The sequence below is a fragment of the Musa acuminata genome, chromosome BXJ1-4 (genome assembly GCF_036884655.1).
Source record: "Musa acuminata AAA Group cultivar baxijiao chromosome BXJ1-4, Cavendish_Baxijiao_AAA, whole genome shotgun sequence".
NCBI classification, from domain to species: Eukaryota; Viridiplantae; Streptophyta; class Magnoliopsida; order Zingiberales; family Musaceae; genus Musa; species Musa acuminata.
The window spans coordinates 5,703,756-5,971,433 of record NC_088330.1 but is presented as its reverse complement, the minus strand read 5'-3'; the positions used below and the strand labels follow the sequence as shown (position 1 = coordinate 5,971,433).

The 267,678-nt window shown below is 40.4% G+C and overlaps 34 protein-coding genes, 4 long non-coding RNA genes, 3 other non-coding genes and 2 pseudogenes across 69 annotated transcripts; 25 read left to right on the top strand and 18 right to left on the bottom strand.

Moving 5' to 3' along the window:
* The first annotated feature begins 5,359 nt into the window (after window positions 1–5,359).
* On the top strand, window positions 5,360–11,168 carry LOC103980872 (uncharacterized). Of its 2 annotated transcripts, none has more exons than XM_009397397.3 (6): window positions 5,360–5,553; window positions 9,252–9,407; window positions 9,896–9,955; window positions 10,070–10,141; window positions 10,300–10,389; window positions 10,918–11,168. In XM_009397397.3, the coding sequence occupies exons 1-6, from the start codon at window positions 5,523–5,525 to the stop codon at window positions 10,986–10,988; spliced, it is 480 nt and encodes a 159-aa protein (XP_009395672.2). In that variant the 5' UTR covers window positions 5,360–5,522; the 3' UTR covers window positions 10,989–11,168. The 2 variants fall into 2 exon arrangements, with proteins under 2 accessions (XP_009395672.2, XP_065036893.1); XM_065180821.1 differs by lacking the exon at window positions 5,360–5,553 and adding an exon at window positions 6,111–6,479.
* Window positions 11,169–11,444: 276 nt separating this feature from the next.
* Window positions 11,445–13,515, top strand: LOC103980871 (uncharacterized). The gene is made up of 3 exons (XM_009397396.3): window positions 11,445–12,372; window positions 12,753–12,905; window positions 12,981–13,515. Exons 1-3 carry the CDS (start codon window positions 11,728–11,730, stop codon window positions 13,236–13,238), a joined length of 1,056 nt encoding a protein of 351 aa, XP_009395671.2. The 5' UTR covers window positions 11,445–11,727; the 3' UTR covers window positions 13,239–13,515.
* Window positions 13,516–13,773: 258 nt separating this feature from the next.
* Window positions 13,774–15,346, top strand: LOC103981591 (late embryogenesis abundant protein D-34-like; annotated as a pseudogene).
* Window positions 15,347–22,661: 7,315 nt separating this feature from the next.
* LOC135672355 (transcription repressor OFP12-like) lies at window positions 22,662–23,606 on the top strand. The gene has a single exon (XM_065180820.1). It carries the CDS (start codon window positions 22,703–22,705, stop codon window positions 23,342–23,344), a length of 642 nt encoding a protein of 213 aa, XP_065036892.1. The 5' UTR covers window positions 22,662–22,702; the 3' UTR covers window positions 23,345–23,606.
* A 10,040-nt stretch (window positions 23,607–33,646) lies between these two features.
* On the top strand, window positions 33,647–43,878 carry LOC135643726 (myosin-12-like). Of its 2 annotated transcripts, none has more exons than XM_065161064.1 (40): window positions 33,647–33,877; window positions 33,957–34,085; window positions 34,802–34,945; window positions 35,045–35,190; window positions 35,273–35,429; window positions 35,551–35,609; window positions 35,705–35,864; window positions 36,026–36,175; window positions 36,256–36,392; window positions 36,482–36,628; window positions 36,854–36,955; window positions 37,057–37,114; window positions 37,195–37,296; window positions 37,395–37,432; window positions 37,665–37,791; window positions 37,888–38,058; window positions 38,140–38,271; window positions 38,376–38,482; window positions 38,584–38,644; window positions 38,756–38,933; window positions 39,010–39,215; window positions 39,309–39,428; window positions 39,546–39,644; window positions 39,728–39,943; window positions 40,126–40,265; window positions 40,373–40,474; window positions 40,580–40,694; window positions 40,767–40,814; window positions 40,912–40,977; window positions 41,322–41,492; window positions 41,588–41,743; window positions 42,045–42,251; window positions 42,338–42,484; window positions 42,581–42,651; window positions 42,780–42,879; window positions 43,002–43,058; window positions 43,138–43,194; window positions 43,272–43,352; window positions 43,523–43,605; window positions 43,746–43,878. In XM_065161064.1, the coding sequence occupies exons 1-40, from the start codon at window positions 33,875–33,877 to the stop codon at window positions 43,876–43,878; spliced, it is 4,683 nt and encodes a 1,560-aa protein (XP_065017136.1). In that variant the 5' UTR covers window positions 33,647–33,874. The 2 variants fall into 2 exon arrangements, with proteins under 2 accessions (XP_065017136.1, XP_065017128.1); XM_065161056.1 differs by having other exon boundaries at window positions 33,648–33,877; window positions 38,575–38,644.
* On the bottom strand, window positions 34,659–43,890 carry LOC135643737 (uncharacterized). 4 transcript variants are annotated; one of them, XR_010498349.1, is made up of 8 exons: window positions 43,751–43,890; window positions 42,778–42,915; window positions 40,527–40,635; window positions 37,897–38,653; window positions 37,372–37,468; window positions 35,270–35,486; window positions 35,051–35,194; window positions 34,659–34,960 (listed from the first exon to the last, which is right to left on the bottom strand). It is a non-coding gene; the product is annotated as an uncharacterized LOC135643737 (long non-coding RNA). The 4 variants fall into 4 exon arrangements; XR_010498346.1 differs by having other exon boundaries at window positions 34,659–35,194; XR_010498347.1 differs by having other exon boundaries at window positions 34,659–35,194; window positions 42,778–42,918; window positions 43,751–43,888.
* A 941-nt stretch (window positions 43,891–44,831) lies between these two features.
* LOC103980867 (probable NAD(P)H dehydrogenase (quinone) FQR1-like 2) lies at window positions 44,832–48,083 on the bottom strand. 2 transcript variants are annotated; one of them, XM_009397390.3, is made up of 4 exons: window positions 47,935–48,083; window positions 47,673–47,837; window positions 46,867–47,579; window positions 44,832–45,315 (listed from the first exon to the last, which is right to left on the bottom strand). In XM_009397390.3, exons 3-4 carry the CDS (start codon window positions 47,406–47,408, stop codon window positions 45,090–45,092), a joined length of 768 nt encoding a protein of 255 aa, XP_009395665.3. In that variant the 5' UTR covers window positions 47,409–47,579; window positions 47,673–47,837; window positions 47,935–48,083; the 3' UTR covers window positions 44,832–45,089. The 2 variants fall into 2 exon arrangements, with proteins under 2 accessions (XP_009395665.3, XP_009395667.3); XM_009397392.3 differs by having other exon boundaries at window positions 46,867–47,564.
* An 8,041-nt stretch (window positions 48,084–56,124) lies between these two features.
* On the bottom strand, window positions 56,125–57,670 carry LOC135643711 (phosphoserine aminotransferase 2, chloroplastic-like). Its single transcript, XM_065161032.1, has one exon. The coding sequence runs from the start codon at window positions 57,574–57,576 to the stop codon at window positions 56,311–56,313; it is 1,266 nt and encodes a 421-aa protein (XP_065017104.1). The 5' UTR covers window positions 57,577–57,670; the 3' UTR covers window positions 56,125–56,310.
* A 5,299-nt stretch (window positions 57,671–62,969) lies between these two features.
* Window positions 62,970–77,185, top strand: LOC103980863 (DExH-box ATP-dependent RNA helicase DExH3). Its single transcript, XM_009397387.3, has 19 exons — window positions 62,970–63,292; window positions 63,678–63,829; window positions 63,927–64,014; window positions 64,102–64,338; window positions 65,008–65,103; window positions 66,131–66,319; window positions 66,434–66,593; window positions 66,702–66,832; window positions 67,651–67,821; window positions 67,895–68,167; window positions 69,713–69,907; window positions 71,233–71,436; window positions 72,643–72,712; window positions 72,864–73,012; window positions 73,376–73,684; window positions 73,780–73,839; window positions 75,461–75,613; window positions 75,690–75,800; window positions 76,190–77,185. Exons 1-19 carry the CDS (start codon window positions 63,056–63,058, stop codon window positions 76,673–76,675), a joined length of 3,471 nt encoding a protein of 1,156 aa, XP_009395662.2. The 5' UTR covers window positions 62,970–63,055; the 3' UTR covers window positions 76,676–77,185.
* Window positions 77,186–79,987: 2,802 nt separating this feature from the next.
* LOC135643692 (uncharacterized) lies at window positions 79,988–85,228 on the top strand. Of its 5 annotated transcripts, none has more exons than XM_065160994.1 (10): window positions 79,988–80,175; window positions 81,171–81,432; window positions 81,535–81,739; window positions 82,436–82,526; window positions 82,637–82,782; window positions 83,189–83,432; window positions 83,515–83,619; window positions 84,052–84,234; window positions 84,320–84,521; window positions 84,626–85,228. In XM_065160994.1, exons 2-10 carry the CDS (start codon window positions 81,213–81,215, stop codon window positions 85,102–85,104), a joined length of 1,875 nt encoding a protein of 624 aa, XP_065017066.1. In that variant the 5' UTR covers window positions 79,988–80,175; window positions 81,171–81,212; the 3' UTR covers window positions 85,105–85,228. The 5 variants fall into 5 exon arrangements, with proteins under 5 accessions (XP_065017066.1, XP_065017083.1, XP_065017059.1 ...); XM_065161011.1 differs by having other exon boundaries at window positions 79,988–80,204; window positions 81,213–81,432; XM_065160987.1 differs by having other exon boundaries at window positions 79,988–80,204; window positions 81,165–81,432.
* Window positions 85,229–87,420: 2,192 nt separating this feature from the next.
* TRNAR-CCU (transfer RNA arginine (anticodon CCU)) lies at window positions 87,421–87,493 on the bottom strand. Its single transcript has one exon. It is a non-coding gene; the product is annotated as a tRNA-Arg (tRNA).
* A 421-nt stretch (window positions 87,494–87,914) lies between these two features.
* Window positions 87,915–88,071, top strand: LOC135672704 (U4 spliceosomal RNA). The gene has a single exon (XR_010513062.1). It is a non-coding gene; the product is annotated as a U4 spliceosomal RNA (small nuclear RNA).
* Window positions 88,072–95,846: 7,775 nt separating this feature from the next.
* On the top strand, window positions 95,847–99,481 carry LOC135672354 (uncharacterized). 2 transcript variants are annotated; one of them, XM_065180818.1, is made up of 9 exons: window positions 95,847–96,185; window positions 96,285–96,489; window positions 96,968–97,058; window positions 97,176–97,321; window positions 97,678–97,921; window positions 98,008–98,112; window positions 98,370–98,552; window positions 98,650–98,851; window positions 98,952–99,481. In XM_065180818.1, exons 1-9 carry the CDS (start codon window positions 95,966–95,968, stop codon window positions 99,446–99,448), a joined length of 1,893 nt encoding a protein of 630 aa, XP_065036890.1. In that variant the 5' UTR covers window positions 95,847–95,965; the 3' UTR covers window positions 99,449–99,481. The 2 variants fall into 2 exon arrangements, with proteins under 2 accessions (XP_065036890.1, XP_065036889.1); XM_065180817.1 differs by having other exon boundaries at window positions 98,650–98,857.
* A 1,117-nt stretch (window positions 99,482–100,598) lies between these two features.
* Window positions 100,599–105,097, bottom strand: LOC135643687 (inositol 3-kinase-like). Its single transcript, XM_065160971.1, has 2 exons — window positions 104,040–105,097; window positions 100,599–100,962 (listed from the first exon to the last, which is right to left on the bottom strand). Exons 1-2 carry the CDS (start codon window positions 104,940–104,942, stop codon window positions 100,774–100,776), a joined length of 1,092 nt encoding a protein of 363 aa, XP_065017043.1. The 5' UTR covers window positions 104,943–105,097; the 3' UTR covers window positions 100,599–100,773.
* Window positions 105,098–106,716: 1,619 nt separating this feature from the next.
* LOC103980859 (uncharacterized) lies at window positions 106,717–110,414 on the bottom strand. Of its 3 annotated transcripts, none has more exons than XM_065160961.1 (9): window positions 110,090–110,414; window positions 109,756–109,971; window positions 109,533–109,630; window positions 108,590–108,680; window positions 108,278–108,478; window positions 107,933–108,189; window positions 107,582–107,672; window positions 107,284–107,500; window positions 106,717–107,030 (listed from the first exon to the last, which is right to left on the bottom strand). In XM_065160961.1, exons 1-9 carry the CDS (start codon window positions 110,258–110,260, stop codon window positions 106,831–106,833), a joined length of 1,542 nt encoding a protein of 513 aa, XP_065017033.1. In that variant the 5' UTR covers window positions 110,261–110,414; the 3' UTR covers window positions 106,717–106,830. The 3 variants fall into 3 exon arrangements, with proteins under 3 accessions (XP_065017033.1, XP_065017026.1, XP_065017039.1); XM_065160954.1 differs by having other exon boundaries at window positions 106,717–107,039; window positions 110,090–110,410; XM_065160967.1 differs by having other exon boundaries at window positions 106,717–106,965; window positions 110,090–110,409.
* Window positions 110,415–112,579: 2,165 nt separating this feature from the next.
* On the top strand, window positions 112,580–114,652 carry LOC103981590 (protein JINGUBANG-like). Its single transcript, XM_009398342.3, has one exon. The coding sequence runs from the start codon at window positions 112,911–112,913 to the stop codon at window positions 114,276–114,278; it is 1,368 nt and encodes a 455-aa protein (XP_009396617.2). The 5' UTR covers window positions 112,580–112,910; the 3' UTR covers window positions 114,279–114,652.
* A 393-nt stretch (window positions 114,653–115,045) lies between these two features.
* On the top strand, window positions 115,046–116,214 carry LOC135672352 (uncharacterized). The gene is made up of 3 exons (XM_065180816.1): window positions 115,046–115,243; window positions 115,313–115,633; window positions 115,858–116,214. The coding sequence occupies exons 1-3, from the start codon at window positions 115,144–115,146 to the stop codon at window positions 115,935–115,937; spliced, it is 501 nt and encodes a 166-aa protein (XP_065036888.1). The 5' UTR covers window positions 115,046–115,143; the 3' UTR covers window positions 115,938–116,214.
* Window positions 116,215–116,691: 477 nt separating this feature from the next.
* On the bottom strand, window positions 116,692–121,157 carry LOC103980857 (BEL1-like homeodomain protein 4). The gene is made up of 5 exons (XM_009397379.3): window positions 120,845–121,157; window positions 119,452–120,672; window positions 118,272–118,657; window positions 117,733–117,793; window positions 116,692–117,403 (listed from the first exon to the last, which is right to left on the bottom strand). Exons 2-5 carry the CDS (start codon window positions 120,619–120,621, stop codon window positions 116,903–116,905), a joined length of 2,118 nt encoding a protein of 705 aa, XP_009395654.2. The 5' UTR covers window positions 120,622–120,672; window positions 120,845–121,157; the 3' UTR covers window positions 116,692–116,902.
* Window positions 121,158–129,045: 7,888 nt separating this feature from the next.
* TRNAD-GUC (transfer RNA aspartic acid (anticodon GUC)) lies at window positions 129,046–129,117 on the bottom strand. Its single transcript has one exon. It is a non-coding gene; the product is annotated as a tRNA-Asp (tRNA).
* Window positions 129,118–129,808: 691 nt separating this feature from the next.
* LOC103981589 (uncharacterized) lies at window positions 129,809–132,938 on the top strand. Of its 3 annotated transcripts, XM_018824845.2 has the most exons (13): window positions 129,814–130,113; window positions 130,203–130,245; window positions 130,339–130,365; window positions 130,443–130,541; window positions 130,639–130,751; window positions 130,838–131,021; window positions 131,740–131,805; window positions 131,900–132,004; window positions 132,097–132,117; window positions 132,200–132,258; window positions 132,353–132,443; window positions 132,566–132,677; window positions 132,818–132,938. In XM_018824845.2, the coding sequence occupies exons 1-12, from the start codon at window positions 129,878–129,880 to the stop codon at window positions 132,665–132,667; spliced, it is 1,146 nt and encodes a 381-aa protein (XP_018680390.2). In that variant the 5' UTR covers window positions 129,814–129,877; the 3' UTR covers window positions 132,668–132,677; window positions 132,818–132,938. The 3 variants fall into 3 exon arrangements, with proteins under 3 accessions (XP_018680391.2, XP_018680390.2, XP_018680388.2); XM_018824843.2 differs by having other exon boundaries at window positions 129,816–130,113; window positions 132,566–132,938; XM_018824846.2 differs by lacking the exon at window positions 130,339–130,365 and having other exon boundaries at window positions 129,809–130,113; window positions 132,566–132,938.
* A 3,998-nt stretch (window positions 132,939–136,936) lies between these two features.
* Window positions 136,937–138,410, top strand: LOC135643668 (lecithin-cholesterol acyltransferase-like 1). Its single transcript, XM_065160937.1, has 2 exons — window positions 136,937–137,349; window positions 137,423–138,410. Exons 1-2 carry the CDS (start codon window positions 136,952–136,954, stop codon window positions 138,330–138,332), a joined length of 1,308 nt encoding a protein of 435 aa, XP_065017009.1. The 5' UTR covers window positions 136,937–136,951; the 3' UTR covers window positions 138,333–138,410.
* Window positions 138,411–148,188: 9,778 nt separating this feature from the next.
* LOC135643665 (U-box domain-containing protein 75-like) lies at window positions 148,189–150,523 on the top strand. The gene is made up of 2 exons (XM_065160929.1): window positions 148,189–149,232; window positions 149,302–150,523. Exons 1-2 carry the CDS (start codon window positions 148,585–148,587, stop codon window positions 149,950–149,952), a joined length of 1,299 nt encoding a protein of 432 aa, XP_065017001.1. The 5' UTR covers window positions 148,189–148,584; the 3' UTR covers window positions 149,953–150,523.
* Window positions 150,524–151,237: 714 nt separating this feature from the next.
* LOC103980853 (uncharacterized) lies at window positions 151,238–155,106 on the top strand. The gene is made up of 5 exons (XM_009397375.3): window positions 151,238–151,680; window positions 151,763–151,890; window positions 151,972–152,084; window positions 152,408–152,593; window positions 154,772–155,106. Exons 1-5 carry the CDS (start codon window positions 151,337–151,339, stop codon window positions 154,799–154,801), a joined length of 801 nt encoding a protein of 266 aa, XP_009395650.1. The 5' UTR covers window positions 151,238–151,336; the 3' UTR covers window positions 154,802–155,106.
* Window positions 155,107–158,860: 3,754 nt separating this feature from the next.
* On the bottom strand, window positions 158,861–161,384 carry LOC103980852 (uncharacterized). 2 transcript variants are annotated; one of them, XM_009397373.3, is made up of 2 exons: window positions 161,068–161,384; window positions 158,861–160,709 (listed from the first exon to the last, which is right to left on the bottom strand). In XM_009397373.3, exon 2 carries the CDS (start codon window positions 160,536–160,538, stop codon window positions 159,267–159,269), a length of 1,272 nt encoding a protein of 423 aa, XP_009395648.2. In that variant the 5' UTR covers window positions 160,539–160,709; window positions 161,068–161,384; the 3' UTR covers window positions 158,861–159,266. The 2 variants fall into 2 exon arrangements, with proteins under 2 accessions (XP_009395648.2, XP_009395649.2); XM_009397374.3 differs by having other exon boundaries at window positions 158,861–160,653.
* Window positions 161,385–174,103: 12,719 nt separating this feature from the next.
* Window positions 174,104–175,932, bottom strand: LOC135672351 (uncharacterized; annotated as a pseudogene).
* A 5,650-nt stretch (window positions 175,933–181,582) lies between these two features.
* LOC103980851 (leucine-rich repeat receptor-like serine/threonine-protein kinase BAM1) lies at window positions 181,583–185,620 on the bottom strand. The gene is made up of 2 exons (XM_009397372.3): window positions 182,523–185,620; window positions 181,583–182,222 (listed from the first exon to the last, which is right to left on the bottom strand). Exons 1-2 carry the CDS (start codon window positions 185,140–185,142, stop codon window positions 181,822–181,824), a joined length of 3,021 nt encoding a protein of 1,006 aa, XP_009395647.2. The 5' UTR covers window positions 185,143–185,620; the 3' UTR covers window positions 181,583–181,821.
* Window positions 185,621–186,428: 808 nt separating this feature from the next.
* On the top strand, window positions 186,429–190,809 carry LOC135643650 (large ribosomal subunit protein uL1-like). Its single transcript, XM_065160880.1, has 6 exons — window positions 186,429–186,532; window positions 186,745–186,782; window positions 187,828–188,047; window positions 188,669–188,834; window positions 189,777–189,982; window positions 190,526–190,809. The coding sequence occupies exons 2-6, from the start codon at window positions 186,778–186,780 to the stop codon at window positions 190,577–190,579; spliced, it is 651 nt and encodes a 216-aa protein (XP_065016952.1). The 5' UTR covers window positions 186,429–186,532; window positions 186,745–186,777; the 3' UTR covers window positions 190,580–190,809.
* Window positions 190,810–191,892: 1,083 nt separating this feature from the next.
* LOC135672350 (large ribosomal subunit protein uL6m-like) lies at window positions 191,893–194,340 on the bottom strand. Of its 4 annotated transcripts, none has more exons than XM_065180815.1 (3): window positions 194,197–194,340; window positions 193,533–193,649; window positions 191,893–192,460 (listed from the first exon to the last, which is right to left on the bottom strand). In XM_065180815.1, exon 3 carries the CDS (start codon window positions 192,436–192,438, stop codon window positions 192,130–192,132), a length of 309 nt encoding a protein of 102 aa, XP_065036887.1. In that variant the 5' UTR covers window positions 192,439–192,460; window positions 193,533–193,649; window positions 194,197–194,340; the 3' UTR covers window positions 191,893–192,129. The 4 variants fall into 4 exon arrangements, with proteins under 4 accessions (XP_065036887.1, XP_065036886.1, XP_065036884.1 ...); XM_065180814.1 differs by having other exon boundaries at window positions 191,893–192,457; XM_065180812.1 differs by lacking the exon at window positions 193,533–193,649.
* A 1,017-nt stretch (window positions 194,341–195,357) lies between these two features.
* On the bottom strand, window positions 195,358–199,316 carry LOC135643635 (uncharacterized). 4 transcript variants are annotated; one of them, XM_065160846.1, is made up of 9 exons: window positions 199,051–199,315; window positions 198,909–198,980; window positions 198,740–198,814; window positions 198,537–198,616; window positions 197,079–197,148; window positions 196,904–196,995; window positions 196,556–196,597; window positions 196,344–196,424; window positions 195,358–195,690 (listed from the first exon to the last, which is right to left on the bottom strand). In XM_065160846.1, the coding sequence occupies exons 1-9, from the start codon at window positions 199,298–199,300 to the stop codon at window positions 195,607–195,609; spliced, it is 846 nt and encodes a 281-aa protein (XP_065016918.1). In that variant the 5' UTR covers window positions 199,301–199,315; the 3' UTR covers window positions 195,358–195,606. The 4 variants fall into 4 exon arrangements, with proteins under 4 accessions (XP_065016918.1, XP_065016926.1, XP_065016933.1 ...); XM_065160854.1 differs by having other exon boundaries at window positions 198,537–198,620; window positions 198,740–198,807; XM_065160861.1 differs by having other exon boundaries at window positions 198,537–198,620; window positions 199,051–199,209.
* Window positions 199,317–200,323: 1,007 nt separating this feature from the next.
* Window positions 200,324–202,947, bottom strand: LOC135643633 (SCARECROW-LIKE protein 7-like). Its single transcript, XM_065160838.1, has one exon. It carries the CDS (start codon window positions 202,457–202,459, stop codon window positions 200,594–200,596), a length of 1,866 nt encoding a protein of 621 aa, XP_065016910.1. The 5' UTR covers window positions 202,460–202,947; the 3' UTR covers window positions 200,324–200,593.
* Window positions 202,948–205,025: 2,078 nt separating this feature from the next.
* Window positions 205,026–206,380, bottom strand: LOC135643631 (uncharacterized). Its single transcript, XR_010498324.1, has 3 exons — window positions 205,805–206,380; window positions 205,564–205,709; window positions 205,026–205,459 (listed from the first exon to the last, which is right to left on the bottom strand). It is a non-coding gene; the product is annotated as an uncharacterized LOC135643631 (long non-coding RNA).
* Window positions 206,381–206,593: 213 nt separating this feature from the next.
* Window positions 206,594–208,923, top strand: LOC135643630 (uncharacterized). Its single transcript, XM_065160818.1, has 4 exons — window positions 206,594–206,745; window positions 206,848–206,951; window positions 208,314–208,411; window positions 208,505–208,923. Exons 2-4 carry the CDS (start codon window positions 206,900–206,902, stop codon window positions 208,754–208,756), a joined length of 402 nt encoding a protein of 133 aa, XP_065016890.1. The 5' UTR covers window positions 206,594–206,745; window positions 206,848–206,899; the 3' UTR covers window positions 208,757–208,923.
* A 2,542-nt stretch (window positions 208,924–211,465) lies between these two features.
* LOC135643627 (uncharacterized) lies at window positions 211,466–212,935 on the bottom strand. Its single transcript, XR_010498323.1, has 2 exons — window positions 212,391–212,935; window positions 211,466–212,280 (listed from the first exon to the last, which is right to left on the bottom strand). It is a non-coding gene; the product is annotated as an uncharacterized LOC135643627 (long non-coding RNA).
* Window positions 211,728–217,208, top strand: LOC103980845 (protein LONGIFOLIA 1-like). Its single transcript, XM_018825639.2, has 6 exons — window positions 211,728–212,163; window positions 212,685–212,752; window positions 212,834–214,861; window positions 215,803–215,956; window positions 216,194–216,946; window positions 217,073–217,208. The coding sequence occupies exons 1-6, from the start codon at window positions 212,010–212,012 to the stop codon at window positions 217,177–217,179; spliced, it is 3,264 nt and encodes a 1,087-aa protein (XP_018681184.2). The 5' UTR covers window positions 211,728–212,009; the 3' UTR covers window positions 217,180–217,208.
* Window positions 217,209–218,651: 1,443 nt separating this feature from the next.
* LOC135643614 (glycine-rich RNA-binding protein 2, mitochondrial-like) lies at window positions 218,652–222,163 on the top strand. Of its 3 annotated transcripts, XM_065160790.1 has the most exons (5): window positions 218,654–218,888; window positions 219,673–219,790; window positions 219,882–219,950; window positions 220,031–220,137; window positions 221,414–222,163. In XM_065160790.1, exons 2-5 carry the CDS (start codon window positions 219,682–219,684, stop codon window positions 221,996–221,998), a joined length of 870 nt encoding a protein of 289 aa, XP_065016862.1. In that variant the 5' UTR covers window positions 218,654–218,888; window positions 219,673–219,681; the 3' UTR covers window positions 221,999–222,163. The 3 variants fall into 3 exon arrangements, with proteins under 3 accessions (XP_065016873.1, XP_065016869.1, XP_065016862.1); XM_065160801.1 differs by lacking the exon at window positions 219,882–219,950 and having other exon boundaries at window positions 218,652–218,888; window positions 219,673–219,827; window positions 220,008–220,137; XM_065160797.1 differs by lacking the exons at window positions 219,673–219,790; window positions 219,882–219,950 and having other exon boundaries at window positions 218,653–218,888; window positions 220,008–220,137.
* Window positions 222,164–232,438: 10,275 nt separating this feature from the next.
* Window positions 232,439–235,132, top strand: LOC135643592 (UDP-glucose 6-dehydrogenase 4-like). Of its 2 annotated transcripts, none has more exons than XM_065160733.1 (2): window positions 232,439–232,596; window positions 233,477–235,131. In XM_065160733.1, exon 2 carries the CDS (start codon window positions 233,495–233,497, stop codon window positions 234,938–234,940), a length of 1,446 nt encoding a protein of 481 aa, XP_065016805.1. In that variant the 5' UTR covers window positions 232,439–232,596; window positions 233,477–233,494; the 3' UTR covers window positions 234,941–235,131. The 2 variants fall into 2 exon arrangements, with proteins under 2 accessions (XP_065016805.1, XP_065016813.1); XM_065160741.1 differs by lacking the exon at window positions 232,439–232,596 and adding an exon at window positions 232,770–232,963 and having other exon boundaries at window positions 233,477–235,132.
* Window positions 235,133–235,322: 190 nt separating this feature from the next.
* LOC135643598 (probable leucine-rich repeat receptor-like protein kinase At1g35710) lies at window positions 235,323–241,754 on the top strand. The gene is made up of 11 exons (XM_065160752.1): window positions 235,323–235,677; window positions 236,596–236,743; window positions 238,317–238,388; window positions 239,053–239,124; window positions 240,418–240,489; window positions 240,573–240,716; window positions 240,817–240,897; window positions 240,990–241,061; window positions 241,145–241,216; window positions 241,320–241,391; window positions 241,470–241,754. Exons 1-11 carry the CDS (start codon window positions 235,593–235,595, stop codon window positions 241,555–241,557), a joined length of 978 nt encoding a protein of 325 aa, XP_065016824.1. The 5' UTR covers window positions 235,323–235,592; the 3' UTR covers window positions 241,558–241,754.
* A 105-nt stretch (window positions 241,755–241,859) lies between these two features.
* LOC135643603 (EID1-like F-box protein 2) lies at window positions 241,860–245,730 on the bottom strand. Of its 2 annotated transcripts, XR_010498318.1 has the most exons (4): window positions 245,407–245,730; window positions 243,780–244,636; window positions 243,336–243,415; window positions 241,860–242,176 (listed from the first exon to the last, which is right to left on the bottom strand). XR_010498318.1 is itself a non-coding variant. In XM_065160764.1 (3 exons), exon 2 carries the CDS (start codon window positions 244,544–244,546, stop codon window positions 243,782–243,784), a length of 765 nt encoding a protein of 254 aa, XP_065016836.1. In that variant the 5' UTR covers window positions 244,547–244,636; window positions 245,407–245,730; the 3' UTR covers window positions 243,082–243,415; window positions 243,780–243,781. The 2 variants fall into 2 exon arrangements, 1 of the variants encoding a protein (XP_065016836.1); XM_065160764.1 differs by lacking the exon at window positions 241,860–242,176 and having other exon boundaries at window positions 243,082–243,415.
* Window positions 245,731–245,902: 172 nt separating this feature from the next.
* On the top strand, window positions 245,903–246,431 carry LOC135643611 (uncharacterized). The gene is made up of 2 exons (XR_010498319.1): window positions 245,903–246,042; window positions 246,182–246,431. It is a non-coding gene; the product is annotated as an uncharacterized LOC135643611 (long non-coding RNA).
* Window positions 246,432–246,449: 18 nt separating this feature from the next.
* Window positions 246,450–247,202, bottom strand: LOC135643608 (nodulin-related protein 1-like). Its single transcript, XM_065160776.1, has one exon. It carries the CDS (start codon window positions 246,993–246,995, stop codon window positions 246,588–246,590), a length of 408 nt encoding a protein of 135 aa, XP_065016848.1. The 5' UTR covers window positions 246,996–247,202; the 3' UTR covers window positions 246,450–246,587.
* A 2,152-nt stretch (window positions 247,203–249,354) lies between these two features.
* On the top strand, window positions 249,355–253,411 carry LOC135643586 (probable WRKY transcription factor 4). Its single transcript, XM_065160724.1, has 4 exons — window positions 249,355–249,857; window positions 251,395–252,092; window positions 252,169–252,309; window positions 253,002–253,411. Exons 1-4 carry the CDS (start codon window positions 249,369–249,371, stop codon window positions 253,240–253,242), a joined length of 1,569 nt encoding a protein of 522 aa, XP_065016796.1. The 5' UTR covers window positions 249,355–249,368; the 3' UTR covers window positions 253,243–253,411.
* A 728-nt stretch (window positions 253,412–254,139) lies between these two features.
* LOC135643577 (uncharacterized) lies at window positions 254,140–257,827 on the top strand. Of its 3 annotated transcripts, none has more exons than XM_065160703.1 (3): window positions 254,140–254,782; window positions 257,268–257,439; window positions 257,549–257,827. In XM_065160703.1, the coding sequence occupies exons 1-2, from the start codon at window positions 254,231–254,233 to the stop codon at window positions 257,358–257,360; spliced, it is 645 nt and encodes a 214-aa protein (XP_065016775.1). In that variant the 5' UTR covers window positions 254,140–254,230; the 3' UTR covers window positions 257,361–257,439; window positions 257,549–257,827. The 3 variants fall into 3 exon arrangements, with proteins under 3 accessions (XP_065016775.1, XP_065016784.1, XP_065016778.1); XM_065160712.1 differs by having other exon boundaries at window positions 254,141–254,782; window positions 257,213–257,439; XM_065160706.1 differs by lacking the exon at window positions 257,268–257,439 and having other exon boundaries at window positions 254,144–254,782.
* Window positions 257,828–260,648: 2,821 nt separating this feature from the next.
* On the top strand, window positions 260,649–263,736 carry LOC135643574 (indole-3-acetic acid-amido synthetase GH3.8-like). Its single transcript, XM_065160692.1, has 3 exons — window positions 260,649–261,768; window positions 261,864–261,965; window positions 262,082–263,736. The coding sequence occupies exons 1-3, from the start codon at window positions 261,434–261,436 to the stop codon at window positions 263,490–263,492; spliced, it is 1,848 nt and encodes a 615-aa protein (XP_065016764.1). The 5' UTR covers window positions 260,649–261,433; the 3' UTR covers window positions 263,493–263,736.
* Window positions 263,737–267,678: the final 3,942 nt, after the last annotated feature.

The window sequence follows — 267,678 nt, the reverse complement described above, 5'->3', positions numbered from 1 at the left end:
CGGAAATACTTAACTTGAAAGCGAGTTCGTAAATTTATTAAAGACAGTAAGCAAGTAAAATGGTTTGTAGTAAAGTAACTGACAACAATATAAATGCAAACCAGAGAATACGCCAATTTTATAGTGATTCGATCATCGTGACCTACAATCACTTCGTCGATTCCTCTTCCGTCGAGGCCACCGGCATCCACTATCGGTCTTCCTTCAATAGACTAAGACCAACCACCTTTTACAACTTGATTCTCCTTTTACCAGGTTTAGGAGATAACTCTTACACCCCAACTTACTCCTCTCTCAAACTAATCTAACACTTAGAAGAGGGAGAGGAGTTCACACAAGATTACAACAGCATTTTCTCACTTTTAAATATTTTGTGCTTATGTATCTTAACCAAGGATGAGAGGGGTATTTATAGGCTTCAAGTTGATTCAAACTTGGAGCCTAAAAACATCTCATCCCGGGTTTTCTGGGTCTAGGCGGTACCACCGCCAATGTCAGTCTGACACTAACATTGCACTGGGTGGTACCACGGCCTGGCACCTTGCCAGGGGCGGTACCACCGCCCAGACTGGCGGTACCACCGCCTAACACGGTCTCGGAGACTGTGCCACAATGGTGCCATCTCTTGGGTCATTGTTTGGGCCTTTTATTGGGCCCAACATAGTCCTTACATTGGCCCAACTGGCCCATAATTGGGTTGGCCCAAATTTAATCCTAATTACGTGCTAACTACGAAATCTAAGACATACTTAAGCTAAACAAGTCCGTAAGTCTTGGTTTCTTCTGGAGGGCTTCTGGCGATCTTCCGGCGAACTTCCGACGATCTATCGGCAATGTTCCAGCGGACTCCCGGTAAGCTCATGGACTTTATGACGATCTTCTTGGCGAGTTCCGATGAGCTTCTCTGGCAAGCTCTGAGATTTCTCGGTAGAACTTCCGACAAACGTCCAGACTTCCGACGAATTCTCGAACTCCCAACGAAATCGCGTCCTTGACTCTAGGACTTCACTTTGCTTTATGCCTTGCTATCGTAGTTAATCCTGCATATGTAAAAGTACACTACGATCTAGACAATTATTACTAAGCATAAATCATGTCGTCCGGCATGTCATTGGTCCATCGACGCTTCATCCGATTCTTCGGTGCATCGTCCTCTCTTGCGGCATATTGCCCAATCGGTCAGTTGACCTCCGCAACTCCGATATCCTTGGCGCAATATCCGCTCTTCTTGGCCCAATGCCCGAATCCTTGGCCCGAAGCCTTCTGTCGATACGTCAACCGATCCTCCGGCCCGATGTCTAATCTTCTGATATGTTTTTCTCCAGCCCAATATGATTCTTCCTGTTTTAATTGTCTCTCAATAATCTAAGCATCCTACGTCATTCAAAACGCAGATCAAATCATAAATACTTATTAATTGGTTTTATCATCAAAATATGAGATTCAACATACTGAATTAAACAGGTTTGATCTAACCCACAAGCTAAGCATGACCTTATTCAATAGTAAGACTCAACCGAACTTGTGAGTGAGGCTAAGCCCAACCCACGAAACTAGGCTTGCCCTACATATGATTGACTCTAGACACCTCATCATCCCTCTATCTTACTTGTTATACCTTAGCTCAACCTATTATCTCGAATAAGCATGTGCGATGCACGTGATCCATCCAAGGCTTAAGTGGATCGGTTCGATCTGAAATAATACTATACAACATAGTTTAATTTTATCTCCCTCTAATAGTTTAAACTTGTTAGTTGACTAAATTAGATAGATTTGAATAGTTCAAATCAGTTTAAGGTGATTCTAGACTAACCTAATCAGTTCAAGCCTACTTAATCTAATCGAAACTAATCAAATCTAAATTAAATCAGTCTATGATGATTTTAGATCGTTTTTTGATTTAAATCAATTGGACTATTCTAATCAGGGTTCTAGTTGATATAGGACTATTGAGATATTAATGTTTCATGTCTTTATAATTTGATGACCTTAAAAGTTTTATCTGAATGTGTCATTAGAAAATAATTTATAATTATTTATTATTTTTTTATTAAATTGATAATATTAATATGATTGTCATTATATAGTAAAAACGTAACTTATAAAAGGCGCTATGGGTCCATTATAGTGTGGATCCACAGACAAAATCTAACAAATCATAGATGAAACATAGTCTATCATAATATCTTATCATACTATTTCTTGGATGCATAAATGAATGAATAATCATGGTTGACTATGTATCGCTACCAAGGGTAGGAAGGGTGATTCTCTTTGAGAATTAGTAGACCATCAAACATGATAATTAGATGGTTCCTCTATCTGTTGTTGGGAAGAACATATCCTCACCTAGGTGAGCAAGAGATATTATTTTATTCACTATTGAGAGTATGATATGAGTTTTCTTCATCGAAACAGTATACTGTCACATATGATGTATACATTTATTATCTAATCATTATGTATGTCATCCAGATATGTTACATATAACTAATTCATGATTTTGTTTATTGCATAAAATTATTATTATTATTCTTATACATGAGTTTCATAATAAATTGATATATTATTTATTTAATATTAAATTAATATTTTTATGATTTGTTCAAAATTTAGTCTTTTTATTATATTTATTTTCAGAATAATCTATTATTTTATAATAAATTTGAAGCTTAAGTGGAGGAGATATTTTCGTCACTTATGACCCTACTAAGAATATATATTTTTTGATAAAAAATATTTAATATTATAAAGATAGTGATTTAAATTTAAAGATAAAAATGATCTTTTATAAATTATGAATAATCAAATATTATTTTTTTATATAAATATAGGACATGATATCAATAGTATTCTCCCTAAATATATGATATCATAATGGTCTAGGAGCAATCACAACAAAAAAAAAACATATTATGATGTTAGTTGTAGTATTTTTAATAATATTTATAGTATTTTTTAATATCTCAATAAAAATATTATAAATAGTATTAAAAACATTATAAATTAGTCAAATAAAAATATTATAATAATTTAAAATTAATAAAAAGTAGATAAATTTTTTTAGGGATATTATAGATAATTTTAAATTAAAAACACTATTTAAAAAAAACCAATTACGTAAACTCAAAATATCAATATTTTTTAAGAAAATCGACCAGAATTGAAATGACTACGTATGTCAGTTTGCTGCTACGTTAAGTCTCCGTCAGTCAACTGTGTGGCTCTATATTTTAAACGCAGAGCTCATGGATTAAACACGACAGGACAAAAGCGGTCAGTGGTCAGCAAGCCTCAATTAAGTTGATTGCTTCGCAAAGTGTGTTACGAGTACGCGCAGAGACCCACTGAAATCGATTCCATCTAATATATATATATATATATATATATATATATATATATATATATATATATATATATATATCGATTAGCTATGTAAAAAAAAAAGAATGGATTTAAGCGTTTAAACAGAGAATCATAAGATTTATTGAAAGTAAAACACGCATATCTTGGATAGAAAATAGTCAACCTCTTATCTCACAGGTCTGATAAGTTGAATTATAGTATAATTTTAAACAAGTATAATATTTTTATAATTTTTTATTTGATTTATATATATATGTATATCAAATAAAATTTTTAAAATTATATAAAAAATTATACATAAAAAAAATTATCTATTAATTTTAATTTTTCATATTTAAATTTTATATATAATGATGATATAATCATGATTTTTATGACAGATTGCACGCAAACGTAGAGAGTTCCCAGTGGCTGCATCTCTTTTGCGAACGTGAGAACGACCGCTGGGATGAACACTTCGACTTGCCACTGCTCTGGTCGCCACCTCCGGTCACAGCCATCCCGACTTCCCTTCTCGCTTTTCCCCAGATAGAAACTAGTGATGGACCGGCCAATATCCATCATCTCGGTGACCCATCCCATCAGCAAGTAGGAACATGCTGTCCATCGGCCTGTGATCAAGTTAAAAGCATTCCTTAAAAGATTAAATTGAGAGAAGGAAATGAAATGAAAAGTTGATTTGTTTTAAGACCACTGAAAGGACAGAAAAATAAGAAGAAATATGAGGTGTTATGACTTAGCATATAATGAGGAAACTATGTACTATCATATAGTGGAGGAGGAGGGAATAGTAGGATGCTATCTTCGACTTCTTAGTGAAGGAGTAAAAGGAGAGAGAGCAACGGCAATGTTATCTTTGACTTTTGTAGTTTACTATGAGGGAGCAGAAGGAAGAAGATAAAGAACGATAACATAAGATGAGATAAAATGTGAGAAGATAGTCGTAAGAGGAGGGAAAGCAATGAAAATGTTATCTCCAGATTTTGCAGTTTCATTCGGGAGAGGAGAAAGAGAAGGGAGAGCAGCGACGAGAGATGATAGTGACACAAGAATGATGGTCGTGACGATGCTATCTCTCGTGATATCATTATGCTCGTCCTCTTCCTTTTCTTCCATTGCCTCCCATCGTCATTATCTTTTCTTTTCTTCCTTACATCCTCAAGATCTACCATTATCATCATCAAATCATCATTATTATCGTGGTCGTTGCTTCCACTTTGATTATCACTGTTCGAATCGATATCGACAAAACCAATAATCACCACAATAACTACACACGACTCCCAATAATACCACAATCCACCAACGTCACAACAATTGACTAAAAAGTCTTAGAGCATAACAAAAATTATATAATTGAGATATTAAACTTATATTTTTGCTAATCATTTTCATATCATTTCTACATGTATTGTATCTTCAATTGATAAAACTTACAGCATTAGAGTAAATAGGATTAAATATTTTATTTTTATAATTAAAATGATTTTAATATAAATTTTCTGAGTTTAAGGATCGTGATACTAAGAAAGTTTAACTACATGAGATAATATATAATTAGCTTATTATAACTTGATCTTTTGTTGACTATAGTTATAGGTCTAGATTGAGAGTTACGAAATCTGACTTCGTTCTCATCGAATAGACTCCTTAGAAAATTAGAAATTAGGCTATGAATTCATCTGTTTTTCCCCCTCATCGAGTTCGTAGTTACCATGGTGTTAACTACTGAAAAAATGAATTTGTAGTCGATCTTTTATAACAAAAAGATCAAGCAATTGAACATTGAAAGAGAATTCGAAGAGGGGAATCAAAGACTGTTCCAGCAAAGCTTCCTGTCAGGCTTTTTGGCTTCACTGAGCCAAGAGAGATTCTTTTGGCGTCGTGTCTCAGGTCAACGCATACTTTTGCTGTCACATGCCCACGCCACCGCACAACCGAGCTAGAAAAGCCCAGCTTTGGTGATCGCCTACAGAGGCTTCTAAGCCACTCCTCGCGCCGCCCCGCGCGTATGGCGACCCACCTGTTTCTCGCATTTCCTTCCTTCTGCTCTCCGCGGTGGTCGCCTCTTACGGCCGGAAAGGCCCAGTCTTTACAGATTACGGGAGCCAACGACACCTACCTGCCGTCGTCATTGCAAGGATTCGTCTTCGATGTGGCCTTTGCTGCTATTAGTTCCTGCTGGTATGCATCTCTATAATTTGAGCGATCAAGGAAAATGATTTTGATTTTCTAGCATTCTTCTTATCCCGATGTGTTCGGTGCTCTCTCGCTTTCTCCATATAACTTGCTTTCGATCACTGCGAATTTGGTGCTCCCTCAGTCTAAGGTACAGCTCATGTATTTCTCCAAAATGAGGAGAAAAAGACAAACCAAAGGCAAGCTAGAGGGCCTATTGGTTGGGCTAAGGCCCGAAGGCCGAGTCACCGTGTCTGTTCTCAAGGCGATAAACACCCAACTTTGTCACACCATTAATAAGCACATATTTATAAAGGAAGGATAGGAAGGATATAATTTTAACTAATTAAAGATATTTATTTATTTTTTTACCTTGAATCAAAAAAGATTTATGTAGTCGATGAACATTATGAGTTGTTGTCGTTCGATATAAAATAATTATCAGATCATATGGAGACGACAACAATTGCTCATAATACACCATTGTTATGGAGGGGGTGCGTTTGTAAATTAAGGTGTCTGCTCTACTCGGTCGCACGCTGCGTTCTACATTCTGTCGGTCAAAGATTTCATCAGGCGCCCACCGTGTGGCCGGTACCCTAACGTAATGCGTCGAAACATTGTCGATGGAACTCATCCTCGATGCACTCTGCGTTTCCTCTCAGCCTCTCCTCCTCCCTTCCTCATACGTCCTTGGTAACCCATGGATAAATCTGCCTTGGTTTATCTGATGTTCCCTCTAATCCTAACTACAATCGTGTTCCTCAACTCTTGTTGCGGACGGCATATCTCCGGAGAATTGTTTCCGTCGCCGACCGACTTTTGCTGCCCGCTTCTTCGCTCTGATGGCACCTCGGCTTCCGAAGCCCAAGCTCCGCAGCTCAAGGTTATCTCTGGCCTCACTAACGCAGCCGGCGATGATCATAGTGGCGGTAAGTGAGCCTCTTCCTAAGTCAATCTGTTGTTTGTGGTCGCAGTCTGGACAATTAAGAGCTATACTTTTGATTCTTTAGCAGTTTTTATCAGGGCATGCTCTGTTTCATTTGTGGTTTGCATATTTTCTGTGAAGAGGCGTGTTGCCTCAGATTTTCATGAGAAGATGTGGGGTATATATCGAAGGAATTCTTGTCCTCTGGTCTGTTTGAATGGAGAAAGGGATGAAGGAAGTAGAAGAAGACGGATAAAAGGAAATACAAAAACAGAGAAGAAAGAGATAAGGGATAAGCGAAGGTCTGTTTTAGAGTAATGTTAACTGAGATCTTTGCCTGCTCAGAATTCAAGTGTCATTTAAATTGCAATATTTGCCACACTTAGATATGTTTATAGTGGAAGAGTCACCATCTCTCAGAGCTGCATCCACAGGTTCAGTTAAAAAAGATGACATATCTCTGATGTTCCCTTAAAGTAAAAAAAGTAAAGTGATTGTTACCTTATCTTGTTAAAAAAAAAAAATCAATTTTTTTTTGTTTTATTTCTTTGATTAAAAGTAATTATTTCTTATCACATTACCTAGATAGAGTCCTTAGGTATGTGGAGACCCCTTGCTCCTCACAGTCCCACGTTCTCATGTCATGGATGAATGTAGGACATATCATGAATGGACATGACTTCCCATGCTCTCATTGATAGCCTCTGTTGCATTTTTCTTCTCTTTCTCTGCTTGTTAGGAATTGTAATCTTGTGTTTCCTACTTACTATTCATTTATGTATTTTATTTTGTTTTCTATTGATGGTGATGGATCGGCATCCTCATCATACATCTTCATGTGCACAGAGACAGACAATCCCCCATTTTATCTTGGGATGGTGTTCTTGATCAAAAACGAGGAATACACCTTAGAACAATGAATTGCACCTTCAGATTCATTCTGATCCTTCTCTTTACTTTTTCTTATATATTATTTTGTCAAAGACTTCAATCTGAAGATAGTTTGATTACTAATACCTTGACAATTTAAGGTGTACTTCTAATTCTGATTAAGTATATGGATTTTGCCATTATTAAGATTTCCCCAATCATTAGTTTTGATATTCTGTATCTGTTGTTAGTCTTTGCTAATATTTCCTAAGCAAAAGCACAATGTGACATAAATTTTCAGTCAAAATCATCTAGATAAATTTTATATCTTTAAATGTTCAAGAACAATGATGGAGCATTCACATTGTTCTGAGATAGACACATGCTTGTTCAGAAGAAAAATTTTGATGCAATAGTGTTACTTTGAACAGTATCTAAATCGTAAATTGCTTTTCATTTTGTAGTAACTAACATTGATTGATTTTTAAATCTAGACATAAGTTCTTTCATCGAATTTAAAAATAGTCTCCAACACCAGCTAATCTTAGTAGGAATTTCAAAACACCAGGGCAAAACCATACCATAGTCCAAATGCCACTCTATTAACTTAAATATTGCTTGTTAAGCATAACCTGCAACTCAAACTTGGAAATTTGTATGTTTCTAATGCCAAGGCCATCTTCAATCATGTTAATGGTGACATGATTTTCCTTACATTGTATTCACCTGATACTAACTGTTGCAAAAAGTAATGAGTAATGACCTTTAAAACATCAAAGAAGAAAAACATTAATCAAGAGCAAATAAGGGAAAAAGTAGTCACTAAGAAATGCCTATGGAAAATTAAAATTTAAGCATTATTTCTGTATTTTGTGGTTTCTAAATTTAAAAATTCATTTGCTGGTTACCACTCAACTATCAATTGGGAACATAGAAAAGCAGAGGAGTCTTCATTTTGAGATTGCATGCAGGTTTTCAATATCTTTCATTTTATTGCTTCTGATGGGGCTTAATTTTTTTTTATAAATGAATAATAATATAGTCCATACTAAGCAAATAACATCATGGATATAAATCAGTTGTCAAAATTAAAAGAAAAACATTGGAATGTTTAAACTAATGCTCTCATTTCAGAATAGAGAAATCATAATGTTTCAGAATTTTATGTTTATCATAATTTATAGCCGTACTTTTCACCAATGTCTTCTAAAAATATAACATAGAAAAGATTACTGTTAATACCAATTTCACTCATTGTATATGTTGAGTAATGGTCTTTTAATGGGGAAAAGCCCTCTTATTTTTTACCTTTTTACTTAGTTGAACAATCTAAGGTTTCCTTTTATATTAATTTTCCAAACTGAATGGCAAATGTGTATTCCAGGTTTTGATAAGTGACATGGTTGCTTATTCCTTTCCTTCCTGATAGAAGGTTGTCTGAATTTGATTACTTTAAGTATAATGAGATAATTAAGAATACAATTAAATAAAATTAAAATACTATTTGGAAGAATATTAAGAAGTTGAATTTCAAGTTAAGTGAAAGTTAAATTTATCTAGTTTGAATCTTTATCCTCTAATTTTGATTTCTTAGTTACATAGATTTCAATTGACTTCATGATTTCATTAATGTCATATAGTTAAGGAAAGTGTACCAATGAATACAATTTGATAAGGAAAGAAAAAGAAAAAGGAATCACAATACAGAGAGAAATATATGGGAAAACTCTGGTTTTGAAAATAACCCTAAATGAGATCTTTACCCATACAAAATTTGAGATTGCCATTTAAATTTCATCAAATATACCAACTAACCTTGTTGCTACTTACCATCTTCTGTATTTCAAATGAAAATTTAACCTAAACTAAACTAAACAGCATATGACAATTCATCTCTGCTATGTAGGTTACACTGGTCAGACCCCTTCGGCACTGCAGTACTTCTGCTGTCACAAGCTGCGAGGCATTAATTGCTGCCTCAGCACTGAGGTTGGAGAAGTCCAATCTCCTCAGCTTATGGTCGCTTCTGGGATTGCCGACACCAATATCAGTCGTCCCTACTGTAACCAATCCATCTCTAATCTTACCATTTCTTTGGTGTTGCTTCAGTTATGAACTACATTTTCCAATATGTTCTTTTTTAGAAACTGTTTCATGCTTCAACTAGATGTGTGATGATATTTGGTTCTGATAACTAAATGTGGTTTTTGTATATATTCCTAAAGAAAGTTAGCTAAGCTGTAAATTGTTTGTAATACCCCATAAAAAACAAGCGACTTGTTCTATCAATTTATACCATTTTAGGTTCTCATTACACTTGTTTTCCTGGACCATTGAGAATCTTCTATTGATATTACCAGCACATTTGTAAATGCCTATTCACACATGTCTAGAATGGCAAGGTTACCAAGAAAGCTCTCAAATTTGCATCCACAAGTTGAATTTAAAAGGAATATATGTCTCTGATGTTCCTTTAAAGTGAAAAAAGGAAGTGGTGAATTTATGTAAATACCTAATAATACATGTCTTGCTCTGTATATATGTCTGGAGTGGCAAGGTCACCAGGAGGAGATCTCAAATTTGCAGCCACAAGTTCACACCGAAAGGAAGGTATGCATCTGATTTTCCTTTGAAATGCAAAAAAATGAAGTGGTGACCTTCAATGCTTTATCGATCTTACCAGCATATTTATAAATACCTAATGGTACATATCATGTTATGTAGACATGTCTCAAATGGCAAGGTTACCAAGAAGCACTCTCGAATTTGCATCCAGAAGTTTGGTCGAAGGAAAAGGTATGTCTTCGATGTTCTAAAAGGTGAAAACATAAAGTGGTGACTTTCCGAGCCTTCTACAATCATGTGGAAATGGTTAAGGCTTTTCACTTTGCTTCAAAAATGGAATATGTTAAAGAATATACTTGTATAATCATAGCCTTTTATTATGTCTTTAGCGGATGAATGTGCTGATTGCCGAGATGGTACAATAGACAATGAATCGGATGTCAAGACACCACCAGCTGACAACCATTCAAAGGACTCACGTAACTCCGAGTTTCCGTTTCTGCTTTCTTTCATTGGTTCTAATTTTGGAACAGTAAATTTATTTCATCCATTGATTTCTTGTTAATGTGCCTTTTGCTATGCTATTGCCCAGTTACAATAAATATTTTGCTTTGATCAATGTTCTATCTCATAATCTCAATAAGCTGGTTTGCTTTCTAATAAGTAAAATGTGGCTGTTGATAGCATTTAAAAGATACATAATTCAAGTTATGATTCTATATTTATAGGCTTGTATCATACTAGTAAAGATTGTATCTACTATTGTCAAAATCTAGATCTACAATGTTCATTTGAGAGGAGGGCTTTAGCAAAGGTCAGGGACATGTGATTGTCTAGATCTAGCTTCCTCGGTGCATCCGGGGCACACAACACAGACTCTGCTTCTTGCTAACATAGATTTTATTTGTAGACACAGTTAATTCATGTTTATCTATGCTACAAAATAAAGCCCAATGTACTCACCAGCTTGCACATCTTCTAATTAGCTCAATGTTGATGTTCTGCAGCGAGCTCTGGCGGAGAAGGGAGTCCACCGGCAGCATCTCCCGAAGGTGCATCTGGACCTGCAGCTCCGTAAATTGCAATCTCTCTCAGTGAACATACAATTACTTATCGCCAGTGTATTGAAATATAATGATATATTTGGAGATATTCAATATCTCCCACTTTTACAGGACATTCATACACTCCTGAAGTGAATTTTTAGACACTTGGAAAGCTTTCCTTTTAAGGAGAAATATAGCCAAGGGTTTGAATATGATAAAGAGGTCAGATATTAAAGGGCAAAAATGTTTGTCTGCAATGCATTCTTCTCTCACAGGTTTGAGATGAGGGCATATGTACCGCCCTACGGTGACATGAAGGCATGGATTGGCTTAGAGAGAGCATCTTAAGATTTTTCTAATAAAATCACATATATCTTCATGCAAAGTCGGTCGTTTTTCTGTTAATTCTTTATATTTAAATTATACACCTTAAATCCAAAAAATTATATACTAATCTTAAATCCAAAAGAGTAGAAGGGATATGTATGCAATTTTATCTTTTTCTTATTCAGAAATGAAATAGACGATTATGAATTCGCTTTCTTATACGACCAATTCCAGGTGACAGCTTCAATAGAAGATGTTGGCCGTTTGGTCACGTGACCACTTGTCTAGCTACCAAGAAACCCTCGTGCTCGGTTACCGTTGGTGGAATTTAAATTTCAAATACTGCCACCGCGTCCTTCTCCCAATTAAAGAACTCAAGAAGAACAGCGCCCCTCTAGAGAAGAAGAAGAAGAAGAAGAAGAAGAGGAAAGAGCGAGGACACCGATGAAGGCTCTGGTGACGCTAACCCCGGAAACAGCATCGTCGAGGATCCGGCCGGCGGTCTCCGCTGCTCGAGACCGCTCGGAGAGACGCGGCAGCGACAGCAGCTACTTCCCCGGCTGCCGCAAGGACACCAACTGCCACTGCGACATCTGCCTCGCCAGCATCGACGCCACCCGCGACCTCATCCCTTCCGGCGGCTCAATCCGGACGTCCGTCACGAAGCTCTCCGTCTCCAGGCCAACGCCGTCACCGTTCGTTGCTGGGAGCCCTAAGACGTCGCCGGAGACAGGATCCACTGTTACCCCTCCTTCGACGCCGGTTATCGAGTCTTGGACAAGATCTAGGCCGGCAGCGAAGGCAGTCGCCAAGAAGGAGGAATCTTGGGGCCTCAGCTGCCGGGCGGTCAGGATTCTTGTTGGCTTGTTCTTGCTGTGGGCGGCCGACATGGGTTTATCAGCAGTAATTATGAAAGATTTCGGCTCTAAGCTCACGCCGGAGGTGGTATCTCGGGCTGGGGAGGAATGCCGAGTACTCAGAAATGATTTGAAGGGGATATTGCAGCTTTTGCAGCAGAGGATGGAGAAATTGGTAGGAGGAAGAGCTTCCAATTGCAGTTCTGTTGATTCTTTCTGGGAAATGAATCCGGTATTCTCTCATATTCTTGAATCTTGTTTTCTTCTATCTACTTTTACATCTCTTTCTTTCTTGGATGTGAATCCCTTGCAAACTTACTTTTCATAATTCAGAACTTTGTTCATTTAATTGTCCTCTAAATAATTCAACATACCATAATACTAAAGGATTTAGGTTCCTTTCTTGTGTTCTTTTGATTGAAGTGACAACGCTGCACTATTGCAGACTTGTGAAGCTCTGATGGCAAATCACTACTCCAATAAAGCAATGTTACTGTTCTTTTGATGTTTAACATTAGAAGCCTGACGCAGCTCAAAATTTACACATCCCATTGTTTCTCGTTTAACCTTATTATCGCTGGGTATGTTTTAGTAACAAGATTTTAGTTGCAGGGTGGCAATTTCTTCTTCCAATGGAGATGTGTTGTGTACAAATCAATAGCAGAGGAAGTGAATGTTTGGGGAAGCCCACTACGGACCGCAGGTCTGCTTTCAGCTGGAGCTTCTCCTCGATCACTGACGCTTTTATCGGGCAACATAATTGAGGTACCAAATAATTAGCTTCCCCAGTTTGAGCTTCTTCTTCTTTGTGTTCTGTAGCTAACGTGAATCTACCATCAGTGGTCCGATGGGAAGCTGGTATCCACCACAAGAACAAGCTACAACAGCTCATGGATTTATGAGAAGTGGAGGTCATCGGCAGTACGTCTAGATGCAAACACCTGGGTCTTGGAGTACCAGAGGAATCCTTTGCTTCAGAGGCCAAGATTGATTCCAATAGCATGGGAGGTGCTGAGGGCGACAATCGTGAAGAACACGAAGCAGCTCTGGAAGCAGTCATTCTGGCGACCAGTGGAACAGTTGACTCCCCCAACCTAAGAAAATCCCGGTTTGATGCCAACATATCTTTGTTTGTTCTTATACTTGTCTCATCTGTAGTATTGTCATCTTGATTCTGGATTTGTTAGCATGTCGCGCTGACAATAGCCTGAAGCTTCAAAATGTATGAGAAAGAACGTATTCATTTACGACCCATGGAAATCACCAAATTCAACGAGGGTCAACTCAGTATTTGATTATTTCCTGTTCGCTGTGCTCGTAAATGAGAAGTAAATAGATATTTCTGCATTGGAATGGTGAGGTCGATCGACAAGAACTCGTCAACTGTCGATGGATCAGAAGATTGGAACCTCTTCGCCGGAGTCCCAACGGCACGACACGTGTTTCTCCACTCCCAGAGCCTCGCCGGATCTCCTGTTCTAGTAGTCCTTACCCCTTCCCCAGAGCAACACGTGACAATGATCTGTCTTGTGTGCTGACCTCCTCCGTTCACTTGCCCTCTATATAAACAGACCACACACAGATGGACGAAAACCCTCACCGAGTTTGTAGCCTCTGATCTGCGTCCTGCAACATGAGCCAAGAACAACAAAGAAGGCCGGACGACCAACCCATAAGGTATGGCGACGTGTTTCCCGTTTCCGGGGAGCTCGCCGGCCAGGCCATCGCCCCCGGGGACGCGGCCATGATGCACGCCTCCGAGAACAAGGCCCCGGGGGTGACCCCCAAGGGTGGCCCCGCCTCCGTCATGGAGTCCGCTGCCATGCGCAACAAGCAGCGTGGCCTCATCGGCCACACAACCAGTTCAGCCCCACCCCGGCCAACCAGGGCGTGTCCGTCACCCAGACCGAGATCCCTGGCTGCACCGGCCAACGCCTCGTGACCGAGTTTGTCGCCGGCCAAGTAGGTGCAGATCACCGTATCTATCTGAAACTATTACAGAGAGCATACCTGATCATGTTGGGCGACAGTATGTGGTCAACGCTGGAGCCGGAGATGGCCGCGCAGCAGGCGGCGGCCAAGGTGAGGAAAGGGGGCAAGGACTCAGTGGATTATCGACATGGACGGACAAGATGACCATCGGGGAGGCGCTAGAGGCGGCAGCAAGGGCAGCGGGGGACAAACAGGTCGAGATGAGCGACGCCGTGGCGATCGAGGCGGCCGAGTCGGCCGCGATGGGGCTCAACACTGTCTTGCGAGGCGGCATGGCGGCCGCCGCGCAGAGTGCTGCCATTCTCAACGCCCGTGTGTCTCGTGACGAAGACAAGACGAAGCTGCGCGACGTCCTGCAGGTAGCATCGATCGATCACCCTACCACATATGCGTGTTGTTCCTTAGTCCTGCAGGGCTAACTTCAACTCTATATATATATATATATATATATATATATATATATATATATATATATATATATATATATATATATATATATATATATATATATATATATATATATATATATATATATATAAAAGGTTCGTCGTATCGTATTATACCGACATTTCAACCGCTCGATACCGATACGATATGGTATATCATAGCAGTGCTACAATATTACAGTGCACTGCTACAGTGCTCGGTACGGGCGGACCGATACAGGGCGGTCCGCATATCGCTAGCCTGTCGGACCGGTACGTACCGATATATATATATATATATATATATATATATATATATATATATATATATATATATATATGTATATGTGTATATATATATGTATATGTGTATATATATATGTATATGTGTATATATATATGTATATGTGTATATATATATGTATATGTGTATATATATATGTATATGTGTATATATATATGTATATGTGTATATATATATGTATATGTGTATATATATATGTATATGTGTATATATATATGTATATGTGTATATATATATGTATATATATATATATATATATATATATATATATATATATATATATATATATATATATGGTTCTCAGGAAGCATCCATGAGGCTGCCGCATGACAGAGATGCGACGAGGGGGGACGCCGAGCGGGTGGTGAGGGCGGAGATTCGGAACAACCCCGAGTTGCGCCGGTACCCCGGCGGTGTAGCGGATTCCATCGCCGCCGCAGCGGGGTCCAATGAAGAGCCTTGATGCTTTGCGCTCCGTAGCTACTGCCTGCCTCCCTGCGATCTCATTCGTTGCCCAGCGAAATAAGATCATCGTTCTCCACCGAATGGTTTCTCTTATTAGCTGCTGCGACCATTGAAATCTATCAACCAATCGTAAATCTTGGAAATTTCTTTTCCTTCTTGCCAATAATAGGACTTATTTATCCGTCGCTGAATGCCCATTTTTGTCCGCTGCAATAAAACTTTGGGGTTACTGAATCAAATATGGAGTTCATTGGGCAAGCACGGGCCTTAAGTCTCATAAGCTGCGTTAGGGCCTCTTTTCATCCAGATCACGCACTTATCATCCTACTCCATGGCCAACATATGCTAGAACCAAACTTATGTCAACATGAGCCGAAGAGCAGAATATTCCTCGAAATATTTATAAATCTAATTTTAACCCTTATGAAAGATCTCGAATTGAATTGAGCATTAGGCTGATAATGTCAAACGTGTGGGTTTTAATTGCATTTCTCCATGCAACCAATTGTTAGAATTCTTATGAGGGATAAGATCTATATATAGTTCATAACCTTAAGTTGTTTTAAATGCGCCGCAGTTTGACTCTTTCGTAACTTAGTCAGGTAAGACTAATCTCATTCGTTAATATCTTTATTTTATACATATTTGTTTCCTTTTTTAAGTTGCAAGCTATGTTAACTAATTCTTTCATCACTTAATGCTAATCTAATACATTTATCTTCTTTTAATTCAACTCGAATATTTTTTTTGTAACACGGATGTCATATTGAAAACTTCGCTAAAATGTAGTACCATTCAAATTATTTTATATAAAAAAAGATATATAAAAAGAAGAAATATAAGGGGATATATTATTTATCATTATTGAGCGAAAATATCGTTGGCATCATTGTCAGTACGACGTGGCTATGATCCATATACGTAAAGTCATTCAATGTGGACAACACATTCTCCCCAAATATTATCTATACAAAATCGAAATCGAGAGAGGTTTCTCGAGCTTGTCTTTCTGATGTTTAAGTTAGTCCTGTGATCAATTTCTCTATACCTAAATTCTTAATTTTAGTGCTCTTTATTTGTAGTTGAGAGTGTGTTTTTATTTCTGATCTTGAAGAGATAGTATATTTGGACTTTGCAAGGAGATAGTTTGTAATCGATCTTAGTTGTTCCTTAGATTCTCGAGAATATTCTTATGAATATTTGAAAGATGAGACAATTTATAACCGATCCAAGCTACCTTTATATTTCTAGGAATATTTCTATGAATATTTTATAGGGACACCATTGATAACTAACACAAACTGTTCATTGGAATCCTATCCTCTAGGTCTATTTCTCCCATATGCGTGCTTATGTAGTAAGTGATGACGGATTGATTATATATTCCTTATCAATAATTATTGTTTTCTGATTGATAAAATATAAGTCATGTATATGCATTAACATAACTTATTTGGACACTTCATATAGTTAGTAAACTTAAAATCAATTTTTATATAATATTCTTCTATATATGCGATCTATTATCAACATACGCGATCTATTATCAATTACCTATTAAAATATGTACTAAGCATTCTGTTATAGGCATGTTTATATGAGATTGGTCAGTCATATTGAGACCATAATTTTTTTTGGACTTTGGGCCTATTCATCTCGCTTGTTTAATCATTTGTACTTATAACTATATTAAATTGGTTGATCCGATTCAATTACTCTTTTCTCATGTGTACTTATAACTAGATTAAGTTGGTTTTTTTTGTCTTTCAAATGCATGCAATGGTTGGTATGGTTTAGTTCCAACTATTATTCTCATTTATTGTTGAGTTTATTTCAAGTTTTTGAGTTACAAAGATTTAAAAAAAGAAAAATTCTTTTCATATCTATCTAATGTCTATCAAGAAAATGCAATACAAAGATTGAAAGAGGATTAAAAAATTGTCCCCATCATAATCTTTATATACCTATATAACATCTATTTTTGCTTTGAGCTCATCTAGCTTATTTTCTTATTATAAGATAATCTCTAATTTAGTTGTTGACAATCATCCACTATTTTCTCTTTTTATCTTTTTAAGTCTACACCAATCGTATTTTCTCTGATTATAGCTAAAAAAATATGATCATAAAAAAATTTAATCGACTACACCAATCGTATTTTGGTGAGACAAATTAAGCTAACATCGTCGTCCATATTGATTCTCATTATTATTAATCCTAATTTTTATATAGATTTATTTTAAGGAGATCTAATGGAAGGTGAATCTTTTCTTTTGAGAAGACCTAAGGGAAGATGAATATTCCTACAGGTGTCTCTTTCCGGAGATAACAATCGGTATCGGCTACCGAGGCCTTTTTGCTTCGTTGGAGTGTCCCTAAATCAAGCATTTCCTCTCTAAGAGCATTATGAATGTTAAGTGTGGATCGTACGAATCTTAGCCATTTGTAGGCTAAGTTATTAGATAAATAACATATAGTAGTAGACACAATCGTCCATCATCACGCACATTCGTACACCAAAAAAATATTTGATTATACTTTCATGTGCAACAATATGGCCCAAAGAGAGACAACGGTGATTAGAAAATGATTTCTTCTTTTTATATTCCCAGTCATTGTTAGATGGGAAACCCTATAGGATCTTAATAGTCATCTCAAGATTCCTCTTTTTAGTGACTCTTCTAGACATTGTTCCGAAAGGATGAACATGATATGTTATGATCCACGTTACAAGCTGATATATATATATATATATATATATATATATATATATATATATATATATATATTATTGTCAAATGAATGAGACAAAGAAAAAGAAGTCGAATCAATAAGGTCAAATTTATTAGGATTATATGTATTAAGAGAGGACTAATTATATATTACATATTCTACCTGAACCATATTAGTATTATTGTTTTTGTACTTAAAAAATTTATATTGAGATCCTCATAAATCTGAAAATAAAATAAATAACTCTATTTACTATAATGTCGTCAGTTGTATTAACAAAAAATAATACACATGACACTATATGATCGATACAAAAATGATGAGTAAAAAAATAATTTTAATGTTTCTTTCATTTCCGATGACTTTATTAAAAAAAAGATAATTTCAACATCCCATATGTGGAACATGTGGTGTCATGTGTTGTGTTTTTCATTAATGCGGTTGATAATGGTAGAATAAATAATATCTATCTATTTATTTCACTTTTAAAACTATAGGAATCTCAATATAAATTTTTTAAATATATGGATCACAATGTTAATATAATCTTAGTATAAGGAGAAATATGTAATTAACCTATTAAAATATTATATTATATTGATTAATTTACTGTTGCATTCCCATTTCCTATTGCTGTAATCAAATTAGACCATATGATGAATAACCATAGTAATGGTGATCAGTTAATTCGATATAAACAACTCGATGAGGTCTAACAAAGGAAGCCCGACCAAAAGCATAAAATCACCTGCATCATCATCAGATATATAGGATTCGAATGAAATAAAAATGTAGTGTTGGGGATATCTATATACTGAAACAAATCTCTTGATCATGTTTGGGAATCGTGTTATTACAGTCTTGGCAAATCGATCAAGCTACCAGCTCCCATCATGCATGCATGAAGAAAACAACTCATATAGTACACGGAATGCTACAAAATTGATTGGAATATTGTAGACTTCAATAGTAGTAGTCAATGGAGAAGGCAGATAGATAATGGAGGACACTAAACTCTAAAATCTTACTTATCCTCACCACTTTCTCGTAGTTTTTCATCACTAACATATAATTGACATCCGTTGGAAATCAAATATTTGTTGTTAATAATAACTATTTATTTATGAAAAATTTATTATAAAAAATATTTATTGTTATGACAGATCGTCACAAAATATATAGAATAGAGCATGACACAAAAATGATGAGCAGTTTGGTCAAATGACTCTCGTGTTGATCAATGAATAATTCTATAAAAAATAAATCAACAACTTTACATAGAAATTGTGGGTCTATTATTAGTAAGATTCAAATCGAAAGTGATACCAAATTACCTCCACTAGAATTCAGGGATCCGTTTCCTGATCTCTTTATTTAAGGCGACGACTTCGGTGTTGGAGCTAAGTTTGGTCTGTCAAAACAAGTCAATCTGTACCTGTTTTTACTACTTGTAGAACAAAACAAAAAAGAAATGTACAATTTTGCTATGATTGTTGAATGCTTACCTAATGGATCCAAATATATATACTGGTCATAGAGGATAAAGAAAAGAGTTATGTTCCTCTCATATTTGCAGCTCTTCGTCCAGTTCCTATCAATCCTCATCCCAATCCTGCAAGTTTGTCTTACATCTCAATCACCTGCCAACATGAGATGAACCCACCCACCATGACTGTGAGGTGATGGACTGTGCATCACCGCACCAGATCAAGAAGAAATCGATTTTACTGTTGGTTGTAATTAAGAGTTTTGTTAGGTATATTTTAATTATCTTTTTCGTGCAGAAATAAAAAGTCTTTCTTGCGAGTGTAAAGAATATAGAATTCTTTTGAACAGGACGCATATCTCTTCCATTCTAGGGTTTGTCATCAAGATATGAAGAGAGGAGGGAGGGAGGGTGGAGAGAGGAGGTGTAGTTTCCGAACTCCATGTTTGGAAATGGGATCTGAACTGCGGATTCTGAGAGGGATCACAACGTCAGTGCATCATTAATGAACACAACGCAGCGCAACGTGACAATCATCGATAGCCACTGTTGAGGACTGTCGGTCAACCAACAAGCACACTCACTTGTCATTGTCTTCGACAAGCAGATCCCCGAGCGCCTCCTGCAACTAACATGCATGTAACGCTGCAAGCTCGTCCGCGCCTAACACACGTACCACGGCCTAAAACGACCCTTCAGAAAAGTAAGCGAGCAATCCTCCAAAGCCACACTGTCTCCCCTTGCAATTGAGACATGGCGGCAGCAGTAGTTAGACAGCGATAAGACGCGAGCAGCAGGGACCAGGCCAGTCAATACTTCACAGATGCCTTTTGATCCTTATCTGACTGCTCATTTTGTGAGGGAGTAGTGGACAGATGCATACAAGCTCGGAACTGCAGTCACGTACGTAGGAGCAATGGAGCATCAACTTTTGTGAGATGCTACTGCTGCTTCTTCCCTAACGCATACAGTCAAAACTCACGGAGGTTGTCTCTGAGATTACTGTCGCGGTGGGAGACAGAGACTGAGCTCGGTGTTGGCGGTTTGGCCGGTGGGGAGGCTTCTATAACCGACGACCTCTCACTCATTCACTCACCCACCCACCCACTGTTCCTTCTTTTGGAGGAGCTGGAATGGCGAGCTCACGAGAAGCCAAAGGAGGCGAATCTCTCGTCGTACGAAGCTGTGCATTAAGGAAATGGAGCTTCTGTAGAAACCGAAATGATGGTAACGTGGATCAAGTGATCCATCCAACCGCGAATCACGGATCTTGCTCATATTAGATCTGTATATATATTGCACCTTGCGTTTTCACTCGCTGCTACTACTTACTTACTCCAAGCTCATAGGTAGCGTCAGTGTTGGCTTTTCCGGCTCTGATATTTTCTGTTGTCATCATTTTATCCTCTCGTAGGAAGATGTTAAGGTGTTCAGAAACAAAAATTGTCAGAACCTTTGTTGGGAGGAGGTGTTAAGGACGTGAAGGACAGATTCGATAGAGGATTTTTGGGCCAGCGGAGAATGAGCATAGATAGAGCTTAAAATGACGAGAGGATCGATGAGGAAACACACTACAGAAAAGTAAAAACATTTCGGTCCTAGAAACTGCGGTTCCCACTGGGCAAGGATCACGTTTCAGTAAGCTGCCATCAACCATATGAGCCACAGACTTGAAGCCTTCCTTTAGACGTACAATTCCACCTCATGCATTACACTACTGTATGAGACGTTAAATTAGTCCATAATCTGTTGATATTTCTTCGTCGCGTCATCTGATCGATGGATGTCTTCGTCTTCCTGTTAAAAGAGTCATATATTAACCACAAAAATTGGATGTGCATGGAGAACTGGTGATTTTTGTGCTTGTGAATGTTTGCTTCAGCGAGAAAAACGTAGAACACTGAGACTAACAAACAAGACAAGGATCTATTGTTTTCGGAATTAAGATGTCAACGGTTTGACCGAATCCATCATCCATCAAGTCATGTATCTCGACAGTCAAATTATCATCCAACGGTCAGAAACTTGTTAACAATCCATGTTTTCATGTACTAGATGGAAAACACAGATCCCACCAAGAAAATAACTTTATCTAACAACAGATTCCATCCATCCTCAAGTCATATGAGGTTTGTGCTGTCCTCTAAAAGGCTAATTATCACGTTGAAGCTCACTTGGTGGTACGATGAATCCACTAAAATTAATTTGTCGGGCTTAACCGATGCATTATGATGACAACGTAGGAGTCCACTCATCGAGCATGTTTCTGAGGAAGAGAAACCTTCTAATTGCACAACTCAGTAACCAGGAAAAGGTAGGTCCGGTGTCAATCACGGTTTTCTTGCCTCTGTATATGATGGAATTTAATATTATGATTGATTTAAGAAAACAAAAAAATTGGTACAGTTGTAGAATCATAAATAGCTTTAATTAAATAAATATACCTTCATTATTGTAGACGGAGATGACTGCCCAACTCCCATCCCTCATTCCTTTAACAGTACCAAGATCCACTTGATGGGACTCTGGACTTGCATTTTGAGCTTCTCATAACATACGTGGATCCAAAAATGCATCTATAATGGTTGTTTTTATGAGAATATATTGGTGGCTACGTGAAACTACATATAATTTTGTATAGGTTAATTTAGCTAAAATTTCTATATAGTTAGATAATTTAGCTAAATATGGTGTGACACTCATGATGAAACAATCGTTTGGAAATCATACCTAACAAAATTGGAGAGAGATCATATCCGACCGAATTTTTACTTTCATAGCATGCGCTGCATCTGAAGCATCTCTATGAAACATGGCAGACATGAAGATGCCGACAATTAATGACTGGATGCAATCTTACTACACACTGCATATATGGCCTCCTCAGATTTGATCTCATCCCGTGCAAAATGTGCCACGAAATTATTCTCTCTCTCTCTCTCTCTGTATTCGTGTAACTCGTGGGACCGTGATCGAGAACTTTTCCTAAGGAACATGATCCGCCGCCCATTTTTTGCTGTAAGTGAATCCCATCCGTCCATCGAATTGGATCGTGCGTTATTTATCTCCGCGGTTCTATAAATATAACGGCGACTCTCACTTCGCTTTACATGGTTCGGTATTTGCTTACATTCCAGGGAGGACAGAGGAAGAAGAGATGTTTGGCGATAGCTTGTACAGTTGCTTCTCCGGCAACCGCCGCCCTTCCCATTCTGCCCCTCTCCCGATTTCCCTGGACGCCCGCGCCGCCGCCGCCACCACCTGCTGCTCATCCTCCTCCTCTTGTGCGTCCTCCGTTGCCTTCAAGAACTTTAATTCCCTGTATGAACCCGGGTCCGACACCGAGACCCTCGCGCTCACCCTCTCTTCCCCCGCCGCCGCCGCCGCCGCCGGCTCCTCCTTCTCATCCTCTTGCGACGCCCCTGACGATGCCGACGCCGGTGGCTCCTGCCCCTCCGAGCGCGACCTCTCCACCGCCATCGCGTCGCGCCGCCTGCTGCCGGCTTCTCCCGGCCTGTCCAACTCCATCGTGGACTCCGCGGCGGTCACCGTAGGGGTGGGCGCGGGGGTGGCCGTGCCCACCTACTCGCCCGACCCGTACTGGGACTTCCGGCGGTCGATGGAGGAGATGGTGGCGGCGCTGGGCCTCGACGCCGGCGCCCACCGCGCCCACCTCCACGATCTCCTCCTCTGCTACCTCGCCCTCAACCGGAAGCACGCTCACAAGTACATCATCAGCGCCTTCGCCGACCTGCTCCTCACCCTCGCCTCCGCCAAAGGCGCCCCCGGCGACGCCTGACTCGGCGAAGCGGATCACGCGGTTTGCAGGACGTTGTCTTGCGCTCATACCTCTAACGGCGACCTTTTTTTGTTTCTGTTTCCTGTTTCTGATGTGTTATTTCGCTTATGTTTTCGTTTTTTGTAGTATTCACTAATTTTGTGCATATTTTTGACATACAATTTTAAGATCACTACTGTCGATCAAGCACGAAATTGACAGCTAATTCTGTAACATGATATTGTACTCCGTGATCCGATGTATTATTTGAGATGGACTTCCATTTTGCTCCTCTCTTCTTTTGGGAGCTTAAAGAGTTCTGTGGAATCTTCTTCCAAGGAAGAAAAAGTTGATATGATTGGTGGGGTTAACGGGTGCGGTTGCATTCGTTGTAGTCAGACTGACAGATTAAATGGTGGACAAGAATGATAGATTGGGTGGGTTACGCGTGGACTCAACTGAGAAGGTATTGGCGGTGGAGTTGAGTTGCGGTGGTGGTAGTGGTGGTGGTGGTGGTGGTGGGCGCAGCCAAAGACTGTGTTTAAGTCAATGGGACTAAGTGCACTGCAACCGATGATGATGCTGTGCAGCATATTCTGGCATAAGCAAAATAATAATAATAATAATAATACATATCAATTAAGTTTTGAAAAATATATTTCATGGAGATAAAGATTAAAAAATATATCTTAATAATATATTATAAAATCTTAAGTTTGAATCTATCTTTGCCACTCCTCTTTAAAAATAATAATAATAATAATAATTTTTTGATATCCTCATCGAACTAAATGGTTAATACTATTATTTGTTGCAGGTTTTGTATTATTAAAGGACGGCTAATATTTCACATCTTTCGGCCATAAGAGTAAATATGTGGGAGAAAAATATAACTGTATTTATTCCAGCATCAATATAATATAATATACATTAGAACATATTTAAGCTCTTGGAATTGTGAATAACCATCACGATTCTTCCTACTGTAGTGTCATTTCAACCCACAAAATTAGCGTGGCTGGATCCGTAGAGTCAACTTTAGCTCCATCAATTATAATATCTAATTTTCTGATATGAGTGATAAAAATATTTTACAATTCATTCATCAAATATACAGACACATGTTGTTACTTTACATAAATTTGATATATAATTTTGTTGACGGTATAATTATTGTTGATGTTTATTATAAGCTTAGTCCATCGCGTATTATAACATAAAAAAAGAACCCTAAATATATTCTTAACAACTGATTTTTTTTTTGACAAAGCAAAATATTCTTAACAATATATATTCTCTGACTAATGCTGTGTCTAGGAACATAATTATATTTTTAATATACAGTTGAAACAAATGTTTTGAGTGAATGTCCAATTGTGAAATATTTTGAGTGCTGGGTAGATAATAGATGAAAATTATATTTTAAATATACATTGATATAAGTTTTGTTTGCTAAAATTATATCTCAAAAATCAATTGAATATTTTATGATAAATTTATTCTTTTTAATATTTTTAATATTTATTCAAAAATAAATAAATAAATAAATAATGTAATCGTATAAAGTTTTCATATGGCCTAAATATATAATAAATAAAAACATATTCATATAAATAAATATAAACATAATTTTAAAAATAAATAAAATAAAATTTCTCCTTATAGAAAATATAAATGATGTTGTTTTATCATTAAATAATTTTGATAATTTTAAAATTTTAGATAAAATCATAAAGTACTTTTAAAATTTAAAAATTTATATTAGCATCCAACAAATAGTAAAATACTAATGCTACCTTAACATAGCATTCACATTTAAGTATTTCCAATACAACATTCTAGATGTGATTAAAAAAAAAATATCAAATTGATTGAATCTTTTGAACTCATACTCACTTAAGTTGAAAGAGTCTTATTAAATGCACTCCCAATATAGTTTTTGTATCACCTTGAATCAAATTCTTTATTTTTTCGATACCTTAATTTGAAACATATTGAAGTAGACATCAACGACTCCAAACCCCCCATGTCAGATAACCATAATATATTTTGATAATTTTAAATTTTTTGATAAAATCATAAGGTACCTTCAAAATTAAAAAAATTATATTAGTATCCTATAAATAGTGAAATGCTACTACTATCTTAATATAGCATTAGTATTTGAGTACTTCCAATACAATATTTAGGCTAGATGAAATTTAAAAAAATTATAAAAAAATCAATTCACATTTGAGATGTGCATTGGACTTTATATACATATTTTAAATGTGTTCTCAATATAATTTTTATATGATCTTGAATCAAATTTTTTAATTTTTTTAGACTTCAATTAGAAACATATTTGGAAATAGACATGAACGACTCCAAACCCTGCATGGATAACCACAATATATTTAGTCATAAGATTGCTAATCTTTCCTATATTACATGTTTAATTGGGATTACAGCAATGAGTTATATAATAATATTCCAAAATAACTAACGATAACAAATATGTGGGTTTACTATAACTTTTATCAGTTGCTCACAAACTCAATCATAAAAATATATTCTTTCAAACACTTTAAGTTGTAAAGTTCAATAATATAGAACTCAAGTTCTTAATTAATATTAATTATTTTTAAATATTTTTTAATCATTAAATACTTTATACCATTAAACTATAACTTGACAATCGAGGTTGATCGAAATATTTTATGATTTAGTACTTTAATCAACTAAGGTTGATCATACGAAGTCTTCAGATAGGATTTTATAATTATAAAGGTTAATTATTAGCCTCAAGACATATCACAAAATTAACTTTTAATATTAATAATATAGTAATATATTATTTTATATTTTTTCCTATAAATTGCTCCTTTAACTAACATAAATATAAATTGTAAAGTAAACTTTTTACTATTAAGATAATTTATAAAATAAATATTTTAAAATAATATTATTTTATTTCATATATGTGAGCATATAATTCTTTGTTCTTTTCCATGTAAATTGTATATACTCAAGTTATTTATAATAATTTAATCTAAAAATATAAAGATCTTTATAAGAATGTAATAAAGAAAGTATCACTATAAAAAATAAAATAACTTAATATTTTTAGTTTTTTAAATATAATAAATTATTATTATAATCTATATTTTATATTTAGATAAAATATTAACATATATAATGTTCACTCATCATTAATCAGGGATCGATTACTAAAAATGTTAAAAAACATTGGGCATCACCACTGCCCAACACAGTTTCGAAACCTTCGACTACATGCGATTTCGGAAGACCAAATCCAGACCCTCCCGACAAAATCTAATGGGACGGCGGATGATTCACACTTAGGAACAAGAGAAGCTAGTGGAGTTCATTCGGCCAATGGCAATCGAGTCAGAAAAGCATAGTGGAGCGATTTGTTCACGCCCGTAGATTGAGATTAATATTGTCCTATATTTACGATGTGATCTTTTTTGTTCATACGTAAGAGATGGAAGCAACGAGATAATTTGATTCCCTTTATCCAGTTGGAAGCATGTCTCGATTCAATGAGCATTGGAGGATGTGTTTATTGGAGAAACAAAAAAAAAAGATCGAATTAGAAACTAAAATTACAGCAATTAAGAGTATAAATATCTATCTTATTATCTTTGAAAGAGTATCATCTTTTACATAACGTAAAGACTTCTATTAACTCTAATGGTTTCGAGTTTTTATTGTCTGACATGACCACTACTTGGCTTTGGGGACTTGTCCTGTTGTCCACTCAAAACATAAATGGAATAGACAAGAACAAATTAGTTTTTGCTCACGTCTTCCTGCAGATAGCCAACAAATGGGAGAATCCAGCCTGACATGATGCAGCTTTTACTGCCTCCCTTTTCTGTCTCGGGTTAAATAGTTTAGTCACTGACCATCTTGCTAGTTTCTTTGCTGTGTAAATTCTCAGTAGACGGAAAGAACCCCACCGGTTTATCTCGACAAGGAAGCATGTGGTGGTGGAGTCCGTATTGCTGCTAAGCTTGAGAGATGGCTTTTTCTCTGTCTTTACTTTCCATGGTTATTCAGCGTTTGTTTCCTTACAGTAATTAAATATTCATCCTCTCCAATGTTTTCACGTCGAAGGTGTTTTTCTCCTGACAAGATCGGATAAAATGATTGCTGATGCAGAGGAGCAAAAAGGGATTATCGACTCGGTCCTTGACTAGTGGTGATGACAAGATCGAATAAGCATGACTGCAGCATCACATCCGTGGTGGATCCTACGAAGATAAAATGGTTCTTGACTCGGTCCTTGATTTGCATGGTGTTCACTCGAACTTGATCCTTCCCAACAGCAATATCATCATCTCTCTGGGTGGAGTGGCAAGTCCCATAGTCTCACATCGGAAAAATCAGACTTATTATCTCGTCTTGGAACTATAAATAAGAGTCTGAATTTTGAAGTCAGATGCACTACAAGAAAAACCTAAGTGTTTGCTTTGATTTAAGTCCATACTCAGTTAAATAGTTTGGACTTATAGTTTGGTTTTTCTTGTTTAGTATTTTCGGGTGTTTTATGGCCTAGGAACATCTTCCTAAGGCATTTGTAATTGTCCATCTTTTGCAGTAGTAATTTGCTCCTCTTTCGTCCGTGGATGTAGGTCAAAGTCAATTGATCGAACCACGTAAATCTGGTGTTCTTGTCGCTTCTTTTATTCTTCCGCTTTATTGTCTTTGTTGGGTTGCCTAAATTACCTTGTGATAAATTTCCTGGGGCTAGCTCTAACAAACTGGTATCAGAGCTTGGTTTCGGGATCTTTTGGCAACGATGAGAATAACAAAGATTGTTGTCGAGAAATTCGACAGAAATGTCAACTTCGGCTTGTGGCAACTCAAGATGGAGGCCATTCTAGTTCAAGACGGAGTTGATTTGATACTATAGGGAGCCGAGAGCATTCCAGATGATATGTCAAAAGAAGAGCTTGCGGGTATGGATAAGAAGGCCCGATCAAGCATCATTCTAAATCTCTCTGATGAGGTTTTACGGGAGGTAGCTACAGAGACTACGGCTAAGAGCATGTGGGACAAGCAAGCCTTGTACATGAAGATGACAGTGGAGAATCGTCTCTACTTGAAGCAGAGTCTGTATATGCTTCGGATGACTGAAGGTACATCTATACTCTCACATCTTGATAAGTTTGATTCTTTGGTTATGGATTTGGAGAATATAGATGCAAAAATTGATGATGAGGATAAGGCTTTGTTACTCTTGTGTTCTCTTCCCCAATCTTTTAAGCATTTCCGTGATACTTTGATTTATGGAAAAGAAACAGTTTCGTATCAAGAAATTAAATCTGCACTGAAATCTAAGGAGCAGATAGATAGGAATATCACTGAGAAAAGTAGAGAGAATCAGGCTGAGGGTCTGGTTGTTAGGGGGAGAATGGATAAAAGAGAATTTAACAGTAGTAGATCTAAATCCAGACATAGAAATTTAGAATGCAGATATTGTCATAAAATGGGGCACATTAAATCTGATTGCTTTAAATTGAAAAATAAATTAAAGCAAAAGGAAAATTTTGTTGAAAAAACTACTGAATCGGTTGAAGTTAGTATAGCAACTGATGAGAATATTGGAAATATTTTTTCTGCTATTGATGACAGGACGAGGTCTAAAAATGAATGGATTTTAGATTCAAGTTGTTCTTATCACATGTGTCCCAATAGGGATTTGTTTTCCACATACGAATCTTGTAATGGTGGAATTGTTTTGATGGGCAATAATGCCGCATGTGATGTTGTTGGTAGAGGTACAATCCGAATTAAAATGCATGATGGTATTGTGAGGACGCTCACTAATGTTAGACATGTTCCTTATTTGAAAAAGAATCTCATCTCTTTAGGCACCCTAGAGGCCCTTGAGTGTAAATACACAGCTGAAGGTGGAGTTATGAAAGTTTCTAGAAGTGCTCTTATTGTTATGAAAGCTTGTAGGTCTGGTAGCTTGTATATTCTGTAGGGAACTACTGTCACAGGTTCGGTTGTAGTTTCGTCATCATCATTATCTGATTCTAACATCACCAAATTATGGCATATGCGTTTGGGTCATATGAGCGAAAAAGGTTTGAGCATATTGAGCAAAAGGGGTCTACTTTGCGGACAGAGTACTGGGCCACTTGATTTTTGTGAACACTGCATTTTTGGACAGCAGAAAAGAGTCAGCTTCACTTCTCCGGCAATTCACAAAACGAAAGGTACTCTTGACTATATTCATTTAGACCTTTGGGGTCCAGCTCATGTTCAATCTAAGGGTGGTGCCAGGTATATGTTGACTTTCATTGACGATTATTCCAGGAAAGTTTGGGTTTATTTTCTGAAGCATAAAAATGATGTTTTTCTAACATTTAAACAATGGAAGGCTTTGATTGAGAAGCAAACAGGTAAACAGATTAAGCGGCTTCGAACAGATAATGACATGGAATTTTATGAAGGTGATTTTGAAGAATTCTGCAAAAATGAAGGAATCGTTCGGCATCGCACTATTAGGATGACGCCTCAGCAAAATGGTGTGGCCGAACGTATGAACAGAACACTCTTGGAGAGAACAAGGTGTATGATCTCAAATGCAGGGTTTACAAAGGACTTTTGGGCAGAGGCGATTAATATGACCTGTTACGTTGTCAACCACGCTCCTTCTGCAACACTTAACTTTAAAACTCCAGAGGAAGTTTGGTCAGGTACTCTTGCTGATTACTCTGATTTAAAAATTTTTGGGTGTCCAGCATACATGCATGTAAATGAAGGAAAATTAGAGCCTCAGGCTAAAAAGTGCATTTTCCTTGGGTATGCTTCTGGGGTGAAAGGATACAGATTATGGTGTTCTGATCCCAAATCCCCAAAATTTATAATCAGTAGAGATGTTACTTTTGATGAATTGTTTATGTTATCTTCCAAAGAGGATTCTACTAGTTGTACAAATGATAGTGCGCAGAAGCAGGTGGAGCTTGAGATTGGTAGTTCAGATTCTTTTAAGTCGAACTTTTCTACTCAAAGAATGCCAGTAGATGGTCCCGAGTCTACTGATGTAGTTGATCCAGAGGAAGAGCAATATTCCATAGCCAAGGATAGACCACGGAAAGATATTCGACCACCATAAAAATATGCAAATTTGGTTGCATATGCTTTGTCTGTTGCAGAAGAGACAAGTGAAGTTGGTGAGCCTACTTCCTACTCAGATGCAGTTTCTTGTGATAATTCCGCTAAGTGGTTGATTGCGATGAATGAAGAAATAGAATCTCTCCATCATAATAGAATTTGGGATCTTGTGAAGCCACCTTCGGGTAAGAAAATTGTTGGATGCAAATGGAATACCATTGCTAAGGGAAAGGTCCTTGTTCAGAAAATTCATACGAAGGACAATCCAGTTAATATGTTTACGAAGCCTCTTCCGGTTAAAAGTTCAAGCAGTGCTTGGACTTGGTTGGTGTTTATTGTTGGTGATTGCCCGTTGGGGCTTTTATGAAGAAGGTGGAAGTTTTGTTGGAACATGCCAAGGTGGAGATTTGTTAGTTTGGCAAGTCCCATAGTCCCACATCGGGAAAATCAGACTTGTTGTCTCATCTTGGAACTATAAATAAGGGTCTGGGTTTGGAAGTCAAATGCACCACAAGAAAAACCTAAGTGTTTGCTTTGGTTTAAGTCCATACTCAGTTAAATAGTTTGGACTTATAGTTTGATTTTTCTTGTTTAGTATTTTCGGGTGTTTTATGACGTAGGAACATCTTTTTGTAATTGTCCATCTTTTGCAGTAGTAATTTGCTCCTTTTTCATTCATGAATGTAGGTCAAAGTCCATGAATGTAGGTCAAAGTCAATTGACCGAACCACGTAAATCTGGGGCTGCGAATCCAACAGATGGCTCAGTAGGAATGACGGCATTACTGTGTTTCGGTGACCTGCCGATTGTCCCACAGCTTGTGGTAGTTGGACATGGGCCTTCCTGTGTTTAGTGGTAGTGTGATGGAGCCTTCCTCTTCACTCCATCCTCTCCTTTTCGTTGCCATTTCTACTCTCGGCTACTCTCCTCGGGATTGCATTTGCATTCCTACTTCTTCTCTCTTCGATCTTGTTCGTGCTTCAAAACATGGAAACTATAGACAATAGATGCAGAACACTGAGAGTATGATTGAGCACTGAATTGGCCGTGGGTTGAATGATTCAACAGCTTATAAAATAGCAGCTATTGGGTCCAGCCTAGATTCCTAACTTGTATCAGACTTTTGGTTTGTGATCATGCCGTATCATGTCATTGTGACCCCATTACTTCTTTCAATGACCACCCTGCTTGCCTTAGGCAATACCTGAACCTGTTCTGGGGGAGCTCCTGCTAACTCCTTTGTTTATTACCTTATTTCTGGGGGAAAAAAAGAGAAATTTTACCTTCTGCTTACATGTTTCATTCTTCCTGCTCTCCCTCATGTATCGGTAAGCATGTGTATATATATAAACACTGGATGCTAGAGAATAAATGGTTGGATTAGGAGAACATGCTCCTTTTGCCATGTAAGAGCAGGTCAAGCACTGCTTTTCTGACCCCTTTATGAAAAGGTAATGCTTTTCACAACTCTAATCCAAAAGCAACAATGAGTCTTTGTTGGCAGTGCATTACAATCTAAGACAACAAGGTAAGGATTCTAATGCCCTGTTTCTGGATGGGAGGCAACCATCATTTCACTTTAGCAATCTTTTCACTAGTTGCTATTGGCAGGGAATTCTTTAATGTGCTCAGAGGATTTCCAGTTAGTGTTGCTTACATAATGAATTGGCTTTATGGAAAGTAAAAGTGTTGCTTACATAAAATTTTTGAGTGCAAGAAAATCGACCCTTCTCCGCATTCATTGTTCGAAGTCTTCAATGTGATAGTCCAAAATTGATAGTTGACCTAATTTTCCTATGAGCTGACTGACCAAAGAAAGGAAAATATGCTGATCAAATTGGAAATAGAGATTTTATGTCGATTTCATGAGATCATCAGTTTTGGTTTAGAGTACTGATGAGATCTAGCTTGCTAGGTGGGGTTCCTCTGACTCAATTGTGGTGATACATACATTGGTTCCACAACAAGGACTAAACATCATTGGAAATTATTCTAGTTCATGTTAATTGCCAAAGCGTCCTAACACTACATTCACTAGATTTTGCTGTCCAACGAGACATAACATCTAATTTGAGAAAATATTCCTTTTTAGGGTTTCATGAAAGGTAAAGATTATAAATGAAAACTTTTGTGGCACTTCCACATGACACCATCCATAATCATGAAAATTTTATTTTAGGCTTTTGTTTAGTGTTTGAGCACATGCCGTGCACCCAACTCAAGGATGATCTGTATGCGGTCGCAATCTGATAAGCTCAGAATAGATGCAATCTTGAGTTTGCGTTGGTCACTTCTCCCGTTTCTGTTTACTATCTAATTGATATCATCAGAAATGTTTCTAATTTCGCTGTACATTGCTATTGCTCATAATAAAAAAGACTAGTCATGCTTAAGCTTGGATCTAATATATTGAATTGATGACCGATTAATGGAATTGAACCAATCATATTAAATAGAATTATCCAATATCATAACTATATGTAGGGAAAAAGTCCACCGATTCCATAATGTAGATATGAATTCCTCAAAACAACTCGAGAGAATCAATCACACAGCATCCAATTAGAGACCTCAAAATTACCAAACTGCAATAGAATATATTCATTCCTGAGGAAAGCTTGCAGCTTTAGAGTAGGCCCAAACTATTTATTTTATTTATTTTTCTTTTTATTTTGGGTGGGGTTAAGCTGGCGGGGAGCCAGCCAGCCACGCGGAGCCGGCGCCTTACGTAGCACGTGGGCGGGGGATGGGAGACGGTCCGATCCGACGGCCGTGATGTGAAGAGCAGAAAGGCTCGCCGGGGGCCACCACATGTCACAGCCCCAGAAAAGATCTCAGGGGCTAAAGAGGTGGGGCCACCTCATCCTTTAAATGTGGGAAACCTCTCCCTACCTGGAGGCAGATTTGCTCGGCTCGGCTCATAGCTGGCTTTAGTTGGGATCCAGTCTACTTGGATCTCGGATTTCCGTGGCCGTGGCTCACTGCGAATCCAGCAAGCAGCGGTGATAATCCAACCGCCGCCGACAACAAAATCTACTCACGCAACAGGGAATCCAAGTCCAAAACCTCCCACAGCGCGCGAAAACTAAGCCACGACTCCTGCCGCTGCGCCGCCATATCGATCCGCCACGTCAGCCTGCGTCCTGGCCTAGCTGATAGGTTGGCGCTCGACTGTCTCGTTCTCCCCTCAACTTTTCTTGATTTACGACCACATCACCACCCCCACCACCTTCGTTCCCTCCCTGCTTTCCTAACCCCTACCCACCTCTCCCCCTCGACCATTGCAGTCTCTCCTCTCATTTCCCATTCTCGTTAAAGATATCACACAAGTCTCTCTCTCTCTTTCGCTCTCGTTCTCCTTTCTCTGACGTTAGCGTTTCGTGTTTGAATGATCGATACGTGTATCGGGCTTGAATTATGGTAAGTTGTGGATCATCGAACTCTGTTCTTGGATTGTCTTGGAGTCTGCATCGGCTGATTGCTTGGATCTTTCCGCCAGGGGACTCCGGTCAACATCATCGTCGGGTCTCACGTGTGGGTGGAGGATCCCCAGGCCGCTTGGATCGATGGAGAGGTCACGGCGATCAAAGGCGGCGACGCCACCATTACCACCGCTGATGGGAAAACTGTATGTTTGACGTTCAGTATAATCGGCTGATGGAAGTCCTTTGGTTTTTGGGTCTATGATGGATGTCACGTCGATCTTCTTCTAGTGCATCAGTTCTTCTTTCTCCAAGTCGTTCTTGATTCGTATGACAGAACTAATAATTCTTCAAAGAAAACATTTGAGTTTTACTTGGAATAGTTAATATAATAAAGCAGAATGATTTCTCTGGCTCTGCTATTCTTAATGATCAGCAACCAGCAACCAGCTTCCAGTAACATATCAAATCTGAAGAAACTAACGAACACAAATGCCAGAATATACCTCGATGATGCCAGAACAATGTAGTGGTTCAAAGCTCACAATTGCGACTGATCTTGAACTTCCTTGATTCAAATTATTTTGTCTCACTGTTTGTGAACTGCGTTCTTTGATAAACGATTTTTCAAACTTCGAATTCATCTAGTTTATGATATATTGTGTTTGAAGAGGGGGATATTGTGGTGACTCTGGTGCTTAAGATCTTGCCAGACCACATAGTTTCTTCTGAATTCGTTGCATTTCCGAACAATTGTCACAGTGATGTTCGTTGTGCAATTCAGATACAAATAGCATCATATTCTGCATTTCATATCTGCTTGATGTGTACAAATTCTGATACCAAAATGTGATAGTTTGCTCCACCTTACAGTAATTCAACACTAATCAAAGACAACTATTGTTGTTGATCCTATGCACAGGATGTGGCTAGTCTGTCGAGCATATACCCCAAAGACACAGAGGCTCCTCCAGCTGGGGTGGATGATATGACCAAGTTAGCTTACCTCCATGAACCAGGAGTGCTTCACAACCTTGCGTCCCGCTATGCTCTGAATGAGATATATGTATGTTTCTTCCTCCTAATCAACCTCAAAGCAACATTGTCTCACTAGTTAGAGACAGAGGAACCTGGTACCGAAACAATTTACTACCTTTTTTGACAGACATACACTGGAAATATATTGATAGCTGTGAACCCATTTCGGAGGCTTCCACATCTGTATGATGTCCACATGATGGAACAGTACAAGGGAGCTGCCTTCGGTGAGCTAAGTCCGCATCTTTTCGCCATCGCAGATGCTTGCTACAGGTATCTGCAAGGAATTTGAGTGCCATTGTCATAATTTACTTTGAAGTTTACTGATATGAAGCTGTCATTGAGTCTATACCAGAGCAATCATAAATGACCAGGGAAGCCAGTCAATCTTGGTTAGTGGCGAGAGTGGAGCTGGTAAAACAGAGACCACAAAGATGCTCATGAGATATTTGGCTTTCATGGGTGGGAGATCATGTACGGAGGGCCGAACAGTAGAGCAACAGGTCCTGGAGGTAAAATGCACTTCCTACTCAGCATTCATGTGATACCCATTATGATAATTTATGTCCCTGAAAAGCATATAAAAACAGAAAACAATGTCAATTTTGATGAATGTAATTCTGTATCATGCAGTCTAATCCAGTGCTTGAGGCATTTGGGAATGCCAAGACAGTAAAAAACAACAACTCAAGGTGATAGTAGGCTTCTGCATTTAATGTTCTGTAATTGCAAGCAAACAATTTGACTCGGTTGAGTTCTGATATGATGAAACAAACATTTTTTCCAGTCGGTTCGGTAAGTTTGTCGAGATCCAATTTGATAAGTATGGGAAGATTTCTGGAGCTGCAGTCCGTACATATCTTCTTGAGCGCTCCCGAGTTTGTCAAGTATCTGACCCGGAAAGGAACTACCATTGTTTTTATATGCTGTGTGCTGCACCACCAGAGGTACTTGTATATTGTTGCTTATTTTCCAACTTTTCTTTGGGTAGCTGATCTTAATTGCAAAAATGTTACATGTAGTGTTCTATTTGTCTCAACGGTAAGTTACCAAGAAAGTAATTCTATGATCATCTAAGAAGGTTAGTTCCATTGTTTTCTGCTTTCAGGATGTGAAAAAGTTCAAGGTGGCTGATCCAAGAACATTCCATTACCTAAACCAAACAAACTGTTATGAAGTAGCAAATGTGGATGACGCAAGGGAGTACCTGGAGACCAGAAATGCTATGGATGTTGTTGGAATCAGTCAGGAAGAGCAGGTTAACATCTAAGTTGTGGACTTGGATTGATCAAACAATATTATGATATCTGAATAAGCATAAGATGTCCCAAAATGCAGGAAGCTATCTTTTGTGTAGTAGCTGCAATTCTTCACCTGGGGAACATAAATTTTGACAAAGGGAAAGAAACTGATTCCTCGAAGTTGAAAGATGAGAAATCAGTCTACCATCTTGAAACAGCTGCAGAGTTGCTAATGTGTGACACAAGAATCTTGTGCATAAAAATATTTCTCAATGGTTTTATGTCCCTTCTTTTGCATGTGTTAAAGATGATTGTTCTCTCAGGTGTGATGGTAAATCACTTGAGGATTCTCTTTGTAAGCGTGTGATTGTTACACCGGATGGCAACATCACAAAGCCTCTCGATCCAGAGTCTGCTGCACTAAGCCGTGATGCCTTAGCAAAGACAGTATACTCGAGGTTATTTGACTGGTATGACTGAATATGATCCAATGTTCATATATATTTATTCTAGAATTTGCATGCTTAGTTTCAGCTATTTTAGCTTGAGTTGTCTTGCAGACAAACTTGATTATGACAATGATTAATAAAAGACAGTTCGACTCTACATTTCTGGCTGTCAGAGATTTTATTGGTTTTGATTAATCATCAGCAATGCATTTGTGGTGAAAACCATGTTCCATAATATCATTGCAGGATAGTGGACAAGATCAATAGTTCAATTGGCCAGGATCAATCTGCAAAGAACATTATTGGAGTGCTTGATATATATGGTTTTGAAAGCTTCAAGATTAACAGGTAAGCTACCAAATAATTTTCCAGATAAAAGTGCATCAATTATATGATGAAGATTGTTATATCTAACATCAATCTTACCCGGAAATCAAATTGTCCGGCAGTTTTGAGCAACTATGTATCAACTTAACAAATGAGAAATTGCAACAGCATTTCAATCAAGTATGTACAAATTGCATTTCTTCTAATGCTTTGATTAATGAAGACAGCATCGTTATTAATACTAATTATGAAAATTACAGCATGTATTCAAGATGGAGCAAGAAGAGTATACAAGGGAAGAAATTAATTGGAGTTATGTAGAATTTGTGGATAACCAAGATGTCCTAGATCTCATAGAAAAGGTGCATATCAACACAAAATCTATAGTAGCTACTAAATATGTTGCACTAATAGTGAAGAAACAAAATATTGCTTACTGATTCTTATCGTTTGAATGCAGAAACCAGGAGGAATAATTGCGCTACTTGATGAAGCATGGTACATCTGTTTCCTTCTTTTTGTGCAGAGAGTTCTCTGTGCACAAAAAATGTCACCATAACAGAATATATTATTCTTACATAAAAAATCAAGATGAAATTTATGAGAATATAATTGTTAGGAGTTTAACTCTCTTGTGTAGCAACCAGTAAAAAATATTTCTTTTTCTGTTACAATTTAATGTTTCAGTACATCATATGATGGATATTGATTCAAATAAACTATATTGCAGCATGTTTCCAAAATCGACTCATGAAACATTTGCTCAGAAGATGTACCAAACATACAAAAATCACAAACGTTTTAGCAAGCCAAAACTTGCTCGCACTGCATTCACCATCAACCATTATGCTGGAGATGTAAGGAAAAGAAAAAGATGATAATCATGAGATAAGTAACTCTAAAGATCACTTGTGCTGTGTATGGAACTAAAAGAACAAGTTGGTTACTAACAGGTTGCTTACCAAGCTGATCAATTCCTTGACAAGAACAAAGACTATGTCGTTGCAGAACATCAAGCTCTATTAAATGCTTCAAAGTGTCCCTTTGTGGCAAATCTCTTTCTGCCATTAGCTGAGGAAACTTCAAAACAGTCCAAGTTCTCCTCAATAGGTACTCGTTTCAAGGTGTGCAGGTGATATAGATTTGAAATTCATCTGTCCAAGTGTCTGTCAAATTTCTGATAGTTCTGTAGGTGAATTTTGCAGCAACAACTTCAATCACTAATGGAAACTTTGAGCACAACAGAGCCACATTACATCAGATGTGTGAAGCCCAACTCAGTCTTAAAACCAGGCATCTTTGAAAACGTCAATGTACTCAACCAATTGAGATGTGGGGTCAGTAGCACATTTGCACTGGAATTTTATAGTAATTTATAGGAAACTATGTGGATTGAAATGCACCCGTAACATGTCTCACCACTTCTCTGCTCCAAATCTAGGGTGTGTTAGAGGCAATCAGGATCAGCTGTGCCGGCTATCCAACAAAGAGGACATTTGATGAATTCGTTGATCGTTTTGGAATTCTTGAACCAGATCTTATAGATGGGTACAAAACTTCTCCATAAGAAATTGAACTCAGCTTCTCTTAAGTGCATGAAACCATGGATGTTGTGACTGAATATACTGATTTCATACTAGATCATGCAGCTCCGACGAAAAAACAGCATGTGCAGCTATATGTGACAGGATGGGCTTGCAAGGCTATCAGGTGCATTCACTAAATAAACAAGAAACCAAGAAAATTTATAGCATAGGTAGAAAATATCTTAAGAACTATGAGTTATATATTCCAAACACAAGTTGCATATCTTGATGTTAGATTGGAAAGACAAAGGTGTTCCTCAGAGCTGGTCAGATGGCTGAGTTAGATGCCAGACGAATGGAAGTCTTGGCTAATGCAGCAAGACTTATCCAGAGGCTAATACGTACATATCTTGCTCGAAGAGAATTCCTCATACTTCGCAAAGCCTCAATTCAAATGCAAAAGATGTGGAGAGGTTTGTTGCTATGACTGCCTTTGTAGTATAGCAAATTAGTTTAATAGATAACTTGATGTATTTTTTTTTACTGCAGCACGTCTTGCACGAAAGCTATATGAAAGCATGAGGAGAGAACATGCCTCAATCCGCATACAGAAATATGCACGTTCTTATGCGGCTAGAAAATCTTATACAAACCTAAGGTCATCTGCAATAGTTATACAAACAGGACTTCGAGCTATGGCTGCTTGTAATGACTACAGACATAAAAGGAGAACCAGGGCTGCTATTATCATACAAGTAAGTAATTAACTACAGGGCGGGAAATGCTGAATATTTTGTGAAAAGTAATGCGTGAACTGACGAGAAGTCTAATAAACCTATGACCTGCAGACGCAATGGCGTCTATATAAAGCTCTTTCTGCCTACAAACAGCAAAAGAAGGCAACTTTGATACTTCAGTGCCTCTGGAGAGGACGTATTGGGAGAAAGGAACTTCGAAAGTTAAGAATGGTATGCTGCCCTTAGATATTTAATATGTAGTTATCTCATGACAACTTTAATTGTTAAGTTGTGATGCTTAGACTTTTTGAAAATGGAAGCACATATAATGACAACATATGTATATAGGCTGCAAGAGAGACGGGAGCACTCAAAGAGGCCAAGGACAAGCTAGAAAAGAAAGTCGAAGAACTCACTTGGAGATTAGAAGTTGAAAAACATATGAGGGTATGCAATCATCTTAAGTAGACATTATCTGCAGCATACTCGTATAATAATAGAATGAAGGATATTTCTACCTTATTATATAGATTGACCTAGAAGAAGCCAAACAGCAAGAGATTGCAAAGTTACAAACTGCATTACAAGAAATGCAGGAGAAGCTTGATGAAGCCCATGAAGCAATCATCAGAGAAAAAGAGGTTGCTAGAGTAGCAATTGAACAAGCACCACCAGTCATTAAAGAGGTTCCGGTAACAGACAACACCAAGCTAGACTTGTTGACAAGTCGCAATAAAGAACTAGAGGTAAATAACACATCAAGTTTCCGTATTGCTACTCAAATAACCTAATCTAGATATACCTGAATGAACTTGAAGGAATAAAACAAAGCAATGCTTTAGGTCATCTGAGTTGAAGCATGTCACATTCTGACAAGTAGCACAGAACATGTTCTCTTGTTAGCAATAAATTGTTTGATCTTTTACAGGATGAATTAAGTATATTCAAGACTAAGGCTGAGGAATTCGAGGGAAGATATACTGAGGTCCAACAACAGGTGGAAGAACTACTAAAAGACACAGAGGAGTCCAACTCAAAACTAAATCAACTGCAAGAGATGATAGAGAGGTAAAACATGAGAGTATCTTCTCGTCCTGCTGTTTGGACCAACAGAAATGCACCAAAATCAAAATGCAGTTTGCAGGATGCCACTAATTAGCTACATGATCATGCAGACTTGAAACAAATTTGTCTGGCCTAGAATCTGAAAACAAGGTTCTAAGGCAGCAAGCTTTAATTGCTTCAACAAATGAAGACTTCTCAGAACAAATTAAAAGGTACATCTGAAATGGGAAAACACATGCCTTAGCTTAGGCACTGAAGTTTTACCTCTAAAATGTATTCCTAATGAGCTTGACTTATGTATTGCAATTATCCTCCAGCCTTGAAAACAAGATCAGCACATTGGAGTCAGAGAATCGGTTGCTCCGTGATCAGCCTGTGGTAGTTTATCAACCATCAGTCACTTCTGAACTAATTAAACCACAGCCAATCAAGGTATACTAATCAGCATTCTATGCAAAATTTTAGTAATTGGTTCAAATTGTAAGTAATGATTTAATGATGCAGAACCTTGAGAATGGACATACAGATGGAGAACCTAATTTAAGCAAAAAGGTTTGTCAGATATCTACTGAAGTATTTCATGATTATAAAGGTAATAAACTGGAATCTAAAGCAGAAATTTCACCAAATGACATACTTCAACTTGCAGGAACCAGAAGCCACACCCCTTGCACCAGATTTAAGCAAACAGAAGTCTCTAACTGATCGACGACAAGTATGTAATAGAAATCTAAATTTAGCATGACAGCGATGACAGTTAAACTTGTAGATGTAACAGTAATTTACTTAAAGGAAGGATATAAGAGGCATAGATACGAACGATGTGTTATGGCCCTATACAAAACAAGGGCACGTGCTTCGCGCAAGAACAATTCTGTGTGGTCCTTATTGTACTACACTGTGTGTTTTGTTCCAGTAGTTGAGAGGTACCATAGGACATATGGAGTGCCTAAATCCTTAATAATTTCATTTCAGCCATATCTAAAAGGAACCATGCTTTCTCAGATATTACTCTTTTTCCATTCTCTGATTACATGATTTACTGCTTTATACTTACAGGAAAATCATGATGCACTTGTCAAATGTCTCATGGAATATAAGAGGTTTGACAAGAAGAGACCTGCAGCAGCATGTATTGTCTACCAATCATTGCTTCAATGGCACTCATTTGAAGCAGAGAAGACAAACATTTTCGATCGGATCATTCAAACAATCAGGTCGTCCATTGAGGTTGTGATCTGACTTAATCATTTGGAACTCCCACAAAATTTCTTCTCCTTACAGACAAGGAACTCTTTTATGTGACTATTTTTTTCTATGCACAGAACCAGGAGAATGTTGGTGAACTTGCATATTGGCTTTCAACAACATCTACCCTTCTATTTCTTTTACAAAGGACTCTTAAAGCAAGCAATGCATCAAATACAGGATCACACCGCAGTCGAGCAACAGCAGTCACATTGTTCAGTAGATTGGCATGGGTAAGAAAATTGAAACAGAAGTTAGATATGTTTCTGAGAACCACAGTAATGAACATAGTATGCAATTGACTCTTTGGCTATTCAGTCACAATTGGTGTTATTATCTAACACTACCAGCACTTAATGTTAAGCGTGCCCAAATAAGGAATTGGGAGATTTGGAAACATCATATTTCCATTTTTCTTTTAAATTGACTGAAGATAGACCTATTCTCAAAAGATATCTGATAAAACATCAGTAGTTTTTATGTGATTCCTTACCATTTTCAATGTTTATATTGTTGGTCAAAATATAATTTCAGAGCACCCGTTCATCTTCATCTGGAATGGGCATTTCGAGTGGCTACAGTGGAATGGTAGGCAAGTCTGAAGACCAATCCAGGATGGAAGCTAAGTATCCAGCGATACTTTTTAAGCAACAACTAACAGCCTATGTTGAGAAAATTTATGGAATGATACGAGACAGTCTGAAAAAAGAGATCAGTCCATTCTTAACTTTGTGCATACAGGTTTGCCCCAGGAGCAGGTGCATAATAGTGATCAGTATCATCTAGTGTCTACTGTTAAATGAAGTTGTAAAAATCCTTATCTGCAGGCGCCAAGGTCTGCCAGAGCTAGATCAATTCGAGGATCATCTAAGAGCATTCTTTCCGGTATTGTAGCAAAGCAAGCATCAAGCATTCACTGGCAAAGCATTGTCAAAAGTATGGATTGTTTATTGAATACATTCTGTGAAAACTATGTAAGCTGGCCTTTCACCTTTTTTAAACACTTCATCAAGGGGTTAAAACTATAAGATATGCACTATTTCATAATATTTTCAACATAATTGTCACAGGTGCCTTCTATGATAATAAGGAAGACTTTCAGCCAAGTGTTTGCATTCATCAATGTACAATTATTTAATAGGTACCATTCCCCATCTTCTCTATTATGCATTATTTACAGTGGCTAGATGAACAGGTTTGAGTACTGTGGTTTGATAAAAATAGATCAAGATTTGCATCTCATATGAACATAATGTAACTGACGTACAGCTTGCTACTCCGCCGAGAATGCTGTTCATTTAGCAATGCAGAATTTGTCAAGGCTGGCTTGCAGGAGTTGGAACAATGGTGCTCCAAAACAACAGACCAGGTCAGTCAGTATGACAAGCATCAAGCAGAGTCACTGCTGCTGCCACAAATGCACAAAAGAACAAATAAACAGTGGTAGATGGGAATTCTAATACAGTGCTAATAGCAACTATCTACTTGCAGTTTGCTGGGACCTCATGGGATGAGCTCCAACATATAAGACAGGCAGTCGGATTCTTGGTAAGTGTGATATCATAACCATTGTCAACTACCGATAGTAAATACCAGACAGGTAACCAAAACACACTGTTTTATGCAGGTTTTGCACCAGAAACCCAACAAATCCTTGGTGGAGATCACGAATGAGATCTGCCCGGTAAGTCGGAAGCGAAATCCTGGGGACAAAAACTATTGGTTTTCACAATATAATAAGATCAATTGCGTTCGTTCCAGGTATTGAGTGTTCCTCAAATCTATCGGATTGGAACTATGTTTTGGGATGACAAGTACGGTACACATGGTGTATCTCAGGATGTGAGTATAATCATCCCACTTCCTTCTCATTATAAATATCTCCTCTTGCACCCTTCGAAAACAAACGAAAAAAAAATTAAACCTGTTGATACCTCTTCGACCAACTCAAGTTCGCAGGCAAACATAATATTTTTCCTATATAATCAACCTATTTAATCTTTTGATTTCAGGTCATTGCCAACATGAGAACTATGATGACCGACGACTCCATCACCATGCCAAACAATTCCTTCTTGTTGGATGATGACTCGAGGTAAGAGCAGCATAATCCCTTTATGTTCAACACAATAGAAAGAGAAAAAGACAGCCTTTTGATGGTGGTATCATGGACTAGACATCGATTGATTCAACTTGTATCTAAAATTGAAACGAAAGTTACAACTACGATGGCAGCATACCATTCTCTCTGGACGACATATCGCGATCAGGGCTCGACATCAGCCTCACCGACTTGGAGGAGCCGCCGCCGCCGCTTCTCCGGGAGAACCCTGAGTTCCTCTTCCTGTTGCAGCAGCACCAAGGTTGAGGAATTTACCTTTTCTTTCTTCTTTTATTTTTTCCAGCAAAAGAAGAAAAGGAATGCAGAATGCGCAGTTATGTGGTGCAAGCAATTCTTTTTGAGTGTTAAAAAATGTGTCCCTTTTTCTTTTCATTTTGGATATTTTTATTTTAATATTTTCTTGTTTTGGAAAACCTTCACATATTCTTTTTTTCCCTTTTTTTTTTAAGATGTGTTGTGGGGAGATGGATTTGTTGAAGTTTCACTTTAAAAACTACAAATTATGCTAAATAGAGAGAGAGAGAGAGAGAGAGAGAGAGAGAGAGCACTGAAAGGAATTTTTTTATCCAAATAAGAATGATGCAAAATTTGGGATTATATGTTTTGTGTTGTAGTTTTTTCACAGGATTATATGTTGTGTTCTCTAAAACTTTAATTAGTTTGTAAATATTTCCAGTCTCTTGTGATGATCTCCTTGGCAGAACTCTTTATCAATCAAATGTTGTCTTACTTTTTCCTTTATTTAATTAAGGCGAGCATGACAAATCAGCATCAATTTGAAATTTTGATTACTAAAAAGAAGAAAAAAAAGGATGACTCTTTCTTCTTGTTTACATATAATAACAACAACTTATAATATTCCAATTATTTGGAGTGGATCCTTTACACCAATTAACTCTATAAAAATAATATGCTCAATCTGAAAATCTTATTAGTTTTCAGTGTAAAGAGTTGAAAAAGGAGGAGGAGTTCCTCATCTGCTACAATTTCCATGTCATTTTCAGATTCACTTTTGTATATCATATTAAAGTACAACAATTAAATCAACTCTGGGAACTTAAGCTCAGAGATGATGTAATGGCCAATGGTGCCATAAGGATCTCATATGGACCAAACTAAACAAGAGAGAGACACATTTGTCCCAACAGCAACTGAAGACTCTGCAACACAACCAAATCCAGAATCTGGACATACCGAAAAAAAAAAAAAGACTGAATACAGCAACTCAAATGTCAAATTATCATTCCGAGGACAGAATTATCATACACTCATCACTTCAGATATACACTACCAACCAAAAAAAAGGACCAAGGAAATGCACAACCAAGATTGGACAAATTTAGGGTGAGAGATGAAAAAAATGCAGCAATGAGGGTTTGGAGAAATAGGAATTAGCCAGAAGATACACATGAATTCATTACTGAGACAATTAGTTTGCTCATGAGCATGATTAATCATTAGTGTGCCAACCTCTTGACTACATTAGCCATATACTTTCCCTGGTGCTCAGCAAGAGCAAGCTCCATATCACCAGGTTCTCTTGTGCCATCACCCGCGAAAACTCCAGCACCATATGGGGAACCACCTCTAATCTCATCCATCTTGAACATCCCAGCTCCAAATGTGTATCCAATGGGAACAAAGATCATTCCATGGTGCACTAGTTGGGTAATGGCAGTCCAGCTGCAACACAAAAAAATAACAAAACCGAATTAACAGCATCAACTTGTTTATCAATGAAAAATTCTAATGAGCTCCTGAAGTTTGGCAATGCTCAAGATTGTGATAACCTGGAGAATCACATAAGAAACAGAAAAGAACCTGCACTACCAAATGTCACAAAGTTGCCAGTCACTGCAGCTTCAAGGTTTCATGAATTTTTAAAAGAGAATGCGCAGAGATTGCCTGCTCCATATGATGTGGGAATTGCATACACAAACGTGCATCCTTTTAGAAGCTGCTAAAGTTAACAGTTTCAGTACTGACATAGTTGTGTCACACTAGTGACGTTTATAAGAGATTGTAACATCGAAGGACAATGAATATCCTTAAAATATTAAGCAAATCTTAACTTGTCTGTTCCTTACCCTTAACTTGATGTGTTGCTGTCACTTCAAATTATCTAAGTGTAAGACCAAAAAAATTGAGAATTTATCAATGCTCTCTTGAAATTTGCTGATGCATTTCATGAAGAAGGATGGTACAACCTAAAGCCAAGAAGATCTCATGATTGTAAAGGAGAAAGTAGGTTTCCAAAAAAAATCTGTCCATCTTATTTTTGGTTAATCTATTAAATGAAAATGATCAATAGAATTGGAAAGGAAAATGATCTTTTTCTTCCAAAAGAAAGAAGGTAAAAGGAAGGTACCATTTTGGTCGAGTACTAAAAACTAAGCATAAAATCTTATTAGCATATAACAAAATGATGCTTATTTACGTATGAAAGAATGAAGTATGCACAAGGCCAACCATGAGCCTTGCAGACATGGCGACTCATAGCATTCATCATAGAAGAATGATTGAACATGCTAGCAAGTGCCATTCATTCTGTCAACCTCTTCTATTCTTTCTTACCTTCCCTTAACTTCTGTTCAATGGAACAAAGGCTAATGACATCAACACTTGGAAAAAGAAAAGATACTGTGTATGAATGGGTTTTCCATTCTTTCTTACCTTACAACTGTTCTATAACGGATAACAGGCTAATAAGATCAACACTTGGAACATGAAACAATAATGTGTATGAATGGGGTCTTAGACAAAGGTACCAGATGAAATCAAACGATGACAAGACATGAGAATAAAAGATAAAGAAACACTTTGGTTATTGTTCTTTTTATTTCATTTGATTCACTGAGAGGCAAAAACAAAAATATGAGTAGGAACATATAAACAAGAAGATGCTTTATGAACATAAACAGTAAAGATATCGAAGAAGTACATATTTTTTATCTGCAGTACATTAACGACGATGACAACAATAACAAGCAAACCATTTTTAAATCTGATATTCCAAGCTATTTTTCATTTGTTCCCAATTGGGTCTTAGTTTTCTTACCTCTATTGTGACACCTTTAGTACTTGATCCGTTCCAGTTATGCAAAACTAAAAGATAAATTGACCTTTTTTCCTAGATAATGAAGATGTTGTTCTTAATACTCTGATCTCTTAGTTATACGAAAATGAGAAGGAAAGGCATATGAATCAGAATATTAATGGCAGAAAGACTCTTACGCAGTAGTTTCCTGCCCTCCCCCTTGAGTCCCGGTGCTCACGAAAAACCCGGCCGGCTTTCCAGCGAGCTTCTGCTCCCTCCAGAGCTGCCCTGTGGAATCAAAGAACGCCTTCATCTGCGCGGCCATGCTCCCGAACCTCGTAGGGAACCCAAACAGTATCCCATCTGCCTCAACCAGTTCCGCAGCGGAAATCTCGGGAATCGCCGGGTCCTTCGGCGGAGCCTTCATCTGCTCCAGGACCTCCGGTGGAAGTGTCTCAGGGACGCGGTACAGGACACCTTCGACACCTTCGATGCCGTCCACCCCAATCTTCATCCGCCTAGCCAGGCCCTCGATGTGTCCGTACATGGAGTAGAACACGATGAAGACCTTGAGCTTGAGGTTGGCCGGTGGCCGCGCAATGGCTTCGACGAACTCGGCGCTGCTTCGGCCCCTCTCCTCAGCTGGAACGGGAGCATCCGTCGGGACGGCGGCCGCACTATTGGAGACCACCGCCGGCTGCCGCTTCTTGCTTGGAACACAACCTCCCCCTTTCCCCATTGCGCTCTTATCTCTCGCAAGTAGTTGTAGAACAGTGGTGATCAGAACAGAACACTTCCAAGGAGCTCAGATCTCTGGAGAAAAGGCCTGGTGGATCGAGAATTGTGTTCCGCGCCTGTCGTCCATTTCCCAAGGCGCCTTTGTTCTCTTAATTTCCTTCAAATAGATCCCCTAAAAGCCAATTTAGCTTAAATTCAACCGAGAATCTGTCTGGCGATCGATTTAGAACCTCAAATCTTATCAGAAAAGAGAAAAATTACACACAAGAGAGTTCAATTCGCACGGGGTAGCGGTTTTCTGAATCAATTCGATCCAACAATTGGACAACGGCCAAGAACAGATCTTTAGCGCAACTGGAAGGCGATCTCTCCGATTTAAATCGATTCTCACCCAGTAGAAACACCGGGATCCAATCGCGCTCCTCCTTATCTGCACCAAAAAAAGATAAAATATAGAAAAATTGACGATTTTTCCAAATCACACCAACATCGAATTATAGTTAAACCTCATATCTCGAAGTTCTCACCTTGAGAAGAAAACCACGATAGTGTCTCTTGCAATCGCGTCTGGGATCTGATTGGCCTCGGAGTTCGCCCCAGGAATAAGGATCCCGCCGGGAATGAATTATTCTCGAGCTCCTTGCCAGGCTGTCATACGTCATGTCTCGACGGCCACAGACGACTGGATCAGCTGTCCGCGAATTGACAGCGGAGCGCCATACTGTAGCCACTGGTTTCGTGTTACGTCGTGCGGCGTCCAAGAGTTGATTCCGTGGATACGGCTGTCGTGACGTCAGAATCTTGTGGGTCCCGCTCAACATAATCATTTTATTTCAAATATATCAGTTGTATTTTTATATGAATAATTAGAATAAATGAACAGATACAAACTAATGAAGAATAATATAATTTTCTAATTAATAAAGTCAAATATAAACCTTTGAGATAAATTGATATTCTATCCACTTGGATATGAAATATTTTTTTGACCTTCTCTTAACCCTAGCAATTAAGAATATATTTTTAATAAAAATAAATGATGAATATGAGATTCAAATTTAAGATCTTATAATAAACTGTTAAAATTTTGTACTCTAACTTTGGCAAATAGATCAAATACATCATCACCTAATCAAAATTTAACAAGAATATATTCTTATATAATTTTATATAAACAATAAAAATATATTTTTTTACTCACAAGTAGAGGCTTCATTCCCTTATTTTTCCTTAAAAATGTAAACATATAATACTCATTTTCCGATATTTGAGGCTTTTATTGTCAACCAAAACCATAAACACATGTAAGAAAACACAATTGGAGTGTCATGACCAGAAACGATGAAGCATAACCACAAACACAGGAAACAGTGAAGCATCAACTTTTGCAGGTTGCAGCACTATGAAACCAAACTCCCGTTATGTACAGGTACAGTAAACCTTCACCAAGTAAAGAAAAAACATTCCAAGAACAAACTTAACACATCATAGGTTAAGAGTCTTTTCAGGTAACTATAATCTTGTCAGACAAATGAACATGCTACTTTGTTCCAGGATCCACTACGGCAAGTATCATGCTTGTTAACCACAATTGCAGATTTCAAACTTATTTTGGCACAATACGATATAACTATACCGAGCGATACATTTTGATATATTACTATATATATATATATATATATATATATATATATATATATATATATATATATATATATATATATATATATAACCCCCCCCCCCCCGCCCCGCGGCTCGTGTGAGGAGGAGGTTTCATTCTCCCCGCGGGAAAAAAAAAAAAAATACGACATCACTCGATTTCTGCCCGCGTTGACACCGACTTAGCTGGTTTTGCCTAAGTCGTGCGGCACCCTTGCGCATCCGTCCGCAAAGGTCAGTCTTCCCGAAGCCTCCCATTGTCCCTTAGGACCAACAAAAGAGAGAACGGGTTAAAGAGAACGCCTCAATCGGGATCCACAAGCAAACATGTCCGAAAAACACTTCATAGACAATGCAAATTACAAACAGACTTTACAAGCTCTGAATAGTGGCACAACAAAGGGTAAAATGGTCCATTATAGACCGAAAAGCTCTCGCACGTGTCCACATGACACCACCTTTATTTACAAGCCTAAAGAGGCCACCAACCCAACTAAAATGGGACTTATAAGCCTTCGGCTGCCCCTCTACACGCTGTACAAGGCATGAACATGCCAACAGACACGGACAGATATGAGCATTACATCAAACATCCTGTTTCAAAGTTTGTCCGTGACATTCTCCCCCACTTATCCCTTCGACGTCCTCGTCGAAGCCTTTGTGAACACTGCAACTCTTCGCCTTTGCTGAGTCTTCAATCTTCTGCTCCAGCTGCAATGCGCCTCCTGGCTCCCAGCTGCTCTCCGCTGCTGTTTCTGAGTAGTCGAACCTTTGATCCGCCATGCTGCTTCAACTCGCCAATGACTCTGATTCTGGTGTGGGGTTGGCTGAGTTGTGTTGATCCTTGTTGATTCCTGCGGATCCACCAAATGAAGGAAAAGACCATCTTTACTACGCCAGTCTCTCAAAATTTCCACATGCTGCTTGAACTGGGTGGATGCTTGTTGGAACTTTAACGAGCATCGCCTCGCAAACTTCTGAAGTTTTGGGTCCTTCCTCCACAAAATCTGCTCATTGACTCTTCTTTCAGTTAGTTGTCACATCCAAGTAGGTTCGCATCACTTCCGCTTTCGATTGGCATTTCGTTGGGAAATGAAGCGGACAATCTACTCTCAGTAGTACTGATCACCGTTGGTGAAGATTTGATAACTATTGTCTTCCATTATTTTCGAAGGGTCTTTGAACTTGTGCAGAGCTCCTCTGCTGGATAGATAAGAGAACTGGGGTACTCGGTTTCGCCCATTCTCTTAAGAGTTGAGAAGGCAAAGGTTACTTGACTTCGCCCGCCTCCTCGAGGTTGTACTTCATGTATCGAGCTGGTTACTGGTCTTCGCCTGCTCTTTGCTCACACTTCTGAAGCACTTAAAGTGTTTGCACTCCTTGCGTTGAGTTAGCTACTATGATTCACCTTCTCAATACCATCGAACTTCTGGAATGCGGGAAGTTTTCGCCCCAACTTGGAGTAATTCTCTGATAGATGAGGTCGCCTCCGGGATTGTACCGTCTTCTCCATCAACCCTGCCGCCTACTCCACTGAGTAGCAAAGGTACAGCACCGCATACTGCCTGCTTCGTTCCTTGGTCATGCACTCTTGCATGACCCGAAGTCCTTCACTTACGGCTATCTTGATGAGAAACTTGTTGACACCGGTCTTACGAAGTTTCTTGGCCTCTGCCCTTCAGCCTTGTCTCGGTACTTGGAGATTGCCTCTGCATGCTCCACCTCCTCGGCCCCGTTCACGACCAAGCGCTCTCCCTCCATGAGAGCAAGGGATCAATGACTTGCACGGATGTCCCGCCTCTGCGGTACCATAGCGCTGCCATGCCCATGGCCCTACTATCCGTCGCCTCGCCTCTGTATCCCTTTTCTTCACAATCAGTAGAGATGTCTCCGTGGCACTCCTCTGAGTCCACCTCCATTCTAACTGATGCTTGATTTTGGGTAGCTAAGTCCCTCTGGACTCATCGTCGCTTCCTCGCCCCTTTCGACCCCCTGCTTCAACACCTCTGTGTTCTCCAAGCAGTCCGTTTGGTCGATGGAAAGACAGACTACAACTCTCATGCATGGCCTCTACCATCACGTTGTAGAGTTTGCACCGATTCTGTTCTCCTTAGCTTCCTTGGTAGCAACGTTCGCTTACTCGACCTTGTCCTCTGACTTGTCGGGCTCCCTTAAGCGAATATGAGCTCTGGAGAAGTCCAACTCTCCAGTTGCTTCGATCATACCTCTGCATGATCAAGTCCCTCCCATGGAACTCACTAGTACTTGCATTCGAACTTTTCTCTTGGTGGAACACAGCCCCCATATGCTGATGACCAAGGCTTTCATCCGATGCAAAATTCGATGCACGCCGGGAAGACCCGCCTCTGCGGTACCATGGCCTTCACTCCTTGAATCCATAGCTCTTCTTGCCGTCGTGTTGTTCACCGAAGTGGAGCTTCCAGTAACTCCCGATCATACCTCCATATGATCTCATCCCTCACGGGACCGATTGTGTGTATCGCATTGCCACGAACTGTTCCACCACGATCCGCTGCACCATGTCGCCTCCTGGTGACATCTCCATTGCATTCTGATCCTTGTGGAATAAACTCGAATTGTGAACCCTCCATGTGTGGCCTCTGCCAATACATCGCAGGGTCCCTTCCACCTTCGATTTTGTTCGCTCCTTTGGCAATCGACCTTCATCCACCCACTCTTGGGTCACACCTAGATGAAGCACCGCTCTAGGATAGTCCGTCGCCTAGTAGCTCTCGAAGTCCACCGACTTCACTGTAATCTGTGCACCATTGTCTGGATCCTGGGCCTCTGCCCCTACCAGCACAATCTCCGCTGCGCACTGCTTCCTTCATAGCAACTCAAATGGCAACACTGTGGCATATTCTTCAAGAGTACCCGCCTCTGCGTCCTCTTGCCCCGTGCTAAGGCCCTTCTGAACCCAACTTCGCCTCCGCATATTGAGTCGTCTTAGTTCCTCCATCAAATGCTTCTCCGAGTTAAGGTGCATGTGCCGCGAAGCTCCCTTCGTCTTTGGCACCATGCAAGATGAGTCCGCTCCGTCAGAAAGAAGGACCCATGGAACAACATGATCCTACTCTTGCCTCTGCAAGAGTTCATGTCCTTGACCTCTGTCTAAGGAAAGCACTGTGCCTCTGCTCCATGTTCCAACTTCTATGCTGGCTCCCTTCATGCGGCTTGGGTACTTCGCCAAGTTACACCCAAGTTGCTCCGCTCCTCGTTTTTGCATTGAGTCGATGGTGGCCCTCGCGCCCACCATTCCACGGGTCAACCCTCCCTTGAGTTCGATCTCCACATCGACTCCAAGTGTGCCTTCATTTAAGTTGTTTTAGGTCGCTCCCCCACTTGATCTCGCAATGCATCCACCAATGCATTCTCTCGACGAGGTCATGCGACAACTCCTCGCCGCTTACTCAGTCCACCGAGCTTCGTGGAGTTGTTGTTTGTTGAGGTACTCCTCCTCAACATGTGAGGTCTGTCTCACATGATTCTCCCTCTGGAGAGTCGGGACTTATCCCTCCTGGATAACTACCCCGTTGGAGCAACATCTCTCTTCATTTCGGAGACCACCCTCCCCTTGGACTACTCCGATCTGCTGAACAAACTGTGCATTGTTCTGCCTCCTGCAAACGCACTTGCTAGATTGCGACTCCACGTCCATACAGCCCCCGCTACACCCCTCAAGGCCTAGCAACATGCTGAACTCATTGCACACTTCAGCCTCCTACGGACGTATCCTTCACATGCCGAAGAGAAAGTTTCAATGCTCCATGGCGCCGAGTCTCGGTTGCCTTGGGATGGCCACGAACATTCCATCGTCCGCATACAAGCCCATGCATGAGTACCAAATTCTTCGAGTTAGCAATTCCCCTCACCTCTGTGAGCTTTGCATAACTCTTTTGGTCGTTGAGCAACTCATTCCACCTTGGATGGTCTCATTCTTGCCAAGCGCCTCGCTTGCCTAGAGCACCATCAAGTATAGTTGTCAACGTTGAGCCGTAGCTCAAACTCAGCCATCCCAACCTTTGTGCGCTCCAAATTCTTCCAAGCTTGCCTGTTCTCGTGGTGCCTCTTGCGCGAAGGGTTGGCCATTCCTCTGAATGCCAATCTCAGATGCTCGCTCCTCTGAGCGACTCTTTTCCCTACATCTCCATGCTCGTTTTCCCTCAAACGGTCGCGCATGTGCTGACTGCCCTCAACGCAGCCCCGCTAGGTCCCCCACGTTTACATGTCAAGTGTTTCTATGAGTGCTTGTCCCGCTCTGATACCATATGACACGGACTTAGCTGGTTTTGCCTAAGTCGTGCGGCACCCTTGCGCATCCGTCCGCAAAGGTCAGCCTTCCCGAAGCCTCCCATTGTCCTTTAGGACCAACAAAAGAGAGAACGGGTTAAAGAGAACGCCTCAATCGGGATCCACAAGCAAACATGTCCGAAAAATACTTCATAGACAATGCAAATTACAAACAGACTTTACAAGCTCTGAATAGTGGCACAACAAAGGGTAAAATGGTCCATTACAGACCGAAAAGCTCTCGCACGTGTCCACATGACACCACCTTTATTTACAAGCCTAAAGAGGCCACCAACCCAACTAAAATGGGACTTATAAGCCTTCGGCTGCCCCTCTACACGCTGTACAAGGCATGAACATGCCAACAGACACGGACAGATATGAGCATTACATCAAATATCCTGTTTCAAAGTTTGTCCGTGACAGCGTGGGGAGAAGAAACTGTTTCTTTCTCCCTACGTAAAAAAAAAAAAAGAAAGGCAATGTTACCCGGTTTTCCCATGAAAAAAAAAGGAGAAAGGTGAAGTCGCCTCGGTTTCTGCCCGCGTGGGGAGAAAAAACTGTTTCTTCTCTCCGCACAAAAAAAAAAAAAGTGATGTCACTCGGTTTCTGCTCGCGTGGAGGGTTCCTTCTCCCTACGCAAAAAAGTAAAAAAAAAAAAAACACCTTGTTCCTTCTACCTGCATGGGAAGAAGAAATCGTTTCTCCCCGCGACATCACCGAGGCTTCTTCTCTCCTCGCACGAATGAGGAGAAGTCGCCGGGGCCTCGTCGCCTCAGACAAGGAGGCGACATCATCTGCGACGTCCAACAAGAGAGGGTATCAACGAATCGAGATCGTCGAGGGAGAGCGACGCTGGATATTCAAGTTTTCTCTTTTCTTCTCCCTCTTCTCTTTCTTCTCTCTCTGCTAATACAGATATCGATTTAGGGTGATAATGGAGCGGAAACAATCTCAATCGACGCCATCGCTTGGTAGCAAGCGGTCAGCATACCGATCTGTTGACGAACCGATACGTATCATCTGAAATTAAAATCATTGATATATATATATATATATATATATATATATATATATATATATATATATATATATATATATATATATATATATAATCTTTAGGAAGAATTCATAAACAAAATGAATGGAGAAAGGCATACTCTATTAACTTTTAATCCAGCAGAATTATAAATGAAAGAAGTGCCCTAAAAAAGAGAAGTTAAATACCTGAAATATTTTCTGCTGCAATTTTAAGACAAGAAGCCTTAAGTTCCATAGCATGACAGTGATCAGTCAATGCGAGAGTGCTGGCCACCGAATTGACAGATATTTCTTTAAATAAATGAGCCTCATACCGAAGTTGAAGCCTTCTCAAGCCATATTTGTCAGCTGTATCTAACAGTGTGGTGCCAGTATGTTTGATATAGAACATTCAAGAACATATGATATAACAAGATCTGCCATCTTGCACAAGAGTGTCTCTGTAAAGAAAAATATAGCACTGCCTAGTCGGGAGGAAACAAACAAGCCATGAGTTACATAAGCAGAAGTATGGTTCAGATATCTCCAACTTATTTGTCCAAAATACATCCATAAACTAGAAAAAGAAACTCATTCAGAGGGATACTACGGGCAAGCACTGGAGGGGGACATCATTTATATGAGTGGATTCCATGTTTAACAGACCATACCACCTGATGCAGATCAAATACTTCCAACAAAAATAACCCTCTTGCAACTAATAAAGCAGAACTATAATATCTATGAATGAGTACACAATGTCAAGAGAGAAAACAAGAACAAAACAATTAAGCTTTCTATCCTTCAAGCATTTAAAAAGGAAAAAGTTATATATCAATGGTCATCCTGATTAAATCCAAAATGATAGGCAGGAACCTGCATTGGTCAAAAAGATAGAAGTAAGACCATTTGTCTCAAAGACAATATTTCAGCAATTGAGCTCTAGAATCTCATTGACAAACAGATTTAGCACCATAACAAAGGAGAAGCAGAAGCATACATTGACCATCTTCCATGCCAAAGTTTTTCTTTCCTTTTGGGTCAGGGCATCCACAAGGACATCTATAGATGTTGCAGATAAACAAGATGAGCCACTAGGATTAGTGATGTAAGGAAAGGTAGAGGGTGACAAGAAAAACTGCAGAATCAGTGAGACAAGCGGCTTTTTCAGAAAATCCCAAGGTGCAGACTGCAATGAACAGCAACATCTAGTAATGTAGTAACTGCATTATTCATCGATCTACACAAAACGAACTCTATGCTTCATACTAGCAACTTTTAACTCAAGCCTAGAATAAATAAAGTACAATGCAATTCTAATGCTAGATAACGATTAAGATTCAGATAAAGAGATGATAATTAATGCATCACATTATCGGCAAAAATTTGAATTAAAAATGCAATTATTTAGAAAAGCTCATAGTTGCATATAATGGAAGCAATTTGCAAATGCAATGCTACAAAACCTCCAAACTAAAAATATAGTTCCTGCAAGGATAAATCCAACTAGTACAGGCAGACAATTTTGATTGAATCTCTCCACAGCATTCAAGTCTGAACAATGTAGTAAGCCCATGCAACATACCTTGAGGTTAAAATCAGAAAACAGCACAAGGTGCTCCCATATGAACAAAATCAGCAGGCAGAAATATCACCTGATTTCACAAACAAGCAATTTCCACACAAAAACTCCAGTACCATTAGGACTGAGTAGATGAGTCATGATATGCAGCTGCCTAAAGTATCTATATTTTATCCAAATCCATAACTGATTAAATGCCATTATTTCTAGAACTTGACCAGAAGAAAAATGACAAAACCAAACTAAGATTTGAGCTTGATGCATCTGAAAACAGCCAACAAACAGCAGAAAAAAGCCTCATTCACGACAATAAGGTTTTAAGGCATCCAGTTCAAAGGTGCCTGCCTTGGAAATCCTTCATGAAAGCAACAAGCTTCTCCACTCCTGCCAACGGCATTGCATTGTATATGGAAGCCCGAACACCACCCACTGAGCGATGACCCTTGAGTTGAATCATCCCTTCTTTGGCAGCCTCCTCGATGAATTTCTTCTCAAGATCTGTCTTCTCAAGTGTAAACGGCACGTTCATCAGTGATCTAACTGATTTCTCAACCGGGCACACATAGAACCCGTCACTCCCATCAATAGCATCATAGAGAATTCCTGCCTTCTTGGCGTTCTTCTTCTCCACCTCTACCAAGCCACCCTGCTCCAGCAGGTCCGCAAACACAAGTCCACAAATGTAGATCGTGAAGCATGGGGGAGTGTTGTAGAGGGAAGCGCTATCAGCATGGATTTTGTAGTCCAGCATCACGGGTGTGATCGGTTGGGCGTTGCCAATAAGATCTTTTCGGACTATCACGATCGTGACACCGGACGGACCGACGTTCTTCTGCGCGCCAGCATAGATCACGCCGAACTTCGATACGTCAACGGGCTTCGAGCAGAAATTGGATGACATATCGGCCACCAAGATTGCATCTTTATTGTTTGGCGTGGGGTAGTTCTTGAACTCCACCCCGTGGATCGTCTCGTTGGCGCAAATGTGCAGGTACTTGGCGTTGGGGTTCTGCTCGAGGCCTTCAAAAGGCGGGATCTTGGTGTATTTGTCAGATTTACCAGACCAGATGAGATTAGGGTTGCAGAACTTCTGGGCTTCTTTGAAGGCCTTGTCGCCCCACGATCCGGTGACGATGTAGTCCGCAGCATCGTCGGGTGCGCAGAGGTTGAGGGGAACGGCGGCAAACTGGGTGGTGGCGCCGCCCTGGAGGAAGAGGACGGCGTAGTCGTCAGGGACGGCGAGGAGGCGGCGGAGGTCGGACTCAGCGTTCTTGATGACGGCATCGAACTCCTTGCCGCGGTGGCTCATCTCCATAATACTCATGCCGGAGCCATGGTAGTTGTACAGCTCCGACTGGGCCTTCAGGATCACGGACTCCGGAAGGGTGGCCGGTCCCGCGGCGAAGTTAAAGATGCGGCCCTGATCCTTGGTGACGGAGACGGAGGCGGGAGCAGGGTGGACGGCGGTGCAGGAGACGGTGGACAGGCGGGGTCTTGGTCGGAGGTGCTGCTTGGAGGGGATGTAAGAGAGGGTTTTGAGAGAGGGATAAAGGGGGTGTTGGAGGAGGAAAGATTGAGGAGTAGAGGCAGCAGCCATTGGAAGAGAGTGAGAAGAGAGGTAAGGATCGGTGGGAGAGGAGAGGAAGAGGAGCAAAAGAAGGAACTTTTTCGGATCTAGCAATCGAAGTGGACTTTGGTTGATATAGGGAAACGGGGGAAGGAGGTAGCGGCAAGGGGGAGGGATTCCGAGTTGGAAATGTTCGTCGCCTTTTCCAAGATGACCAAAATGTCCTTCCTTATTTCTCCATTCTCAAATTATAATGTTTCACATCTTTATTTATTTTTTTCCTTTTTTATTGTTTATTTTAGCACATCTAATTATTATAAATTAGAAAATTAGGTTTATTTGAGTATAGAATATAAGATAAATATTTCGATTGTTATATTGGAAGAGTTGATCGACACACATCATGTAAGAAAACTGGTAGAACATGATAGAATATAAGTGAGTTGTGTTTATTGTGTATAAACTTGGATTTATATACAAGTGATAAAGAACTAAATTGCATTTAAAGATAATAAAAAGAATAATTATAAATATATTATTACTAAATGTAGACCACATTAATCCAATGATTATTTCCTTCTTTTTTAAATTATTATTTCTTTTTCAATGTACGTTTTCTTTTATAAATGAATCAATCAAGTGATCGTTTACAATTTTTTTTTAAATTGTGGATCACAATATTCACAATATCGATAAGCATGGAATAACGAATAAAAACACAAGAATTGGTAGAACAAATATCCAGAAAAAACTATTTTTTATTATAGAAAAAACAAACACCAAGCTTTTATCTACTTGATAATCGCAGTACCATCTTCTTTCTTCTGAATGCAACCCAAGTTCTCTTCATGGCTACGTTGGGAATTGGCAGAAGTAGACAAACACGCCTTTGATGAGAAGATAGAAGACGGGGAAAAGGAAAGGTCAGGTTCCGGTTGACATCACAGTGAGTGGCAAAACCACGGCTGGTGGATCTAAGTAGTTGTAATGATCCAAGTGATGTTAAGTAGGGACATGTCCACCCACAGATTTTTCTGACGTATGAATCAGCAAAGGAGAAAAGGATACGTTATTTTATGTCAACCTTTTCCCCTAAAGTCCGCCATTTTCTCTACCTGATCCAAGTGACAGGGATGCTTCACCAGAAAAGAGAGAGTAGATGGTAGATGTCATTCCATCTTGACTTGTTAGATGCCACAGATGTGTTATTGACGAACTCTGGTCGCTGAGCTGAGACAAAGGAGGACAACAAAATCTGTCGAACACTTGATCAACTGCAAAGAAGCAAAGAGAAGAATGAAAATTTGAAGAATAGTCACCCAAAACAAGGATAATGAGAACAAGGTATCCATTTCACCAAACCCACTTTTCTGTGGGTTTGTCATGCTATTTGCACAGCTTTGTTGTGTACAGCCATCAACTTTAGTACTCAGCTCTTAACGTGTTACAAGGTTGACAAAATAATATGCAGTCGTTTACTTGGTTAAAATATTGAAAGATAGATAGAACAGGGCGGTGAAGGCGTGAACGCGGCTCTCGTTTTGTCCAGCGGCGACACGAAATCCGCTTGGTTTTCCTTCTCCGTCCCGTGGCCCCTCTCGCCCTGACTGGAGTTTCATCTCAGGTAATTTTTATTATTATTATTATTATTATATTTTTTTTTTTGAAAATATGAATGGTTACGGATCCTCTTCCACAACCGCCGATTTATTTTATTTTTTTAATTCTCAATCTCTTGCAAAGATAAATATAATATCCAGAGTGGGGCTTTAGTCATGTTCGTGATGTCGATGCATGAAAGTTTTCAGTAAAATTAGAAGAAAAATCGAATCATATATAAACATCATGAAATCTAGAACTGATTTTGAACGAAAAAAAAAGATAGATAATATTTGCAAAACTTGATCTATTAATCGGAAGAACATCCTTTCTTGATTTTTTTTAGAATTTATCAAGAAATGAGATATTTTTTTTAGAATTTATCAAGAAATCGGAAGAACATCCTCTAATTTTTTTTGCTTTCCCATTATGAATGAGAAGGATTTCACCCTGTGAGAAGGTTCTCTTACGAGGACCTTGGTTTCTCAAACGCCAAGAATTATCTTTATTTCCTCAGAGACAAGAGTTTCAACCCTTAGGTTTAATTTTTTAAATTATTTATTAAATTCTATAAATAGCCTTAGTGATTGGAAAGTCCCAAATGATAAATGATATCATGATAACTAATTTTTATGAAAAATTTATTATATCTTAATGGATTTTTCTAAGCCATAAGATTTTTTGGATAAGACATGGATCCAATAAGATTTTTCAAACTACTATTTATTGGAATATCCTTAATCTTTGTTTTAATTATGGTATAGTGGATTACCATTTAGAGTATTGTGATTCATATAAGCCTGTTTGTTTTCTCCAAATTGCATAATGATGATATACATAAGGTTTCTAAACCGATACCTAGAGAAGGAGATGATACTTTATATAAGCCTTGGATCAAGGTTCGAAGGAGTAATCGGGTCAGATTGGAGTAGGTCAACCTTGAAGGGCACCTTAAGTCCTTGTCTAAGCCCAATAGGGAGTCTAACGATCATGGGTCGATCCCTAATAATGGCTTTATCTCTGGTTCGATTGATCATGTTAATGAGTTCACTCAAAGTAAGAGCTGATCCTTTGGCTAACAAAAATAACAAACCTACTCATCTTAAGTGGGCCACTATGAAACAAAAGGTAAATGAAGGCTTTAATGGTAAGTAGGTTACTTCTTCTTTGAGACATATGGGAGGTATGGTAGACGATGCCTCTGTATAGCATGCGAAGACAGCTCTTAGCACATCTCTATCTCCCTTCGGTAAAGTATTTTCTACCCTTAAGAATAATGTACAATTGTATAGCTTTGTCATTTTTTCGAGTGATCCAAAGGGCATAAACCTAGGGATCTCTACCCTATAGTTTATATTATAAAAGAGTAATATTCACTTCCAAATATAAGATAAGGAATAATGCACAAAGGTGATTTAAGACCCCACCCCATTTACTAAGGAAGTTGGGTTAAACTTTGAGGAATTAGTGGCGTAGGTGATGGAGGCATTTTATTCAACAGAAATAGACTTAGGTGATAGATATTTTCTTTTAAAAGAGGATGACCTAGAATAGGCTAGAGAAACCATATCATAAGACCTGATGTATAGGAATTTAAGGAATCATGAAATTCTTATTTCATTACTTTGAAATAAAAAAATAAAAAGAAGAAGACCTTTGTGCTTCTCTATTTAAAAGTCCATTAGACTCGATCCCAAATGTTACTTTTTCATTACCATTCTTTTTAATGCTGTTCTTGACATATAATTACAGAAGGATACGATAGAGGGAGGAGCAAAGTGATTTAAGACTATTAATTAAGACTCATAATCTGTCTCTAATGGTGCTACTAGAAACATACTTTAATAAAAATAAAAGTTTTAGCTCCGTAAGAAGACTTGAATGTTTATGAGAAGAAGTCATATCCGTTAGCCATTGGTAGATATAGTAGAATATTTATTATTTAGAGAAAGGATCACTTGTTAGCTAAAAAATCTATAAGAATCAACAAGTATATGCCTATAATTGAGGAGTATAATAAAAACTCTTGACTTTTTACTGCTCTTTATGTTAGTAATCATGCTTATATTCATCACTCCCTCATGAATCGATTATTTAGTATTAGTTTTGACTTTATTTCATAGATTGTTTGTGGTAACTTAAACTATATCATTTTTCGTATGAGAAATTAAGAGGCAAACCTTTTCAGTTGAATCACTCAGTGCTTAACTTTTATAATTTTTTGTTTAAGTTCGGGTTGATTGGCTTAGGGTTTTATGACAATCGATTTATCTAGACTAATAAAAATATTAGGTGATCTTTGCTAAGTTTGATAGAGCCCTAATAAATGATTACTGGTTTTCTTTGTTTCTAAATGTTTTTATTCGACATCATCCAAAAGTTTTATTCGACCATGCTCAAAATAAATCTCACCCCAAATGCTCCTCATAAACCACTTATTTTTAGATACGAGGCATTAGACTATGAAGGTATTTCTTAGATTGTTATTGAGACTACAACTTATTCTCCTATTATCTCTAATCTCATAGTCCACATCCACTCAATGTTTGACAGTACGAGCAGAAAGATGGCTGCTTAGAGTAAGCTAAGACCTCTTGAAAGTAATATCAAGAATACTATTGATGAAATTGCTACCTTTAAAAATAAAGAAAACTTAAGTCCACTGCTATCGAACAATGATTATGTCAACCTTTGTATGCTTAACAGGAAGCTTATGATCCTTTAGAGATACTTGAAATAATGGTCTAGAGTTAAAACTCAATGGATGAATGAGATTGATAATAATACTAAATTTTTTCATAAAATGGTTAGTCACGGGATTAAGAAAAATAATATTCAATTTATCCTTCTTTAATCTCAATGTTTGATCTTTGATGTTAAAGAAATATTACATGAATTTGTTAGCTAGTATCATATATTATGGATTTATGATTGAATTCTTTTATTATTTTTAGAAAATTCTCAATCCCTATATATTTGTTGCATTTAAAATTTTTTATAATTCTATCATTATTCCTCCTAGCTGGAATAATTTTTTTCTAATATTTATTCCTAAAGTCATTAGCCCTAAAAGGATATATGATTTGAGACACATAGTCTTTTTTAATATTATCTATAAGATTTTTACTACGGTACTATCACTTAAACTTATTCCTATTCTATAATCAATTATAGTCCATCTGTTTTCATCGAGGTCACACCATTCATGATAATATAATTATTACTAATAAGGTTGTCCACACCATATTTAAATTTGGAAGCAAAAAACTCTCTTATTGATGTTATTTATACTAAGAATAACCTACTATTTATATTTGGTAATAAAAAACCTACTACTAATATACACATACATTTATGAGCCCTCCATTCTTTCGTTAAAAAAAAAATCAAAATAAATATTCGAATAGGCTTATCGTAACATATAAGCATCAAAGGAGCCTAAGATTGTTCATCTACAGCAGTCAAACAGTCTTTAATTGCCGCAATCCTTCATTTTCAAACCAAACTCTCAAAGTAAATGACTCCACGCTAAGATTGTTCATCTACTGCAGTCAAAACAGTCTTATATACTCCATAATATTTCCTCGTCCACTCAGATTTGCCCACGCAATATCTTAATCGAGACAGGGTTTAGCTTTCTTTCTCCTGATCTCTGCCGCGGGGCCCACGGTCCAGTTACACTGCCATGCGATAGAAGTTTTGCCTGCGATGGAAAGAGTGAACCGTGGCTCACGCCGCACTGCTAAGCCGTACCCAACGGCGCACCGCTAAATTCCGTCTCTTGTTCACTTCCCCGTCAAAATAAAGAAGAACCCTAGCGGGAAGTCCCCACCTTTCAATCTCTACGACGACTGTTCCCCGGCGTCGGCGACCTGGAAGCGCAAGGGTTGGGTCACCATGACCCCATAGCATGATGCGTCGCGGATTAGGGTTCGGCTTAGCGTCGCTTCTTAGACCCGAGAGGTTCGCGGCAACGTCATTGGGTCGAAAGGTCGGAGCCTTGTCTTTCCTCTCGCGGCGTTCGATCTCCTCGACTGGTGGAGATGTTAATGCTGGATGCTGCTATCGGTGGCAGCGCGGCTTCTGCGGCTACGCCGTGGAACAGTTCTCCGACGACGAGTATGAGTGCGAATTCGAGAGCCACAAGGTATGGATTGTGGTTTGTTCCACAAGTTCTTTTGCTTGCTAAGTCGTGTGTGCTTTAGTTAAGTTAAGGTCCATTAAATATTGAATTTTGGATTTAATAGCTCTTGGAATTGTTCTATGAAGTGGAAAATTGGTCGATTCACTTTCCAGAGAGTACTTTATGTTTCAGAGTATCAAAATGACCATACCCGAGGTTGCTCACTTTCCTGGACTTTTGATAGACTCTGGGCGTTTACGAAATGTATTTAAGCTGTCAGGATGTCAACTGATCTTCTTGTTTAGTTAAATTACTAATGGAAACTTTGAACTTTCGAATTCAAAAGCTTAGTTGTTTCTCGAGCCCTTTTTCTGTTATTTTAGTAATCAGGACGATTATTTGTCTGCAGCCTTCTTCAGAGGCCAACATTGATGAATGGAGATGGAAACTTAGTTTGCTCTTACGCGGCACTGAAGAGCAAGAGATTATTTCCAGGGACAAAAGAGACCGACGTGATTATGAACAAATATCAAATCTTGCAAAACGAATGGGTCTCTACAGGTGACAACCGCTGCACATCCTTCAGTTGTGTCCTAAAAGCAAATTATTGCTTGCCAGCATATTGTTATCCTTAATATGCATTTTATTATTTGCACAGTGAGCTTTATGGAAAAGTGGTGGTTGCCAGCAAGGTTCCTCTGCCTAATTATAGACCTGATCTTGATGATAAGCGGCCACAAAGAGAAGTATGTAGTGTGTCAAAGGTTAATAATTTTATTTGTTGTTTCTGAACCAGCAAGTTCACTGTTCTGGAGTGAGTGCTTGTGTTACAGGTGATGATCCCTCTTAGCTTGCAGAGGAGGGTTGAAGGTTTACTGCAAGAACACCTTGATAGGGTGCTATTAGCATCCAACATTGTCAATGATGAATTGGGACGTAGTTCTTCCAGCAAGGATGTGGAAGATGTAGATGTTGATGAAAACCAGGATTCCTTGGTTGACAGTTCAGTCATGGAAAAGATACTTCAGAGAAAGAGCATACGAATGAGGAACTTGCAAAGAACTTGGCAGGTTGATCTTAATGCTTGGTGGTGTGCTGGTCTTCACTAGTAGCAGAGGCACAGTTTTACCTTTGCATTTATGACATAATCTGAAATATGGTGATCTCATATGGTTGAAACAAGGGTTTTTGTCACTCGTACATTTTTTTTGGAATCAGTATCATATAGGAAGCCAATTATGATGTTCTAAAAGTATTTAATGAATTGATTTATGAAGTTAACCCTGTTGTTCTTAGGAAAGTCTTAACATGAAATGAATAAGTAAATAGCATGGAAGGAGAGAAGGTCGCTTTAACTTTATTTTCTTATAAGTTGTGGGCCCTACATTTGGAAATACAAGTCGAACCATTATTTGTCAGGTTGGCAAATCCTTCCGAACAGTTATAAAATGATGCCTTGGAATTACAGTTCATATTAAATGTTTTATTCCAAAAATGGGGATTAAATCCCAGAGGTTAGAATTCCTAAAAATAACGATTTCTAAACAAAGTTGTTGGGAAACCAGGTGGTCTATATTGGGTGTGAAGTTGTGATACCAGAAACCTACATTAGATCTTTTTTTTTTCTTCTCTAAATTAAGATAGTGTGTTTGCAAGTAAGCTAAATCTTTTTTCTTTCTTGTTCCGAGAATTTAGTTTATATATATAAGAAAAAATGGTATGACCTTTATGTTAAACAGGACTCACCGGAGGGTGTGAAGATGCTGAATTTTAGAAACTCACTTCCAGCATACAAGGAGAAGGGCGGACTCCTCTCTGCTATTGCACGCAATCAGGTCTTACTTTAAGCCAAGATACCTTTTAAAGTGTTTTTCATGAAAATATGTTGCATTTCATATTTAAATATCATGCCTGTTTGATTGCTACAAGTTGCATTATGGAAGAGAACTATCTTCAAGTTGAAGGGTCTATTTTAGCATTACTAGGACAAGGAACTTTCATTTAAATGGAAAAAAGATAGTCCATTTGCAACCAGGGTGCCAAGTATTTGAATCACTGGAATATTCTCTTTGCTTATGAGGATAAGACTGTACATTGACCTCATTGGTGGAAACCATGTACTGGTTTTGTCCTTCTTTGAGCTGTTACTGGAGTTCAATTATGCGCAATGAGACCTTAATTTTTCTTGTTTACAAACTCATTTTGGTAACACTTTTGACAGTGGCAGTTTACGATTCAGCACGAACCAATTAGGCTTTGAGGTAGAAAAGGAAACTAACTTAACATTGTTATATTTTACCCCATCACGTGGAGAAAATTGAATTTTCTGACATGGGGATGTTGATATGAATAAGTATTTATGATAAATTGGAGGTAGTACTAGTTGAAGAAAGATGGTAAACATTTGTTTATTATGCTGTCCATATGGGCTGAAGTGGACATGGATAGACGATTTTTCAACTAAAGTTGGATGTGCTGCAAAGTGTGGATATGATCAACCCGAGGGTGATTTTTATTTACTGTTTATTTCATGATTTTTTTATATACATTGAATTTTTTTCTGTAGTTGATTGGCGGCCATTAATTTTCCTTGACTTTCAAAGTTTTCCATTATTTTAAGGCATGTCAAGCTTTTCTGTTTCTGGATATTTTCATAACAATAAGAGTAGATTCAAGTACTTGTGTTACATATTATGTATAACTGGTTTCTGCTGAGATGACTAGACAATTATGTTGTACCATTTTGTTTAACCCTTTTATGTCTGAAAACATTGTCTAAATCTTCATGTTTATACTTCTCAGTTTGTGACTGCTTGATTTGTTTGGTTGTCTTTTGCTACTTACCATCTATGTCCTCATCAGGTCATAGTAATTTCTGGGGAAACTGGATGTGGTAAAACAACTCAACTTCCTCAGTATGTTCTAGAATCTGAGATAGAATCTGGGCGTGGGGCATTTTGCAACATCATTTGTACACAACCGCGAAGAATATCTGCTATGGCTGTTGCTGAAAGAGTTTCAGCAGAAAGAGGAGAAAATCTTGGTGAAACAGTAAGTTTTTGCATATTCATGTTCTCCAGTTGGGTGTATACAACTAGTTTAAATATGCTTACTAGGAAATTTTCTGTACAATCTTTTGTTCTAGACATTACCCTTTTGTGGTAGGTTGGTTACAAAGTTCGATTAGAGGGAATGAAGGGAAAGAATACACATCTCCTCTTTTGTACCAGTGGAATTCTGCTAAGAAGATTGCTTGGAGACCGAAATTTGAATGGTGTAACTCATGTTTTTGTTGATGAAATTCATGAACGAGGCATGAATGAAGGTGCATGGCATTTATAATACAAACAGATTTGCCTCTCTTTTTTGCATGAATTATTTGAGCCCAGCTTACTGCTTGTAAAGATTGCATATGTGCCTCTGTGATGTGCAGATTTCTTGTTGATTGTGTTAAAGGACCTTCTTCCACGTCGCCGTGATTTGAGATTAATTTTGATGAGCGCAACTTTGAATGCTGAATTGTTTTCAAACTACTTTGGAGGAGCTCCAACAATCCATATTCCAGTATGCTAATGTCTAGTACATACTTTAGTACTCTTTGAACATCTACCTGTCTCTTTATCTTTCTATATTATTTATTTTTTTCATTTACCATGAACTCCTTACTGTTTGAAAATTCTTGTGATTCCTTAGAAAGAGTTGTGATTTATATTTACATAACTTCTTAACTTACAGGAGTTTTGTTGAAGACGGATCAGATTCTATTATCAGGAACCCACTCTTCACTAAATAAATGTTATCTAGATTGGTTAAAAGTGCACTTTTTTTAAAAGGAAAATTCTGTTTATGATCCTGCAAATGTTGAAAATACTAAATTTGGTCCTTGATAAATTGAATATAACTGGTATATTGCTTTAAAACTCAGAAACTATCATAGATACCACACTCAGCGGTATTTTTGATAGTTTGCTATGTGTCAAAAACTATCAAATATACCCCCATCTATGATTGTTTTCGAGTTTCAGGGTGATCTGCATAATACTTAACTGTTCAACTAGTATCTAAATTCTAGACATTTATATGCTATCTGCTGGAATTATAGATCCTATATCTTTTACTTTCTATATTGTTATGCATAATATTTCTTCTGAACCTCACCTTTTTTATGGTATGTATCAGAAAAACTATATCTAACCACCTTTATCTCTGTGCTCTTAGCATGCTTGACTCAAAATTCCATAGATTAGCTTTTTGTAGATTCCAATTTGAGACCATTCATTAACATCATTTTCATCAACATTGTCTACAATTTGTTCTGAGCCTTGATTGAAAGTTGAATGCTTGTGAAGCTATCATAAAAGAAAATCTTCTGTTGGCTTCAGGGTTTCACATATCCTGTAAGGGCGCAGTTTCTTGAAGATATACTTGAGAAAACTGGATACAAACTGACTTCTTTTAACCAAATTGATGACTATGGCCAAGAGAAACTTTGGAAGACTCAGAGGCAGCTAATGCCACGTAAAAGAAAAAATCAGATTACTGCACTTGTTGAGGTACTAGTATGCATGGCAGAATCTGATGAATAAGTGACATTTTTTTTTATATGTTGCTGCTTTTCCGATGCAGGATGCTCTTCAAAATTCAAGTTTTGAGGGATACAGTTCCAGAGCACGTGATTCTTTGGCCTCCTGGACACCTGATTGCATAGGTTTTAATCTTATTGAGGCTATTCTGTGTCATATATGTCGTAAGGAACGACCAGGTGCTGTCCTTGTATTTATGACTGGTTGGGATGACATTAGTTGCTTGAGGGATCAGCTGAGGGCTCATCCTCTCTTAGGAGATCCAAACAGGGTTTTGGTACTTACATGTCATGGTTCTATGGCTACTTCTGAGCAGGTAATTTTTCAATGGTGAAGATTCCGTCATTTTGTTTTTTCAATTGCATCTTATGCTACTTTTTAGTAGTCTTCAATTGCTAATTGTAAATGAGAAATTCTTAGTTTTGTCATGGCTGAACTCCTACTTTCGTCATTATTGGTCATTCTCATAGATTTGAAGGGTAATAATTTTTATGATCTGCATTGAAACATATAAAAACATACATTACTGGAAGTCACATTCCATAATCTTCCTGTGTTGGTTATAAAGCTATTTAGTTTGGGTATTTCACATAGTTTTGGGCGCTAGTCATTTAGGAAACTAGAACTTGAATCCCACTGTATGCTGGTAATATCAACAGTGAAGATCATTTTCATTGGTATGTCTCAGAACTTTGTTCATACTTCATATACACTTGTTCCATATTGTGGAATGTTAACTATAGGTGTCATCGCCCAGGTCTGGGTTCCATTAATATAAGATTGGATCTACGGAGCAACTCGAAGTTGAAAAATACTTGACGGAAATTTTTACCAAGTTATATAATTAGCTATGTAGCTAATGTTGAGCCTCTCAGGTTGGTTCCAAACTCTCCTGAGTCTGGGTTACTAGTGGAACTTGTGTAATTATACAGATAGTAAATTTCAACTTAAATAACAAGGCTTTGATTTAGTGGTTAAGTTCCTAATGGAAAAGTTTGTAGGGTCAAATCTCACCGATTATGCTTCTTTAATATTGGACATTGTTACTGCTGTTGTTGGGCCCTGTAGGTCTACCTAGAATTAGAATAATTGTTGTTATTGCAAAAAACATTGATAGAATTATTGTTGTTATTGGACATTGTTACTGCTGATGTTGAGTCCTGTAGGTCTTCCTAGAATTAGAATAATTGCTATTATTGCAAAAAACATTGATTAGATGATGCTAATGTCCCTCTTTGATCAAGTATGATGGTATATACATAATGCTAATAACCATTAGGCATTAGTTTTTGTAATGCTATATTTATTTGTTAAAACATCTGTACCTACTTAAGTTGTGCTGGTTGCAGTTATTTCAACCATATTTGAGTTTTTATTAGATTTTCATACCATGTCATTTATTTAAGCCTTTTAAATTTACCTGCTCAAGCCAAAGTTTATTAACCCTCTTTCTTGAGACTTGATAGTACAACCCAATATCCTTTCAGATGTGAAACAAGCTGCGGGAGAAAAAGAAATCTATAAAAATTAGAAGGGGTGATGAAGGAATGTGTTATTAGATTGTAATATTGCAAAGTATGCTTCTCTGGTTGAAGAATCATAGACCTATTGGGTAGCGTGATTTACTTGTTATTGGCCCCTCTTGAAAGATCATGATGTGCATCTATTGGCCTGAGGGACTAGATTAATTGTCCAATGCAAAGCTTATAACTTCATGTTGATGAAATATTTTGGTATTCTAATTGTTCTCCCAATAATAAAAATATATGTCGGATAAGAAAACTCTGTCGTTCATAGTCATTCAATTTGATGCTGCACTTTTCTCTTTTGCAGTCACTTACTGTCCATTGGTAATATGCAGAAACTCATATTTGAAAATCCACCACCTAATATACGAAAGATAGTCCTTGCAACAAACATGGCTGAAGCAAGTATTACAATCAATGATATTGTGTTTGTTGTTGACTGTGGTAAAGCAAAAGAGACCACCTATGATGCACTGAATAATACGCCTTGCTTGCTGCCATCCTGGATCTCTAAAGCTTCTGCCCGCCAAGTAAGATATTTCCCTCAAACTTTCTTGTTTTTGTTGGTGATTCATCTGTTGATTTTCTTTTGAATTTTGAAATAAGAATGATTGTCATTTTCATTGCTTATTCATATGCAAATTATATTTTCTTCTCTATCTTTGAATAATTTTATTTAGTGGGATATCCATAAGACAGTTGATTTGGCATTATGTGGGACGCCACATGCACCTGCAACAATCTGTATGTGATAATTGTATCCATGAGTTTGACACCAGACCCTTCTATTGCAAAACAGGTCAAAGGAATAAAATTGAAGGACGTTGACATTAACAGTGGACTTATTTGATTTATGAGGCTTCTATTCTTGCCTACATAAAAAATTATGTATCCTATATAATTAAAGTCTTATATGTCACCCAATTTTTATCCTTTTCTGTCACAAGTGACGGCCTGTAAATTTAGATATATGTGTAAATGCAATTTCATTTCACCTACATGCTGCCATCCATCAATTTAAATAGCTGACAAAACCGAAGGTTGATTCTTAATCCTATAAGAAGTGGTGATGCTGTCTCAATGGATGGTTAATGAAGTACTCCATAGTCCATACATCTAAACACAAGAAGGAATTTTTTAATGGTACTAAACAGAAGCATCTGAATACACCATGGTGACAGATATGGTGCAAAAAAGAGGGCATTCTTCTCTATGCCTTGCACCAAGAAAAGAACTACTATTACATGATCCTCACGGTAAACCACTTTTAGGTGTAGATAATTCCATCAACTATGATCATTAACCCGTTATATCCATGACTACTGTGCTTGTTGGGCAATATAAATCCGTCAGGAAAAAGCAACAGTTTGATCACTTATATTTATCTTAATTCTCTTGTTTGAATCAATTTCATATACTGCCTTATGTTGAATTTCATAGTTGTAGCTTGGAGAAGATAGAACTTGAATTTCTTGACATTTTCTTTTATAGTATATGACTCTAACCATTTGATTGTTTAATTATGTAATAAAGAATACCTGAAAAATAAGAGCAAATTGAGGTTATATATTCAACTGATGAAAATGTGTGGCTGCATGTTTTGTGAATGATATTGTTATCAAAAGCTACATCTTTAACAACAATATCTGTAAGAGGGTCAAATCACTCAAATATTTTGGCAACTTAGAATTTTAACAGATGATGCCATCCTTGACTTCCTACCAAAGGAGACATCCTTGATCTGTTCAAAACTGCATAAATTCATTATACTTTTAATCTTTTGGTTGATTGTTTGTCACTTTGTCTCTCCATCTTGTTTGCTAATTCTTTTATTTTCTCTATGATGAGATTGCAGAGGCGGGGTAGAGCTGGTCGTGTGCAGCCTGGGGAGTGCTACCATCTCTATCCTAGATGTGTATATGATGCCTTCGCAGAATATCAGCTTCCTGAGCTTTTAAGAACTCCATTGAACTCCTTATGTTTGCAAATAAAAAGTTTGCAGGTTGGTAGCATTGGGGAGTTCTTATCTGCTGCCTTGCAGCCACCAGAACCACTCACCGTAAGTGATGCAAAAGCTCACTTATAGGATCACTAGTTCCTAAACAATTTTCTCTTCAGAACATTCATGCATAATCTTGTATAATATGGAAAAGATATTTTTTGAGGAAGAGGTATTCGGTATATGATCCCTTGTTACTTAGTTATAGGAAATTAAGAAGTTATGTATAATTGGATTAATGTAACAAAATCAGAATGACATGAGCTTTAGAAGTAAATGTTTAAACCCAAGGAATTCAATTCTGGGTACCAGTCCTGTGCTGGTCCATGATGGTACTCTGCCACTGGCGGCTGCAACATGCCGATAACAACCACTAAGTTCACTATGTCTTTGCATCTTTTCATGTACCGCCCAGTAGTTGTACAAACACTTTGTGAGTCATTCCATTGGTCGACATTCCTGCATTGCTGAAATTGGCCAACTAACCTCACAGCCTATACTATGACAGGGAAATTTCTAGGGCTGAATTTCAGTGTGGAACAACAGTTTCAGGACCATGGAACCTCCTGGGTGACACATGGCTGGATGGGATATCAGAGTGGTCTGGGAGGGGTAGTTGACAGTCTTTAGTGGGTCCTCTTGTCGAGAAGGCTTCAAGTGAATTGGGCACGGCTGATGAATCTTTCAAATGTCCTTTTTTGTGCCTAAGAAAGTTCTTTGCTTGTCCTTTGCTTGTTTGGTTCCTGTCCGGAGTGACGACAATTTTTTTACGGTAGTTTGTTTCTTGAGATATCTAATCAACTTGAGTTTTCCTTTTTAGCTTGTTCTCAACAAGATTGTGTTTTATAGCATCAAAACATGCTTTTTTCTGTAAATTATGGTTTTATTGATGTGGTTAATATGTTTGTTCTCTGAATGGTGAAGGCATGAGCTGGTTGTGCCTGTGGTTTCAAATATCGATTTGTGCTGGTATATTCTGACTGTTATTTACCAATCTGAGGAAGGATTGGTACTGGACCATATAGCTCAATGCTAATCAGCATTTGTTTTCCCTATTTTATTAATGAAAGAAAGCAATATAAGTTGGTGTTACTGAACTGATCCAACAATGTGTCAGATGTAGTGTTGGACTGGTGTTTAAGAAATCATGGTTTCACCTGCCGTCCATCCTATCATTGGCCACCAGCAAAAATCCTTCTTTCCCATATTAGCTGGTTTCTGGCAGTTCAGTACACTGCTTGGAGTTGAATTTCTTGATATATGCAGGTCCAAAATGCTGTTGAATTTCTGAAGATGATTGGAGCACTAGATGAACAGGAAAATCTTACGAATCTTGGTATGATGTTGAATTAATATGAAACCTGAGGTGTCCTCCCCAGCTTATATATATTTCTACTTTGTCTCCCATATGCAGGGTTTTATATTTTGTTGCATCATGGAGTATTCTGGATTTTATGTTTCTTAAACTTTGACTTTGCACTGTGTAGGTCGATATCTATCAGTGCTTCCGGTTGATCCAAAGCTAGGAAAGATGCTTATCATGGGTGCTGTCTTTCGTTGCCTTGATCCAGTTCTTACGGTAGTGTCTGGATTAAGTGTCAGAGACCCTTTTCTCTTACCGCAGGACAAGAAGGATGTAAGTCCGTATCTTTATTCATCAAAATCTTCACATGTGTTAGTGTTCTTCATAAAGTGTAATTACTTTTTGGAATTTCCTGGTTGTTGTCATGTAGAGACTGTAGCCAATATAACCTCCTCTACACTTTCACAAAACCCTTCTGATATTCTGAACATTTTCTGTCATCCTGAAACATTTGGATTGGTTTGTTGCTTTTAATTTTTTTATCCTCATTTAGTCATCTAACTATTGACATCTGTGCGACATTTTATCACTATATTTGTACTCTACAGCTTATTGTAATTAGAGAGATGCATCTTGAATCAATGTACTGTTAGAATGAAATATATGATTAACGTTCAGTTTGTATCTCCTGTTCAGTTGGCAGGAACTGCAAAATCAAGATTCTCAGCTAAGGACTACAGTGATCATATGGCTCTTGTCCGTGCATATGAGGGATGGAAAGATGCAGAGAGAGAAGGTTCTGCATATGAGTACTGCTGGAGGAACTTCCTTTCAGCCCAAACTCTTCAGGCTATCCATTCACTTAGGAAGCAATTTAGTTTTATTCTAAAAGATTCTGGTCTTTTAGATGCTGACTCCAGCATCAATAACAGCTTAAGCCATAATCAGCCACTGGTTCGTGCTATCATATGCTCCGGACTCTTTCCTGGGATAGCATCAGTTGTGGTAAAGGGCTGATCATATTTCTTTCTGTAATTGCTTGTACAATTTTTCCTTCTTATGTATGCACTTCATTTTTCATTTGTGTTATGCTTGTGTAGCACAGAGAGAAGTCTCTGTCTTTCAAAACGATGGATGATGGCCAGGTCCTACTTTATGCTGTAAGTGCAGACTTGTAAATTGATTTTTTTTTTGTGTCTTTAATAGTCATTTCATTTATCATATTATAGGGGAAAAATATGGCACTGATTGCTACATTTTGTCCGTCCTTTTGAGTATATAGATACTGCATCCAATTTTACTTTTTAGAAACTAGAAGGCAAGAGATTCATTGGAACTATAGAAATTAACATTACTGCAGGTTGCTGTATGATGCATGCATATATAATTTTTAGGATGAAAGCTGTGAACCATGGAAATCGATTTGAAATCTGGACATTACAAGATATTATAAGATCTTGCACAAACTCTTGAATGGACAGATATGATGATAAGAAACTCTTGATTGGACAGATTTGATGATGATGAACTTTTGAACTAACTTGTTTACATCATGAAAATATAGGGCAACAGTGAAGTTCATCTACTAGTATTTGACTCTATATATTCAATTTTCAATGTATGTACACTTCACCAGGATTTCATGTTTGTTACCTATGTTAATTGGTTAACATTTGTGTCAGACTGGAAAATTTGTACTAGGTGTATGCCACATTGTCACGGCCTTAGCTGGAATTGCCTAAGACGTGAGGCACCCTTGCGGCCAAGACGCGAACTTAGCTTGCGTTGCCTAAGTCGCGCTTCACCCTTGCGATATTGCTCCGCAAAGATCAGCCCACTTGTAACCTCTCGCAGGTCCCGAAGGACCTGTAAAAGAAAAAGTTGATTAGTTCGAAAGAACGAGCGACGGACAAGTCCCGACGTCTCGCGAAAAGAGGGGAGGCTTTACAAACAATTCAGCGAGCACCTTGCGTGCACAAGAGAAAAGAGGGAGAGGGGGAAAACAAGGGCTTTAGAAGGTTGAATGAACAGCTGCAAGCCCACAAACAGCTGCTCACCGAGTCCCGGGCGCGACAACAAGTTCCCGTCAAGGCAACGTGCGAACATGCGAATGAGTGTTCAACGCCCGGTACTATACCGAAGCCCCATCCAGCCCTGTGCCACCCGGGGGGTTCCAAGGGGCTGAGATGGTTGACGTTTTGGTGAGCGGAGGCAGATTCCAGAAATCAGCCCGCGGCACACGAAAACGGAGTTGTTCTGGGCTGTTTTGGGGCTGTTTTGCTCGGTTCAGTGAGCGGTCGCTTTGTAACGCTGCAGCTTGTTCGAACTTACATTTTTACAAGCAAAATGACTCAAAACCAAGGCAAAACAGGCTGCAAAGTAACTGTACATGTAGATGAGAGCGACGAACGGTTTGTTGAACGGAGTTGTTGCGGGTGCGCGACGACCGTTCGTGATAACATGGGACCATGATTTGCCATATTTAGCATACCACGCTCTATATACTGCCATTAACTAGCCATGACCACCCTGCTGGGTGTCCAATCGTTACTGCAGTGCATACAAAATGTGTCTAGGCACCTGCTTGTGTGATTTAACTGACTTTGATGTAATATATGAACACTGTTTCTAGTAATTGACTATGTCTGCTTTAGATGCATACAGAATTTATCTAGTTGTTGAAGTTGTGTTGACCTTTTGTTTACAAAAGCTAGTTCTATTCACTTTCGGCATTTGGTTGGAGTCATTCATTCTGACTGAAGCTGGTTTTTATTGCATCAGAATTCTGTAAATGCGAAGTACCAGACAATCCCTTATCCATGGTTGGTCTTTAGTGAGAAGGTCAAAGTGAATACTGTTTTTATTCGTGATTCTACAGGTGTATCTGATTCAGTACTGATCTTGTTTGGTGGAACCCTCATCAGGGGAGAAATGGTAGTCTTCTCTCTGGATTATATACCTTTCAGTGATTTAATGACTGTGCTATAGCTGACTTGATATTTGTGGCTAGGCTGGACACTTAAAGATGTTAGATGGCTACATTGATTTCTTCATGGATCCAAGTTTAACAGAATGCTACTGGAACCTCAAGGCGGAACTTGATAACCTTGTACAAAGAAAGGTAAACATGAATCTAATATTAAAATATGTTATTCAGCAATAAGTTAAATGAATTATGTTATTGTGATTTTTTTCAATGTTGTAAGTGCATGTTTTACGTTCCTTCCATTAAGCTACAAGCAAATGATTCTTCCAAGAGCATCCAAAAGGTGATGTTATATAATAGGACTTAAAGTAACATCCCATATCACATCACTAATTTAAATATTTTATGCGTCAATCTCAGTTAAGCTGACCACAAATAGGACACTACGGCTTTGTCTTGTTCTTATTATATTTTTAAAATTCAGTTGGTTGTATTTATTGACTAATTACCTGATGGTTGGATCCATTGTTGAATTTACTTGTATATTACTTTCACTACATTAATATTCCCTGATGTGAATGCAGCTTCTAGATCCGAGAACAGATATCCACAAAGAAGGCAGGTACCTAATGCTTGCCGTGCAGGAGCTCGTCTCAGGTGACCTGTGTGAAGGAAGGTTTGTATTTGGACGGGAAACAAGAAGGACCAGATTTAGCGGCAACGAGGGCAACAAGAACAATATTGTGAAAGATGGGACCAACCCAAAAAGCTTGCTGCAAACCTTGTTGATGAGGGCAGGCCACAGCCCACCAAAGTACAAGACGAAGCATCTGAAGACGAATGAATTCCGGGCAATAGTGGAATTCAAAGGGATGCAATTTGTGGGAAAACCAAAGAAGAACAAGCAGCTTGCTGAGAGGGATGCTGCTATAGAAGCTTTGGAATGGTTGACCCACACTTCGGACAAGAGCCACCAGGTTGAAGATGATGACTCCCCACTTGATATCACTGAGAATATGCTGAAGCTTCTTAACAGACCAAGGCGAAGGTCAAGGCGTCGTTCAGGCTGATGGTGACACCTGGAGAATCCAGCAGACCGCAGATGCTGCTAGTATTATTACTAGAGGCATGCCTCTAATTGTGCCAGATTCTTTTTCACCTGGGGAGGCTCTCATCATTCTTTTGCTTACTGGGGCAATTCTGAGTAAGTGATAATAAGACCAAGAGCCAAACGGTGCGGCATGACACATGGATGACGAGATTGGTAACAATAGATCATCTTGATCAAGGCAGATAAACTTTTCAGAATGCATCAATCTAATCTGTAGGCTAATTCAGGAAATTATAGTCTGTTTATATATTATATCTTTTTTTGGGTACCATTCGATCTTTTTTACGGGGGCAAAGGAGTTTAATCAATTCTTATGTTGTTGTGACAGTTATATATACAGGAGGCAATAGGTAATATTAAAGAGGACATGAGCATGTCCAGGTGTAAAATGCATTCTAGTTCCTTGGCTGCTACATTGGCAGTTTATTTTTTGGAGACATTTATTTAAATAAGTGAGCTTTCAGAATCACTGTAAACTCAATTTTGGGATACATTTGACAGGATGTCTTGTACGGAACGATCACAATCTTTTTGTACCCCATGTCTATGAAACAATGCCTACGTCACTGCTTACCTCTGATCTGTCGTCTTATCTTAATAGATAGATAAAGGCAGGCAGAATCCAACATTCCATATCTTTATTATTATTTTTAAAATAACAGACTATATTAAAGCTTAATCAGGTGGATGTAAAATGGAAAAATAAATAAATTAACCATTGGGTAAAAAATAAATTATATTTTTTGGGTTAAAAATCACAATTAACCATTGATTAAAAAAAAACAACAAACAGTCAAGCGAAGTGTTTTTCAAAAATCAAAGCATAGCCTCAAAATTGTTAAGAGAATTCATATATTTCCTCAGCCATTTTCTGTTGCAAAATATAATCATCCAAAAATTGCTTCGCTCTCCGTAAGTGAAACTGCTCTTCTAGCTCTCGAAGAATAACCTCCAACCACCAAATTAATTCCCTTGTCGGTCTTCGAGAATGAATCCTAATCCTGCACAAACATTACAACTCACAAAGGATGCATTAGTTTCAATAGAAAACTCAAAGTTAGTAGGGTAGCATATCAATTCCTTGTTCATCCAGTGTTCCCCATCCCCCTCAGGCAGGTGCATATCATTCACCTCGTTGACTAAAGCACACAGCTTGCACCAAAGTGTTGTAACATAGGCCCGACAATTGCAGAAATGATGGTCATTATGGTGGTTCCAAATGAGTCCAAAGTAAAGTGGTAATGACAGCGTGCATGCAGTCACTCTGTTCCTTCTTAAGCCCGTCACTCTCTTCTAACCATCTACCATTCTTTTACTCAACAAAGAACTTGAAACTATGCTGCAGTTTTTGCTAGACAAATAACTGGTAATCTAAGGCAAAGGCGAATTCAAAAAGGAAATGCACAACTAAATCAATAAACCCCAAAAAAACAGGACAAGCAAGCAAGGGATTACTAGAGAATTTAGAAAACCATTCGGATGTAGGCAGACTGCCCCACGCTAATTTTCTCAAAAATATTTTGATATTTGGAACCACGACAATCTTCCAAATCGCATTCTAGCCAGCCCTAACGTTAACTGGTGATTGGTGCATATTATCGAGAACACTGTAGGCACTCGTAGCCATCATGATCCCCTTTGGATGAGGAGACCAACACCAGATGTTATCACTAGAGCTAAGGGATACATAAATAGCAGCTACCTTCTCGACTAGGCTAGAATAAAATATTCTAGGTAAAGCAGTTCTATCCCATTGATTAGAGGAACCCATTGTCGCCCCTTTAATTAGTCATCTATAATGCTATTTACTATTGTGCTGCCATTAGACAAGTAATGATGCCCACATCAGGTGATAAAGGGTGCTCACATCGGGTGGTAGAGGAAAGTTTCGACTGACCTGTTACGGGACCATCGAACAATGGAGATTGGGTCTTAAATCGATCTAGCACCGTGTTATTGTGATAGCCACTTCGAGTAACAGAGTTTGGGTCTCAACTAATCTAGCACAATTTCATTGGGATGCCAACTTCAAGAAGGAGGCTGGATCTCAACTGATCTAGCATAATACTACGAGAAGCTCACTTGAAAAGGAGGTTGGGTTTCGATAGATTGGGTATAATGTCGCTAAGATGTCTTTCTTAAATGGTCAATATACTCGAAGGTTCTGTTATGCATTGAGGATTCTTCAAAGATACATCAAGGGCTTCAGAGACATCATGCATTGGAGATATTTATATCCATAAAGAATACGTTAGATGTTATGATGCTATGTTAGTAAAAGATACATTAGATGCTTCATATGTTTTTATCCACGAAGAATATATCACATATTGAAAAATGCTTATGTTAATAAAAAATATTTATTTGATTTTTATTAATAACACATATGATATGATCCAACTAAAATCAAAATATTTTTTACTAATAAAAAAAATGATGATAATAAAGTTAGGTGGCTTCAAATATGTTCTATATATCCCCATATAAACTCATCCTATTTCTTTGAAGAAAAGCATTAATATTGTGAGACTAATGACCAACCATTCTCCTCAACTGACGGTAGCAAAGTTACTGCGGTATTAAAAGGTGCTGTGGTTGCCCTGTAAATCACATAATAAATCCCTCTCAAATATGCAAACAAATTTAAATTACGATTTTTGCTAATTTTATTGAGTCTCTTCCCATAATAACTAGCACAAATCTCGCATGATAAAAGATTAAAGAGCCATCACGTCTTGCCCACTTAATTTTTCATTGCAATTAATCTTTGTCCTTTCCCTATATGCGAAACCGATTAAATATTCGTATCAACTGAAAAGTGGAAGCAATTCAAATTCCATTGACGGCGTGATGGAATACACGACGATGATGTGGGTCAACGTGAGCTGTGAGCTGGAGTTAGCCTAAGCAACAAGAGTACGACTGTTCCACAGCAGACGTCACGCACGTTACTGACGTGGAAGAAACCACCTCTGCAGACATGGGCAACGTGCAGAGATCCATCCAACCCCAACGGCTATGTTTTTGCCGACCCCCAATTGTCTTCCTATTCCGTGCGATCGGGGCCCCACGCTGTCCAACGTTACCCCACAAAGCTGATGTCGATCTAACGGCTGGGAACGACGGACTCGCGACCAAACTAAAGAATGGCAGGGGTAATATCGGTATAAGAAATGTTTCAAACCCTTCCGGTAGTCTCCACCCGCCACCATCATCCCCACCCACGACCCAAATCGCATCTCCAACTCCCAACCTTGAGCACTAAAATCAAACGATTATTTATCCGTTTAACGTTATACTTCCACTTTTCGCAGTCTTCATCTGTCTCCGGCGCGTCTATAAATGAAGCATCGGCCTATTTTGATGGCTACTAGCTTGGTGGTACTCGGAAAAGAGTGTATTTGAACGAAAAGCCCAGCTCTTGGAGGAGTTTCCCTTTTTTATCATTTCTTGTTTGAGGTTTCTCCTCCTCCTTCTGGCTTTAATCAGTAATGATTTCATTCTTTTCTCTCTTTTTTTCGTATAAATATTATTCTAGCTTCGTTTATCGAGTTCAATCTTCGATCTCTTGTTTTATTGTTGTCTTCTTGATGTGAAAGTTCGTGTTTTTAGGTTTTTTCTGTACCTCGGATTGCTTCCTAGTTGTTAAAATCGTCCGCTTCATAGGAACGATTGCTTTTTTATGTTTGGCGATCGTTTCTTCTAATCGCGAATGCTACTAAGAACAAAATCGTGGATCATACATCCATAAACACGCAAAAAGACTCTGCCATCCGAATACTAGTGAAACTTGATCCGAGACACATTTCCACTCGTCTCTTTGAACTACTCTGCTTTCTCGCAACAGATCCTTTTCTTCAACTTATAGCTAACTGCTGCACTGCATTCAGTCTCAAAGCACTTGAATAAACGACTATCGGAATGTAGTTTTTGTGAATCTATATGGGGGCTGTTGGCCAATGTGCCATTTCGAAGAAAGAATTTAGAATTTGTGACTTGTAAACCGACAGAGAAAGTTTTGGAAAGGCATACAATTTTTGGATAGTTCACAATCCTTTGTCTTTACTTCTTGCTATCCTGGTGGTGTTTCTTGTTGTAACTTGGGTCTTACCTACCTATCCTATCATCTGTGAGTGCTTGGTACCCGATCTTTTCTCTTGTACAAAGTGTGAATTCACCTGTTCTTTGACCTTTCCATTGAAGCATTCATCATTTGACCTGCTTGAAATGGCTGTTATCTTTGTTCACATCGTCCCACAACATTTTCTATCTAATTTCTTGACGAGATTGATATCATCATATGTATACGTCCATATGTGGTTTGTCTTTTGCTATTCTCAGTTTCTGATTTGCTGAGTGAGAGCTTTCTGATGATAATTAAGGGCTCGGCCCTTTGCATCTTCTTGCATCCTTTGCTTTGTCTATATGCTCACTTCATGAATTTATAGTATCAGATTTGTTGAAAGGATCTGAAAAAGTTATTGCTGCATCTGAAGATGGGAACTTGGCGGACACCAATGCTTGGAATTCTGTTCCTGATGTGCTGGGCGGCAACCATACAAGCAGAGTACACGAAATACAAAGACCCCAACCAGCCAGTGAATGTTCGAGTCAAAGATCTGATGAAGCGCATGACTCTTGCTGAAAAAATTGGTCAGATGACACAGATCGAGCGAAAAGATGCCTCACCTCAAGTCTTGAAGGACTACTTAATTGGTGAGTGTCAATGACTAATGCATTCATCTTGTCTTCGTAATGTCATGGGAAGATAAGAAGAGAAGCTGGCTACACACATAATGAATCACATACGTCTTACAGGTAGCATTCTTAGTGGTGGGGGAAGTGTTCCTGCTCCTCAGGCATCTGCTAAGGACTGGGTTAATATGATAAATGAATACCAGAAAGCTTGCCTGTCGACACGATTGGGAATTCCCATGATTTATGGGATTGATGCTGTTCATGGCCACAATAATGTCTATAATGCAACCATATTCCCTCATAATGTTGGTCTTGGAGCCACAAGGCAAGTTTCATGTTTACTTCCATTTGTTGCATAATGTGATTTTAGGTTTCTTCCAAATATTGACATTCTGTTAAAGCTAGAAACTTAATTCTCTGAACTTAGTGCATGAAGTACCAACATCCTTCCTTAAATTAGCTCTCGGTTTGCCAAACTACCACTTGATGAAAATTGATTTGAGATAATCACATGTGTCTATATTTTCTATTCCTTGTACTGTGTGTCAAGAAGATTTTGTTGCTGTTGCTTGGAAAATTATCTTGTCTCTTGTGTTAACCTATCCTACAGCATTTGTTAGTTGAAACACAGGTTGGCCATTCAAGTATTAACTTTATAATTTATTAGTGAAAGGTTTGGAAAGTACTCCTGGTTTGCTTTTCATATGGTTAAGAAGGATCTGAGATTTACTTCTCTGCTCTATGGCACTGCATGCATTCAATTGAGAAAATATCATTCTAGCTTTTCCTATTTTACTCATTCTCTCTTTTGTTTTTTTTTTTGTTGATACTGTTGGCATACTCATGAGCAATGAAGGCTCAGTGAAATCACTATTGTTCATCTCATCGTATCTTGACTTACAGCCTAATGACACTCATTAAGAATTGTTTGATATTGCCTAATTATGAGACTCTTGCAAGTGAAATCCAACACAATTTGGTCATCCTGATCTCTGATTCTTGGACCTTAATCGTTGTGTAGGGATCCTGATCTTGTAAAGAGGATTGGCGTGGCAACTGCTCTTGAAGTCAGAGCAACAGGCATTCCTTACACTTTTGCGCCATGTATCGCGGTATGCTCAGTTAATTTTATTTGCATTTTTGGTGTTCTGAAATTCAAAATTTGAGTTGGAACTGCATGTGTTATTTTCTGTTGATTTGATATTCCTCCTTCCTAATTCAGGTTTGTAGAGATCCAAGGTGGGGCAGGTGCTATGAGAGTTACAGTGAGGATCACAGGGTTGTGCAGGCAATGACCCAAATTATTCTTGGTTTACAAGGAGAAATCCCCTTAAACTACACAAAGAACTTCCCTTATGTTTCCGGAAAGTAAGGATTCATAATTTACTTAAACTACAATGTGTTATCTGCCTGTAGTTGTTGCTAAACAAAAAAACAAGTCTGCTTAACAAAAAAAACTTGTAGCATAGACTCTGTAGTTCATCACAAAAAAAATACAAGTTGTGTAATCAGTTCCTAATAGAGAATCTTAAGATGTTCAAGGTATTATAACTAAATGTAAACCATCCATAAATAATCCCTTTGATATCACAGAGTATCTGTTTGCTAAATGCAGCCAGTAAGTAGTATAATTTCAATTTTCTTCTTCGTGAGTATTGATAGTTCTTTGTTTCCTTGTGCCAAAAAAAATGCAGTTGGCTATTCTAACATTTTTACAGCTAAATTATGATAATGCTACTCGATCAAACCACAAGTAACCTCATGTGCTTCTCAGGAAGCATGTTGCAGCTTGCGCCAAGCACTTTGTTGGTGATGGTGGGACACAAAAAGGAATTAATGAGAATAATACTATTATCGACTTCCATGGACTCCTCAGCATCCATATGCCTGCTTATTATGACTCGGTCGCAAAGGGTGTGTCCACAATCATGGCATCTTATTCAAGTTGGAATGGAATTAAAATGCATGCCAACCGTTACCTAATCACTGACTTCCTCAAGAAGAAGCTTGGTTTCAAGGTACATTTTGAAATTAGTCCATATACTTCTTATTGGCTACTTCGGAATATGTCACAACTCAATACGCTCAAACCATCATCAGGGATTCGTGATCTCAGACTGGCAGGGCATAGATCGGATCACCACTCCACCTGATGCAAATTACACTTACTCCGTTCAAGTGTCAGTAAACGCTGGTATCGACATGGTGAGCATTTACGTCGAAGAATGAGTGTTATTGATCCATCTTATATCATTAAGTAATAGTTTGTCAAAGACTGCATAATATAGCAGCATTTCTGAATTAAGTTCAATCAAATGCATGAGAATATATAGCAGAGAAAGCTACTAGACATAGGAAGTTTCTCTATTGTTTTGATGATGCATTTCTGAATTAAGTTCAATCAAATGAATGAGAATATATATCAGAGAAAGCTACTAGACATAGGAAGTTTTCTCTATTGTTTTGATGGTGCCTGCCCATTCGAGTCACAGAAGATATATATATTAGTTTTAGGCTCTTTACCATGGTGTTATATGTTTAATTTCTCATCAATCTTGACACCAACTATTGCAACTTGATTCCTGAGAAATTTATATATTAGCCTTGCATATCCTTGATGCTGAAGTGCTTTTGCAGGTGATGGTTCCAGATGACTATCCTGGGTTCTTCAATACTCTGACAACTCTGGTTAATGCCAAAGTGATCCCCATGAGCCGAATTGATGATGCTGTAAGAAGGATCTTGCGGGTGAAGTTTGTCATGGGTCTTTTCGACAATCCTCTGGCTGACTACAACTTGGTTGATCAGCTTGGAAAGAAGGTCAGTTGGTTCTCCGTCTCTTTGCTTGCAATCAACATACTCGAATTTGGATTTCCATCTCCTGACAATCCTTGGCTGCATCCAGGAGCACAGGGAGTTGGCAAGGGAAGCTGTAAGGAAATCACTTGTGCTGCTGAAGAATGGAAAGTCTAGTAAGAAGCCATTGCTGCCACTGCCAAAGAAGGCCGGGAAGATTCTTGTTGCTGGAAGCCATGCAGACAACCTTGGCTACCAGTGTGGTGGTTGGACCATAGAGTGGCAAGGAAGTAGTGGAAGAATCACTGGTGGTATGTTTCAGCTCTGCTTGCTCCTCCCATTTCATGAATAGGATGACAGACACAATACACCTTGATCTGAACGCTAAATGAAAGCTATATTCCTTCTTTTACAGGTACCACAATCCTGGAGGCCATTAAGTCCACAGTAGATCCATCAACCAATGTAGTGTTCTCTGAGAACCCTGATGCCGGCTTCGTTAAGAGCAACAACTTCTCCTATGCCATTGTCGTCGTCGGGGAGCCGCCCTATTCTGAGACTGCTGGAGACAGCCTCAACCTCACCATTCCTGAGCCTGGGCCGAGCACAATCCAATCTGTGTGCGGCGCGGTGAAGTGCGTGGTGGTTATCATCTCCGGCAGGCCCGTGGTCGTCGAGCCGTATGTGCCCTTGATGGACGCGCTTGTGGCTGCCTGGCTGCCGGGATCCGAAGGCCAAGGGGTCGCTGACGTGCTCTTCGGGGACTTCGGCTTCACCGGGAAGCTGCCTCGCACTTGGTTCAAGTCGGTGGACCAGCTCCCCATGAACGTTGGTGACAAGAACTACGACCCCCTGTTCCCGTTTGGTTTTGGGTTGACAACATCGACAGTGTAGGGCCTGGCGTAGCAGCGAAGAATCTAGAATCGGATCCGGCATCATTCTTATAACAGCTGGATTATATATATATATATATATATATATATATATATATATATATAATCAACGTTTGATTTGCTCATCCATCCAAACTTCTGTGAACTTGCATGTATGTATATGTTGATCTTGTTCTGTTAAATTAATGGAATTTCTAAGAGATGTGGCCTATTGGAAGGATTCAATCTCTTGGTTTTTTTTCTTTAATTAATACACACGTCGTGTCTTAGCAGGATATCTCATTCGAGATACACTTGAAGAGGTTGCGAATGAGGTATACGGAGTGGTGATCATAGTTATGTTTGAATCCCAAATCAAATGGTAACTAAACTAATATAATTAAAATTAAAATTAAAATTAATCAATGATTTTATGATTCCGAATTAGTTTATGATTCTATTATTCTAAATCGAATCAGAATAAATCAACTATTTTGAATCAAACTAAAACTGTGGATGATATTTTATTTTTGTTTTTATGTCATAAAATCGAAACTAGTAAAACCATTGGTATAAATAGATAGTAGGGAAACAAAGGAGACGAGCTAGCATCGTTATGGTGACCTCGATTGCATATAATATTTCATTTTATTATTATGGTACTTCAAATAGTTTCTAAGAGAAATGTTAAATACCTCATGATATCCAATTGAGGTTATTTGTTATATGGAAGTTCGAATTGTTAATGACCATTATATAATTTTATCTTTTTAATTATTATTATTTATTATGTTGTAATGATTCAAAGTTAACGGTTAAATATTTTAATTATAATTTTATGATGTTATAATTTAAATTTAAAAGAATTGATTAATATTTGAGTTGAAAGTAGACTAGGCCCAACTAACAAGCTAAGCCCAACTAATAGGTTGAACTTAATGCAAACTAAGTCTAACCGGTAGGCTAGGCCCAACTTGTAGATTAGCATAGCCTAACTTAAATGGGTAATCATGTACAATGTATATGATCAGTCCATGGATTAACCTAGCTTATATGATGTATATATAAATATGCACTATATATAACCAGTATATAGGTTCACCCAACCTAACCTAATGCTATGTAGTATAGCATATTACTATTACTTTATCTGTTTTAGACTCAAATATTGATTGAATCAATTCAAATTTAATTAGTTTAGATTGAATCATTATAATTCTAAACTTGTTTGACTTATTAAAGTCTTTTTACATAAATTGAATCTAATCTAGTCCAAATTATATCAGTTTAGGATGATTCGAGATCAACTAAATGAGGATTAGAGATCGATTTAGTTAGGTTTTAGTTAATTCGAGTTCAACTGAATTGATTGAGTTAGGGTTCAAATGGACTAATTTATTTGACATTAATGATATTTAAAAAATAAATTAAGATATTTTAATAAATTATTTCATCATGATATAGACATAACTAGTATCATATGATTTTGTTTTATGCCAAGAATAAGTAGGGTGATTCCTTTCAAGGATTAATGGACCGTTAGATGTAACGATTACACGATTCCTCTATTTGTTATTGGGAGGAATATGTCCCTACTTTGGCATATGAAGGATATTATTTCATCCGCTATTAGGAGTGTGATATGAATTTATTTAAAACATAAATTTATCTCATGTGATCTCTCTATCCATATTGGAGGAGTGCTCTTTTAGGTATTTGATATACGTTAATAGGATGATTGATTTTTGGATATGAAATCATTTTACAATTGACTTATAGGGTTCCTACTTGCTGAATTTTTTTTTATTTTAATTTTTAGAGTAATCTCCTAATAACACTAAATCATATCACAATAGAAAGTAAACCTTCCTCTATCATTAAATAGAGTTAGTTGAATTTTATTTTTAAGTTAATATTACTATGTTTCTCAATAAAACATATAGTTACTTTCAACTTTTATTTTGATTTATAAATAAATTATAATAAATATTTATAATTTATGTATATTAATAAAAAAAATATTTATTTATTTGACTCTTACCTGTAATTCCGTGAAAAAAATCTATGATGTGATAGTAATATATCACAATCGTTGTTGTATTTGTGCCATCTATTATTAATAAACAACGGACATACTGGTTTAATACAAATGTCCTATCGAATTAATACGATATAAGATTTTACCATCCATAAAGTCTAATGTTCGAATAACATATGTAATTAAAATTTAAATTAAAATCCACGATACTCATGTTAATTACTGAAATCATTATAAAAATATATTTTTTTTGGTTAATATTATTTTTTTTGGTAAGTAACACAAATATATTTTTCACCTCGCGCCAGGTAGGGGTCGAACCTACGACTTTCTGCTTAGGAAACAGACGCTCTATCCACTGAGCTACAGGCGCTTTGTTTCTTTGTTAATATTACATATTTATTATTTTTAACTTCCTTTTTAGTTTAAGTATCCTGATAAAATATTATAGAAAATCTAATCGAATTAAACTATTTTCTGACGCCTAAACTTACCACAAGTCCTAACGTTAAATTTAGCTCAAAATTCTTTATATGATGGGCGATCATAATCTATTGCAACACTAATGGTAATATAATAAAACTTGAGGAATAGGTTGAAACTTCATTTTTGGTTTTCCTATCAAGATAAGAAAGAAATTAGATAGAATACCAAAAGACTAACTCTATGTTTAATAACAAGGAGAGGCTTCAGTTATCATCAACCGGCGCAGTTTTAGTCCCACATTGAGAACAACGAAGACAGAAGGGAGGAGGCTGGGCTATAAAAGCGGAGGCGCTTCTAATTGGTAGGTTATCTTTGCGCTTGGGGCAATGTCGCAGCTTGTGAGGTTATAACCGAGGCGCGACAATTGCTGGTTGAAAACTATTTCCAAACCCCCTCTTTGGTCTGGGTTTGACCCAGCGTCATAGAGAATTTCTGGAAGGGCTCCCTCTAACCCAGGGAAAAGCTCTATCAATGCTAATCGCTAAATTATACTTGCTCTATTACATGATTATACTTTAGTGGAGGCAAAGATAAATAAATGTAATGACTTATCTATTATTTTTGTTCAACAAGTAATAATAGATATATCAAATAGATAATTAGGATAATTATTCTTATTTAGATTTTCAAAAGAATTATTTCGTCTCTATGTGGGAATTAGTTAAAATCATATAATATAATTTTTTTTATTCATTAATTAATAAAAATAAAATTTTATTTAAAAATAATTATACTTAATTAGATTTAAAAAATTTTAAAAATCTTTTACGTATGTATGAATTTTATAAAATAGGCTAAGTTCAATAAATATAATAATACTATATTAGTCTAATTATAAATATGAAGCATATTATATCATCAATATCATATTTTTGAACCATAACATTGTTGACCTTTTTTAATACAGTATAAAATGATTACTATAGTCAAGACAATCTTATTATCATCAAATTTTTCATGAGTTGCTTATAAATTCAATCATAAAACATGTTCTTTCCATCACTTTATATTGTAAATCCTAAGTGAATGAATTAGTAGTCAAATACAGTAAAACTTAAGCTATTAACTGATATTAATTGTTTATAGATTTTTTTAAAATCATTAAGTACTTTATACATGTAACAATACTTGTTATTTTTAAAGAAAAACTATTATGATATGTCAAAAATATCTTTATCGACTTGATAATTGAGTTTGACCATACCAATTCATAAGATAAAATTTCATAATCATAAAACTTGATTAGTAACCTCAAAACATATCACAAAATTAGCTTGTATTAATAATAATATAATAATATATTATTTTATATATTTTCTATAAATTATCCTTCTAACTAATATAAATATAAAATACAAAATGGACTTCCTACTTTATTGAGATAATTTACATAATCAACATATGAAAATATCATAATTTTAGATTAATCTAATTTCATATATGTGAATATATAATCCTTCGTCTATTTCATATATCTTATTGCTTTCTTTTTTTAACCTTTTAGTATTTCAATCCTAGGTAACTCTAGTATATGCCCAGTATTCTAACTATAAAGTTTATAACTGGTTTGGTATACTCTTGAGTATATAGTATATTTCCAACTTTGCATATATAATGAATTTTTTTTTATTCCTTAATAAAATTATTTTAAAAATATTTATTTTGATTAAAAATTTTATTTTTATCATTTATTGAATAAAGTTGTATACTAAATCTCTCCAAGACTCGATAAATATTTTCTTTTAGACACTCATAATAATCCTTGAAATCTATCCCTAAATATCTCAATACTAATAATATAAGATACTTTATTCATATCAATCATTTTAAAACTCTTAATAAGAATTTTTTTGGTTTAGCATAATAAACCAAGATTACTACTGGTATACAAAATATTATCCGCACATAGACCAAAATAATAAACTAGCTCTCATTGACCTTCAAATATAAACATTGAATAATAGTATTTTTCTTAAATCTGAAGAAAGTAATAGTATTATGATATTTTATATATCATTATCTGAAAGCTTGTTTAAGTTTATAAATAATTTTTAATTTATATGTCAAATTTTATATTTCTTTTATTTTCTCTTATTTAGGTTAATCCATAGAAAACTATATCCCTAATTAGAAAACTTGTTATGATTCTTAATGAATTCATTTTCAAAACTAAAAAAAATATCTCGTTATTGTAGATGCATTCTTTATGAGTAAACATTTGACCACAACTCTAACTATTATATCGTTTGATATTATATTTTGAGTGATGTTTATATAATAGTCTTTTTTATAGTTATTGGATGATTTATTGAGTTTTCAGATACCATTCTAGTTCATTGATTTCAACTATTTTTTCATCGCATCGTACCACTTTTCATAACTTATGAAAACAATGAGAGATCATTTTTATTCCTATATCATAATATGATTATTATAGATATACCATATAATAATAAAAAATGATAAACCTCCTTTCTATGTGAGATCTTCTCAAGACTACTAGTTATGATTGTTCTACAAGATTATTACCAATGACATTAACATCATGTAGGAGTTCATCAATGCTATTTTGTTATTCTCTCATTAATTCTTTTAGTAACTTGAACAACAATAATCTCTCAAATTTAAAATAATAAAAGAATATCAATATTTATTTTTTAATATCAAAATTAAAATTAGAGATTTTTACTCCTACTGTACCTAGTTTAAGATTTTTCTCAATATTAAGGCTGTGTCGTCATGCCTATGTGCGATTATGCATCAACTAACGACCATACCATTGTCGTGGTGCTCGATGGTGCTTACGAGTATGTCGTGCAACCATTGGCTATTGCAGCCTTTGACGTCCAATCGATACTGGTCATGGCTTGTAAGTATCACAATGACGTTGATGCAATTATCATAGCCATGGCACTACTTTAGTCATCGTAGTCGTTGCATGAATTTTGTTGCAGTTGCCACAATAATGATGTCGTATCCCATGGTGCTTATGTTCCGTATGCAACTGCTACCCACGATTGGAATGGCGATCACCAGAGATCGCCACCTTTAATAATACTATTGCTAATAATAAATTGTCAACAATGATCCATCAATCAAATATGAGGAATCTCGTATCATTTATAAGCATGTGATAAGATGGATGAGATATGAAAGTATATCAAAAATACAAATAGATCGTTCAACCATCATAAATCAAAATTAAATAATATATTTTTGTAAGCGAAGGATACTAATAAACGGATCTAAATATAAAATAAATCTGAAATACTTTTACGATCTAAAGTATCTGATTTTAAAGCATGGCTGTGATACCAATTGTAAATATAAAAAACTTTAATGCTAGAAATTGTAATCAAATAATAATATATCAAATTTATGATGTGTACCTTCTAAAGCTACTCAGAAAACTTTTATCTGATTTGCACGTGTATCGTTGTCAGTGTAGGAAAATCTAGGGGCAACATCACATGCGCAGCGGAATAACAGAAAACAAAAACCCCAAATTTTTCAAAAAGGTGTTCGTCGTCATGCAAAGATTGGTGCGTAAAAACTCGTAAAACTTGAATCCACGTGTGAGATAGTATTTTACCAAGGGATCGTATATCCCTGAAATCCTGCATATCTGTAAGAGAGGATGAAGGAGATCAAATGTCCTCCTCTCTAGCGGTGATCTACATAGTAGAGCTGCGACGACACTCTTCAAATCGCTACCTAAATCTCTACACCTGTTATCTAAGGAGGAGAATGGGAGAGGAGAATAAAAGGTAGCAACCAAGAAGCTTCTAGTCTATAGGTCTTTAGTTCCCTCCTCTTGCCCTATTGGGTATTATATCTCCATTCAACTACCCAGACCTCTTAGATTAGTGAATTTTTATCCAATAATTTCTCATTGTCTCTTATTGGATCTCATCCATAGGATCCAATAATTCAAGGGCTTATTGGATATCCAATAAGATAGGGGCTTCGGTGGATATCTCATATTCGAACCGCTACTCGTCAAAATGCTTACCTTATATGTGTGACCCTCTAGGCCCAATATCGAGCTGGCCATGAGTCATACTTGTCAGAACTCCTTCTGGCTCAGTGAATTATTATCCTCATAATAATTCACTCAACTCATCGACTACGGGCGTACTATGCCACTATGTCATAGTCCCAAGCGATATAGAAGAATCCAATCCTTTGGACCTATCTGTCCTCAATTATCGTGTATCTATAGTTCATCATCCATCTAATATCTCAGAGACTATATACTGGGTATGGTACTATAAGACCCATACAGTTTCTACTCGAGTCTCGCTCTAATCAGATTCTCCCGGAGAACTCTTTCTCTCTCAATCCGAATGACCCTGGCAAGAGATTTGTTTTAGCAAGAATACATGGGATATTCCTCGCATGACATCGAGAGCGGATGATCCTCTATCGACACTTAATAGCACTCATAAGGTTGGCTACCACTCCCGATGACTAATTGTCTTAGATCTGAAACTTTCAAACCTAAAGTAGAGTATCAAAGAGTGAAGTACTCATATAGTACATCCTTGGTGTCTCAAGTCTAAGGACCAAGTATACTACTAGGATAACAGAATCACTATTTGATAATGAGGTATTATTAATCATCCAGCAGTCCATGAGCGGATCAACTAGTGAACTTATTTTCCAATGAGCATCTACACTATAGCCCTACTGTCCCCACACGAGTAGCTATGGGATCAACTGTCTCTATCATATGGACGGGTGTACAGCACACCAATCTATCTAGTTATCTCGATGTTCCTCTTGAGTAACCTATGACTATGATTATTTAGGGTGTGTGTTTAAAGGTGAATCAGTCTCATTATCGTAATCTCATCACGTTTTGATTCTCATTGTACAGATCCATGAGCATCACTATATATATATATATATATATATATATATATATATATATATATATATATATATATATATATATATATATATATATATATATATATATATATATATATATATATATATATATATATATATGCCATAAGCATATAAAGTGATAAAATATCAAATAATATAATAAATATAAAAAAAGTGTATCATGTCATTTTTTTAATTAAAATCATCTCTTAAGAAATCCTATCATAATTGGACTTTTTTAATGTTACTGATAATCATAACTAGAATCCAATCAAATTTATAATATATATTATCCGATTAGATAGAACCATATAATCTAATAGCCTTTTCCTATTTAATCTCATTATCATACCTCAATACTAAGTTGGCTTTGATGACTCATTGATGATAACTTCATTAAGCCAAAATTACTAACCAAAATATTTAAGCTAAAATTAATAATAACAAACTCATCAAACTTATATATGTCAATCTTAGTCATATCATATTTTCGATGTAGGATTAATTGGTGTGTTACATAAAAACATGTCTATTAGGGCCCACAAGTGTGGATGTTAAATTATATGAAATACTAAATATAACTTCATGAACTATACAACACGAAAAGAGTATACCCAACTACATAAACTTCATGAGGAAGACATTCGGACCTTAGTAAGAGTGTGAAAAGCCAAAAGGTCGAAGAGCATTGAAGTATCTAAAAGTTAGAATACTCCAAGAATAGCTAAATGCATGAAACGAGCAAAAAAAACTTAAGGGGCTATTTATAGTGCTCGAGTAACCCTTCGACTAACCACCTCGTTGCTCGTCACTTTGGTTGATTAACAACATGGCGACATGCCATTAGATGAGGCTGGGCATTGCAACTATCATGATCATTTGAATCCCGAAAGGCACATATAACCACATATAGACACCCGAGCAAGCGCCATGTCACACATGTATCAAGCCATAATTACAAGGATAAAATTTTATCGGGTTCAATAGACGACCGAATCAATGTGACTATCAAATAATGGGATGAATAATGCACATGAGCATACATGGCCAGACTCATTGGGTAAGTCAATGACCTTTGCATAGTCGAAGGGTCAAACACAATGCACGGCCATAAAGCCAAATGCGTATTTCAATAATGCATAACCTAAGGGCTAAATGTGTACCTCAATAATTAACACTCGAATGACTAAACACATATTTCAATAACACAACCTAAGGGTCAAATGTGCAAGCCAATGACCCTTGCAAAGCTGAAGGGTCAAACACGACGCATAACCAAAAGACCAAATGCGTATTTTGCTGATACATAGCCTAAGGGCTAAATATGCACCTCGATGATTAACCGCCAAAAGGCTAAACACACATTTCAGTGATGCACAACCTAAAGGCCAAATGTGCATCTCGATGATGCATAATCGAAACACTAAATACATATTTTCATGCTTCACAACCTAAGGTTTGAATGTGCATCTCAAATATACATAGATAAAATTATGAATATATATTTCGACAACGCATAGTCGAAAGGTCGAACATGCATTTTGACAATACATAATCTAAGGCCCAAATGTGCATTACTATAACACCATAACTAAAGTGCAGGACTCACATTTAAATAACTCTTAGTTGACGACCTAACTAGTAGACACCCCTTCATTAAAATTAATGATGCTAGATACAATAATTTTTAGCTTGATAGTCCTACAACCCAATGAGCTTGAAAGTTTGAAGGGGGGGGGGGGAGAGAGGGGCGGGGCTGGGGTGCTAGTGATAGATAAGGTACGACATAAAAGACACAATGTCGTAACAAGTGGTCGATCAACGTGTGTTAGACACCACAGACATAGAATCATGATTCAGCTCCAAACACTTCACATTCGCTTCCAACCACCAATAATCTCGAATATAAAGGTCTTTATGGTCCACCCATAAAAGGGGCTCCCAAATACACTTTCATAACTAAATAATTCTGTAATAATTTCTGACTAATTTGATCAGTCCAAACCCCAAATCTAATCGTCAGAGAGATATTTATCGAGAACACCCCCAAGTTACATTAGAACAGATCTCATTTCTCGTTCCAACTCGAACAACTAAAATCTACAATAACATTTATTGAGTTCAATTTTGGATGAATCTGGTTTTTTAGTGCATGCATCTACCTGAGATTGCTTCATTTTGTGTCTTGTTGATGCTAATTTTTTTATTTTTAGGGTTTTTTTTTCTGTTTGCTTTTTATAGGGAAGATTGGTTTTTATTGTGTGGTGATCATTTCTTCTTATTTTACTTAATGATAAGAACAAAATCGTGTAACAGATTGTAACTACTTAAATAATTAGTGTCTTGATAATTTGAACATTTTATTATCGTATTTGTTATATGTGATTAATAAAATAATTAAAATTAATTTTCTTAAGTAAGAAATTTAGTAACTACTTAAATAATCAAAAAATCCAAAATTTACTAATTAATTTATTTCCTAATCAGTGAAATAAATATTTAAAGTATACTTTGTATAAAAAATAAAATATAAATAAAAAAATAAATTATTTTTGACCTTATTGGGAGTGCTCATCTTTTCCTATAAAAAGGTTGCCTCTCCCTCATTACTCATCCGGCTTGGCTTAGAGGAACGGAGGAACGGATTCTATTAGAGTGGTATGTATTCTATCTTTTCTTATAAAGTTTTGATTTATATTTTAAAATATTTTATATTAGAATTATTATATTTTGTAATGCATAATAATATTTTAATTTCGAAATTATAGATATTTAAAATTCGATGTTAAAATAATTATTTAATTTCATGATGATGTTGCATGAATTACAATGGTATTTTAAGCTTAAATCATAATTAGCAAAAGACTAGTTGATGAATTTTATGAAATTTCTGTCATTTTATCTTAAATCAAATTATTTTAAGATTGATTTAATTATTAAAATTCTAGTTTTTGGATTAAATAATGACTTTAATTCTATATATATATATATATATATATATATATATATATATATATATATATATATATATATATTGGGATCGTGAATTTATTGGATTGTTTAATTCATATAAAATAGATTTAAAATTTAATTATATAGAAGTGTTTCTTTCTTGGTAACTTGGGTCTTACCTACAGTGTAAATTCACCTCTTTGACCTTACCCAGCTTTCGTCATTTTGACCTGCTTGATATGCTTGTTAGCTTTATTCTTTTCGACCCACAACATTTTCTAGCTAATTTCTTGACTGGATTGATGTCATCATCATATACATATATACGTCCATATGTGGTTGGTCTTTTGCGATTCTCGGTTTCTGATTTGCTGAGTGAGAGCTTTCTGATGATCAAGGGGCTCAACCCCATGCATCTTCTTGTATGCTTTGCTTCGTCTTTTAAGATCATTTCATGTTCTTACAGTAACAGGTCCGTCGATAGGATCCGAGAAGGTTATTGCTGCATCTAAAGATGGCAACTCGGCAGACACCAATGCTTGGAATTCTGTTCCTGTTGTGCTGGACGGCAACCATACAAGCAGAGTACATGAAATACAAAGATCCCAACCAGCCAGTGAATGTTCGAGTCAAAGATTTGTTGAAGCGCATGACGCTTGCTGAAAAAATTGGTCAGATGACACAAATCGAGCGAGAAGTTTCCACACCCCAAGTCTTGAAGGACTACTTCATTGGTGAGTATCAACAAATGCATTCATCTGGTCTTTGTACCACTCTACTGTAAAAGGAAGAGAAGCTGTCAGCACACGTACTGAATCATACACGTCTTACAGGTAGCATTCTTAGTGGCGGGGGAAGTGTTCCTTCTCCTCGAGCATCTGCTAAGGACTGGGTTGATATGATATATAAATTCCAGAAGGTCTGCCTGTCGACACGATTGGGGATTCCCATGATTTATGGGATCGATGCTGTTCATGGCAACAATAACGTCTATAATGCAACCATATTTCCTCACAACATTGGTCTTGGAGCCACAAGGCAAGTTACATATTTACTTCGATTTGTTGCATAATGTGACTTTAAATTTCTACGAAATATTGCAAAAATTAGCTCTTGGTTTGCCAAACCACACCTGTTGATGAAAATTGATTTGAGATCATCATTTGTTAGTTGGAACACAGGTTGGCCATCCAAGTATGAACTTTATAATCTATTGGTGAAATGCTTGGGAAGTACTACTGGTTTTGTTTTTCATATGGTTGAGAAGGATTTTAGATTTACTGCTCTGCTCTATTCAACTCATTATATCTTTTTTTTTGTTGTTGATACTGTTGGCATACTCATAAGCAATGAAGAAATCACTATTGTTCTCTTCACACCCTATCTTGGCTTACTGCCTAATGATTGTACTTAAGAATTGTTTGACATTGTCTAATTATCAATCTCTTTCGAGTGAAATCCAACACAATCTAGTCATCCTGATCTCTGATTCTTGGACCTTAATTGTTATGTGCAGGGATCCTGATCTTGTAAAGAAGATTGGTGTGGCAACTGCTCTTGAAATCAGAGCAACAGGCATTCCTTATGCTTTTGCGCCATGTATCGCGGTAAGCAAGTCTTTTTTCTTTTTTTTTGCATTTTTGGTGTTCTGAAATTCAAATTTTGAGTTGGATTTTCAGAAGTGTTATTTTCTGTTGATTTGATATTCCTCCTTCCTGATTCAGGTTTGTCGAGATCTGAGGTGGGGCAGATGCTTTGAGAGTTACAGCGAGGATCACAGGGTTGTGCAGGCAATGACCCAAATTATTCTTGGTTTACAGGGAGATGTCCCTGCCAACTACACAAAAAAATTCCCTTATGTTGCTGGAAAGTAAGGATTCAGAATTCTAATAACACTGAAGTTGTTGATAAATCCAAAAGAAACAACTTTGCTTGAAAAGCAAATGTAGCTTAGACTCTGTAGGTCATCGCAATGCATCACAAGTCTTGTTATCAGTTCCTAATAGGGAATTCTTCTGATAGATAGATAGATAATGCTCAAGGTATTATGATAGACAATCCTTTTCATATCACAGAGTCTCAATTTTCTAAATGCAGCCATGAAATTAGTAAAATTTTCATATCACAGAGTCTCAATTTTCTAAATGCAGCCATCACAACCTTCATACTGCTAAATTATGATACTAGTAATTTATCAAACCACAAGTAACCTCATGTGCTTCTCAGGAACAATGTAGCAGCTTGCGCCAAACACTTTGTTGGCGATGGTGGAACACACAAAGGGATCAACGAGAATGACACTCTTGTCGACTTCAGTGGACTCCTTAGAATCCATATGCCTGCTTATTATGACTCCATCAAGATGGGTGTCTCCACAGTCATGCTTTCTTTTTCAAGCTGGAAAGGAGTTAAAATGCATGCCCACCGTTTTCTAGTCACAGACTTTCTCAAGAAGAAGCTTGGTTTCAAGGTAGATCACGAAAGAGTCCATAAACACCTTTTCATTCACTGCTTGAGAATGTATCACGACTCAATATGCTTCAAACTGTTTGTCAGGGATTCGTGATCTCAGACTGGACGGGCATCGATAAACTCACCACCCCAACAAAAGCAAATTACACTTACTCTGTTGAGAAGTCAATCAACGCTGGTCTCGATATGGTGAGAAATTTATGTCGAAGAATGAGCGTCACTGATCCAAATTATACTATAAATTATAGTTTGTCAAAGACTGCACGATGTCGCAGCAGTTTCGAATTAAGTTCGATCCAATGCATGAGAATGCATAGCAGAGATTGCCACTGGACATAGGAAGTTTCTCTATTGTTCTAATAATGCCTGCCCGGTGGCTGTAGGCTCTTTAACATGGTGTTCTAGCCAGCCTCACATATCCTTGATGCTACTGTGCTTTTTTGCAGGTCATGGTCCCAGATGACTATCTTGGGTTCATTAATAATCTGACAACTCTGGTTAATGCCAAAGTTATCCCCAAGAGCCGAATTAATGATGCTGTAAGAAGGATCTTGCGGGTGAAGTTTGCCATGGGTCTTTTCGAGAACCCTCTACCTGACTACAGCTTGGTTGACCAGCTTGGAAAGAAGGTAAATTGCTTGTCTGTTCTCAGTCTCTTTGCTTGCAATCAACTTACTCCAGTTTGGATTTCCATCTCCTGACAAATCCTTGACCGCAACCATCCAGGAGCACAGGGAGTTGTCAAGGGAAGCTGTAAGGAAATCACTTGTGCTGTTGAAGAATGGAAAGTCTAGTAAGAAGCCGTTGCTGCCACTGCCAAAGAAGGCCGGGAAGATTCTTGTTGCCGGAAGCCATGCAGACAACCTTGGCTACCAGTGCGGTGGTTGGACCATAGAGTGGCATGGAAGCAGTGGAAACATCACCGTTGGTATGTGTCGACTCTTGTTGCTCCTCCCATTTCATGCTTAGGATGACAATACGCCTTGATCTGAACGCTAAATGAAAGCTTGATCCTTCTTCTTTTCCAGGTACTACAATCCTGGAGGCTGTAAGAGCCACGGTAGATCCATCAACCAAAGTAGTGTTCTCTGAGAACCCTGACGCCGGCTTTGTTAAGAGCAACAACTTCTCCTATGCCATTGTCGTCGTCGGGGAGCCGTCCTACTCTGAGACTGCTGGAGACAGCCTCAACCTCACCATTCCCGAGCCTGGGCCGAGCACGATCCAATCTGTGTGCGGCGCGGTGAAGTGCGTGGTGGTTATCATCTCCGGCAGGCCGGTGGTCATCGAGCCGTACGTGCCATTGATGGACGCGCTTGTGGCTGCGTGGCTGCCGGGATCCGAAGGCCAAGGGGTCGCTGATGTGCTCTTCGGGGACTTCGGCTTCACAGGGAAGCTGCCTCGCACTTGGTTCAAGTCGGTGGACCAGCTCCCCATGAACGTTGGTGACGAGAACTACGATCCCCTGTTCCCGTTTGGATTTGGGTTGACAACGAAACCGAGGTCAACAGTGATGGGTTTGTAGTTGCAGGGAGAAGAATCGTGAATCGAATCGACGCTTGTGGCACCATTCTTATAACACCTGTATTTCACTTTAATCAATATTTATTTGTTCATCCATCTCTCTCTCTCTCTCTCTCTCTCTCTCTCTCTCTCTATATATATATATATATATATATATATATATATATATATATATATATATATATATATATATATATATATATATATATATATATGTTAAGCTTGAATTAAAAAATCAAATGATAATCGAATCAATTAAAATTAAAATTAAAATTAATCAATGATTTTATGAGTCTGAATCAAATCGGAATCGATCAACGATTTTATGATTCTGAATCGAACCGGAACCAATCAATAGTTTTAAATCGAACGGGAAATGAGGGTGCTGATCCATTTTCAATTCCTTATACCCTTGGAATCGGAATCAGTAAACAATTCTGAATCAAACTGAAACTGAGGGAGGCGGTTCAGATCTGAATTGGCTGAAAACAAAAACAAAAGAAAAAAAGATGGCCACTTCACACCCTACAATCGGTAATCTCAAGCTGGAAGATATTCTTTTTATGGCCACTGGCATGGGCAGCGGGTAGGGAAATAGGGAGACGAGACCACCATGGCCTCCGCCAACATAGTATTCTATAACGCTCTCGAAGTAAAAGAAATGCTCAATGAAGGAGAGATATCAAACTAGAGGAAAGTGGGGGATGGTAGAGGAAAGATGGGCCTTCCCCGTACTCGTCATATGAAAGTCTGATATTTAAAGTTGGAAAGGTCGAGATTTGTAGCTCGAGATGGGAGAGGGGATTTGTGGAAGGAAGATGAAGCGGAAGATTTCTTTCAGGCCCCACATTAAGGGAGTCTGATGGCCTACATGGGGCTCGTCCTCGACTCATCAGACACATAGAGCGTAATGGGACCCATGTGAAGATTAAATATTATTGAAAAAAAATCAAAAATTCAAAAATGATGATTCCATTTGAAATCAGTTGGTTCGAAATCACCTAATCCGGTTCAGAATCGAAACTAAAACCACGCAGATCTGTGCCAATTTTATTTCCACTGAACCGAGATCGACAATATGACAAGAAAAGATAGAAAAAAAATAAACGAAAAAAGTCAACCGAGAATCACTGAGAAAGCAAGGAGGGAAATAACTTAAAGCTATCTTTGACTTTGTGATTATTCCAAGACATCTCCAGGTCTCAAAATGTATATTCATTACTTTTCTCCGGAAGATCTACTCCCGATTATTGATAACTCAACAAGGATGCTCACTATTTAATCACTAGTATATAACTCTACTTAAAAAAAACTGAAGACTACAATTTACTGACATTGGTTGTCCTGATTGGTATGCAAATCAGTTGGGTTACCAGTGCATGTTAACTTGGCGGCTCCAGTGAGGTGTTCTAGGAAGTCTTGATGCGTATCTGACTTATGAAAATCCAATGAAATAGTTCCCCCACATGATCCAGAATGCTGAGCTGCTCTTCTCTTCAGTTCTTCCTTGACATGCTGAGACAAAAAAGAGAAATGAGGAAAAGCCTTTGCGGGAACAATGGAAGAATACATTGTTCATTTTTAATCACTCAAATGTCCGATGATCCATGCCAATATTTAATTTAACAGAATATTGAAAATAGTAGATCAAGGTTGAAAAAGATTGTGAAAAGAGCAGTCCAGATAAGTTCGTTTGACTCTGCTCACTGAAAAACGACTGAGTTCGCAAATAAAGTTTGCATATGTCAAATTGTTGTAGCACTTCTTCTGTTCATCTATAAAATTCAGGTGTTTCACTAATACAAACACTTAAAAGAGAACACCTAATTTCTTTTACATATTCCTACAAATTTATTCAATGCTTTTGGAGGATGAATAGCAGATTGTGTCACATTCATCATCAGGAAAATTCCACAGAAAGAGGCATATAAAATGTCAAATATTGACAGATGAAGTGGACACAACCTCGATTCCTGAGAGACACCTCAAAAGTCCAAAAACTATCTTTAACCAGTCTCCTTAATAATATTTTTGAAAATATAACAACTTACAGCGGGCCAAGCCCTCTAAGGATAAAGGATGAGAGAACACACTAATACAACAGCCGCATACATGGCATAGTTGTTTGGGCTGAGGAACCCGAGAGAGCATGAGTTGAATTATATCAGCTAAAAGCAATGTAGACTCAACCATTCAACTCAACTCCAGCAAAATATTCAAGTAAACAAATAGAGGAAAAGAAAAAAGGGATTCAGATAATTTCACACCAATTCACAACATTTACAATTAACCATAAGCAAACCAACCCAAAAGCATAAAGTAATATACAAATGAACAAAATTCTCAAGTAAACAAGCAGAAAAAATAAGACAGAGACAGAATAACCATTAGTGTTATAGTGCTCTGAGCATGCACATCCTACATGACTTTCTAATAACTTTTCATAAAGATATCAACCCATAATGAAGCTGTGAAATTGGAGTCCAATCGGCCAAGACTGTATCGAGCCTCTTAATACAATGATGCTCTATTTAGAAATTCCCCATTCATTCCTTTATTCATATTGAGTACAAGTTATGCAGCTTAAATTTTTTAGAAACTGTTTAATGCACCATTGATACATTTATTAAATTTTTATGCAAAAGTCAAATATATACTTGCAAATTTTGGCTTAAATTCCATTTGATCCATGTGGGAGATACATATTCCATCTTATTCTAAATATACAGAATTGTTTACATTTTACAATTACGTATGAATTTACTTACCTCCATAATGTTTTCTATTCGTCACTTTCACTATCTCATCTTTTATGTTCAACAATTTATGTTTGCCACTACATGTGCTACATATCAGAGGGACAAGTGCAATCAAAGCAGTTCCGGAAACTTCCAATGACCACAAGGAGCAAATCTGAAAAAGAAAACCCTTTCCAAAGAAATCAAAACAAGAAAGAGAATTGTGGGAGTGGGGAAAAAAACATAGTAGTACTTCAAAGGGGATACAAATGTCAATGGACATGAGGTATCAGAATATAATATAGATGCATACCCCCACGTCCAACAGAAACCCATAGGAGGCCAATGACTTTGAAAATATGATATTTGATATTTTGAGTGTGTGGTACATTAGAAGTTGCATTAAAAAAAATGACCTAGAAGCAAAAAAACCAAGAAGCATAAAAAGATTCATTTCATGTATTTGATATCATTAGATATTCCTATAGTATAATTAAAGAGTTTGATAAGTGTCCAACTCAAATACACATAAAATGTCAAAACCCGACCATACGGGTTTCCCATAGTATAATTAATCTTAGCATGGTGCATATGAGGCATAGTCCAATGATGGCTCTATACCATGACATGTCCTCTGACCATGTCCCAGGTAGTCCTTTTCTACTCGAACCCATTATCATGCCCCAATACTAAATCGGCTCTAATACCAATTGTGACAACCAGGATTATGATAACTGGTCTCTTAACTTAATTGAGTCAGAATCACTAATCAAAATGCTTAAGTTGAAATTAATATTAGTACATTCATCATATCCCTATAAGTCAATCTTAACCGTATCACATGTCTGATGTGAGACTAATTGATGTGTTACATAAAAACATGTCTGGCGGGGCCTATAAGTGTGGATGTTAAACTACATGGAATACTAAATACAACTTCATGAACTTCACAACATGAAAAGAGTATAACACATCTGAATTGTTTTTATTTCATTATCTTCATCACCATGCGAATTTTTCCAGCAAAAATTCATACGATTGACTCCTAGGAGATATAATAAAATTGAAAATTATTATTATGACCTTCGTAAACTACAGAAATTCTCATTAAAGGGGGAACAACATCCGTTTCTCTGCTGCCTCTCCACCTCCGTAAATTCATCAAATTCACATCTACCATTGAAGCCTCTATATTAAGGTAGATCTTCCCAGTTTGGACTTTGTAAAATTTGATAGCAAGAGGAATCATTGGTGAGCATTTTGTTAGTTAAAATGTTGACAAAAAAAAGTTTTGAATATCCAATATTCAGCTCAAGAGATGAATTGGGTGCATTCTAGATGCGAAGTTAACGCCAACCGAAGTGCAAATGAATATCCATGCAACGAATTGAACACACTTCAATATATGGCACAGTCCTAAGGTATGTATGCCAAGGCCCAACAATTGCAGAAAGCAGTTTCAATGTGAATAAGATGGATGTACAGCATCTATAATCTACATATTGAGTAAAAAAGGATATTGAGGAAAACTGGGAAAATGAACTATAAAAGGATAAAAAGCAATATGAGAACTTTGTTGCAACTTCTATGATTATTCTTTGAAGAAACTCATGACTTTGACTATTAATTTATTTGATTACCCACCAATGGCTTCATCTACTAAATAACCTTGAAACATAAGAAGTAAAATTGGACTTTCAATTTGAACGTATTGCAAATATGATATTGAAAACAATAAGCACCTAAGAATCGATCAAAACCAGCAACATGCACAAGGAGAAAACCAAATAAGTACCAAAAGGATATATAGGTCTGATGTGCAATTAAGAATCAGTAAAGCACAGAAATCCAAACCTGCAACATCCTCTGGTCAAATTTGGGAACTCCGATCTGCGTAACAGTGAGGGAACCAAAGAAGTTCCCCAGCAGCACCGCATCCGGTACCGGCAGCCCCCAAACCAGCCCAGAGACAAACCCACCCATGAAACTATCCCCAGCTCCCGTGGGATCGATCTGATCTGCTTGGAATGGCGATACGTGCAGCTCCCCGTCCTTCCAGTAGACCTGGCACCCGTCCTTCCCGTGAGTCACGATGACGCAGCACCACTTTCGCGCCTCTTCGATGTCCACAAAGGGCGCCTCCTCCGCGGAGGCCTTGAGGAACCCAATTCTCGGGAGAAGGTGGAAGAATTCGGTGCTCCTGAGCGGCACGAGCCTGACCGTGCCATCGACAGGGTCGAAGGACCGGATCATCCCCTGGGCATCCACAAGGACGACGCGGCAGAGGTCAATCATGCGGGCGAGGGTCTCAGGGAGGATCTCCCCCGCGACGCCGACCGCCAGGCCGTAGTCGAACCGAATGTCGTCGGGAAGGTCGGCGGGGAAGATCGGGTCGCAAGCGCGGACGCGGCGGAGGACGCGATCGCCGTGGTACCCTCCGGCGGCAGGGACAGGTGGGAAGTGGGCGTGGAAAAGTGTGGTGTGGGAGGAGGAGGAGACGACGCGGGGAGGGTGGGGGGCGGCGTACGCGAAGTCGGCGCCGACCTTGGCGACGTATAGGGAGGTGGAAGGGGCGAGGGCGTCGAGGACGTTAGAGACGAAGGAAGCAGCGCCACCGAGGGTCTCACCGACGGGGAGATCGCCTCGGAAGAGGACGTCGTGGCAATAGTTGCCAACGACTAGGCCGCCGAGGCGCTTGTACTGCTGCTGCTGCGGCTGCGGCTGCGGTTGCCCGTCGACCCCGTCCTCGTGCACCATCGCGGACCGCTGCGGGCGGCCGCGGATACTCGGGCTGGTCCCGTTCGGGTCTGCGGTGGCGGTGGGGGAGATGGGAGGAGGCGGCGATCCTCCATTGCGGAGACGCGTCGATCGTCCGCTTTTGTAAGGGAAGGGGAATCACGACACGCCCCACATTCAGAAGACCGAGTTAGACATACAGATGCCGTTATCCAGTGGTGGCTAGATGATACGTGGGAGGGCTAATTAAGTTAGCCACCTTTCGGATTCTGTGCCTTAATACTTAAAAAAATATATATTAATTTTTTTTATAATTATAAAAGTAAAATATTTAGATTTATTTATCTTAACGATATTAATTTTATTAATAAAAAAATATAAATATAAAAAATATTAAATATAAATTTAATATTTTGGTGGTGATGCACGACGATGTCTTTGGCGCCAATGTAACCATCGTCATCCACCTCCTCTCTCTTGTTGTTATCCAACGTGTTATCATTCTCTTCCCCTTTCACTCACCCTTTCCATTGTCGTTGTTGCCGTTATCGATCAGAGCCCTCACGATCGATAATGACAATGAGAAGGGTAAGCATAAGAGGGAGACGAGATGGCAACCAAAGTTCTCATGATCGTCTCTGCCCCGTCCACATCTCTAAGGGGTGAGCACAAGGGGAAGAGGAGGTGAAAGATGGCTCTGGCTACCGCCTCCTCTCCCCCTCGCACTCATCTCTCTAGTTGTCATCGCTGTCATCGTCGACTAGAGGAGGTAGGAGGACGTCGAGGGGGAAAGGTCATTTGGTAATTACATTAGTGTTAGCATTGGCACCAGCGGTGCCGCTGTCCACCACCATCGACATTGTTCACTATCATCAGAATGTTAAATTTACTTTTTATATCCTTTTTTATATTTTTGTTAGTAAAACTAATGTCATTAGGAAAAATAAACATAAGTGTTTCACTAACTATATGGATACCAATATATTTTTTAAAAATATAAAGCCTGGTATACTTAACGTGACTAACTATGAGGGCCAATCTATAATTATCCCTATATGAGATGATACATAATTTTAAAATAAATTTAGAAAAAAAATGATAAATTATTTTTATCATCAAATAACAAGTTAATCTTTTGTATCAATTAATGATTTATTTTTTTTATTTTTTTCTAAAAATAAATGACGAAAATTAGATTGGAGTCTATGTCCAACAATAAACTGTCAAGATTTTTACCAACTAAGATCTTTCTATAATAGTTGATCTAATAATAATTTGTCAGTAATTTAAGATTAAATCAATTTGAATTAAGATAAGTGTTGAATTATTATTGTTTTGAAATCCATAATATATCATCATACCAAGTAATTTATTCATAAAGTGAGAAACACTGATTAAAGTGCTAAAGTTAACCGGCATCCTTTATATAGTGCCATAATATAATTTTAGTGCTAAAGATCGTATACTCCACCAAGATTGCCAATTGGAGACTTTCAAATTGGAAATCTAGGTTTGAAGTAAAAGATACATACGATGGGAACAAGAAGTGAACGATTCATGATAGAGCCGCACCGTGTTCAGTCACCGAAAGCTTTAGCTGCTTAAATTTCTCTTCAGTTATCTACGTGATAAGATTGGAGAGTGTTCATCTTTCATGAGTTTGTTTCCAACAAAATCGATTTGAGATCTTACAAAAGTTTACATAAGTTATGCACAAATAACAAGATGTAAAGAAGATCGAACACCTAGCACAACAATCATATACCACAACAAGATTTGAATAACACCAAAACCATGCAAAAAATATAATCCACAAACTGGGAAGGCAGTGCAAGGATTTAGCTTAATTCAATCTGGCTAACTAAAGTACACCAAACAAAGTAGAGAACTCATCAATCGTTCACGAATATTATACAGTTGGCATGGAGGTAAAGAGAACCACGTACGCCAGGTACCGGAGGGCATCCTGAATTTTCTCGGCAGCGGTGGCTCCACCAGCTCGGAGATGGTTTGTTATATCATTGGCCTTTTCCTGTACAGTACTCTGCGCGAGTTCTTGCTTATCAGAAGAAACACTTAGTATAGCTGTCAGGTAAGCTTCTACTATTTCTGAGGTTCCTAGAAAAATAATGCCCATTAATGTGATTAGAAATTTCAGACAAATTAAAAAAGGCAACAAATCTGCTAGATCATTTTTAAATGTTCCTGATTGTCTGCATTTCTATTAGCAAAAGCATTAATTAGACAGCTTATATTTTAGAAATCAGTAAACTAACATAAGCTATTTGATAGCATCTGGTCTCCTAGAGAAAGCACAAATAAGTAAAATAAACAATTCATTTAACTCAATCATCTAACACACCTGTAATAAAGCTGTTAGAAACTGTTTCCATGTTTCCAGACATGGATTGGGCCTTGTGTCTGATGATCTTAGCTTTTGAGACAGCCTCTTCGGGCCAATCAATCTTTGGGGTTTCTCCTTCTGTTTCTCCATTCTTTCCTCTGTTTGCACTAGAGATAACTGATTTTCCAAGAATCAGAAGTTGAGATACCGCAGAGCAGCAAAGTTCTGACAGTCTCTGCATTTGAAATGCAATGAATCAATGATGAGGTACAACATGAGGACAACAAAAAGATATAGTTCCTCGTCAAATTTGCACATGGATACACTCTGAGTGCATTGTATCAAGTCTGTCAGTAGCTCGTTGAATTATATCATTTGCTGAAAGTCCTCCAAGAACTGGTGTGAACCTGACACAATCAATGATCCATGATAAGAAAACATTAAGAGCAAGGAAGTTTAACCGCATAGGATAACAAAATTAGCAGAACGTGACATAATACTTATATAGCTAGTTCAGAGTTAAATTCAGCGTGGACCATCACAATCATATGTCGCTTTAGGTAAGTCACTGAGAGATGCAATCATATCAAAGAATTAGTTAACTATCATGAGTTTTAAATTGAGTGATAGACAGCATCAAGTAAATTAACTATTCTGATTGCATTACCCTGAGGCAATATCAGCAGCTCTCCTGACACTTGAATCACATAACTTTGTCATCTCGACATCACTGTCGCCACTTAAGGTCTCAATATTTTTTCCTTTATTCGAATCTTCACTATTTCCTTCAACATCAACCGTCAGACTGAAGATTTGCTGGATCTGTTGTAGTTTAGCATCATAAAGGGATTTCTGTTCTGCTAAAAGTTTTGTTTTTCTCCTGTTAAACAACAAAGCATAATGGCTTGACAGTGCTTCCAGTTCCTGCATCCAAATATTTAGTGAACTTTAGGAAGAGTCGACTACAAGCATAAACCACTGGTATTCTGGTAAGAATCCCACTAAGTAGTACCTCAAGCAGATCAGGACCTCCATAAATATAAAAGCACCTATCAAATGTAACTTCCTCCAACTGTTCCTCATCATCTTCTTGGTGAACCTCATTAGGACTCTTCTCAAATTCAAGACCAGTCTCTGCAATGAGCAGCTCCATAGTCTCTTTTCCAACCCGCTCAAGCACTTCCATCCCCTTAGTTGTAAAAGTCTTACCAGTCTATATTGCAAAAACAAGGATGAAATGATCAACCTACGGAGAGAAACATATAAAGCCAAGCCAATACTGGTGGCATGTGTGAAGGAATTTTTGGTTGACAAGGAAACTGACTTCTATAACTGATGGGGCAAAAGAAGTGGCTTTGCCGGGCAGGTTTCCCTGGTGAATGGAATCAGCTAGACTTGCAGCAGAAAGCTCCAACCTGAAAGACACAGCTTCATGTCAGGTAGTTAAACTTACTGAAAATTAACGTACAACACCAATATAGTTTTGCTGCTCACAAAAGAATAAACAGAAAGAATGTAGAAAGACTACTCCAAATTAATTAGCTCCAAAAGTAGAGCCTAAAAAGATAAACATCCAGGGACAGCCGTTCTGAGATAGCATACATGTGAATTGATATGATACACATCACGAAATTTCCAAATCTCACATCCATAACTGGCTGGCTCGGAATTAAAGATGGTTATAGGAATACTAAACAGAAGTTGAAATGACAATTGTCATCTCTTTAGCAGGTAATAAATCCATGATACAGAAACATAAAATATCTTCCTGATACTCAATAATAATGCACGATGGCACATAAAGCTGATACTCAATCATTCTCCAATGGTTGATAACATATCAAACTGGGTTAGAACTTGGAAGAAACCGAAATAAGATGGGTTCAACTATTGTAAATGATCCAAATTATGGCATTTAAATTATTAGGAACATAAAGAATTAAACAACAGTGGCCAAAGGTGTTAAAAATTGCAAGATATAATACATCTTTTTCCATTTCAACAAAATGCAACTGCTTCTGCAAGAACAACCATGCACCAGTCGAGTTAGTCCACTAGCTTAAGATGTACATAATATTCAGACTTATCTGAAAGTGTCGATTGAATTTTCAGTGGTTGATGTATGATATAAACGAGGAACACAAGAGCTACGGAACTGCAAATGTCTATGCATTCATCTCAGCTATTTAGTGAGAGTATTTCTCAGTTTAAAGTATAACATGTTCAATGATGTACTACATAATGGACAGAGAAATGAAATTGCGTACTTGCTGACAAGGCTTGAACCCCCTTTCCAAGCACTACCCAACGCACTCCATGCTCCTGAAGCAAAAGTTTCCACTGAATTGTCAAGTACCTTGAGACCCTACAAACAAGTATGTCAAAGAATCACCACCAAATGACAGGACAAAAGATGCATAATATGTATCCCAATATGAAATCATCTAAATTCATTGCAGCGGATCTCCATCTCTTGAATGATTGATTCACCTGACCGAACAGAGAATCCTCACTAGCTTTCTCCAGTTTATCAAGCGCGGACTTGCGAAGTCTATCGTGCTCATGCTCCTCCTCCTCCTCCTCCTCCTCTTCTTCTTCTTCTCCCCCTCTGGAATCCTTCAAGACCTCATCGGTTGTTTCGGAATCTGAACCCGCAATCTCCAGGTCGGTGATGCCTTTGGTTGCATTCTTAACGACTTCAACTGCCTGAATCCCAAACAAGAAAACGATTCATTTACCAAATTTCTTCACACATTTGCCGACCCGATTTAAGATGCAAAAGTAGACATAATAATCGAATAAGAAACAGCAGAAGATCACGTACATTTCTGGAGATGTCTTCCGCGGCCTTTTGGAGATCCGAGAACATGGAGAAAGAGGAGATACCCCAGCTGCCCCATCCGCCTCCGCCGCCTCCTTGCGGCTTCTCTTCCCGGTTCTTGGGAGGACTCTTGCGGCCCTCCTCCTCCTCCTCCTCCTCCTCCTCCTCCTCCATTCGCTAGGGTTTAGATCTCTCCGATCGAGTCGCTTCCGATCCGCCTTCGTTCGGCGCTCGAAGTGAAGGATCACAGAGCGGCGCTCAATCGCCGCTTCCCTGCTTTGCGAACGATAAATATTGGCCGTAGAAGTCGTTGGATGTGATCCAGTAAGAGAAGAAAACTGCTGCGTATCAACGCACCAGATCGCAGCGACTGGGCACTATGCAAGTCGCGGAGACGTGGATTGCCCGCTTTGAACCAACGCGGCAAGCTTAGCCACGTGGATATTCAGGGCTCCACGTGTCGGGTAGTCGATTACTTTTGATAATGAAAATATCATTTGTGCTGTTAGAATTCGACATGTGGCCATGCCTCGTCATGTGTATTAATTATTCTCTATTAGTGTTTGGATAAGAACTCAGTTGTTTGTCTTATTAAAGGGTGTGCTAAATATCTATATTTGTATATGAAATTTGCCTTATTTTAATGAAAAGACTTATCTAGGATGAACGTGATGCAAAATATCTCCGGCACCTAAGAACCTGCCGACACCCACCAAAACCACTCTTACAGGCTCACTGGTTTCAGAGTGGATAAGCTCGGCTGCCCCTCTTTTTAAGCCTTCGCCGGGCCTCACCATCCTAATCGTAGCTGGTACGCTTTGGAGTGTCTTCTAGAGCTGTTGCTTGCCATTGTTCTTGCTCTCGTCTCTGCTACCATGTCCAACCTAGTGGATACGTGGACGGCCGAGCTCGCGAAGCTGCGGGACAAGGGTCGTGCTGCTCTCTCCGGGAGTTCGACCCCGAGGGCGGAGGCGGAGCGAGCCAGCGAACCCGATGGCCGTCCTCTGAGCCAGGCAATACGGGCCAAGCCTCGGTCTGTACGTCTGCCTTGCACCGAAGTAGCTTTGTCCATGCTTGTGGATTGTGTCAGCCCTTAGGTTCAGATCCCCCCCAGCGAACTGCTTGTTGTTCTAAGGAGTCTTTTAAGTTCCTTTGTGTGTGTGTGTGTACAGCTATGGATCCACCTCCTGCACTATGTATAAATCTGCTTCTCTATATGCTTATAAGATAATATAATTAAAAGAAAAACACTGATTATATCCATGAAAAACAATTTCTTTACATAATTGTTTGTTAGGGTTAATATTTGCTACCCATCGAGACCTGATGTCGACGGGAACTTTTCGTATTAAGATCGATTTAGGGATCCCGAGTTATAGTTACGATTTACAAGGCTCCTCGATTGCTTGTAATTAGAGATCCGTCTTCTCTCTGTATTTAATATCGTGAAATTTATTGATTTTAAAGATCATCACATCCGACTCGGTCGTAGGGATTTCATTTCTCGATACTTGTTCATCTTTTGTCATAGGGATTCTATCGTCGATACTCCGCCAAGATCGATCTATACTCGAGATCAGAATGGATTATTTCGTAAATCTAATGGGCAATTAATCTTGAGACTCACATCGAATGTTAATTAAACTCTAACTCATTGATAGAATTTTAATTAAATTCTAACTCATTGATTAATTAAAATTAATATTAAGTAGGTAGATAGAGTCTTTATTTAATTAAAATTTATTGCATAAACATATCATCAAGGGAGAGTTATAGAGAAAGACCTAAGTTTTTTTTTTTAATTTAAAAAAGATTGAAAAACTTATTCTATGTTTATATAATAGCACTTAGTTTTGATTACTTTAAAAAAATAATTTATTTTATTTTTAAATAGTCTTTTTTTTAAGTCTTATTATCAAAATTAAATTTTTTATTCTTTTAAAAATTTGTTATTCAAAAAAAATATTTTTGATTAAAGAATCGAAATAAATGCTTACCCGTTCAATGGTGGTATCTAACAAAATGAAGAAGAAGCTGGACTTCGCGACCCATCGACTACACCGAAGGTCATGAAACGATTGCCTTCTTCTTTGTTTCTTTCTTTTTTGGGAGGTCAAGAACAACGCTTTGTCTTTGAATCGATTGCATTTATATTGTTTTTGATTCACGAACGAAGATGATTAGTCTACGGAACGATACAGATGTAGAAAATGTTCGAGTAAGATCAATATAATGCAACCGATGTTTCACATGACAGAAAATTATTACACATATATCCATCTTAAATTAGAATTTTTTTTGTTTTTGTTTTGCGGTTATCCTATAAATTTAAGTTAAAAAAAATCAAATAATTGACTATAATGATATGTATCGTATTCTTAGCTGGGTAGACGGCTGATAGGAAAGAAGGGTCCATCAAAGCCGTCCATCCCATCATAATTATTAATCTCAGCCATCTGTTCGTCTCAAATTAAAATACCAAGTATTAACAAAATGGAGTTGACCAAGTTGGAATTCACGAAACGGACGGACAGGAATAAGGAAGAGGTTGTCTGCGGCCGTGCGCAATCCACCTCCGGGACGTTCTCTCGTCCCCACACGTGTCAATCTATACTACCGCAGTCGTCTCGGCCCTTCTTCGCTCGTCTCCATCCCCGCATCTCCTATTTATATATACATCACGTCCCTCGTTCGCCAACCTTTACTCCTTTCAAACCCCGCTTGCCCCATCTCCTCTTCCTGTCATATCTTTTCCTTTCGTTGGTCGTCGTTGTCTTTCCTTCCGCGTTCTATATCGAAGAGCATATATATCAGAAAGGGGTCGATGAGGGAGGGAGGCGGCAGCAGCGGTGGGAGTGGGCACAGCGCCGCCATGTACGCCGACAGGCCCATGCCGCACTCTGACCAGCTCATGCACCAGTCCTCCGCGGATGAGGACTCCTTCATGCGACACAGCAGCTCCTCCACCACGGCCAGCTCTGGGTTCTACTCCGACTACCCCATGGCCATGAGCGGCGAGAGCTCCCCTTTCATCATGTCCCCTTGGCACCAGTCCTCCCCCCACCCGGCCAACGACCCCGCCTTCGCGGATGCCGCCGCTGGGCTCCCCTTCACTGGCCTCATCAGCTCCCTGGTGCGCGAGGAGGGTCACATCTACTCGCTCGCTGCCATTGGCGACCTCCTGTACACCGGATCTGACAGCAAGAATATCCGGGTGTGGAAGAACCAGAAGGACTTCGCCGGGTTCAAGTCCAGCAGCGGGCTCGTCAAGGCCATCGTCATCGCGGCGGATCGCATCTTCACCGGCCACCAGGACGGCAAGATCCGGGTATGGAGGGTGTCCCCCAAGAGCGCCGCCGTACACAAGCGTATTGGGAGCCTCCCCAGGCTCAAGGACGTCATCCGGAGCTCGCTGAAGCCGTCCAACTACGTCGAGGTCCGTCGCCATCGCAGCGCCCTCTGGATTCGCCACTCCGACGCCATATCGTGCCTTTGCCTCGACGAGGACCAGGGGCTCCTCTACTCGAGCTCCTGGGACAAGACCTTTAAGGTGTGGCGAATATCTGACTCGAGGTGCCTGGAGTCTGTCATCGCCCATGACGACGCTGTCAACTCGGTTGTGACCGCCTTCGGCGGGCTTGTCTTTACCGGCTCCGCCGACGGCACCGTCAAGGTGTGGCGACGGGAGCTGCAGGTGAAGAGCACCAAGCACTCGCCGGTGCAGACGCTGCTCAAGCAGGAGTCCGCTGTGACCTCGCTCGCGGTCAGCCCGACAGCGCCTATCCTCTACTGCGGCTCCTCCGACGGGATCATCAATTTCTGGGAGGGAGAAGGGCAACTCTCCCACGGCGGAGTGCTCCGAGGCCACAAAATGGCAGTCCTCTGCCTCGCCGCGGCCGGAAGCCTCCTGCTGAGCGGCTCCGCTGACAAGAATATCTGCGTGTGGCGGCGCGAGGGCACAGTGCACAACTGCCTCTCGGTGCTCAGCGGCCACTCGGGACCAGTCAAGTGCCTCGCGATAGTCACGGACACCGGCGGCGAGGAGGGGGGCCGCGGCGGCGCCGCCGCGAGTTGGATCGTGTACAGCGGCAGCCTAGACAAATCGGTGAAGGTGTGGCGGGTGTCGGAGCAGTCACCGGAGGCGTTGCTGAGGGCGCCGCAGTCGGGGGCGTACGGCGGCAGGGCGGAGTAAGCTTATAGAAGCGTGGTGGGCCAAGACAACGAGGGGCCCATGGCGCGAGTACATGTTGCCGCTTGGGATCCTTGGTGCGGCGGCGCTTACGAACACCACCAGCGAGGTCTGCCGCAAAGCAGACGCTATTCGTTAGTTCTGCCTTCGAATCGGGGCTGAATGAAGCGTGCGTGTCGATCGACTTGTGAGTTGAGGAGGAAGATAATGGGTGTTGGTGCACATGTAGCTGATGGCTATGCTAAGATTTGGTGAGATAGATGATTTGTAAACAGTTCGAGGGTAAGATTGGGAATCCATGGCTGATCGGGACCTAAAAAATGGATTGCATGCAATTTCTGTTGTACTTTGAATTATTATTTCTGCTTCTTTCAATTTGTTGTCAGAGCAAGGTGAATGATCTGCTTTGCGGTGAGTGACTCGGAGAAGACGATAGCTCAGCTCAAATCCCTTGGTGAGAGGCTTTGGGTCGAACCTGGATTCTGTTTCTGGTTTCTCGATGGCCTCATTTGGGCCTCTCTTCCAAGCAAACTGAGGCTGTTGCTAGATAAATTTTCCCAGGTCAACATTTACCCTTTAAGCTGTGAAATCAATGCAAGGGAATCAAATTAAGGTTATATTTTTCATGTATAATCACTGCGAGGTCATCGACATTTCGACAAACACTACCAAGTCAGGAGTAATTCGATCTCACAGCCTAGAAAGTCAACAGCTGGGTGGGAGAAACGATGTGCCAGTCCACATCAAACGCTACATTAGCTGTGCAGCCAAGTAAATAACAACGTTGACTTTATTCGTCTGCCATGTTCATCACGTCGTTGAGCTCGAGAGAGGTGTGCAGGGCAAGAAGGCAAAGGAACTGAAGAACATGGCGATGCTTAACGTTCATTCTCCTGTTTTCTCCGCGTGCTCTGTGTTGATGAGCCTACTGTTTGCTTACTCTGCATCAGTTCAGCTGGATGATCCAGGCAAGCAAATTTCCCCATATTTCCTGAGCTTTTATTTTTACTAGTATTTTTATGATCTTTTTCTTCCAGATTGGTACTTTTGGTTCCCACTCTATGCCTTTGCCTTCGGCATCAATCTTCTCCACTGTAGCTTCACCTCCATCACCCTGAGTCGATCGGCCATGTCGATCCTCTGTGCTGGGATTCTCTTGCTCATGAAGGTCATAGTGGAGGGCTATGTCGAAGGGGTGGCTGGGCTTTGGTCCTTGAACATGCGTGAGAGGGTTGTGAGGGAGAAGCTTGGGAGTGGGTTGGTGGTGATGTCCATGCTTCTGCATCTCAAAGCTTCTCATGCTTCGAAGGAGGCCAAGAAAGGAAGAGGAGAACAAGCAGCAAGATCTGCTGAATCCGGTAAGCTCGCTTTCTTGTTCTTCATCCCTCGTCAAGAATCTGCTATGACTTTCGACTACTTACAGTCAAAGAGCATGCTTAAGTTTTCAGAAATTTAGTGAATCCTCATGATGATTTCTTTTAGGTGAAAACAAGTTCTTATAGATGGCTTCGGCCAAATCAGGATCAGTCTCATCATTTGCAACAAGAAAACTGGAATTAATTCGACTAGAGATTCTTTGCAGGGATGGTGATTCTTGTGGCAGCGAGCATTGGACTCACCATGTACTTCTTCCTCACTGTTCAAGAACACATGAAGTTTTGACTGCAGGACTGTAAAGAGCACCTCATGATCAGAATGTATATAAATCTACTAAATTATATATCGTTACCTTTTCCACTCAGAATGTTGTGCACAAAATGCGGAAGTAGCTGAAGCACTTCAACTCTATTTAGAGATATCTTTTTCTTCCCTTTCCCTTTCCCTTTCCCTTCTTAGAGATATATAACTCTCCCTGGGTCTCAAAAGTTTCAACAGCACTCGATGCTCTGTTCCTCATGGATTAGGTAGCAGAAACACAGTATGGAGGAGGAGAAAAACATCTTAATAGCACTTAGAAGGGAGAATAATTACTGCAATAATTTGTAATTCTGTCGTAATTACTGCAATAATTACAAACATAACTAATCACGAAGTGATTGGTCAATAATTTGCTGATTTACAGAACTATTTTATTTGATTGCAAGGAATTATCTGTTGCACACATGTGATGGAAGTGCTATAGAGATCATACATGTTTTATCTTTCACGTGAAACGTAGAGTCACCCTCAATTAATTCTTTTGTCCAATTGCTTAGCTATGGACGGACGGCCCACTGAGATGACGAGAAAAAGCAGCTCCATCATCATCTGGTGTGTCATTTAATTTCCCTCATCAATCAACCACTGTTTCTAGCATTCATGGCTGCTGTTCCTCTAATCGTTGGCCGGCTATCTCCGACGACCTCGGTGGTGAGTCGACCGTAGAGATGAAGCAGTGAAAAGAACGTGGACAAAACACCAAAGAAACACACTAATGTCACCAATCAGTATTCCTGTAATCATCCCCCAACACCGATATGTGTTCATAGGTATACAAAGAGAAAGGAAGAGAGGAAAACCTGCAATACAATTCTATACCATAGATTTCTATGTTCTTGCTATATATTTGTTGCACTAATTGTCCAGTCCAAGAAGCTGAAAACTAGGTAGGATCTTCTTATCTAATCTTATACTTGCTTTGGATCGTGTTAACAGCCGCCCAAGTCCCTAACTGAGAACCGGCTCTTCTCGGACGTACCGCCGCCGGCATGCCGTAGCCCGAGCGTGAGCGACACGTCTCCGGCGGCCCCCAGTCGCATTCGCGCAGCCGGGCCCAGTTCAGAGGTGGCGGCAGCCCCGTAGTAGCGGTACACGTCGCCGATTTGTCCTACACCGACAAGGACACTGTCATCGACTCCGCTGCTTGGCTGGTGGGCCGCACCCAGACCCGGCGGTGGGTTGTCGGAGGAGGAGGCGAACCGATGATTGCGGTGGCTGATGGAGGATGTGCTGGGAGAGGCGTCACTCTCGGACGCCGCATTGGTTCCCAGTCTCTGGCTTTGTTGCTGCTGTTGCATTGGTGATGGCGCTCTTTGTTGGTTTGTTTCTTTCTCAGTTCCCTCCTCCTCCTCCTTGGACTCCTGCAGGTACATCTCCTCCACCATTGGCTTCCATAGCCTCACCCTTGCATTGATGAACCAGTTGGAAACCTGGTACACATGTAAAACCATCAGGTCTACCTACATCTTTGGTTAGCAGCTGAGATAGATTTATATTGGTCTTCCAGGAAAGTGCAAAGATGCAGCAACCCCAGAAAACATAAGGAAGATGAACCCTGGTCGACTGAATCAAAGTTCAAACAAACGTTCCAGCTTTAATCCCGTTAAAAGTGGGGAGGTGACATTGCAAGTAGTCCATGTATCTCGTTGTATTAATGTTTCTGCTCGATCTCCATGGTAAAGTCATCATTTTCCTGATTGAAATATTTGGATTCCAAAACCCGATGCGTTTCGTATGATTGAGGGATGAAAGGACAGACCTGATTTCTGGATAAACCTGTCTGCCTCGCCAACAAATGCTTATCTGCATCACTGGGATACCTGAGTTGAAAATGACATCAGTACGTCTCAAAGATCCACAGTCCATCACCAACAAGCTATATATATATTAAATATTGCTACAGATGCTTAAAATAATGAATTAGTGAATGCTGAATGGAGAAGCTTTTGTGGTGCGAGGACTGCACATAAGGACATGGCAGTGCTGAATCGTTGATAGATTGGTATAATTGATGAGACTAAAGGTACACTAAGGGAAATGGAGAGACAAAAATAAAAGAAGAAAATGCTCTATGATGTCAGCTCCTCTCACACAGAGCAACTGAATGCCAACTTTAGGATGCACAGAAAGCATGCAGAAACCCGCTGCACGAATTGCAAGGACAACATCTTCGAAGCTTTTGGCAAGTAACTCTTATTCATGTTGCAGGTGGTGGCGGAGGAAGAGGAGAAAAAAGATGTATGGATAGATGAAGAGTCTATCTATGCATAGGATGGTAGGAAGGGAAGATGGTCTTACGGGTGAAGGAAGTGCTCGAAGAGCCAACCCCTCAGGATGCTGACGGAGCGCTCCGGCAATCCGCGCTGAGGCCTCCAGGCTTCCTGCTCCATCATTCCCATCTGACTGAAGGCCTGCTGCTGCCGCAAGCTCTGGTCGAGCATCCGGAGCCTGGGGGTGTCTCCCTTGGTGATCCCCGAGCTGCTCGCACCTTCTCTGTCGCCTAGGAGTTCGCATGTCTGCTTCAGTTGTGCGACGATTGCATCCTTGAGGCACCGGAAGTGCCGCGACATAGCCTTCTGCGCTAGAGCTGTGTAGGGCGTTGCAGCTCCAAACCCCATCACCGAGTCGAAGGAATTCACCACCATCTGCATTTGATCGCAGTAGTGGCTGTATCTTCTGTCGACCTGCGAAGATCAAAGAGAGAGAGCGACATGATTGCCTTGTAGTTACTATTGTACTATTACATAAAAGGACTAGGGAAACGATAGAGGACAAGAAAAATAATTACAGTTGCCAAAGGTTAAGCTAAATGAGCTGTAGAAATCCAAACCAAGTACAATGATTAATTCTCCTATCGAATCATGCTGCTACGATGATGCGGATTGAAGAGTATATAAGAAAGACAAATATTACAATGTGCCTATGAGCAATACTTTATGGAAAGCAAGGGTCTGGGCCAGTCACACTAGCGTGTTTCGGCCTGGGGTTCCTGAGATCATCTAAATCCCTTTCTCCGCCTCAGCAGGAAGATATGTACACGCATCTCTATCCTTGGTGTTGTATGTCTTCTTAAGCAGCGTTTCCATGAAGAGACAATGAGATCTCTTGGGAGTTTGCATCCCTACAGAAGGAAATTAAGAAGGAGTGGAGCAATGGAGACGTGAAGGCCATTGTTTCACCAAACAAGAGCCATGGTTACTTAATGGAAACTACCTCTATGGTTGTAATCTATTCGACCTATGGGAATAGATAAAGAAAAGCACAACGCCCACTATCAAAAAATCTTGTTAAAAATGACCTGAGAATCAACTCAACCACTTTCTTCGGCAACCAAAGGACTGATAAGTAATATATTTGCCGCTGAAGGCAAATTTCTCACTATGTGAATTGAGCGAGGAGGAGGTAGGTCTACGTGAAGCTATCTACAATAATAGTCACAAGAGATAGAGCAGGTCAGAAAGGAGTGATTAGTACATGCCTCGTCAAGCATGGAGATGAGCTTGGTTTTCTTTCTCTGGTGCTCAAATCTGTCAGCGGGAGACAAGGGAGGGACATCCTTGGAAGAGGAGGTAGATGCAGCGGCCGTACCAGACGCACCTCCAACGCCGCCGCCGCCGCTACTAGGGTTACGGTTAATGTTGGATGACCCGACGCGGTGCCTCCCTACCCTACTCCCTTTCGATTGCCCGCTCATCACGCTGCAGAACTCCTCCAGTAGCTCCTGCGCCGCCTTTGCATACTTGGAGTTCCTCAATACACTCACCATACCCGTGCCGGTATAGCCCATGTGGAACTGCTGACCATGGCCATGAACATGGCCTTGCAAATGTAACGTAGGGTGCTGCTGCTGGTTGCTGAAGTACAACCCACCTTCTCTAACTCTTAGATCATCAGCTTTGGCCATCTCCAAGTGCTGCAGAGATGAAGAGAGCGATAACGACAGCCCTTGGCCTTCTACCAGTCTCCCACCAAAGGGAGTCTCGCCAAAGGATTGAAAGGCTTGATGAGGATGGTGTTGCTGGTGGAGAGTTGGGGCAGCAGCTGGTGGAGGTGGAGGTGGAGATGGAGACCTTGGATGCTGCTGCTGTGATGGCGGCTGCGGTGGAGGATTCATGAGAAATAGCTGCATCGCAGCAGCTGGATCGGTGTTCAAACCCGTCACCTGATGCTGCTGCTGGTTCCCTTGTCGGTTCGGCCCGTACCAGTCCCCGGAAAAGCCGGTCACGGCCGTTTGCCTCGGCGGGAGATGATAACTACCCGAGATCTGGTTGGCATGCAGGTCGATTGGCGTTGGTCCGTGCGCCGGGAAACTGAACATGTCTGACAACATGTTGCCGGCACCGACAGCGGCGGATTCGTAGATGCTTGGCTCCCCTCCTTGCTCCTCGATCGGGACTAGCGGGGGTCCGGCGGCATCGAACCCTTGCACCCTTAGCTTGTCCCTCCTGCTTTGCTGCGCGATGTGGTGATGCTGCTGCTCCTGGTTTGCAGAGCGATCGAAGCCCTCGGAGAAGCTGAAGATGCCTTGGTGGAAGCCTTGGGACATAGACGTCGTCGGCGAATTAGGCCCGGGCTGCGGCCTCGTAAGGACCTTGGTTGGGCTGAGGTAGGAGAAGGGAAGCTGAGACGGTTGTGTCGCTATTCCCATGCTGCCCTCTCTTTCTTCATCATCATGGCAGTCCAATTAACGTTACGCCAGCTGCACACAGGTAGTCATGAAGCGATCAAAACAAGAGATCCAGCAAGAAGAAAACCATGAACAAACATAAGAAATAACGCGAGAACTCTTAAATATCTTCTTTTCTCTCTTGCTGGTGGTGTCTTTGTGTCACGGTGATGGTGGTGATTCTCAGAGATGTATAGGTTCTTACCTTGGATCGCCTTGCGCTTTAGGAAAACGTTAGACGATGAAGACATCATGGTCTTGCTGCGTAATTGAAAACCTCTTCCAGGGCTCCTCCATCTCTGTCTACCCTGTCTCCCTCTTTTCTTTTGTTTGTTCTTTTTCTTCCTCTACTCTCCTCCTCCTACAATCGCCTTCCGAAACCAAAGGGAAGAAAGAAGGGACGGAGGCGGATCGTAGAAAGACAAAAAAGAACAGGTCGCTATTCCTCCTCTTCTCCCCTTTGACAGCTGCTTACATTTCTATATTTCTTTTCTCTCCAATTTGACTACCACTCTAAGTGACAAATGACCACTTGAGCCCCCTCCTGTTCATACTCTTAAGGACAAATGACACCCTCCCTCTCCATTACAATCACAATGAAATCTGCACCAGTTTTAATACAGGCCTAGTCCTGCTTTAGGTAAACGTGGCCATCAGTGGCCGGCGAGGCCAAGGAAATGCAGGCAGGGCATTCATGTCATTGCCCTACCCGCCTGCATTGGAGGCCCAGCTTAAAGCTGATGATAAGGTTGTGAGGCTCAAACCACCGCCATTAAAGGACCTCCAAGTTGAGCCTGAAGAAGATTCCACAGAGATCACAAGTGGTCTCCGTTGGATCTTGATCCAGCGGCCGATCGAGGCAGACGTGTACTTTGTCGGTTATGCCTACCGGGTGACGTTCCATTGGCTCATTCATCCATTATTTGCCTGTGCTGATGCCGACTCGACAGCGACTCCTGTGATCACCTCAGACCTTCGTCACCTCATTCCGGTCATCCATGTCGATGCCACCCTCATGGAGTTGGTAGAGACGGTATTTTGCATCAAATACGATAGGCTAATTCGGATGATTATTAAACCCAACCCAACTCTTCACGCGAAGGCTCAATTATGATTAGCTTAAGACGCAAAGGTGGGCTGGCACGTGTCGGGCAGGCGGTTTGCCCGTTGAACGGGGAAACCCCAACCCCCCCTTCCCTCCTCTCTTCTCCCGGTTCGCGTGGCTGTGGCCGTGACACGAGTCCTCGGATGGCGACCAACTGCCAACCCAAAAGTCCTATTAACAATAATTCATTTTATTTATCTGCCGACGGGGACATGACGGCGACCTAAGGGCACCGTGTGGGGGTCACTGCGGGCCCGGCCTCGGAAAGCTACAGGAGAGGCGGGCCGACGAGGGCCCCATCCGTTCCTGCCCTTTCGCAGGCCGATCCGCGTCCTACGGACCCCACGTTTCCAACAGTGGACCACATTTCCACCCACAACGGCAGCGTGGCTCCCACAAACAGTTGTAATTCTTTTCTTCGCCGGAGGACGATAAATAATTTCTTTCTTGGTCATATTACCAAAGATTCAATCAGCTTAGGCCAAACGCAGTGGAAATTTCGCGCAATCGAAATCAGTCACTATTTCAAAAACAAAAGAAAACTATGTAATTTTGAAGAAAAGTGACATTTTCCGTACATGTCAGAGTGATAGAACAGTTCAAGTCGGCTCCAAATTTTTCGGACGACTAGTAGTATATATTCAACGAAGCACAAAAAGTAAAAGGCCACGTTGACGCCTCATCGTTCTATTGTTCTTATACATAGGTATATGTTTTACGTGGGAAGAAATTGGCAGCGTAAAGTTCCTCAGCATTCTTACTTCCGGTGGCTTTCAATCGTTGAGGCATCTAAATCCGGGAACATCTCATCTTTCTCTGCGTCACCAACGCGGCCACGATAACGATTTCTAGCAGTCGAACAGGAAATGGGTTATATGAGATTTAGACCAACTTTTGCATGCAAATTGGCCCTCATGACAAGACTGACCCAAAACATTTCGTTCCATCTGTTTGCTTCGGGTCTAACTGAGGCCACAGTGCAAGCGATCAAAGGAGAGGAATCTGCAGGCGCTGTGAGCGCAGGCGTACGGAGCGAAAACGATGACAAGAGATGTGGTACGACCAGCGCAGTGCATCATCTTCCACTGCAACGCCTGCAGATGTTGCATGAATCCCCATGGTTAGTCCTTTTGTAATTTACTCATCCTGCGGACTCTGCATTCGGTACAGGCAGAAACTGAGTGGTACTTGACGGTGCTCAGCAGGAGGCACAGAAAAGATGGGAGTTTTGGGGATGCAGATGCTGCACTGCTCTCCTTAGCAGACTGCAGGCTGCTGCTGCACGCTGCAAAGGCAAAGATGGGTATCGTGATCACACTATTGCGTATCAGTAATCGTTGCAGAAACCTTTGTCTATTGTATCCGGCAGGCTTTCAACGAAAGCTTGCTTGCTGTGCGACTGTCACAGTTCAACTCAAGTCTCCAAGTCTCTGCTTAAAGCGAGCACCAGTGATGTTTGGCAGAACAATTGTCTCTTTTCATAACATCAAAAAAAAAAAACATGTAAATTATGCAATATATTTTTTTGTTGAGTGGTTTAATTAAGCGAACACTGCTTGGTTGTGTCGACTAATGTTCAATTAGTGTTTTATGATGGGATAGTAAATATAGGTTTTCTATAATATATATATCACTCGAATACTAAGAGATTAATCTTTAACGTATATTTATTTCAAATTCATACACAAAAATATTTTTCAACACCAAGGAGAGGTAACATAATACTGGAAAATAAATCCCTAATTACAGTGGCAAAGTTGATGTTCGACATAAGACAATCAAGAATGCAAGCTTGCTGCTTTATTTATTTTTTAAATAAAAATATGATATAAAAACATACAAAACAAACATAATGCATGGAGGCCAAAAGAGGTAAATAAAAAAAATTAAGGATATACAATTCAAACCAATTTGACTCGATTCGAACCTATGTGCATATATAATCTTTAGGAGTGATCGAGAAAATCTTAGATATCAATCTAATGACACATAAGCGATCTTCGATTGTGATAGTGAGAGTCTCAAATGTTCAAATTGATATCGATCTTTATAAAGATGAGATTAGGACGAAATAAAATATGAGATTTTGAGTTAACAATCAAGGATCTCGGTTAGGTCCAATGAACATTTTATAATTGATTTAACTAAAAAAAATTATGTAAAATATTTACCTAATATTTTATATCTATATAAGTATCGAAACCGTCTTATTAGGCTACCATGTATCAACCCTTAGGACAAATATTTTTTCTATCAACTAAAAACTAAAAGAAAATTATACTTATATCTACGTATTTGAAGGAACATTTTATATTAAAATTATTGGGAAAAATACACTACACATAGAATATGTTTCTATTATAAAAGCATTAATTTTATTGCTTAGCACAAGATATCAACGAGTGTAAATGCGTCGGCTAATGCGCATCACCTAAGTTTTCTATTATCGATTCAACAACTTAAATACAAATCCATGCATAGTTTCAACACTCGCTAAGATACATGTGAACATATATTTTTAATCTTTGAATTTGGCATGAGCATATCTCATTAATTAATTATAAGGAATACCTTTTATCGTTGATTTTAATGTATTAAATTTAGATCGGAGGTGTGATGTTTCGAAAATTAATTTATTGATATTTTACATATAGTTGAACTCGATTTGATTATGGCATGCTCATCTTCTCTTGATGAATTCACCTATATATATTGATTATTATTGATTTCCCTTACCAATAAATAGTCTCCTATATATAACTTTTGATTGGTGATTCATTCCATCTACACAAGTATTCAACAAGGTCAACTTTCAGAAAAAGATTGGTCAGCTAATTCACCTTACGAAAAATCTCAAAGTAGATAAGAGTGTCATTCTCCCATCGATTGAATCCCAAGCATCCGAACTCAAAAGAAAAGGGATACTAAACACTCAGCTAAATTAAGATTTAAATTAAGACTGTTCAGTATCAGACGCCATCTTCCAATTAAAATATGATGGGAGAGTACATACAAACTTTAGGCTAACGTCATCACTCCACAGCTCAAAGCCCAAATTTAGGTTCAATATAAATGGCATGTCTCCACCTTGGGATCATTACTCACCCTTCCTCCAGTGGCTGCGTAGCCTATTATTGTTTTGCCTGTGGCATCTTAAACAATACAATAATCTCTCTCTCTCTCTCTCTCTCTCTCTCTCTCTCTCTCTCTCCAAGCAAGGCGTCTTTGTCCTCTAACTGGTAACTTGATGCCTTGGGTAACACAAGCATCCATTAAACATGTGAGCATACATTGCAAACATACATCAACATTTGTTTTCTCCCATTGATCAAGAAGTTGAAGCTGACCTTCCTCCTTTTTTTTTCTTTTAGGTACCCAATGTAATCAGTGTAGATGACTTTTCTTCCTCTAATTTATCTTCTTTCAAGTTTCCAATGTGTCAATCATATCACATCAGTGACTGGTGATCCTTTGTAGTTTGGAGGCATCCATCAAGGTGTAAAAGAGAGTTTGGTCAAGGAAAAGAGGTTGGCTCTTCAATGATCTCAAGATCTGTTCAACCCCCTTATTTGAGCTCATAGCTTAAGTAAATGCCAGCATATTGCCAAGTGGAAGATCAAATTAAGGCTTTGTAGAATTGTCACATTGATGAACATTATTTGGCCACAGGATGAAGCTTCCATTTTACTTCAATTGGACACTGTTTTCTTCTATTATTACACTGTTCCTATATACTATATGTTCAGATGATTTTTTTTTCTTTTTCATTTCCATAGGTTTAACTTAGCTTAAGTGGAGGCCTATTATGTTTATCACCTAAATATCAATAATATGATTCTTTTGGTAAGACATAAAAATATTCTATAATTAAAATCTTTATCGATTAGATTAGTTGACATCTTATATTATAATAACTTATATATATATATATATATATATATATATATATATATATATATATATATATATATATATATATATATATATATATATATATATATATCGTGTATCAAAATGTGTTGTCCTACACGAGCATATCGACAAACCAAAAGGTGAAGAACTCGAAGGCCGATGTTCCAAAAATGGGTTATGTCATCACTCATAGGACATGAAGTGGACCATGGGATGTGACTATGCATCATGAGCTACGGTGAGGGGATGATTAAATGGTTCGACCATGGCTTTTCTTTGTCCCCATCGTCCCCAACCTTCTTGTATGGGGTCATTGTGATGCACATTACATGTGGAGGTCCCTTCGGGAAGAGACGCTAAATAGTGGGTCCTCCAATTATTGAATGAGTTGAGAGGCTGCCCAATTACACACCGGATTTGGGAAATTTTCTCTTTATTTAGGCATAGTTTTAGGAAGAATAACAAACGTGACGATTCATTTATAATTTATCAAAATGAAATATGCTACATTTATTCGCTATAATTTCACCTCAACAATTTTAAATATGTTGACCTTTCATATCCTCTTATTATTTTACTATTCTTAGACAAGGATATAATTGAAATATTCATATAAAATTAACTTATATTTTTTTTATATAATTTTAATAATTATTTAAATATTTAATGCGTTCAATATTTTTAAAATATATTAAATTTTAATTATTCTTTTCGAAAGTGAAAATGACAAAGCTGATTTACAATTGACCAATGCAAGCGAATACTCCATATTCATCATTAAAATAACATTATTATCATTACCCATAATAAGTCAAAATGATTAAAGGCGAAAAAAAAAAGAGTAGCAATTTGAGGTACAGTAATCATTTTTGTATATGCATCAAGTCCCAACCCAACTAAGCAATCGTGCCTCCCAAAAACATCTGAAATATAGGAACTCAATCATTTGCCATTGTGGATATAAATTCGAAGAATGTGTTATTGAGTTGTAACTACGTGAATATAATAATGTTGATGCCCATCTACATCACTCGCGTACGGGATTCATGTAATCTGTGCCAACCAATTGCATCTTTTGATGCTCCGTGTTCTTTCTCCGAGTCTTATTCCTTTTACCGTGGCCAAGAGAGCCAACATCCTCCCTACATAGTCACTTTCCAACCAGAGTATCTTAGATATCAGCAACATTCTCCTGCTGCATGGCCCCAAGCCACCACTTGGGCATGCAGCACAGTGCTTGGAATCGCCTCTCTTCTCTCAGGAATGATAAAAAGAGGAAAGGGGAGGGAGGTGGGGGTCATTGGTGCACAAAGAGAACTTTTGAGCAACGGGAAGGGTGATAAAGACGGGGGGTGGAATTATTAAAGCTGGTGGCACTCCGGGCATCGATGCGCGGCCGACGTGGACCACTCGACGGCCACCACCGACAGGGGGTGGCCCGGGCCACGTTGGCTCGGCGGTCACGTCGACGCCGTGGTCCATGGGAGCCGAGGCGCCGGTGGACGGTTGCGGAGGCACCTGGTCTCGCTGGTACCTGGGCTTACTCCTATGCAGCTGGTGGTGTTCTGAGGGCGTGGGTCCCTTCCCCTTTGTCTCTAGGGCACACTGGCCAGCTTGCCTCCCGTGTGTTGTCGTCCAGCTTCCAAGGGGTTTTGGGTCGACAGGTGCTGAAGGGATTACCAGCGCGTTCAAACGTTTGCAAAGCTTTGACAAGCTCTGGGTTTGGCATCGCGCGCGAAAGGTGTGTGCGCTGAGATGCCGTCGTCCGATACTGGTTTGTCTCCTTGTTGGTGTAGGTGCTGTCCTTGTTGAGCTTGTCCTGTGTGTCGAATCGACGCAACAGATGTATGCTTCGGTGCTGCACGCTTATCGATGTGATCATATCCGATCTTTTACTTTCGTCGTGTTAGTGATGGATTCGTGGTTGTTCCGTTCAAAATAGAACCAAATCGAACTGAATCAAAATCCCGACCATACCATTCTTTCTTGAAATTAGAATTACAAACTAAAATCGATGGTTTCGATTTCGGAATCAAAATAAGTTTCAACCGACCAATGGTTGGTTCATTGGGTGAACGTCCAAAAAAGAAAAGATAATAAATGATATTAATTTTCATTGGGTGAAGGTCCAAAATAAATAAATAAATAAATAAATAAAAATATGACAGAGATAGGAAGCTAAACTGACGGTTTTAGTTTTAGAATCGAAATCGTCTCGAATTGATTCGGTTCTGATCCATCTCAAATTAATTAGATTTTGATTCCAAATTTGGTACAAATGAAACTGTCTATTTTAGAATCAAAATCGGTGATCCTAAAACTGTGGTCACCGCCAAAAGAAAAAGGACAACCAACGATGTTAATCCTCGTCACGTGACAGCTACATCTGCCACGACAGAGCAGAGGTGTGTATCAAGTCGTTGGTCCCTCGTAAATATGTGGGGGAGAAGAACCGATTGCTTGCACTTTGTGACATGGCGGAGGAAAAGGCCGAGGAGCCAAGAAGAGCTCGGCAGGGTTGATCCGGAGATCCCACCGGCGTTAAAGGGACAACGACGGCCATTGACACAGCGCGACCTCACCGATAGCGATGCTGCTATCGTTTCCATGGTTTCAGCCTCACAATGGCTGGGTGGGTAACATTAGCCACGATCATGCAGGGTGAGGCGGCGGCCTACAAGTCCCCCATTCTTCCATTTCACTGTGACATTTAATTGGTTTCTGGAACACGGATTCAGACATCACTAAAGGTTGCAATTAAGAAGAAGGGAAATGGTGGGACATTGGTGATGGGATAGCTTTGTTTCGGGAACACGGATTCAGACATCACTAAAGGTAGCATGGTTTCTAAAGGCCAATAAAAGGAGAAACGAGGAATGGGATACCTTATTTTAAGACCCACTTCCTAAGCAGCCCAATAATTACTGCATGGAGGCCCATAAGCCGACCTTGACAAGGTCTGTGGAAGCAAAGATACTTTTACGTCCATTGCAAGCAAAGAAGGTTAATCATTGAGAAGAAGAAGAAGAAGAAGAAGAAGAAGGCCACGCATAAAGCACAATCTAATCACAACTCGGGCATTAAAGATATCCAGTGGAGGATAAGGTTGGAAGGCACTGTTCGAGCTCTAAGCGGAGGAGCAAATGACCGTACAGATGCATGACTTATCGATTTGGTATGGATAGAGGGCAGACAGGAAATAGACACCTGTGTCGGATGTGATGGGAAGGAGAGGTCCTGAAGCGGTGCTGTCGCATCCTTCGTCGTCATCCGTATGTCCGCAACAAACCGACGTTGTTTTCCAGCGCAGCGCTCATCTACACCCTCCTCTCTCGTTGACGCCGCGTCTTCGAGAGTGCGGACAATCCTTCTGGCCAAATAAAAAATGACGCCGTTGCCGGGGATCGAACCCGGGTCACCCGCGTGACAGGCGGGAATACTCACCACTATACTACAACGACTCGATTGATCTTAATGTATATTGTTACAGACTACTGTACGGGCCCCACTACAGAAGGTGTACCACGTGGACGGTCCACGGACGGCAGCACGGCATAATCCTTCTCTCACTTCACTGTGCCGTCTGCGGCGCATCGATGCCGCGAGTGGGCGATTCCTCCCACGTGTGACGTCGCCACCCAGCGTGCCAACAAAAACTTTGATATCTTTCGCGGATTACGTCAACCTTACCAACCGTATCTAATAATTCTTATATTTCTAATCCAGAAATATTACTATTGCTACTCCTTCCCGATGATGCATGAAGTTCATGTATTGCTCTTTCTTTCATGTTCATACAAGAGTTAATTACCAGCTATGGACGTGTTTTTCCGGGTAACACCATGAACTCATCATCCTGTTCCCACACCAAATAGAAAATATTTGTGGGACGGACTTAACTGAATTGAGTGACCTCTTAGACAATGCATGACCCTCCGTCATTTGTTATTTTGCCTAACAACGTAGGGGTGACTCGATCCACCACCTAAGTATAGCAGGTGACGTTCAAGTGTTCGGCAATTCTTTGTCTTAGATAGAACCATGGAGTTACTTGGCAACATCAAATTAGGCCCGTCAACTTTCATGTTTTGTTCAGTGTGAGGCAGAGGAAGTGGCAAATTCTGTCACTCTCCTCTGTTCGACACTCTTCTAGATCTGTATATATAGTGTAACCTTGTCACCGCTTCCTTCCGCCAAGACCAAACCAATTAGCTCAGAGACATGGCGAAGTCTCTTGCATGGGCTACCTGCGGAGAGGAGGAGAGGGTCTGTGTAGGATGGATCGAGAGGTACTTCAACGACTGCGTGTGTAGCGTAAGAGGTGAGCTATCGTTTGGCCTCGGTATGATCAGCCTCTTCTGCTGGGGAATAGCAGAGGTACCACAGATCATCACCAACTTCCACAACAAGTCTGGCCATGGCATCTCCCTTGCGTTCCTCCTGACTTGGGTCGTTGGGTCCGTCCCCTTGCATTACTTAAACATAGTTTAAACAAGATCTAGACGAAGTTCTCCATCAAACTCTTACATTTTACTCTGGCTTGCAGTGACATCTTCAACCTGGTGGGTTGCCTTCTCGAACCAGTAACGGTAAGCATTTCCAATTTTAAGCTGTATCTCAAACTTCTTGCAGCAAAGCTACTTGTCATCATCTAGTAAAATGTTAATTTGATTTATCTGCAGCTGCCGACCCAGTTCTATACAGCACTGGTGAGCTGAGTTAGGCCCTAGAAGGCTGAGAAAGTGTTATGTCCGTATGCTAACCACCCTCGAAACTAATGGTGCAGTTATACACGGCCGTCACAGTGGTTTTGGTGCTGCAAATTCTGTATTACGATTGCTGGCTAAGATGTTGTGAGAGCAGAGGTTTCGCGGCTCAACTAGAGGTGACAAATCAAACCACCATCTTCATCTAATGTGTTCCTTCCTCGTGTAACTTCTTCTTCTTGTATATGCTTGAGAAAACCGCATCGTGGTCGCCAGGTTGAAGAAGACAGCTGCAAACCTTTGAATCCGAATTCTGAGGGTCACAGTCATCACCTACCAACTCTTACTGCCGCGCCTACAGCATCACCTCGTGCAGATGTATGCTATACGTACGTGCGACTCCTCGGTCTCCACTACCTATCTGACAAACCGAAGCAAGTCTTGGTCTCTTAACACACCGGTGTGCGCGTCTCAGGTCGGCGAGGTCTTTGGCGAGCAGTGGGACTCCACCGTATAGATCGTCCTACCTTGGACCAGCTCGAAGTGGTCCATCAGCCTCGGGGTACTTGGAGTCGTCGGGTTCTGATGACGAGAGATCAGCACGGCACCGATCTTGGCGCAGCGGCATGAGTAAGCCCATCAGGATCCTCTCTCGCTCGGTGAGTCGGGAATCGCAGGTCAAAGGTGATAATTATAATGTGATGTAGAGGTACTTCATGAGAAGTCGTCGTGTGACACAAACGTCGGTATGTGATTGATGGTTTGAGTCAATTTGGATGTTCTTTTCGGCTATGTAGGATAACAAATAAAGTAGTCCGGAGATTACATAATTAGATGCACTGTAGAGCTTAATTGAATTAGAAGAGCATAATTCATCAAGTTCAATAACTATTGTGACTTTCACATATAATTTCTATTTTAAATCATTTATCATAATAATCTTAATATGTACACATATCGTGTTCTAAAGGATTATTAAATATATAAATTATTAAAATTTAAACTAGTTAATTTAATTATATCTCGAAGGTAAAGTTTCATGATAGACAAACGTAAGTTGTAGGATATATCCTGTGTGCATTAGGTGAAGATAAGGGTTAGCAAAGATTGCATGAACCTTACAAGAAGAAGAATAGCCTAAAGATATAGGATGCCAGAGATATATCATATTAGAAAGCAACTTTTAGACCTTCATGTCCCTACTTGGGAAAGAAGTTTGGCATGAGATATGAGCAGCAAGCTAATTAGGTAAAGCAGCTCAGTTTAGATATCTGATCTATCAAAGCTGTTGTTCATGCTTACAAGGAAGTTGGGTTGTCTCATTCTGCATAGTAAGTGATAACTTTGTACTGTTTTGCCTCGCTTTCGTAATGGCAGGTTGGCTATGGGACTTTTGCAGCTGCCTCGGTCACTTTACCATTTCAAACCAAAGCTTCAATGGAGGTGAACAACATAGGGTTTGACAGTAGGAAGAATTATGGAGTGCAGTTTCCCACATTCAATAAAACTGATGCTTTTGCTCTCCGTGGCACGACAGGAAGGAGGCATAAAATCACTGGAAGAGAACCCTTATGGGCTGCTGTTAGGATGGGTTATGGCTGCCATTTACATGGGAGGCCGCCTGCCTCAGATATATATGAACGTAAGCACATATCTTATCTTTCATCCACAGTTTTGCCGTGACATGAAACTGGACATAGACATTTTTATGATGTATGTTATGTCATCAAACAGATCAAGCGTGGGAGCGTGGAGGTTAGACCTAAAACCCTTTAGGTTTTGCCATCATTTAGCTTCGTTAAACCTTTTGATTATAATATTATGAGTTATTTTATAGGGATTAAATCCTCTAATGTTCATGTTTGCACTCGCTGCCAATGCAACTTATGTTGGAAGGTCTCTCTCTCTCTCTCTCTCTCTCTCTCTCATCCGCCTCCCCTCCTCGACCCCTCAAAGAGGTCTTCTTGTTAACGATTGTGTTTGGATGCAGCATACTGGTAAGGAGCATTGAGTGGGAAAGAATTAAGGCTAACTCACCTTGGTTGCTGGATGCAGTAGTCTGTGTTCTTCTTGATCTATTTGTATCCTTCTCTCTTTTCATTTGACTTCACTAATTACTGCTTCATGATCTCTTATCCTTTCTTGAATGATTCAGATATTTCCTATTTGGTGCATGTAGTTCCTTGACCACATATTTTACCAGATCATCCTACAATTTGCCTACTACAAGTTCATGCACAAAAGGATGACAAGCAATGAGGATGAACATGAAGACTTCATGGAAGCCAAGGAAACACTGGTCTGAAAACTTTGTGGTATATATGACACTAATCCTTGTGCTTATATTTAATACGGCACTTGTTCTTGTTATTTCCTTTGTGAAGTTGAGTGATTTGTATCCTATATTTGTACCAATAGCTGCATGCCACGAGTTTTCCTCGTTAATTTTCTTCAGGATATTCACATACAAGCAAAGAAAGTCATCCCTGCGCGCCACTGCAGATTCATAATGTCCATATTCTTCCCACTCCCTGTTGTATTGAGTATATGAAATCATACAACTGCAGACTCTGCCATTGTGGGTGTGAATTTGATATGATGTGCATCATTTACTCCACATAGGTTCGTCTGCACCGTCAAATGAGATGCATATTCGGATGATCCAGTGGAGTTTGCAGCCCAATTAGTAATTTTGATATAGTATCATAAGATTTTGGGTTCGTATTTATGTACGAATTCTTCCTTCATTGCTTTGAAAAAAAATATATTAACATTCAATTAATTTTAAACATAATAAAAAATTATACTTCACCGAATATTTTATCTTGTGAATACAAATTTATCATAGTCTTTGCCATTGGAATAAATGTTTACACTTAAGTTCTTGTAAGAAATATAAATTAAGCTTTGTTAGGAAAAAAATCGGTGATGTCTAAATGAGTATATAGGATTTAGAATTTGAGTATATAGGAGTGAGGGAGTATCTATCGAATCGAGGTGGACTAGCTTACGTTCTTTGGGATAATATATGCAAATATGCGAGGTTGGATGAATTTTCTAATCCGATCCATTTGATACTCAAATTAGTCATGAGATAGATGGATAAAAAAAATAAAAAATATTTAACCTCGATTACTATATGAAATATAATTTTTTATAGCATCAAAAAATAAGAAATATTTTATAAAATATTTCTTAAAGAAAAATCCTTAATCATTTCCGGTGGATCGATGTCCACGTGAGCAAACCAAGGGATAGGTCTTGACTCCTTTATGCTAATCGAACTATCACGTATACAATCATATGTTGAACTATCATTGGTCGAAAATATTTTCTCTAGTAAGCTCTCATTTAAAAGCGAACGAGATCATTTCTTGCTAGCTGCTATCATATAATATGGACAAAAGGCAATTCATGAGAAATGTAAGTCTTGGGTGCTCGATTTGGTGCCAATCTATATAAAAATAAAGGTTGAGTATGGTTCATGAGATCATCCTTATGAATCTCAAGTCAATAATAAAACAAAGTTAAATACATAGATAAACAATGATCAATCATGATTATCATGATTCGATGAACCTTTTATAATCGACCTAATTGGAAACAATTATAATCGATCTAATTGGAAAAAATATATAGACAGAATATATTTTGTTGGTTGGCCCAATTTTTTTTATGCTGATTCGATTGTGATACATCCAATTATAATTGAGAATAAATATTTCTTCTATCATCATTTAATAATATTCAATTTTCTGATTAGGTGTGATGTATATGCTCGTTTTCTTCTTAGAAGGTTACTCTAATGGTAATATTTTTGGAATAAATTTAAATAAATGCTTGTCACTATTGAGAGAATCGACTCTCGAAATCAAACAACCTTATTCCACACGTCATTGGCGTCGCCAATGGAGAAAGAGCGTGATTTATTTGTCGGGAACAACGAAAGATGTGTTCAATGGTTTTCCTGTTTTGTTTTTCTGAACATAAAAACTGTGAATAGTATAAATTTTCGTACTTTGTTTTAACTATGTTTGGTAATATTATTTTGTTTCCATTTTCTCCTGTCAATTTATAATTTTTTATGATCATAAATAATTTGAAATAATATTAAGCCCAAAAAGCATTATAAATTTGTATAAAATTTTAATGTTAGAATTTTTATGTATGATTTATTATTTTACTCAACTTAAAATATTTAAAAAGTAATTCTTATGGAAAAAAAAGATTTCCTATGATAAATAATTGATCTCTTAGCTTACCTAAAAATCTAAATATCCAAAATTTTAGGATCTTAAGACATATTCATCTTCAATCAACACGTAATTAATCAAATAAAACTATTACCTTTTGTTATCAATAGTTGTATCCATAGAATATTGCCTTAGGTCATTAGTGGATAAATTTAGATTGATTATAAAAGATAACTTAGGGCATAGTTGTCAAGGTATAATATTTTCTTATTAATTCCCTTTTAATTCATCTCATACCTAACTTAGGTATCGAAGAGATCATATCAGGAATCTCACTCAATATTAATCTTAATTACAAGTAGATACCGAGAGTAGTATATATCGTGGATCGATAAACTCACAGCATAAATCAATCCTGAATTAAATTGAACTGATACAGCATTCCAAATCGGCCATTGCTCTTTTCCCCTGTCACAAGAAATTTCAGCTGGTATAATAAAAGAAATTCAAACTAAAATGTTACGCTGTATCATATTATAATTCTATGACAGTCACGCGGACACCAAAGCCAGTTTTACACCTGCAACTTTACACTTATTTGGACCATACAAGATATGAGATCATAGATAATTTGGAGTGTGGCTCCACCGCAATTAATAGCATTTCATGCCAATGAATGGTTGTCGTGTAATCATTTGAACGTAGCACAATTATTTATTTTTTTTACGATTCTAATAAAATACTTTATTAATTTATGTTTATGTTTATGTTTATATTTTGATGGAACGACGATAATAGTCGCTTCCATGATATCTTTTCTCATTTGCATGATTAGACAGAGATTGGCTCCCCTTCGTCGACCGCTTGGTGATGCGGCCGGAGAACAGGACTTCTGCTGTCGCTCTGAGTGTTCGGAGAAATGCCTCTTGTCATCTCCAAGAAGGGGAACTACTCAGCATCAAGAATGAACGTATACTTCGATGGAATTGGATACAGTGAGCGTATACTCATCTAGGAGCCGACTGCGCCCCAAGTACCGGACACTTGCATGATCGGAACAGGAATCGAGACTGCGGAGGTTTTGCTCTTCGGGGAAGGAGGATTTGATGAGCTTCCTGAGATCATACATGGCGATGGCGACACGTTGGCACTCGAGTCTGAGTTGTCTAATTTGCCAGAACGGTATCTCAAGGTTATTAAGTTGCCAAACCTCTCTCATGATGGAATTATCAAGCATGATTAGCCGTTGAGGGAGATAACTAGAGAAGTTCTGGACATAAGTTATAGTGCATTGAGCTTCATTTATCACAAAGAATTTGTAATATCAATCGTCATCCTTTAACCGTCAACCACCAAAGAACTGAACTGATGTGAAAGACAACAAGATATCTACCTGATGTAGAAGATGATCGAATTGATAACCGACACCCTATTAGTTGTCATATGTTAAATTAACGTTGCATTACGGAAGATTGTATAAATCGACCTGCGTCTCAAGAAATCGTATCGGCCAACCCGTACCTTAGGGGTCATACTGAATAATTGTTCACATGAGTGCATCACAAAAGGAGAGTAATTCCTATTGGTTCCATCGCAAAGACTTATCAAATATAAAAATCGATCATCGATGCGTAAACAAAGATCATATTTTGAACCTCACAAAGGTTATAGTCTTCACTCGAAACAAATCCAAGCGTCGGATGGGTCGAGTCAGAAACCTTCACTTGACATTGACCTATTATGCAGAGTGCCTAAGAGATTGAGCTTACTTAAGTTCCATTTCGAGACAATAATCCTAGAAGTTTAGAAATCATCTCGAAGCAATCCTTATCGACCTTATACAGAGTGCCTAAGAGATTTAGCTCACTTAAGTTCCATTTCGAGACAATAATCCTAGAAGTTTAGAAATCATCTTGAAGCAATCCTTATCGACCTTATACAACTCCTATCTCTCGTCTCAAGCCATATCTCTCGTGAATATCAAGTTGTTAGTAATTTGGTAGGCCATTTCAACTTTGCAAGGATCATATATTTGGCTTCATCTCAATAAAGAAAATTATGATCAATCTCTATTCCCCCTGTCAATTTCATTATTTTAAGACGCAGGCGCTGTTTCTGCTGAACGAGATCCTCCAGTCTTTTGATCCATATAATTACTGCCACGTCAGAAATCTGACATATGCATGCGGGTGGATATGCTGTCACATCTTACGTGGTAGAAAGGTCAAATGTTCGTTTTAGGTGCGTAGATTCCCATCAATGCGACTGGTTTACAAACGAAAACAACAAAATTCTATGGGCCAAAAGCTTCCAAGTAGCAAACAACCGTTACCACACGTTCTCATCCTTCTCAACCATATGGGAGTCTAAGCAACACAGTGGTCGAGAGATGGAAAATGGAAATGAATGTCATTCTGATCCTTCCCCTTCTTGTCTTTCCCATGGCTTTGTTGCCGGCCGTGTGCCTTTCTGCGGGGGGCAGCAACGATCTCCACCCTCTGGTCCTCATACCGGGGAGTGGCGGCAACCAACTGGAGGCCCGGCTGACGAAGGACTACAAGCCGTCGAGCCTCCTCTGCGCCCTGTCCGCGACGAGGAAGGGGAAGGACGGGTGGTTCAGGCTGTGGTTCGACCCGACGGTGCTGGTGCCCGCCCTCACCCGCTGCTTCGCCGAGCGGATGACGCTGTACTACCACGCCGCCCTCGACGACTACCGCAACGCCCCCGGCGTGATGACCCGGGTCCCCTGCTTCGGCTCCACTCAGGGGCTCCTCTACCTCGACCCTCACCTCAAGTAGGTTCTCGCTGCGCCTCGGCCTCTCTCTTGGATCTTCCTGTTCCTCGGCTTCACAAGGGTCTTTTCGCAGGCATATCACCGAATACATGGCAACTCTAGTGAACTCCTTGGAGCAGCTTGGCTATATAGATGGCGAAAACCTCTTCGGCGCGCCGTACGACTTCCGCTACGGTCTGGCCGCAGAAGGCCACCCCTCCAAAGTTGGAACCCAGTATCTGGAAGATCTCAAAGAATTAATCGAATCTGCGAGCGCTTGCAATGGCGGCAAGCCCGTGATCCTCCTCTCCCACAGCCTCGGCGGCCTCTTCGCGCTCCAGCTCCTCGTCCGCAGCGCTTCCTCATGGCGGCAACAGTACGTCAAGCACCTGCTCACCCTCTCGGCGCCATGGGCCGGCACGGTGCAAGAGATGCTCACCTTTGCGTCGGGGTACACCCTCGGCATCCCCATCGTGGACCCTCTGCTGGTCCGGGCCGAGCAGCGGAGCTCTGAGAGCAACCAGTGGCTCTTGCCATCGCCCAAGGTGTTCGGCCACGTCCCGCTCGTCGTGTCCGGGAACAAGAGCTACTCCGCATGGGACATGCAGGAGTTCATGGAGGACATCGGGTTCGAGGAAGGGGTCTACCCGTACAAGACGCGGGTGTTGCCGATGACGGACAAGTTCGAGGAGCCGGGCGTGCCGGTGACGTGCGTGGTGGGCAGCGGGGTCAAGACGCCGGAGACGTTGTTCTACGGTGAGGACGGGTTCGACGTGCAGCCGGAGGTGGTTTACGGCGACGGAGATGGCACGGTCAATTTGGTGAGCTTATTGACGCTGGAGTCCGAGTGGGCGGGGTCGGCGAGCCAGGATCTGAAGGTGATCAGGCTGCCTGGTGTCTCCCATACCTCGATTTTGAAGGACAAGAGCGCTTTGCGGGAGATAGTAGCCGAGATTTGCAGCATAAACGCCATTACCGCGAGCTCTCTAGTCTTTCGAGCGTGACAATACGATTGATTAAAATGTTATGCAGTCTAAATTAAGTGTATGAATTCGATAATTCAATGCATAATGCTTGACATATTTGTTAGTGTAAACAACTTTAAGCCGTGGCCTCGGGGCCGACGTGGCTTGGTTCGGGTCTGAATGGTGGGAGATCTTCCTGGGACGACCCTTGAGACTGTAGAAGACCGACTGCGGTGGTCCGATCGCGAAGGGGTCGGCGTTTCCTCCGGGAGGGGGCTTCTCGCCTGGGCGTTTAGTGGGAGGCCTCCGTCTTCGCACCTGCACACAGGTCGGGTCAGGAGAGCTCGGCCCGACCCCTCCGACGATCAAGTTAGTGAATAGTCGCAGGGGGTTTTTTTCGTCGTCCCCCTCCTCCCTTTCTTCCTCGGAGTACGAGGGTTTTTATAGTGAAGGTTATCGTTGCCTGATGTGCACGCTCGCAGGGAGCAAGATCGTACTCCCGGTAACGTCTGACATTGACGTTGGCGTGGCGTGAAGGATCGAGCCTGAGCAAGATGTTAATGTGCCTCGGTCGGCGTTCTGGTCTGTGTTGACCAGGTGCTGCGAGGCGTCATCTAGGGTAGCTGACGTCAACCCGAGTTTTATCGCCATTATTACCCTCATCATATTCCTCCCCCCCCCCCTCCCGAAGGAAGCTATGCATCGATTGTTGTAAAGGGTGGTCCGAGGCATGGCTTCAACTTTAAGAAACTATCCCTGCCGGACGGTTGCCGGTCCGTTGCCAGGGGTGTGGGAATCGTGGAGTTTAATAACTAAGGAGGGTTGGGCGTATAGCGGCGGTCCTAGGCAGTATGCAGCCGAGGAGCACGACTTAGTCGGGTAGGCCGAGCAGAGATTGTGGTCTCGGGCGACATGCAGTCGAGGAGCACGACTCAGGTGGGTAGGCCGCGCAGAGGTTGTGGTCTCGGGCGACATGCAGCCGAAGAGCACGACTCAGTCGGGTAGGCCAAGCAGAGGTTGTGGTCTCGGGCGACATGCAACCGAGGAGCACAACTTAGGTGGGCGGGCCGCGCAGAGGTTGTGGTCTCGAGCAACATGAGGCCGAGGAGCATGGCTCAGGCGGGCAGGCCACGCAGGCATGGTCTCGGGCAACATGCGACCGAGGAGCACGGCTCAGGCGGGCAGGCCGTGTAAGCATGGTCTCGGGTAACATGCGACCGAGGAGCACGGCTCAGGCGGGCAGGCCGCACAGGCATGGTCTTGGGCAACATGCGACCGAGGAGCACGGCTCAGGCGGGCAGGCCGCGCCGAGGTGAACTTGGGCAGTCTGCGGCCGAGCCATGTAGATACAAAAAAGGGGGTTAGGTCGGAGCTAACCGCGAGTCGGGAAGCGATCAAGTAGATACTGAGCCTTCGCTCGTAAGAGACTGAGGCAGGGCCTAGATTCCTTTTACGAGGACTATATCGGATAGCCACCGCGGGTGCTTGACTTTTTCTATGGAGCCAGCTACCAAAAGTCGCTCCTTCCCCTCACGACCACCCAGGCCTCCGCCGCGATGTATTGGTTAGCCCGTTGGAGCATATCTTGTGCTGTGGTGGGGGGTCGCTCCACGAGGGACCAGAAGAATCTGGAAGGTCGTAGGTCTGTCATAAATGCCTGCACTAACAAAGAGGGATCAGCGTCCGTCAACCCCCAGATTTGTGTTATAAAGCGATTCACAAAATGGGAGAGGGCTCGTCCTCTCTTTGGTTGAGTCCGAGGAGCAGTGCAATGGTCGGCTTTGGCCGGGCGTAGGCCAAGAAGTTAAGCTCGAAGTCTTTGATGAGCTGATCAAAGGAGGCGATTGTCCCAGTCTTCAGACCGCTGTACCATGTGCGAGCTGGCCCCCTCAGAGTCGTGAGAAACGCTCTGCACATTAAAGCGTCAGAGGTTCCGTACAGCGCACCATTTGAGCACGGAAAGTGGCTACGTGGTCCGTTGGGTCGGTGGAGCCGTCATATGCGTCCAAAGAGGGGAGTCGGAAGTTTGGGGGAACCATCTGATCTTGTATCTCGGGCGCGAACGGAGACCCTTGGTGTGTGTCCTCCCCGAGCTCTCTCTTTGACCTGCGAACCTCCTTCTCCACTTCGTCGAGTCGCTGACTAACAAAGTGTAGCTGGGCTCACAGGGAGTCCGTTGAATCCAAAGATAATGCCTCGAGTTCCAGGCGGCTGCTCGGGTTTTCCATCACTCGATCCCCGAGTGGGGCCGATCAGACCTGAGGCGAAGTGGGGAGCTCCAGAAGTGGCGTGTGGGCCCGAACGGGCGGCTCCCGTTGCTGCAGTGGTTGGATCGCAGGCAGGTGCACCGGATGAGAAACGAGCAGGATAATGGACTGCACCATACCAGTTAGAGTTCGGAGTTGATGAGTGAGGTCCTGAAAGGCCTCGGACGACACGGACGACGGGTCGGCTGGGGCGCCATCGGGTGGCGACTAGCTCGGGTCGTTGAATATCATCCAATAGCGCTTTGAGGTCATGGCGAGGTGTTCGTCTCGAGGTTCTCCACGCGGGGGGTGTTCACCCGGAGCTCCGATCGGGTGTGACCCCTCAGCTGCGGGTTCGTCTGAGTCGATCGAGCGATCCCTCGACATTCGGGCCCTCCTTCTAGCGCCAAAAATGTTAGTGTAAACAACTTTAAGCCGTGGCCTCGGGGCTGACGCGGCTTGGTTCGAGTCCGAATGGTGGGAGATCTTCTTGGGACGACCCTTGAGACTGCAAAAGATTGACTGCGGTGGTCCGATCGTGAAGGGGTCAGCATTTCCTCCGGGAGGGGGCTTCTCGCCTGGGCGTTTAATGGGAGACCTCCGTCTTCGCACTTGGACACAGGTCGGGTCGGGAGAGCTCGGCCCGACCCCTCCGACGATCAAGTTAGTGAATAGTCGCAGGGGGTTTTTTTCGTCGTCCCCCTCCTCCCTTTCTTCCTTGGAGCACGAGGGTTTTTATAGTGCAGGTTACCATTGCGTGATATGTCCGCTCACAGGGAGCAGGATCGTACTCCTGGTAACGTCTGACATCGACGTTGGCGTGGTGTGAAGGATCGAGCCTGAGCAGGATGTTAATGTACCTCGGTCAGCGCTCCAATCCGTATCGATCAGGTACTCTGAGACATTATATGAGACAGCTAACGTAAAACTAAGTCTTATAGTTATTATTACCGTCATCAATGCCCTTCTACCTCAACAAATTGAGACAAAACCTGCCTTAATTTATACTTTTCGGGGACTCGAGAAAGAAGCGAGCCCGACCACGACGGCAGGACTGCACGTGCAGTGCGCTTGCCGACGCCCTGCGCTCGTTCATTGGCGATACCGCACGCAAATGTGCTTTTGCATAGACGAGCTGTAAGGGAGCATCGAAATCGTCCATCGGAGACACTCTTCCAATCCTAACCGTCCGCCTGTTTTGAAGGAGGCACAGATGGACGGTTTCGGAGGGGATCCTTTTGTAACTTTAGATAATGCAGGGATCCCTGCAGAGGATTTGGCTTCGGCTACGTCCCCCATTGGCCCACACTGGTTTTCTTATGCCATCTCTCTTTGATAAGAAGGGAGAAATATGCGCAGAGAGCACAGAGTGATGGGAGGTCCCCCTCAATCCTTTTGGTTTTTGTTAGTTTAATAGAGGTAGCAGCATTATGCGTCTTTTATGATGTCTGCGGCCGTCATCTCTCACTCGTTCTTGTCCAGGAGGCTGAGGGTTCTCAGTCACTGAGCTTCTTAGCCCTCTCTCTTAGATTCCCTCTCAAGTTATTGTAAGAAATTTTGATGAAGCCAACTTGTGTTTCTAAATCATTGTAATAGAAACACAATAAACAAATGCGGAAACGAAATAGCGTACCTCCAGTCATTGTCGCCAAGAATTTCTGTAAAGGTTTCTTCTTGAACTTTGGTTCTTCTCGGCTCAGAACTCTCACTTTAGATGGTGTAGGAAAGCCTTTCGCTTCAAAGAGATGATTGAACCAAGGGACCAAAATCCTCATGTATATATAGTTGTTCTCCCATCAAGAACATTTATCATCACCAAATCATAACGTTCAAGAATTAATTCAGATTTGTAACATTTGGACCATAATGAAAAACTTTAATAATATTAAATATTTAATTTAATAATAACGGTTTCATGTTTAAAGAATAAAAAACTGAAATCATTTAAACCATAATTAATGAAGAAATTCATGATAATCAATTATGAATCTTAATGATAACAAGTATATTATTATTAAATTAGATATTTAATAATAACGGTTACATTCTCCCACTTGGTCCATACGTCTATCTTAATAATTTGAATTAATTTTTCTTGAACAACTTTCTTAAGAAATAAATACACGAATCATAGCGATAAGTCCTCTAAAAGCGAGTATTATCATCCATGTATCACGATGTATTTAGTTTCTTAATCTTAATATGGTAATATTACTTAATGAATAAACCTTATGTTTATTCTTGGTCCAACAACAATATATTTTCTCAAAATAATATGCGCATGAATGAGAAAATTTCACAATATATATAAGAGTTTCAATATCATTACAAAGTGAAACCAAGTCCCATTTTCTCTACATGATCCTTGAATTTCAGAGGTGGCATGCCTTTAGTCAAAGGATCAGCAATCATCAATTCAGTGCTAATATGTTCAATGATCACTTTCTTTTCCTTTACACGTTCTCTTATGGCTAGATACTTAATGTCGATGTGTTTACTTCGACTTCCACTTTTATTGTTTTTAGCCATAAAGACAGCAGCTGAATTGTCACAGAAAATTCTTAATGGCCTAGAAATAGAATCCATGATTCTAAGCCCAAAAATGAAACTCTTAAGCTATACACCATGTGAAGTAGCCTCAAAGCAAGAGACAAACTCAGCTTCCATGGTAGAAGTAGCAGTCAAGGTCTGCTTAGCGCTTCTCCAAGAAATAGCTCCACCGGCCATCATAAAAATATATCCTGATGTTGATTTACGAGAATCAACACAACCGGCGAAGTCTGAATCTGAGTAACCAATCACATCCAGATTGTCTGTATGTCTATACATAAGCATGTAATCTTTGGTTCCTTGTAGATACCTCATCACTTTCTTTGCAGCTCTCCAGTGGTCCATACCTGGATTACTCTGATATCGACCTAGCATCCCCACAATAAATGCAATATCAGGTCTAGTACAGACCTGAGCATACATAAGGCTTCCTACGACAGAAGTATATGGGATGTTTTTCATTGATTCCCTTTCAAAATTGTTCTTTGGGCATTGGTTCAAATTGAACCTATCACCTTTCACAATGGGAGCAACACTTGGTGAACAATCCTTCATCCGAAATCTTTCTAAAAGTTTATCAATATAGGTTTCTTGTGATAGACCTAAAATGCCTCGAGGTCTATCTCTATAGATCTTAATGCCAATGACATAAGATGCTTCACCCATATCCTTCATGTCAAAATTTTTAGAAAGAAATTGTTTTACCTCATGCAGCAAATCCTTATCATTGGTTGCAAGCAAAATATCATCTACGTATAAAACAAGGAAACATATTTTACTCCCACTAACCTTCTGGTATATGCATTGATCCATGAGATTTTCAACAAATCTGAATGAAGAAATCACTTCATGAAATTTAAAATACCATTGGCGGGAGGCTTGTTTTAAGCCGTATATAGACTTCCTAAGCTTGCAAACCAAGTGCTCACCAACACTAGAGGAGAAACCTTCAGGTTGTTTCATATAAACCTCTTCCTCTAGATCTCCATTAAGAAATGCTGTTTTCACATCCATTTGTTGCAACTCAAGGTCAAAATGAGCAACTAATGCTAAAATAATACGCAGAGAATCTTTCTTAGATACAGGAGAAAATGTCTCCGTATAATCGATTCCCTCTTTTTGAGTAAATCCCTTTGCAACAAGTCTTGCCTTGTATCTCTCAATGTTGCCTAACGAATCTTTCTTAGTTTTAAAGACCCATTTGCAACCAATGGCCTTTGCTTCATTAGGCAACTCTACAAGATCCCAGACTCCATTGCTCATCATGGAATTCATCTCTTCTTTCATAGCATCATGCCACAAATTTGACTTTTTGCAACTCATGGCTTGTGAAAATGTTTCAGGATCATTTTTGGCTCCAATATTATAGTCAGATTCTTGTAGATATATAACATAATCACTAGGAATTGCTGATCTTTTGTTTCTAGTAGATCTTCTTAATGTTGTACCAATGGTTCCTTGAGGAACTTGTGGTTCAACTAGTTGTTCAGGAGCTTGTTGTAATTCCTGAACTGCTTGATCTATTAGAATACTATCAACAACTTGTGGAATTTCAATGATTGGTTGTTCAGCACTAGTTTGTACTTGAGGAGTGCTATGAACTATAACTAATCTATCATTTGATGTGGAAGGTTGAGATTCTATATGATCATGTGCTGAAACTATGTTCCTGAAATGATCGCTCCCACTAATCACATCATCCTCAAGAAATTTAGCGTTTCTTGATTCCACAATCCTAGTTGTGTGAGATGGACAATAGAACCTGTAACCTTTGGACTTTTCGGCATATCCAATGAAATACCCACTAACAGTCCTCGGGTCCAGTTTCTTCTCTTGTGGATTATATATCCTAACTTCAGACGGACATCCCCAAACGCGCATATATCGCAAACTCGGTTTCCAACCTTTCCATAATTCAAATGGTGTCTTTTGGACAGCCTTGGTTGGAACTCGGTTTAATATATACACAGCCGTCTTTAGTGCTTCAGTCCACAAATATTTAGGAAGATTGGAGTTGCTAAGCATACTCCGCACCATGTCTAATAATGTTCAGTTTCTTCTTTCTGCAACACCATTCTGGTCTGGAGAACCATGCATAGTGTATTGGGCAATAATCCCATGTTCTTGAAGAAACTTAGCAAAAGGACCAGGTGCTTGTCCATTTTCAGTATATCTACCATAATATTCTCCACCCCTATCTAATCTCACAATTTTAATTTGCTTACCACATTGGTTCTCAACTTCAGCCTTAAAGACTTTGAAGGCATCCAATGCTTCATTTTTATTATGAAGCAAATATATATACATATATCGTGAGTAATCATCTATAAAGGAGATGAAGTATTTCTGACCATGTATGTCCATGTCTGGACAACATATATCAGTATGAATTATTTCTAATAAGTTTGAACTCCTATTAGCACCCCTTTTAGACTTATTGGTCTGTTTTCCTTTAATACAGTCCACACAAGTCTTAAAATTAGTAAAATCAAGAGTACTAAGTACCCCATCTTTAACTAATCTTTTAATTCTCTCTATGGAGATATGTCCTAATCTCCGATGCCATAATATAGAGGAGTCCTCATTAATATTACACCTCTTAATGCCAGCGTGAACATGCATTGAACCTTGAGTATTATCATTTTGTAATAAAATACGGTAAAGACCGTCAGACAAAATACCATTCCCAACACAATCAGATTTATATAATAAACGAAATGATGTGTCTTTAAAATTAAAGGAATATCCAAATGGTACGAGTCTGGAAACAGAAATTAAGTTTCGTGAGAAACTTGGTACATAAAAGGTTTTTTCCAATTTTAAAACAAAACCACTACTTAAAGTTAAAATGCATGTTCCAATTGCTTCCACATGTGAGCCCATCTTATTTCCAGATAAGATGCTTTGCTCACTTCCCACTGGCTTCCTTAGGTTTTGCATACCCTGCAAAGAGTTTGCAATATGGATTGTTGATCCAGAGTCAATCCACCAGGTGTTAATATTAACATTGACCATATTAGATTCATAACATACATATGAGGTTGGTTTACCTTTCTTTTCAAGCCATTGTTGGAATTTCGTACATTCCTTCTTCATGTGTCCCTTTCTTTTACAAAAGAAACACCTTGCTTCTTTCTTGATATTAGCTTGGGGTGGTATTTTACCTTTTCCCTGCTGATAAGCTTTTTGATTGGCTTGATGTTTGTCAGTTTTGTTCTTCCCTCGAGTGGTTACCATCAATGCACTCTCACCCAATTCCATTACTAGCCTCTCTTCTTCTTGAACACACATGGTCATTAATTCATTAATTGACCATTTGTCCTTATGTGTATTGTATGAAATTTTAAAAGGGCTATATTGAGGTGGAAGGGTGTTCAGAATATAATGCACCAGGAAGGATTCTGACATATTAACCTCAAGTTTCTTAAGTTGAGCCACAATATCTCGCATTTGCATTATGTGCTCACGCACACCCTTTATGTTGGTGAGTCTAAGGGATGAAAATTTCATTATAAGGGTGCTTGCTAGTGCCTTATCCGAAGTGATGAATTGTTCATCGATAGCCTTTAGCAAGTCTCGGACATTTTTATGCTGGTCAACAGAACCACGTATGCCAGCAGTTATCTTAGTTTTGATAAACATCACGCTGAGCCGATTGGATCGCTCCCATCGCTCATATAACGCGATCTCAGTTAGAGTGCTGGTATCAGTGACTATAGGTGGTTCGTCTTTTCTAATAGCATAATCAATATCCATCCACCCTAAATGGAGGAGAACCCTCTCCTTCCATATCTTATAGTTATCACCACTAAGTTCGGGAATATCACATCGAATATCAGAGAAATTAACAGTTTGAGAAACTGCATAAAATCAAACATGCTTATGTCAAAATTTGAAGCTTAATAGACTAAATTACATGTTTTACCAACGTGAAACATGCCAAAAATATGAATCTCATGACATAAAAATTGCCTGTGGGCTAAATTCTTAATTCAAATAGATTCATATGGTCTTCATGATAAAACTATCAAATTATATTCCAATTCATAATCCCTGTGGGTAAATTATGAAAATAATATGATATTTTATCCTGATTAATTATATTAAATATAATAAAAGATCATGTGGGATAACAATTATTATACGAAATATAATCAATCACAATATGATATCTAATTACTTATGTGATCCTTATTTTAACTTTATATATAATTTTAATTAATTAAGGATGCTGTGGCTAATTCTTAATTAATTAAGATTATATGGATCACTAGACATTTTAAACATAAAAAATTTGCTCATAAACATATTTTAATATAACTAAATATGCATACATAATATGAGCATTTTACCGACTAAAAATGTTGAAAATGATATTTCCTCATGATTTTCAATAAAATATATCAATAAGTTTTCAAGAAGAAACCAAAATCAAATCATTTTCATGGCATAAAAATGTAAACTTTTTTTCATATCAAGGCAGAGGTCATTTGGCTCTGATACCAAATGTAAGAAATTTTGATGAAGCCAACTTGTGTTTCTAAATCATTGTAATAGAAACACAATAAACAAATGCGGAAACGAAATAGCGTACCTCCAGCCATTGTCGTCAAGAATTTCTGCAAAGGTTTCTTCTTGAACTTTGGTTCTTCTCGGCTCAGAACTCTCACTTTAGATGGTGTAGGAAAGCCTTTCGCTTCAAAGAGATGATTGAACCAAGGGACCAAAATCCTCATGTATATATAGTTGTTCTCCCATCAAGAACATTTATCATCACCAAATCATAACGTTCAAGAATTAATTCAGATTTGTAACGTTTGGACCATAATGAAAAATTTTAATAATATTAAATATTTAATTTAATAATAACGGTTTCATGTTTAAAGAATAAAAAACTGAAATCATTTAAACCATAATTAATGAAGAAATTCATGATAATCAATTATGAATCTTAATGATAACAAGTATATTATTATTAAATTAGATATTTAATAATAACGGTTACAGTTATTCCGTGAGATCTCAACTTGTTTACCATGCTCTGCCATCGAAAATAAGATTTAAAGAAAAGAATTTTGTTTGCTTTGTTCCGTTTCTTGGTTTCCTTGGATGTTTCCGTTGTCGCTTTTACTGTGACGAGTTCCTTTACCTTCCAACTGGTCTCGGCCTTGCTCGATTATGATTTCGCCTTTTCCTAACCTTTGGTGAAGCCTAGTTGGGAGCTCTAACCAGGCCTGGATGAGCCTTGGGTTTCCTGAGAAGCAGCGCGGATTATAGCCCCATGATGCTCCCTGCCGTGATGATGCTTGCTTGCTTTTGATCGGAGCCACCGAAGCCTCCATCAGCAACCAGCGCACAACTCCAAAAGGAGGGCAGTTGGGTGATCCCAACTTTCTCTCTATCCACTCATTTCGCCTCCACTTCTAGTCCTCGTCTTCCTCCCCTGCTCCACCCTCTGTTTTACTACTAAAGATCAAGTCTTGGGGTTCCTGGCGATGCCGCAGTTCCAGCAACCGGCTTGCTGGAGGCTGGAAGCCGGCGGGCAAGTCATGGACGTCGACACGGCCGTGAAAGATGGGATCTTGGGCGGCGGCGCGGTCATTAGCGGCCTCCTGGACGGCAAAGATGGGACCTTGGGCACCGCCAAGAAGCACGACCTCAAGGAGATGATCGAGGAGATGGACTCGGCGGCGGAGGCGAACGACGTGCCGATCGTGTTCATCTGCCCCATCTCACTGGAGCCGATGGTGGATCCCGTCACCCTGTGCACCGGCCAGACCTACGAGCGCGTCAACATCCTCAGGTGGTTCTCCACGGGCCGCCTCACCTGTCCCACCACCATGCAGGATCTCTGGGACGACACCGTCACCCCCAACCGCACTCTCCACCAACTGATCCACGCCTGGTTCTCGCAGCGCTACCTGCGTATGATGAAGCGATCCAAGGACGTGGAGGGCCGCGCCAGAGAGCTCGTCCAATGCCTCGAGAAGGTCAAGGGAGAGGCGCGAGTACAGACTCTGAAAGAACTGCACAAGATCGTTGCCGCCCACCCCTCCTTCGAAAAGCCTGTGATCGATTCCGGCGTCCTCGGCATTTTATCTTCTCTTCTAGGCCCTTTCACCTCCCATGCCGTCGGCTCCGAGGTGATCGCCGTTCTTGTCAATCTCAACCTTGATTCAGAAGCAATGACTGACTTGATGCAACCTGCGAAGATCTCACTCGTCGTAGACATGCTGAACGAGGGAACAACCAAGACGAAGATACAATGCGCGAGGTTCATCGAAGTGTTGATGGGTGCGGAGAGTTTCCGATTCGAGATCGTCTCAAGTCTGAGCCTTTTAGTGGGGCTGGTAAGGATGGTGAAGGATAAACGAGAACCCGACGGGGTTTCAGCAGGTCTTAGCTTGCTAAAGACCATTTGCTCCCACGACCAAGTCCGCAGCTCGATCGTGAGCATCAGAGCAGTCGCGCAGCTTGTCGAGCGACTGCCAGACCTGAGCCCAAACAGCTTGGAATCGGCATTACAAATCTTGGATGATCTCGCTGCCATCCCTGATGGTCGATCAGCATTGAAGGATTGCCCCCAAACCATTCCCAACACAGTGAGGCCTCTGATGAAGGTGTCCGAGGCTTGTACTCGACATGCGTTGTCGATACTATGGGCGGTGTGTAAGCTTGCTCCCGAGGAATTTGTTTATCTTGCAGTAGAGGCTGGCCTGGCAACAAGGCTGTTGCTTGTGATACAGAGCGATTGCCCTCCGGAGCTAAAGAAACAAGCATCCGATTTGCTGAAGCTCTGTAGTCTCAATTACACTGCCACCCTTTTCATTTCCAAGTGCAAGCTAACGAGGACGATGCAGTGACGTGAGGATCTGCTGCTGCACTACTCCATTAGCGGACTGGCCTTAATGTTATGCACTTGGATTGAGATAAGATGGTAATGGCCTTACAATATGCATTCATCCTCCATATATGAAGAATAATCCGTTTTTGATGTAATTATTTATGGATGAGGAAAGAAATCTATAAGAGTAATTTTGTTTCTGTGTTGGTACCTGTTCATGTTACAGACACAGGTTCACTGGTTGATCAATGACAATCTAACTTGGTTGTCAGATTTCTAAGCTCTTTTATATCTTTTGAATAAAGACCAATTCCCGGTAGAGGCAATGGTTGAGGTGAGCAACCCGAGAAGAGGCATCTGGAACGAAGGAAAGCTTGTAAGTTCCAGGGTTTACTTTATTGAGCCGAGGAAAGGGAAGAGGTTTACTGCTGCTTGGAGTTGCTTCCTTCCTTGTGGGGTGGGGGAGTGGTGATGACCATTGACCAGGGCAGTGATCAAGACGCCACTTTGCTGCCAAAGGTCATTTCTTCGATGCTCCCCATGTTCACCTTCATTTAGCAGCGTCATGATTCCACATGAATCGTCCACATTTTACTCTCCTTACGCTATGCACATTGTCTTCCGTATGCTTTCATGTTCTGAAACGCATCATCCCCTTTCTTGGGACGGATTAATTATTGCTCTTCGGTGTGTTTCTCATTGAGCTGTGATGATTGGAATTCGCTTCCGTCTCCGAACGACTTATTCGTGCCGCAGAGTCGTGATCAGTGACTTGGATAAAAGGAAATTTATAGACATCAGATAAAATCCCAATGCTAACCTTAATATTTATAAAAGAATCAAACCCAATATTTATTTATATAAACAAACCTTAATTCTACATTTAAGGTTGCATCGTGTTCACATTTAGGGAAACATCTATACAAGGTTGCATCGTGTTCGATTGGCCGATTGCGAGAAACCCAACGGATGGTGAAGCTGTTCCTTACACATACCGACGATACAGTAATCCCACACACACCATCCTACATCTTATAACTCTTAAACAGATCTTTAACTGGTGCACCATAAAGTGCGGCTTAAAATTACCTTCCTAAGCTAATATGATCTTTTATTGGTGGATTTGTTGGGCCCAGATGGACTTCAAGCCCGTGAAACTTGAATCAGGCCCAAGAAACGTCCAATTAAACTCGCTAATAGCCGAAGGTTAAGTAAGGTGGTGGAGAAAGGTCGGCCATGCTGTCCTTGCGAGGGATATAGATGTCAAATTGTAACCTAAGAAAAGAGATGGGAAGAGGCAGCTGAAGTTGAAATTTATACGCTGAAGCAGCGGCTGCGAATAGCGATTGGTTTCCGACAAAATCCAAGATTACGCCCTCGTTTCGTTTCTGGTGGTCGAACCGATGCTGCTCTTGAGCCAAGCGCCCAACGGAGCTCTCTCCGCCAGGAGATGCCCCTCTTCCTCCTCCTCCGCCGTCTCCTCCTCCCTCAGCCCCTTCTCCAAGACCGACCCCTCTCTCTTCTCCAAATCCCGCCCTCGCTTCCCCTCCCGGAACCCTAGGAGGCCGCGCCCACTGTCCCTCTCCGCGCCCGCCGTCGACCCGGGCCGCTCCGCCCGCCCCCTCTCCTCCCCGCCAGCTGCCGTTCAGGAGGACGAGATCGTCTCCGTCGGCGACGACGGCGTTCCCCTCGAAGGCGTCATCCAGTTCGAGAAGCCTGGGGGTTCCTCGAAGCTCCTTACTTGGGCGTAAGTTTCTCCAATTGCGATCGCATTCGGACCCCCTTGATTGGGTGAGATGGTGGATTGATGCGTTTGTTGTGGGTTTCAGGCAGGTGGGTCTTCTCGCGGGCGGAGACGTCTTGTGCCTTCTCATTTTCTCGGCGGTAGGCAGGTTCAGCCACGGGTTGCCTGTTTTTGATTTCGAGACACTGCGGACGGCTGACCCTTTTATTGCTGGTTAGCAAGTCGCCATCTTTGTTTGTTTTCGCGATGCGTTTGGGTGCCTTTTGCGAGGGTCTCTCAATTATGCTTTGGCAGGGTGGGTTTTGAGCGCCTACTTTCTTGGAGGTTACGGGGATGACGGTAGAGGAGTGAATGGTTCCATGAAAGCTGTTCTCGCAGCTGTCAAGTCTTGGGCGATTGGCATTCCGGTGAGTACTAATCTTAAATCTTGATGTGGATTAGATTCTACCTTTGGACGATTGCTAATTATTACCAAAAAACGTGACAATGGTAATTCAGCTTTGAATTAGTTAATCCTCTCAGAATTTGGAACATCAATCATGAGATTCACTTGTAGGCCCAAGACCAATTGTTAATAATTGAAATCATTTCATATAAGATGCATCTGTTTCTTCATGTTCTTTCGTCATTGTTTTTGGTATCTTTTCTCCAATAAGATGCATCTCTAATCGACCCTTCATAAATGTTGAATACCATTTATATGGGCTTACTGATATGTTATAATTGGCAGTTAGGACTGGTAATCAGGTCTGCAACATCAGGTCATGTTCCGCCAACTCCGTTCATGTTGATAACTATGGGAAGTACTGGGATCTTGTTGATAGCATGGAGGGCTTTGGTTTGCAATCTTCTTCCGAGTAACAGAAACAAGCAGAACGATGTCTATAAACGTGGAAGCGCATTCGAACTTTTTGAGGTACTGAATATATTTTTATCATTAAGGTTTTGTTTCGTAAGCTGCTTAAGAAACAAACTATAATTTACAATACCTTAGGTTCAGTTATTGGTTATTGCTCTTTTGGATAAAAAGGACGTACTCAGTGCACGAGGCTCCCGCTAATGCGGGGTTTGGAGAAGGTCAATGTGCATGTATTGGTTACTGCTCTTGTGTGCAATTAATTTTTGTTGGTATGTGTATGTCAACACCCAAGCCAGTTCTGGCCATAAAAGATGAATGCTAATAAAAATATTTTGAAAGTTTCTGCATGATTCCTCAGATATAATATGGTTCTAAAGGTTAATGGATTAGAATGTTGGCATTGTTTTTGTCTAGGATGATTATTAGAGTGGACTGTGAACATTAATTCATGTGTATTATTATATTCAGAATAGGTCTGCAAACGATGCAATAATATGTAGCAACATAGTTAAGACAGGTTCTTAACTGATATTCTTGACAAAGTGGTTATTCATTGAGTTTCGATATGTTTAGCAGAAGTAGTCTATTTAGTATATGATTTTTTTTTATAAAACGGGTTGTTAGGTGAGTTGAGATGATTAATATCATAGGCATTCAACACTGTAGGAATATGCAATAGTCCTTTTACACATTAGCATTTGTATCAATTCATTGAGGTGTCTCTGCCCAGCGCTATGAATTTTGCTGTAGAGCTAAGGATTCATTCAATTGTTTCTGTCCTTCTATTTTTCTGAAAATTTGTCATTCTATCAGTAGCAATGTTCAATCTTTTTTCAAGCACTTTTGATGTGACGGATCCGTCCTCATTGGCTATATACATATGAGGACATGTTACTCATGTGCTAGTTCTACCCTTTTTTTTTTTTTGGTAAATGTCATTCTCTGAACATAGTGCAAATGACATATACTTTGTCGTCATCTTGTACCATGTTACTCGAAGTTCTACTGTGCTCTTTGAGCTTCCTCTCAATTGTATGTCTATCAGTTGTTTGCAAAATTTAGCTTCATAAACGTTTGGTATTTAGAATATCTTATAATTGGACTAATTGTATTGTCCAAATGATGAAAGAAAAATATACTGTTTATTAATTTTTTTTGCTTTTCATGCTAAATTATGTTGCATTAGCTTGAAACTCCTATGCATTTTTCTAGTGGTGTGTGTCCTTTCATGAATTCTGTGATACTTATATGATCATATGTGAACATTGCCGTTGGTGTCCTGTGGGTTATTTTCAGGCAAATCTTGATCTCAGCTACTATATGCTGACAATGTTCAATATGTATGTCTATATATTTGACTTAAAAGTTTCTTATTCTAGTATTTTAGCACCGCTGACAATAAGCATGTCATGTGACATATGTGGAACCTGGGCATTTGGCATTTACCTTCTACGTTATCTGTTCACTTGAAAGTAGAATAGCTATTCTTGGAGTAGATATAGCAAAGAGTTGACCGTGGGAGGCTTGCTACTCTTTGTGACACCTCATCACTACTGGGGATTTCATATTCCCCTTTTGTCTGCTGTTCTTTCTGAATTACTTATTGGTTAAGCACCAAAGAGCACTTGGGTGAGATAGTAAACAAAGCCCTTCAATGATTCTTCAGTGAGCTACCATATATTCATCGGCGAGATGTCCTTTTTTTTTTTTGTGTAAAGCAAATCACCCTTTCAGACACTCTATTGCTCAATATGTGCACCCTTGTTTTTTTTTATCAAATACACATTTACTCTTTATATGCATAGTATATCTTCTCATATAATTGTAAGGTTGTTTTTTGCAACTTGGGAGACCCCGATTCGAGTCACAAAAATAACCTCTCTATATTTAGAGGTATGGCCACAAACATTGACCTTTCTAAATCTCGGATTAGCCAGAGTTTCATGCACTAAATATACTATGCACAAATATTCATAGAGATGCATGTGTCTATATAATGTGATAGTCCAAAGACTTGTGGAGACAGGTGCAGGTGCTTAGGTGGCCACGTGCAAGAACAAAAAGTAATTTTATTCAACTTATTATATGCTTTGGCTTGAAATGTTATAAATAAATATGTATGTGCTGTATCACATGTAGCTTTCTAATGAAGATGAATGATGGTCTTGTTCAACTTTAAGTCTATCCTTAAATTCTTATTTTGTTGGTGTGACATGTAAATTCTTTTTTTTGCAGTTACTGACATCATTGGTTCGTAGATGGTGATTTGAGCGTGAACTCAAGAATGATGGTCTTCTTCTACTACTACTCATCTTAATGTCAATTGTGTTAACATGTATATCATGTGGCAGTAATGTGTACCAAACGCAAGGTAGTAATTAATGTAATACCTGGCTTTTTCTGGTGGCATTTTGACAGCGTGCAATATGATTTTAGTCCACATTTCGAGAGTCTACAAATTAGCTCATGTATGTTTGTAGCGGTCGTTTTATTGTATATATTTGTATTTTTTAGAAGCTTCTTGTGCTATAGTATGTATTTGAATCCAATAATTTATTTTTTCTGTGGTATATGATGGGAAAATCTAGGGAATTTTTTTTTGTTTGTATGAATGAACGAAAAGGGGCCAATTGCCCCAATAAAAGTCTTTTTTGGGCTTTTTCTAGGAAGTCCCTATTTTCAGAATTACTAACAGCACCCTTTATTTGCTAACCAGTTATTCGTTTTCTTATTCTCTTCATATGGATTGGTCCATGAATTGATCTAGCTATAATGTATTTATGTTATATTATAATTTTGTAATAAGATTAAAAAAATATTGTAATATAATAATTTTGTCATATTATAATAATTTTTGGTATTACTAAAAACAATAACATTCTTATACTACATTAAAATGTTTTCTAAGTGTTACCGAAAATATTATAACATAGTGTAAAAATATTTTAAAGCAGTATAAATACATTATAATATAATATTTTTAATATTATTTTCTTGGTAGTACTGAAAACATTTTGACAGATTCATCTTGGATCGATCCATACAAAAAGAGAAGGAAAGAAAGGGTCTCAAATTAAGGATATTTAGGACGCTAGAGGTAATTGATCATAAAAAGCTTTTGGGCTTTTATCAAATGATGTTTCTAAATTTAATTTTTAATAAGAGACATCATTTTCTAAAAATCTCAACAATGCCTTTCAACCAAGCTATTTCGAGTCAAGATTTATATAAGCCAATGCGGTTTGACATGGGTGACTCGGATCGAATCACTTTGAATCAAGTTAAGTTCTATTGTAACGGGTCTAACTTTGTCAAATCTATTGGGTATAACATAAGTATAACACAAGTATAACTCGAGTGTAATGAATGTATTTTTATTAAACTAATTTAAATTTTTCTAGAACTATCAGTATATTATTGTAAGATATTTAGTATTTTTTTATTATTTTAGGGTGAATAAATTTTCATTTATGATATTTTTGGGTTGAATCAATTGAATGTAATCTATTAAACTTTTATTAAATCTATCCGATCTTCTTTAGAACTACTAGAGTGACACCATAATATGTTTAGTTTCAAATTTTTTATTTTTTATAAATTCAGAATGATTAATTTTTGAAATAAGATTTTTTGGATTGAATCTGTGATTGAGTGTAACTATTTAAAATTTCACCAAGCCTATTTAAAATTCTCCTGAACTACTAGAGCGAGATCCTAATATGTTTATTATTATTTTTTTTTATTTTTTTTTATGAATTTAAGATAATTAATTTTTTTAATAGAATATTTTTGTGTTGAATCTATATCAAAGCGTAACTCTTTGAATTTTAAACAAACATATCCTTTTTTTTTTTAACTACGGTGAGATACTAATATATTTATTATTATTTTTATTTTATGTAAATTTAGAATGATTAATTTTTGAAATAGGATATTTTTGTGTTCTTCGAGTGTAACTCTTTGAATTTTCACCGAATTTATCAAGCTTTTTTGAGGCTACTAGAATAAGATTTTAATATATTTATTATCATGTTTTCTTGTATGAATTTAAGATGCTTAATTTTTAAAACTAAGATATTTTTGTATTGAATGCGTGATTAAGTATAACTCTATTGTAACTCTTTAAATTTTAAATTTTCATCAAACCTATCTAAACTTCTCTGGAACTATAAAGTGAGATGTTAATATATTTATTATTTTTTATATTTATATAAATTTAGGATGATTAATTTTTAAAATAAAAATATTTTATATTATTGAAGTTGTGATCGAGCATAACTAAGATGTAATTCAAGTTAATTTTCATTAAACTAATCCGATCCTCTTCAAAACTAGTAGCACTTAATTCTAAGATATTTTGTATTTTTTATTTTATAAAAAATATTTTGATCTGAAAAAAATATCTTCGTTAAAAACCAAATATGAGGGCTCCATTTGGTAAAACCACATTATTAGGATTTTGTATAATTTATCAAATAAAAAAGATACTATTATAAAATTTTATAAATGTGAATTTTCTGAGAGAAGAAAAAAAAAAGTTTTGTTGAAAATTCGCCCAATCAAAATAACTCCATTAGATAGAACCATGAGAATGATAGATAATGATAGATATGGCTGTAAGTAGTGGATAGTTTACGATCATCAGCGAACAACAATGTTATCCCTCCTACATTGGGCCATAGGTTGTGTCTGCACTTTGGTACTTCCACCTTTGCAGTTAATGCTTGACCATCATAAAAAGTTGACACACTTAATCAAAGTAAATAATTCGTACTCATTGGAAGAGACTTGAGTTCTTGGCCCTATCACAACTCTACCCTTGCTTTCTTCTGAAGGCAGCTCTTACAACGAGGCACATACTGGAGGAGTTAGGGAGCTCTTTTTGTTTCGTGCAGAGATTGGCACTAAATACATGGAGGTGATCGAAGCTTTCTTTTGAGGTGGCTCCCATTAACTTCTCTACCTCTGAGGCCTCCTTTAGCAGCTGGGCTCAGTTTCTTTAGAGATGGCAGAGCCTTTCACTCCCTTTACCCTCTCCACTTTCTTCTTCTTCTACTACTACTACGACGACGACGACGACGACGACGACTACTACTACTACTGCGACCACTTCTTCTTCTTCTTCTTCCAGAGTCAATGGCTGCTGTAGGTAGAGTTATCATCTTAGCGATCATTCTGGTATCTGTCATCTCCATGCATACGACTTCTGCTCGAGAGAGTGCGCTGTTGCCGTCTACCCAGCAGCAGCCAGTGCTCGTCTCTCCTCCTCTCAATGGTACAGTGGAGGAGAAGAGGATGGTCCCGACTGGTTCAAACCGCCTCCACAACAGGTAGTAGACATGCATGTGGGGGCTGGCTGCCTACAGGTGAATGAATGCTTGTTAGATGGTGCAATATAGGAAGACATCATCTTGGCTTTCTTTATATCTTCTCTCATAACAAAAAAAATAAGCAGATCAAGATTGTGTTTCTTGTCAGACGCTTGCTGTTCTCGGAGCTATTCTATTTGATTGGATATTATGTGGCTGCTTAGTGGTCACACATACACAACATTGTGTCGTTGCTCTATTTATGGAGATATTTTAGATACCACCATATGTTAATGTGGAATGAAGCTTCGAGCAGGACTTCTTTGGTGCTCATATCCTTCCTTTGAGCAAATATTATGTCATTTCCTTCGATGCTTAGTTTGTTTAGAGTCATCGAGGTATAATAATATTGTAACATCATTCCTTGAACTGACAATGAGACTTGACATGATATTATTATATGGAATGATGGAAGGCACAGAGTGCATGCGCTGATGAATTTAAGTTGTTTTGGCTACTGGGACTCAAAGAGTGTTGATGTTTTGTGTCTCGTGTGGGGGGCGCATGAGAACTCATTATGAAGCGGGAAGGACGCAGCTTTTGCCTCGTCCATGCTTTTATTTGGATGCCTTTGTAAGCATCGATGGTTTCACGAGAGCACACAAGTGTGAATGATTACAGTCGCAAATGGCCGGAAATTGACGAAGCATTCATATCTAATGGCGGAAGGAAGAACGTATCTCAAGCATTTGTTCACTGGTTTCTTGCAGACCAACCAACCTTTGACTACACTGATATTTGCATTCTTATTGTTGCATCATTCATCAGAGAGTACAAAGTTTGGACAGATTGGCCATCTAATACGTACAAAGATTATAAAGCCACAGACAGCCATCTTGATAAGGAAATATATTTAGTATTAAATCATTATATGGGTTCGAGATATGTTTAGTTGCTTACCTAAACCATACACAATCCATGGAAGCCCAATAACCACAAACGCTGCTCGGCCAACTCTCCATCAAGTTCGCTGCACTAAATGCAGGATGTTGATAGATCTCAAGACATGCCATGGATGATTACAGATAACTATCTCCTGGTACAATGATTTCACAGCTAACAAAAGGTAATAGATTTGCATGGTTTAGCTGTTCGTTGCCTGTAAATATGACACGACAGACAACCATGGCATGACTTTTAGTTGGCCAGATCTAAAACATATCTGATTGTCTTCGGTAAGATGATCTATGCAAAAACACATAGATACTTTTGGAATGGCACAAGAAACACACAAGTTGGATGAGCAAATGAGAAAAGTATTGGCTCCCATACCTTACTGAAGCAAACCAAGAAAGATCACATGGATGTTGCTTGCACTGGAATTAAAACTCAATCAACAGCACCTTCACTTTTACCTACAATCACTCTGCAGCTTCCTCTTTGCCACTCTCTTCTACTTTGCTCTGGATTTCCTTCAAACCGGAGAGACCATCTCGCTTGTCTTTTTTTTCCCCTGCGGCCGTGCTATGCAAGTAATCCTTGGATTGTTGGAGCAGGACCTTCTTGTGATCATCTTTGATTGCAGTTGTTTTAGAGCTCTCTTCTGATTCTTCTGGTCTGGCAGTTTTATTTGACTTCTGTATCATTATTGTGTTCTCTGTCTCGTCCTCTTTCCATGGAGTTTGCAAATTAGCAGTAGAATTTATACCTTGAAGTGGATGTAAGCTGGTTTGATTTACATTCGATGTTGTCTGGTTTTCTTGAGCTTTCGTCCAATCTTCAGATACTGCAGTATGATTCTTATGGGCTTTGATTTGATTCTTTGGCAAATCTATTGATCTGACCCCCAATTCTATTTGGCTGACAGACTCATTTGCTGCATATGTCTGTGGTTTTGTTTGATTGTCAATGTGATCTACAATTCCTAAATCAGTTTGCTCTTCCATGTTTTCATCAGCTTCACCAGTGGTACTCGAAGAATTCCACTTGTCTACCTTCGTCTGTTCTGTTTTCTGGAGAACATCTGCAGTTGTAGCATCCTCAATGTTAGGGAGAGTCGAATTGTCCTCATGAATGACACTCGAATTAGTTCCTTTAAATGAATCTAACAGTTCAGTTTCAGATTCGGGTTCCTGAACTTGAACGACATGATGATCAACAGCACTAGAAGCATCATCAGCTCTGAAGCTTCTTTCTCGTGCCTGCTGAGTTAGTTCTTCGTGTTTTATGTCTTGGCTACTATAATGGACCACTTCACTGGACGCGTCATCACCTTTGAAGCTTTTCTCTCGGGCCTCACGAGACCGCTCATCGTGTTCTCGATCCTCAAAGGCGCCCACTTCGCGAGGAGTGTTTTCAGCTCTCACCTTATCTCGCCCATCCGTCCTGTGGTTCTCGGCACCTTCTTCATGCTCGGTATCTTGTTCTGTGACTTCAGCATCTTCTTTCACTTTGGCATCGACCACAGAATCTGCGTTGCCTGTGCTAGGGAGGAGGTCCTTCCTGCCAAACCTCGTGATATCGGACTGCCCTTCATCGAAGCTTTCCGCATAGGCCTTCCTCCGAGCATGAGAGTGATTCATCTGGTATAGCAGCCAGACACAAACAGCAACAAAAATGCAAATCTGGAGAGCATTCTTTGCCCTGAACTCCCCTTTCCGTCTATGGTTCCTACTGGATACCTGCCTCAGCATGGTGGTTCTCCTAAATAACCAAACACAGTCTTCTCCCCAAGTCGTAATAGTTTTCCCCTTGTCCTATATAGCAAGTCTATTCCTCTAGCACAACAAAGCCACCTAAAACCAGTGCCTGTCCACAGGAAGAGGCAAATAATCTCATGAAGCAATCCCTACCAGCTGATTTCACTGCACAGTAGTAGGGTGTAGATGGTGAGATGATGCTAATCACAAACATAACATGTTCCTTTCTTTCCAAGAACACAAACATAACATGTTCACAGCACAGAGAGAGGATAAAACTAAACAGTTGGATAATTTCTGATGCAAAAGGAGCCTGCTAAGACTAGAAGCTGATGATCGCACACAAAAAAGAAAAAGGGAAAAAATGGCATACAACTGTAGTAGAAGAGAAAGAGAAAATAAAACCCGAATCCTATTATTCATCCACCAAAGCACAGAAGAACCAGAAACAGAGCCTGGGTAAAGACTAACGCACATCAAAAACTGAGGAAAGCTTCACAAGGGAGCAAGGAGCACAACATACCTGAAGGAGTTCTTTCTTTTTGCCCACGGCCCGTTGATGGAGGGGGACGAAGACGACAACGCAGACGAGGGAGAGAGAGAGAGATGATTTTACCGAGGCCTCCCGTGGTCAAAGATTGGATGATGCGTTCCTAGAAGCAACCATAGCTGCAGGAACAGTCTCCACCTAATTCCTTGGTCAGAGCTGTGGGTGCAGCTGGAATCAGGTTCAACACGCTCAACAGTGGACCTGATCTTCTCTGAGGTGCCTTGATCGAAAGAGATCACGGCCGGTGATTGCTTCTTCAAATCGAACTCAATCCATCTGTTCTTTCGATTAGAAGCACCCCGGCGTTGTCCTCCCACAATTACATCGACGCAACAAGCGATTGGAGAGGACTTTTCCTAATTTCGTTGTCTCTATATTTATTTCGACGATGAGTCTTGCAAACGAGGATGAGCAGCCTTCCGACCATAGAACCTGACACACTTGGAGCACTCACATGACAACACAAAGTCAACGGATCCTTTTCCCTTTTGGGTAAACATACCTTTCGCACGGACTCATCATACAGTGTCCCAAATTATGACTCTCATATTAATTTTGCAGCCGATCAAGAAAACGAGGAGCTGATCATGGTCAACCCAATCAACGTGAATGTTCACGAGACATGGGTTCAGATTGGATCAGACGCGTTGAGATCAGACCACGAAATCAGCCACACCAACTCCAAAGAAAAAAAAAGCTCTGTTCTCGAGGTTGTAGGCCGTGTCGTGTTAATATTTGTTGCCGTCGTCGTCGTCGTCGTCGTCGTCCATGAAGCTAATTCTACTGTTTATACTTGATGCTTCCTGTTTGACGGGGTAATAGCAAAGAATGAAAATAAACTCTATGTTCATGAAATAAATTTATATATTAAAAATATTTCGCATCCTTTGCACTAATATAAATCTTATTGGGGTATAATTCACCTGATTAATATATGTAGCGTAGGTGACCGAATTTGTGGGATCAGGCAGCATCCTTGGATTAGCCGGAAATTAATTGGTGCTCGGCTGCATCGCCTGGTCCATGGTAGTGAGGCCCGCGTGAGGAATCCACCTTGTTGAGTGGAAATGTCAGGTAGGCATGGTGGGGGCGACCATGTCGAACGTTACGTTCCATCAACCAACAAAACTCAAGCGTGCTGGTATTCTTAAACGTGCTTCGTTGCTGTCCAATGACAAATGAGTATATGGACGTCTACTCAGCACGTGATGTGTCCAAAGTAACAAAAAAAATTAAAAATTTGACGGAGACTATCCATTAGCCGTCTGATGTTGTTGATAATGATCCAAGAGTAGAATGTTAGAGATGGTTAGAAGTTATCTTATCATAAAATATTTTATTTTTATAATTAGTTAAAAAATTATATTCGAACATAATGAAAGAGGATTATTTTTGACCATTTGCACATAGTTATAGAGATCGGGTTGGAAAACTTCTCCTAACATCGGGTTTCATAGGAGCAATACCTCGAGAGCCCAATATTTTCATCCTGAAAGGCCCTTTTTAGATGGCCTTTCACCCTGTTTGGTATGGACATCCTCGGATTCTTTCGTGGTTTCTCATCATTGGAATTAACTATTTTATAAAGTAGGTGAAGATTGAGACATTGGTGCTAATCATCAAGAAGTAAGTTGAGGGGTTCATATGGAAGAATACCATCACCAGCTTTGAAATTCTGAGAGCCATCATCAACAATAATATGAAGTTTAAGAAGTTTTGTCAATCCTATGGAGTTCATCTAAAGTTTAGCTCAATAGCTCATCCTTAGACCAATAGTCTTACTAAGGTCACCAACCTAGTCATTCTCGAAAGGTTAAAAGAAGCGAGTCATTGGAGTAAAAGGTACTTAGGAGGATGAGTTTCCAAATATCTTATGGGCTTCCAGATAATATCAAAGATCAAGTCGCGAGAATCGCCATTCAGCTTAGCCTTTGGTATTGAAGTTGTCTTACAACTCGAGATAGTCTTTCCAATACCTAATGTTGAGAATTTTGACAAGAAAATCTTTAAAAAGGACTTGGAGCTAGACTTAACCTAATTAATGAGATTGGAGTAAAAGTACACTTAAGAGTATTAAGATATAAGAAAACAGTAGATAAGCTGTATAATCAAGGTGTTTTCTCTTGGGGAGTTGGACTAGGGAACCTAGTACTTCTAAAAGTTAAAATTATTAACCTAACTAGATCTTATAGTAAACTAGCAATAAACTAAGAATGGTCATATCGAGTCATCAAGGTTGTTCGAGATAGAACCTATCGCCTTGAGACAACATAAGCGATGGTGCTACCGAAACATGAAATATTATGAATTTAACGAAATTTTACCCCTGAGACGTCCCTAGAGATTTAGTCATGATGACTAGGCCTCGAGCATCGAGTATTAGTCTACCATGTATTTGTCGTTAGTCGTAAAATGTATATATATTTTTAAGATGTAGGTGTTGCAAACTAAGGCAAGAAAGGTTTATTACTTTAAAAAAAATATATCAACTTGATTGAGTCTCTATATCCAAAATGAGACCTTGGCTGCTAAGGTAGAAGAGATAGATAAGTTGAATAACGCAGTAAGCAAAAGACACATGGGCTAAGTTGGATAGAGAGACTCGATGAGTCAGAAGAAACCTGTTACAGTAGCAAGTATATTGTAAAATATGCTCGAAGTATGTGAGTAGAAAAAACCTGACCTATATTAGAAAAGAATACGTCATAGTGGAAAGCACAATATAAAATATTTCCAAGGCACGTGAGTTAAAAAAAATCAGATTCACATCAAAAGAAAACTACCACAATAGGAGACACAAGATAAAATATGCTCAAAGGATGTGCATCAAGAAAACCCAACCTATATAAAAAAAAATCCATTATGGTGGGAGGCATAAGAGAAAACCTAACCTGCGTCAAAAGAAACCCACCATAGTGGAAGACACAAGATAAAATATACTCACTGCACATTTTAAAAAACTAGACCCATGTAATAATAAACTCGTCATTATGGGAGACTCGAGACAAAATGTGTTCGAGGTGCAACGACTAAGAAACTCGTCAAAGTGGGAGGCACAAGATAAAATATGTTTGAGATGCCTTAATTAAGAAACCCAACACTCTCCTTGCCTATGGTCATCACCAAGGCTTGGAAGTCATGAATGTCGAAAAATCACGACCACCTTATTCTCCTGAGGCAGGGAGGTTGGAGAACTTAATCCCCTCCTCCGCTTGAGGCACAATGGTCATAAAACCATACCCTCTCTTCACTTATGATTATCACCGAGCTGTGAAGGTTAGGAAACCCAACCCCATCCACCAGGCCATGAAAGTTAGAAAACCCAACCCCCTTATCCACCCAAGGCATGCTATAGTGAGGCATAGAGGTCATGAAAGTCAAGAAACCCAACCCCCTCCTCTCCTATAATCCTCGTCAAGGCATGAAGGTTGAAAAACCTAGCCCCTCCTTTACTCAAGGTATGGTGGTAAGAAAACCTGACCCCCTCCATCGATCGAGGTGTCACAGTCAGAAAACTTGACCCTCTCTTCACCTGTAATCATCGTTGAGGTATGAAGATCTGGAAACATGACCCCCTCCCCCACGTGAGGCATAATTATTTGGAAACCCAACTCTCTCATTGCTTATAGTCATCATTAAGTCATGGAGGTTGGGAAACCTGACCCACTTTACCCAAGCCACGGAAGTCGAAAATCCCAACTATTAGAACTAGCCCTAGGAAATTTATCAAAGGATAATTTTGGCAACACAACAAAGACAATAAAGCGGAAAGAATAAAAACGACAAGAACACCAGAACACCAGATATACGTGGTTCGGTCAATTGACCTACATCCACAAACGAAAGAGGAGCAAATTACTACTATAAAAGAGGGACACTTACAAATGCCTTAGGAAGATGTTCCTAGGTCATAAAACACCTTCAGCTTACTAAACAAGAAAAACCCAAACCGTAAGCAGGTTTTCTTGTGGTGTCTCTTGTGCTGCTTGTGGTACATCTGACTTCAAAGCCCAGACCTTTATTTATAGTTCCAAGACGAGACAACAAGTCTAATTTTCTCGATGTGGGACTATGGGACTTGCCAAACTAACAAATCTCCACCTTGGCATGTCCCAACAAAACTTGCTCCACCTTCTTCACAAAAGCCCCAACGGGCAATCACCAACAATGAATACCAACCAAGTCCAAGCACTGCTTGAACTTGTAAACTGGAAGAGGCTTCGTAAACATATCAACTGGATTGTCCTTCGTATGAATTTTCTGAACAAGGACTTTTCCCTCAGCAATAGTATCACATTTGCATCCCAACAATTTTCTTACTCGAAGGCGGCTTCACAAGATCCCAAGTTCTATTCCGATGGAGAGACTCAATTTCTTCATTCATTGCAATCAACCACTTAGCGGAATTATCACAAGAAACTGCATCTGAGTAGGAAGTAGGCTCACCAACTTCACTCGTCTCTTCTGCAACAGACAAAGCATATGCAACCAAATTTACATATCTTTGTGGTGGTCGAATATCTCTCCGTGGTCTATCCTTGGTTATGGAATATTGCTCTTCCTCTGGATCATCTGCGTCAATAGACTCGGGACCACCTACTGGCATTCTTTGAGTAGAAGAGTTCGACTTAAACGAATCTGAACTACCAATCTCAAGCTCCACTTGCTTCTGCGCACTATCATTTGTACAACTAGTAGAATCTTCTTTGGAAGATAACATAAACAATTCATCAAAAGTAACATCTCTACTGATTATAAATTTTGAGGATTTGGGATCAGAACACCATAATCTGTATCCTTTCACCCTAAAAGCATACCCAAGGAAAATGCACTTTTTAGCCCGAGGCTCTAATTTTCCTTCATTTACATGCATGTATGCTGGACACCCAAAAATTTTTAAATCAGAATAATCAGCAGGAGTACCTGACCAAACTTCCTCCAGAGTTTTAAAGTTAAGTGCTGCAGAAGGAGCGCGGTTGATAACGTAACAGGCCATATTAATCGCCTCTGCCCAAAAGTCTTTTGTCAACCCTGCATTTGAGATCATACACCTCGCTCTCTTCAAGAGTGTTCTGTTCATACATTCGGCCACACCATTTTGTTGAGGCGTCATCCTAACAGTGCGATGCCGAACGATTCCTTCATTTTTGCAGAATTCTTCAAAATCACCTTCACAAAATTCCATGCCATTATCTGTTCGAAGCCGCTTAATCTGTTTACCTGTTTGTTTCTCAATCAAAGCCTTCCATTGTTTAAATGTTAGAAAAACATCATTTTTATGCTTCAGAAAATAAACCCAAACTTTCCTGGAATAATCATCAATGAAAGTCAACATATACCTAGCACCACCCTTAGATTAAACATGAGCTGGACCCCAAAAGTCTGAATGAATACAGTCAAGAGTACCTTTCGTTTTGTGAACTGCCGGAGAAGTGAATCTGACTCTTTTCTGCTTTCCAAAAATGCAGTGTTCACAAAAATCAAGTGTCCCAGTACTCTGTCCGTAAAGTAGACCCCTTTTGCTCAATATGCTCAAACCTTTCTCGCTCATATGACCCAAACGCATATGCCATAATTTGGTGATGTCAGAATCAGACAATGATGATGACGAAACTGCAACTGAACCTGTGACAGTAGTTCCCTGCAGAATATACAAGCTACCAGACCTACAAGCTTTCATAACAACAAGAGCACTTCTAGAAACTTTCATAACTCCACCTTCAACTGTGTATTTACATCCATGGGCTTCTAGGGTGCCTAAAGAGATGAGATTCTTTTTCAAATCAGGAACATGTCTAACATTAGTGAGCGTCCTCACAATACCATCATGCATTTTAATTCGGATTGCGCCTCTACCAACAACATCACATGCGGCATTATTGCCCATCAAAACAATTCCACCGTTACAAGATTCATACGTGGAAAACAAATCCCTATTGGGACACATGTGATAAGAACAACCTGAATCTAAAATCCATTCATTTTTAGACATCGTCCTGTCATCAATAGCAGAAAAAATATTTCCAACAATCTCATCAGTTGCTACACTAACTTCAACGGATTCAGTAGTTTTTTCAACAAATTTTTCATTTTGCTTTAATTTATTTTTCAGTTTAAAGCAATCAGATTTAATGTGCCTCATTTTATAACAATATCTGCATTCCAAATTTCTATGTCTAGATTTAGATCTAGATTTAGATCTACTACTGTCAAATTCTCTTTTATCCATTCTCCCCCTAACAACCAGACCCTCAGCCTGATTCTCTCTACTTTCCCCAGTGATATTCCTGTCTATCTGCTCCTTAGATTTCAGTGCAGATTTAATTTCTTGATAAGAAACTGTTTCTTTTCCATAAATCAAAGTATCACGGAAATGCTTAAACGATTGGGGAAGAGAACACAAGAGTAACAAAGCCTTATCCTCATCATCAATTTTTGCATCTATATTCTTCAAATCCATAACCAAAGAATCAAACTTATCAAGATGCGATAGTATAGATGTACCTTCAATCATCCGAAGCATATACAGACTCTGCTTCAAGTAGAGACGATTCTCCACTGTCCTCTTCATGTACAAGGCTTTAAGCTTGTCCCACATGCTCTTAACCGTAGTCTCCGTAGCTACATCCCGTAAAACCTCGTCAGAGAGATTTAGAATGATGCTTGATCGGGCCTTCTTATCCATACCTGCAAGCTCTTCTTTTGACATATCATCTGGAATGCTCTCGGCTCCCTGTAGTACCAAATCAACTCCGTCTTGAACCAGAATGGCCTCCATCTTGAGTTGCCACAAACCGAAGTTGACATTTCTATCGAATTTCTCGACAACAATCTTTGTTATTGTCATCGTTGCCAAAAGATCCCAGAACCAGGCTCTGATACCAGTTTGTTAGAACTACCCCCAGGAAATTTACCAAAGGATAATTTTGGCAACACAACAAAGACAATAAAGCGGAAAGAATAAAAATGACAAGAACACCAGAACACCAGATATATGTGGTTCGGTCAATTGACCTACATCCACAAACGAAAGAGGAGCAAATTACTACTATAAAAGAGGGACACTTACAAATGCCTTAGGAAGATGTTCCTAGGCCATAAAACACCTTCAGCTTACTAAACAAGAAAAACCCAAACCGTAAGCAGGTTTTCTTGTGGTGCCTCTTGTGCTGCCTGTGGTACATCTGACTTCAAAGCCCAGGCCTTTATTTATAGTTCCAAGACGAGACAACAAGTCTAATTTTCCCGATGTGGGACTATGGGACTTGCCAAACTAACACCAACTCCCTCCTTCACTCAATATATGGTGGTTAAGAAATCCATCCCTCTCCTCACCTATGTGTCACGGACTTAGCTGGATTTGCCTAAGTCGTGCGGCACCCTTGCGTGTCCGTCCGCAAAGGTCAGCCTCCCCGAAGCCTCCCATTGTCCCTTAAGGCCAACCAAAGAGAGAACGGGTTAAAAAGAACGCCTCAATCGGGATCCACAAGCAGACATGTCCGAAAAACACTTCATAGACAATGTAAATTACGAACAGACTTTACAAGCCCTGAACAGTGGCACAACAAAGGGTAAAATGGTCCATTACAGACCGAAAAGCTCTCGCACGTGTCTACATGACAACCTTTATTTACAAGCCTAAAGAGGTCACCAACCCAACTAACATGGGACTATTTAGCCTTCGGCCGCCCCTCTACCTGCTGTACAAGGTATAAACGTGCCTAAAGACAACGGACAGACATAAGCATTACATCCAACATCTTGTTTAGAAGTTTGTCCGTTACATTCTCCCCCACTTATCCCTTCGACGTCCTCGTCGAAGCCTTTGTGAACACTGCAACCCTTCGCCTTTGCTGAGTCTTCAATCTTCTGCTCCAGCTGCAATGCGCCTCCTGGCTCCCAGCTGCTCTCCGCTGCTGTTTCTGAGTAGTCGAACCTTTGATCCGCCATGCTGCTTCAACTCGCCAATGACTCTGACTCTGGTGTGGGGTTGGCTGAGTTGTGTTGATCCTTGTCGATTCTTGCGGATCCACCAAATGAAGGAAAAGACCATCTTTTCTGCGCCAGTCTCTCAAAATTTCCACATGCTGCTTGAATTGGGTGGATGCTTGTTGGAGCTTTAACGAGCATCGCCTCGCAAACTTCTGAAGTTTTGGGTCCTTCCTCCACAAAATCTGCTCATTGACTCTTCTTTCAGTTAGTTGTCACATCCAAGTAGGTTCGCATCACTTCCGCTTTCGATTGGCATTTCGTTGAGAAATGAAGCGGACGATCTACTCTCAGTAGCACTGATCACCGTTGGTGAGGATTTGACAACTATTGTCTTCCATTATCTTCGAAGGGTCTTTGAACTTGTGCAGAGCTCCTCTGCTGGATAGATAAGAGAACTGGGGTACTCGATTTCGCCCATTTTCTTAAGAGTTGAGAAGGCAAAGGTTACTTTGACTTCGCCCGCCTCCTCGAGGTTGTACTTCATGCATCGAGCTGGTTACTAGTCTTCGCCTGCTCTTTGCTCACACTTCTGAAGCACTTGAAGTGTTTGCACTCCTTGCGTTGAGTTGGCTACTGTGATTCACCTTCTCAATGCCATCGAACTTCTGGAATGCGGGAAGTTTTCACCCCAACTTGGAGTAATTCTCTGATAGATGAGGTCGCCTTTGGGATTGTACCGTCTTCTCCATCAACCCTGCCGCCTACTCCACTGAGTAGCAAAGGTACAGCACCGCGTACTGCCTGCTTCGTTCCTTGGTCGTGCACTCTTGCATGACCCGAAGTCCTTCACTTACGGCTATCTTGATGAGAAACTTGTTGACACCGGTCTTACGAAGTTTCTTGGCCTCTGCCCTTCAGCCTTGTCTCGATACTTGGAGATTGCCTCTGCATGCTCCACCTCCCCGGCCCCTTTCACGACCAAGCGCTCTCCCTCCATGAGAGCAAGGGATCAATGACTTGCACGGAAGTCCCGCCTCTGCGGTACCATGGCGCTGGCATGCCCATGGCCCTACTATCCGTCGCCTCGCCTCTGTATCCCTTTTCTGCATGATCAGTAGAAATGTCTCTGTGGCACTCCTCTGAGTCCACCTCCATTCTGACTGATGCTTGATTTTGGGTAGCTAAGTCCCTCTGGACTCGTCGTCGCTTCCTCGCCCCTTTCGACCCCCTGTTTCAACACCACTGTGTTCTCCAAGCAGTCCGTTTGGTCGATGGAAAGACAAACTGTAACTCCCAAGCATGGCCTCTGCCATCACGTTGTAGAGTTAGCACCGATTCTGTTCTCCTTAGCTTCCTTGGTAGCAACGTTCGCTTACTCGACCTTGTCCTCTGACTTGTCGGGCTCCCTTAAGCGAATATGAGCTCTGGAGCAGTCCAACTCTCCAGCTGCTTCGATCATACTTCTGTATGATCAAGTCCCTCCCATGGAACTCACTGGTACTTGCATTCGAACTTTTCCCTTGGTGGAACACAGCCCCCATATGCTGATGACCAAGGTTTTCATCCGATGCAAAATTCGGTGCACGCCCGGAAGACCCGCCTTTGCGGTACCATGGCCTTCACTCCTTGAATCCATAGCCCTTCTTGCCGTCGTGTTGTTCACCAAAGCGGAGCTCCCAGTAGCTCCCGATCATACCTCCATATGATCTCATCCCTCATGGGACAATGTCGTGTGTGTTGCATTGCCACGAACTGTTCCACCACGATCTGCTGCACCATATCGCCTCCTGGTGGCATCTCCATTGCATTCTGATCCTTGTGGAATAAACTCGAATTGTGAACCCTCCATGTGTGGCCTCTGCCAATACATCGCAGGGTCCCTTCCACCTTCGATTTTGTTCGCTCCTCTGGCAATCGACCTTCATCCACCCACTCCTGGGTCACACCTAGATGAAGCACCGCTCTAGGATAGTCCGTCGCCTAGTAGCTCCCGAAGTCCTCCGACTTTACTATAACTTGTGCATCATTGTCTGGATCCTGGGCGTCTGCTCCTACCAGCACAATCTCCGCTGCGCACTGCTTCCTTCATGGCAACTTGAATGGCAACACTGTGGCATATTCTTCAAGAGTACCCGCCTCTGCGTCCTCTTGCCCCGTGCTAAGGCCTTCTGAACCCAACTTCGCCTCCGCAAATTGAGTCGCCTTAGTTCCTCCATCAAATGCTCCTCCGAGATAAGGTGCATGTGTCCAGAACCTCCCTTCGTCTTTGGCACCATGCAAGATGAGTCCGCTCCGTCAGAATGAAGGACCCATGGAACAACATGATCCTACCCTTGCCTCTGCAAGAGCTCATGTCTTTGACCTCTGTCTAAGGAAAGCACTATGCTTCTGCTCCATGTTCCAACTTCTCTACTGGCTCCTTTCAGGCGGCTTGGGTACTTCGCCAAGTTACACCCAAGTTGCTCCGCTCCTCGTTTTTGCATTGAGTCGATGGTGGCCCTCGCACCCACCATTCCACGGGTCAACCCTCCCTTGAGTCCGATCTTCATATCGACTCTAAGTGTGCCTTCATTTAAGTTGCTTCAGGTCGCTCCCCCACTTGATCTCGCAATGCATCCACCAATGCATTCTCTCGAGCGAGATCATGCGGCAACTCCTCGCTGCTTGCTCGGTCCATTGAGCTTCGTGGAGTTGTTGTTCGTGAGGTACTCCTCCTCAACATGTGAAGTCCGTCTCACATGATTCTCCCTCTGGAGTGCCGAGACTTATCCCTCCTGGATAACTATCCCGTTGGAGCAATATCTCTCTTCGTTTTGGAGACCACCATCCCCTTGGACTACTCTGATCTGCTGAACAAACTGTGCATTGTTCTGCCTCCTGCAGACACACTTGCTAGATTGCGCCTCCACGTCAATACAACCACCGCTGCACCCCTCAAGGTCTAGCAACATGCTGAACTCGTTGCACACTTCAGCCTCCTCCGGACGTATCCTTCGCATGCCGAAGAGAAAGTTTCAATGCTCTATGGCGCCGAGTCTCGGTCACCTTGGGATGGCCACGAACATTCCATCGTCCGCATACAAGCCCATGCATGAGTACCAAATTCTTCGAGTTAGCAATTCCCCTCACCTCTGTGAGCTTTGCATAACTCTTTTGGTCGTTGAGCAACTAATTCCACCTTGGATGGTCTCATTCTTGCCAAGCGCCTCGCTTGCCTAGAGCACCATCAAGTATAGTTGTCAACGTTGAGCCGTAGCTCAAACTCAGCCATCCCAACCTTTGTGCGCTCCGAATTCTTCCAAGCTTACCTATTCTCATGGTGCCTCTTGCGCGAAGGGTTGGCCATTCCCCTGAATGCCAATGTTAGATGCCCGCTCCTCTAAGCGACTCTTTTCCCTACATCTCCATGCCCGTTTTCCCTCAAATGGTCGCGCGTTGCTGACTGCCCTCAACGCAGCCCCGCTAGGTCCCCCATGTTTGCATGTCAAGTGTTTCTATGAGTGCTTGTCCCGCTCTGATTCCATAATGTCACGGACTTAGCTGGATTTGCCTAAGTCGTGCGGCACCCTTGCGTGTCCGTCCGCAAAGGTCAGCCCCCCCGAAGCCTCCCATTGTCCCTTAGGGCCAACCAAAGAGAGAACGGGTTAAAAAGAACGCCTCAATCGGGATCCACAAGCAGACATGTCTGAAAAATACTTCATAGACAATGCAAATTACGAACAGACTTTACAAGCCCTGAACAGTGGCACAACAAAGGGTAAAATGGTCCATTACAGACCGAAAAGCTCTCGAACGTGTCTACATGACAACCTTTATTTACAAGCCTAAAGAGGTCACCAACCCAACTAACATGGGACTATTTAGCCTTCGGCCGCCCCTCTACCTGCTGTACAAGGTATAAACGTGCTTAAAGACAACGGACAGACATAAGCATTACATCCAACATCTTGTTTAGAAGTTTGTCCGTTACATATGGTCAAGGTTGAGGCATGGAGGTCGGAAAACTTGACCCCCTCCTCTGCCCAAGTCATAGAAGTCAATAAACCCAACTAGGTTAGGAAGATATGCGATGGTCAAAAACTCAACCCCATCCAATCAAAGTGTCCCTTAACGATACAAGGGATGGGTTATTGATGGATTGCAACCGGTGGTGCTTGCATCCCTCGCCCATGGTCCTCCACACTTGAAAAAGGGTTATGTTAACATTAGCAGAGATTAATCCTCTATTAAGGAGAGCTTGTTGATAACAAGCAACCTCTTACCGATGGACATGGTCATTAATTTAAGAAGTAGGCGCCCTCGTACCTTGTCAGCGTTGGCCTAATGCACGAAGTTGAAGAATCAATCAAAGAGGCATAAGCTCGATGTGCCAGAAGAACTAAATGCTACACTTTGGATCCCTCTTACAAGAGTCCCGAAACACACCTTAGGGAGAACAAATAATATAGAGTGCATCGTTACCTAATCGTTATCCAATATGTGACTGTCACGGGGTGTTTAGGGTGGTAGAGGAAGATGAAGGCCACCTTCCACTTGTCTGCCCATGTTAGTAAAAGGTCTAAAGTAGATAATTATATATTGTCCCTTTCCTTATTGTCCGTATGGATAAGAGGTCAAGGAGAGACTGTTAGAGATAGCTCGAGGTTGCCTCACCATAGAATATTTCATAAAATATTCTATTATTTTACGTCCAAGTATAAAAGCTCATATTCAATATAATGAAAGGGGGAAATCATCTTTTGATCACTCACGCTCATAACTCACATAACTCGGGTTACTAGCTTGGGCTACAAAGGCATCAGGTTGCGAAACAAATATGGATGATATTTTCACTTCATCAAGGAGACATCTCGAAAGTTCGATGTTTTCACTTCAAAGACACCTCAGATAATTCTACACAAACGGATATGGATCATATCAAAATTATATATATATATATATATATATATATATATATATATATATATATATATATATATATATATATATATATATATATATATATATATAATCCGAATTCTTCCTTGACTCGGCTTCAAATGCCAGCGTTCATTATAACGCGAGTGTCCGAGATGAAGACCATGCGAATGGTAGCTGAACTTTGTTTTCTCACACGCCAATAGATCGTCAAACCTTTTCCGTGAAGGGAATCAATCGCGTGCCGGCGGCATTTGTGAACGCACATGTGCGCTGGCATTTTCCTAACGTTTTTTTGTCATCTTCATTTTCTATTACGTGATCAGTGACCGCAGGACACAACGGCATCCCAAAGGCTTCGGGGTGGCATGGCCAGTATATGTATATATGTTTTTTGCTCTATGAAATATAATACAGAACAAGTAGAGTAATTGCAAGTGTTGGGAGGTAATTAAAGCCCCTTCGATTTCTTGGCACTAAAGATTCCGATCTGGTTTCACAGTTCACGGGATCACCGTCACCCACAATGTTTTCTGATGGCGTTGGGAGAAGCGCTGTTTTTGCGTTGCGATTTAAATCGTGTCCACTGGTGTGGCGCCATTTGGATGTGTGTCTCTCTCACTTTGCGAGGGCCCACATCCCATGTCACCTTAATCGCCCTCGCTTCGCTCCACGCTCGCCCATCCCATTGACTCGACGACGTCGTCGGCGCCCCACCCGCTGCGAAGCAACGCGAGGGAGAGCAGCTGCAGCTGACGCAGCACGCCCTCCTGGTCTCTCAGCACTGCCGCCGGGTCACGCGGCGGACGCCCCAATCCCGTACCCGTCTGATCCCCACAAAACCATCTCCCCCACCTCCTCGTCCCTCCATCCCCCTTCTCTCAGCCGCTGCCCCGCCTGCTTCAGCATCTCATCCACCCTAACCTCCCACGGCGAGCCGCCCCGCTTCCGCTCCTGCCACACCTTCTCTTCCGACAGCTCCGTCCAAACCTCCACCCTCCTGGCCGACGTCGCCACCCAAGCCGGCGCCAGGGCACCCGCCGTCCACCCCCGCGGCCGCTCGCGCTGAAAGAAGTCCGCGAGGTCGAGTCCCGCAGGCCTGACGTCGCCGCCTCGTACGTAGAACACCGGGTTCCCAGGGAGGCTCGGCGAAGCGGGCATGTAGAAGTGCCGGTAGATCGGTACGAGAGATGGGGCCCGGCGCAGTACGACCTTAGCAGCGGCAACTGCGACGCTGGGGTCCTGTGGCCTCGGGCCCCATGCCCTGGGCCAGAAGCCCCCCGAGGTGACCTCGTGGAGGATGCTGGTGGCGGGGAGGCCGAGGAGCAGGCGGAGCTGCTGCGGCGAGGCTGACCGCCAATTGGGAAATCCGGGGCTAACGGGAAGGCCTTCGCAGAGGACGGAGCGGATATCGGGTGGGAATTTGAAGCCGTAGGCAGACTCGACGGCGGCGAATTCGGCGTCAGAGAGGCCGGGGGCGACTGGAACGCCGGAGGCGCGGAGGTGGGCGACGACGGCCTTAGCGTAGGCGGCGAAGGAGAAGCACACGCGGCGCCGTGGTGACGGCAGCCTCGGATCGGCGTCGACTCTCCCGTCCGTGGATGCGGTGGTCGTCATCCGACGGAAATAGAGGCGGTGGCAATTGCTTTGTGCGAGGTTGACGGGGGAGCGAGGCTACCAACGGCGTTTGGAGAGAGAGAGAGAGAGAGAGAGAGAGAGGATAGGGTTTAAATAGCGGGGGATGATCGTATCAGCGCGAGCAATCTCGGACTGGCTATCGTTGACCAAGTAACCGTTGGGACCCGTTCCGTTTCCTTCGCGAAGACGAAGCGGCGTATTAAAACGGGAGCCGCCCGTGTATCAGGGGCACGTTGCGTCCCCATGCGATAAGAGCCAGATGGCTAACAATTAAGGTAGGCGAGGCGCGAGTTTACGTCCCCATTCCAATCGCGACTTGACGGACGACAACAGTAATGGACCTCTTGATGTATAAATACCACCATGGTGTGTCGTTGTGAGTTTAGTGATTTGAATCAGGACCTGAAACATTTAACATAAACATACATAATGCACGTATGTGCATAGAAAATGTTCGCAGTTCATGCAACACATCACCACATCTATTTCCCCTCCCAACTCATGGGGGCAACGATATCTATTGTAATCCCTCCTATATATGGTAGTCTTCACCTCCACCAGAAGAAGCAGGCCTCACCTTCTTGTTGAGAACGTGGGCTGGTTGACCAATTCCATGTCATGAAGTAAGCCGCACTTTTCTTGAGCTGCTAAGCAAATCAACAGCACAATTAAGAAGCTTCAACAGGCTCCTTTACGACAACACAATCAAGTGCCGGCGACCATAAAGAACGAGAGACGAAGAAAACCAGTTTCTTCGTTTCTGTCAACTCATGCCGAGTCATGTAGCAGACATTTCAACAACGCTTTAAAGCATAGCGGACCGACCTAGCTGCACGGATTCTAGAAGAGAGGTAAGAAATATTGCAAGGGCAGAGATGAACTCAAATGAAACAAACATCGACAAAGAACAAGCCTCTCTCTCTCTCTCTCTCTCTCTATATATATATATATATATATATATATATATATATATAATGTGTGTGTGTGTGTGTGTGTGATAAAAGTGGGATCTTTCCCTTCCCATAGGGTCATCTTCCCTTTGAACCGTTCAACCTCGCACACGACCAAGTCTCAGCAGTCAACGACGTAGAATGGCTACCGACCACAACCGCCATGCTCTGTTATCCAGCATGCATGCATGGACTACTGACCGTTTGAATTTGTCATGGCTCTAAACTTCTTTAGAGCCCATCTTAGCTTATCATGATTATGATGGGCCAATATACTTTGGTTACCACTGTGTACAATGTCATAGCCTCCACATAACGGTGGAGATCGACTCTTGGGCTACATTTGGTTCTCTTTCTAACTTTTAGATTTTTGTCTATTTGTTTCAGGGGGATAATTTGAGTTTGCAAAAACGATCATGTGATACGGAACCAATTTAGTCTATCATTTTATTTAAATAATTTTAATTAGTATAAAAATTATTTTGTATATATCATAAATTGGCAAGAAATAAAAAGAATGCAATAAAAATTTTCATTTTGTCTACTCAAGAAATAAAAAAATGAAAATATAACAAAAAATATGATGGAAGATTTTAAATATTGATTGATTGATTAGTCTCCTATCAATCATGAGAAGATCAAATAATGTATCTGTGACATATTGTTGCTAGAGAGAGAAAGATGGAGTAAAATATCTTTACAGAAAAAGATGATAACGATATGAATCAAGTTCTCGGATTCTTGATCTCTGATGATATATCAGTGGCGATTGGAGCAAGCTGGTTGGCGTTTGGCTCTTGGCGAGGAGCGCCCTTTTCTGCCCTCGGAATCCTCGCTCGTGCCCATGCTTCGATAACTCCAGCCTTTCACCAAAGTGAAATCTTCCCACCCCGACCTGTCGGTAGCTGTTCTTGGCTTCTGTTTCGCTCGCTGCTACATTTTCTGAATCTCAAACTTGGGAAGTGGTGGACTTATCAGATCGATCCAACCCTTTGTCAAGAACGTCTTGGATATGGACTTGTGATGTAGAGGACATGTGAATTCACATGGCAACACCAACACCATCTGCTGTGCTGCTCTCTCCGTCGCTCATTAGTTCTTACAATGGATCCCAAGAGAGCAGGCGGCATGATCTCTGTTCTCTTTCGTAAGAGAAGTCAGCGGATGATGCAGAGAATCCATGTCTTCTTGTAAGCCCTCTATTGATTGATTACCAAAGTAGAGATTGTCAAGGTGATGAAGTGAGGAGATTTTTAGATGCATATATAGCATGAGATCATAGACTGTTTGTTCTACTTGTCTTCATCATAGAATGCTCAGCGACGAACCTCCTCTCTCGTAGCAGGGTCTAAAAGGCTGGATCAATTAGAGCCCATGGGAAGATGACAAGAACGTATAGGCTTTTGGATGTACGCTTGAATGATTGAAAGAGGACAGGTCACAAAAGCTGAAACAGTACGCGACTGCATCACAGGCTGGAGTCCACGTTGCCACAGTACCTCTAATTCTCATTCGCTGTTGAGTGCATACCCATTCCTCTTCTCTGTCCTCGAGTCTTTCGACACGTCTCGGGACACGGAAATGGGGTGGGGCTGCATCGGCTGGATGCTGTCCCTTCCTCTTACGTCCTGTGAGTCACATGACCTTCTGGCTTCGAATGCTTTCGTCTCCCATCCTTTAAAGTTGGTGGGAAAGGTTTGGCTTTATAGGTGTCACGATAAGGCTGCACATATTTCCCGTGCCTATTTCCAGTCGCACCATGTTGGCATCCTCGACTCGAATCAAGCTTTATCCAGGTCCCATTTCCAGTGCGATACGCTGACACACGGGGAAATGCTGACGTGCATGACTGCCTCTTGTTGTTGGCCGATGTGGTAGTGGGCGGGACTCCTCGTGAGAGAGCAGCACGATTGCTGCTTGCGGGCAGTATCCACTGCTGCCACCGGTTCATATTAGTATGGCAAACGGCAGATGGGCGGGGCGGCGAGAACTACAAGATGAGGACAGGGATGGAAGCCGTGGTCCATCCCTGTTGTTGTGCGTCTCGATCGGTGTCATCTCTCCACATAACGCCATGCCTTCAGGAGATACGAACCCGCAGAACGAGGCCTTCAAGGTGTAGTAGATACATGCAGTAGTAAACTCAATGCATTCTAGCTGTTTCTTCTCTTTTGTGTTGATCGTCCAGGTAAATGACTCGAGAGCTACCCCATTGCAAGGAAGCAGAGCAGAGATGAAGCCGGCACCTTACGCTTATCTTTTCTGGTTGGTAGCAATCTGACATTGTTTGGTTCGACTCTGCTGCCTAGTGTTGGTGATGCGTCGTTATCTGAGTTGTCTTTCATTGCAGGGATTGTAAGTAGACTGACTCTGCTTACAGCTTTTTCGGTAAGCGACTGAAGCTGCTCGAGTTGCCTGCGCCAAGTACGCATGCACGTGGGAAGATGCAGGTGCAAGCACAGACACACATTTAAAGCTGGAAGAGATGTTGTACTATAATTAATGCATTCCTCTTCCTTTTTTTTCTTTCCTTTTCTACGGGAGCTGATTTGATGGCAGAAATCTTTCCACCCAAGTGCGAAGAATCTGTAGCCCAAATGAACTGATATAAACTGTAATCTAGCAAACAAAAGGAAGCAAATGGTCCTGCAGTTCTGTCCCTCATTTTCGGGGATAATAAACGGGTTTCTTAGATCATACTTCCTCAGATACCAAGTATAGAATCGCATTCTGCGGCGTACTGTTGGCCTATTAATTGATGGTACTCCGATCAACTATGATTTCAACTCAGTTAGGTCATGTCACAGCATCCTCGTCGATGCTAAAGTCCGTATAAAGGTGGAGAGACATTAGAGAAAAAGAATAAAAGATTTTTATTTTTATTTCTAAAGGGAAATGTAGGCACTAGGAACAGAGATAAAAGAGGATCCCTAAACTCTCGGCCTCAGTGGGTTTACTGCCGTCCGGGTTGTACGTGGGAGACTGTTCTCCTTTACGAAACCATAAAGAGCAGGGTTCCTTTAGGCGGCTGCAAGCTGCGCGTGCGGTCTCTCCATTGAGCAGGTGACTCCTGCCGTGAAGGTTGATGAAGCAAGAAGGAATGCTTCGGCGAGCACTGCGCGTCACAAGGAACAAAAAGTCAGTGGAAAAGCAATAATAATAAACAACAATAAAGTCTGGTTGATTACGATGGAGAAGAGAAGGGCATGAAGTGACAGGCCATTGCTGCGCAAAACACGGCAAGTACATAGGTGGCATGTGAATGTTCCTGTTTGGTCTATCTTTAAATAAACATCTTACTTGAAAGAAAATTCATCTGTACAATCAGTTCAAAAGATGAAACTACAAGTTGTTCTCAAGTTGAAAATTGAATAGCATATAGTGTAATCAAGTTGAATAAGTTAAACTTAATATGTAAGGTTTAAATTTAAATTGTAAAATAAAATTACTATTATCTACTTAAATATAATCTATGTAAAATATTAAATTATATTTAAATTACTAATTTTATCTCTTACTTTGTACTGAGTATATAAGATTGGAGTTATGAATTGATTAATTAGATGAGTCTTATAGAAAAGATTGGATAACATTTTCTAGCTTAAATTGTCATCATAAGTACGTAAATAGGCATGGTATTTCGATACATTCAAGTCTATTTAATGGAGAGTTATCGCTAGCTTGATGGATTAGTATTTGATGAAAATAATAGAAGATAAGAACAATTATCGAAGAAGCTTTATTGAAAAAGTGAAAAAACTTAAATACACATGTCCTTCTCTTATTTATACAGATTAAGAGGAAGGATTTTCCTCAATAGAATAGAGGATTTTCCTCCTGTCAATGATACTAATCTTGGATCGACGTAAAGAATAGTTTACAAGCGAGAGGCTTTGTGAGTAGAGCAAGAGCAGATCGCTGCTGTTGCTGCGATTGCTATTACTGTGAGGGCACATGCGTTCCTTTCATTCCCCTTAAGTCCACCCTTCGTTCTCCTTAAGTCCGTCGATTGTTGGCAAATCAACGAAGACTATCGCGGTGAGGAAGATAAAGATTGGCCACAGAGCCTCTTAGGAATTTGGCTACAGTGGCGTTGGTCGCTGGCCGAAGGCAAAGGCGAAGCTTTGCTTTTCTCAACAATGTTGGTCACTGGCCGAAGGCAAGAGCGAAGCTTCGCTTTTCTCACTGCTTTGATACCATGATGAAAATAATAGAAGATAAGAGCTTTATTGAAAAAATAAAAAACTTAAATATATTAACATATCTCTCTCATATTTATACAGAAGGAAGGATTTTCAATATTAACCAAGTTAAACAAAGATAGTCAAGACGAGATAGAATAATCTTTTCTTAGTTTGAATTATCATTTTAAACATATAAATATGTCAGGTTAAATTTTATTAATTTTTTAGATTAAATTTGTCTAGTTATTTAATTTTATTTTTGATAGTGGTGATTATTTAAAATGCATCAACGGACAAATCAAATATGCCATTGATATGGATTCAAGTAGGCTTTTAGGTGAATACAAGTGTAATGTTACACGACATGGGTTTGATTGACATGAATCAAATATGACAGGATTCGGCATTCAAATATGCCATTGAGAATATTATCAACATGGTTTTGATTTAGACAGAAGATCTCTCGATTCTGTGCGTTAGTAGTAGCTATATTTCCTCCACTTTCTTGTAATGGCCGATGTCTTTGCTTTGCTTCGTGGTCTTTGGAAGGTTGACTCGTTGAAACAAGTCAATTCTGATTCCTTAAGAATATTTTGGAAGATATGTTTCCCCTTTCCTCATGTCTCTAAATAGTCGACGTGTTTCGTGTTTCTTACGTTGTTTTGGTCATCTATTGACCTATAATGATATATGTATTATTAAAATACATATAATAATAATAAAAATAGAAAATTCCACCCAAATCTCTCCCTGTCATTAAACCCTTCTATAGAACTCTTCCTTTTTTTTGTTTAGACCACAGGGAGTCAAAGCAACTCAGTCGAGCTTTGGAAACATTCTCCTACACCCTCACACACAAGGATGATATCCATAAACTTTTCATCCTACTAATTTCCATGAACAGGCAACAGAGAACCACAACTCTCCTTGATGTCTACACAACCATCACCACCTGCAGCACAGCATGTGAAGAGCTACGAGGATCACGCACACAATAGAGGACCTGAAACCAAATTGCCTAGTAACCTAAACCCCCCACCGCTTCAGCCGTAGAGAAGAGTTCTCCCCAGCCCTGCGTGGAGCAAAACTTTTGGATCCCCAGCAATTCAAACGCTGAGGAGATCAGGCGGTGGTGTGCTTTGTGCTGCTTGCTGCTGCTCCGCTTCCTTGATGGGCGTCTCGCGGTCTTCTCCCTGTTTCGGCGGATCCGTAAGAATCTGGACAACCTCCCTCATCGTGGGGCGTTCCACGCTCTGTTCCTGTACACACAGCGTGGCGACGTAGAAGACGTGCATGGCCTCGTCCGGGGGGGCCGTGGGAAGCCTGGGATCCAGAATCTTCAGCGCTCCCTCCTTGTTGGAGTCCGTCATCTTTCGAACCCATTGGACGATGTCGACGCCTTCACCGAACTCGCCCACCGGCTTCCTTCCGGTCACCAGTTCCAGAAGCACCACGCCGAAACTGTACACGTCGCTCTTCTCGTCCACCCTCAACGTGTATGCGTATTCTGCGGGACCAACAAAAAGGAGTCAATCGAAAGAACTATCTCCGGTAGTCCGACTGTCGATGGAATGCCACTTTAGCCCTCGTATAAGAGCAGGACAGGCGTTCTACACCCCGGACTTGATTCGTAACCTAATGATATGGAAAGGCACACTAACGTAATTAGACCCTGAGAAAACAGAGCACGCGACCACGAACCATTCATGGTTGGCCAAATGAACGCTTTCCATGCATGGATTCATTTTGACTTCCATAACTGGACCATCGATGGAATCCGATTGCGAGAAATTGATGACTAAGTTACCTGGAGCAATGTAGCCGTAGGAGCCGGCGATGGCCGACATGCACTCGGAGGCACCGGCGTCCTGCAGCAGGAACTTGGCGAGCCCGAAATCTGCGACGTGGGCTTCGAAGTTTGAATCGAGCAGGATGTTGTTGGACTTCACATCCCGGTGCAGGATCAGTGGCGAACAGTCGTGGTGAAGATAGCAGAGACCCTTGGCCGCCTCCACCGCAATCTTGTACCGGGTTTCCCAGAGTAAATGGCCGCCCTTCTTACCGTGAAGAACTTCCCCCAGGCTCCCGTTGGGCATGTACTCGTAGACCAGTAGATTGGTCTCGTGGTTCGAACAGAAACCCAGGAGTCTGACGATGTGGCGATGCCGGATCCTGCCGAGCGTCTGTATCTCGGCCGAGAACCCATGGTCGTGCGACGAGCCATGGCTCATAGCGGGGAGCCGCTTCACCGCCACCCGTTCACCGTTGGGCATGATGCCCTGGTACACGATACCCGCCCCGCCTTTACCGATGATGTTCTCCTCCTTGAGGCAATCCAAGACGTCGTCGCAGGTGAAGCCGAGACGCTGGAAAGCCGTGAGCTTCCACGCTCGGGCCTCGCTGGCCTTCTTTAGAGACCGCGCTTTCATGATGGCGGCCATCGCAAAGGCAACGGAACAGATGAGGAGACCAATGACCAACAGCAGCTTAGAGGAGGCTGAAAGTGGCACCCTTGCATGAACAGAGCCGGCACCATGAATCATAGAGCTGCAGGGACCGAGGTACGGCCCACAGAGTTCGGGATTGCCAACGAACGAGCTCGCATTGAAGTAACTGAACTGGCCGACGCCGGGGACTAAGCCGGAGAAGTTATTGTAGGAGAAATCGACCGCCGTGAGGCTCTGCATCGTGGAGATGGACGGCGGAATGCTCCCTTCGAGCTGGTTTCTAGACAAGTTCAGGTAGTTCAGGATCCTCATACCGGCAATCTCCGGTGGGATTTCGCCGGAGAGCTTGTTGCGGCTGAGGTCCACGAAAGTTAGAAGCTTGCACCGGCTAATCTCGGGTGCTATCGGACCGGAGAACTGGTTGCCGCTAAAATCCACCTTAGACAGCTGCTGAAGCCTTCCAATCTCGGGCGGGATGCCGCCGGAGAACTGGTTCTGGTTCAACAGGAGCTTCTGGAGGCCAGAGAAGTTACCGATAGACGGTGGCAACGGCCCCAAGAGCCGGTTGTTGGAGAGGTTAATCTGGCCGAGGTCCGGAGAGATGGCAGCCGCGCCGGTGTCTGGAAACACGCCGGCGAGTAGATTATCCTGGAGCTCCAGCTGGGAGAGCTTGGGCAAGCTGAAGAATCCATCAGGGATCGATCCGTTGAGGTAGTTCTCCCCCATTCGGATCCGGCTGACGGATTGACACTGGCCAAGTGTCTCCGGTATCGAGCCGAATAGAAAGTTACCGAGGGCGATGAGGGTTTGCAGCCTGTTGCCGAAACAGAGGTTCGGCGGCAGGGTCCCGGTGAGCTTGTTCGACGAGATGTCGAGAATCTGGAGCCGGCCACTCTGACCGAGCCGCCGGGGAATTCCGCCGGTGAAGTTATTCTCCCAGAGCTGGAGCACCTCCAGCGCTGGCAGGTCGCCGACGAACTCCGGTATAGATCCGTGGAGCTTGTTCCGGAACAAATTGAGCAGGGTTAGGTTCTGGAGATCGGCAAAGGAACCAGGGATCTCGCCAGTGAGCGCGTTGTTGGAGAGGTCCATTGACTTGAGGCTGCGGAGGCCACCGAGCTCCGGCGGTAATCTGCCTGAGAGGCCGTTCACTTGGAGGAAGAGCGTATCGAGGTTCTGGAGTTTGCCGAGCTCCGGCGGGATGTCGCCGGTGAGGCCGCAGTTGGCCATGTCGAGGCGAACGAGCTCCGAGAGGCCGCCGATCTCTGGCGGGATGCCGCCCTCGAAGCTGTTGAAGTAGCCGACGTAAAGCTGGCGAAGGCGGGTGAGGTTGCCGAGCTCCGGTGGGATGGGGCCACCGAGCTCGTTCCCGGAGACAGCGAGGTACTCGAGAAATTCCCAGTGGCCGAACTCCGGCGGGATGACACCAGAGAAGAAGTTGCCGCCAAGGTGGAGGTGAAGGAGGTTGGGGAGCTTGGAGACCTCCGGCGGTAGGGTGCCGGCGAGGTTGTTGTTGTAGAGGTCGAGGACGAGGAGGTTCTTGAGGCGGGAAAAAGCTGAGGGGAAGGAGCCATTGAAAAGGTTGTTGGAGAGGTTGAGGTGGCGGAGGTTGGAGAGGCGAGATAACTCCGCAGGGAGGGGACCGGATAGGGAATTGGAGGCGGCGGAGAGGTTGACGAGGTGGTGGAGGCGGCCGACGGCCGGGGACAGAGTGCCGGAGAGGTTGAGACCGGTGAGGTCCAGGGAGAGGACGAAGACTCGGATGGGGTCGCAGGCAACGCCAGGCCAGGAGCAATGGTCGTCGGCAGAGTTCCAGGCATAGAGGGCCCCGGAGGGGTCATGGATGGCGGCTTTGAGGGCGAGAAGGGCGTCGGCCTCCGGCACGTCCTCCGACGCTGCCGCAGCCCATGGCCCTAAGGCGAGGAGGAAGAGGAAGAGGAAGAGGAAGAGGTGGCGGCGGCGGCGGTGGAGCGACGCCATTGCCTCGTCTGTCTCGCACTCCTATTCTTGATCTTATCTAATGGTATTATCGAGCTCTTGAAACCGAGCTTCGTAGTGGAACCGAGGAGTGTCGGCTGGACGCCGTGGGTTTTATGGAGACGCAACTTAAATTCTTTTTGTGAATTCATGGAGGTTTTGTGGGTTATGGAATCGAGAAGGGCTTTGTTCTATTCTTTGTTTTTAATATAGTGTTGGTAACAGGAAGAGGAGTTGGAAATTTGGTCTGAACTCGGGGAGGAGGACAGAGGAAGAAGAGATGTGTTGCTCTTGTTATGTGTAATCATTCAAATAATGCTGAGGGAGGCAACTATGAGTGTACCAGAAGAGCCAGGGAGTCGGGCACTGGCCGGTGACGGTGGAGGAAACAAGAGGCCACGGAACAAGCGAGATGATCCTTGTGCTTCACACCCACCTGGTTCTGCATGCAGGAGAGCAGGCATCTGGATGAGATCCGTAGGGGAGGGTGGCTTTGGGTGAGGAGGAATTTTGCCGTGTGGATATTATTAGTACCGATGATTTGATGGAACCATGACCAGTAGAACAATGGCTCCACAAGCTTGGATGCAAGTAATGCCCATTCCTAGAAAAGGACAAACAAATTGAAGCCAATGTCGAAGAAGCTATTGGCATCTAACATCGAACTTAGGAGTCATCTGATCCTGGAAATCAAAACGACACCTGATCTTGGCGTCGCGAATCTTTGATGCATTGCGAGCACAAAACACTGCATGCACTGAATCTAATTAGCATGTTTGAGTAAGCAATAGATTTTGGTGAAGCCAAGGAATGCGAAGCAGCCCACCGTCGTCGGCATCCGACTCCAAACCATGGATTCCTCCACAAAGTGCGTATATATATCTACAGGGAGCCGACGCTGTTCCTCGAGAAAACACAACAGTAGAAGGCCACCATTTCTCCTTTCCCCTGACGAGTAAACGCCATAAGAAGATCAGTCAACCGATGACTACTCGTCACATAACTTAAATCGACATATCAGTCGATAAGAAATACTCCACAATCGTAATTCTACTTTATTTAAAAATGATGGAAGGATTGTTCGAAGTGGAATGTTAGTACATTTATCGACAGCTATAGTGATATCTTCAACGATCGTATTCCGATTACTAAAAAGGTTTGGACTCGAATCGAGTCAATCTATGCCGAACCGGAATTTACAATCAGTGTTACGGCCCGACCCATTGTGAGGCCCGCATAAGGCACATCTACTTAAGAAAGCTGGAAGACGTATCATCCGTTGGATCCAAATCCAACGGCAAAGAAGATTGCAATTTAGGGTTCAAATCTAGCGAGGTCATTATATATCCATCATCCGCCGCCCGCTTCGTCGTCGTCGCTCCCGCAACTCTCGGTGAGTCTGCTGCACCCATGTCGTGGTCCATCTTGATGTTCCTCTCTAGGCTTATTGCAATCTATTCTTTAATCGCGATCTAGTTCGCCGTGTAATCTTTTCTGCTGCGTACTAGATCTGTTTGCTTCGTTCTTGGTGGCGATTCCATCACATTTTCTTTTGTATTTGTTTTCGGCCGGGGGGCTGACGTCGTTTTCTTTGGTTTCTTGAAGGTTTGAAGGAGGGAAGAGGCTCTCGACTAAAGAATGAGGTGCTACATGAATATCTTATGCACGATGGTCACTCTTCCTTGTTCTTTTAGGATCGATATCTTGTTTCATGATCCACTAGCTGTTTGTTAGGGTTTTTTTACTACTAGTAGTAGTAGCGCAAATGAATCATTCATGAATTGTTGTTTGTACAGAGCAGAACGCCAAAGTGTCTTCTTTTCTATTATTGCCCCTTTTTCCCCTTGTTTTGGGCGATCATCAAGATCTGGCAACAAATTCGAATAGATTTCTGGACAATGTTGTCGTTGACTTGGTTATTGGGTTTTTACTCTATTAGCACTTACTAGAGATATACACGCTGTTGCTCTTTGATGTTCATGGTGTTTTTTCGTGCATGAAAGAGAAATTATATGTTGTAAATAGCTCACCAACATGGTCATGCTGGCAATATTCAACAGTCCTCGCTATGATTGTTTGCAAACTAAGTAGTATGGTTGTTAGCCATTGTAACCATTGAGCTTCACATTACTATTATAATGTTCCTTTTTAATATATAACTTGTATGAGGAATTTGGTTGTGCTTTTATTTGTCATTGACGAGATCTCTTATAACATTGCCAATGCCGATCATAAGCCCAGATGAAATTGCATTAGGTCACTGACAATTGTAAAACTATATTAGATCTCATGAACATGGGTATTAATGACCAAAAGATTCATGTAATTAATCCCAAATAGTTGGGATTTACAACTATGTTGTTGTTGATTGGCTCCTCCATAGCGCAAAACCCTAAGATGGTTCTTCTCATGGTCGGGTTGGTACTATTTTTTTTACAAATCTAATTTTGCTTTTCGCACCAAGTGATCTTCTGTGTTCTTGTTTGCTTCTATTTATGCTGCAACTATAATAATCATGTGGGTTTACTCTTTACATTATTTGAAATATCTTCATTTGAAGCACTGGTTTTCTATTACCATTTTCATTATGATTTAATTATTTCACAGTAATTTTAGGGAAGCTTTATTTCTTTTGAATGTATGTATCGTGTTTAACTTACTATTTTGAATTCATCATTATTATTACAGCAAGTTACAGAGTGATGTCCTGAGGGAAGCAATCTCCCAAGTTGCTGGTGATTCTAGGGAGAAGAAACGTAAATTCACTGAAACAGTGGAGTTGCAAATTGGGCTGAAAAATTATGATCCCCAAAAGGACAAGAGATTCAGTGGATCTGTGAAGCTACCCCATATTCCTCGCCCTAAAATGAAGGTTTGCATGCTTGGAGATGCTCAACATGTGGAGGAGGTAAAGCATATTGGAAGTTTATATTTCTCATGTAGATTTATTTGGTAAAAGAATTATTAACGGGTCCCATATTATGAATTGTTCTGATCCATCTGAGAAGGATTGCTTGTACTATTCTCATCATCATTTACTTGCTCCTAGCACTTTATTTAACTATTTATACTGTACTGAATAATCATTTAAGTGACTTTCGATTCATTATATATCCAAATGCTCTAAGAGCAAGTTTTATTATTTTTAATGCATTCTGTAATATAATGGCAGTTAGTGTTACCTAGGTTATAGTATCTATCCTCATGAACAATGTCCAATACTTGTGCATCATATGCATACATGTAAATCTATACTTGTCGCCCTCTTTGATTGTGGTATTAAAGCTATGGTTCTTACAACCTATCTGTTGATGAAACTAATAGAACATTTTGCTTTATCTGGTATTCTTCACATTATTTCAATATTGAACCAGAAATAAATGTAGTAAAAATATTTTCTGTGAACTTCTATAACTCCATATTATCTTCTTGTAGAATCATATTAGGATGCTTGTCTGATTCTGATTCTCATGTTTTCATGCATCTGTTTGCAGTGTGTTGTATTAATTCTTGCTGTTGTCACCTTTAGGCAGAGAAGATAGGACTTGACTACATGGATGTGGAAGGCTTAAAAAAGATGAACAAAAACAAAAAGTTGGTTAAAAAACTTGCAAAGAAGTACCATGCTTTTCTTGCATCAGAGGCTATTATCAAACAGATCCCTCGTCTCCTTGGCCCTGGTCTTAACAAGGCAGGCAAGAACTAAAGCACTAACTTTTATTTTCTTTGTAATTTGGAAATATCATGTTGCAGTTATAGCTTTCAAATTTTTAGTTTTTCCTGTGGATTTTTGCATTTTAATTTTGTGAGAAAAGGAATAATAGTGTTGCATCAGAATACTGACAACATGACTTTAGGTCAATAGCAATCTCAAGAAGTTACTGGCTATGTTATAAAGCCATCTAAACATAAGAATTTAAAAAATCATAACAGAGAGTAATTATTGGATTGTTTTGATCTGATATGATGTATGCAGAAGAACAGAACCTTTAAGCTTAGCTCATATATTGTAAAGTTAGATGAGAGTGTAGAAGGTTATGTTTGCAATTGCTTAACTTGCTTGAACTCTAAAATAGTTTTAAGGCCCTTTGGAAAATACCTAGCAAAAATCCCTGCGAAAATCAGACTGAAAATTGCAGAAAAATGTAACTGTCCAATGTCTTTTTCAATGCTTATTAACTTGTATAGTTTCAGACATTTTAGGTTGTTATAGAGTCATTTCCTTTTTAGAAAGCCATAGGATTGCAACGGATTTCTGATCCAATTTAATGAATAGCTGATGAGAATATAGGCAAAGATAACCATCAATTTCAAATTAATGGAAAAGAAGTTGATCCACGTGGATTTCAAGATTAAATTGAATTTCTTAACTGCCGGACAGTCACTGTTTTTGCCACTGCTTTTTATCCATTTTACTTGCCAAGGTAAACTTCAATGTTAGCTCGAAATGGTAATCTGGCAGCATTTTTGGAGAACCTTGTAATGTTTTCATATGTGTTTCTTTTTCTTGGTTTTGTTGTATTAAGATCTTTGTAATCTGTTGATTGATCTAGTTATATATATGCTACTGTGGGGAGTCTGTTCTTTGATAGTTTGTTGCTCTCTGATAACAGTTTTGACTTTGATATGTTATGCAGGGAAGTTTCCTACATTGGTTACTCACCAGGAATCTTTGGAGTCTAAGGTTAACGAGACAAAAGCAATGGTAAAATTTCAACTTAAGAAAGTTCTTTGCATGGGAGTTGCTGTGGGCAACTGTGCGATGGAGGAGAAGCAGATCTTTCAGAATGTGCAGCTCAGCGTGAATTTCCTTGTGTCTTTGTTGAAGAAGAACTGGCAAAATGTGGGTAAAATTGTCATTGTCAATTGGATTATTTTCATGTTAGTTGCTATGGAACTAATTAAATCATTGTGTCATTTCCTTGTAAATAAATAGGCTTGATTTTTTTGTTCGGGTAATATCATTTGATGCTAATAGGAACTAATCCACAGATTTTCGTGTAGAAAGTGATGTCATACTCATCAAGATCAATTAGGGAATATAGGTATTTAATAGCTGGTTATCTATCTTGATGATATATATATTTGTCTTTTGCTTATTAAATAAGGTTGGTATTCCTATATGTTGGATAACAATTAAGTATTCCTCTGCTAGAAAGGACTGAAAGTTTTGACCATAGTTGTAACATGGAATATCTTTTTGTAGATTCAAGTGTTCTATCAATGAATAATTATTACTACTTGTCAGCCATGGGATCTCGAAGTTCACAATGGCTCTTATTACTAAAGATTTTTGTTGTGCAATCGATCGATAGTCACCATCTCATGTTAAAACGGAGAATATTTAGTCTTACATGCTGCAGTACTGACTGCAATGTTCTTACAGGTCAGGTGCTTGTACCTGAAGAGCACCATGGGAAAGCCGTATCGAGTGTTCTAAGCAGCTCCACGGATGAAATAGATTGTTGCTGTCGCATTCCCTTTTCTTTTGTTTATCAAGCAGTATGGAAGGACTGAGGGTATTAAGCACTTTCGAAGATCCTATTTCGTCATTTTAATCAAAATTTTGTTATTTGTGCACTGTGGACGGAGTGTGTCAACACCTGCAAATTAGTTGGTTTCTGTTGTTATGGAAGAGACGGTTCACCAAATGCATGGATTTGTATGGAATTTTGTGTCCTCCCACTAATTTTCTTTGCCACGCTGATTAACTATCTTGAGTTGAGTGATGTGATAAATCACGTTATGCATTTGAATCCTTAGCTACGTAGTGTACAGACAGTTTCCAAATTTTTTGTTTTCAAAATCTAAATCCCTATATTACCCAGATTTGAGGGCAAATTTCTTTTAAAAATAATTTGAAGTTTTTTTTAAAGAACAAAATTTTTTTTTTGTCATTGTCAAAAAAATCCCTATATCACCCAGATTTGACATTTAAAGGAATAAAAAATATTTTAAAACTACATATAACATATTTTAATTTAATAATATATTTAAAGGAATTGAAGAAAAAAAAATATTTTTTAATAAAGGTAAGGGAATCGATCTCTTTGGTGAACGAAGAGGTTAACCCTCTATATAATTTTTTTTATTTTCATATTTATTTTCATTTAATTTACTATAAAAAATGACATCATCGAATGTTGATTAGTTATTTTCTCATTAGCAAGTAAGAAAATAAAAAATATGCCTAATTTGGATATTTGATTATACCGACAATCGTATTCATCTTGTTATCTTTACGTCTCTTTCCTCATCTCTCGTTGTCTCGATAGTTATCGTCTTTGTCTCATTTTTTATCCCGCACATCGTCATTATTGAACAATGATGGGCTAGAGGATTTTGAAGAGGAAAGAGGATGGTTGATGGAGAAGAGTTCTTCTCGGTATTAAGAAAAGTGGTGGTTAAGGGACTCTCATCGGCAAGGGTGAGGGCAAAGAGCAAATTATGACATGGCTGCTCCTACTGAGGTGCTACTACCAGCTCGATGGCGAGTTGATTGTGCCGAGATCCAATACCTAGCTCCGTTAATGACAGCACTAGATCCTAAGGAGGCAAAAAGGAAGGACATGTGAGGGAAGTTGGGGTGCAGGTTGTGGGTGAAGGGTCAGCTCTCGCGAGCATCCCTTCCTCATCCCTCACCTTGATATCGTCGAGCAATAGCGGAGCCTCATGATGGGGCGAACGCAACAACTGAGACAGGATAAAGATTAGAAGTAATTATGTTTTTTATAAAAATAAGAGACTCTACCAGAATAATAAGACTGTGATGCTCTTAAGTAATTTCAGTTAATGTAGTCAAAACACAGGAGGGCAGTTGCCCCCATGGTTAATACCATATATGGGAGACCAAGAAATCCAACAGCCAACTGCACTAGATCATGAATGAAATCGGTTATTGCTGGAGGAATGAAAATTTCACACATCAAAAGGCAGTCGTCATTTTCCAGATTTATGCATAAACCACATAGACCATACGATCCTTCTAGCTTACTTTGACTTCTTTCCTTGCTTTTTCTTCACGACTTCATCAATGTACATTATACCCTTGCCCTTGTAAACTTCGGGAGGTTTGCAGCCACGGACGGCACCTGCAAACTGGTGTACTCGCGCTTTGTTTATCCCGGTACAACAAATTATGTTGGGTTTGAAGCAGAAAACTCGAACAGCAGGAGGAACAGAGAATTCCACCTCATGGCTGTAACCCAGCTTCAGAAACAGTTGTCGACCTTCTGCTTCAGTTCTTGCTTTAAACCCCACACCGACAATCTTAAGAAACCGAAAATTTTTTGCCTCCATTGACAGATTGGAGGATCACCTGCTAACATAGTAGATACCAGTCAGTTAAAAACAAAGTATCCATTTAAATTAAAAAAAAAAGGAGCGACTCATCCAAATAAATCTAACATCATATTTAAGAAAAGAAAAGCTAACCTGACAATTCAAATTTGCTGTATGATTTCAAAGTTGTACAAATGGATTTATAGTCCTAAAAAAAGGGAAGAGACGAAAAACAACTCATGTTCAGTGCTCATGCACCAAAAGGACTTCTGTTGACCGGAGGCAAACTTTTCAAAAGGAGATAGATATACACAGCTGGACCGGTGACTACTGCGCTCCAAAGGAAGAGGAAATAGAAAATCTATAATACAAAAAAGGAAGAACCTATTTCCACGACTTCTAGAATCAAATATATGGGGTTTCAAGAGCAATATGAAGACTATGAGCCCATAAAATTTGCAGTTTTGCATACCATCATATGACGAGAGAGAACAAAAAAGATCACCTGATCGCCAAGGAGGCAAATGCTTCAACCTTCCCATCTATATATCTGACCTCAAGTTTATTGAAGCTGATTGGACTAAATGTTCAACAAAAAGAGAAGGTGATTGAAGTTTTTCTTTTTAACGGATGGTGGCTGAAGTAAATAGGGTACAAATGAGCCAACTCACCCATTCAAATTCATGATGTGATTAGGAAAAAAAGGAAAGATTGAGTTTACAAGAAGCATTCATGGGTGCTGTAATACAATCACAAGAAGTACAAATTTTCAAGCTCAGGGACTTCCCTGCAATTCATACTTCATCTTGCAGCAAATGTTCTTGATCAGTAAAGTCATTTTGTGAACCATATATCATCGAACATATCAGGCACAAATCAGCTTCTTTTAGACTGCTCATTTGTATTAACATATAATAACTCATAATTACAAGAACCATAATGTTACTGATGTCTTCATCAAGAAACTACTAAAAAATATCTCATTTTTCCAACTGAAATCTTTATTACTCGCACCATAGGCAGAAAGATCGATCTCAGACTTCTAAAATTCTTCTAAAAGTTAGCAACCACAAAAAATTTGATATGGCAATCATCATGCTGAAAACACTTACCATGTGATAAAATCTACATATTGTGCGATCAACTAAGATCTGAAGCTGAATTTGATAACAACCTAAAAGATCCAGTCCAAAACCTAATATGCACATGCTGGTTCCATTTCTGATAACCTGTCCAAAAAATACCAGAATGATGTAGGATCCACCAAGCATTACATGTACTTCAAGTCTGCAAATTTGAGCTGCCCAAATATTAAGGTTTCAATCACTTCACTACCAGGAAGTGGATATTACATCTATTCCAATTTCCACCTTGGTTTTAACCTAAACATTTGAATCCGTAAAATCTAGCTAGGAACTTCGGTAAAATTAACATTTTGATCAGTTTGATCAATTGAAACTGTGAAAGAAGAGCATGCGTCTTCCATCATAATAAGCATATGCGATTACACAGTCGCGTGCGGCGGGCAAAAATGACTTATTTTATCTCGAGAATTACTTCGAACAATTGACGTGCAAGGCTTCTCGACTAAAATCAGTGACCAAAACTCGAACATCAGAATCAAAAGAAACAAAACCTGAAGCAGAACAGCCTCAGAGAATCTAATACTCTTGGAAAGGGACACCGTCAGTCGCTGCTTGCGAATTAAGGGCTCGGTTATTAGTTTGCTAATTACAGAGAGTAATCCTGCAGGAATAAAAGGCAATAGTCAGTTACCTTTGAAAAGGCACCAAAGGGAGAGATGGAAGGGCGATGTACGCCGTCACCGACGATGGAAGAGAGAGGACACAGACAGCCGCCCTAGTTACCGCCCCTGCGTGGCCGCGGTTCTCAGGCTACGATTTGGAGAAGGGAAGGTCAACAACGGGAAATATATATATATATATATATATATATATATATATATATATATATATATATATATATATATATATATATATATATATATATATATATATATATATATACGTTTTCTGTTAAATATATTCATAATAAAAAGGCCCTACGAGATTAAATGATCATCAAAGGGTTGCAGTTATTGCTTTTTTATGTGATTTTTTATTTTCTCCATTTAAATATATGCAGTTAGGCATTCTACGGACTAATTATTTTTTGCCTCTTTTCTTTTGGTTTTCCGCCTTCATATTGTTAGTCAAGTGGTACTTCTCGCATTTTCCGAATGCTATGATCATTAGGTAATTTATGACATATCCATCCCTTTTGTCATCTTTTACGAGTTGAAATTAGAAATGATTATTTCAACCCCCACCTTTAGGGCATCGATGAACGGCATCGTTCACTCACTGCATAGGCATACGTTAAGAGTAAATGAAGCAACAAGAAATTAAGATCCGATAACGGGCTCATTTCCTGAACATGCTGTTATGATTAGGCAGCTTATAATAGGATTTCATATGGCTTTCACTGCAAAACTATCACAGCTTTTGCAAAGCGAGACACACAGGACTAAATTCATGGCCGTCAGCTTAAGAGAAGAATCACCTGAAACCAAGTTCATGGATTGCAAAAGAAAGGAGCAGCACATCCAACATTAATTCATAGGGAGACATAAATCATGAAGCTGATGAAGCCAAACTTGAGGAGAAACCAAAAAAAGGTAGTACATGTATCTGAGTAACAATGAAATCACTGAGTGCTTTGCGATAGTGCTAAACATCAGCCTTTGGCAGGAGTTATTAGCCCAAAAACTCCAACAGAGGATTGATATATTTATAAAGCAACTTGGAAATGAAGGCTTGGGTTGCAACTCATTTTTAATGTTCTATCTGAGACTTTTTGCTAGATCAAATCATAATTTAACTCGATAGCATTTGTATTTGGTGCCTCAGCAGTTGCATGCATTCACAAGTAGCAACATCACGAAACTCCATGGAGCAAAATTAGTATGCACACAGTCCACATATGTCAATATAATTAACTGAGATGGTAATAACAAAAATCTGCACCAGTCTCTAATTTAATAGTCATTCTTTGATGCTACTTGTGGCAGATTTCCTGTTAATCATTTAACAGGCCTCTGATCTTCATCTTCAACTAATCCTGATGATTAGATACCCTAGCACCATCAAAATCAAAATTGTAGTTAGACCACCGGTGACAAGACCCTTAGATTGCTGACTGAAGGGCCTCGTGAATAAGTCTTTGAGTGAGAGCTTTAGGAAGCCCCATAACGCCATCAATTGTCCCCACCTGCAAAAAAGTATCAAGTATTTGTCAAAGTCGATGTTAGCAATCACAATTTTGGAAAAAAATCATATGTTTGGTTGAAAATGAGAGAAACTTAATGTACCCCTCCTAAAAATTGTACACATCATAGAAACCTCTATAAATGGTAAATTCTTGATAATAAATGCGTACGCCATTTATGTCTGTGCAAGTTTCGTTTCTATCAGCAGTAAAATTGAGGATAGACAATAAGTCCCCTGTCCTTTTTTCTCTTTTCATGTTATGCCTTGCTAGGAGTCATGACCACAAGTTCTAATGAAAGGTCTTGGACAGCGCATGAACTTACAACCAAAAAGTACATCATGCTTCCAAATACATCAGGTTAGTATCTTTTGTCTCCATTCTACTGTTATTCCTAGATTTTATTCATCTAGAAAATGAATAATATTTTTGATAAGATGTAACACTGGAATTTTTGTTGATAACAGTTAAAATTAAATTCCAACAAATTAATAACATTTGTGGCTTTGAAGGGTCCTTTTTTGTAGTAATTTTGCAAATGTTGAATATTGGCTCCCTTGTAAAGTTTGTTGAGAAATTATAGATGAGCAGAAGGAACTAAATTTCTTCTATAATTTTCCATTACATTATCTACGAAAATTGTATGAAATACTCACTATTGCCTCCACAAAAGGTGAAGTTAATGGATGTTCAACCATCAGCCCACCAGCAACATAAAGCACATCACCCTCCTCAATCTGAAAAATGTCAAACAAGCTTACTTTCATATGTTCTAAAGATTGATGTGCTGTAGACAAATGCAAAGGGCATGTCCAGTGAAAAAAAGGGAAATCAAGTAGAGCGTCAAAAAGTTAAAAGATGCATATACCAGGCTATCAATGACCTCATCTGGTATTTTGTGAAAATAAATCTGCAAGAAGAGAAAATGTATACTTAAATATTGCAAAATTATCCACTCAGAAAATTGACCAAATAGCAATTATACTCCACTAATAAACTTCAGAGCTGCATAGTTTTCATTTTATTATAGCTGGCATTTTAACAGGTACATGCACCCAAGTACTCTCCAGATGAGATGCTGATTGAAATTAATGTGGTGAGAACATGATCAGAAACAAAGTTTTTTTGTTCCCATTGTTTACAACATGACTTTAAATTTAAATTTGGCCACATTCAATACTACATTTGAAATAGTGTGAGAACAGCATAACAATACCTCAGCTTTATCACATCCTCCTTTTCTAACCCCAGTTTTCAAATTGGTAACAAGTACAGATCCAACTGTTGATGCATGCCCCGCAGAATAACCTGAAAAAAGTTTGCACATGATAACGCCATGGTGGTCTGCAATTACATCTTTCAAAGAATCAGGAAGGCCCCCTTAAGCAAACCTTTGATAAATTCTCGTGCTTCCTCTGTGCTGCTTGGCTTTTCTCTTATCATACCACCATGGACCACAACCTCCATAATGAATAAAATCAGCTCCAAGTAATAAACTAACAATACCTCAAAGCCAAAGATGCTGGTTATTTGCAGCAAAGTATATATTAGAAAATTTTATCCTAATTCAAAAGGAAGCTGGCAGCCAGGAAACAACCTCATTCACAAGCTAAACCAAATTCATTTTCCTGTTGATGTGAAAATCAGTAGTTTCAGGATAATTAGCACGATATAAGGTTTCTCCTAGATGATTGCTACTCACATATTGTCACAGGACAGCAACACAGAACACAGAGGAAAAGGTAGCATGAGCAGTTGATACAAAACCTCATAAGTTTCCTCACATGAAGTGGGAATGACTATACTTTTAGAGGCATCCATCAGCCTGAGAGACAAATGGGATTGGTGTGATGGATAAAACACGGAACTTAGACACTCTTACAATAAAACAAACACTCTCTATATCAGCGGAAATTAAAACTGGCACACAGATCTTTCAAGAATAGTGCGAGGCGCTTATGAAATGATATAGTTTTCAGTATTTTAAATTGGTTCCACATGTAAAAAAAAAATGAAACTTAGTGAAACAAGATGGTAAGCAAGAGAAAGTGCCTTCTACTAGCAGGACCATTGCAATTAACATGCTGATTCACAAAATAGGTGTCTAAGATGAAATATCCAGCACAGAAAACTAGCAGGATCAAAGCTGGTTTCACGAACTTTGTTTGGTACTTTGAAGAAGTCCAAAAAATATCTCTGACCCATGTTTAAGGACTATGAAACTAGATGTCTGCTTTGGCATCTGAGAATTGGAACTGCACAAAAACTCTCTCTCAATGTTAAGACCCTTTAACATGAAATTGAAGCCAAAACCTGATGAAATTTTCCTTCTTGCAATGAAGACTCAGCATAACAACTCTGATATTTTTAAATTACCATATTATATTTACTAGAGGAAATAGCAAATCATTAATTTTCCATCTCTCATACAATGTAGTACTTGTTCTATATACTACTTGACAGAGTCCAATATTCTCTTACCAATCAAAGCACATCAGCTTATAGGAAGTTTATCAAAATGAATTCAAATCCACACTTTTTAAGTATTTAGCAGCGTGTTGTCCTTAGAGTTTCAAATTTAGCTTCACCTTCTCAGCCTAAAGGTGAAATCCTCAAGATCGATCTCATATAAGAAGCCATCTTCCACACATTCCTTTACAGTTAAGATATATAACATTTTGTTCAAAACCACAACAAGATAGCGTTCACCAGAGGGATCTTCATTATGTTCTTATGATGAGCAGTGCCATCATCACAAATAGCAGAAACATTCAGGTAGCAATGCTCAGTGTTCAGTCAATCAGGAACTGCTAACAACACCATGAAAAGGGACAAACACAAGATGAAACCTGGTCAGCAGTTATCAATAAGGTCGGCTCGGCATCCTCTTCTTTAAAACCGCTGCTCCTCAGCTTCGATATTATGGCATCTGCCTGACAGTACAATCAACATGCTCAAGAAATCTTATTGTTCAACATCGAGTTACTCGAAAATTAGCGTCAAATAACCAAACCCTTGTTTTGAATCGACAAATAAGCGCATTGTATCTCACCTTGGCTTCGGCCAAGACCATCACCAGCTCCTCCGGCGTGTGCCTGCGAATCTCCTTCTCGTCGATATCTGCACTCTGACAATCACCGCAACCGGCGTCATGCCACTACGCGCCGGACGAGCGGAGACCGAAACAAAAGACGGGAGAAGGTGGGGTAGCGACAACATACCAGGACGATGAAGTCGTATCCCATCTCGGATAGTATCTGCCGGCGAGACCTTGAGGACGACCCCAGAATCATCTGCTGTACCTCAAAGTAATCAGCACAGCAACAAGTAACACGTAGACTGAGGCAGAGATGGAGAGAGAACCTTGAAGGAGGAGTCGCTCGGAGACATCTGTGTGGAACGGATGCGTTGCTGCAACCCTCCGCGACCAAAGCCCCAAAGACAGATGCAGATGAGACGACGGCGTCTTATGGTGGTCTGCTAGCCACAGCGCCATGTTGTAACCCCCACCCGGGGCTTGACATTCCATTGCATCCCCCAACGGGCCAAGAATTAGCCCAAATCGAGCACAAGCTGATCCAAGTCGGTTTGAGAGCGCCGTCAAACGGGCCATGAATTAGCCCCAAAGGATGTCGTAGCCGCCGTCATGGACAGATAGATGCATGAAACAGAGATGTCTATATATACACATACAAGTAAGAACCAAAAATAGTTGGGATGGTGTTCGATGTCAAATGGAGCCGGCCGGGCGGCCGGGTGGGGAATGGCGCAGCAGCATGCCCGGCGCGGGTAGCGGTAGGCGCGCCACTCCGTTTTGGGAAGGTAGCGAGCCCTGACAACAACAGTGGCCGTCTTCTGTGCCATCCGTCACCTATCTCCCTCTGTTCTCTGATATGCACCGTCTCGATCCTCTCTCCTCTCTCGTTATGTATACACGAGCAGAGATCGAGTTTACAGTAAAAACCAACACAAAAAGAAATATCCGAATCACGTTTGAGATCGATTAGACTGCTGAATGATTCTGTCACATATGATGCTGAGCATTATTATAGAAATCCTTATCTAAAGAAATGGACTGATAAGCCTCAACCATCGCTGCACAGTTCCTGTTAGGACCAAGGAAAAGTACTCGGCATCAATTGTCGTTCATTGACAAGAAAAAATCATTATTTTGGATATAAACAGTCGAATTGCGACATGTCCTGATATCACAAAGCACCAAGGCCGATGTTGACTAATTCCAGTATCAACTAATTGAATCTCCCATTTTTTCCTTGTATCGATTTCCATGAATTGAGACAACAGTAACAGTGCCCTGCATATTTCCAAATGGATCTTAAGCTTTCAGCTTCTTGAAACACGAAAGAACAGAAAGAAACAAAAAAGCCACTCCAGTTCTGCTCCATCTCCCGATTGAACAAAAATACAGTATCCCTGCTCTCACCAAACAGTCTACCGGTCTGACAACCTTCAATCGAGAAGCTTGGCACTCTTTCTCCACAATTCACCATCTGCCCAACCAACCAAAAGTGGAAGCTTGTAATCTTCTAACAGTAAAGGCCAAAGGTGTCATTAGCCTTCACCCTTTCCATTTGAATATTGCAGGCCAATTCAGTAAAGACCATAAGAACACAAGTGACCGTTTCTAACCTTTCTTTTTTTACAATTAGTTTTACACCAACCACCACCTAAACATGTTGTTGCTACAAAGAACAAACCAAATAGACAACTTCACTGATCAGTTCAGCAGCATCTCACTACCGTTACCAACTTATATGACAAACAGACAAGAACACATTTAAGAGAGAACCAAATAGAAATCTAATAATAATTAGCGTTTTTTTCTTGTGCGGGTGCAGCATTGAATTATTTCTTCTTCTTTTTTTTGTTATGATGATCATTGGTACTAGCGCCATGAGGACACCGTGAGGAGGGGGCGGTCACCCCAGGCCAGAGTGAGGCAGGGCGGAGGGGAATCCAAGAGGGTGTACCTGGAGCTGTAGTTGTAGTTCCAGAGGAGAAGCTTGGCTTGGCTGACCGCGTAGTTGCTCAACGGGACGGACGAGAAGCCGCACCGTTCCATCACGGCCCTCCATTCCTCCTTCGGCGCCATCCGCACCCGTCGGTTCTGTCCCTCGAAGGGGCCCACCGCCTCCAGAATCCGATGCCCGATGAGAACCCGCTCCATCCGTGCCCGCTCGACCGCGTCGCGCCCCATTGCCGGGTCGAGCGACTCGAACACGGCCGCGTAGTGGCCCAGCGCGGCGCCGAAGCGATCCACGAAGCCCGCGTGGTTCAGGCTGGCCTCGTACTCTGCCAGCGTCAGGATGCGGGGGCCGAGCGACTTGGCCACCCGAAGGACGCGCTCGACCGGCTCGGGAGAGTCGCCGAGGAGCTGGGAGAGCTGGAGCATGAAGTTGACCACCACCAACTCGTCCGGGTCGACCCGGAAGGTGGACGCCGCGATCTCCGGAATCGGGGTCAGGATACAGTCGAACTCAAAGTCCAGGTCGAGGAGCGCCGCGAAGTCGCGGAGGCGGTTCCCTGTTGCGGCCAGCGACGTGGCGATCGCGGCGCCGCCCAGCGCTGGCGCGGGGATGCCGGAGATCCGGACCTTGGAGGGCTTCCCGGAGGGGCGAGTAGCGAGGGCCTGGAGGAGCGAGGGCCACTGGACCCCTTGGACAATCCCGAAATCCACGATGTGGATCCGCCCCGCCGACTCCGTGGCCTCTATGATGGCCTGGTTTGCGGTGAGTTGGGCGAACTTGAAGTAGGGGCACGCGTCATTGAGGACTTTGTAACAGAGAGTAAATTCCTCCGGCGACGAATCGAGGGAGGGCGGCTGCGGCGCGGAAGTAGGAAGCGGATGCTTCCTCTGAGCTCCGAGGAGACGGCGGTGCAGGGCTTCGGCGAAATAGAAGGCGACGCGCTCCGTCGGATCGCCCAACTCCGAGGCGGATTCTCTGACATGGATCAGGGACTTGGTCGCGAGATGGGGATCGGAATCGGCTAGGCGGGCGCACTGGAGGAGGGATTCCAGGAGAGGCGGCGACGAGATGCTTCTCTCCCTCGCCTGTTTTCGCACGGTGGCGGCACCACAGTTCTTTTCTGGTTCAGGCCGATCGCATGCCGGTACCTGAGCCGCCGGAGGATTCGAAGCAACAAGGGCGGCGGCTTGGTGGTGCTGATCCAGGGCAAGGGGAGGGATCTTGGAGGGCTCGGAAAAGAACACACGGTTGAGGTCCGACGCGGCGGGCGGCGGAGACGGGAGGCTGATGTCGGCGGAGCAGGAGGGGAAGGCGTCCACGAACAGTGCGCCTGCGCATTCAGTGACACTCGGCCAGGGTTCGCTCATGAGGACGGAGCTCTCTGCGGGAGACTCGCCGATAAGGCTCTCCATCCACTCGTCGGAGTCGAACTCGGCGGCAACCGTGGCGGCGGAAGAGCCGAAGTCGGACATGCGGAAGTGACCATGGTCTAGATGGCGGCCGCTGTCACCTCCGGGGGGCAGAAAGCCGGGTATGGGGTCGGGGGCGAAGGGGTCTGCGAAGGCGGCGGCGGGGTCGGGGATTGCGAAGGGGAAGTGATCGGGCGCGTGCTGGTGTTGGTGGTGCGAGGCCCAGGGAGATGGGCTGGTGGAGAAAGGGTTAACAGACGCAGCCAGCTGCGGTTGCTGCTGCTGCTGCTGTTGCTGTTGCTGTTGCTGTTGCTGCTGGATGACCTGCTGCGCGATGGCCATTAGGTTGCCGCTGTCCGCGCACATGTACGCCATTTGCTGCTTCGAATCCCCAGCGACAAGCAATACTACGCCCTCTTCCTCTGATCTGTGCGCTTTGGACTCCTGAGAAGCTGCTCCTCCGGGTCAAAAGCGGAGAGCATTTAGGGGATAGTAATGGATATAGGTGGAGAGGATTTAGTGTCAGGCTATTTTGAGTTTTGGGACAGGAACGATGCGCATGGTACACAACAGAGGGGGCGTCGTGTGAAGCAAGCGAAGCAAAGAGGAGGTTTGATGGTTGAGGACCGGTGAGGTTTCTAAAAGAGGGGTGTTTTGGGTCGCTGTGAGAGAGATTGGAAAGCAAAGCAAATGGATATAAAAAGCCCAAGACACGAGGAGGTGGGGCCACGAAAGCCCACCGCCCGAGGTATGAACAGATTAACGAGATGGCATGTAATGAAACGAGGGTAGAATACATGAAGGAAGCGGGAAGAAGAAACAAAGAAGCTAAACAGGCCAGCTTGACATAGCAGCGCTCTTTTGACCCCCGCTCTTTAGTCCGCCGTTTTCTCCACGTATGCCGATTCAATTGCTAAACCAGTTAGGCTCACCTGTCTCCCTCAAACCAGGATACACCAATCGACAGCCCCTGAATGAGGCGGATTCCATCCACTCCTCGTCTGGGGGGCCGCCAGGAATCCTGTTTCCTGCTTGGATCGGGACAGGAAAACCTGCCTATGCTCGACCGGCGCAACTGGCACGGTCATCATTTGGGTGACGCGGCCGGTGCGCAGGACCGTGTGTTGTGCGGGACGTCTCTCTCCGCCCGGGTCTCCTCCGTGGTCCCTTTGACGTGACAGCACCGTGATTTCATTTGCCATGGTGGCTTCGCCTCTTGCGAACCCGACGACGGCCCCACCTCCGTTTCTCGCCAATGATAAGCGTCGGCGTCAGCGCATTCAGGTGGCATAGACCATGAAAACCACAAGCTGGCGTTCCAACCGGAACAGGAGATCGTCGGCACCGCCGATGCCGCCGCATCGAGCCCCACGTGGAAACGGCGTTCTCCGTTCCCCGATGCCGTGCGATTTACGCGGTCTCGCTCTCTTCATATTTTCACAAACAGATTATGATTGTCGCGGTGAGTGATGGTGGCGTCACATTCCACGAAAGCGACGATAATTCTTCTTCTCATCAAATGGGTGCAAGTGTCCCCTGCGGCCGTCGAGCGTTTCTTCGTCTCTGGAACTTTTGAGTTGCGCTCACAAAGCGATCTCAACTCAGAGGATGAGCAGCTTGACCGCAAGAGAAACCAACCAAAGTTGGGAGCCATCGTACTTGCAGTACCGCATAGGAACCAGCACGCGAGAGCGGGATTCGTGGCGTCGGATCGCAGTCTCGCATGGGATATCTCGATGCGCAGAGGACCGCACGACAAGGTCGTCGGGTGACGATGGGGTTGCCATCATCGCCGCTCGTTCCCGGGCGTCGCAACGTGGGCCACCACGGTGGGCCGCACGACGCGATTTTTACCACCCATCTCGTCAGCGACAAGGGCCGACGAAAGCGACGGCGCGGAGCAAGTGCGGCCACCCCATCCATCTTCCATAGCCGAAGCGAGGGCGCGAGCTTACTTCAACGGATGGCAACCGAGTTCACTAGGCAAATACCAGGTCACCATCACGTGAGAGGAAGCATCGCACCACCATTGGAGGACGAAGCTTTTCTCGGTGAGGGGGTCAGAATGAAAGAGTTGTAATAATGGTGCCAATATCGTCGCGTTGCGCGCAATACAATGTACATAATTGCGGTAACGGTGCCCGATGCTCGTCACTTATCTTCGCTGACGGCGACCTGCATGGCACTTGCCATCATGGCGTCTTTCCTTGGGGTTTTCTATCGCATCATTGTCGAGAGGAGGAAGAGTTCACACGGATGTATACGGCTCCTCCAAAACCAGGGAATAGCAGGTCGTTCTCAATCCGAACCGAAAGCAAAGCAGGAATTTGCCAATCGTTTCATTTTCTTTCGGCCACTTTCTCCGACTCGTTAAAGATCAAGAGTTCGGAATCTCGAGTTGGTGGTCTCCTTCGAATCAAGCTCGATCGCATGGCATGCTTATCATCAATCCATTTTCACATTGAGAACGTACGTATTGGCCTTTTTGGTCAGACTCGCTTATTCTAGTGAAGGAAATCTATTAGGCATTTGTGCCGTAGCTCTGATGTGAACCCATCATCACAATATGGACATGAAAGGCCACATTAATGATTCACGATAGCTGGTGTTTGTTTATCACACTGATGTCTTTTGTAGGAATGAAAGTGACGACACCTTGAACGAAACAATCCATGGCCTGTATACATTTTATTCACACGATTCTTCCTTGTCATGATCTGCATACTTAGTCGATGCATCACAGGTGATATTATACATATATATATATATATATATATATATATATATACTCTTATGAGTTTTATTGGACTCTGCCGTGGGAAACAGAGTCAATAGCATTTAAAGAATTTGTCCCTGTCCGGTTACCAATATTTAATTTGCTTCAATCAATGCTCCATAAATTGCATTTGCTTTTTTTAGACCATACAAGTCACGACAACTGCACCATCAAATCTTCTGTACAATGTTCAATTTTCAGCTTGAAATTCTTGAATATTTTCTTCTTCACCATGATATTCTATTTCTGTTCTAGAAGAGCTTGGAATCAGCTTCTGAACCTGTTCTTAAGGAGACACAAGTAGAACTTTGTTCATCTCTATCTATCACTTTCGACTTTCTTGTTTGAGAGGATGATAGGGTTAAAACTTGTCATCATTTGCTTAATGTGAATGATAGGGAGCCTCGAAGGAGCATTATCTACAGAATCTGATGCCACAGTCTTCGACGTACTTTACTTGCTAAACCTGACAGTCACTATACAAGTGTCTGAGATGAAAAATGACATGGTTGAAAGAACCAAAAACCTTCATCCTCCAGGAGCAAAGTATGTGTCGTGTCATACTCGAATGAAGAATCCCACGTCCTTGAGAATCTCTCCTGGATCATATTACTTCAAAGTTGGAGATGAGGCAAATGGAAATACAAAGAAATTTCAAAAAGTATAGACCAAAACATCTCCGAGAGAATGAATGAAGAAATACCTCAAACATTGCTTGGTGTACAGAAAAATAGGATGTGCCCTCTCTTAAAGGAATTGCATCTCATTTGATCATAAATATGAATCTCTATTCTTCACAAATTTGGAGTGAACTGGGATAAATCTTCCATTAAGCTCAAGTCCAGGAAACTGTGATGATAGTGTGCATAAAAGTGGCATCAACTTTTAGACTTTGGCGAGCTGAACACCTTTTTATTCATACGAGAAACTTTTGACTCAATTACCTGACATCCGCCACCAAGCTGGAGGAATTCTGCAAAGTTCTCTCTCGAGTCATCTAGCAGTAAAACTGAGAGACGAATCTGTAAAGCAGATGAGACACAGGCGAGTCTCTTGGCTTCCTTAGGCCTATGCAAGGGGAACACAAAACAAAGAGCTACAAGAAAGAAATATCAATTACGAGTTAGGAATGGACATACTTAATTGTTTTCTATACCAAGATTAGTGTAGTCGATACGACACTTTTCAGTATGGTGAAAACAGTATGCTAAGACTAGCCCATGGTATTTATGTCATCGAGGGAAAATAAGAACAGATGGATTAAAGCCCAACTGTGAGACCAAAGAAAGAAGAGGAAACCTGCCCCTACTCATTCGATTCCATCTCTCTAACTTCAAGTTGCCCGAGGACGGATTGACAGTTCGTCTGCATTCTTGGGATAGGAGCTCTGGCTGATGATGATGATCTTGTCATCTGGTCCGATGACTCCCAAAGTGCACTCCGGTGGCGAAAAAGAGCCCCAACGGCCGCTGAGCTGATATGCCGAACTGCGCCCGGCCAATCTGTTTGATGACAAATACGCCCGTCTGAGAAAGGAAAAGTGAAGCGGGTTCTGTTGGATCTGGATCCGCATTCGCTAAGATGGAACCCGCTGTAATGATGACCTGTTTTGTATTGGATTCGAAATGAAATAATGCCATTGTCGTTCATGATGCATTTATTTCCTCCAACGTGTTCATCTTGAAAGAAAGTATACTTATCAAGTTAATAATCCGCATAATATTATCATGAAACGGTCGAGTCCGGAATCCGACAACCCGACATGTAATATGGGTACTTCCGTAAATAGAAGTCGGTAAGAATCTGATCTGTAGTGACCTTTTGCTAAGGAACCCTTCTCAGCGTTCCTCGTCTGCGGCTGCGCTTCTTTCTTTCCTCTCAAAAGGTTCTTTTTTTGGTTTATTTTGCTCGATTTTTTTTGCTATTTTCTTAGATTTCGTTTCCTGCTACTTACCCTTGTTTCCCATTTGTTGCTGAATCGAGAAAGGTGCGGGCTTTTGCGCCCTTTTGGTCCCTGAATCGATGTTCGTTTGCGTTCCATGGATCCCTCTTTGAATCAGTCCTCTCCAGTGGCGGAAGAAGACGACTGGGGTACTCCTCTTCTCTTTGCTCAAGATTTGTTTTTGCTGGTGGATTTGTGGTTCTTTCTTTGGGTAATCTCGTTCTGGGGTTCTTACAAGATTCCAATTTTTTTTTGTTCTAGTTGAGTAACGGCATACGTATGGGAGAAAATTTTCTGGTTCTTAATTTCACTTCATGATTATGAAATTACAAATCCAATACTTATTTGGTAGTTTTAACGTGAATACTTGAGTTAAGCTCCTATTGGGGATGATGAAGCTTAACATTTTTGGAAGCCTTTATTGCTTAGTGTATGTTTTATTACGTCGATGTGAATTTTTATTTGTGTAATCTAACTCATTCCTCTAAAAAAGGAAAAAAAAAGAAAAAGAAAAGAGGAGATCCTGTGAATTCAGAGTGATCCATATTACCTTTCGTACAATACTCATCTGTCATCACAAAGTTGACGTTCTTTAGTCCCATCTGCCTCGCCTTCACATCCCGTAATGTGTGTCATCTATTATTTATATGTTATTCAGGAATGATGCTTGCTTCCCTGCCAAATAAGGGTTGGTTGATGCAGATCAATGTTTACAATTGCCTGAAAAAGTTTCAGATGTAACAATTCACTAAAGTTATCAGGAAATATGGGAGGAGAAGCAAAGATTATACAACACGTAGTTTTTCTCATAGCCATTGAGATTCAATATTCATGTTCATCTGTGTTTGCGTGCTTGAACCTCGACACAATTTTCATGGGTTTTCAGTTTTTTTTCCCAATTCTGTCGGTCTGTCTGTTCGTCTCGTCTATCACGCAGACATCTTTTTGTTTACAAAGCAAGTGCTAGTTTTGATCCCTAAATGATCTGTATTCTCTTATGCTTAATTTCCTTCGCTTACTAAGTACTTAATGGTATTCGATCTCTTAAACAGGATGAGATGGCACTTAAGAGCTACTATTTTTTGTCCTCCAAACCCTTTTCTATTTTGTTCTCAGGGCTTCTGCAGAAATCCTGTCGTTGAAGGCTGCTAAATTTTCTTTTCAAAGTTACATTCTTTCCACACGACGGAGATTTTGGAGATCTTAGAGAATTTATTCATCATCAACTGTTATCAAGTTGTTGATGTTACAGCATTCATCGTTTGATAATTGATGGGATTATTGCTCAAATACATGTGTTTTATTTTACACAATAATATACGTTTGTCTTTTCTTCATGCACTTTCTTGACCTTTCGGAATTGGTATACCTGATTGTAGTTAGTTATTACAGAATTAGTAGGTATCAGCAGAATGGAACTAATGGTTTCGGATGTGTACATTTCTGTGATGGTAGTTCACCCTGTACCTTGAACTAGTTGCGTAGCATTAAGTGAAGGGTTGATGTTACAGATACTGATGGATTTGTGATCCCGAGCTTGGCTATCAGTGATTCTGATCTTGCCAACACAAATGTGCCTGGAGTGACGGGTCCAAAACCTCCGGCAAATGTGAGTCTTACAATGTCTGCTATTCACTAAGTTGTTCCCAATCATATATGCTGATGTGATTCATATGGACCGAATAATATATGCTTTAAACAGACCACCAGGGAAGCTGAGACAATATACTTGGGACCTCACGGTGCTCCACCTCAAGCCAGGCAACAAGAGTCGAACGCATCTAGCCATAGGCAGCGCTTCAAACATAAGCTAAGAGAAGCAGATGGTAGATTTCCTGGAACCGGGCGCAAGAACAAGGTAGAAACACTTCAACAGCTCGTTGGCGGTAAAGTAAGCAGCCGCAGCATGCTGAAGACTTCACCGAGAGATATGGCTGGATCCACATTGCAATGAGTCTCAGTTTGAGAAGTATCCTTAGAAGAGTTCTGTAAACTCAAGATATATTGTGATCATCCGCGCTACATGGCCTTGAAGACATTGGTTGCTACTTGTATGGGCTTTTATCATCCTTACAAACCTTGGGTATATGTTGCTAAATTCTCATGTTCGTTTTTTGGCCATGTTATCGGTGTTTCTTACCTTATCTCTAGTGTTTGCATAGCATAATAATCTCTGTGTTCTCAGTAGATCCTGTAGACAGTCACTAGGTGCATGATCTGCAATGAGTTGTGGCTCGATAGCAGCAGTCAAACCATCCTTCCTCTCATGAACCTCTAGATAGATAAATGATCAAGAAAGGACCAAGTCTTGTACCATATAAGCATTCTTGATCGAGATAGAAACATATAAATTGGATTTTCGAGAATAGTAATCGATGGTTTAGATTTTAAAAATTATAATTTTTTATTTAAAATTATTTATAATTTAAAATATAAAAAATCGATCGATTTTGATTTGTAAAATTTGGAAATCGAATCGAAATCGTCGGTTTCGAAACTAAAGAATTATTGGGTTTATGTTATGTTAGTCTGAAACTAAAGAATTATTGGGTTTATTTGGATTCTAATTCTAATGGCAAAATCTGGAAAAGAAAACCTTTACTATTATTCTTTGAGCAAGCAAGCCGATATGATAATAACCACAAAGGACTGGCGGTGCGTTTATTAATGGGATTCCTTGTCCTACTCGTCCCTGTTCATATCAGGAATTGATGATGGTGAGTGAGGAGTAGGACGCGCGAGTGAGAGGCTAACACACTCAGACGCGGCATGTGGCCAGTTCAAAAGGCTCACGCAAATCCAAATTACAGATAAGTTGGTTTTGGCCCTCAGTAACCACAGTGGTCCAATCGCCCATCCGGAGCTCCTTTTTTTTCTCTGTGAATCGAGGATAAGAACACAGGACTTGAATGCAGCTGTCTGTACTATGGGGTAGATCTTTCGACCAAGTTCATGGTTAACGAGCTCGAAATCTGGGTGGTCACTGCAGACGGGATGGCGGTCCACGAGCTGCTACTGTTGCTGGGTAGGCATCAGCGGACGATGGCTGTCGATTCTGGTGGAGGACAAATGGATGCTAAAAGGGAGGGGGGAGGGGGGAGGGGGGAGACATGGCACGTTGAATGAGGGAGAGGGCGGGCGGCCGACATCGGGCCCAACCACGGGTGCTGCTGCCTCTTTAACCGTGCGTGGCCCGCTGCCCACATGAAGGTGACGCCGCCGCTGTTGGCAGTTTGCGCACCGCGAGCGCTCGCTGTTTCTGTGGATAACTCTCGGCAATTCGAGAGGGGGTGGGGCCACTTTCTGGTTTCCCTCAAACGAGTCACGCTGGTTGGTATCTTATTCTCTCCCATGCTGTTGGCGGAAATTATACATTTAAAATAATCAATATAAATTTTTATGTGCCTCGACACTTATTATCAAAATCAACAGAAAATAAAAAATAAAAGAAAATTCACTATCCAAGAATAATAGTAAACACAATAAATAAACTTTTCCCTCGAGTCAAATATATATTCTCTTACATAAATTTTAAAATTTTCAATCTTATTAGTGCTTAATTTCTTTTATAATCATTATATATACATATATATTAATTTGTTTAGATTATTCAAGGACTCAATTAAATACATACTAGAGTAAGATCTTTTCGATATTTAAGTTAATATGAAAGAAAAAAAAGATGCTATATTAAAAGAAAATTATTTCATACTTGAGAATTTTATAAATTATTCGAGTAACTATTCGTATTAAGCTTTAATCGAAAAGTATTTCACAGAAAATAAGATTATAAAATTATTGAGTATTATTCAGACTTAAAAAAGTCATTCGAAAATGATGATCCGAGCTGACAAGACATTCTATTATTGACATGATGATGATATGGATTGACAAGATATTTTAATATTGACAATCTAAATATCCATGTATCATTATTTTCATATCACAATCAAAATTTCTAATTTAATTTTAATTAAAAAATAAAAATACTTGTTAACCCTAACCATCCGAGAGAGTTGCATCCTTTTTGATATGCTGATTTGTGATCGCCAAAACTACCCTTCTAGTGTGTGGTTCTTCCACGGTTAGCGTAAACCTTGATGTGAATTTGCAAACCGAGATGTACAAGTGGAAAAAACATGCCATGTGTGGATCACTTCATCCTGCTTCAACCCCATGCTGCATATGGGGCATGGCCATAACTCTGTTTCCCCCTAAGACATTCTTTGATAAGTTGTGCCAACCTTGTGGTACAAATGCCAGAGTTAATGGATTGGAACATGCCATGGATTATTGCACTCAGTTAGTTGGTGCTGCCTAATGATTCAAGAGCAGCCGTAGCTAGCCCCATGTGCCCTTGCTTTCCCTATATCTTATCCGACATGCCATTCATCACCACACCCTTACTACCAAAGTATATAAATGCATATAAGGGAAGAGAATTATGAGTAACCCATTCTTAACATCCATAGGCTGACATGTAGATGTAAACAGTTTTAAAGATCACCTCCAAGATAAATGTATCACTGTGCTTAACTAAAAGGCCACAGTGACCTATATCCTACTAGGAGCATGTGTCCTTGTACTTGGAGGATGAGCTCAGGAGTCTCATATCCATACCAAAACCAGAACAAGATTGTAAATGGCTAACATGATGGATAAGTAGTGTGTCACAGCTTCTTTACTGTACAAAGAAACATTCATTCTACTGGTTTAGATTCGACAGTTTCTGCAATGGCAGACAATCCAGATGGCTGCCTTCACTAACTGTTCGTAGGACCACCTTGTTGGAGTCACAGTTAAATGAACCAATTGATTGTGTTCGAGTATGGACACGTATCATGGTGCATAAAAATGACAGCAGGTAAAGAAGAAGGGAGGGAGAGTCTGAGAACGATACTGGTAACAATTTGCAGTCGACCATGCTCTGTACTTCCTGACCGCCATCACATGCCCATGCAAGCTGCTTAAAGACCCGCGAGGTGCGAGGAAGGCCCCTCACAGCCATCTTCAACATAGCCTCTTCGATTCCATTCTTCCCAGCTCGAATCTATCACCATATACTCAGAACCCTCCCCAACAATTGGTTTCTTAAACCCACAGTTTGCTCATGCCTTCCCTTGCAGAACTCGACCAACACTAGAGCGAGAAAACAGATCCCTTTTTGTGAGCCTTATATTGAAGTCGTGGAATCAAAGCGGCTCAGAATGCGTGCCAAGTTGCTCGATGCGTTCACGGATGAGAATATGGATCTGCAGAAGCAAATTGGGTGCATCGCCGGAATCTTTCAGATGTTTGACCGCCACCATCTCCTCATTGGGAAGCGCCTCAATGATCACAACCATAGGAAGCTTCCATCAGGTACCAACTGGTTCTTGCTGAATCAATTATGAGACTCCTTGTCGAGGCGTTTGTATCATCAGCAAACTCAAATTTAATTTTGAAGATTCTGATCCTTCTGTGATTCTGTTGGATCCCCTGGCATTAAAATAGGCGATATGTGAAAGGATATACAGAAATAATACTGCTGCAAATAAATAAGTCGATAGGTTTTCATTGATCGATCTATTAATAAAGATATTTCTAACCTGAGGAACATACATGGAGAATTTGATGATTGTAAAGCCTTGAGCCACTAATACAATAATACTGCCTCGATCCTGTATTACAAATAACTAATATCATGGAGAAATTCTTGTTCTGAAAAAGTGTCGATTGAGCATCAATGATGACCATTTAAGTGCTCATCTTTTGACAATTGTCAAATTGAATCATCAAATTGTTACCACCAAATTAAAATGGATACCCTGATATGTGTCTATGCTGCAGACTGTAGTTTTGGAGTTAGATCCTAACGAAATATTGATCTTGTTCTTGGGTAGGACATGTTCTTCCAAAGAATGGAAGACAAGAGTCAGAGCAAAAACCACGCTTTTCACAGATTCTTCAGGTAAAGTATCAGCCTCAGCATACTTACTATTGTTTTATTCTCTATCGATAGAAGATTGACAGATATCAATTTAACATGCAGGAGAAGAATCTGAGCAAGAGCTTGAACGAAACCCAGACAGCTTCCATGGAATCGTCAAGAGCTTCTTGTTCCTCATCCAGCTCGTCATATTCTTCTCTCGAATCTGTCAAAGCATCTCGACAGGAGGCCTGCTCCTTTGACAGAGCATTCTTTCAAGAGAAGTCGCTACTAGCGAATTCACCCAAGGTTAAGAAACCAGAAGATGATGCCAAATCTATAAGCTTTGACTCCTGCAGTAGTACCCCGAAGGCTATTCTGCAAACCCTTGATTTCCACAATGCTGTGAGAGATCCCATAAAGAAAGGCGCTCAGGGCTTTCCTACCAGAACTGCATCAACTGAGAAGGTGAACAACCATGAAGTGAAGCACAAGGACTCGCCCAGGCCTGTGCTGCTCGCCAAAACGAGAATGCCAGCTGATCTCAATGAAGCAATCAGACTCCTGGGAGAACTCAAGGAAGCACCCTGGAGTTTTCGTGATCATGAAGCAAATGATACCTCGTTCTACCTAGAATCACGGAGATCACCTCGTTTCTCTTATGATGGAAGAGAACTCTCGCGGCTGTCGATGGATTCCCAAGATAACAGTAAGCCCGCTAACAAACTTAGAGAGCTTCCAAGGCTCTCACTGGACAGCAGGCGAGGAGCTCAAAGGAGTTCTAACTTTGCTTCAAGAACAAGTTCAACTTTGGAGGACTTCAACAAAACTACTACCAGTCCCAGTGTCAATAGAGCTTCCAATCTGCTTCAGGATCTTAGCCAAAAGCGACAACCCAGCATCGTCGCAAAGCTCATGGGCTTGGATGAAATGCTCGGCTCGAACTCAGCAGCTCAAGCAGCAGTTGCCAGAAAAAGCTGTGCTCCTTCCCATGAACCGAGAGACTGTACCTCAGCAACCAGACCAAGAGGAACTCGGAATGCAAAAGGTGATCAGCTCCCTCACGCTGTTCAAAGCAGAGATTCAACAATAGCAAAGCCAAAAGATCATCATTCGCCGCTGAAACACAAATCAAAGATCATGACTGAGACCGCACCTTGGACACAGCAGACTCCACAGAAAGCAAGAACTGGGTACCAAGAAGCTCAGTTCATCTACCAAGAGATAGAGGAGAGACTCAAAGGGCCTAAGTTCCAGCAGCAAAAGAAGGACCTCAGGGCTCTCAAACAAATAGTAGCTGCTATGCACGCGAAGAGGCTGGCGCAGACCACAAAGGATAATGATCATCCCTACAAGATATCTGTGCTGGAAGATTACGCAGACCGAACTCCAAGGGGAAGCACTCAGAACTCAAGGTCACCAAAGGTCTGGAAACAACCAGCACAAGAAGGTGGTTCTCCAAAAGCTTTTGATCCTCCAATTGTAGTCATGAAGCCTGCAAAGAATGTCAGAATTTCAGATGCTTCAGGTCACACAGTAGTTCTTCTGGAAGGTCTATCAAATCTTCCAAAGCTGCTTACAAGTAGTGCTGGTAATAGAAAGAAAAGCTCAGCAAACATCACAGCTGAGAGAGACCACAGTCCTAGAGTCAGACTTGGTGAATCAAACATTCAGGCACTTCTCTCAACAACAGATAGGCAAATCATCAGAAGGTCCATGGGAAATAATAATTCTCCAAAATTTCATTCAAACTTGATGCAGTATCTGGAAGAGAACAGTGGAGTCTCAGCAAAACCTTCAAGCATTCTGAGCCCAAGACTGCAGCAGAGAAAAACAGAAGCAGAGAAGCAGCCATGTCCACTTACCCCCAACATGAACAAGGCTCAAAGTGAGCATAACAATAGGAAACCAGTCGAATCAGTTTCTCCAAGACACAAACTCAGGCTGAAACAATCTCAAGTACAAAAAAGAGAAGACCAGGTTGATGTTGATGAAATCATCTGTGAGAAAAGGGTTTCAAGTCGTCGAAATGATGAAACTTCACCAGGTTCTAACAAAAGTAGGAGCTTTGCATTACAGTCATCTGTTCTGCAGCATCGCATCCCATCAAGCAGGGCTTCCCAGATTGCAACCTTAGTCTTGAACCAGAAGGTACAACTCTACCTACTTCTGCAGTTAATCATTCATATTAAAGATACAATGCATTTTAAATGAGTGAAGAAATACAAATCAGAAATTTTAGATGATGAACCAAAATATAATAAATGAATTAAATTGGATATGACATTGATTGGATATTTCTTGGATGTGTGTCAAATATTTGCTTCAAAGCATCCAATTTTCAAAAATAAATTGAAAAATGTCATAAACTTTTAGAATAATTTAGGGATTCTTTATCGATTCTTCTTGAAAAAACTTTGTTTTACTTGGACGTTTCTTGAATTACAAAGATAAATATATCATTAAATAACTTGTTTATATATTGTTTGTATTAAACATCAATAATTAGTGAAATTAAAACACTAATCATACTTCTTCAGTTATTATATGCTCTCTCTATCTTCTCCATAATTTAGTATAGACTTTTGTTAATCATTTATTCTAACACAATAAATAAGATTTAGAATTTGTTATATATTATATTATATTTATTTTATAAGAATTATCATGACACATCCTAAGCTTTTCAGTTTTGACATATTGGTGCATCAATACCTTGCCATATTCATATTCCTCATTGGTCTTCATATTTAAGACACATAATCTTCTTTATTCTTTTAGTTATTCTTCTATGAGTGAAGTAAATAAAATGAAGTCCATGGTCATGTGATGCTTTAACTTCTTTTTTTTTAGTAAGTTGTGATGCTTTAACTTCTTTCAGTGATCTCTCATATAATCCACAATATCACTAAAACTGCAAAATATATTATTTAGTTGCTGTGGAAATTTTACTCTATACACAATCTGTATACTTTCTAACACTAATTCCAACGTACAACTCATAATATCAACTTCATAGGTCTAATTATATGATTTTATTGTATGTTATCCATGCATATCATTCATTGCTTTGATTTCTTTGCCTGTTTCAGAATTCTGCAGTAAATACAAGTCAACATATATCAGATAAGGAGCTCACGAGTATTACCTTTGAATACCCAAGTCCTGTGTCAGTTCTTGATTCTTCATGCTATGAGGATCAGTTTTCTCCTTCCCCTGTGAAGAGAACCCCAGATGCAGTCAAAGGTGAGCATTTGTTCTATGAATTCTGTACTTTAATGAGGAAATGTTTACAAAATAGTTTCAGTGAGAAATGAAAGTTTTCTTCTGTAGTGGTAACTAATCACACTACTTTGAATTGTCAATGTGGACCCTAATAGTCTCATTATTTATGCAACTCTTTGTAATGATATCTAAGTTATATTCCAAGGCAAACCCTGTGACTTACCTTTGTAATGACTCCTCTTATTCCTCCTTGAGCAGATACTGAACCTTGCACTTTAGACCTGTACTGCCACCCAAAGAATTCATCCAAGATGAATGATGAAACCAGCCTCAAGAAACTTCAAGATTTTGAAAACCTTGTACAAATCAAAATGCTGAAATCGGCTGATGCAGAGCTTCCAACAACAGACTTCATTACCTCGAAGTGTAACATGGACAACCCGGATCACAATTATGTTTCCGAGATTCTACTGGCAACAGGCATATTGAACAAAGACTGCAGGGTTCCGCTTCAGCTCTATACATCAGGCCATGCTATCAACCCGGAGTTGTTTGGTGTTCTCGAGCAACCAAAGCATGGCTGGTTCTCAAAATTTGAACTTGATAAAGAAGAAACTCAGCATCAGAAGACAAATACAGAGAAGAACCACAGGAAGCTTGTTTTTGATGTGGTAAATGAGATCATATCTCATAAGATGGAATCAACTGCCTATGGGAATGGCCTTGACCTTTTATGTCAGTTCAGAAGAAAACTAAGTGGGCAGCAGCTTGTACTGGAAGAAGTGTGCTCTCAGATTAGAAGACTTCGAACTGAGAAGACAAGATCTACCAGCTTGGAGGATGATGTTGAGTTTATTGCTGGAGAGGACATCCTCCACCGATCTGAAGGCTGGGTAGACTTCAGCGTCGAGCAATCGAGGGTGGCTTTACAGATTGAGAGGTTGATATTCAAGGATTTGATCGATGAAGTTTTAAGTGGTGTCACTGAAGCTGGTTTGCAAATCAAGCCAAGTAAGCTGCACAGATAGCTACTTACCAAGTGTTTGAATTAAGTCGACTTCTTGTTTTTGTTCTTTATTGTTGTGACAATACATATATATGTCTATATATTAATCAACTGGCAAACTTTTTTCCCAGGAATGGCCTTGCTCCGCCCTCGGAGATTTTTCTTCCTTGGTCCTAATATCCCCCAAAAAAATATAGAACATTTTAGCAATCCCATTAATGCTGGAACCCCTCATTAACAGTCACTTCTTCGCTGAGTGCTAATAATTTCAATTCTTGTCGTACTTCTTATCACCCTCCAATTGTTACCAAAATGTGGTAACAATAAAAAAGAATAATGAATTGATAGTTAGGATCATCTGGTATCTGCTTCTTGTATGTTATCAGAACCTTGTGGATGGCTATTGAGCTGGTAATAGGTATTCTTCCTGTTGTGTACCTCAAAAGTACACCTTACCTATCTGAAAGAAGTCATTGGCCAGTAGAGCATTTTGCCAATTTTCCTTCATAAATTTTGTTGGAATATACACTTCCATGTTTCACTCTAGCAGGAAATTCAACTGTAGAATATCTACATGTAATCCCAGACCTTTCTTGTTCACTTCTTTAAATACATCAAGTGAAAGACATTGGATTCAGAATTCCACACCAATCATTTGTTTACAATTTCCTGGCTATCAAGTTTAACTACTCAATCTAGAAGCATTCTTGTGAAGAAATAAAAACAAACACTAAACATTGGCAGTCTGAGGCTGCTTTTTTAACATCCTAAAACGTATTCAAAGAATATGGCAATAAAAATTTAAAATGTATACAATCCTAAGGGGTAAAAAAAACCTGAATTGATATATGAGTATCAGCTCTTTTTATTGTACACAAAAATCACACAACAAAACTCTAAGAGGTCTAATGGATGACTTTGATAATGGCTCAAAATCCAACACGTATGAAACGGGCATAACCTTCACCACAGTTCCAGTAAATGTTATTCTATGGCAGTGCAAATAAATCATAAGGCATGTAACAAGTTTCGCTATGAGCAATAACGGAGAGGAAAACAAACCATAAAGGAGACCAAGTAATCCACGATGAGACAACGAGAGCTGATGCGAATCCGGTGACGGCTTGGAGAGGAGCATCGAGACTCCTCTTCCTTCTCCCTGTTTCTGTTTCCGATCGATCAACGCCATGGAGAACCTCGTGCGGTAGATTCGGAGAACAAGAGAGGAGAGGAAGGGATGACAAGCGGAGGGGAGCCGCGCGAATCGCCTTAAGCTTCCCCGCAATCGGATGGTAGTCGACGGGAAATTGGGCATCGACATGTGTAGTGCTATGGAATTTCTTTGGGTAATAACCGTCTTCTCGTTACGCGCCTTTTGCACCCATGTTTCTTGGGCCTGAGACGAGTCAAATCGTTCGGGTGAAACGGGGCCCATCTTGAGCCCGTGTCAAAGAAATCGTTCCTGGCAAAGCCACTATGACATCTCGAAGAGTCATAATATTATTTGCTGATAATGTTATTCTCTCATAATATTATTATTATGAGAGAATAATTGATGACATGATCTGGAAGAGTTCATCTTTAACATGCATCTTTTTCTATTAACCTATTTACTCCTACAAATCTACGATGACATCGTGAATACTCTTCGGTTGCTAATATAATATCATTCTTAGGCGAAAAAAGATCTTACTTTTTAATGGTCATCGACCGCCACCGTGCCTCTCTGCCCCGTCGGTGAAAGTCGACGTCCAAATACTGCTAGAGTGCGAACATAAATATCTCCCACCCCTCAGGGGATATTTCTTCCATCCATCGCAGACGAACGGATAAGATCCATCACGAAATTGCATGTGTGTTTTCCGATCTGAACCCCCGTCCTGTTCGAGTGGGTAGGGTTTTGGCCACGTTCGAGAGGGGAGTAGTCGACAGATCACGGAAAGAAAGGTATCTGATGTTGCTAATCCCTTGCCCTATTTCGCCTCTTTTTCTGCTTCCATCAGTGTAATTATAGCATCTTTTGGTATGGTTGCTCGATTTGTTTCACGATCATCTTTCTTTTTGGGATCTGAACGTTTGAGTGTTCGCTGCGATGATTCTTGGTTCTTTCCAATTACTTCACTCGGTGGCTGGTGTCATCATGTTATCGTCTTGCTGTTTGTCGATCTGTCGAGGTCGAGATGATGGTATTAAAATGGATGCTGCTGAGCTATAAGTTTGGTTAGGGTCAGGTCAGCAAGGGATTTCGATTGGAGATGTTCTGTTTGTTGCAGGAGGATTTGATGTGTTCTTATGTCTCAAACAATAGAATTCTACGATTCTATTGTTTGTGCAACTCATAGTGGTACAACTGACCGTCTTGAATATTAGCATGGTGCGCATAGGATGTACAAATTTGAGTTCGATATCATTAGTTGATAGCAAAGGTCTAGGTGGTTATTGTTGAAGAACTCCAACTTTTAGTGATTACTTATGGACATAGGATAAATGAGGTCAGATGAATGGCTTTAAGCCATTATTTATTTTTTTACCAATTGCATTTATCAAATCATAATGTTTTCTATGTTGGTATGGTTTTTGTTTGGAAACCCACTTCTTCCCTGCATTACCAAAGGTAAAATATTATTCCAGTTAATCTTAAGTGTTCAGTTTTTTCATATTTGGTATGCTGCTTGCTTGTGTTTAACCTGTTAAGATGCTTTAGTTTCCTTTTTGTGCTTATCATTATCAGGTGTGAAGAATGGCTTTTGCAAATAGAATTGGAAATCTCTTGAAGAATTCTGTAACTTTAAGTCCATCGTTAAATCAAGCAATACGGTGCATGTCATCCTCAAAGGTTTTTGTTGGAGGTCTGCCATAGTACAATGAAGAATAACTTTTGTTCTGGTATTTGACTTCATATTTCTGCAGCTTCTTATGCCTCTATTATTTGCATCTTAGGACTTTCATATGGCACAGATGATTACAGTTTAAGAGAAGCGTTTACTAATTATGGTGAAGTTGTAGAAGGCAAGTGATAATTTTTTTCACTAACCTAATGTAATAAATGTTCTGCATCCATACTAGTTCATGGATGTTTTCCTCTGCAGCTAGAGTTATCATGGACAGGGAGACGGGAAGGTCTAGAGGATTTGGGTTTGTGACTTTTACGTCTAGTGAAGAAGCCTCTGCTGCCATTAGTGGCATGGATGGAAAGGTACATTGATAGTTCAGTTTGCTTTTTTCTCGGCCATGTGAGTTTAATGTTTAAATAAATCAGAATGCCCTTCCATAAGCTGCATTGTTGGGAAGGTACATCCGCCTGACAGTTCATTTTGCTTATTTGTTAATTTTGTTTGCTATACAAAATTCATCATTTATGTTTATACAAGTCAGAGTGCTGATCCTGTTGCACTATCAGTTTTATGTGGAAGTACATAAAAAGTGCTAACCTAGAAACAGAAGGCCCTGACAATTATATGACAAGAGCCTTGGCTCTTATCTGGAACATCCCAGGATCTTAATCCACATGGAAACTTCTGAGTATGATCATATTGTACGTAAAAATGGATCACAGTGTGTCTCATCACATGGATGCATAATCATGCTCTGTCAGTGTCTTCCTTAAGTAAATACAGTGGGTCCTATGTTTTTATTTCATTTAAATTATTATCCTACTCTTTTCCCAAAATTCTTCATAAATGTTCGTATGTAAGATTAGGCACCCTAGTGTATCTAATTAATCATATATTGTGCTACTAATAGGTAAATTTGATGAGGTACCTTTTGTGTTTTATTTGGTTATTGATTACCAATGAACACTGGTTTGAGTTCTGTTCTTTTGTATTCTAGTAGCATCATTTCTTACCACTACAGTGGCTACGACTTCTGTTGTTTCTGTCTCTTGTAAATGCAAGTGAAAGGTTGGATTCTTTATCATTGAACTTCCATTGTACTTTCATCTTATGTTTATCTGATGAAGGTAAAATACAACCAACTTCATGATCGTTCTAACAGAAATTTATTAGTGACACTCTTTATGGCACAAAATTGGATTTCAGGAGCATTCTAAATCAACCACTAAAAATTATGATTAAAATACCAAGTTAATTGCATGATGCTGAGAAGAAAAATCGATTGGTTGACTCAACCGTAGACTTAATTGGTATTTGGTATAATTTAGATGTCACATGAACTTGTCTTACGCTAATGCGTGCTTTGAGGGGAAAAAATTCACAAGATTCATTTTTATTGCTTGTACTATATTTCATAGATAAAGATCTTTAAAACTTGTAATTAGGTATAATTTTTTGCTAGTGGTAGGCTATCACTTGAAACATACATATGAGTTTTGCTTCTTACTTTGGACTGCTAATTTTTATTCAAGCTGGAAGATTAAAAAATGTGATCAGATTGCTTAGTTTTGAATTCGATATTACATTGTTAGTCAAAACTGCTCTGTTCTGTATCAATGATGAATCTTACTACATCAGGATCTTCATGGCCGGATAGTAAGGGTTAACTACGCCATGGAACGATCGGGTGGATTTCGTGGTGGCTATGGTGGAGGGGGCTTTGGCAGTGGTGGTGGATATGGCGGTGGTGGAGGCAGTTACGGAAGCAGTGGTCATGGTCGTGGAGGAGGTTATGGAAGTGGCGGTAATGGTGCAAGTAATTATGGTGGAGAAAGTTACAATACTGGACCTCGTGGTGGCGGTGGTGGCTTTGGTGGTAGTAGCTATGGAGGATATGATGGTATGAGCACCGTGGGTAGTAATTATGGTGTTGCCGGGGGTGACGACGGCCATGACAGTTCCATCGGCAGGGCTGATGGTACTTATGGTGGTGGTACTGGTAATTACATGGGAAACAACAGAGTATACCGTTGTAGCGAGAGTGGCAACAACGACAGTGCTGCTACAGTCAGTGGCAACAATGCCAAATATGACTATGATACTGGTGCTTATGATGGCAGTGGATCAACCAAGGATGGCAATGACGATCAGGATTTGTTTGAAGATGATATTAAGGATGATGATGATGAGCCTGATGACTATGCCAATAAGCGAAGCCAATGACCAAATAAGCATGTGTATCTTGCCTTATGTTCCAGTGATTTGGAGGTGTGCATTAGAATATAAACATGTGAAGTTTGATTTTGGTATAGAACGTAAAGAACATTTTTTATTACTGTTATAGTTACTTTGATGCATTAGAATATAAACATGTGAAGTTTTGTTTTATATTTATCGATTAACGTATTGTGAAGTGATCCTACTCATTGACGTGTCTAATTTTGAACAGAATTGCATATTCTCAATTATGGCATGATGACTAATCGGTCTGAGCAGATTGTACATAATTTGCAAACAAATTAGAAGGATCTGATTGGTTAATGAAGAGTAGCCTCAATCATCCAGTATCTATTTGACCCGATATGACTTATTTTCTTCGCCAACTGGAATATATATATCAAAATCAACATTGCTGAACCACGTACGTTGTAACGGAAGGGAAGTTGACATATTAAATAAAGAATGTCTTAGTCAATCCAATATGATCCAAATCCAAGCTGAAAGAATGTCTAAGAGGATGACCGATGAAATTTTTAAACTCTCGAGGAGGTGTCACTTGCGCTAAGATTAATGTAGGAGGAATTTTTTTTGATCCGGTCCATGCTTGATTGAGGTCTCTTAGTGGGTATGAGTTTTTCTTGAAAAAAAAATCCTTCGACGTGGTGTTAGTGATTAATTTTTATACTTAACTTTGGAGGGGATAATCTAATAATCGTCACATGCTCGTCTTGACATTTGGGAAATGGGCGAAGATAGTTTCGATCAGTTTACATTGGACTTTTGTCCACACACATAGAGAGGTGGAGAGTGATCTTGATCTTTTCCTTTTACGATAATTTTTACGTGACGATTATACGTTGAATGATGATTCATCATTAATATATTTTTTATCAATAATAAAATCTAATTTTATAAATACGTTACTAATTTGTTGCATCTTGGACCAACTTGATGGACACTATCGGAACTTGTCGGCTCAATGGTAACCATCACAGTTCAGCTTAGTTGGACACGCAAACCACTTGACCAGCTTGATGCACCAGGGATGTGTTTGCCTGTGCTCCAAAGGTATCACAAACCGGCGACCATGGAGACCCGTCAAGCACTTGTATCCTGAGCAGCCACCCAACTCGGTCAATCCGTGTGGCCACTCGAAGCTTTCACCATCTCCGACCGCCGACAGTCCTACGAGCTCCCCTTTGGGGCGTGAGGCAGCCGGCCGACCGTTGTTACTCGGGCCAGGCTTGCCCTCGCTGTTGAATTCGGTGATGCTTACCGACATGGCTTCGGAGACCGTGTCTCAGGTAGAGGAAGGACGTACGGTGGCCTGGTCAGCTCAGCAGAAAGCACTCCCATCTCCCCCCCTTTGTTGCCTGTCTCCGGTCGCACCGTGGCTGGAACTCGACGACAAAGGCTGTCATGCAGGGAGCACCTTTCCTGTGCTGGCCCAGTCCCTCGACTCCAAGGTGGAGGAGGAATTGCCTGGGGATGAGGAGATGAGGTCAAGGCCGTCGCTCGTTGTAGCATATATTAACAGAGATGCATCTTTATTTTGAGAATCTAAATGCTCTACCCAAAAAAACCTATAGAAATACGAACTTGAACTGGCAAGAACAGCTAAACAAAGGCCAAGAGAAAGGGCTATGGATTGAACTTAAAATGAAACATTGTTTTGAATAAGATTGTTAGCTCGTACTCACTTAGACAAGCAGTTTATAGTTAAGCAGCCTGAATGATTGAATCCAACATTATTAAGGGATTACCTACAGAATTCCACATCCCCCATTGCCGCCTTGTGGAGACTGGAGTCGCTAGGAGGAACAGTCTAGTTCGAAAAGTGCTTATACAGAACTACTCAAGTGTACAACCATCTTGGGAGAAGTGTCTCCACTAATTTAAGAGCACTGGTGCACTGCCGGTTCAAGCTCAAACATCGGGACAAGGAGATCACAGTAGCATCTCTCTGTTGGCTGTCTCCTAACCAGCGGAAGCTATAATTAACACACACAGACATTACAAGTGAAGCAGCAAAATTACATGGGCAACACCGAAAACCATTCTTTTAGCGCTCGCTCTTCCATGTGTATCATATCACTCACTGCTCGCTGCCATTCTACTCCGTGCAAGGGTTGTAGATATCCACCAGCCGCTTCAAGACCTCGACTTGGGTCTGCAGCAGAAGTATGTAGTCCGCCGTCTCCTTGAAAAGCCTGTCGGAGGCCGCCGCCTCCTTCACGACGTCGGGTTTGGGCGGTATAAGAGTTCTGAGCGTCTGAAGACGTACCGCCACTGCCGCCTTGCTCTGCTTCCTTCTGCCGTTCATGTGGTGGCATCTCCTCGAGTGCTTCACAAGTGTCCTCCTCCTCCTTCGCCCGCTCCTGCTCATTCTTACCACGGAACTCGAGATCTTGTGGTCGAAGCTCATCGGCGTCGCGAAGAAGAAGAGGGCGTTCGAAGAAGGGGTCACCGGGGATGGGAAGCCATGCGACTCTTTCAGCGCCCTTTTATGGAGAGAGGACGGAGAAGACCGGAGACAATGTTCGAGTCCACCCTCCACGGAAAGGTCCTTACTTACTTGTAAAATTACGAAAGTGCCATCGCGTTGGTCACTTCAGTGTTAAGGTGGAGTGGTGTTTATGTAAATATTGGAAAGTGAAGGGACACATGACTGCAAAATAAAGTTGAAATGATAAAGCCAGAGGAGGCGCTGCCACGAAGCACGTGGGAGTCCGAAATCTTCACGTGCCTCAATTTCTAAAATTACCCCGTTTTCCCACCCCAAATGTTTACATCCAACCTTACTCCTTAACCATGAACGGGACCACCTCTATCCGCGGGTAAACTTGTGGGTACCAGAAATAAATGTTTCTTTCGCAGAAGCCGCTATTAGGAACAGTAACTACCGTGATGGGTCGATGCGGCTGCTTCAAGTGTTTTAGGACATAAAATAAACTAAATGGACATATTAGGTATGTTATGGTGGGCTCCACTCCATGTGTCACTGGACACGAATGACATGCATGAGGACCATGTGGTGGGAACTTAAGGGAGATACGTCGTCCCCTCCCGTGCCAAGATGAATGTTACGTGGGTGCTATGTGGATGACATGTCAGTGTCAGCACATCATCCATCAATGCAGATTAGGAGCATTTATTTTGTGTACTTGTAACACTTCATTTATCAGAAGCGTGGCATAAGAGAAGACTTAATATGTTGGACTGAAAGTAAAACGTATCCGCGGGAGGCGTATGGGTACGCGTCGTGATGGCAAAGACGTCCGCGGAAGTGGTGGCCGCTAATTGGAGGAGGAGGAGGAGGAGGAGGAAGAGGAGGAGGCGGGGCGGGTGTGGTGGGCTCGTGGGAGGGGGAGTTGGCCACGGAGCAGAGCGCATGTGAAGAAGGGAGGCGTGGCCGCTGGCCAGCGATGCATCACCGTCGTTGCAGCGGGGAATGGGGGGCACAGGGACCGAGAGGGAGCTCCATGTGGGGGGGGGGGAGCACATGACGAGCCAGGGGAATGGGGAGGAGCAGCATGTGGGCGGAGGGGCGGAGAGGGAGGGTGGTGGGCACGGCGTCACGGACGTTTCCGCGTGTTCCTGCGACATTCCATGCACCCCCGGAATTGACCTGTGTCGTGTACGCGTCCGGCACCGCCTGGCTTTTTCCTCAGCCCGCTGCCCCCCATGAAGCCGGGAATAACTTCAAAACAACGAGTGACATCGACCACTTACTGCTCCATGCAATTTACTTTTTCTTTTTATATTTATAATTCATTCTTTTTAGTACAAAATACACCACATCTCACTCACAATAACAAATAGTCAGTGATGACTAGCATTTGCCAAGGAAACATCCATCTTAGGTGTTTTAAGGTATTTGACATCTCACTCTGACACTCCAAACTCTGAAAGAGTCAATAGATGATATTGAAGAAGGATAAGAGCATGAACTTCGTCACTGGCCTCCCAGGATTCATATGAAGCTTGTGAAGTGCCCATCACAAGCCATGATGGCATTGGTTTGGAGGACTCCATGGTGCATTTTTGTTACTCGGGAATGCGTCTCGCTGCGTTTCTCTTTACACCATGAGTTGGTTCAGCAGAGTTCATCCAGTCAGCGACCTAAAGAAATGTTAGCATTAATGGACTAAGATATCAAGGTTTATGGAAGTATGCTAAAGGTTTTTGACAAACAAGGTTGGTCGAGAAGATTATGATCAAACTTAAAATGATATCGACTGGCCCACTGCCTTCCTTAAGTGAAGAAAACATATGAAGCTAGTCATCCCTACAGTTTGATAGGGCATGAATATTGTGTTTAAAGTTTCATACTATTCAGTCACCTAACCTGATCTAACGCCAAAGAGGAATGCAAAAAGAATCGTAATATTGAACGAAATGTTCGAATATCATGTCCAATTCAGAATCAGACATACTGTTCTTTCACATGATGTTACAAGTATTAAATACTTTTAAGTACTTGAAGTTGCAGAAAGCGACCTTTGGTCCGTGTAAGGCCTGCTATAGCACCGGTGGCCTGTCGCCATTGCTATGTATGGAGAAATACAATAGTCGGAGCTAATTATATTATCCAATCTAATTAGTTATCTTTATAATCTCGATTTTTATATTTTAAAAAAATATATTATAATTTTTATATTTATGAAAGTGAAATATTTAAAATATTTTTCCTCACATCGTCGATTCTACTGACGAAAATACCGGACATAATGTTATGTAAAATGAATGACGTTAAAATAGGGTTAAAAATATAATTTTGTAGTGCTATTCTCATTATCCAAAAGAATAAAAAGAATGAGAAAGAGAAAGGTTTTGTTGGAAACAAAGTGAGACGGTGCTATTCAATTGTTCTATATTTTCTCTCTATATCTTGGAGGTTTTATTAAAAAATGAAGCACTCGATAGGAAGGATCTCTCTCTATTTTGTGATTCTACCTTCTTCTCATCTATCGATTATTATAGAACTATTGGTTTGTTGATTGTTACTTTTATAGAAATTATAAAAGATGAAATTAATATCGATGAGAATAATATTCTGAAATTATCTTTTTAATCCTATTTTAATATTTTTTTTCATACATGACAGCATATGCATTATTTCCGTTAGCACAGTCGACAACGTGAAGAGAAACGATGTTAAATATTTTATTTTCATAAGTATAAAGATCCCAATATGACTTTTAAAAATATACAAATCAAAATATTAAAGATAACTAACTGCATAAGCTAATCTATAATTAGCCTCTCAAATTTTTTACAAGGTTCTTCAAGAGAATCGACATAGGATCTCAATGGCTCTACAACTTGTTCGAGGGAGTCATCATTTTAGAGTGTCAGAATTCGGTGTGGAAGAATGGATTCAAAAATCATCTCCTTTTTTGGGTTTCTGCGTATAATGAAAAAAAAACATTTATAGGAAGAGGAAGCGAGAGATGATTGGGGTGATGACTACTATTTCATAAAATTGTGAACAATAAAACAATACCAGCCGTCTGATTTTGTCTGGGAGCTTTGAGATTGGAGACAGGGAGCCGTTTCTCACTCAATAGGTTTGTGTGGAACAATTTACATGTCACGATTGCCAAATGTTATTTGAGAGTGAGAGATCGATCGATTGTTCATCTGTGTTTCTTATTTGCAGCTCGGTTTGTAAAAATGACATATCATGGTTACGTCTCACGTCAAGCATGAGAGATATCAACTTCTTATTAGATCAGAGAATAGTTGACAAAAGTTTAGCTATGATGGATAAAAATTAAGATTAACTTGTAGAGATTTAATGAGTATATTGTTATTTAACTTATGTTTAATCATCTTGATCAGCAATTCAGATTTAACAAAACTAATAGATTAATTATTCTATCAAATCAAATTATGATAATATATCTAAAAAAATAATATAATAGTTATTGATTAGTATTTTTTGTCAAATCATATTAAAGAGAATGATAGTGTGCTCATAAAATTTTGATATTAATAAGGAGATAATGACACGTGGATGGTTATCTAGTTCTTACTCTCATTCAATAAATACTCGACTAATATATCATCTTCATTTTTTCGATATCTCAACTCTTTTCGATCGATATGATAGTCAATATTGCACAAATTAGAAATGGGTTCGACCTTATAGAATAGGTCACATCATACAAATGGGAAATTGACTCGGTCGATTGTTACCGCACATCCTTCGGGTTTAGTGTTGCGCAAATGCACTTATGATTAGAGAGAGCATATAACTATTTCTCATATTTAATAATGATCTTGAATATAATGGTTCATACCATGCTATAAAAAAAATCTTTAATATACTTTTTCGTTGGGAATCATCATCATAGTACAATTACACTTACGTAGATTCTGATTCAATATTTGACCATATCTTTCAAATAAAAACTAATTTAAGAATCAAAAAAATTTTATCGGACATGTGTCAAATGCAAGTTTATAAAATGTTTGCTTGGATCCCACTTTCACTCGACACCATACCGGCTTGAGATACACTTGAAGAAGGATCTCGATTACATCCGAATCTACATCAATATTACAATTAGAACCAAGGTTCGTCATATCATGACGTATCAGTACATATGATATGTATCAATCCAATAAAAGATTGGTACATATGGTATATTGATATGTTCGCATGTACTATTTGTTAATATGTTCAGTATAACTCGGTATGTTTCATACCTATAGTGATCGATATATCGGTCAACAACACATACTTCACATGTTTGTACTTATAATAGTTAGTAATTTTATGTTCTCTAATATAATTTTACTTTTTTAAAAAATAATAAAAATACATACTTCACATGTTTAAACTTTGAGATGTAAGAAGGATGCACCCTATCATTATGCATGTCCATATAACTTAGACGAAGGAATCATAGATATATACAATAAAACTAAATGAGCGAAAGGTATACTTATCTATCGATGAACTAATTAATTAAGATTTTGAAGGTAAATCATTCAACTATCAGTCCCAACTTAAGTGAGCCGAGGAGAAGGAAAGGTTCTATTCGAACACAAACTCCTTCCGAAAACATTAATATGGTGTTTTTTTTTGGGTGTTGAAAGTTGAAACTCATACTTGACCTAAAAATAAAGATCAACTTCATGAATATTTGGGGTGACTCGATGATAGCAACTCCATCCAAACATACATACAATCACATCTTTTCCTTCACTTGTACGTGTGACTAAATCTGAGCATCACAAAAGTTCAGAAACACATGAATGGAATGATGGAGCCTTTGTCTCTGCCATGCTAAACATCCTTGAAAGAAAAGTACGTGCCAACCAAATCGAGCTACTCGTGTTCCCCTCCCATGCGGTGCAGCTGCTGACGAATCGACCGCCCACCCTCCGGTTATAGTAGGAGCCAAGTTAGCTCCCCACTTAACTGTGGTTTCGTGACATGTAGTCTTCGTTAATGGGACAATGAGTGCTCAGATTTAGGTGGCAATTGCATGGCCCTCGGGACCATTCCAAGCCCACCTAACACAATGCCAACCAACAAATGGAACTTTAGTCATGTCGCGTAACATGGAATTAGAGCCTTCGAGGAAGATTCCCATCGTTTTCATTGGAGTGTTGACATGATGTGTTCCAATGTTGAGGACAGGTTGGGTGACCTCAATGTTTAACGAGAGGATGAGAGAAGTGGACATTCAAGTTTAACGAGAAAAAGTGAGGAGAAGTTAACCATCTCTCGTGTAACTCTTGGGAGATGAGCGAAGAGAGAGACATGGAAGAACAGAAATCATTCTTCCACAAGGTTGCTTTTCTTTTCCTTTCCTTTCTCCAAACCGACACTATATCTGACACAATGTTGCCTTGGCTTTCTCCCTCTCTCCCTCCCTCTCTCTGCTCTTTATCTTTCTCTTTTTCTTATCCCTTTGTTAACACAGCATCTGTTGTTGCAGTGTTCTTTTCGATATGATCATAACCATCTGCTTTTTCAGAAAATAGATTTGGTACTGTTCCATAAAACCTTCTTTATGAGCCGGCAATCTCTTTTATGGCTTTTTAAAGCTTCCTTATGCTCTTCTTCTATAAAGTTTAAAAGCTATGCCTTTGAGCTCTTATAATAAGAATTAAAATTTAAGCGATTTTCTTAAAAAAATACTCATACTTTGAGTATTTCTAAATCAATATTTTTTATCTTATTATTTTTAAATAATATTTTAATTTTTAAAATACCTAAATTGTCACTGAATTTTTTTTTTGCATGTTATAGTATTTTGATCTGTTACAATGTTATAATGTTTTGGCCATTACAATAAAATACTATAAAACATACTTAAAAATATTATAAAAGATCTAAAAAACTCTTAACCTTAATCAAACTAATTAGAAATCTAAAAAATATGATATTATGATGATCTATGATTAATGACGATCGAAGAGGCATAACTCACTTATGATGTTTTTCAATAACATTTATAGTATTTTCAGTACATTAATAAAACACTATAAATACTATTGAAAAATACTATAAATGTGTTAAATAAAAATATTATACCAGTTGAAAACTATTAGAAAAAATGAACAAAAAAATTTAACAAGAAAACTTTTAAGCGGTATTTTGGATTTTTTTTAATTAGGAGTATTATTTGAAAAAAAAAGGAGTGTTCCTTTTAGGAAAAACCTAAAATATGTGTATTTTTTAGATAAATCACCCTTAAAATTTTAATTAAAAGAGTTATTTTATGTGCTTTCAAGTTTTTTATCCTTATATCTATTTTTTTTTTAAGAAATGATTTTCCTCATTTGTTTGGCTTTATCAAATATGTAATTTTTAGAATCCTTGTTTTATTTGTATGCTGCTGTGGGATTAAAAGCAAATTTGGAATATTTATTTCTTAATATTAAGAACACGTTGGTTCTTCTGGACAACTACTATCGGAATATTTTACTCCAGTGTTATACTTACTTTTTTTTAAAGGAAAATATTATTCAAATATTGATCAATCCAATATGTATGAACTTATGCACATATATGTAGGATTATTTGAAATATCTTCTAGATATAAACACCATGCTCCCAAGATAAAAGTATTGTATTTTCAAAGTGAAAGCATTGTGCTCCTGAGATGTCACATATATAAAGACTAGAGTCGGGGGAGGTTTTTCGACCCAATCTGTCTAACTCTTAAGTTAGTAATATGAAATTCCTAAATGTGGGTTTGAGTTACCCAAGAAAAAGAAAGCTCCTTCCTATTTACCTATTTAAAATATATTTTATGGATGAAAATAAAGTTTGTAATTATCTTCCTTGTTATAAAAGAAAAGAAGAGAGTTTGAGATTGTTTACCTTGTCATAAAGAAAGAAAATGAAATTTATGATTAACTTTCTTATCATAATGAACGAGAAGGAAGCTTGTGTTTCTCCGCTTTTAATCTTTGTTCACAGATGACCTCCTCGTTAAAGTATCCTTTGAGAGGGAGGGTAGGTAGATAGATATTTCTGCAATATTGGGTCCTTCTGGTGTCAAATATTAGAAAAAAATACTATTGATGTCTTGGCTAGTCGAATATGGTCCGGATCCATATGCATAGGATTGTCCAAAGTATCTCTAAGATGAAAACTTATGCTCCCGTGGTGGAAGTACTGTACTCATGATGTGAAAGTATTATGCTCTCGAGATGAAAGTATTGTACTCCTAATATGTCACATACACGAAGACTAGGGTTGGATGAGATTTTCCGATCTGATCTCTCTAACGCTCTTAGTTAAAAACCTAAAATTCCTAAATATGAAATCGAATAGTTAAAGAAAGGAGAAAGCTTCCCCTTGTTTTCTGTTTAGGATATGTTTTTCTATCTTAAAGATGAGAAGAAAGTTTGTGATTATCTTCCTTGTTATAAAGAAGGAGAAGTGAGTTCGAGATTATCTTCTTTGTCATAAAGAAATATAGAAGAAAACTTATGATTAACTTTTTTTATCATAATAAATGAGAAAAAAATTTATATTTCTTATGTTGAATCTTTATCCACGTGGATGAGTGAAGGATGAATTAAGCTGATGATAGATTCGAACTGACAATAGATTCTTTATCGATTCCCAAAACTATATTAGAACACATCACTGCTAAACCTTTCTTCTGCAGTGGCAATTCTGTTTTGAAGCTTATAATCACAAAACTTACATGTTTTTGCCCATCTGACCACTGTTCTGGAGACAGCAGCCCTCCTTTTTCGGATGCAAATATTTGTCCAATCATTTTCATTTCGTTTGTTATTTTGCAGGTTGGGGAATTGTAGGAATTTTGTGGCAGAACACATATCCATATTTTTCATATTAAAAAAATGTTTTTGCATGATAGATCATGTGATGCTTTTGGAGTGGTCCAGTGATGCCACTGACTTCGAGTTCTGAGTAAATGGGAAGGGGGGATGGATTAGATCTCAGTATTTAAGGAGCTGCAGACCATTTTCTTCTTCCTCAGTGGGAATCCCCACAGACCATTCTGTGCAGGAAGGATCTCAGAAGATCTTCCTGTTCCTGTGTCCCAGCTGAACACTATCTCCTCCTCAGAAATCTGAGGTGCGACGGTCTCCTTGGAAAGGTAATGTTCTCACCTGATCTCAATTAACTCTCTCTGTTTCAGTTGCTGACTCTCCATTGTCCTTTTTTGTTCCGGCCATTGTGGATATGGTCCCATAAGTGTCAAGCATCCGACATCACTACCTTGCCATTTGTCTATCTTTTGGCCGCCGTTCTTTGGTTGTCATGGACAAGACTAGATCTGCCTTTTTCTGTGCAAGATTTCGTGTGCATCGGCAGATCTTTTACTTCCATTCTGCCAATTCACAGTTGTAGAATGGAGGATGATTCAGAAAAGAGTCGGTTTTCATAGGAAGGCGTTGCTAGGAACATATCAGCATATTTCCTAAGTCTGCAGCTTTAATCCTGCATGGATCGCAGCAACTGCGGTACAGATCTCTGCATGCAAATCTAGTATCTGATTGGATTTTTATTGTCTGAGATCTAAAGGTCTTCAAAATTTGGCATTCCCAAATTGTGAATTCTCAGATCTGATCACTCCCATCTGGTGATCAGCTGCATGTCTTTGTTCCAAAGGGATAAGAACTTCTCTACTGACAGAAATTTACTTGATCTGGTGAATCATCTGCATGTCTTCGTTCTCAAGGGAAATAAACTTGTCTACTAAGAGAACTTTACTTGATCTATTTTCATGTGTTCTCAAACTCTTCTTGACATGCATCAAATCTTTCTGATTGTTACCTTCCCAGGCTGCAACTTCTGCTTTCTTTTCCTTCAACCAATACCTGACCTTTTAACTCTGCCTGTCATTGTTTAATTTCTGTTCTTTTAGTTTGAATCACTTAATTTGCACTGGCAGAATTATAGTTGCAAATGATCGATTCCTTTCTGGATTACTTGGAATTTATATAATGTCTGCATTTTTCATCTAATTGGATCAGACTTTCTGGAACATAAACATGGTGAAGATATGCTGCATCGGTGCCGGCTACGTCGGTGGCCCGACCATGGCCGTCATCGCTCTGAAATGCCCTTCCATTGAGGTGGCTGTCGTCGACATCTCCGTCACTCGCATCGCTGCATGGAACAGCGATCAGCTCCCGATCTATGAGCCGGGGCTTCAAGACGTCGTCAAGCAGTGCCGAGGACGGAACCTCTTCTTCAGCACTGACGTAGAGGAGCACGTCAGCGAGGCCGACATCATCTTCGTCTCCGTGAACACACCCACCAAAACCCGTGGCCTCGGTGCCGGGAAGGCCGCTGACCTCACCTACTGGGAGAGCGCGGCTCGCATGATTGCCGATGTCTCCAAGTCCAACAAGATCGTGGTTGAGAAGTCCACGGTACCCGTCAAGACCGCCGAGGCCATCGAGAAGATCTTGACCCACAACAGCAAGGGCATCAATTACCAGATCCTCTCCAACCCGGAGTTCCTCGCAGAGGGCACGGCCATCGAGGACCTGTTCAACCCCGATCGAGTGCTCATCGGTGGGCGGGAGACGCCGGAGGGGAGGAAGGCTGTCCAGGCGCTGAAGGAGGTCTACGCCAATTGGGTTCCCGAGGATAGAATCATCACCACCAATCTCTGGTCTGCTGAGCTATCCAAGCTCGCCGCTAATGCTTTCTTAGCTCAGCGGATCTCGTCGGTGAACGCCATTTCGGCACTCTGCGAGGCCACAGGGGCCAACGTGGCCGAGGTGGCCTTTGCTGTGGGAAAGGACACCAGGATCGGGCCTAAGTTCTTGAACGCAAGCGTTGGATTCGGCGGCTCCTGCTTCCAGAAGGACATCCTCAACCTGGTCTACATCTGCGAGTGCAATGGCCTCCCGGAGGTGGCCAACTACTGGAAGCAAGTCATCAAGATCAATGACTACCAGAAGAGCAGGTTCGTGAACCGGGTGGTTTCCTCCATGTTCAACACCATCGCCGGCAAGAAGATTGCCGTTCTCGGGTTCGCATTCAAGAAGGACACCGGCGACACGAGGGAGACTCCGGCCATCGACGTCTGCAAGGGCCTTTTGGGTGACAAGGCCAAGATCAGCATCTACGACCCCCAGGTGACGGAGGACCAGATCCAACGCGACCTTGCGATGAACAAATTCGACTGGGATCACCCTCTCCATCTCCAGCCGATGAGCCCAACGGCGGTGAAGGAGGTGTCCGTGACCTGGGACGCGTATGAGGCCACCAGGGGAGCGCATGGCGTCTGCATCCTCACCGAGTGGGATGAGTTCAGAAAGCTGGACTATGCCAAGATCTACGAGAACATGCAGAAGCCAGCTTTTGTGTTCGACGGGCGCGACGTGGTGGATCCCGAGAAGCTTAGGGAGATTGGATTCATGGTTTACTCGATCGGGAAGCCATTGGATCCATGGCTTAAGGATATGCCTGCTGTGGCGGCCTAATTGGAAGATTACTCGGTTCGATTTCGAGGTTCAAGACGTAGTTCCTTCATTATTATTATCTGGATATTTTTCTTTGATGATCTATGTTGCAGTTACACGGAGCGGTGACTGCACCGTCATCCTGCCTCGGTCATTATACTTTGTATGGAGTGTTTTTATTGCACTAAATGAAATAACTAATTCTTTCTATCTATAACTAATAAATGGGTTAATCAACTTATTAATTTTATTAAACCTAAACTAAAATAAAATTAATAATATATTCATCAAATCTTTATAGTTAATCTTGATTGATTGATTGATTGATTCTTTTAAATAAGCTGCAGATGCATCGGCAACATGATTTGAGCCCCGGAAATGTTGGAACGGTCACAAGATGTTAGGGAACGAGTCGAAATATTGTGTAGAACGTTTGCAAGAAAGAGCTCGAGAGGGAGTTTTGTGCAAAACGCCATCTTAATGGCAAAATTGCACAAAACCCCTTGCTAAAGCACACGGGATGGGGCGTGTGTCATGTCGCAGGGCGTTCAAATATGGTGGAAGGATCCACTCCGAGAAGTGTCGGCCTGGTAGGGGTCTTGGAACGCGACGAGCACCGTGATCTCGTCGACCCGCTCGGGATCCATAGTTCCTGCTGGGATCGAGATCTTCCATGGCGAGTTCCTCGACCTCGGTGGCTTCGATCGCTTTCTTCCTCCTCCTGGGACTGGGGCATTGTAAAACCGTGAAGAGAGACGGTACTCCTTTGTCGCCAAATCCTAATAGGTTATTATCTCAGTGATACTGGTTCGAATCGCGTAGTTTCGTGTTGAAATCGAAACCCGCTTTTTGGCTTGGTAGATTGTTCGGAATTCACTGATTATCGTCCCTTTTTCTTTGGTGGATTGGATAGTCAGATCCGTAATTGGTCATCATGGTTCGGTTAATTGATCACAATTCACATACAAATAAAACTAGATAGGGGCACTGAGTTAGAATTATTGCTGATTGTCGAGTCAGATTCATTTTCTCGTAAGGAATTTAAGGCAGTGCCCTTTCTTTTGAACGAAAAGAATATATAAAAAAAATTCATTTCATGGAATTTTGATTCATTTACATAAAGAAATTTTCAAGCATCTAACCATGAGATGGTAGTTGGATAACTCCAGTCATAAAGATTGCTAGGAGATTAGTAACTACACCAGGACTGTCTGTTTGAGCACTCAGAATATAATCTCAATGCCTACTGGATGGATTTGCCAATATTATATTAAGTTTTGGAAATCTTTAGAAAGAAAAGAAACTTAACTTACCCAACATATTGATATTTGTGCATAAACCAGCACAATTGTCACAGCCACCATCAACATTAGTTCATCATTGCTGCACCACCTTGACCTCGGGTCATTTGTTTGCTGTGGTATCGTTCCTCGCCATACATTTTTTTAGATTTTCCCTGCAGATCTTTTCCATAACCAAACAACCTATACCTTCTCCGGATTTTTTTAAAATGTATCCTTTTTATAAATTCTGAAGGAAGTCTGGACTCATATGGAAACAACATGAATATGTTTACAATCGGATATCTAATAAAGTTGAGATGCTCATTATGGAACATAATAAAAGAGTGAAGACATTATTGATGTTCTTATGGTTCTAAGCTAAATTTCTTGCAGTAAAAGCATTGAATGAAATCAAGGCTTCGCTTGGATGGAGGGTAGTCTATGCATGGGTGGGAGATGATCCATGTGGAGATGGTGATCTTCCCCCATGGTCAGGGGTTACATGTTCCCAACAAGGAGATTACAGGGTTGTGACAGAACTGTAAGCATCCATCTTTCCCAACTAATAAACTGCAGACTTTGGTTCTCATGAGGAAAATCCTTCCTTTTTTATAGTTGTCATGGTGCTTCTTTTAATAAAACATATGTGACATTGTTCGACTATTTTTAATATATGAACTACACCTCAAGAACTTATGAGCAAAAATACTAGTATAGTAGGGAAAAACGATTTTCAATTATGAATATTTGTCTTCTGAATGTCGTTGTAGATGCCTTTAGTTGAGCTTATGAAGAAGACTGAACTGATAATTTATGTTGTCCTCATATCATTATAATGAAAATTTTGATCTAGTTGATCATTTTTATTTTTGAATAAGGTAGCTGTGTCCATTTTTGGGGAATAAAAATTAAGCTTGCAAGCAATTTTATGATGAGAGTAAATCACTGTTAACATAAATATTTCCAATTTCATGTGATCTCACAGCTTTGGTGATTTTTTTATCACTCCATAGCAACCATATATCATGATCATGTCACTACATGATTTTAATTGACTGTTGAAAGAACCTTAAGGCTTTTCAGGGGATTTTATGGTTGTTGCTCAATGCATACCCACATAAAATGTGAGTGAAAGAAGAAACTAGTTGCATCACTGCCTTTCCAGCATGTGGTCTGTGCTAATTCGATGCTAATGGAGCATTTCTGTGTTCATATACATTGTGACATAGTTGAAATATGGTAAAATGCATGTAGGAAATGTTTAACACTCCAGTTTAGTCTCACATCAAAAGTTGGCAAAGACTATTGTTAGGTTGGGCTTAAACATTTTGTAGTTAATGGTTCAAACTCAACGAAATCAATGGGATGATTATCCTATCAAACTGGATCATGACAAATGCTACTAGAGTTGACTTAGTATTTGGATATGATGAGGGATTTGAGTAGAAAAAAGATATCCGATCCATGAACAAGACTAGAGGGTACATCATGGTTTAGAGACAAGCACTAGGTTAGACCTTACTTTGCACCATGCTATGGTATGATTGGTGTTGGGTCTTGATAAGAACGTTAAACCCTTAAGTGAGGGAAACTGTGATATCCCAGTTCAGTCTTACATCAGAAGTGCGCAAAGACTTAGATTGGTTTATAGGGGTATGATAGGTATACTATACTAACTTGGGTTTAAGTATTTTAGGTCAGTTCAAGCTCAACGAAGTTAATGAGTCGGTTATCCTATTAGGTTGTATCATAACAAATGAGTGACATCAATTCCTTCTCAACATGTGGCCGATGTTAGTTCGATGCTACTAGAGTATTCTATTTTTGTGCACAGTGTTCTCATTATTAAGAAACTTGGACATTTGATATCTTAGTTTTACTGCTTCAATATAAATAAAACAACAAGCTATTGTAAGTTACATTTAATTTGATAGCTTTTGTGTTTCTGGAGAAGATATTCATTTTAAAAGTTTGGGTTGAATTGAGAGTTTTTCATGACTAAAGAAGATAATGGTTTCATTTATTTAATGTTGAACAGAATAATTTCAAAGACTATTGTTCTTGTAGTTTTTCTGTAATGTGAAGCTTATATTTTAGACCTACTTGACTTGCAGGGAAGTTTATGCTGTATCAATTGTTGGACCTTTTCCTATAGCAGTCACAAATCTCCTGGACCTGACAAAACTGTATGAACTCTTCTCCAAGTATCAATTACAATTTATGAGTTACCAAAATATTTACTGCAGCAACCACTGGTTGTTACTCTTCCTAGTGATTTATCTTCTGTATGCCACAAGCTTCCATCATAGGTTTACCTTATAATGTAATCAGGTGCCAGTATTTTGCATCATTGTATACTGATTAAAATGTAGTCTTGGTATGCCAGTTTACAATAAACAATGAGACAGCAAACACGTAGAGGGTGTTCACTCCCTTTATTGTTTGAATTAAATCTATGAATGTTTGTGTTCTGCAGGTATCCTATAAACATAGATGCTAATGTTACTGAATAATTTCTTCTTTTTTTTTCTCTCTATCAATATATCAGTTAATTATGTCAATATATGCTGCTAAACTTGATCTGGCTGGCTTGTATAGAAATGCATAATGAAATTGGATTCTCTTAGTTTATACAATACACAGTCTAAAGAAGACATGCTTATCATAAGCTCCTTCAACCCTTCCATATTTCCCTGTGGGTGAAGAAACAGTAGAGCATATGACTGGCTTGTTACAAGCTTTCTGTGAATCTTAACTATTATACAGAGAAGGCAACATCCAGATTGTTAGCTTGTAACTCACATATTGCAGTGGATTAAGCATAACTGTTGAAATTTACTTGAATGCCAGGGATCTTCATAATAACAAGTTGACAGGGGCCATTCCTCCTCAAATTGGGCGGCTGAAGCACCTCAAGATACTGTATGTTCCTTCCTTCTTGTCTAAGGCTGTAATTTGGTATTCCGTGTTTCCTACAGCATATGCTGCTATATTTACACTGACTCTGTTCTTTTGCAAGCTCAATCTTTCTGTTTAATTCTGTTCCATATTTGAAACAATAATATGGATGAATTTGATTAAAAATGATACTGTTTTTTATAAGAAGACAAGGTGATATTCGTCTTTGGTGACTAATCAGAGAGAAGAATTTCCTTGAGGGACATCAATTTTAATGTACCTTACCAACCAAAATGACAGTAAATCTGGTCAGCAATTAGACCTGCAAATCATTTGAGCATTGTCCTTGTGAATTCTCTCAGGCTTCATGGTTAACTTGCCTAATTGATTCTGTAAAGGTTGTGCTTCTGGAATCCTTGTTTCAGCATTTAGATTCATGTCATTTTTATATAATTAGATTATTGATGCATCAAGTTAGTCGAACAATCGCTCTGATTTTTAAGGAGTTCAGTTTGTTAAGCATTTAGATTTATGTCATCTTTATATAATTAGATTATTGATGCATCAAGTTAGTGGAACAATTTCTGCATGTCTTTTGAGGAGTTCAGTTTCTTAAGCATTTAGTGGACATTGATTTGACGATAACAGGGGCACCCTTCTAGAAAATTATTTGCCATTTTTTATAGGAGGATACAAAGTATGTTATTGAAAATAATTCGTGTTGGATATAGAAAATAAAACTTCTGTGCATGGGAAATATTGGAATGCACAAAGCAGTAAGAATGGTCCTAGATGGTAGTATCAGAGTATGGTAGTTTCTGTTCTTTTAGATTATTATTACTACTTTTGGATACAATGTGTAGATTGTTTATTCTGTGATCTTCTTCGATTATGGTATGTGACAATGCAAAAGTTGCCTGTCTCATGCGGTCAGTGGGTTTATCATCTCAAATTTGGACTTTCATTGAATTCGTTTTCTAAATGTCCATTTGTCCTATCACATGTCATGGAATAGCATCATGTAAACTAGGTGATCCACTCTTGAATCAATGCACTCTGTGTTCATGCTGTAGCAAATTAGTGTCATGCAGAAGTTTTCTTGTCAAAGTCAAATTGCCAATTGGTATTTTTTACTCCTATTAAATAGACGGTAATACAAGGATGGTTTCTTAGTCTGGTACTAGGATTCTCCATCAAAGTTATACAAAAATGATATTCTCCTCTTCTAAACTTTTTTTTCTTTTTTTCCCGAGGAAGCTTATATAAACTATCAACTGATGTTTTATTTTTCTTGCTTTTTTTTGGGGGTGATTCTAGAAACTTGAGATGGAATAAGCTGCAAGATATCATCCCTCCTGAAATTGGTGAATTGAAAAAATTGACGCATTTGTAAGTATTTAAGGTGTATTTGTTTTATTTTTTTGAAGATTTTGCATATTTTTTGGGTGTCTGCAATCTTGAAATATTTGCAGGTACCTGAGTTTCAATAACTTTAAAGGTGAAATTCCTGTGGAGCTTGCAGATCTACCAGAACTTCGTTATCTCTATCTTCACATGAACCGTTTTTCTGGAAAAATTCCTCCAGAGTTGGGGATTCTCAGGAACCTACGTCACCTGTATTGAGTTTCTCCTGATCCGGATTTACATGCTAACTATATGTTTTCAGATTGTTCCACTATAATCTACCCATTATTTGACTAATTTATCCATTTGCAGTGATGTTAGTAACAACCACTTGACAGGAACTTTAAGCAAATTCATCCGAAACGGAGATGGTTTTCCTTCTCTCCGTAACTTGTAAGTTCAATTGCAACCTTTTTTAGTATCATAACTTGTCTCTATCAGCATCTCTTTTCTGATACTATCTAGTGTAACTATGAGACTTATAGGTACCTGAACAATAACCAATTGAGTGGAACATTGCCTGATCAAATTTCAAACTTGACCAATCTGGAGATATTGTAAGTTTTGCCGCATTATTGTTTGAGCACATTCAATTTAAGCCAAGAACTCTGATATCCCTATTTTATCTATTTGCATGCAGGTACCTATCATACAACAAGATGAGTGGACTACTAACTCCCAAGCTTGTTGAAATTCCTAGATTGACCTACTTGTGAGTTTACTGCCTAAAATCTCTCGAATCCTAACAAACCGAACAAAAATTGATCGATCGATCGATCGTTGGACACTCAAATCTTCTTTTCATGTTTGTTTAGGTATCTTGACCACAATGCGTTTACTGGGAGGATCCCAGATGGCTTATATAAGCACCCCTTCTTGAAAGAGCTGTAAGCTTCTTCTTTTGATAACCTGTCTTCAATCGATAGCATAAACAGCATTGTTTCTTAAACCTAAGTTGGACGCAGGTACATCGAGGGTAATCAATTCAAGCCTGGTGCAAAGCAAAAGGGCACGCATAAGACGCTTGAACTGACTGACACAGAGTTCTTCTAGTGAGTTCAGTTTGATCGGTCATCAGCTTTACAAGTTATGTTTTCCTATACTTTTATTATTATCTATTGCAAGAACGTATTTAATTAGCTATATGTTTTCTGTTGATTATTCCGAGTAGAAATGCATCAGATACGACTAGTGCAGCCTTTTCATTTCTTTACAAAGAAGCAATATATCATATTTATGTTTGCTGTCTACTTCCTGTTTCATTTATGTTACTGACGGTCTCTATGAAGAAGATCCATTACTAAGAACTTAAGGTTGTAGAAGGACACTCGTCCAAGGGAAAATAGTAGAAGAGCTAGAAAATTTGGTCTTCTCTGTTATAGCTGTACGTTTACATCAAGACAAAAGCATGCCTAATTACCATCATAGTTTGCATTATGAGAAAGACTAAATTACCATCAAATATGCAGACCCCAGTGTATATCTACGTACTCATTTCAGTGTTCGCAGACGATACGCCAACTTGGTCCTTGTGAACACTGAGTTCCACCAAAACCCAGTAAAGCTTCAAGGTTTAGTTTCAATGCATCCATTCTTCTCTGTTCACTATGATGATGTGCCAACCTTACAAACATAGTACCCGCAAGTGACTTTCGGTTGAAAACCATGTTTCCTGCAGACAAATATATAACATATCAATCTAATAACAATCAATCCAGTTTTCAATTTGATCCTCGCCTTTGCGTAAAAATATAAAAAGAATATTTTCTTCAGACCAGGATCCATTCAGTTGTTCATTCTATTACTGCTTCTATTCTGAATGGCGTTGTATCCCTGCACTTCTTCCAACAATCTTGGAACTGTATGGCCTTGCATGTCAACTATCTTAGAAGGCAAGTAACACCACCAGATAAATTCTGAGAGTTTTGTTACGTTGCAAATATCTATTTTATCTGTCATAATCTCATCGATGAATCTTCGATATACAAAACTTCAAGGGAATATACTGGGAGAAGCAAGAGCATTACAGGGAGTATAGTACACAGAAGGCATTTCCAAATAGCTACGGAACTAGAGATCTCACAATATAAAGAAATGACATGATTAGTGATAGAAAAAGAAGCAAAACAAGATTTGATCAACTGGAATGGATGTGTGTTAATGCTGACACTGGAAAATCACCAAAAATCATAGTGCCCAGCAGCACAACTGAATGATATTTTTTCTGTAGAATTTAAAGCTATTTGGGTCTCTGAATGAGCGCGAACTCCCGAGAGAGAAACTATTCTGGAATCCCTATATGAACTTGGAGAATATTTCATGCTAGCTAGAACATACTCTTCAAAGATATGCAACCTCATTTAGGAAGATGCATGCAGCCAATAGATAGAACAACCTCTTCATAGCAAAAGCAGTCCATTCGAACTAAAACGTCGATCTAGTGCACGAGGCTCTAGCTATAGTATGGTCTGTGGAGGTTTAATGTATGCAAATATACCTTTGTAAGCAAGGAAATTGTTTCCTTGACTTGAACCCTTTACAAAGGGCAATCTTACCAATCACCATATAACTCAAATGTGAAGAAGTCTTGCTGTCAAACGTAAAACTGCTATTGTTTGCAGCAGATATTTGTACATATTGCATATGAAGCATCATATTACTCGGTGACATAGATAACCAAACTATGACCTAAGTTTAGTAAGTTAAATAGACAAAACAGAAAGAGAGAGCAAAGAACATCTTGCCATGTTATGGAGTTAAACAAACTCCTGTGCTATTTCATTCCCTGCGACATGATAAAATGGAGATCTGATAACTATCCATCCACTTACCTTTCTTTATCCCTTAACCAAGCAGATCAAAAACACTCCAAGATTCACAAACAGAGTTTTGGCCTTCGAACTTGGAAATCCTGAGGAGGGAGAGAACAAAGGAAAGAAGAGGTTACTACAAATCTGGAAGAAGAGGGTCAACAAATTTTAGCAGATGCATTATCCTCAGAACTTTGGCATGTAAACTAACCAGCTTAAATGAAAAAGAAGTGAACATTAATAAATGTATACATATTGAAATCAAACTAGGATCTGTGTTTATATAAATGGGTGTTATATTAGCCAATTCTATGATAAAGTTTCTCCCATATCCTAAGCTTTGGCAATTTTGACAACTTATTAAGCAAGATCTAAAACCATTAGGTATACGACCATCGATATCATAATAATGTTGAAAAATCTTAGTAAAGGCATCAAGATAAGAGCATGAGGAAGACAACCAACCCTTAGTCAAATTTTGAGCACTGTTCAAAGTCAGATGCCTCGTCAGAATCAGAGAGTGGCAGGAGAGAGCTTGTTCCAAGCATGTGCCCATTCAGACATACATAACACTCAACACTATCATCATATGCACCCAACCTGATGCAAGCGCTCCTTGGTATCATCTTTGCCTGCATCATGTTCCACAATTTTGCCTTGCAATATGGACACACCTCTGTGGAGTGGAGTTTGGCCTGCCTTTCGATCAGCATCTTTCTAACCTTCGAAGCAGAAAATGACTTGAACACACCGCGGAAGAATCCTACATCGCCATCATCTCCTTGATCTAGATGTTCACAAGGGTCACACACATACAAGACATCTGTCCTGCACTGCGGAATAAGAAAGCTCTTTCCTGAAGTCCTCGAAAACCTAGTCCTGTGCACAAAGTGACCTGGGACACAAGTGATATTAAAGAGGCCCCTCTGGCTGCAACCTGAACAATAGATGAGAAGCTTTCCAAGTGCTTTCCAGTTTCCATCGACACTATGACTTCCACAGGACTGCAAATCCAGCATCATTTTTGGGGCCCTTGTTCGACAGAACTCTTTCCACAATATCCGTTTGGCAATCTCATCAAACCATTTGCAAACACACGACATTAGCGCAATCAATCTAGGATTCCAGTTCAGATGCTCAAAAACAAGAAAGATGGCATCCTCGCTCAGGTGACCTTTGATGCATATGCAAGCAGCCGAATGGGTGCATCGATATTGCTTTGGTACCAACATTTTGCCAACAATCCACAACGAATTACACAGTCATGCCTCAATACCTCTCCAGCAAACAAGTGCTCACTGATCGAATAACCTGCTCATCTTCTGCAAGTAAAAAATCACTGTTCCATGAGTAACTTCCTCACTCTCATCTAAAAAAACACACATGATCTTCTTTCAAAGGTTCACTCATTTTACAAACAAGCAATGCTTGATACAAAGTCCACATCAACCAATACATGTTAGGAACAAGTGCAAATATTTAGATTATACCAAAATAGTAGCACATGCAATTACTAATGTTGCAATTGCATCTCCTGATCGATTCCAAGTTTGCATTTTACTTAGCATGAGCAATGTTTCTGTTCAGTTGGATGGCTTAACATAACATAAAACTAATGCACATGATACTGGAAATGTTCGACAAAAGCTTCCACTACTTCATGCAGATCTATACCTAAAAACCCATGCATTTATTCAGATGATGCAAGAAAAAACGATCGCATGGACTCGATTCTTCAATCCGGCCTTTGCTACAGAAATAAGGTTCAAATTCTTCTCCACCGATCAACATTGACATAACCTTTTCTCCAGGTTTTCTTGTCCGATCCAGAGCATCTAAACTTCCGATCGGTTCAAGCCGCCAGTTTCTTCTCCAAATGACCCTACAATTCCTTGATCCGAACAGTTCCCAAAATGCATGCAGTCCATTCCCACCCCACCCATGATTTCCAGTCCCGGATCGAGAGAGATCGACCAAATGAGGGGGGGAAGAGCCGATCAATCACAACACTCTCAAAAATTAGGAAAAAGAAACCAAAAATCATACTTTTTTTCAGGAGAATCATGCATAAAACCAAAAAAAAATCTCTCACCTGAAGCATCAAACCGCTTCCCGCTCCTCCCTACTCCGAGAACAAGTGACTGAGAAGAGAAAACCCTCTCGTTTACCCCTCGGTCACAGTCGAGGAAGAGCTCAGAAGAGGGGCGATCTCGTCTCAGAGCGCCTAGCGACGACGGAAGAGCAGTGGGCTAAAAAGAGAGCCGCTCACATAGCGCGGAATCACAGAAACACCATCGGATCCATGGACAAGTTCGTCCAAACTTTGTCCTTTTCCGGGGGCAGTTTCGTCCGACAGGCGAATCCGACACCGTCCAGTTGTCCTTCCGTGAGGAGAGACGACAGCAGGAAACTACGGCAAGAGAGAGAAGAGGAAGCAGATATTGCTTAGCAGTGTCGGCTGTGCTCGCATATTTAATTCAGACCGCTCGGCTCAGACCAACCGCACCAGACGATTGATTGATACCGCGCATGATAAGAGAACAATTCTGTCACGCAAACGGCGGACACACCATTGGATTGGATGATGGAAGCCGCACCACATACGGTGGAGCATTTCGTTCCTCTAAGATGAGACCATTCCATCAAATCGAGTTGAAAGGGGAGGATGATTCATCTAAAACGGGCAATCACCAGAAATCTGCACAAGATTTTGCTGACTTCAATGAGTGTAAGCTTCTTATTAGCTTTTAATATCGATTTGCTACGAAATCTGGTAATATGCCACTTTTTGATCCATCTTTCACTGCCCAAAAGATCCCTTAAATTTTAGCTAATGCAGCAATTCATGGATTTCTCCAAAATTGCAGATATCACAGGGTTTTATTTTCCTTTAGTTTTCGATCTTGTCAATCTTTGTATCTACGAAGCATAACAAAGGTGAAATCTAATAGAATCGAGACCTGCTAATGATCGAGAAAGACTTTGTTTTTATTTTTGGGATTGGAAGGATGGATTTATCACACCACTAATTCATTGAAAGAAGGAAAATACACGACAAGAACAGTACCAAAAGAAAAAAGAAGAAGAAGAAGAGGCGCTCATGATCAGAGTATACAATCATAAATATAGAAGAAATAGAAGAAAAATCCAGTCGATCTACCTTCATAACGAGAGTTGATTGTCTGATACAAATTACAACATCGTTGGAAGCAAATACACAGGCTAAAATCATCATCCAGAATATATAGATCACAGAAGGTAGAGGATGAGATGTCAATGCTTCTTCAGGAAGCCCTGAGCCATCTTCATGTAGTCCTCCAACCCGCCGCCGCCTTCAGCATGGGCCTCGCCGCCGGAGTGAGTCGAAGAAGAATGCGCCGCCGCAGCCGAGGATGAATGGGCGGAGGGGGACGAGTGGTACTGATGGAGATAACTCTCGGCTTGCTCCACGTACTTCCCCAGCTTCCCGTCCTCCAGCTTCGCGTAATGGGATGCGGCGCCGAGCAAGTCGGCGGCGGCTCCGGCCGCCACCGCCTTATCGATCTTGTCGGTCTCGTGGCGGAGGGCAGAGTTGGCTGCGTCGGCCACCACTTTGGCACTGGAGAGGAGATGCGATGGATTTGGCTGATGCCTGTGGCTCTGCGCGCTGCGTTCTCCACTGGCAGGATGATCGGAATCCATAGGAAGGTGCTTCGGATCAAAGATCGATTGGGTTTTCGAGAGATTTGCCGGCCTCGAATGGAACTAATGATAACAAAAGGGAAAGATTGCAGCTAAGGACAGAGATCTAAGAATCCAAGGGGAATGGAAGGGGAGTTCCGAAGCCCGGAAGAGAGAGGATAAGAGAGAGAGAGATGGCCACTATGTAGTAGTTGTTGACTATGTGGTTGTCAATTGGGTGATGCCTCTTCTTCCAATACAAATATCCTATCCTCCAAAGTTTGCGTGGTTGGTTGGCATCGGACGAGATGATTCACGAAGCTTCGTTTCTAAGCGTGAACAGCGTGGGCTATTTCTGTACGTACACACACGTTACTTACTGAGGGAAAGGTGAGATGTGAGGCCACGCGCGCGAGTGTGAGAGATTGGTGGTAAAGGATAGGTCTGTCTTTTTCTCTCGTCCGTGGAACAGCAAATTTTGGGGCCTCCTTCGTTCCTATCTTCGCCTGCAGTGATACATATAGAAAGAGATAAAATATATCTAAAATAACTATAATATCAAAATTAACATATATATATATATAATCTTAGATAAATAATAATAAATATTAAATTAAGGATATTTAAATAATCTTAATTATATTATTTCTCTCAATCAAATGTATATATTTCTCTTTATCAGTAAGATTTATTTCTTTGATATGATCGGTCAAACTTAGTTTTAAAACTTCATTAGAACCTTGTGTTGTTGAACTATAATAATGGAGCAAAATTTTCCAATCACATGAATTTTATTTGCCTTGATTTGTTATATATATAAAGATTATCCAAGGACTGAATTCCATTAGGATGTGATGTGGTGATTAGAATGAATTTAAGTGCAGCATAAGAGAGTATATATTTCTCTTCTTCTCCTCACGGTATCTTTCATGTTCCGACTTCTATCCGCATCTCAATTTGAAATTTTTGTTTTTTTTACGTTAGGTTTCTTTAGCTTTTATAAGGATTAGTGATTGATAACCACGGTGGCCAACTTGATTTGATTTGAGTTTGATCTATGCAAGAAATTCTAATAACACATAATATTTTGATCTTCTACGATGATATTTTCATGTATAGTCTCTTCGACAATAAGTAAGATTGGAAAGTGACGAAAGAATGCTCATGTGAATATTTTACGATTAGTCTCATAGTCGCATATGGTTAGAGAAAATTTTTTACGTAACAAAAAAAATTAAATTTTGTTGACATAATATATCCACAGTTCCGAATTGAGATGAATATTCCTACTATAAGTGACGAAAAAAGAAGACATTCTTAGTGGTTTTTACTAATGATAAAGAGTTTGACATACAAATAATTCAACACCATATTTTATCTCGTTAGATGCTTTATCAATTCAACACATCAGTCAAACATTATGTCCATCAGTATCAAAGTCGTAGCCTCATCTTGATACATCAACCACGACTCTCTCACCAAATCAACATAAACATATATGTGGCAATCATAATACTTAATGATTCAATAGATATCCAAACGATCGATTAATTTCTCACTTAACATCGATGATTATCAAAGCTCATTATAAAAAAATCTCTATATGTTTCTAAGATTCTCTCCAACGATTTAAATATATTATAATTTTTTTTATTTCGAATCTCTACATAGTTTTTTATTATATGCGATATTATCAGACTCATTCTTCTGCTATCAATCTTTCTGATAAGTTCAGATACTGAACTTAAATTAGCTTTGCTCGGAACCCATACGTGTTAGACAGCGACAACACAAGACCTAACTTATGTCTTCCGGGCTGCTTAGTCTTGAACTTGAAACCATAGGCGGGCAGTCGTAGAGTGAAAGGTACAGGTACAGTGCAGTGGTTGATGGGAAGATAATTGATCGATCCACAACGATCATGACCGTCATTTCCTCGAGTATCTATCGTGATGGACGCGTCGGCCGGGATCCGTTCATCCATCTCCCACAGCGGATTTCCGGTGAAACGTAGTGGAGAACTGCTTGTAGGAGATCCAGAATCTGTCCGCATTTGACAGAACACGTGCGTCATCCAATAATATGTTTTTGAACGTCCTTTCGCATTAATCATCGTACGGATTCGTGGTAAATATCCCAACCGCTGATTCTTCACTCCCTGACGCGTGGCCCCACCAGTGTACCTCGCATTCGCAGCCGCCGCCAACTAACGTCTAAAGAGTTCCCATAATACCCTCCAACGTTGTCGGTTTTCGGGCATACGGCATGGAGGGATAAGGGTAAATATGGTAATTTAACGTGGCAACTATGGGGGTTTTATCTTTCCCATTTTTAGCTCGCATTCATATTTAACTGCAATAATCGAGTGAGAGAGCGCTATTCGATACGAATGTGATGGCGGAGAACGGGAGCTGCGATAGCAGCTGCGGAGTCGTCGTTGTTCCAGAAGGCGGGGCGGGGGTGCCGCCGCGGCCCACCGTAAGCCTCCCTCCCCGCCCCTCCCTCGAGAGCCTCTTCCAAGGCGGCGGCAGCGGCTGGGGCGCGTGGGAGGCGAGCCCTGGCCCGCTGACGCTGGTGTCGAGCTTCTTCGCTGACGACTCCGAGTCGGAGTGCCGATCCTTCACCCAGCTTCTCGCTGGCGCGATGAATTCTCCGGTGGCGGCGGCGGCGGTGAGGATGACAGCGGGCTCCGCGGGGGAGCAGGGGAAGGATGCGGAGAAGCGCTTCAGCGGTGACGAAGCGGAGAATGGTAGTGGGTTTGTCCGGTCGGGGCAGAATCGACCGCCGAGCCTGGCTATTAGCCAGCCGCAGGTGTTCGCCGTGCCGCCCGGGTTGAGCCCTGCCAGCTTGCTCGACTTTCCTGCCTTCTTTTCACCCGGCCAGGTATGTGATTCCCTAAAAATCTGATCTTGAGATGCGAATTTGTTGCCGCTCTTGTTTTGACAGAGAAGAAAGGTTCGGATGCCCTAAGCATTTCGGATGGCACTTAGTGATATGTCTCGAGTTCATCGTTCAACTTGTTTGTTCCTTTTTATTTTCAATCGGCATTATGATGATTGTGGTTACTCAAAATGCTTGCAAACTAAAGATTTCAAATCTATTAATGGTACATAAATCGAATGATTTAATCTCAACTTCTTGTATAGATCAGGACTAAAATCTATATTCAGGACAGATCTCATCAGAGCACGTTCCTTCAATTTGATGGTGAGCTATGGATACAACCAATTTGCTAATTGGAGTATATAAATGCATTTGCCTACTGCTTGATAAAGAATAGTGGTAGTTTGGCACTCGAATAGGTGCAAACAAATTTTAGAACAGCTGGCCACCATGGATCTTTAGAGTAGTGTTTATATAAGATGTAGCGAATATGTGATCATTACTGAGGTGATTGATCGAGGCATCGAGACTGCATTATTCAAGACAATACTTATTCAAGAAGCAATCTGGTTGTTTAGGTTTGAAACTTAGTAACCATCTCAAGTAATTAGTTTTTGGTGTTTCTCAAAGCAAAATTGATCGAGGAAGATAACAAGAAAACCATTTCTTCCATGATCCAAGTGTCTTTTGTAGCTTTCAACAGACATATACCTTCTTGCTTCAACAGAGAAACTTTTTGAGTAGATTAATGTTTTGATAGGGTGAAACTGACAAGGAGCTTGTTGCAGGAATTATGGCTTTCTTATTGGTTCTACAAAGTTAATATTTCTTTGGTTCAAATTAAAATTTTGAAAAGAATATGTAACAAATGAGTAAGAAGGGAATAGTCAGCTCAAGAGCACAAGTAGAATGGTGCATATGGACCTTGAAAGCTACTTAGCTTTGCTTTGTTCGAGACCATGTAACGGTGTATGTACTTTACAAAGGCATTTCTCCCTTGTTCTAACAGTATAGTATTATGTTAATTTTGGCAAATTAATGCATTTTGAACATCCAACACCAATCTGTGATAGCAGTAATGGGAAAGAAGTTTAAAGATGCTAAATTGGTTATAGCCTAGAAGCCAATATATTGTTTAAAATACATACTTGGGTTGTTTCTTATGTTCCGTTCCGGTGATCTAAGAAGGCAAGATCTGGCATCTTGTCTTTTCAACCTGAAAACTTAACTATTTCTCAGAGCAAATAACTTGGAACTGCTAGAGCAAAAAATTTTATGACTTGATGACTTCAAATGGAAACCTGAGAAATTTATGCTAGTCTTGACCTTTGGAGGCATTAGACTGTTGATATCTCATGATGGTCTTTGTCACTGGACTTCTGTATGTAATTTTCTTTCAGAATCACTACTAGCACCTGAGCAGACATTATATTTGTTATCTTCTTCTTGTATCAGTTTCTGAATCAAGTAATGCTCGTCTATGAAACATTTTATTTTTTGTAAATCCATCAGTTGTTTTTTACTGGGATCCATGTAGGGAAATTTTGCAATGTCCCACCAAAAAGCCCTTGCTCAAGTCACAGCCCAGGCTGCAGAGTCTCCTTTTAGATTGCTGAATCAGACACAACTCCCATCACCTTCCCTAGCATCAACGGCAACCACCTCGTCACAGCAACCGATCCAGGAGATTCCTACTCTTAAACCAAGTTATATTGCAGTAGAATCTGCAGAAGGTTCCCAATCTGATAAAAAATCTCAGCCTCATACCCCCATTGTAGATAAATCTGCTCAGGATGGCTACAGTTGGCGGAAGTATGGTCAGAAGGTCGTGAAAGGGAGTAATTATCCTAGGAGCTACTACAAATGCACCCATCCAAAATGTCCAGTTACGAAAAAGGTAGAACGTTCTGTAGATGGTCAAGTAACCGAGATAATCTACAAGGGCCAACATAATCATCAACGTCCTACACCAAATAAACGCACCAAAGTAGATAGTAATTTGCCCTGTGGACTGGATGAGACGAATGGGGACCATGGCAATCTTGAACCAGGCTTTCGGGGTTGTCATGGGAATTTCAGAAAACTGAACAACATAACTGCTGCTCCAGCTTCTGGAAGGGATCGAGAATCTAATTATGGGACACTTGAACAATTATCTGGGTCAAGTGACAGTGAAGAAGCGGCCACAATTAGGATAGACGAGGGAGATGACACTGAGCATGATGCCAAAAGAAGGTATGTGTGAGTTCCATACTAGAATTATTGTGGTCCTATTCTTGAGCTTGTGAGATTATCTTTGGTTGATCTGCAGGAACATAGCAGCATCTTCTCAAAGGACATTGACTGAGCCTAGGATCATTGTGCAGACAACAAGTGAGGTTGATCTTTTGGATGATGGCTATAGATGGCGCAAATATGGGCAAAAAACAGTGAAAGGGAATCCTCATCCGAGGTAATATTTTTTCAGTATAAATTTATGATGTGTTCTAACTACAATGATATGCTTTACATGTATACCGGATGTATATTTTGGTGTTATTTTGAAATATGTCTTTAAATCTTGCATAGAGATTGCATATAAGTGCTTGCAGAAAATTTCCAGGTTATTCGAGCATTTTGGATGGTTATAAAATTTTCCGCTGTATTAGTGGATCCTTACGAGTGTCTTACAAACTGAAAAAAAAAAAAGAAAATTCAGAGAAGCACTAAGCTGCCTAAAGACAGACCTGGAAGATATCATTGATTTAGTCATACTGTAAATCTCGTCCCTCCCTGCGTCTATCGGGTAAGTCTCGACAAGCTCCCAGAAGTCTTAGGTTATCCGTGGGTGAAAATATAAACTTCAAAAGAGGATTGATTGATAAAGATTGCAGCCCAATGTGAAAGACATGCTGAGCAGGGAGCATGAGTAGTGCATACAGCCTTGGCTTTGCAAGCGAATAGGCTAAAATTGCTACTTAGCCTGATGAATATCAACTACTGGATTTGTTTAAATTGTTTTTTGTGTTTCCCACTATCGATCATGACTGCCCTCATGCATGGACTATTTCTGTGATCTCTATCATTAAACAAGTAGCTACCTGCATCAAAATATTTGACATTGAGCATTTTCAGTGTGACCTGATGCTTATGATCACAATGCAGGAGCTATTATAAGTGCACTTATGCAGGATGCCGTGTCAGGAAACATATCGAGAGATCTCCAACAGATCCCGAGTCTGTAATAACGTCATACGAGGGAAAACATAACCATGATGTTCCAGCTGCTAGAAATAGCAGCCATAGCAGAGTGACTGCTGTTTCCCTTACATCTGCAGACATCAAAGCCTACGATCAAACCCCAGTTGCACTTCTCCAATTAAAAGAAGAACATCAAGTCACCTAGATCCTTTAAGGTTCTGCTGTTTTGATCTTCGAGTACTGGAGCAAAGCTGGGCTTGAAAATGAGTTCTTATAGCCCATAGTTTTTTGTTGTTATGTGCTATTTATGTATTTGCATGTATCCATTGATGATTATTGTTCATTTGTAATGTTCCTTTTCACTCCTTATGCCATTGACGCTCACTGTTGTTGTTGTTGTTGTATATTATTTGTACAACATCAAGTGACACAAATGGTTGTTTATATGTTTTCCTCTTATGTCCAAAATTTGGGTTAGCTTCTGCATTATCTTTGTTACTATTTTTTTAGCTAATTAAAATTAATAGTTATTATTGGTTTTAGAAAGAAAGTTTTGTTTTATTTCATCTGATCAGTACTCTCTTACAAATAAAGAAAATCTGAAATACATATTTAACTATATTTATTGAAACATTCGGATTGATTAGTATATTATTGCACGAGTAATAGGTCTCATCCTTGTGTCGGTATTAGCTTCGATGTAAAAAGATGAAAAATATTTAAAAAAAATAAAAAATAAAAAATATTTTTATTATATTAATAAAAAATATTTAAAAAAAATAAAAAGATGAAAAAATTATTATATTTTGATTAAAAAAAACAAAAAATACATTAAAAAAGGAAGAAAGGATGTAAAATTATTATATTTTGATATAAAAAATAAAAAAATGTTTAATTTAACAGCATAAAATAATATTATATTTGTTAATTTAGCTGATAATAATCTTGTCAGATCTTACTAGTATATAAATTTAAATAAAACACGAGGGATAATAATAAAAGAAACAAAGAGAGGTTCAGTCCGTGCCTTAAGATTCGCAACTCCCATATCTCGCCGTCATGAGGCCTATTTGATCTTTTCAGAGGGAAAAAAAATCCAAAGAAAATATCTGCCATTCGTTTCTTGCATTACGAATCGAGCGAGGAGCAAATTACCATATCCTCACCTTGCCCATCTAAGCTGTGCAGCGGCGATGGACGTCCCCGACGAAACGTCGCCGTTCCCCATCGGCAGCAGTGAGGGAGCCGCCGCGCCGACGGCGGCGGACGCGTGGGAGGCGGTGGCGCAGCTCCCGGCAGAGGAGCACGGGAGGGGGTGGGAGATTGTAGCGACCGACGCCTCCACCCATGACGACTGTTCCATCTTCCCCCCTACCCTCCACGAGGGGCTCTACCTCCGCCACGACTCACTCCCAGTCCTAGCCCCTCCCATACCTCCCCAAGAACAGGTTAGGGTCGTCGAGGTGCCGTCATCTTGGCCCATGAGGTACGAAGAGGTGGGAGAGATGCGACCTACGCGATGGGGGCCGCTCTCGGATTCCGCTAGGCGGTTGATCGGGTCGGGGATTGAGGTGATCCGTGCAAAAATCTCACTTTGTAAAGGAGGAGGATTAGGTCTTTCGACCGGAAGGGGGGTTTGGTCGTTCATGGCAGTGGCCGGATTCGTGGGCGCTTTGATGTATATGAAACGGAGGCACCGGCGGGAGAAGGAGTTGCTTCTTCTCCTACTTTCAGAGAAGGATCAGGTAAATTTCGTTCCCCCATTTTCGTGCAGTCCATCATTTCTTTGCTAATAATTAAGCATATTGTCAATCTTTGTTATGATTGCATATAGTTTCCTCCGTTGGTATAGGGATGCTACGAATAGCTTGAATTGGTGCATATGTAAATCGTGTCATCATCCATGATGATGCGTCGTCTTTGCTTATCCAAAATTGAAACAGATATCTTAGATTAAAGAGGCTTCTAGTCTTCGTGATGCCGTAAAAATCCTCTCTTCCTACCCAACAACAATCTCTTGGTTCAGTACGGGGTGGCTAGCTAAGAGAGTCCAATGTGATACGTCCTCCTCGATCTGCTAATTGCATGGACAGAACGGTGAGGTTCTATTGCAGATCCCTTGCAAGATAGAACACAACTAAGTGTTTGTCAAAGTTATCTCTGGTGGAAGCTTTTCCAATACTAAAATCAAGCAAGTGACCAACAGATATAGAGTGCTTAAGCAATACTAGGAACAAAAGCTAGAAATTTGTGTATCTTCTTTGGCTGAGGGGTTTATAGTTGGCACTGTATGTTTAATTGTGGAGACAAAACTCCACCCGTCCGTTGTCTGTGCATGCCTCCTGCTCCCATGATCAAGATAAGCCCAATTGAGCATAAGACTGTGATGAGGCTAAAGGGAAAAAAAAAATATACATCCAGCTACTCGGTAATCCTCAGTCAGTCAAGGTCTAGGCAAATACACAAGTTCTTAGATCTAGTCCCTGCCCGGGTTGGGCCAAAATTCTTGAACTCATGATTGGCTCATATCTGCATCATCAATTTTGGTTGAATTCTAGCTGTATAGTTATAAATCTGTGGAAATTCTCTATCAATTCAACACATCAATCTCGGCCAATTTTAGCCAATTTCAGAACCTCAAGGAAGAAAAAGAAGAGGAGAGTAGGAGGAGAAGTAAAAGAAAAAGGAGCTTAAGATAGAAGGAAGACAAGATGTGACCATGAATGTAAAATAAATGAGACACTACCACAGTTTTTTTCCACAACTATATCATTTATCATCTACAACTATTAGTATAATATTCATGTCCACCATCATGTAAGCTAGAGAGAGAATATAGGGAGAGGAAAATGAAGGATAAGGAGTAACCTGTAATCTCTAAGCACATAGGAAAATTATTACAGAGAATGGAAAAGTCGTAGGATTTTGACTTAAGCCCCATTTTTTTTTATCTAATCTATACTTGCATGGTGATTAGAGAAACAAAGTGTGACTTATAGTAATATTTTAAGTTACAAATTGATAAATTTTGGATTTTTAGTATGACTATTTGATATGTTAATATTTTTTTATTATTATTCATTTTCTAGGATACATAAAATAGTTATTAGTAATAAATGATAGTAAGTATTTCTAATGAATTGTTCTATGTTATTTTCTATAGTGTTTTTATCTTTTATATTTTGGTTTCATTTTTTGAAAAAGATTAATATCTTTTAGAATATGATAATTAATAATCTTTTTTTTGTTATCTCGTATTTTATTCTATGTTTTAAAAAAAATTATTTTCATTTTTTAGTAATTGTCTCATCTGATTCTAATCCCACTGATCGGATCACATATATCATGCTGATCCTCTTAATATCATCCTTAGCTGATCTCAATTCCAATGCTGATTCTTCAAACTGTAATTGTAACAAACAAATTGCATATTCAAAGTTTCAAACATGACAAGAAGCTTTGTTTGTTTCTAGTAACTTTGGTAGAGTTAATTCTCAGTGCAAATGATAACCTCAATTGGCATTTGTCTAGAGGTCATTTATGTATGTATAAAATCATGCTCATGGTGCTGAGAAATCTGATTTTGCAAACCTGGAATTGAAATGCATGTATAATGATTAGGCTTTGAGGTTGATTTTGCAGTCATTTTCTTGATTATCTGCATCTTTAATAATGCCTTGATAGAACAATATTAATTGGTGGTATCGTCTTTGAAGTTTAATATCTGTGTAGTATCTTGGCCAAAGCTTTGACAACAATAACTACTTCAAAATCACATGAAGTCCTTGAGAAACAATTTTTGTGTCTAGTGGATTAGAAGATGTTTCTATGTACTAATGGCTTTCTGTAATTGCCACAATCAAGTAGCTAAAGTTATAGTGTAAAGTAAATTTCAGCATAGACGAGCTATAAATGACTAAATGTTTTGTTACAAACCGAAGGGCTGTATTGCTTTCCTTAGGATTAAAAGTGAAGCAAATCGATATATTAAGCTGATTCTGTTTGTGAAATTTTTTGGGTTTAAGATTGTAAATGAAAAATTAATGAGATAATGAGGTACGTATTTACATAAAATAATTGCTTGTGTGGCAAATAGCCAACTGCAGAATTATGAGTCACGTATCTAGTGAGGTCACTGGTCTAGTCTTTGAGGAACCTGTAATTGTATTTGGCAGAATCACCATATGGCAAGATTGGCCGACCCTTACTCTCGGGTGATACTCCTATCAGGTTAATGCTTGTTTATGCATTAGAGATGCTCCTAATCGTCATGTACAAATAAGTAAAAGAAAGAAAAGCTCACGGAAGTTAAATGAGCCATGATTGATCATCTGGGGATCCTCTTTGGTACCTGATGCTTGTGGATTGCAGAAGCATTGGCAGATTATTTACTTAGTAAAAGGTTGAGCCTTTCCCTTTTGTGTGGTTGTGCTTGTTTTTGCTACTATGAACAAGATGATGAGATGTTTCACTCTGCGCTGAAAGGGTGTATGTTCTTTCTCATTTTACAGAGGATACGGGAGTTGTTGAATCAAATTGCTCTGATGAATCATATCATAGCTGCGGGTTACCGAATACCTGTTACGAAGCGTACATGAAATCTTTATGGCTGTTGGATGAAAATGTGATGCTTGCTGTTGCATTATGTTTGTCTCCTGATGGTAGTCAATTTCTCTCTGATGTGTTAAGGACTGTGGCTTCACATCATTGGTGTACAAACCTGAGGGGTAATTATTTTTCTAAAGCTGTTACGAATCAATAAGAAATATAGTTACCAGAGTTTGGCGTCAGCTTAAAAATATCATCTTTCTTATGTTTATGGTTTGGTGAACTGTTCATCAATTCTTTCATGCCCTGATGGATATATGTGAGTCCTCAATGATCTCACATTATTAGATACAAGCTGTAGATGGTGACTTCTTGATCTGTGTCATCAAAAGGAATGAAGGGTATCTGTAGTCTTTTCCCAGGTTCTTCCAAAAAGAAAAACTGGTGAAATAAGACGAGTAGATACAGAGCCTTGCAATATCTCCCTTGCAGATCTAAATTTTCGCAAGAGTTTAGGTTAGTGACGAAGATGGGATTTAAGTCAGGACCTTTTAATAAACTGTCTTACATCTTCAATATCAATTGTATTATTGAAATGAAAACAACAGCAAACAGATCAAATATCCAAATATGCTCTAATGTAGTTTTACAAGGGTGATAAGTTACCACCATAGGAGAAGTAACCTAAGGCTGAAGTCAAGCCCACGAAGACACCCGTTCAACGGTCGAAGCTTCCTCGCCGGCGGCGTCCTCGACAGCGGGTGTGGGTGGTGCAGGCGAGGTCCTCTACCTGACGGACTCGATCATGGGCTTGCGTTCCCATGGTTCGTTTCGTTTATGCTGATTAATCTTGGTTCGTGTGTTGGATACCATGTCATGGCCAATATGAGAATCCGGTTGTGGATTCCTGCGTTCTTCCTCTTCCGTCGAACCATCTCAATACCCTATATTCCGAGTCTCAGGACATGCACTTGGGAAACAAAAGGCACAACTCCTCAGTCCCTGTCTTTGTCGCGGCCTTTTCTGAGATGGCTTTTACCTGAGGCAAAGGTGAGCAGCCAGCGTTGGGTTCTCCCATGTGTCTCGTGCCTCGCGTCACAGGGGAGGCAGCATCTTAAAACCTGGGAAGCTCTAATGGCAAGAAGGCCACTCCCAACAACTTTAAGGGTACTTGAGAGAGTCTTGTCTTTTGGTCTGTGAGAAGCTGCTCATTGCATGCGTGACCCTGTAATCATGCATAACCTAACAACATCCGATTCCTACGTTCTTCCTGTTCTGCTGAACCATCTTATCCTCCGTGCTGATGTAGAGTATATATACGTTTAAGATCGAATACGGCCACGACACTTGCATACTGAGAAGCAAGGTGCATAAAGATGATGGTCGTGAAGAAGAAGAAGAAGAAGAAGAAGAAGAAGAAGAATACTACAAGTGCGTAAGATCAAACTTTTAAATGTCTGTCACCGTCACAAGTGGTCAGAGAAAAATGAAAGCACAGTCTTCCACCATGTGAGTTATAAGTCCTCCCCTTCTCTCTCTAAGAAGGAAACATGAAGCTTCGTGCTTGTGAGACAGATGGGTCGATCTTGGAGTGGAAGCACAGAATCTCTTTAGCAGATAAAGAGAAATAAATATAAAAGATAGGGAACTTTCCTCATGATGAGACCTAAAGGCTAGAGCAACACAGACTGATCCCTGCAAACCGTGAACTCAGTCTTGCTCATTTCAAGCAGATCGTCTTCCGGCAAGATTCTGATGAGACACAGGTTTTCAAATGATCCGAAACCATCATGCCTCAACTTTACTTTCGGCCTGGGAAATGGCCAGTGCTTGGGCTCACATTTTAAGGTCTTCTGCTTCTTCAGCAGGCAAGCACTGAAATATGTCATCACAGAGACAGTGGGATTCAGCTGGTGACCGAGGAGACTGGCTGGCCCGTGATTGTGGTGGTCAGCGCTTGGGGAGACCAAGTAGCAGATGGCCGGGACCCCCCAGTAAATCCAAATGATTAAACAATCACTACATGACCCATCAGGTCCTTGTGCCCAAGCCATGGATCTGAGGTTGCATTTATGGCGACACACAGGCATGGAGGTGTTGCTTGCATCTACATGCATCACTGTCTCGATGGACCAAGGTCTCAGGCTCTCTGCAGCAGGCTGAGGCTGTGGAGGGGGCATGGTGAGGTACAGTTGTTGAGCTACAGCCCTAGAAAAGCACTCTACGTATGCGTCCTAGATATATTCGAGTCCTATCTTTTATATGTGTACAGGAGTAGGCCCGATGCACTCCATCAGATACAAAGATGCCACGCCCGTTTGAGTCCATTCCATCACAAGTCGAAATGCTACAGTGACATGGAGACGCTTCCGTGAGTTGTCAGCTCTGTCATGCCAAGGTGATGTTAGGAGATGGTTTGGATCATATATCACGCTGGTCTTTCTGTGTGGAATCGTGTTTTGTCAGCTCAGATTTGCCTTGACGGGACGAAATGAAAGCAAAACATTTGACTTTAATTCGTTTACAAGTACCAGAATCTAGCGAGGCCGGCTAACATATCTTGCCGACGCAGAACTCTTGTGCTCCGGCAACTTGGATGGTAGGTGTTCGATCTTTTGCGGTGTAGGTTTCCGAAAGAGATACAGGAACCTAACTTCCATGGAGCTCGCAAGACCGTGCCAAAGTCTCGTAACAGGGACACGTATCTCTATCTCCTGCTGTTAGGTGGCCTCTTGTTCGACACTCACCTGTTTAATTGATAGCCATGAAATGAGTGCAACACCATTAACCTTCTACCAGCTGCTTTCGAGGATGTCGACGACGTGCTTAACGCTACGTGCCGCATCGAGACTACTCACAAAGATGGCTAGCTTGGACGCAGCAAAATAAGAACCAAGAGAAGATTGTTAGGTCCTTTTGTAGATCTTCGTGTTTGCATCGCTTACAGTCGCAATGGCAGCTTCCGCGATGGGACCGTCCCCAGCGTGAACCTTCTATGTAGCTCTCAACATTGTCTTTATTAGGCATAGGCCATCGACACTCCCAACGCATTTCCTGTCGTAGATTATGGGTTGGACATGTGCGATGCCTCAGCTGCTCATCTGTTGATGGTTTTCCCCTTGAATTCGAGTAATCAATTCGCTCATCTCATCTGGAATGGCAGTCCTGGATCGATCCTGCTGTTGTTTTATCCATTTATTATGCTTCTCAGCTGCAGAATCTTCTCAGAAACCCTTCATTTAGTACTAAGAATTCAGTACTAGAAGGGACACCGCCGGCCTTGTAGCCTAAAATGGCATGACGCCAAGAGCCCGTAAACTAGTCACGTTATCTATGCAACTTTCCTTCCTTGCATAGACCACGCACATGAGCTGTGCAACAACGGAGTCCAGAGGCGTCGGTGATGTAGCGATCAAGCCCTCACATGCTACCTCATAAGGCGCCGGCGCAGGGCTGCCCCGCCCACCGGCGGGGGGTCACTGTCGCGTCCGCCAGCCTGGGACTCCTCGGCTCGCCACGTGTCCGGGACGACCATAGGTGCCGAGCTGGCGAGCGGCCGACGGGGCCCCGCGTGTCGGGCGATGTCCGGATCCCGACGCGACCGCGCGGCCTGCGGTGTCGCGCCGTGGACCTACACGCCCTGACGCGGCTCGTCCGTCCGTTCCGGTGGACCCTCGCCCATCTAATGCAGCAGTTCGCCTATAAAATGCTTGCCCCCCGCCGTGGCCACAGCGCCCTCCATCCCTTGTGTTGAGCTCCCAATCTTCCTTATCCTCCTCTTGTGCTGCTTGATCATCCACCACTCCTGCTTCCAAATCCATCCACGGTGCTGTAAACGAAGGGTGAAAATGGCCGTGGAGACTGTTGTTCCCGCTAAGGCGAACCCCGCCAAGCTCGGGCCGGCGGCCAACGAGAAGGACGCTGAGAAGCTGCGGTTCATAGAGGAGATGACCACGAACGCTGACGCGGTGCAGGAGAAAGTGCTGGCGGAGATATTGAAGCGCAACGCCGAGACGGAGTACCTCCGGAGGTACGGGCTCGGCGGCGTCACCGACCGTGCCACCTTTAAGGCCAAGGTCCCCGTGGTCACCTACGAGGACCTGCAGCCGGAGATCCAGAGGATCGCTAATGGCGACCGCTCTGCCATCCTCTCCGCCCATCCCATCTCGGAGTTCCTCACCAGGTACAGTTGATCTTTCATCTTTGCTGGTGGTGTAACATAGTGTTTAATGCGTACCAACATGTACGATTGGGATCTTATTTGGCTTTAATTTAAAGCTCCGGGACGTCGGCGGGGGAGAGGAAGCTGATGCCCACCATCAAAGAAGAGCTCGATCGCAGGCAGCTCCTTTACAGCCTTCTTATGCCTGTAATGAACCTGTGAGTATCCGTATTTTGCTTCTCTCCCTTCTCGCTTGAGCATAAATTAGAAGATCGGTACGTCAAATTCGTGAAGAAATATATTTGATAATCTTACTCTTTCGGCAATGGAACAGTTACGTGCCTGGACTGGACAAGGGGAAGGGGCTCTACTTCCTTTTCGTGAAGTCGGAGACAAAGACGCCCGGCGGGCTGACGGCGCGGCCGGTGCTGACGAGCTACTACAAGAGTGAGCATTTCAAGAGCCGTCCCTACGACCCGTACAATGTCTACACCAGCCCCACGGCAGCCATCCTCTGCGCCGACGCGTTCCAGAGCATGTACGCGCAGATGCTCTGCGGTCTCCTCCAGCGCCACGACGTACTACGGGTGGGCGCCGTCTTTGCCTCCGGCCTCCTCCGCGCCATCCGCTTCCTCCAGCTCCACTGGCAGGAGCTCTCTCAGGACATCGCGGTCGGGGCGCTCACCGTCAAGATCACCGACCCCTCCGTCCGCGCCGCGGTCTCCGAGCTTCTGAAACCGGACCCGGAGCTTGCCCGGTTGATCGCGGTCGAGTGCTCCAAGGGTGACTGGGCGGGAATCATCACACGTATCTGGCCCAACACCAAGTACCTGGACGTGATCGTGACGGGTGCCATGGCGCAGTACATCCCCACCCTGGAATACTATAGCGGAGGCCTTCCCATGGCGTGCACCATGTACGCGTCCTCGGAGTGCTACTTCGGGCTCAATCTTAAACCCATGTGCGATCCCGCCGAGGTCTCCTATACCATCATGCCTAACATGGCCTACTTCGAGTTCCTCCCGCACGGCGACTGCGGAGACGGCCAAAGCCACCGCCCCGGGAGGGACAAGGCCCAGCTGGTGGACCTGGCGGACGTGGAGGTGGGGAAGGAGTACGAGCTGGTGATCACCACCTACGCCGGGCTTAACCGGTATCGCGTGGGAGACATCCTGCGGGTGAACGGGTTCTACAACGCGGCACCGCAGTTCCGGTTCGTCCGCCGGAAGAACGTGCTACTGAGCATCGAGTCAGACAAGACCGACGAATCGGAGCTGCAAAAGGCGGTCGAAAGCGCGTCGGCGCTGCTCCGGCCGTATTCCGCTAGCGTGGTGGAGTACACGAGCCACGCGGACACGAAAGCCATCCCGGGGCACTACGTCATCTACTGGGAGCTGCTGGCCAAGGACAAGTCGGCCTCGGCGGCAGAGGCCGTGGGTGCGCTGGCTCGGGACGGGGTGATGGAGCGGTGCTGCCTAGCGATGGAGGAGGCTCTGAACTCGGTGTACCGGCAAAGCCGGGTGGCGGACGGCTCCATCGGACCGCTGGAGATACGGGTGGTCCGTGGGGGCACGTTCGAGGAGCTGATGGACTACGCCATATCGAGGGGGGCGTCCATCAACCAGTACAAGGTGCCGCGCTGCGTCAGCTTCCCGCCCATCCTGGAGCTACTCGACTCCCGCGTCGTCTCCGCCCACTTCAGCCCCGCCCTCCCCAGGTGGTCTCCGCACCGCTCTGGGAACTGAGGAAGACCGGCACCCGCCGACCGGGCGGCCGTGTCGGAACGCGGACGCCCATTTCTCCCTAAAAACCAAAAATAGATATTTGACCTTCCCTTAGTCTCGCTATGTTGAGTAACAGTAGAATCTTTGGGCTAATTTAACTCAGCCGAGATGATTTTAGACCTGTGATTATATGTTTAGAACCGTCCAATGACGACTTCATGTAACGAGCTTAGCTTTGTTTGGAATCAATTCTTGTTTCCTTCAACACTCGCTCTTGAAACTGTTCCTCGATTTCTCTCTCTTCTCGAACAGCTGAAATAACGGTGGTCGGTTCAATTAAGGAACGATGGGGACAGATTCTCCTCATGAAATGAAAAGAAATAGCTAATCCTTGGAATCTTAGATCACATTTACTGCATCCTGTAGAATGATGCCGTCCCACGAGGGCAAAGCTAAGTGCTGAGAAGGTGTCTATCGGATAAACTAAGTCAGCTCCCGGGGTTGCACCGATGGCAAAGGACTTGAGAGCGTAGCCATACACATACGAAGGCGATCCTGTCTTCCAATTGGTCAGGATCTCTTAAGCTAAAGGCCGATCCATATTGAAGGTGGGCGGCGGTCGCTGAGATGAACCGAGTCTCACCCATTAAAAATGCCGGATCGATTTGGTTCGCCGCCGGTGCATGTGCACCGAACTGGAGGCCGACCCGTTGACTCGTAAGGTCGGCAGCTTGAGTCGTTCAGTTTGACTCGTTAAGTCGTATTTAATTTTAGTATCTTTTAAGTGGTGCTTGAGATGATACGAAAGCAAACGATCGAGTCGAATTCGGATATAGATTTGACATCTATCAAGTCAGTGAGATTCGAGATTGCATAGAATTCTAAGATGATGAGAGATGGAAGCTTTTGGATTCTGGGATTCCTGAATCTACTCAAGTGGTGAACTAATACGGGTAGTAATTCGAAGAACATGTCGTAACGTACATCATGATCGTCAACGTGTCATGACTTGGGAGACACAACAAGCCAAATGTGGGAGTGGAAGTTTCCCGTAGAGTTCTTGGAAGTGCAGATTAGAAGGTGCACATGAAGCTTGGTGGCCATCAATGGTGAAGCCTCATATGAGTCAAAAGGAAGGAAAAGACCCAGCACGGTATGCAAGCTGTTGTGGTTAAAGAATGGATGAATCGAGGAGCTGACCAGAGTCCAATAATGGCCGCTTTTCTACTCGTCGTGGCCAATAAAAATTGGAACTTCACCACCGTCTCTGCTGCAGTGCCAAGAAGTTTCCTGTTTCCCTTTTTCTTATATTATTTTTTGAGAATTTTCATACCGTCATTTTTACGAGTAAAGATATGACTCACTCAACACATCACTCCACGTATAAAAGAGAGAAAAAATTTTTTATAATTATAATTATATTTTTATAAAATAAATATAATTATTATTAAATTAAATTTTAATTATTTGATATATTGATGAGATTCGAAGCCAAGTGAGATACAGTTTGAGACATACAAAAATAAAAATTATATCGAGGCTGTATCTAATACGACTACTTAAGTCGGGATATTTAGAAAAAATAATTATTATCAATATAAATAAAAAAATGATCATTATCATTAGGAAAAAAAATCATAACATATGTTTAAAGCTATCATTATCAATATGAATAGAAAATAATGCAATTAATGAAGAAGATAGGCTAAGGGTTCTGTTGTCAATTCTCGATTGAAGCGGCTTGTCCGTTAAATTACAATAATAACCATTCGAGACCGCATGTTGGATTGTCACCTCGAGCTGACATTTCTGTCGAGCAGAGGTGTTCATTGGGTCATCCGTTTTGAGTAGGGCTGCCGATAACCACCGGGAACTCTTCCTCAGAGGAACACACCTCATTCTCCAACCCCAATCCAATGGCATCATCAGCCATGCGATGATATCTTTACCTAATGGCCACCAACCTCTGATGGGGTAATCATGCCAAACAAATAGACCCAACACCAGTCTTGCATGTCTACGAGGAAGCGATAGAGGCTGGTGGACTCTCTGTCCATCTTTTTTTTCTTGTCTAGCAGATTACTTTTAGGAAGTTGACATACTGAGTTTACGTTATTTTATGTGTGAAATCTCTGTGCTCTTCGCATGACACTCTTTGCGTGAGTAGTGAAGTGGGACAACAGATAATAGTCATCTGTTAATTTGCATTATTTTGATGACTGTGCGTTGATGCAGTAGACGTAAAACATATGTCATTTCTGTAACTCCTCTATTAGTTTTCGTTTCAGTATTCCTCTTCGTATAGAGAGGATAACAAAGTTTGATACGGTCAATTTTTCTGTACATAATAATTATAATTATTATTGATCCGACTCAGAGACGAGATTTTTGTGTCGATGGGCAGATCCTATAAAACCTCTTAAAAACCTATCATCAAATATCACACTCCATACTTATAAAAATAAATAAATTATTATTTCATAGTTCATAAGGTTTTTTTATCTTTAATTCAAATTTCAGTCTATATAATATTAAATAATTTTATTAAAAAATATATATCTGGTCATAAGTGACGAAAAGGCTTTCTCCTTTCTAAATCTTATATATATATATATATATATATATATATATATATATATATATATATATATATATATATATATATATATTATAAGGTAGTATATTACTCTAAAAATAAATATAAAATAAATATATATCAACAATCACACATTCATAAGATTCTTTGAAAAATTATAAAATTAAATTTTAATTCTCGTAATATATATATATAATATAATTTAATATAAAATAATAATATATTAATTCATTATGAAACTCATGTATCAAAAGGACAAGAATAATCAAAGCAAAATCATGAATCACTCATATGTAATAATAAAAATATATATATAATAAAAAAATATATATAACAATGGATGAATAGATATATTCTACGATGAATTCCGCTCAACAGCGGATGAAGAGAACTTATATTACACTCCTAACAGTGAATAAAATAGTATACCTCATCTACCTAAGTAGAGATGTGTTTATTCCGATTACTAATAGAGGAATAATCTAACAGCCTACTAATCCTAAAGGTAAATCACTTTATTTGCGGTCGATAAGGATACATAGTTAATAAAGATAATTCATTTATATTAAAAAAAAAAAGTAGTATGATAAAATATTATAAGAGACATGCTTAATATATGACTTATACACTATATTCATTGGTGACCCCATTATGTGATATACCCATATGAACTACTCAACATACTCACATATACTATATGATAATAATCATATTAATATCAATAATTTAACTAAAAATAAGAGAAAATCACTAATCATTTCTAAATAATACTTTAAAATAATTTTTTTAAGTTCATCAAATCATAAAGATATAAGGCATTAATCTTTTAATAGTTCTTAATTAACTCGAAACTAATTAGAATAATCTCTCAAGAGTCCTTAATCAACCTGAACCCTAATTAGAATAACTGAATTGACTTAACCAAACTCAAGTAAAATCTAACGAAGCTAATCTCAAATTATTACGGAACAAATATGGAATCATCATAGATTGTCAAGTTAGTTTAGAATCATATTGAAATGACTTGAACCAATTAAACCTATCTGATTTATTCAACTAACAAGCTCAAATCAATAAATAAATAGAAAATTCAACTGTCACATAGTAGTAAGTCTAGACCAAATTGACTCATTTGAATCTTGGACGGATCATGTACATTGCATATGCTTATCCTAGGTAATAGATTGGGTTGACAATGAGTTAGATAGAGGGGCGACGATGTGTCTAACATTAGTTGTATAATTGGGCGAGTTAGCTATGTGGGATAGGCTAAGTCTCATTCACGAGTTGGGCTGAGCCTTATCATTAAATTAGACATCGTTTAACTCGTTGGTTGAATCGTGTCTAACAATATAAGTTGGGCATGTCCTGTCCATGAGTCTAGTTGTACTTGGCCATATGAGTTGTGCTATACTTGGTTACATAGGTTAGCTCACATATAGCAATATGAGCTATGTTGTACATTGCCACATAAGTTAAGTCATGCCTAACCATTTGGGTTAGACTATATTTAGTCATATAGATTGAGTAATACATCGTCACATATGTTGAATCATTCATAACCACATGAGTTGGATCATTCCTGATCATATAAGTGGGTCATGCCTGATT

What these genes read in the sequence shown, in the direction of transcription:
- LOC135643726 (XM_065161056.1), top strand. An exon ending in GCTCCAAAACAACAGACCAG is followed by an intron (nt 42,880 to 43,001) that starts GTCAGTCAGTAT and finishes ATCTACTTGCAG; the next exon opens with TTTGCTGGGACCTCATGGGA. An exon ending in CACATGGTGTATCTCAGGAT is followed by an intron (nt 43,353 to 43,522) that starts GTGAGTATAATC and finishes TTTTGATTTCAG; the next exon opens with GTCATTGCCAACATGAGAAC.
- LOC103980851 (XM_009397372.3), bottom strand. Translation starts at nt 185,142, where the DNA reads ATGGCGTCGCTCCACCGCCGCCGCCGCCACCTCTTCCTCTTCCTCTTC. An exon ending in CTACGGCTACATTGCTCCAG is followed by an intron (nt 182,223 to 182,522) that starts GTAACTTAGTCA and finishes TTGGTCCCGCAG; the next exon opens with AATACGCATACACGTTGAGG.
- LOC103980867 (XM_009397390.3), bottom strand. Translation starts at nt 47,408, where the DNA reads ATGGGGAAAGGGGGAGGTTGTGTTCCAAGCAAGAAGCGGCAGCCGGCG. An exon ending in GGAGGGCAGGAAACTACTGC is followed by an intron (nt 45,316 to 46,866) that starts GTAAGAGTCTTT and finishes TTTGTGTTGCAG; the next exon opens with CTGGACTGCCATTACCCAAC.
- LOC135643665 (XM_065160929.1), top strand. Translation starts at nt 148,585, where the DNA reads ATGCCGCAGTTCCAGCAACCGGCTTGCTGGAGGCTGGAAGCCGGCGGG. An exon ending in CCCATGCCGTCGGCTCCGAG is followed by an intron (nt 149,233 to 149,301) that starts GTGATCGCCGTT and finishes CAACCTGCGAAG; the next exon opens with ATCTCACTCGTCGTAGACAT.
- LOC135672350 (XM_065180815.1), bottom strand. Translation starts at nt 192,438, where the DNA reads ATGGAGGCAAAAAATTTTCGGTTTCTTAAGATTGTCGGTGTGGGGTTT.
- LOC135643650 (XM_065160880.1), top strand. An exon ending in CCCTGGTCTTAACAAGGCAG is followed by an intron (nt 188,835 to 189,776) that starts GCAAGAACTAAA and finishes TATGTTATGCAG; the next exon opens with GGAAGTTTCCTACATTGGTT. An exon ending in TGAAGAAGAACTGGCAAAAT is followed by an intron (nt 189,983 to 190,525) that starts GTGGGTAAAATT and finishes ATGTTCTTACAG; the next exon opens with GTCAGGTGCTTGTACCTGAA.
- LOC135672355 (XM_065180820.1), top strand. Translation starts at nt 22,703, where the DNA reads ATGTTTGGCGATAGCTTGTACAGTTGCTTCTCCGGCAACCGCCGCCCT.
- LOC103980852 (XM_009397373.3), bottom strand. Translation starts at nt 160,538, where the DNA reads ATGCTGAGGCAGGTATCCAGTAGGAACCATAGACGGAAAGGGGAGTTC.
- LOC103980863 (XM_009397387.3), top strand. Translation starts at nt 63,056, where the DNA reads ATGATGCGTCGCGGATTAGGGTTCGGCTTAGCGTCGCTTCTTAGACCC. An exon ending in AGATTACTGCACTTGTTGAG is followed by an intron (nt 67,822 to 67,894) that starts GTACTAGTATGC and finishes TTTCCGATGCAG; the next exon opens with GATGCTCTTCAAAATTCAAG. An exon ending in CTAAAGCTTCTGCCCGCCAA is followed by an intron (nt 69,908 to 71,232) that starts GTAAGATATTTC and finishes ATGAGATTGCAG; the next exon opens with AGGCGGGGTAGAGCTGGTCG.
- LOC135643592 (XM_065160741.1), top strand. Translation starts at nt 233,495, where the DNA reads ATGGTGAAGATATGCTGCATCGGTGCCGGCTACGTCGGTGGCCCGACC.
- LOC135643614 (XM_065160790.1), top strand. Translation starts at nt 219,682, where the DNA reads ATGGCTTTTGCAAATAGAATTGGAAATCTCTTGAAGAATTCTGTAACT. An exon ending in TTATGGTGAAGTTGTAGAAG is followed by an intron (nt 219,951 to 220,030) that starts GCAAGTGATAAT and finishes TTTCCTCTGCAG; the next exon opens with CTAGAGTTATCATGGACAGG. An exon ending in TTAGTGGCATGGATGGAAAG is followed by an intron (nt 220,138 to 221,413) that starts GTACATTGATAG and finishes TTACTACATCAG; the next exon opens with GATCTTCATGGCCGGATAGT.
- LOC135643687 (XM_065160971.1), bottom strand. Translation starts at nt 104,942, where the DNA reads ATGGTGCACGAGGACGGGGTCGACGGGCAACCGCAGCCGCAGCCGCAG. An exon ending in TTGACCAGAGGATGTTGCAG is followed by an intron (nt 100,963 to 104,039) that starts GTTTGGATTTCT and finishes TTTTTGTCTCAG; the next exon opens with CATGTCAAGGAAGAACTGAA.
- LOC135643711 (XM_065161032.1), bottom strand. Translation starts at nt 57,576, where the DNA reads ATGGCTGCTGCCTCTACTCCTCAATCTTTCCTCCTCCAACACCCCCTT.
- LOC103981589 (XM_018824845.2), top strand. Translation starts at nt 129,878, where the DNA reads ATGGCGAAGTCTCTTGCATGGGCTACCTGCGGAGAGGAGGAGAGGGTC. An exon ending in CTCCTGACTTGGGTCGTTGG is followed by an intron (nt 130,114 to 130,202) that starts GTCCGTCCCCTT and finishes TCTGGCTTGCAG; the next exon opens with TGACATCTTCAACCTGGTGG. An exon ending in GTTTCGCGGCTCAACTAGAG is followed by an intron (nt 130,542 to 130,638) that starts GTGACAAATCAA and finishes CGTGGTCGCCAG; the next exon opens with GTTGAAGAAGACAGCTGCAA.
- LOC135672354 (XM_065180817.1), top strand. Translation starts at nt 95,966, where the DNA reads ATGGCAACTCGGCAGACACCAATGCTTGGAATTCTGTTCCTGTTGTGC. An exon ending in TTGACCAGCTTGGAAAGAAG is followed by an intron (nt 98,553 to 98,649) that starts GTAAATTGCTTG and finishes GCAACCATCCAG; the next exon opens with GAGCACAGGGAGTTGTCAAG. An exon ending in AAACATCACCGTTGGTATGT is followed by an intron (nt 98,858 to 98,951) that starts GTCGACTCTTGT and finishes CTTCTTTTCCAG; the next exon opens with GTACTACAATCCTGGAGGCT.
- LOC103980871 (XM_009397396.3), top strand. Translation starts at nt 11,728, where the DNA reads ATGAAGGCTCTGGTGACGCTAACCCCGGAAACAGCATCGTCGAGGATC. An exon ending in CTTTCTGGGAAATGAATCCG is followed by an intron (nt 12,373 to 12,752) that starts GTATTCTCTCAT and finishes TTTTAGTTGCAG; the next exon opens with GGTGGCAATTTCTTCTTCCA. An exon ending in TATCGGGCAACATAATTGAG is followed by an intron (nt 12,906 to 12,980) that starts GTACCAAATAAT and finishes ATCTACCATCAG; the next exon opens with TGGTCCGATGGGAAGCTGGT.
- LOC103981590 (XM_009398342.3), top strand. Translation starts at nt 112,911, where the DNA reads ATGAGGGAGGGAGGCGGCAGCAGCGGTGGGAGTGGGCACAGCGCCGCC.
- LOC135672352 (XM_065180816.1), top strand. Translation starts at nt 115,144, where the DNA reads ATGGCGATGCTTAACGTTCATTCTCCTGTTTTCTCCGCGTGCTCTGTG. An exon ending in AGTTCAGCTGGATGATCCAG is followed by an intron (nt 115,244 to 115,312) that starts GCAAGCAAATTT and finishes TTTTTCTTCCAG; the next exon opens with ATTGGTACTTTTGGTTCCCA. An exon ending in AGCAAGATCTGCTGAATCCG is followed by an intron (nt 115,634 to 115,857) that starts GTAAGCTCGCTT and finishes GATTCTTTGCAG; the next exon opens with GGATGGTGATTCTTGTGGCA.
- LOC135643598 (XM_065160752.1), top strand. Translation starts at nt 235,593, where the DNA reads ATGGCGAGTTCCTCGACCTCGGTGGCTTCGATCGCTTTCTTCCTCCTC. An exon ending in TAAAACCGTGAAGAGAGACG is followed by an intron (nt 235,678 to 236,595) that starts GTACTCCTTTGT and finishes AATTTCTTGCAG; the next exon opens with TAAAAGCATTGAATGAAATC. An exon ending in CACCCCTTCTTGAAAGAGCT is followed by an intron (nt 241,392 to 241,469) that starts GTAAGCTTCTTC and finishes AGTTGGACGCAG; the next exon opens with GTACATCGAGGGTAATCAAT.
- LOC135643668 (XM_065160937.1), top strand. Translation starts at nt 136,952, where the DNA reads ATGGAAATGAATGTCATTCTGATCCTTCCCCTTCTTGTCTTTCCCATG. An exon ending in TACCTCGACCCTCACCTCAA is followed by an intron (nt 137,350 to 137,422) that starts GTAGGTTCTCGC and finishes GTCTTTTCGCAG; the next exon opens with GCATATCACCGAATACATGG.
- LOC135643608 (XM_065160776.1), bottom strand. Translation starts at nt 246,995, where the DNA reads ATGGATTCCGATCATCCTGCCAGTGGAGAACGCAGCGCGCAGAGCCAC.
- LOC103980872 (XM_065180821.1), top strand. Translation starts at nt 6,251, where the DNA reads ATGGATAAATCTGCCTTGGTTTATCTGATGTTCCCTCTAATCCTAACT. An exon ending in AAGTTTGGTCGAAGGAAAAG is followed by an intron (nt 10,142 to 10,299) that starts GTATGTCTTCGA and finishes TTATGTCTTTAG; the next exon opens with CGGATGAATGTGCTGATTGC. An exon ending in CAACCATTCAAAGGACTCAC is followed by an intron (nt 10,390 to 10,917) that starts GTAACTCCGAGT and finishes GATGTTCTGCAG; the next exon opens with CGAGCTCTGGCGGAGAAGGG.
- LOC135643692 (XM_065160994.1), top strand. Translation starts at nt 81,213, where the DNA reads ATGGGAACTTGGCGGACACCAATGCTTGGAATTCTGTTCCTGATGTGC. An exon ending in CTTGAAGGACTACTTAATTG is followed by an intron (nt 81,433 to 81,534) that starts GTGAGTGTCAAT and finishes TACGTCTTACAG; the next exon opens with GTAGCATTCTTAGTGGTGGG. An exon ending in TAAACGCTGGTATCGACATG is followed by an intron (nt 83,620 to 84,051) that starts GTGAGCATTTAC and finishes GTGCTTTTGCAG; the next exon opens with GTGATGGTTCCAGATGACTA.
- LOC135643586 (XM_065160724.1), top strand. Translation starts at nt 249,369, where the DNA reads ATGGCGGAGAACGGGAGCTGCGATAGCAGCTGCGGAGTCGTCGTTGTT. An exon ending in CCTTCTTTTCACCCGGCCAG is followed by an intron (nt 249,858 to 251,394) that starts GTATGTGATTCC and finishes GGATCCATGTAG; the next exon opens with GGAAATTTTGCAATGTCCCA. An exon ending in GAGCATGATGCCAAAAGAAG is followed by an intron (nt 252,093 to 252,168) that starts GTATGTGTGAGT and finishes GTTGATCTGCAG; the next exon opens with GAACATAGCAGCATCTTCTC.
- LOC103980857 (XM_009397379.3), bottom strand. Translation starts at nt 120,621, where the DNA reads ATGGGAATAGCGACACAACCGTCTCAGCTTCCCTTCTCCTACCTCAGC. An exon ending in TTCGAGCACTTCCTTCACCC is followed by an intron (nt 117,794 to 118,271) that starts GTAAGACCATCT and finishes TTTTCAACTCAG; the next exon opens with GTATCCCAGTGATGCAGATA. An exon ending in CAGGTTTATCCAGAAATCAG is followed by an intron (nt 117,404 to 117,732) that starts GTCTGTCCTTTC and finishes CATGTGTACCAG; the next exon opens with GTTTCCAACTGGTTCATCAA.
- LOC135643633 (XM_065160838.1), bottom strand. Translation starts at nt 202,459, where the DNA reads ATGGCGTACATGTGCGCGGACAGCGGCAACCTAATGGCCATCGCGCAG.
- LOC103980845 (XM_018825639.2), top strand. Translation starts at nt 212,010, where the DNA reads ATGCGTGCCAAGTTGCTCGATGCGTTCACGGATGAGAATATGGATCTG. An exon ending in CCATAGGAAGCTTCCATCAG is followed by an intron (nt 212,164 to 212,684) that starts GTACCAACTGGT and finishes GTTCTTGGGTAG; the next exon opens with GACATGTTCTTCCAAAGAAT. An exon ending in AACCCCAGATGCAGTCAAAG is followed by an intron (nt 215,957 to 216,193) that starts GTGAGCATTTGT and finishes CTCCTTGAGCAG; the next exon opens with ATACTGAACCTTGCACTTTA.
- LOC135643630 (XM_065160818.1), top strand. Translation starts at nt 206,900, where the DNA reads ATGGATCCCTCTTTGAATCAGTCCTCTCCAGTGGCGGAAGAAGACGAC. An exon ending in GGCGGAAGAAGACGACTGGG is followed by an intron (nt 206,952 to 208,313) that starts GTACTCCTCTTC and finishes TTGATGTTACAG; the next exon opens with ATACTGATGGATTTGTGATC. An exon ending in GTCCAAAACCTCCGGCAAAT is followed by an intron (nt 208,412 to 208,504) that starts GTGAGTCTTACA and finishes TGCTTTAAACAG; the next exon opens with ACCACCAGGGAAGCTGAGAC.
- LOC135643577 (XM_065160703.1), top strand. Translation starts at nt 254,231, where the DNA reads ATGGACGTCCCCGACGAAACGTCGCCGTTCCCCATCGGCAGCAGTGAG. An exon ending in TACTTTCAGAGAAGGATCAG is followed by an intron (nt 254,783 to 257,267) that starts GTAAATTTCGTT and finishes TACTCCTATCAG; the next exon opens with GTTAATGCTTGTTTATGCAT.
- LOC135643635 (XM_065160846.1), bottom strand. Translation starts at nt 199,300, where the DNA reads ATGGCCCGTTTGACGGCGCTCTCAAACCGACTTGGATCAGCTTGTGCT. An exon ending in TGGTCTTGGCCGAAGCCAAG is followed by an intron (nt 198,617 to 198,739) that starts GTGAGATACAAT and finishes ACTGTCAGGCAG; the next exon opens with ATGCCATAATATCGAAGCTG. An exon ending in GAGGATGTGATAAAGCTGAG is followed by an intron (nt 196,598 to 196,903) that starts GTATTGTTATGC and finishes CTCTTCTTGCAG; the next exon opens with ATTTATTTTCACAAAATACC.
- LOC103980853 (XM_009397375.3), top strand. Translation starts at nt 151,337, where the DNA reads ATGCTGCTCTTGAGCCAAGCGCCCAACGGAGCTCTCTCCGCCAGGAGA. An exon ending in GGCTGACCCTTTTATTGCTG is followed by an intron (nt 151,891 to 151,971) that starts GTTAGCAAGTCG and finishes ATGCTTTGGCAG; the next exon opens with GGTGGGTTTTGAGCGCCTAC. An exon ending in GCGCATTCGAACTTTTTGAG is followed by an intron (nt 152,594 to 154,771) that starts GTACTGAATATA and finishes TTTTTTTTGCAG; the next exon opens with TTACTGACATCATTGGTTCG.
- LOC135643603 (XM_065160764.1), bottom strand. Translation starts at nt 244,546, where the DNA reads ATGTTGGTACCAAAGCAATATCGATGCACCCATTCGGCTGCTTGCATA.
- LOC103980859 (XM_065160954.1), bottom strand. Translation starts at nt 110,260, where the DNA reads ATGGAGGAGGAGGAGGAGGAGGAGGAGGAGGAGGAGGGCCGCAAGAGT. An exon ending in CGGAAGACATCTCCAGAAAT is followed by an intron (nt 109,972 to 110,089) that starts GTACGTGATCTT and finishes TTTGGGATTCAG; the next exon opens with GCAGTTGAAGTCGTTAAGAA. An exon ending in TGCACTCAGAGTGTATCCAT is followed by an intron (nt 107,501 to 107,581) that starts GTGCAAATTTGA and finishes TTTCAAATGCAG; the next exon opens with AGACTGTCAGAACTTTGCTG.
- LOC135643574 (XM_065160692.1), top strand. Translation starts at nt 261,434, where the DNA reads ATGGCCGTGGAGACTGTTGTTCCCGCTAAGGCGAACCCCGCCAAGCTC. An exon ending in ATCTCGGAGTTCCTCACCAG is followed by an intron (nt 261,769 to 261,863) that starts GTACAGTTGATC and finishes TTTAATTTAAAG; the next exon opens with CTCCGGGACGTCGGCGGGGG. An exon ending in CTTATGCCTGTAATGAACCT is followed by an intron (nt 261,966 to 262,081) that starts GTGAGTATCCGT and finishes GCAATGGAACAG; the next exon opens with TTACGTGCCTGGACTGGACA.